This window comes from Leucopleurus acutus, assembly GCF_964270905.1.
Source record: "Leucopleurus acutus genome assembly, chromosome: 3".
NCBI classification, from domain to species: Eukaryota; Metazoa; Chordata; class Mammalia; order Artiodactyla; family Delphinidae; genus Leucopleurus; species Leucopleurus acutus.
Genome location: NC_139145.1, coordinates 133,258,320 through 133,502,112, shown reverse-complemented (window position 1 = coordinate 133,502,112; position 243,793 = coordinate 133,258,320). Strand labels below are relative to the sequence as shown.

The 243,793-nt window shown below is 37.3% G+C and overlaps 3 protein-coding genes and 1 pseudogene across 6 annotated transcripts; 2 read left to right on the top strand and 2 right to left on the bottom strand.

The window, feature by feature from the left end:
- Positions 1-6,667: 6,667 nt before the first annotated feature.
- On the bottom strand, positions 6,668-107,333 carry SLC38A9 (solute carrier family 38 member 9). Of its 2 annotated transcripts, XM_082836796.1 has the most exons (15): positions 107,051-107,333; positions 86,311-86,458; positions 64,738-64,870; positions 61,417-61,538; positions 61,219-61,282; positions 60,505-60,598; positions 58,721-58,891; positions 48,370-48,429; positions 45,541-45,735; positions 42,928-43,035; positions 27,616-27,722; positions 15,646-15,759; positions 13,908-14,056; positions 9,874-9,963; positions 6,668-8,676 (listed from the first exon to the last, which is right to left on the bottom strand). In XM_082836796.1, exons 2-15 carry the CDS (start codon positions 86,421-86,423, stop codon positions 8,511-8,513), a joined length of 1,686 nt encoding a protein of 561 aa, XP_082692922.1. In that variant the 5' UTR covers positions 86,424-86,458; positions 107,051-107,333; the 3' UTR covers positions 6,668-8,510. The 2 variants fall into 2 exon arrangements, with proteins under 2 accessions (XP_082692922.1, XP_082692923.1); XM_082836797.1 differs by lacking the exon at positions 107,051-107,333 and having other exon boundaries at positions 64,738-64,998; positions 86,311-86,421.
- Positions 107,334-124,586: 17,253 nt separating this feature from the next.
- On the top strand, positions 124,587-191,480 carry DDX4 (DEAD-box helicase 4; the record flags this gene model as incomplete). 2 transcript variants are annotated; one of them, XM_082837285.1, is made up of 21 exons in its annotated part: positions 124,587-124,658; positions 133,468-133,528; positions 150,428-150,505; positions 153,426-153,503; positions 155,756-155,806; positions 160,002-160,061; positions 165,011-165,116; positions 166,081-166,157; positions 167,217-167,264; positions 168,907-168,954; positions 169,059-169,106; positions 169,332-169,474; positions 170,112-170,264; positions 171,400-171,554; positions 174,709-174,838; positions 176,219-176,385; positions 183,275-183,420; positions 188,483-188,582; positions 189,741-190,011; positions 190,472-190,582; positions 191,248-191,480. In XM_082837285.1, the coding sequence occupies 21 exons, from the start codon at positions 124,587-124,589 to the stop codon at positions 191,332-191,334; spliced, it is 2,190 nt and encodes a 729-aa protein (XP_082693411.1). In that variant the 3' UTR covers positions 191,335-191,480. The 2 variants fall into 2 exon arrangements, with proteins under 2 accessions (XP_082693411.1, XP_082693412.1); XM_082837286.1 differs by lacking the exon at positions 166,081-166,157 and having other exon boundaries at positions 165,011-165,112.
- Positions 127,633-128,000, top strand: LOC309959417 (MORF4 family-associated protein 1-like; annotated as a pseudogene). Its single transcript has one exon. The product of its transcript is annotated as an MORF4 family-associated protein 1-like (transcript).
- LOC309959146 (inorganic pyrophosphatase-like) lies at positions 178,413-179,512 on the bottom strand (the record flags this gene model as incomplete). The annotated part of the gene is given in 3 exon segments (XM_082835301.1): positions 178,413-178,583; positions 178,587-179,228; positions 179,232-179,512. Coding segments are annotated over 3 exon segments (864 nt in total). The 5' UTR covers positions 179,283-179,512.
- Positions 191,481-243,793: the final 52,313 nt, after the last annotated feature.

The following is a 243,793-nucleotide window of genomic DNA, read 5'->3' as shown; positions in this document are numbered from 1 at the left end:
AATTCAAATGGACCCTATTCTGGAAAGCAATTCCTAATTACCAAGTCAAAATTAATCACTAAGTCTTCTGTGTGCTCATTCACATCTTTTATTATAGGACTAATCATATATTAGACAGGCATGTCTCCCTAACTAGACTACGAGTGCCTTAAGGGCAAGGACTGGGTCTTTCTCTGTGCACTCATTCAACTAAGATTGCAGGCACCTCTTCTATTGTAGACAATGTGCTAGAAGCAGTGGGTACAAAGGTGAACTTCCTCCTCTGGATGGTGAAATATACACAGCCAGTAATTACAATACAATGTGATAAATGCTACAATAAAAGCATGTGTGAAGTGGACAGCACAGAAAAGGGGGCACCTAAACTATTTGGGAGGCAGTTAAGGCTGATTTCCAAGCAACCTCCTGAAAGATAAACATTTGTCAAGTGTACAAAAGGAAAAGGGCACGTCAGGCTCAGGGCACAGCATGTACAAAAGCAGATGGAATAAGAGAGAATTAGTAGTTTTGTATGAACTGGTGTGAGGTTCGAAAGGTATAAAGATTGTAATAAAAAGCCTTGTTTACCATGCTAAAGCATTTCTATTTTATTCTCTAGGTTGGTCCTTCCCAACCTGCAGACCACAGAATTGTTTCAAAGTTTATAATGTAGACTAAATAAATAGGTCTAAAAGGTGTGTGTGTGTGAGTGTGTGTGTGCAGGGGGTGGGGGGCACTTGTTTAAATGTTTGTAGATACTTTAAGAATATATTCAAAGCTATGTATAAGTGGTATAGGAGTTATAGTAGCTTTTGGTCATTATTTTTATAAATCAATAAATACTAAAAACAGAAGTACTATTGTGTGAGGGTCCAAAGGATTTTGTTATATCATCAAAAGCGATCCTTATAGTTAAAGTCATGAGAAATCAGTGAAAGATATTTTCTTTTTTAAGAAAAAAAAATTTTATTGCTTTTTTTCATAAAACATGACACATTTAAAAACTTTAGAAAATACAGATAAACAAATGAGAAAAGAAACACCCAATAGTCCTAATACCCAGAGATGCCCAATATTCATATTTGTTATATAAACTTCCAATATATACATATATATACACAAATATTTTAAATTCTATACATAATTGTACTCTCTTTACTTATATTTATAAACATCTTTTTGACACTTATTACATATAGGCACCTGCATCATCATTTTAAATAGCTAAACAGTATTCTATTGATGGGTATTCTATAATTTATCTCCTATTGTTGGACATTTAGGTTGTTTCTAATTTTTCCATTACAAATAGTAAAGAGATAAATATCTCTTTGTGTTTATATATCCACACCTTCCAATTAGGACATACATCTGGAAGTGAGTCAAAGTATATGAGTATTTTGAGGCTTTGATGCATGTTGTCAAATTACCTTCAGAAAGTTTACACCCACTTTTACACCAACCACTTGTGTATGAGTGTTCATTCCCATACCTTTGTCAGTGTATAATAATAATAATAGTTACTATTATTTTAGTATTCGACAAGTAGAAAGCATTTTAAATTACTTTTCTACTGAGGTTGAACTTTTTAAAAAACTGCTTCAAGGGATAATTTACACTTCATAAAATTCAATGTAAGTGTACAATTCAATGATTTTAGTAATTATACAGTTGTGCAACAATTACCACAACCCACTTTTAGAACATTTCTATCACCCTAGAAAATCTCCTCCACATGGCCATATACAGTGAGTCCCTGCTCCCACCCCCAGACACAGGCAACTATTTCGCTTTCTGTTCCTATAAATTTGCCCTTTCTAGACATTTCATATAAATGGAACTGTTAGTCTTTTGCATGTAGCTTCCTTCACTTTCATGTTTTTGAGGTTTATTCGTTAGCACAGATCAGTATTTCGACTCTGAACTTTTAAAATCTTCATGTTAACTTGCAGTTGTTCCTCTGAGAGCTGTCTGTTACAAAGGCCCTTGCCCATTTTTCTATTGGGGCACTGAAGGATTTTACAGAGGAGGGATATAATCAGGTTCATGTTACATTAAGAGAATTCTAGCAGCACTGGGAAGGATAACTCTCTATTTGCATTTCCAATTCTAGGACAATCATCAATACGTTTACTGCATTGAATTATGCTTTATCTACCTACAATAAAGAACTATAATATAAGCTACAAAGAACTATAAAATTATAAAAGGTATAATTATTTGAATAGTTTCCTCTCCTTAAGGAGTGTCATAAAGTTCTAATTTAGTCTCTAAAAAAAGAGACAATTATGCAGTTGACTTTACTTTACTGTAGTGAAAATAGGTCCCTTCTGGGACAAAGTGAAGTATGAATAAATAAATGTTACCTTATTCTAATGTTGCTCTTGGTGGCTTGTTTTCTGCATCAAGAGCCCTTAAAATGTTCCTCATCTCTAAGGTTCATTGAATAGGTATTTGACAAACAGTATCTTTGAACTCTATTATTTCTGTAAAGTGAAAAGGAGACCCCCCTGCTGCAAAACCCATTCCCAAGTAAAACCTCTCTAAAAAAGAAAAATGTCCTATTGTGATCCTAACCATTACTGAATTTGTATCCCATGCTATTTTGCTAAATCCAATTAGACTCTTTGAGAAGTAAAGGCTCAGATCTAGTAAAAGTTGCAGTTCTTAAAGGTAGCGGAGGCACTCAAAGCTTGACATATTCGAGTGCTGAAACTTTTCTTCACTACACCTCCTTCAGTCTTCTAAGTCCCGTCCCCAGAGCTGTGTGGATGATCTACCTTAAAGCTAAAAAACGTTAAAGCAAGGGATCCTCACTTGTATGGGGTTCTTCCTAATTTTGGATGTTTTTCCTTAAGAGGGAAGAACAAATTATATACCTTCAGGCCCCACTGATCTTGGACCTGCCCTGTAACCAATGACCTCTATCCCCCATCCCAAAGGTTCTTTGTAAGTTGGTCCTTTACTTCATGGCTTGAGTCTAGATAAATTTCTACAAGCCTTCTTTTAATACAGACATCCTTTTAGAAAGCTTGTCATGCAGATAATAAAGTAACAACATAAATGATTCACCTAGAGTCTCATCACTTCAACAGGTAACCCACATTTATTCTTCTGTGGCCCCTTTCAGTTTTTGTCCACATAACTTTGTGTGATTATAATTAAAGTTGTTTTATCTTGGAAAATGACCAGCTGCCCGAGTTCAGAGGGTGGGCAAGGATGCTGTCAGGGCCACATCCACCTTGTTCACCACTGGATGCTCTGTGCTTAGCACAGAGTCTGGCATCCGGTTAGTCCTTAAATATTGGCCGAATTGGCCGAGAGACTAATTCTGAACCTGAATGGCCCAATTTTTTTTTTGGGGGGGGGGGGTATTGAACTCCAAGTAGAAACGAAAAACTCTTAAAAAGTAGCAATTATTGTTTTCCATTAAAGTGGAATCCTGCCTCATTAATTGATTAAACAGGTGTATATTAAGTGTCTGTTAAAACCAAACACAGTTGGATTACTTGAGATATCAAGAGAGACCCAAAGGAGGAAAAATCTGCAGAGTGTGCTCTTTCTAATCCCTATCCCAGCCCTGAACTTTATGGCCTGAGATGAATAAGGAGAATGGAGGAATTTTTAATCTTTTAAAAAGACACAGCCTTATTTTATCTTTGCAGAAGAGTTGAGAAAAATATTTTAAAAAATGGCATTGGGGAAAAAAAGGAATTTTACTTAAGGCAGGCAGAAGATTAGAGCTCTCTATTGCCTTAAATGGCTCTGTAAGATTATGACACTAAGCTCTTTGCCAGAAACTGGGCTACACTTATCTGAAGTGCCACATTCATTCTGAAATGCTCTTAGAGGGAGAAGTCACACAGTATTATTGTCCAAAAGGGATGATCATTTTAAGTTTTGGTTAACATACAAAGCATATACCTTTTTTTTTTTTTTTAGGATCTAGAACATGAGGGAGGGCATGTGAGACATGCATCAGTCACTTGAGTGACCTCATGTGACACATGCAGAGTCACTTGAGAAGTCTGACCCTGCAAAAGATTGTCTCCTTCTACCCTGGGGTCAGTGCTACTAGGCAATGGCATTTCCTGGCAAAGTTCAATTAAACAAAATCCCAGACTCGTTTTTCTTCAAAATAATTTTGATTTAATTTCTTCTTTTATATAAAAAGACAACAAATTACATTTCAGAGAACAGTGTTTAGGTTATGAGGTTCCCGTCAGAGCTGTTTTGCAAAACATGTTTACATAATCTGAAGTGAAGTCGGCAGTCGACTGTGAAACTGGGGCCAGCCAGGCTGCCTTGTGCGCGTTCCATTTTGGACAACAAACTAATATAACATTCTATTGTTTAGGTGTCAGCTAGATTTGGATTTTCTTTTGGACGTTTGAATTGGGATGAGAAAACAAACCACCACCACATCACCATGACCAGATTTTAAAAAGCAACAGGTCAGTGCTTTGTAAAGAAAACAAGCAGCATCAATATTTTCTGCTCTAATCAATGAGCCCAAACATTTGACGTTTTGAATACAGATAAATAAGTCAAATTTTTGGAGAGAAAATCTTATAGAATCTTTCTGTTTGTACTGCCCAATGTGTTACTGATTATTTCCCCTATTGACCAATTGTACTTTGCGGTCCAAGATTCACAGAAGTGAATCTTGCAGTGTTAAAATGCAAAGAGAACAATAAACAGTATACAGATGCAGTTAAATACTTCTTATAAAACTTATCTTAGAGAAAATTTGCCAAAGTAAAAGCAATTACACTTTAGAAGATCCCACTTGATGGCGAATGTATCAAACACCTAAAATTTTGGACAGTTATTAGGAGAAGGCTGAAAATGTGTCCTTGCAGCTTTACCACTCAGCTTCGTTTACCTGCCCTCCCTGAGGAGCCCGACTGGAAGGGATCTGTTTCTCTTTGTCTGAAAGTGCCTTGCATTATAGTTAACTGTAGGCGTAGTTTACTAGACCACAAGTTCCGTTAGGATATGAGTGATGTCTTATACATACTTGCCTTCTCCAAAGTACCGAACATGGCAGTGCTGGGGCTCAGGACAGGCTGCCCCAAGATATGTCACAGTGGCATAGTGATTATTTTGAATTAAAGTTACTTGAGAAACAGCTGGTGGAAACAAAAGATATAAAAAACACTCTGACTTCCCCCTTCCCCATGAAAGCAAGAAATAAATCTCCCAGGTGAAGGTATCCTCCCTATACCAGGAGGCTACAAAGCGTCCTTATCACCCGAGTTAGGGAACTCAAGGCTTAAAAAGCTATACTCTAAACAAATGTTGTTACTTCTTCATCAGTTTGCTCCCTAGCATAACTTAAATCTTCATAAATCTTTCTTTGTCTAAAAATGATATATGAACAACTTGCTTTGGTCACTTCGGGGGTCCCATTTCTATGAGAATTCTGCACATGCAAATTAAATTGTTTTGTTTTGCTTCTTTCTCCCGTTAATATGTCTTGGGTCAATTTAATTATTAGACCAGCCAAAAGAACTCAAGAGGGATGGGGGGAAATTTCCCCCTCCCTGATCGTAGTTATTCAATTATTTATGGAAATGAGTAAGTCAAAATACAGATAAAAAAATTCTCCTAATGAACTCCAAGTAGAAACCAAAAACTCTTCTGCTTCTGCATTTAGTGGCTGTATTGTATTTGCAAAATATATTTAGCGTAAATGAAGTGAATATTTCCCTCTAATACAGTCCCTTTTTGTGGGTAAATTTATTCTTTATTCCAATACATTTTTGGGGTGTGATGATGAAACTGATTTTGGATGATCACCCGTAGGTGTCAAATGTCAAAGCATATTTCTTTGCCCTTTCTGGCACAGTATTAGTATACCACATATTCATCCAGAGCCTTTCCAAGGAAGAGCTCTCTAAACAAGCTATTTTAAATTTTATAACGTCCTCAGTTATGTGTTAAATAAGCTAAATTCAAAGAAACTATAAGATTAACCACATCGGAGCAAAAAGTGCAAGAAATTTAATCAGAAAATTCAAAGAGATGACAGCAAAGAAAGTCTAAAATTAATTGTAATATGATCAGAATGAGATCTCATCTCATCATTCTAATTTGTGAGCCAGGACACACGTACACAAAGAGTTTTCCGACCAAGCTAATTAATAGGCCAAAGGAGCTGGTTTTGTGAAGAAAAACCTAAGGAGGCAAAGTCATTCAGTATAAGTCTAACATAGGATTTTGGAAATTCTAAATCAGCAAGTCTCTTAAAGAAAACAAAAAGCAAATATCGGGCTTCCCTGGTGGTGCAGTGGTTGGGAGTCCACCTGCCAATGCAGGGGACACGGGTTCGTGCCCCGGTCCGGGAGGATCCCACATGCCGCGGAGCGGCTAGGCCCGTGAGCCATGGCCGCTGAGCCTGCGCTCCGCAATGGGAGAGGCCACAACAGTGAGAGGCCCGCATAACGCAAAAAAAAAAAGCAAATATCACGTTGCTTTTCAGTTTAATCAATAATGCATTCATTTTCATATTCACTTTGATTATTAAATGCACAAAAATATATCAAATCACTTTTCTGTGTGTTAAAACATTCAAGTATATCATTGAAAAAAGGCAATGCAACTTTGTCTCTGAAGTTTTTAAAGACAAGGGAGGCAACTAGAGATAAACAAGGATTAAGCCTGGAAGATCTCTCAAGGTCTGGCTTTTGATTCCTATGTCTCTAACTGAACAAAACCCTCAAGTCATAAAAGCACAGAGATACATTTTCTCCACGCCTTATATTCCTGTTCTAAGAGAGGTTAGCACCGGGATCCAGACACATAACGCAGCATTTTCTAATTACCTAATTTCTACCAGCAGTTTCTGCTAACAACAACAACAAACAACTTCAGAGAGACTGTCTCCCTCAATAAACGTAACTAAGTTCAAGTGCATATTAAGGTTTGTAGAGATGAAATGACATAACTTGAAGATTGACTTTAAAATGTTTCAGTGGAAAAGAAAAAAAGGGGGATAGGTGAGCAATGTGGCAAAGTCTTATAATTACTAAATGTAGAGGATGGGTATGGGGGGATTTATCATATTATTTTTTTTCTACTTTTGTGTATGCTTGAGAATTTTCATAATGAGACTTTTTAAAAAAGAGCTTTAGGCAATATAGTTCATCAGTATAGGTATGGGTCTATGGACTAGATAGAAAGCTCTGCTAAAAAGAAGAATGGCTGGTCTTGAATCTGGGGCTCTTTACCAGGTTTAAAAATCCATTTCACCTGTCTTTCTCAAAGGAAGGAAAATCACACAAATCTACACATTATCTTGGGATGTGTATTAACACAATACACTGTTTAATGTTACCATAAAATTAGAGAAATCTAACTTTTCCAGCTGAACATGGAGGCTATATTACATGAAAGACATGGATTTAGATTTTGGTTTAGCTTTTAGTTTGAAAGAAAAAGAAGAGAGTGTTAATCAAAGAATTCAGATTCCCTAATCCTTTTCTCAGATCCAAGTAGTTTTTCTTTTGGGGATTTAACCGCTACCCTGACAGTTACAGAAGTTAAGTTGAGGGGGTCTCCTTCTGGAGGTCATACTTTGAACAGAAGTAATCCTTTCCTGTGTTGAAGAAATCACTTTCACCCTCAGCAGAGAATACACTTTTAAGGAGGCCTCACTCTTTCTGGCCCCTCTCTATTCCCTTAACGCCTCATATATCCCTCTCTTCCATGCTTCCTATATTCTTCCCCACTGGTCCTGTCATCACATCCTATGCAATACTCAGAGGTCCAAAAAGCCAAAGAGCCCCCTGGGTCTATGAGGACAATACTTGTTCCTATGCAAAATGTGGCTTGGGGAACTGGAACTGGATTAGAAACAAAAGAGGAGTCAGATAGCAACAAATTCTCTCCTAGTTCCTTTATTTTACATAAGTTTCATGACCATGGGGCCTGTTCTGACATTGCTTTTTTTTTTTTTCCTTCTTTCTTTTTTAAAACAGAGATTAAGGGCTCACGTAAGAATTCACTCTACTAACACTGATGTCATGGACACTTCTTTTTTAGAATGAGGTATTTGGTTTACTGTCTAAAACAGTAAAGGTTTGGGCAAACTGCAGAAATGATATAGCAAGTAATAAAATAAAAGTGAATAACTGAAACATAAAACAGAAATGGGATCTGGCAACATAGTTGCTCTGACACTCTGAGAATCATTATTGTAGCCAGAATAAACCCACCCACCCTACATCTCTAAAAGCAAAACCCAGCATGATTTTTCCTAGGGGCATACATTTCTACTCAGAAAAGACAGTGAGAATGAAGAGATGAGTGAATATGAAAATGGTAAAGAGATTAAGACCACTCTTACTGCCCTTTTCCCCATTCTAACACGAATTACTTATTAATGGACCACTATTTCCCTTGGTTTCAAATTACCTTAGGAAAACATTAATAATTACAGCAACAACAGCATTTACAAGTGAGTTTATGTGGAACTGTTGTCAGAGTTCAAAACACCATGAAAGATCTGGAGAAGACAGTTGACTATTTCACATAAAAAACTGAACAATTAGGTTAGCCAGGCCCAAAATAATGATGAAAATGTGAGAGATTAACTTAGGCCATGTTAGACGCTCTTCTTGGTAGAGGGAAATTATATAGATGAGAGATGGATATATGAATACAAAGGCCAGGCCACATGCTGCTCCTGAATATCTGCAAAATAAAAGCTTTTGGGTTAATATTCATCCTGTGTTTTTCTGATTTACAATTATGGTAAATATAGTACAATTTAAATCCTCCTCAGTCTGATATTACAATAAAATTGTTTTTGATTCATTTGTTGACATAAAGCATTTGAGTTTAAAACTTATTTTACTTGCTAAGTTAATATAAAATATTATTTCCTGTTCATCTTTATAGCATCTGCTTGACAAAGAGTTTTTTATTCATCTCTCAAATCTCCCTAGTTCCTCTGTATCTCAGTGATTATGGCTACTTCCTCAGAAACATCTGGAGATAGGCTTCATACCTTTGATCTTTTATAAACTAATTATAAATTCTGAGTTGTTGAAGGACTGCTAGCATCTGCTTAAGACTGAGAGTGCCTCCTTGGCATTCAGCATAATTATCAAAGATAGTAACAAAAATACCTAAACACATGACAGAGGAACCTATACTTTCTTCTCTCCTTCCCTATACTTAGTTTTCTTGAAAACAGGTTAATGGGAACTTGTAAATCCATTATATTCAATAAGCATCAGGCTAAAAGTCTCCCCTTTTGTTTCTTGCTACTTTCTTAGGTAAGGGTCTTCCAAAAAGTGACTCAGTCCTGCTTTCTACAGGTCAAGGAAATCAGATCATTCGAAATTTCAGTTTTCCGTGAGAATCTGAGGTCACAAATATATTCCCAATCTACTCAACCTATCACAATGTATTTGGAGAAAGGATATTAAGGAAAGAGCCATCTGGGATCTAAACTCTTACTTTATGACTACAATCGACACTGAAATATGTTCTTGAGTAGAAATGGATTAAGAAAGTTAGGACATAGCCTTGACATATTAGGGACATTTGAGGTACCCCAAGAAGTTATATATTAAAAACAACTTTATCTTGGATAAAGAAAAAGGAATACAGTAGAAAATTATGAGAAAAACAAAAAAGAGAAGGGGAAAGGTACATAAGGCTAAGGGATAATGGGGCTTCTAGAGTCAGGAATAAGCAGAAATGGAAGATAATGAGCACCTTAACTGATACCAGGGAACTACATTTGAATGTTACCAGTTTTAAATACTCACAGGAATTTTATACAATTATATCAAAACAACAACTACAACAACAACAACAACAGGAAAAGCATAAAAATAAAGACCAATATATGAAGGGGCAAAGTTCCCTTACAGGCAGTACCTTATGATTCCTCCTATGTTTGGGTAGAAACAGGCCATGAGCACGCCAGCTCCCACAATAACTAGATTAAGAATCAACACGTGGAAAATGCTAAAAGTTGAGAAGAGAGTTTGGAGGAAGAAAAAATATAAAAACAGGAAAATTATAACAATTAATATGAGAATAAAATTCATTATTATCATCCTTAAAATGAGAATGTCTTAAACTTGACAATAAAATCACAGCATAAATAGAAGGCAACAATAGTACTCAATACTGGTGATGGGACAGTGATACTGGCCCTTTTGTGCAATTATATAAATAGGTTAAATTTTGTAGGAGCAAACTGGTAGTGTGTATCAAGGTTCACATTCTTTGACACATAATTCCATTTGGGTGGAAAATCATAAGAAAATAATTGAAAAAGCTATTAACATAAAGATATTTGTGAAAAGGCAGAAGCATCCTAGATATATGGCAGGGTAACAATTTACTTGATGGAATACATTAAAAAACATTAAAAATAAGTAATCACTGTTACCTAGATGGTAAAAATCCATGTAGGCAACTTGAGGAAAAGTTAGTTAGATTTTTACTACACAAGAAAATCTGAAAACACTTGAAAAAAATATCAGAAGGAAATACACTGAAAAGGGTGTAGTGACTGTGTTATAATTTGGGATTTGGGGTAATCTTTGTTTCTATATTTAACAAATTTTGTATGTTTTACAATATTTCTTTGTAAAGTGTTTACTTTTATAATTAGAGAAATAAATTTTATTAAGGGGTAAGACAAAATGGGCAGGTTTTCATTTTTCAGATTTAGTCATTTAAAGCTATTCAGTATTTACCATGAATAGAATATCTGCTAAATAACTTGAACTAGATGTTAACAATTCAAGGTTTGGGAATCAATTTTGGACACAAATAAACATAATGTAGATGGAATATGATGCTCAAGAAATAACTCCATTTCCCCCAAAAATGATCCTTAAAAGCCAAATTTACACATCAAAGCAACATTTTGAGCCCAAGTTATCAGGTTAATTAATCCTAGGTAAAGATTACAGAAAGAATTAAAAATAAGGAAAAGTATTTACACAAATAAGTGGTTAGTCATCCATCTTGATGAATTACAAAGATATTCAGGCTTCCATATCTTACTATTTATCCAGAAACTCCAACCTTAAAATTGCTTCAGAGCTTTGAGAGAGACATTGGTTGGGCCTTTGTTATTTCTATATTGTAAAAGGAATCAACTTTGTGTATTTTCCAAAGTAGTGGTTCTCAAAGTGTAACCACGAACCCCAGGGAAGTTCCCAATTCCCTTTCAGGAAGCCCTGAGGTAAAAATTATTTTCCAATCAGACAAAACATTACTCGCTTTGCAAAAGCATTGGTGGGTAAACTGCTGCCCCCTTAGCATGGATAGAGGCAGCTTCACTTGTCTGTATTCTATACTGTATTCTTTACTGCCAAACACTCTCAAAAAAAAAAAAAAAAGTTTTATTAAAAATTGTCCTTGATAAAGGAGTAAAAATTATGTTTTATTAAATCTCATACTTTGAACATACATCTTTTTAATATTCTGTATGATCAAATAGCAAGTATATAATGAAGCACATCTGCTGCATACTGAAGTAAAAAGGCTGTCTTGAGGAAAAGTACTTGTGCAACTGAGCTGGGGGACAACCCTGCTGTTTTATCCAAAGACTGCTATTTTTACTTGAAAGGCAGATAAACTATGGTTCTTCAGACTTGGGTATTTGACAGACATTTTCCTGAAAATGAATGATATGATCTTATCATTTCAAGGAAAGCAACTGGTAGTTTGTGTTGCCAATGATAACATTTGAGCTTTCGAGCAAAAACTAGAATTTTGGAGAGCTTGTATTTGCCACCATGAGAGCTCGACAGTTTTCCAATAAATATCTAAAGACTTTTGATATTAATGAATGTGGGTTTTGAAGTGTGCATAATGAAGTGTGTCAACATTTGGAAGGTCTACAGAACTCACTGAACCAATATTTTCCAAAGGATTAACCCTGATGTTATAAAATCATGCATGGGTAAAAGATCCAAAGTGTAAGATAGACCAATGGATTTTAATGTAACTGAGTTTCAGATTCAACTAACTTTTAAAAAACTACCACTTGTCAAGGTTTGGCATAGTATCAAAGAAGAATATCCATAATGATCTGTAAAGGCTATTAAAAGTACTCCTTGTTCCAACTGGGAGGGTGTATTTTCTTCATATATTTAAACAAAAATTACACATTACAACAGAATGAATGCAGAAGAAGCTAGGAGAATCCAATGATCTACTAGCAAATCAGACATTAAATCAGTTTTTTTTTTTTTTTTTTTTTGCGGTACGTGGGCCTCTCACTGTTGTGGCCTCTCCCGTTGTGGAGCACAGGCTCCGGATGCGCAGGCTCAGCGGCCATGGCTCACGCGCCCAGCCGCTCCGCGGCATGTGGGATCTTCCCAGACCGGAGCACGAACCTGTGTCCCCTGCATTGGCAGGCGGACTCTCAACCACTGCGCCACCAGGGAAGCCCCCATTAAATCAGTTTTAATGTCATTAATCAGTTTTGAAAGGTAAAAGGAAAGTTTTTTTTGGAAATCGTTACTTTTCAAAAATGTTATTTATGTTAACAAGTAATGGTTTTATTATTGCTTTTTAAGTAAATTAATAAACATTTAAAAAATTCTGTTCTAATTTTTCATATGTTAAATATTGATGGATATAACCCACATAAGCTAAAGTTCCTGGGGGTCCTCAAATAAACCTTAAAAGTGTAAAGGGGTCCTGAAATCAAAAAGTATGCTCCAAAGTATGCAGTCTGTAGAGTACTTGTAACTGTAGGATAAATGATAATGTCTTCTTGGTGGCAGGGGAAGAAATGTAATGTGAACACAAAAGGGAATTCCAGACTTTTTACAAGAAGAAAAAACATTCTAACAGGCAACATTATGCAAAATAATGGCAGAAAACAGGAATAAGGCGTTTACCTAGAACTTTTTTCATCTATTACTTCTCCGTATTTATTTTATTTTGGTGAATGTAAATAGAGCAGGGTGTATAAACACAATAGGAATAATATTTACTGAAATCCAATAGGAGAACTGTAGCTGCTGCTATTGTCAATGCTAGAAGCCTGGTAACTCTCGATTTCTGCTTTTAAAAGCTTTTTTGTTTTTAAACCTACACATTTATAACTAATTATTTATTAAATGAGGGGAAAGACTGCATTAGTTCACTTCAAATAAACTGGTTAAGATCACTTGTTTAGCTGGTTACCGTAAATGTAATTTTTTTCAAATTTTATCCAAAAGTTTTCTTCATTTAAGATCATTTATTCCCAATAAAATAGGTCAGGACTAGGTACTTTTTACTAGAATGAATCTATAATAAAACTTAATTAAGAGTAGGAGTTAACCAGGGGTCCACAAGGAAGTTTCAGGGAAACCTGAAGCAGTATATGGAAACTTCTCTTGGATGAGGGTGACTAGCTTTGAACAGATTTTCAAAAGGACTCACAACTCCTCCATTACCAATAAGAGATTAAAAATTACGGCAATAGTTACAGAAGCAAATAAGAATTTAAACTTGTTATGTATCTCACCTTCAATCCTAAACAATGATCATTTATGTAAAAATGCATGAATGTTAAATATACAAGTAAATATCAATAACCAATAGTTAAAAGAGTTGCTTCTTATTAGCCATACAGGTCCTACATACTATTAACTTCTTGGCAAAGAGTAGATTAATAGTGACTAAATCATAAGATAAATATAACTGGTATCAGAGCTAACATAAATTCACTGGAAGGAATTAACTTTAAATCATTCTGGACAAGGGAGAGGCTTCTATTTTTAAAGCTCTTCTGGGACAAGAACATCAATGATCTATCCTTGGTGTTAGGCAAGTTTTTCATTGTTCATTAGGCAAATTTTTATAGCAAAAGGATCAGTCACATTTTAAACTGACCTGTTTGCACAGTCATTTGTTGCTTGGCACATCTTGCTGGTCAAGAGAAGAGCCCTTACCTAGGATAAACGTCACCGAAGATATGGCCCAACAGCTGGACACGAGCCAAGTAGCCTAGGAGTGGATATACAGTCATCATCTGGAACAGCAGGAATATCCTTGCAATGAAGGACAGGATGTCACTGCTAGGGAAGTTGTCTAAAAAATTCTAATCCAAGAAAGATAATAATGTTACAAATCAAATTCAGTATATACAAATTTATAAAATGGAATTTTTTCGCTTCGTTTGAACATGGGTGCCACTCAAATTGTGGTTTGTGGATGGGTGTCCATCCACAAACTGTTTGTTAACTATGATTCTTCAATGAGCTAAGTACAGAAATTGAAAGTTAAGTGTTTGGAAACTTAAAAGACATTTGACATTAGACAAAAAATGTGGCATTTTACGAAAGTATCAGTCTGCAAATGATTTGATATTGAAACAACAACAACAAAGAAGACCTTGTCCACCACTGACAGTCTGAGAAGTACTGCTCTATAAGGTTCAAGCATAAATTTGTTTGAATAAATTTAAATAGTTAATTCAATGCTACTTCATCCTTAATAGTTCTCTTGCTTTTCCTCCTCTGAAACACTGTTACACTTTCAAAGTAAGATTATAGAATAAGGTGAGAGTGTATCTATCACCTACTATCATTATTATGTACAGTCTATCAATAAATAGAAAAGAATTTATTTCTCCTTCCTTTCATGATTCTTTTCTCCATTTTCGTTAGGCATCTAAGAAAAAAAAAGCTAATCACTCAGATTTTTTTTTCCTTGCAAATACAAATACCACAGATATTCTTATTCCCAAGGGAGTGGGCTTTATATGGGATTGTTCACATCAGGGGAATTTTCAGCAAACATTTGGCTGCCAAAGAACTTCTGGAATCAAGGAAATCAAGAGAACATTTCAAGCTATCATAACAGCAATAACTCAAACCTATTTATCTTATAAAGACGAGAACATTATTACCACTATTATGCTGAAAAAACCTTTATAATTCATCTGTAATAAATCATATTATATACTCCACTACACTATTAGAGGAATTTCTTCTGCCTAGAAAGAAAATCACCTGTGCATGCTATTTCTTGTGAGAAATTCTTCAGTTACATAAAACTAGAGATTATACTATTCCCAGGTTTATGACAGGCCAAAGCAAAGAAAATATTATTTATGGCAACCTTTTAGTAAAAGAATGTTTCTTTTATTCTTTCTGTCTCTCCCTCTGTCTTTTTAACAGTCAAATAGTCTTTCTTTGCTTTGATACTTGACACATAGTACCAAAATGGGTGTCAGACCTATTATTACGGACTGATGAACTAAGACACCAGTTTATTCAAGACATTTCCAGATCTGGACTTTGGAAAATAAGGGAATTGAATATAGTCTCTGTGGAGGGTTTATAAATTCAAGACTACTACTAGTACAGTTCTCCACACACCCAAAAATACTATGCATATAATAGGAATCATTTATTTGAGTACCATAAGGTGCCAGCATGCAGTAGGACTTCTCAGAGAGTCCATCTAAAAATCTATGGAGTATCTATTATAATATTTAATGGAAGAGGAAACCGAAGCTCACAAGGGAGGGGTAAGGTGCTTAAATTCCCACATGCACGGTAAATAGTAGAGATTATATTCAAACTCAGGCCTGTCTGGTATTATATTTTGCTACTGTATCACACTGCTTGCTCTGCAGATATGAAGGTGTAAACAATCACACAGAGAGGGTACACAGTGCCTTACCTGCTCTATACAATCTTTGGATAATGGTGGTGAAGGAAATGAAGCAAAAACCAGGACTCCAATATAGAAATAAGTTAATGTCACCAGTATATAAGCAATGGACAAGTCCCTCACCTGTAAAGAAAGAAAAAAATTTCCACAATGTTGAATAAATTTTTAGTAAGTAAGTATGCCTGAATAGGCTAAATAATAAGACTGACAAATAAATATAAGATTTATCTTTGCTCTGTGTGCCTGTGTATACCTCCTGGGTAACCAGTTTGCTCAGAGAAAGTAGTTAAAACAAGATCCACATACTTTACAATTAGTCTGACAACTTTTTAAAAGCTATTCTGGAATATGTAGACTAAGCTACCTGTTGGCAGACTTAGAAAGTTAACATAAATGGTGATTTAACATGATTGAAATTCTGACTTAATTTCAAAATGTAGTTCATTTACCAAAATATAAAATATTTAACTAAAATAATAAAGCTAAGGGACAAAAAGAAATCAAGAATAGGTTACTTTCTGTATGATTTATGGAATTAAAAATTTTTTTTTCTTCTAGTGAATTAACTTGTTAATTCATCAAAGCACGCCTAGACCAAAAGAGACTGGTCTATATTAAAATATATTTAATAAAGGAAAGCTAACGCAGACAATAAGCAGGTATTAAAGACAAGCTTAATAAACCTAAACAGTAAACAAAAGGAAATCAAAAGGCAGCTGTTCAAACAGCTGCACAATCTTATGATTGGAACCAGTAAACAAATGGAGAACATTAAATAAATTGGATTGCTTTCTTCCACTGCTGTTCCCACCCTCCCAACCATCCCCATGCAAAGTAAAAAGCTCCAAGATATTTAATGAAGCCAGCTGTCAAATCCAAACAGAACAGATCCCACAGCTTATAAATCTGGTCTCCATCACCACTAAAGTTATGGCCAAATAATTCAGCACAACTAAATTATGGCTATAAGCCTATTCAGTTTTCATTTTAAACACACATTACTTTGAAAGCTAAGAAAACAGGTAAGAAAAAAAATTATATATAATTTTGCTTTAGTTTGATTCCACAGTAAGAAAACTGGACATTTGGTATTAGAGAACATTTCTGATTTTTGGGAAAACGTTCCTCCTTAAATGGGCTAAAGCAATAGTACAGAGTTATAAACTTAAATGTTGATAAATTCACTTAAAAAGCAAGTAACAAAATTTGAGAAATCCAAAGTTAGGTCTAAGTTGACAATCAGCTTGAAAACAAAACAGGGATTTCAAACCCTAAATTAGACAGTGGATAGGCTATGGAACTACAGGAACCTGGATTATGGAGATTGCTTCCAGCCTTTTCAGAGTTTCTAATTGTGAAGGAGAGGCTGACCAAACCTCCAGGGAAGTTCCAAAGTCTTTCCTCTAGTTCTTGAAGCTCTAGGGCCCATCTCAGGCTAGACTTCAGTCACCCCTTGGGTTGCCTGATGGTCTTGTGTAGTATTAACAGAAATGAACCAGGCAACTCTTATTTTCATATCAAAGGGTAGTAGTCTCCCATTATGACACTTGAAAGTCATTCTACCCTCAACCTACTCAATGTCACTCAAGAACAAAGAAGTTTTGCAGAACGCAAAACCTTGGAAGGCCAAGAAGGCTGCGTCAGAGAGAGCTATATATAAAAAAGGACAGCTACCATTTCATGGAGTCTTTAGCCAGTATACCACATGATCAACACATTATTTTGGGCAGGTTTCCTGCAAAGATGTGTATCTTAGCAAACTTTGGGGAAAATCTGATGAAGATAAAAAGGCAAAGATGCAAGGCCTTCCTGATAAGATAGTTTCCCCCTGCTGCTTCCCTGTTCTTATAGCACTGTACACATATCTGAAATGTAGCATCTACTACCCTATATTGTAACTGTCATGAATTTTTATTATAAAAGAATCTATATATATGATATGAGGATATCAACTGGAAAGAAAATGTCCTTTGACACCCAAAAAGTAGTCAAGGTTAATAGTTCTTCTATCATGTTGGTATTTTAATTTTTCCGTATCTAAGTTGGTCCACACTACTAGACTATGAGACCCCTGAGGACAAGGACTGTGTCTTCTTCATCTTTGTATCCCCAATCCCCAGGACAATACCTGGCACATAGTAGGAACTCAGTAAATGTAGGTAAAAATAATCATGCTGTCTACAATTATTAAGTGCTTCTAGGTACTAGGCTCTGTGCAAAGCACAGTACATATATTATCTCACTTAATGTAGGTACAATCCTTTTCTTCATTTTATAGATAAGTAAACTAGTGCAGCTACGTTATTTTCTCTCTGTTTTTTTTTTTTTGGTGGCGTTGGGTCTTCATTGCTGCACGCGGGCTTTCTCTAGTTCAGGTGAGCAGGGGCTACTCTTCACTGCAGTGCGTGGGCTTCTCACTGCGGTGGCTTCTCTTGTTGTGGAGCACGGGCACCAGTAGTTGTGGCGCACACGTGGGATCCTCCTGGACCAGGGCTCGAACCCGTGTCCCCTGCATTGGCAGGCGGATTCTTAACCAGTGCGCCACCAGGGAAGTCCCTACAACATTTTTCATGGTTACACAGTGAACAGTTGGTGAAGTCAATATTCAAACCAAAGACTTTCTGGCTCCAAATTGCATGCCCTTAGCTACTACAATGGAGAGCTAACCAGTTTCTAATACATTTGTGTCATAGTTAATAAACAATAGTAAAGAAAACGGTGAAAGAGAGGTAACAAGTTTTGAGTAACAAACGATACAATAAAGCACACATATAGATGCAAGAGAAATAACTATAATCAGAAAAGTTCTATTTCACAGTAGCATAAATGTACATTCAGTAAAACTAGGTCAAGAGTTACATATCTGGGGACTTCCCTGGTGGCGCAGTGGTTAAGAATCCGCCTGCCAATGCAGGGGACATAGGTTCAAGCCCTGGTCTGGGAAGGTCCCACATGCCACAGAGCAACTAAGCCCGTGCGCCACAACTATTGAGCCTGTGCTCCAGAGCCGGTGCTCCGCAACGAGAGAAGCCACCACAATGAGAAGCCTGTGCACTGCAACGAAGAGTATCTCCTGCTCACCACAACTAGAGAAAGCCCACGCATAGCAACGAAGACCAACGCAGCCAAAAATAAACAAATAAATAAATTTATATATTAAAAAAGAGGTACATATCCGTTTTCATCTGAAAATACTTTAATGAACAGAAATGATATTTTAATATAAAAAGCAGCTGAGGTTTAGCACAATCCTGGGAAACATGCCACCTATGAAGAGCATGCACACATGTGGGCTTTGCTATTCTCTGGCTTGAACACAAGCCATCACTATTCTAGGCCTGGAGATACGGCCTCTTAAAAGCCTGTTTAATGGAAAATGGTAGAAAAAAACCATCTTTTAGAAAATGAGGCTCAAAGTAAAAAAATATTCAAAAAACAGGCACAAGTGACCATATGAACTGGTAATGTGTCAAGAATCCTACACATTAATAAGGTAACTTATTCTGCCTCGCAAATAAGCAGTGGCTAGCAGGGCTGGCACTAGAGAACTAATGACAGGAAGAATGACAACTGGGACACAAGTGGGTCTGGGAGCACATTCTGTTTCTCAAATACGTTTTATAATCTATCTGTTCCACGTACTGTTCATAGTGAAAATACTATCCAGTGGAGCATTTACTAAGAAAATGACAGACCTACCGCAAACATTTACATAAAAACTTCTGCTGATGTATATAGTTGAGTAAATGACACAGATTCATAAGAAGCAAATAATAAATTAAGATATAAGGCATCTCAAATAGTTTTTAAAGAAGTAAGCAGGGCATAAAACTAAACAAAGATAGGCAAAACAAAACAAAAAAGCACAATATAGGTTCTGATTCAAACATGATGAGGAAATTCAAACAAGATGAGGAAATACCATATCCAGGATGGTTATAAAGAATACATATTCTGATGATAAGAAATGAGTTGGATGATCTTCAACTCTACAGCTTTTTTTTTGGTAAGGTATGCCTTACTAAAAATAGAAATTATATCTCATTTAGTTATACATATAAAAAATTACGTTTGGTGAAAGAAAACCCATGAAATTAAGTCAAATTTGGAAAACCTGGAAGATCCGAGCACTACACCTGTGTAGGAGCCTCACTGTTCTCCTTCACAAATGTCTTTAGATCCATGTCCAACTATAGCTTATATAGAAGAGAATGAGGCATTTTTATTCTTATATCTTTTCTATTTTCAAGCTTTTTTTTTTTTTACTGATCTGTGAGTGACTAACTCAACATCAACATTAAGAATTCAGAGTTCCTGACAAGCTTCATATTTTCTGACTTAAATCTCAAGAAAATATTGTATCATGATATTAACAAAACATCTGTGAGTCAAATTACTTACTGACACCTGATTAAAAGTACAATCATTAAATAAATCAAATGACAAAGTTTTTCTCAGAATATAGTACCATTTAGTTTAGCTTAATTTATGCAATATATAAGTATAGTCAAAAGGAGAGTGTTCTATATTTACAAGTATTTAAACTGCTTAGAATTTTGCTGGCACACAGTGCTTCATAAATATTAGCTTTATCATTAGTAATTATTAATATTTTAAGAAGTTAACATGAAGCATAACTGATTTTTTGAACGCTGGGCCGCATTTCACATACTAGTTTCAATCAATTAAGACAGTAAGAAGACATCACCCATTTCAACTTTTATTTTTAAGCCTTTAAAAAAATATCTTCCACAAGGGACAAAAGTTGAGTTACACTTCATTAGCTGAACCTCACATACTAGTTCTACAAAATGCTAGTCCCCAAACTCAGTAGAAACAAGAACTCATTTTATGGTATTTACATATGGAATATGGATTTCAAGGCCCATTTGAGTCTTTTTGTATGAAAGGCAGGCAGGACTCTTCCTATGTCTTTCGGGGACTATGAACAGGAACATTCATCTCTCTACCCAGTCCGGAGCTTCTCACACTGAGGAATGCACACCTTCAGGTAAACTGGTGTAAATTTCCAGCAAAGCTCTTCCTCTTAAGAATTTTCAGGAGCAAAAAAGCTAAGTACAGATAGTCCTCTCTTTTCATGGTAGTATGAGACTGTGAAAGCGCCTGGACACCTTTCTGAGGAAGATACCTTCGCAGCTGCAGCACAGTTGGGGTCAGTCTGCTCCTGCCTCACCGCTGTTTGCTCTCACCCAGGAACAGGTCAGTCAGGAAGCTGTGCTGCAGCAAAGGCTTGCAGATACTGGGAAGACCCCTTTAACACCTCACCAAGGGAGAATCACTCCATCCAGCCACAACATAACATCTCTGGAGAAGGGGTGTGCTGACTCGATCAGAGGCACAAAGGAAAAATATCTAAAAACGAAAGGACCAGTTCAGAGGCCAACCAAGACTCTGGGAGTCACTACAAGAAAAACTCTTTGAGATGAAGGTTCTAAGACTCTAAGATTTTTCAAAGTTGGTTCCAGATGAAGATCTGTAAGTGATTCATTGACTTGTACAGTCTTTCAGAGACTGTTAAGCAGATTACTTCCACCAGTATTGAGCAGTTGAAGTCACCAGTGCAGCTGCTTATATCAACTATTTTAATAGATTAATGGTTGTTTAAAAAAATGACCATGCAGTGCGATCATAATAATCAATGGGAAATATTATGATTGTTCCGTGATGCTTCCTCTTTCTCACGGTATAATTTTAAGAGCAAACTTCCATTCTATGCTTTGGTGAACTGTCATTCCTTTCTTCTAAGTTTTCATCAGCTTCCAACATTTCATTTTTTGTGCTTTCAATGTTGTGAAGTATCGCTAAGAATTCATTCAATGTGAAGTTTTTTGATAGTGTCATTTCCTCTGCAACATCTTCATCCTTTTCATCACAACCACTTTCTTCATTCATGTTGATAAGTTCACCTTGCCTAAGTTCCTCTGGCTGCATACCTAGAGTCTCTCGAATGGCAGCAATGTCAACATTTCCACAGTCAAATAAGTTTGATTCAAATTTCATTTCCACCATTATGACTTTTTGTTTCATTTTTGCACTTTTGTGTTTGTTTGCCAATTTCCTTTTGATTCTCCATTTTTGTAAAATATAATGTGGGTTTACCACCTGGTGACAAGGAGGCAACTGAACTATCTGCTTTGTCATCTGGATGTAACGTGAATAATAGATGGGCAGTGACCAACCTCTGACAGATTTTGAAAGAAGTGGTGTGACTGGCAACTAATCATGTTGTGCATCTGTAATTTATGGAGTGAATTATGAACTGAAGGGCTAGTAGCTACTACGTTAGGCAAGTACTCATAATTCAAATCCTGTGGCAACCTAAATTTGAACCATGTGGTTAGGGGGTACTGACATAATTTAACTAAGCCATAGTAACTGAAATTCATGCATATGGGAGCTGTGCAAAGTGAAGTCTGCCTGTAATTTAACTCATTATTTTCAGACTGTTTTCTAGTAAGACAAACTAATTATGAGCACAATAAAAATATGCATGAGTGTTTAAGATAAAACATGAGAGTTCACTGAAATTGTGTTCTTCACCCCCAGATACCCAGCGTATACAAGGTGTTGTTCTCTGTCATTAAGGGGACTTTGGTGGTAAAGTTTGAGAAACACAGCCTTATGGATAGAATGACCCAATATACATGAGAATCCAACTTCACAAAATGTGTTTCTGTGGTACTTGGTCTAAGCTGGCATAGTTGATAAGGACAGATAGGTGACTTGGCTGACACCAAGGTATACACTGTTAATGACATACACTATTTCCTGTAAAGATAAAATAGATTTTTCCCACATATCTCTAAACTTCCTAAACGTGTGGTAGGCAGCTTAGTTCAAGTCAGGAAATTTGTGAAGGAGAGGAATTTAAGAGTAAAGGCCATAAAGTATATCCTCAATTTTCCCTCTACACCCCAAAGTTCCAAATGATTATTTAGGATAAGTAACATTTTCTTCCTATTCCCTCAAAAGGTTTAAAACTGTTTATGATAAAAATACAGTAAGACTAAACATTTCCAAAATAAAAACCCTATCTAAAGTGTGAGGGATACAGGGAAAGATAAAAACTCTAAAAATACATTTGCCTAAGAAAAGTTATAGAAAACAGATAAAAGAACTTAATACTTTAAGTTTTCCAAAAGTCAAAGCAAAAATTGAAACAAGAATAGTTATATGACACTTACTGTCAAACAATGAGTTTATTAAGAGAAACTTTTTCCTAGCCTTGAACACAGGAAATTTTCTCTCCAGTCTTTGTATAAAGGATGTTGAGCAATTTAACAAAGACTATCCCAATTACAGTTCTTAATAAACAGTGAAGCAACATTCTGCATATGGCTTTCTTGTATTACCCTGAACCTTTGGTAAAAAGCCAGTTTTAACATTAAAATCTAGTGCAGTGATGAGAGAAGAGAGAAAGAAATAACTGATGTGGTTCAGTTATATATTTTTCTGAGACTCTAACATTAATATCATAGGAAGAAATCTTGGAGAAGACTTAATATGTTCTCATTGCAAAACAAATTTAAAGGCACTAGAAAAAATCTGCGGGATACTCTCCTGTTAACAGAAAGATCCACAGTTTGTAAACGTCAGGAAAGCAAGGGTAAGAGAGGTAGAAAAGCTAAAAACTTCTAGCCCCTACTATACACCAGGTCATGTTAAACACTTTTCCTATTTTATAATATTTGATTATGATTAAAAACTTGAGAGGTAGGTATCAAATTAGGCTATTTTTATATACAAAGAAAATGAAATTTGAAGATCACCAAGCTAGGAAGTTGGGAAAAATCAAGGTTTACTCAATTCCAACACCACTCACAGGTAATATGCCAGTCGTATGTAACCAGGTAACAATAAAGATGAAAATGGAAGAGATTGACTTATATTCTTGCCCTAATTTGAGACCTAACTTCCTTCTACTTAGAAAGGCCCTCATAATGACTCTGCCAAACATTACTTGAAGCCTTCTCAGAATCCCCAGGCACAGTGAACTCTTCTTTCCTTTGTATTTCAGTAACAATTGTGTAGACTCCTATTAGAACTTCATCATCTTTGTTTACATGGTTAGAAGCTATCAAATCGAATTCAAATTGTACAAATAAGGCCACAGGTAACTGGTTAAATTTTGCTTCCTTTGGGTTTAGTTTGCTCTTCTTTTTTCCAGTGTCTTAACATAGAAGGTTAGGTTACTGATTTGAGATCTTCTTTTCTAACGTAGGTGCTTACAGCTATAAATTTCTCTCTAAACATTGTTTTAGCTGCATCCCATATATTTCATTATGTTGTGTCTTCATTTTCAGTAATCTCAAAGTACTTTTCTAATTTTTCTTGTGATTTCTTTCTTGACTCATTAGTTATTTAGGAGTATGCTGTTTAATTTCCACATATTTGTCAATTTCCCAAATTTCTTTCTGTTATTGATTTCTAATTTCACTGTGGTCAAAGAACATACTTGGTATGATTTCAGTCCTTTCAAATTTATTGACTTGTTCAGTGACTCAGCATATGGTCTATCTTCGTAAATGTTTCATGTGCATTTGAAAAGAATGTGCATTCTGTTCTTGTTTGAGAGAAGACTTTTATAAATGCCAATTAGATCAAGTAGGTTGATAGTGTTTTTCATGTTTTCTACATCCTTACTTATTTGCTATTTGTTCTATCAATTATTAAGGGAGGGGTGATGAAATCTCTAATTATAATTGTGGATTTGTTTACTTCTTGCAGTTTTGACAGTTGCTGTTTCATTTACTTGGAAACTCTGTCACTTGGTGCATATGTGTTTAGGATTATTATGTCTTCTTGATGAATTGATCCTTAAAGATCATCATATAATGTTCCTCGTTATCTTTGGCAGTACTCCTTGTTCTGAAGTCTACTTTGATATTAAGACAGCCTCTCTTGGGGCTTCCCTCACGGCGCAGTGGTCAAGAATCTGCCTGACAATGAAGGGGACATGGGTTCGATCCCTGGTCAGGGAAGACCCCACATGCTGTGGAGCAATTAAGCTGGTGTGCCACAACTATTGAGCCTTTGCTCTAAAGCCCACGAGCCACAACTACTAAAGCCCGTGCGCCTAGAGCCTGTGCTCTGCAACAAGAGAAGCCGCTGCAATGAGAAGCCCACGCACCGCAACAAAGAGTAGCCCCCGCTCGCCATAACTAGAGAAAGCCAGGGCGCAGCAATGAAGACCCAACACAGCCAAAAATAAACAAATACAAAACAAGCAAACAAAACCCCCCAGCCTCTCCACCTTTCTTATGTTTAGTGTCTGCATGGTATATCTTTAAAGTAAATTTCTTGTAGACAGCACATAGTTACATTTTGTTTTTTAATCAGACTGACAATCTCTGTCTTTTAGTTGTAGTCTTTAGACCATTTTTAATGGAATTATCTATACTACTCGGTTGGAATCTATTATCTTTCTGTTTGTTATCTATTTGTCCCATATAGTCTCGTTTCCCTTTCCCTGTCTTCTTTTAGATTACTTGGGTATTTTTAAAGATCCTATCACCACTATTTGCTATTATCTGTACATCTTTTTGTTTTTTTAGTGACTGCTCTACAGTAAACTATGGCCCATGGGGGAAATCTAGACCACTGTCTGTTTTTGTAAATAAAAAGTGAAAACAAGAAAACACTCCCATTTACCACTGCAACAAAAAGAATAAAATATCTAGGAATAAACCTACCTAAGGAGACAAAAGACCTGTATGCAGAAAATTATAAGACATTGATGAAAGAAATTAAAGATGATAAAAATAGATGGAGAGATATACCATGTTCTTGGATTGGAAGAATCAACATTGTGAAAATGACTCTACTACCCAAAGCAATCTACAGATTCAATGCAATCCCTATCAAACTACCACTGGCATTTATCACAGAACTAGAACAAAAATTTCACAATTTGTATGGAAACACAAAAGACCCCGAATAGCCAAAGCAATCTTGAGAATGAAAAACGGAGCTGGAGGAATCAGGCACCCTGACTTCAGACTATACTACAAAGCTACAGTAATCAAGACAGTATGGTACTGGCACAAAAACAGAAAGACAGATCAGTGGAACAGTAGAGGAAGCCTAGAGATAAAGCCACACACATATGGTCACCTTATCTTTGATAAAGGTGGCAGGAATGTACAGTGGAGAAAGGACAGCCTCTTCAATAAGTGGTGCTGGGAAAACTGGACAGGTACATGTAAAAGTATGAGATTAGAACACTCCCTAACACCATACAGAAAAATAAGCTCAAAATGGATTAAAGACCTAAATGTAAGGCCAGAAACAATCAAACTCTTAGAGGAAAACACAGGCGGAACACTCTATGACATAAATCACAGCAAGATCCTCTTTGACCTACCTCCTAGAGAAATGGAAATAAAAACAAAAATAAACAAATGGGACATAATGAAACTTAAAAGCCTTTGCACAGCAAAGGAAACCATAAAGAAGACCAAAAGACAACCCTCAGAATGGGAGAAAATATTTGTAAATGAAGCAACTGACAAAGGATTAATCTCCAAATTTACAAGCAGCTCATGCAGCTCAATAACAAAAAAACAAACATTTCTCCAAAGAAGATATACAGATTGCCAAAAAACACATGAAAGAATGCTCAACATCATTAATCATTAGAGAAATGCAAATCAAAACTACAGTGAGATATCATCTCCCACCAGTCAGAATGGCCATCATCAAAAAATCTACAAACAGTAAATGCTGGAGAGGGTGTGGAGAAAAGGGAACACTCTTGCAGTGCTCGTGGGAATGTGAATTGGTACAGCCACTATGGAGAACAGTATGGAGGTTCCTTAAAAAACTACAAACAGAACTACCATATGACCCAGCAATCCCACTACTGGGCATATACCCCGAGAAAACCAACATTCAAAAAGAGTCATGTACCAAAATGTTCATTGCAGCTCTATTTACAATAGCCCAGAGATGGAAACAACCTAAGTGTCCATCCTCAGTTGAATGGATAAAGAAGATGTGGCACATATATACAATGGAATATTACTCAGCCATAAAAAGAAACGAAACTGAGCTATTTGTAATGAGGTGGATAGACCTAGAGTCTGTCATACAGAGTGAAGTAAGTCAGAAAGGGAAAGACAAATACTGTATGCTAACACATATATATGGAATTTAAGGGAAAAAAAATGTCATGAAGAACCTAGGGGTAAGACAGGAATAAAGACACAGACCTACTAGAGAATGGACTTGAGGATATGGGGAGGGGGAAGGGTAAGCTGTGACAAAGTGAGAGAGAGGCATGGACACATATACACTACCAAACGTAAGGTAGCTAGTGGGAAGCAGCCGCATAGCACAGGGAGATCAGCTCGGTGCTTTGTGACCACCTGGAGGGGTGGGATAGGGAGGGTGGGAGGGAGGGAGACGCAAGAGGGAAGAGATATGGGAACATATGTATTTGTATAAATGATTCACTTTGTTACAAAGCAGAAACTAACACACCACTGTAAAGCAATTATACTCCAATAAAGATGTAAAAAAATAATAATAATAAAAAATTTTAAAAATAAAAATAAAGTATACAGGAGGATAAAAAAAAACAAAAAAAACCAAAGGTATATTCTTGACTAGGGCAAAACTATTGTCTACTATTATTCAGAAATTTTTTAAAAATCTGAGAGGTGTGCTCATTAATATTAAAACCAGATAACATGGTATCAACAATAAAGGAAAATCTCAACCAAAAGTGTAAAAAAAAAAAAGTTTTCTTGCAACACAGTCACCGCCCACTTGTTTACATATTATCATTACTTTCATGCCACAATAGCAGAGCTGGGTCATTGTAACTACATGGCCCACAAGGCCTAAAATATTTACCACCTGAACCTTTACGGAAAAGTTTGTAGACCACTGTTTTGTGGTTTAAATTTAAAAATTAATATCTGGTAACAAAAGTCAAATCCTCAGGTAATTACTCACATTGTTTTCTTGGTTCTTGTTGTTCTTCAAGAGGGTGATAATACAATTATGAATAAAGAAAGCAAGGGTAAGCACCCCAGTCAGCTGTGGAAACTGAAATCTTATCTCTAGGAGAAAAAGGGGGGGGAAAACACATTAAAACTGACAGTTGGAAAATGAATATTAGTAGCTGAAAGTTGATTACTAAAAATCAGTTGTCTCTGTTTTGTCCAGGGAATAAGAATATTAAAATGTCTTTACAAAGATCCTCAAGGCTAACATTATACTAACAAATACTTGAAAAGGGAAAGAAAAGGAATCAAGAAATGACTACTCTGTAAAGGTACTTTATATCTGTTATTTCTGTTTGAGGTCATACAACTAGTATGTGGCAGGGCAAGATCAAATACAGGGTCTGTCTGATTAGAAAATGGGCAGAACACCATGGAGAACAGTATGGAGGTCCCTTAAAAAACTAAAAATAGAACTACCATACGATCCAGCAATCCCACTATGGTTTTCTTTTTGAAAACCATAATTCAAAAAGAGTCATGGGGGGCTTCCCTGGTGGCGCAGTGGTTGAGAGTCCGCCTGCCGATGCAGGGGACACGAGTTCGTGCCCCGGGTCCGGGAGGATCTCATATGCCACGGGGCGGCTGGGCCCGTGAGTCATGGCTGCTGGGCCTGCGCGTCCGGAGCCTGTGCTCCACAACAGGAGAGGCCACAGCAGTGAGAGGCCCGCGTACCGCCAAAAAAAAAAAAAAAAAAAGTCATGTACCACAATGTTCATTGCAGCTCTATTTACAATAGCCAGGACATGGAAGCAACCTAAGTGTCCATCGACAGATGAATGGATAAAGAAGAAGTGGCACATATATACAATGGAATATTAGCCATAAAAAGAAACGAAATTGAGTTATTTGCAGGGAGGTGGATGGACCTAGAGTCTGTCATACAAAGTGAAGTAAGTCAGAAAGAGAAAAACAAATACCGTATGCTAACACATATATATGGAATCTAAAAAAAAGAAAAAAAAAAGTGGTTCTGAAGAACCTAGAGGCAGGACCAGAATAAAGACGTAGAGAATGGACTTGAGGACACGGGAGTGGGAAGGGTAAGCTGGGACAAAGCGAGAGAGTGGCATGGACATATATACACTACCAAATGTAAAACAGATAGCTAGTGGGAAGCAGCCACATAGCATAGGGAGATCAGCTCGGTGCTTTGTGACCACCTAGAGGGGTGGGATAGGGAGGGTGGGAGGGAGACACAAGAGGGAGGAGATATGGGGATATATGTATATGTATAGCTGACTCACTTTGTTATAAAGCAGAAACTAACACACCATTGTAAAGCAATTATACTCCAATAAAGATGTTAAAAAAACTAAAACAAAATGGGCAGAAGACCTGAATATACATTTTTCCAAAGATACACAGATGGCCAACAGGCACATGAAAAGAAGATCCACATTGCTAATCATCAGAAAAGTGCAAATCAAAACCACAATGAGATACCACCTCACATCTCACACAAAATAGCTATCATCAAAAAATCTATAAATAACAAATGTTGGTGAGGATGTAGAGAAGAGAACCCTAGTACACTGTTGGTGGGAATATAAATTTGTGCAGTCAATGGAAAACTAAAAATTAGAACTACCATATGATCCAGCAATTCCACTGCTGGGTATTTATCTGCAGAAAATGAAAACACTAATTTGAAAAGATAATGCACCCCAATGTTCATAGCAGCATTATTTACAATAGCTAAGATATAGAAACAATCTAAGTGTCCATCAACAGATGAATGGATAAAGATGGTATGGTATATATACGTATAATGGAACATTACTCAGCCATAAAAAAAGAATGAAATTCTGCCATTTGAAGCAACGTGGATGAACCTAGAGAGTATTATGCTTAGTGAAATAAGTCAGAGAAAGACAAATAGTATATGTTATCACTTATACATGGACTCTAAAAGATAAAACGAATGAATAGAACAAAACAGAAACAGACTCACAGATATAAAGAACAAACTAGTGGTGAAACAGTGGGGCAGAAGAAAGGCAGGAAGGGCTAGATTGGGGTATGGGATTGAGAGATACAAAGTACTATGTATAAAATAAATAAGCAATGAGGATACATTGTACAGCACAGGGAAATATAATCATTATTTTGTAATGGAGTATATATTGAATCACTCTGAAACTAATACTGTACACCTGAAACTAATATTGTAAATCAACTCTACCTCAATAAAAAAAAATTCAGGTGTCTGACTGAATTTGTCTGACTGTGAAGTCCTTCCTCTTCTATTACTTGAATTTGCCAGAAAAATACTTAGAAAAGTCATCAGGGAAGGGAGAATTTGTCATTTAACATTCTTCAATGGCTAATCTAAAATGCATTGCTTAAAAATACTGGAAATAATTTAAATGTCTACATAGAGGGGAATGGCTAAACTATGATGCAGTTGCTCAGTGGTACATATTATGCAAGAATTATGTTCCAGAGAAAGATTTTATGCTACAGCAAATGTTCATAAGTCAAATAGCATGTATAATACAATTTTACTTTTATTTTAAAAAGTGTGTGTATGTGAAAAAAAAAAAAGACTGCAGAGATAGCCACAAAGTTTAAATAGTGGTTATCTCTGGTTAATGGAATTCATTGTAAATTAATCACTTACCTATATTCTCTAAATTTTCTACAGTAAACACAATAAACATAGTTACTTTCAAATAAGAATAATAAAATAACATTTTAAAAGCACTGCCAATTTTTGTCTTTAAGGTTTGCTAATATAAAAATGAAAAAATTTCTTTTATGTAGAAAAAGATCATGATTTACTCAAAAACAGTGCTGCATCTAGGCAAAGGAGGTGGCAAAGTGGAGGACAACTCATCACAAGTGATTCCTTAGTGTAAAAAGTAGAAATGAAAAAAAAGCCCCCTGGCTTTTTACCATAATATTTTAGGAAAGGAAGTGAGAACAACTAAGAATCAAGCAGTAGCTCTAAAAGAAATCAGGAAGTAAGATAAAAAAAATATTACATACTTTTGTTTTATATCAAGTTTTTTGTCTGCTAGCTTTCATCTGAATTTTTATCTGTGGAAGCAATTCAAAATGTATTTTTCTTAGGAAAAGTCTCTCCTTCTTCTGTCTATAATCTTAAAATTTTACATATCAGCAACAAAGTAAAATGTGGGGGCAATTTCCACTTCTGTTTTTTAAAAAACTCTTAAATTGGGAATAGAAGCATACTTTTTTTTTTTTGACATTCTGCACAAAGTGTAAAGGGTCTTATTTTTATTATGTGTTACATAGGCAAAATTATTTAAATCAATAAATTTTTAAGGAATTTCACATGTTCTGATTCTTTCCACGGCCAATCACATTAGTTCCTCCAAAGTCATAATCTTCAAGATAAGATAGCCCTTTCACTTCCCTGGTGGTGCAGTGGTTGAGAGTCCGCCTGCCGATGCAGGGGACATGGGTTCGTGCCCTGGTCTGGGAGGATCCCACATGCCGCGGAGCGGCTGGGCCCGTGAGCCATGGCCGCTGAGCCTGCGTGTCCGGAGCCTGTGCTCCGCAACGGGAGAGGCCACAACAGTGAAAGGCCCGCGTACCGAAGAGTTTGACTGTTAGGTTTTTCAGTTTATTTAGCAGCTCTGTCTTGTAGTTCTTTCCCACTGATCTAATACATAGTTCTATGAGTAAAGGAAACCACATAGTTACTCTATGAAGTGTTTCCAATGATATAGGTTTATAGAAAAAGCCCCATCGGGATAGACCTCAACAGAAGGATACTTTCTCAACAAGAAAAAGAATGATCACTTTAGATCAACAGTTAGCATTATATTTATATAATTATATAGAGCCCCAAATTTTGGGGAAGATGATAAAATTATTATTTATACATGACAGGCCTAACTCAAGAAATAAGAAAAATCTCAAATAAATGGTCTAATTTTACACTTAAAGAAACAAGAAAAAGAACAAATGAATCCCAAAGTTAATAGAAGGAAGAGAAATAAAGATCAGAGTGGAAATAAATGAAATAGAAACTAAAAAGACAATAGAAAAGATCAATGAAACTAAGAGCTGGCTTTTTTTGAAAGATAAAACAGACAAACCTTTAGGTAGATTAACCAAGAAAAAAAGAGAGGACTAAAATAAATAAAACTATAAATGAAAGAGGAGACACCATAACTGATACAATAGAAATATTACAAAGGATCGTGAGGCTACTGTGAACAGTTATATGCCAACAAATTGGACAACCTAGAAGAGCTGCATAAATTCCTAGAAACATACAATCTACCAAGACTGAATCATGAAAAAACAGAAAATCTGAACAGACCAGAGATTGAATCAGTAATCAAAAACCTCCCAACAAACAAAAGTCCAGGACCAGATGGCTTCACTGTGAATTCCACCAAACATTCAAGAATTCTCAAACTCTTCCAAAAAGTGAAAGAGGAATGAACACTTCCAAACTCATTTTACAAAGCCAGAATTACTCTGATACCAAACCCAGACAAAGACACACAAGAAAAGAAAATTATAGGCCAATGTCCCTGATGACCACAGATACAAAAATTCTCAACAAAGTATCAGCAACCCAAATTAAACAATACATTAGGACTCTCCTGGTGGCACAGTGGTTAAGAATCCACCTGCCAAAGCAAGGGGACACAGGTCCAAGCTCTGGTCCGGGAAGACCCCACATGCCACGGAGCAACTAAGCCCATGAGCCACCACTACTGAGCCTGCGCTCTAGAGCCCGCCAGCCACAACTACTGAAGCCTGTGCGCCTAGAGCCCATGCTCTGCAACAAGAGAAGCCACCTCAGTGAGAAGTCCACACACCACAACGAAGAGTAGCTCCTGCTCACCACAACTAGAGAAAGCCTGTGCACAGCAACAAAGACCCAACGCAGCCAAAAATAAATAAATAAAATAAATAAATTTTAAAAATACATTAAAAGGATTACACACCATTATCAAGTGAGATTTATTCCAGGGATGCAAGTATGGTTCAACGTGTACAAATCAATCAAATCAATGTGGTGTGATACACCACATTAACAAAATGAAGAATAAAAATCATATGATCATCTCAATGATGCAGAAAAAGCATTTTACAATATTCAACATCAATTTATAATAAAAACTCTCAACAAACTGGGTATGGAGGGAATGTATCTCAATATAATAAAGGCCATATATGACAAACCCAGAGCTAACATCATATTCAATGGTGAAAAGCTGAAAACTTTTCCTCCAAGATCAGGAACAAGACAAGGATGCCCACTCTTGCCATTTTTATTCAACACAGTTTTGTAAGTCCTAGCCAGAGCAATTAGGCAAGAAAAGAAATAAAAGCCATCCAAATTTGAAGGGAAGAAATAAAACTGCCTCTATCCATGGAGGATATAATACTATATATGGAAAACCCTAAGGATGCCACCAAAAAACTGTTAGAACTAATAGTCAAATTCAGAAAACTTGTGGGGTACAATTTCAACATACAAAAACCTGTTGGTGTTTCTATACACTAATAACAAACTATGAGAAAGAGAAATTAAGGAAACAATCCCATTACAGTTGCATCAAAAAGAATAAAATACCTAGAAATAAATTTAACCAAGGAGTTGAAAGACCTATAAACTAAAATTTATAAGACAATGATGAAAGAAAGTCACAAATGGAAAGTTATTCCATGCTCATGAATTGGAAGAATCAATATTGTTAAAATGTCCATACTACCCAAAGCAATCTGTAGGTTCAATGCAATCCGTATCAAAATTCCAAGGCATTTTTCACAGAAATAGAACAAACATTCCTAAAATGTGTATTGAAACATAAAAGACCCCAAACAGCCAAAGCAATCTTGGGAAAGCTGGAGGCATCATACTTCCTGATTTTAAATTCTAATACAAGATATAGTAATCAAAACAGTATGGTACTGGCAAAGAACAGACATATAGATCAATGGAACAGAGTGCCCAGAAATAAACCCACACATATACAGTCAATTAATTTATGACAAAGGAGTCAAGAATACACAATGGGGAAAGGACAGTTTCTTCAATAAATGGTGTTGGAAAAACTGGGAGACACATGCAAAAGAATGAAACTGGGCCCCTATCTTAAACCATATACAAAAATCAACTCTAAATGGATTAAAGGCTTGAATGTAAGACCTGAAACCAAAAAACTCCTAGAAGGAAACGGGGGGGGGGGAGGGTAAGCTCCTTGACATTGGTCTTGGCAGCGATTTTTTGATTTGACACCAAAGCAAAGGCAACAAAAGCAAAAATAAACAAATGGGACTACATCAAACTAAAAGGCTTCTGCACAGTAAAGGAAACCATTAATGAAATGAACAGGCAACCTACAAAATGGGAGAAAATGTTTGCAAATCATATATTGGATAAGGAGTTAATAACCAAAATATATAAACAACTCATATAACTCAATAGCAAGAAAACAAACAATTCAATTAAAAAATGGGGGCTTCGGGCTTCCCTGGTGGCGCAGTGGTTGAAAGTCTGCCTGTCAATGCAGGGGACACGGGTTCGAGCCCTGGTCTGGGAAGATCCCACATGCCGCGGAGCAGCTAGGCCCGTGAGCCACAATTACTGAGCCTGTGCGTCTGGAGCCTGTGCTCCGCAACGGGAGAGGCCGCGATAGTGAGAGGCCTGCGCACCGTGATGAAGAGTGGCCCCCACTTGCCGCAACTAGAGAAAGCCCTCGCACAGAAATGAAGACCCAATACAGCCATAAATAAATAAAATTAAAAAAAAAAAATGGGGGCTTCCCTGGTGGCGCAGTGGTTGAGAGTCTGCCTGCCGATGCAGGGGACATGGGTTCGTGCCCCGGTCTGGGAAGATCCCACATGCCGCGGAGCGGCTAGGCCCGCGAGCCCTGCCGCTGAGCCTGCGCGTCCGGAGCCTGTGCTCCACAACGGAAGAGGCCACAACAGTGAGAGGCCTGCATACCGCAAAAAAAAAAAAAAAAAAAAAAGGTCAGAGGACTAAATACGGGCATACCTTGGAGATATTTTGGATTTGGTTACAGACCACTGCAATAAAGTGAATATTACAATGAAGGAAGTCACATGAATTTTTTGGTTTCCCAGTGCATATAAAAGTTACATTTACAATATATTTAGTATATTAAGTGTGCAATAGCATTATGTCTAAAAAATACATACCTTAATTAAAAATACTTTATTGCTAAAAAATGTCAAAAATCATAGATCACCGTAACAATATAATAATAATGAAAAAGTTTGAAAATTGTGAGAACTTCTCAAATGTGACACAGAGATATGAAGTGAGCAAATGCTATTGGAAAAATGGTGCTGAAAGACTTGCTCAATGCAGGGTTGCCACAAACCTTCAATTTGCAAGAAAACGCAATATCTGCAAAGTGCAATAAAATGAGGTATGCCTATAGGCTGTTATCCAAAGAAGACATACAAATGGCCAACAGGTACATGTAAAGGTGATCAATATCACTAATTATCAGGGGAACACAAATCAAAAACAATGATAGTGCTTGCTTTGGCAGCACATATACTAAAATTGGAACAATACAGGGGCTTCCCCAGTGGTGCAGTGGTTAAGAATCCGCCTGCCAATGCAGGGGACAGGGGTTCAATCCCTGGTCTGGGAAGATACCACATGCCGCAGAGCAACTAAGCCTGTGTGCCACAACTACTGAGCCTGCGTTCTAGAGCCCATGAGCCACAACTACTGAGCCTGCATGCTGCAACTACTGAAGCCCGCATGCCTAGAGCCTGTGCTCCACAACAAGAGAAGCCACTACAATGAGAAGCCTGCGCACCGCAACGAAGAGTAGCCCCCACTCGCCGCAACTAGAGAAAGCCCGAGCGCAGTAACAAAGACCCAACACAGCCAAAAAAAAAAAAAAAAGAAAAAGAAAAAGAAAACTGGAACAATACAGAAAATATGAGCATGGCCCCTGCACAGGATGACAACACAATTCGCGAAGCATTCCATATTTTTTCAGTATCCTGTAATAAGCCATAATGGAAAAGAATATGAAAAAGAAGAAATAGGTGCGTGTGTGTGTGTAACTGAATCACTTTACTATATACCAGAAATAAACACAGCACTGTAAAACTATACTACAATAAAAAATTAAAAACAAAAGCAAAACACAATGATATATCACACCTGTTAGAATGGCTATCATCAAAAAGATAAGAGATAACAAGTGTTCTTAAGGATGTGGAGAAAAGGGAACCGTGGTATATTGTTGGTGGGAACGGAAATTGGTGCAGCCACTATGGAGAATAGGATGGTGGTTGCTCAAAAATTTTTAAATAGAACTACCATATGACCCGGAAATCGCACTTCTGGGTATATATCCAAAGGACTATCTTGAAGAGACATCTGCATTATGTTCACAGCAGCATTATTTACAATAGCCAGGATATAGAAACAACCTATAAGTCCATCAACAGATGAATGGATTAAGATGTGGTAAATATATATAATGAAATATTATTCAGCCATGAGAAAGAAGGAAATCTTGCCATTTGTGACATGAATGGACCTTGAGGGTATTATGCTAAGTGAAATAAGTCAGACAGAAAAAGACAAATAGTGTATGATATCATTTATATGTGGAATTTAAAAAAGCTAAATTCATAGAAACAGAAACCAGAATCCTGGTTATCAGAGGCTGGGGAGGTAGGGGAAACGGGGATATATTGGTCAAAGAGTACAAACTTCCAGTTATAAAATGAATAAGTTCTGGGGATCCAATGTATAGCATCATGATTATAGTTAATAATACTGCATTACTTGAAAGTTGCTAAGAAAGTAAATCTTAAATGTTCTCACCACAAAAAAGAAATGGAAATTATGTGATGGAGATGTTATCTAGTGCTATGATGGTAATCGTTTTGCAATATATAAGTGCATCAAATATGTTGTACACCTTAAACTTACACAGTGTTATATGTTAATTATATCTCAGTAAAGCTGGAGGAAAAAAGAGTTCAAAGTAAGGGAGCTGGAAAGAAAATTTTATATAAATAAATAAATATATATATGAAATCAACATCTTTCTTATATATCTATAATTGGTTAGAAGATATAAAGAGAAATTAAAGAAGTCCATTCACAATAATAAAACAAGCATACATATTGTTAAATACTGTTAAAGGTATTCCTAGGCCATAACTAGGAATAACATTAACATGACAAATTTATATTAAAATATTATAAAACTTCACTGTGGCAGCCATGTAAATGTACTACTCCGATATCCAAGTGAGAACCTGATGCAAGGCATGCAGTGAGCTGATAAAACTCCAGCTGCAGCCTCTTTGGGCTGTGCTGACCTAATCAAGAAGTCACATTTTCCCTGGGCAGCTCCTAGCCAACGACTGAGCAAAGCAGAGTACTTGGGCCTGACCACTTTTGCCCAACCCTAGACTCCTCTGCAGGCAATCTTTGACAGAGCTTCACATTGGGTTGGCTAAGACTTTCTTAATCTATTCCTACCCAATCCTTTCCTTTTCTCCTTTTGTAGATTTGAGCTACAATATTGTCTGATGTAGCTACCTACTCCTGCTTGCCCTCCTCTTTCACAAATGCTCCCCTGCAAAATTTCTTATACTTCTAACTCCATTTTGATGGCTGCTTACAGATATTGGAAGTTGTTTAAGAAAGCAGACAGTGAGATGGGATTTGGGCATGGGATCAGTCATCACCCATCTCTGAATTACCATGTCAGCAATGCTTTAGCGATATCCCAAGGTTCTAACAGTGTTTTCACTATCATTGCTTTTCTACAGATTCTATTGATTCAAAGAGGCTACAGCACCTCTGACCTCAACTTACCTTTTATGAGGGTGGTATCTGACTGCAGCAGCTCCATTATGAATCCTATTTTTAGGCAGGGAATTATAGGACTACTCTTCCTGTACCCTATTAACCTAGGGACACAGAAGCCTAACTCTTAGTTCAGCCAATCCCAAATAAGGGAGAAGGAGGGTCTCATAGCCAACCAGAGAGTTATTTCTAGCTTAAAATAGAAGACTCTTCATGATCTGGCCTTTGCCTCTTTATCCGTGTCTCCTATTACTTCACCAATAAGTATTCTTTCACTTCAGCCATCCAAATTCTTGTAATTTCCTAAATGGGTCATGGTATCTCAGGCCTTAACTGTTTCTTAAACATATCGATCCCTTGACCTGGCATAAACCCATTCCTCCAATTCTTCATTTAAAGAACCCCTTTTGGCCTTAAAATACTCTTATTTAGAACACTTCTCTGATTCCTAATTCGTATTTACATGCAATTCCTCTATACTACTATGTCTCTTGTGTATCTTCATACTGTGATCATTAATTCACAAAGCAGTCTTACAGCTCAACTGCAAGCTCCCGAACGGCAGTGGGCCATGTCTTTTTGGACAATGCATGACATAATCAGAGGCGTTCATTTATTTTCATAATAAAGGACTCTTGGCCACGAAAGTGGTCAACATTCTACTTTAAATGGCTCTTCAGAATGATTTTGCTTTTTGCTAAGATTTACTAGTTTTCGATAAGCTCTTTTCAATTTAGCTGATCTTTCCTGTCTTTTGGAGCGCTCAACGTCTATTACTTCTAAGATGCCTCGTGAAGCAACTTCTCTAATTAAGGCAGGTGATACCACTGTTGTTTCTAACTTGCCAAATTAGAGTGAGTGAATATCCAGCTTTTTCCAATTAACCAACAAAAACTCTCTGAGTAAATTTCTTGAAAACCTAAGATTATCTTTAACAGCTCTATTGAGATATAATTTACATATCTTTCACCCGTTTAAAGTGTACAGTTAAAAGTTTTTAGAATATTCCCAGAGTTGTACAACCATCACCACAATACCTTACTCCTTTCTATTGCCAAATAATATTCCATTGTACGGATATACCACATTTATTTATCCACTCATCAGTGATCGATATTTGGACTGTTTCCACCTTTTGACTACTATGAATATTGCTGCTATGAACATTCGTGTACAAGTTTTTGTATGAAAAATGTCTTTTAAAGAACCCAGACATTTATACCATGATCAATGTGTAGTAAATTAAAGAAGACAGATTCCTTCACAAAGTGGTTTTAAAGAAGCCCCAAACCTCCAATCATTCTCAAACTGCCTACTTTATTCCTCTGAGAAGTCATATTAAGAAAGGAAGTAAGCAGAGGGGGAGAAGATAATTGAATACATAAGACAGGTACTTAGAAAGTAAAAAGAACTCCTATAAATCAATATGAAAAAAATAGAAAATGGGCAAAAGACTTGAAAAAGCACTTGACAAAAGAGGAAATCCAAATTGGCAATGAACATATAAAAAGGTGTTAACTTCATTAGCCATCAGGGAAATGCAAATTAAAAGCACAATACCACTACACAACCACCAGCAAGGCTAGATGAAAAAGAAAACAGAAGTGTTGATTGATGAAGACATGGAACGGACTAGAACACTCAAACACTGCTGGTATGGACGTAAATTGGTACAACCATTTTGGAAAGCTGACTGGCAATATCTGCAAAAGTAGAATATATGCATACCCTTTGACCTACCAATTCCACTCCTAGGTTTATACTCAAGAGAAAGCAGGCATATATGTTCACCAAAAGATATGTAAGAGAATGAAGAGTGCTACAATAAACATAATGGTCGCAAACTGGAGACTACTCAAACGTCCCTTAATAGGAAAAAGATAAATTGTGGTATAGTTATAAAATGAAATACTAATGAGAATGAATAAAATACACACAACAATATGGCTCAATATCACAATATAATGTTGATTGGAAGAAGCCAGACACAAAAGGAATACGTACTGTATATTCCAATTATAGTCAGTCAAAAAACAGACAAAATTAATCTTTGGGGTTAGAAGTTAGAACAGGTGGTTATCTCTGCAGGGAGACAGCAATTGGTAGGGAGAATGAGAGGGACTTCTGGGGTGCTAGTAATTTCTGGTTTTGATCTAGGTGCTGGTTATCTGGTTTGTTCAGTTTGTGAAAATCTTGTGAGACTTTACTTTCTGAAAATACCTTTATTGTACTCTAACAGTTGAATGAGAGTATGGTGGGATTTAGAATTTTAAGTTAAAATAATTTATTCTGAGACCTTTGATGATACTACTATTGTCTTCTAACTTTCAGAGTTGTTGTTAAAACGGCTGATACTATTCTGATTCCAGACCTTTTGTACAGACTTGTTCTTTGTCCCTGAAAGCCCTTCTCTTTATCCCTGGTGTTGTAAAATTTCATAATGAGCTTTGGTGTGGGTCTTATTCACAATGCTGGGCATTTTGGGCCCTTACATCTAGAAACACATGCTCTTCAGTTCTGGGGAAATTTCTTAAATTATTTCTTTGATAATTTCCTCACCTTCATTTCCTTTCTTCTCTATGAAACTATTTTTAGCTGGATATTGGGCCACCTGAATTAATTATCTATTTTCTCATCTTTTCTGTCCTATTTTTTTCCTTCCTCTCTCCCTCCCTCCCTCCCTCTTTCTCTCCCTCCCTTCCTTCCTTCTTTCTAACCATCCATCCATCTGTCCATCCATCCACCCATCCGTAATCTCTAGTCTTTTGGGGAAGTTAGCTTTATCTTCCAAATTTTCTTTGAATTCTTAATTTCTATTACATATTTTATTTCCAAGATCAATTCCCCATTTTTCCTTCCTTGCTTGGCATCTAAATATTGTTTCATGGATATCACTGTCTTTTGTTACTTTGAGGATGTAATTTTTTGGTTTTGTTTTTTTTTGCTTTTGCTTTTGTAATTTTTTGGTTTTGTTTTTTTTTCCTTTTGCTTTTGTAATTTTTTGCTTTTGTTCCTTATTATTTTTCCCTTTAAATTCCCTTTTAATCTTTCTTTCTTTTTTTAAAATATTTATTTATTTATTTGGTTGTGCTGGGTCTTCGTTGCAGCAGGCAGGCTCATTAGTTGTGGCATGCGAACTCTTGGTTGCGGCATGCATGTGGGATCTAGTTTCATGACCAGGGATAGAACCCGGAACCCCTGCATTGGGAGCATGGAGTCTTAACCACTGCACCACCAGGGAGGTCCCCTTTTTTATCTTTCTTGTTTTATTTTTATGTAAGAGGTTTTCCACAAATATCTAGTGCTCTCTGTATGTTTGTTTATATTTAAAAGTGAAGCACTAAAAAAATGCATACTTAGTGGACATCTAAATGGTCTGATACAAGCAAGGTACCTGCCATTTCTTTGGTAGAACCTGAATATCTGAGACTCTAGGTCTTTCCTCTTAGGCTTAGTTTCTCCTGAGAAGAATCCTCTATTACCCTATTCTATCAGCATTTTGGGAACCAAGGAATAAAGAAAAGAGAATTGGAGGGGTAGATGGTGGGGTATGGCCTCACCATTCCGCATATATGCTTTCACTTAACCTGTTTTCAGACTAGAGGCTTATTCCTACCCTTTTGCTGTATCTGGCAAACCCAAGTCCAGAGAGTATCTGATTTAGTTTCTTCCATCTCTTGCTAGGTTGAAGAGGGAAAGGGGATGGATTATAGCTAATTATTCCTGACATAAACCTTCAAAGAATTCTCCCATTTTAAGCCCTTCTCCTTACCCTTGCTTTCAGAGTTAACCAGTTTTCTCCAAACACTCAGGCTTCAAGAACTGTGTAGTTCAAACTGGCCTCCTCTCTACAGGTACTTACATTTCAGCTTTCTCTGCTTTGCTGTCAGTTACCAACCATGTATCAGTTTTCGAGCTTCTAAAAATCTGTTGCTCTCTCTCATTTGCTATTGTCTCTTCTATAGAGCCTCTTTGTATTTGTTTTTTACATTTATTTTTTTAACGTAAATGTTTTAATGGGATTTAGAAAGGAGTGGATATAAACACATTTACTCTTAATAATTATTTATTGAGCACTCATTATATGCCAGAAGTATTATAGGCCTTGGGGACACAATAGTAATAGAGAAGTATAAAAAACAAAAAAAACATTTCTTTTCTCAGAGAGCTAACATTCTAGTTAAGGGAGACAGATACACAGGTAAAAAAAATAATACAGGTATTTCTTACCATCTGAACTTTCACTACTCGAATTCAAGAACCAAAGATTCGGAAACAGTTCTAGGTAAGTCTCTTGTTATCCTAACATCTGCTACTTTTTATCTTAAACTCAGGAGCCAAGTTGATTAGAATAACAGATATGCCTCAATATTCCAACTAGTCAGAATCAAGAACTTAATAGATTTAGACGACCAGGGATACCTGCATATAAGATTTGGTAGTGATGAGGGCTCTAAAGAAAATAAGGAACAAGAAGGAAGTGTGAGAATGGGCAGGAAGTCAGGGAAGACCTCTCTAACGATACCAGCCATGTAGATACCTGAGAAAAAGACAACAACGTTTCATGTACAGGGAATCCTAAGTGCAAAAATTCTGAGCTAGGAGTGTGCTTGGCATTTTTGTGGAACAGCAAGGAAGACAGTGTGGTTGGAGTGGACTGAATGAGTGGAAAAGTAATAGGGGATGAAATAAAAGAGGAAGCCAGGAGTCAGATCATATAGGGCCTGTGGACTATGATAAAGACTTGCCTTTATTCTGAATGAGTTGGGAAACCATTAGAGACTTTTGAAGGTTGTTTCAAAAACACCACTCCAGGGCTTCCCTGGTGGCGCAGTGGTTGAGAGTCTGCCTGCCGATGCAGGGTACACGGGTTCGTGCCCCGGTCCGGGAGGATCCCACATGCCGCGGAGCGGCTGGGCCCGTGAGCCATGGCCGCTGAGCCTGCGCGTCCGGAGCCTGTGCTCCGCAACGGGAGAGGCCACAACAGTGAGAGGCCCGCGTACCGCAAAAAACCAAAAAAAACAAAAAACAAAAAAACAAAAAACACCATCCTAATTAGCCTGAAAAACAGCAATATTAAAAGAAAAAAACCCATAAGGGAACAATGGTGTTAATTACCAGTATTGTCCACATATATTTATCACTGACTATGTTCTAAATAAGTCTCTGAAATTCTAGGGGTATGTTTCCTCAGAGAGTCTAGAGAATGAGTTCTTGATTTTTCAATTGCATTGTGACTTTAACTCCCAAGTAGAAATGACAAAGGGTACTGGTTATCCCTAACTGCAAGAAAACCACAGTAATTTCAACTGTACTCCTGTTTTTAGCTTAACAGCATTAATAAAAGTGTTCATCACAAAATCTACCAATACTTCTTTTATAGTAACAATAGTTAACTGAAGATCACATTATTGTAATTTATTAATTCTTTACTTGGGACAAATAGCTCACCTGGGACAAAAAATTCTGTTGGCATAAACCAATGAAACTCCAAATGAAATCCCAAGTGAAAAGCCTTCACGGTGACAAGAAAAATCAAGTAGAGAACGGACACTGTGCCTGTAAGGAAAAATTCAGAAACCATTTATCAACTTTGTTTTACAGACTATTTCAAAATCAAGTTTTGTTTCTACATTCTCAGCATAGTTTGGAAAATTATTACCTTTGTTGTTTATGCCCACTAAAACCCAGGTAAGATCTAAAGAACAGAAACAAGCTATGTGAGATATCAAAAAACAAAGCAAAAAACTATGTAGTAGGCCTGAGAAGAACTATGACCTGAGTTTAGTGGAAGATACATGCGGAGAGTCCATTATAAAATTGTAAGGTTACATAGGAGAGAAAAAACCACCTGAAACTGACTCTTATTCTTTGTATTGAAAGTATTAGAGGGGAATTCCCTGGCGGTCCAGTGGTTAGGACTTCTCGCTTTCACTGCTGAGAGCGCAGGTTCAATTGCTGGTCGGGGAACTTCAAGATCCCGCAAGCTGTATGGCGTGGCCAAAAAATAAAGAAATAAATAAAAAATTTTAAAATGAAAAGGAACGGGTAAAATTAACTTAAAAAAAAAGTATTAGAGACAGTCAATAAGTTGGAAAAGTCTGTCAAAATATTTAGTGTAAGAAAGAAAGAAAAGTAGTAAATGTGGATCATAAACTTACTTGAGAAAGGCAATAAGCCACATAATCCATGAACAATCTGACCTACTATCTAGATGAAGTTTTGATTGAGCAGTACTACTTGCTAGATGGAAAGATTCCAGATTCCATTCACTGTGTAAATGCCCACTTTAGGTAGGGTAAAGTGGGCATTCAGAATTTCAGGATTTTTTAGTAGTCTAGATGTTAGAGGATTTAAGGAATTAAGTCCAGTCATTATGGAGTAGAGTCAAGAAATCCAGAAAGGTTTCTAGAGGAATTAGATTCTAATTTCTCTAAAGAAGCTTTATATAGTTTTAAAAGGGAAAGTACCAAGAAAAAGGGCAAAAGAAAAATATCCTTAAGGAGGTAGAGAATAATTAACCTGGTTAGAAGCCTAGTGATTGTTTTGCCCAACTGAGCAAATTCTTCTATAAGTTTACATGCTAACTTTTAAAGATCTGTTCCATGGGAAAGTCGGCAAGCAAATCAGGAAACCACAAATGAGCTATATAAGCTCTACTGTGGGTTTGGAGGTTAGCTGATTCAGAAAGGATGAATACAAGAGGCTAAAGCTTATATAACCACAACTCTTCATTTTCTGTGTGTGTCTGTGGTAGTCAGTCTTACAGTGACTCCTGTTGTGAGGCAGAGGTATAGTGAAATATCCTTACCTCCTCCTTTGGTCTTCTGAAAACCCAAAGCCACCTCCTTGATGTGATGAGTAATCTAATTATTTCATACTCTAGGCTGCCTACCAAGAGGTCAGAACTATAGGGAGGAGGTGAAATACTATTATCTTTTTAGGTTATCAATTCTTTATGAATGATATCCTTGTCTTTAGTTAACCAGATCTGAGCTTTCGTAGGGGTTCCTTTTCTAAAACAGGTCTCACAAAAAGAAGTCTGTTCCTTTAAGGAGGCAATAGTGTTCTAAGAAAGAAAAAGCACAGAGGAAGAGAGCAGAAGCAGAATAAACCTAAGGAGCTTCAGCTAGAGAACAATATCCCAGGTTGAAAGTCAAGTGATAATTTTGTGCTATACTCTTAAATAGATACTATAGGAAAAAAATATTCCATAACCTCCCTTAGTAAGTTCTAATATTTCCAACCCTTAGAATTGAGAATTCCTAAATTATGCACTTTGGATCTCTCCTGCTGAAATCTTAGTCTACTTCCTCTAGCTGTTCTGTTAGAGGAAATGAGGAATAGTTGTTCAGTAAGGATAGAATGGAAACCACAGCAACTCATCCTTTTTTCTCTTTTTTTAATTTGGTTGAACCGGGTCTTAACTGTGGGAGTTGGGCTCCTTAGCTGCAGCTTGAGGGTTACTTAGTTTTGGCATGCAAACTCTCAGTTGCAGCATGCATGTGGGACCTAGTTCCCTGACCAGGGATCAAACCCAGGCCCCCTGCACTGGGAGCGTGGAGTCTTATCCACACTGTGCCACCAGGTAAGTCCTTTTTTTTTTTTTTAATGCACCCAGCAACTCATCTTAAAAAGGGACTTGGACTTGAAATGGTCATCTATATTTTTCTTTTTTTTTTAAAGATGTTTTTTGATATGGACCATTTTTAAAGTCTTTATTGAATTTGTTACAATACTGCTTCTGTTTTATGTTTTGGTTTTTCTGGCTGCGAGGCATGTGGGATCTTAGCTCCCCCACTAGGGATTGAACCTGCTCCCCCTGCACTGGAAGGTGAAGTCTTAACCACTGGACTGCCAGGGAAGAGCCCATCTATATTTTTCTCTCTTCCAAACTCCATAAAGAAAATCAAAAAGCAGGGTAACATATGCATGAACAAATTAAACATAGATGAACAGGCCTGGAAGGTAAGTATTGATATTTCCCCAGTCAGACCATATTTCCACATAATCCAGCATGTATTCTACTATACAGAGGCTCTATAACAGAGTGCCTTGGCTTACCTAGGATATTAAATTTTGAAAAAAATGAAGGAGATTTGAAATTAAGCAGTGGCAGGAGGAGCCCCATGAGGTAAAAGGGCACTGTCTTGGACTTATTCCACCACTTCTCAAACTGCTGGAGTCCCGAGTCATTGGTGTAGAAAATCATAGAGCCATTGTCAGGATGGTCACCACTCCTGGCGCTTGGACAAATCACTGCAATAGGGAAGCAACAGATTAGAGAAGGCAACAAAGAACAGAAAATTACTACCCCCAAGACTGACACTTGTTCTGCCAACCTCAATTTTTACCATGAATGCTAAGTTTCTTCTTTCTGGAAAAAAATAGAGGGTTATATTTAGATATATTAGGAACCCTTTTTATTTATTTTTATTATTTATTTTTATTGAAATATAGTTGATTTACAGTGTTGTGTTAGTTTCAGGTATACAACAATGCGATTCAGTTATTTATATATTTATATATTCTTTTTCAGATTCTTTTCCATAATAGGTTATTAGAAGATATTGAATACAGTTCCCTGAGCTATACAGTAGGTCCTTGTTATCTATTTTATATATACTTATATTAGAAACCTTTTACCTATAAATAATTAAAGGTAGGAGAATGTTAGAAAATTTTGAGGTATAGCCTTAATTTCTACTTGAAATTATAAAATTATCCTACCAAATATCCTTTGGTCCCATTGCTAGAGAGAAAATACTGGGTTGGATGATATTTGATCCTATTTGTATAATAATATAAGAAATATCATACAGGTAATTGTTCACTGTGCTAATAACCCACACAAAGGCCAAAGAACAGGTTTCCTCTAACAATAAACAAAATCTCTGGGTTTGGAATAAAAAGTGGACACCATCAAAACATCTGCCATGGTATTGCCAAAATCTAATTATTGCTTATAGCTTAAGAATCTTGAATTCCAGCAATCCACAGTAACTGTCCTGGACGTTTATCACAACTTGTAGCAGCTTACGAGCCCAGATGATATCCAGAGAACTGGGAAGCAAGTAAAACGTATTTTTCCTAACACTGATCTTCTGTTAGCAGAAAGAATACAAATCATTCTCACTGTTTCTAGTTTCGTAATAGTACTTTTTCTAATAATCAGCTCTTTGTAAAGAATGTTTAATGCTAGTGAAAAATGCTGACAATTTTATTCTCTATCCGTTATTTCGCATACCACAAAACCAAACAATTTTCTTTCACCTTTTTTCTTAGTACTTTAACATGCACATTTTTCTTCTATGCTCTGGAGAGAAGTAAATTAACTTTAATTTTTGTGCTAATAACTGTGCTAATAATTACAGTGGTAAAGAGCACAGGCTATGGAAGTATATTGACTGAATAAAGAATCTCGACTCTGTCACTTAATAGTTATGTAACCTTGGGCAAGTCACTAACTTCTCTGTACCTTGGTTTCTGCATAGAAAATGAGAGAAAAGATCTACCTTATGGAGTTGCTGTAAAATATTTAGAACAATGCCTGCACACAGTAAGTATCCAATAAATGTGAGCTGTAATTTTAAATATTAACTGAGACGGATTGTTTCATACTCTATTTAATACACTGTTCAAAATAAACCAAAGAATCAAGAAGTGCTACTATCAACATATCACTATGCAAACTAAACTGACTTTGCTGATGGTGCTCTCCAAATTATCACTGTAATTGTGATATTTATGAACTCAACAATGAACTCTATCTAGTGAAGAAATCCTATTAGATATTAATAAACTAGTTTTATCAATAGATATCAGAATAGCTATAGTAAAATGAATTTCTCTTTTAAGACAAGTATGTTACTTGGTCTTTTGAAAATTCTGAGGTAAAGAACAAGGTGCAAGAGATATATGTTTAAATTATACTAAAATACTTTAGTATAATTATTGAAAAGTGTGTATGTGTGTGTTCACAGAAATAAAAGCTGATACTTCACTCATTTTCTAGTGTTAATAAATGACAGGTTAATCAGTTTAATCAAGGGGTAAAATAAGACACTGAATAGAAAACATGGGAATGTACGCTTTATGAGAGGAGAAACTCTTGTCTGTCCATTATATCCCAGAGCCTAGAACAGTTCCTCACAGGTAATAGGCTTAATAAATATGCATTGAATGAATTGTCCTCTTAGTGATCAATGTGTACCTCCATCAAAATGCTATGAATTCAGTATCTCTGAAACTTAAACACATAAAAGCTTTAGGTGATGTTAGTTACACTGTTAACTAGGTTATGTTATCTTTTCTATTCACTCTTCCTATGACTGCCATATTGGATAAACCCATAGGCCACAAACGTTTATTTTTAATAAATTAATAGAAACTTTTCTAAGAAATTAAGGGTTTTTATGGACAAATCTTTAATTTATTTTTCTGTATTTACTAACCTTGGTTCATTATTAGGAAATTTAGGCCACAGATTTGTATATCTTAAATATTGCAAACTAAAACAATAAATATCTAAAACTAAGTTAACAAACTGAGAACTATGGTTCTAGACTTCCAAAACAATTAGCAGTGATATACGTTCTTCAAAATGTGTATTGATCATAGGCAAATATGGATACTATAGATGTGAGCTATAACTGTGGATTGAATAATATGAACTAAATATTGTTTAGCTCACATTAACACAAAATTTTGTGGAGTATTTTTTTTTTTTTTTAAACATACTGACTGCCAACAACTTAATAGTGGCTTACTTAACATAATGATTTTATGCTGGTCATTTACCTAAAATAAAGTTATAGGTTCTACCTTAAAGCATTTCTGAAGCGAGGTGATGAATAAAGAAACAAGCCAAACTTTCAATTCCAAACTACTTACCAGGGTTGCTATCATTGGTGCTCAGTATTGCATCTGTGTCATTAATGTGATGAATAAAGTCTAAAAATTAAGGGGAAAATATAGTTTAATACTGAATGAAAGATGCTAAATCAGTCACCCTCTAAAGTCTTTTACTTATAAAAATCTTTTAAGATCTACTGTGTGGTAATATTACCTAGTACACTGAACAAAGGCTACTTCACTGTTAACATAGCTTTACCTTCTTCAGCTTTCTCTACTTACAGGAACAATGTCATTGGTGTCACAGTCCCACTGTGTTTTACATGATTGAAGATTTTTTTAAAAAACTACTCACAAGGCTGAATTTAGTTAAAAGCCCTGGAATAAAGACAGTGTGCACAATTTTTTTACCTATACGGACACTAATTTATATAAGTGTAGTTACATCTTATACAATAAAGTTCTAAAGTCTGCAAAAGGGGTAAAGCCAGTACTCATAACAGCTGAGTTTATCTGGAAAAACACTTAAAGTTTTTACAAAGTATAGGACGTGCTATTATAAACTGAAGGCTATATAGTAATTATTGCTCACAAGCACCATTAAGTAATACTAAAAGAAGTAGCAAAACAAAAAGCTAATGCAGATACCTGAGCATTCATGTCACTCTACAGTGAATGAGAGAATGGGTAAAGAATATATTTTTACTTGCCTGAGGGAATTTACTTTATTCTGTTTGATGTTAACCTTTTATAACCTTAGTAAGCATTAATAAAAGTAATGTAAAACTTAAAAATAGGATGATAAAAAATGCTGGAGTAAGTTAAATATGTGAATTATTCATTCCATTGTACATTAAATATGTGAATTATATTGTAAGTTATATAAAAGTAAGTTAAATATGTGAATTATTCATCTCCATTGTAAAGTAAGTTAAATATGTGAATTATTCATCTCCATTGTATGCCTCTCAAGATAGAATGAAAGAAGTAGTCTAGTGCTCTAGATTTTTACAGTTATCTCCAGGGCTTATTAGTGATTTAAGATAGGAAGTTATGAATCTTTAAGGAATTCCTGGTGCCAAAGACTTACATAACGCTAGTAAAACCTCGATACCAAGTATACTGGGTTGAACTGTATTCTCCCCAAATCCATGTCCATCGGGAAACTCAGAATGTGACCATATTTGGAAACAGACTCTATGTAGAGATAATCAAGTTAACATTAGGTTATACTGGATTAGGATAGGCCCTAAATTTAGTGACTGGTGTCTTTAGTAAGAACAGGAAATTTTGGACACAGAGACACTGAGGGGAGATGGCCATGTGAAGGCAGAAGCCAAAACTGGAGTGATACACCTACAACTCAAGGAATACCAAAGACTGCCAGCAGTCGACCACCAGAAACTAGAAAGAGGCAAGAAAGGCTTCTTCCCTAAAGGCTTCAGAGGGAGCAGAGAGCCCTACAGATACTTTGATTTTGGACTTCTAGTTTCCAGGACTGTGGGAGAGAACAAATTTCTCTTGTTTTAAGCCAAACAGTTCATGGTAATTTGTTACAGCAGCCCTAATACATCAAGGCTCAATGAGGACAGTATGAGAAAGAAAAACTCTAGGCCACTATCTCTTATGAAGAGACACAAAAGTTCTAAATAAAATATTACTCCCACTCCTCCCAAAAGTAAACTGAATCCATTAAGAAAATTTAAAATAAACATCATGACTTACAAACTAATTTAAGTTTGTCCCAGAATATAAGTATGATTTAAATATTATAAAATGTATTCACTTAATTATCCATATTAACAATTTAAAGGAGAAAAGCTTTACAATCATTTCAAGAGATGTAGATTAAGTATTTAATAAAATCCAGCACACATTAATAAAAATGCTTAAGAAAACAATAGGCTAGAACATCTCTGAATTACTAAAGGGTACAACCCTTTGATCCTACAACTAATGCAATATATAATGGTGAAACATTAGAAAGATTTCCTCAGGAACAATATAAGGATGTCTACTAGCACTGCATCCATACAACTTTACAGTTTAAAAAAAGATAAATATATCTAGATGTATATATATGTAAACATATATACATGTGTGTGCATGTGCCTGTGTGTATATATGTACATATTAAATATAAATGTATGCATACAGATATGAATCATTCAAAAAATAATAACTAGAGAGGAAGAACTTTTCACTATTCATGGATGACATAACTACCTAAATAGAAAATCGAAAGTGAATCTACAAAATTATAAGCAATAAGAGTTCAACACATTTACTAGATTCAAGATAAATATTAAAAATTTAATTAGGTTCTTTTATTATAACAGCAACAAATAACCTGAATTTTTTATAATTAAAAACTATATCATGAAAAGCAAGAAAAACTACAGTTCTGCAGCCTGTGGAAGGAAAACCACATTCACAGAAAGATAGACAAACAAAAAGGCAGAGGACTATGTAACAGATGAAGGAACAAGAAAAACCCTCAGAAAAACAACTAAATGAAGTGGAGATAAGCAACCTTCCAGAAAAAGAACTCAGAATAATGATAGTGAAGATGATCCAGGAGCTTGGAAAAAGAATGGAGGCAAAGATCGAGAAGATGCAAGAAATGTTTAACAAAGACCTAGAAAAAGTGAAGAACAAACACCTAGAAGAATTAAAGAACAAACAGAGATGAACAATACAATAACTGAAATGAAAAATATACTAGAAGGAATCAATAGCAGAATAACTGAGGCAGAAGAATGGTAAGTGACCTGGAAGAGAGAATGGTGGAATTCACTGCCGCAGAAGAGAACAAAGAAAAAAGAATGAAAAGAAATGAAGACAGCCTAAGAAACCTCTGGGACAACATTAAACGCAACAACATTCACATTATAGGGGTCCCAGAAGAAGAAAGAGAGAAAGGACCCGAGAAAATATTTGAAGAGATTACAGTCGAAAACTTCCCTAACATGGAAAGGAAACAGCCCCCAAGTCCAGGAAGTGCAGAGAGTCCCAGACAGGATAACCACAAGGAGAAACACACCAAGACACATAGTAATCAAATTGACAAAAATTAAAGACAAAGAAAAATTATTAAAAGCAACTAGGGAAAAATGACAAATAACATACAAGGGAACTCCCATAACGTTAACAGCTGATTTCTCAGTAGAAACTCTACCAGCTAGAATGGAGTGGCACGTTGTAAAGTGATGAAAGGGAAGAACCTACAACCAAGATTACTCTACCCAGCAAGGATCTCATTCAGATTGACAGAGAAATCAAAAGCTTTACAGACAAGCAGAAGCTGAGATAATTCAGCACCACAAAATCAACTCTCCAACAAATGCTAAAGGAACTTCTCTAACTGGGAAACACAAGACAAGACAGGGACTTACAAAAACAAACCCAAAACAATTGAGAAAATGGTAATAGGAACATACATATTTGATAATTACTTTAAATGTGAATGGATTAAATGCTCCAACCGAAAACACAGGCTTGCTGAATGGATACAAAAACAAGACCCATATATATGGTATCTACAAGAGACCCACTTCAGACCTAGGGACACATACAGACTGAAAGTGAGGGGATGCAAAAAGATATTCCATGCAAATGGAAATCAAAACAAAGCTGGAGTAGCAATACTCATACTAGATAAAATAGACTTTAAAATAAAGAATGTTGGGCTTCCCTGGTGGCGCAGTGGTTGAGAGTCCACCTGCCAATGCAGGGGACACAGGTTCGTGCTCCGGTCCAGGAATATCCCACATGCTGTGAAGCGGCTAGGCCCGTGAGCTATGGCCACTGAGCCTGCGCGTCTGGAGCATGTACTCCGCAATGGGAGAGGCCACAACAGTGAGAGGCCCACGTACCGCAAAAAAATAAAAATAAAAAAAATAAAGAATGTTACAAGAGACAAGGAAGGACACTACATAATGATCAAGGGATCAATCCAAGAAGAAGATATAACAATTATAAATATATATGCAACCAACAGAGGAGGACCTCAATACATAAGGCAAATGCTAACAGCTATAAAAGATGAAATTGACAGCAACACAATCATGGTGGGGGACTTTAACACCTCACTTACACCAATGGACAGATCATCCAGACAGAAAATTAATAAGGAAACACAAGCTTTAAATGAAAAAGTAGGCCACATAGATTTAACTGACATTTATAGTATATTCCATCCGAAAACAGCAGATTACACTTTGTTCTCAAGTGCACACGGAACACTCTCCAGGATAGATCACATCTTGGGTCACAGATCAAGCCGCAGTAAATTTAAGAAAATTGAAATCACATCAAGCATCTTTTCCGACCACAACGTTGTGAGATTAGAAATAAATTACAGGGAAGAAAAAGTAAAAAACACAAACAGGACGTCCCTGGTGGTGCAGTGGTTAACAATCTGTCTGGCAATGCAGGAGACACAGGTTCGAGCCCTGGTCTGGGAAGATCCTACATGCCACGGAGCAACTAACCCATGAGCCACAACTACTGAGCCTGTGCTCTAGAGCCCATGAGCCACAACTACTGAGCCTCTGTGCACAACTACTGAGTCTGCGCTCTAGAGCACGTGCTATGTGACAAGAGAAGCCACCGCAATAGGAAGCCTGTGCACCGCAAGAAGAGTAGTCCCTGCTCTCCGCAACTAGAGAAAGCCTGCGCACAGCTATGAAAACCCAATGCTGCCAAAAATAAATAAATTAAATAAATAAATTAAAAAGAAAAAACACAAACACATGGAGGCTAAACAATACGTTACTAAAAAACCAAGAGATCACTAAAGAAACCAAATAGAAAATCAAAAAATACCTAGAGACAAATGACAATGAAAACACGATGGCCCCAAAACCTATGGGATACAGCAAGAGCAGTTCTAAGAGGGAAGTTTATAGTACTACAATCCTACCTCAAGAAACAACAAAAATCTCAAACAATCTAACCTTACACCTAAAAGAACCAGAGAAAGAAGAACAAACAAAATCCAAAATCAGTAGAAGAAATCATAAAGATCAGAGCAGAAATAAATGAAATAGAAACAAAGAAAACAATAGCAAAGATAAATGAAACTAAAAGCTTGTTTTTTGAGAAGATAAACAAAATTGATAAACCTTTAGCCAGACTCATCAAGAAAAAGAGGGAGAGGACTCAAATCAATAAAATTAGAAATGAAAATGGAGAAGTTACAATGTACACCACAGAAATACAAAGCATCATAAGAGACTACTACAAACAACTCTATGCCAATAAAATGGATAACCTGGAAGAAATGGACAAATTCTTAGAAAATTATAACCTTCCAAGACTGAACCAGGAAGAAATAGAAATATGAACAGACCAAGCACAAGTAATGAAATTGGAACTGTGATTAAAAATCTTGCAACAAACAAAACTCCAGGACCATATGGCTTCACAGATGAATTCTATCAAACATTTAGAGAAGAGCTAACACCCATCCTTCTCAAACTCTTCCAAAAAATTGCAGAGGAAGGAACACTCCCAAACTCATTTTATGAGGCCACCATCACTCTGATACCAAAACCAGACAGAGATACTACAAAAAAAGAAAATTACAGACCAATATCACTGATGAATATAGATGCAAAAATCCTCAACAAAATGCTAGCAAACAGAATCCAACAACACATTAAAAGGATCATACACCATGATCAAGTGGGATTTATCCCAGGGATGCAAGGATTCTTGCATTAATATGCAAATTAATCAATGGGAAACATCATATTAACAAATTGAAGAATAAAAGCCATAGGATCATCTCAATACATGCATAAAAAGCTTTTGACAAAATTCAACACCCATTTATGATAAAAACTCTCCAGAAAGTGGGCACAGAGGGAACCCACCTCAACATAATAAAGGCCATATTCGACAAACCCACAGCAAACATCATTCTCAATGGTGAAAAACTGAAGGCATTTCCTCTAACATCAGGAACAAGACAAGGATGTCCACTCTCGCCACTATTATTTAACATAGTTTTGGATGTCCTAGCCATGATAATCAGAGAAGAAAAAGAAATAAAAGGAATACAAATTGGAAAAGAAGAAATAAAACTGTCACTGTTTGCAGATGACATGATACTATACATAGAGAATCCTAAAGATGCCACCAGAAAACTACTAGAGCTAATCAATGAATTTGGTAAAGTTGCAGGATACAAAATTAATGCACAGAAATCTCTTGCGTTCCTATACACTAATGATGAGAAATCTGAAAGAGAAATTAAGGAAACACTCCCATTTACCACTGCAACAAAAAGAATAAAATACCTAGGAATAAACCTACCTAAGGAGACAAAAGAACTGTATGCAGAAAACTAAAAGACACTGATGAAAGAAATTAAAAATGATACAAACAGATGGAGAGATATACCATGTTCTTGGATTGGAAGAATCAACACTGTGAAAATGACTATACTACCCAAATCAATCTACAGATTCAATGCAATCCCTATCAAACTACCACTGGCATTTTTCACAGAACTAGAACAAAAAATTTCACAATTTGTATGGAAACACAAAAGATCCCGAATAGCCAAAGCAATCTTAAGAACAAAAAACGGAGCTGGAGGAATCGGGCTCCCTGTCTTCAGACTATACTACAAAGCTACAGTAATCAAGATAGTATGGTACTGGCAGAAAAACAGAAATACAGATCAATGGAACAGGACAGAAAGCCCAGAGATAAACCCACGCACATATGGTCACCTTATCTTTCATAAAGGAGGCAACAGTATACAATGGAGAAAAGACAGCCTCTTCAATAAGTGGTGCTGGGAAAACTGGACAGCTACATGTAAAAGAATGAAATTAGAACACTCCCTAACACTATACATAAAAATAAACTCAAAATGAATTAAAGACCTAAATGTAAGGCCAGACACTATAACACTCTTAGAAGAAAACATAGGCAGAACACTCTTTGACATATATCACAGCAAGATCCTTTTGACTCACCTCCTAGAGAAATGGAAATAAAAACAAAAATAAACAAATTGGACCTAATGAAACTTCAAAGCTTTTGCACAGCAAAGGAAACCATAAACAAGATGAAGAGACAACCCTCAGAATGGGAGAAAATATTTGCAAATGAAGCAAGTGACAAAGGATTAATCTCCAAAATTTACAAGCAGCTCATGCAGCTCAATATCAAAAAAACAAACAACCCAATCCAAAAATGGGCAGAAGACCTAAATAGACATTTCTCCAAAGAAGATATGCAGATTGTCAACAAACACATGAAAGCATGCTCAACATCACTAATCATTAGAGAACTACAAATCAAAACTACAGTGAGATATTACCTCACACCAGTCAGAATGGCCATCATCAAAAAATCTACAAGCAATAAATACTGGAGAGGGGGTGGAGAAAGGGGAACCTTCTTGCACTGTTGGTGGGAATGTAAATTGATACAGCCACTATGGAGAACAGTATGGAGGTTCCTTAAAAAACTAAAAATAGAACTACCATACAACCCAGAATCCCACTACTGGGTATATACCCTGAGAAAACCATAATTCAAAAAGAGTCATGTACCACAATGTTCACTGCAGGTCTATTTACAATGGCCAAGATATGGAAGCAACCTAAGTTTCCATCGACAGATGAATGGATAAAGAAGATGTGAAAAAAAAAAAAAAGATGTGGCACATATATACAATGGAGTATTACTCAGCCATAAAAAGAAATGAAATTGAGTATTCTGTAGTGAGGTGGATGGATCTAGAGTCTGTTATATGAGTGAAGTAATTCAGAAAGAGAAAAACAAATACCGTATGCTAACACATATACATGGAATCTAAAAAGAAAAAAAAAGTTATGTAGAACCTAGGGGCAGGACAGGAATAAAGACACAGGTGTAGAGAATGGACTTGAGGACATAGGGAGGGGGAAGGGTAAGCTGGGACGAAGTGAGAGACTGGCATGGACTTATATATACTACGAAATGTAAAATAGACAGTTAGTGGGAAGCAGACACATAGCTCAGGGAGATCAGCTCAGTGCTTTGTGACCACCTAGAGGGGTGGGATAGAGAGGGTGGGAGGGAGCTGCAAGAGGGAGGAGATATAGGGATATATGTATATGCATAGCTGATTCACTTTGTTATACAGCAGGAACTAACACACCATTGTAAAGCAATCATACTCCAATAAAAGTGTTAAAAAAAAATACCCAATGCAGCCATAACTAAATAAACAAACAAACAAATAATTTTTTTTTACGAAGGAAAGAAAACAGGTGAGGGGAACATGAAGGTTCTTTATGTTGTTCCATTTAATTTGTACATGTTTGAAATTTTCTATAATAAAAAGTATGTGTATTTGAATATTAAACTAAAACTGCTTTACTAAAGAAAAAGTATTTTAGGGTCCTGAGAATAAAATAAGTCTAAAAATAAGATATGTAAGACCTTTATCAATAAAAATTTAAAAGATATTTAAAAAGACCTAAATAAATGGAGAACTATTCCATGCCATGATCATGGACAGTAAGACTCAGTATCCTAATGATATTATTCTCTCCACATTTATATATCCAATGCAATGCCAATCAAATTCTAAAGTCAGTACCCTAATGACATCAATTATGGTAGTGGTTGATACATTAAGGTACACTGATAAATTCAATACAATTTCAATCAAATTCTGATTGGAATTTTTTGTGGAATTTGACAAGTTGATTCTAAAATGTATGTGGAAGAGTTGTGGACCATAATGAAAAAGACTGAGTAATTTGAAAGTAAAAGAAAAACTTCTGAACCAGAGAGCCACCACAGACCAAGTGAAGATAAGTCACTAACTGGAAGATATTTGCATACATTAATGAATAAATATTAGTATCAAAACTTTACAAAGAGTTCCTATAAATAAATAAGAAAAAGACCAACAATCCAAAAGAAAAATGGGCAAAGGATATAACAAGCTATATAATGTCCAATTAAGAGAAGATGTCTAGGATCATTCCTTATGAGGAGAAATGCAAATTAAACCATATCCCGACTGGCAAAATTTAAGTCTGATAATATCGAGTGTAGATGAGGATGTGGAACAAGGGGAAGTTTCATAAACTGTTGGCAGGAATATAACTGGTATAAGAATGATAAAGAACAATCCCGTAATTTCTAGTGAAGTTGAAAATGTGAATATTCTAAGTTCCAGCAATTTGTCTTATAGGTACATAGTTTGAAGAAACTCTCCCACATATACACAAGGAGACAAACAATGATGTTTAACAAAATCTTGTTTGTAACAGGAAAGTACATAACTGAAAACAAATTAAATAGCAAGAGAATGGATAAAGAAGTCACGGTACATTCATATTATGGAATAAAGCAGTTAAATTGAACTAGAACAATGTATTATTGAAGATGATTACAGAAAAAAGCAAGTTGCAATAGCATTTATACAGATTAAAAACATGCAAAATAATATGGTATGTTGCTTATATATTTATATAGTAAGATAACAAAAACATGTAGGTACCATTATTTTGTACCAAAATTAGGGAAGAAGGAAAATGAAATTGAGAAGGAGTACACCTGGGGCTACATTTATAGGTCTGTAAGAATAGAGAACTAATGTAAATATGGCAAAATGTTAAGACATGAAAACTCATTTAGTGGGTACAATGGTATTTCTATTACCCTCTGCATTTCCTTGGTAGTTTGAAACATTTCATAATTTCTCATACAATAAAAATGATTGTTAATAAAAAAAACTTAATTAAAATGCTAATTTTATGGTTTAAAATAAAAATAGAATTTATCTCCCTCACTCACCTGCCTCTCAAAAGTTCTTAGGAAAACTAGCTGTTGTAGTTATGTTAGAACTTATTTTGAAATTTGGTTTTCATGTAAATCTAGATTTTAAATATATAGGGCTTATTTAATAATATATTTCCCATATAAATTCCACTATTCTATTGTTTCCTAATTTTAGATCCTAATATTTTGAAAATACATGACTGAAATTTGTTTCTTCAAGACTCTACACATTGAATTCTTTAGCAACAAACACCAAGGAACTTCATAAGTTTTTCTGTTACACTAAAATTTTGTGGTAAAAATTGAGCAATGCTTAAAACATCTGTTAGAACTTAGAAATATTTTATGTTAATTAGAGAATTTGAAGGAATATTATTTATTCAAAAATTAATTTTTGGAAATTAACATACACATTGTATTTGAGATCATAACCATAGAAAACAAACTGAATCAAGTATATCTTCTAGAATTACAAATATTACTTTTTACTTTATTAATCCCAAGGCCAGAATTTAAGGTTGAAACGAAAACATTATAGTAGTTATTGTATCTGAAAGTAACTCTGTTAAATATGGATATGGATACTTACTAAAAATAAACTTTCCAGTATTAAAAAGAAAATTAGACATAAGCACACAATACACTATCATTGCTCCAATAAGAGACACCAAGGAACAAAGGAGACTTGACCACTGCCCAAAGGAGCCAAAATAATATCTGCAGACATCTGGATATTCCCAGGTAGTGGTATCCACTGATGCTAGATAAAATATAAAAGGGAAAGAATAAAATTAGATGTTAATCATATATTCCATATTCATAATTTGTGTTCCCCAAATTAAAACATTTAGCAAAAGATTATGGGTATTCCACCACCAGGTATTAGACCATATTATGAAATAATAGTAATTAAAACATTATATACAGCAGAAATTAACACAACATTGTAAATCAACTATACTTCAATTAAAAAAACAAAACAAAAAATTATAGAACAAATACATAAAAAGAAATGTAGGTGAATGAAATAGTACAGGTAATCTGAGAAGTAGATTATAGTATCATAAAATTTTATAATTAATAAAACCAAGTGATAAACCAAGGCTAGAAAAAAATCATCAATAAGGGACAGAAGACATTATCCAATATTTGGCATACTTAATAATAACATTTCTTGAGTCATACTTCACACCACATGCCAATTTAAATTTCAGATAATGAGGGAAGTGGGGAAGGGCAATAGAGTAGTAGAGGAATAAGAGGTACAAACTATATATTATGTATAAAGTAAGCTAATAGGATATATTGTGTAATATGACGAATATGGCCAATATTTTATAATAACTAAATGGAATATAAATTTAAAAAATTGTGAATCACTATACTGTAACACCTGTAACTTATATAATATTGTACATCAACTATACTTCAATTAAAAAAATTTTGAGACAACTGAGTTAATTTAAAAATTAAATAACAGAAAATTTAGATGACAATGTAAAAATAGCACCTGAAAGGTTATCCTTTTCTATCAACTGAAGAAATAGAAATTACAGTGGAAAAGATAGGCAGATATAAACAAACTAATACGATACAAAAGCCATTCAAATATTGAATAGGAAAGAAATTAACAAAAAATAACAGGTAAAGGGCTAACTGCTACCTCATATAAAGAATTTAGCATATCTATAAGAGCACCAAGGGACTTGTGGATAAATGGGAAAGGGATATGACTAAATAATACAATTAAGAGAAAATATACCACTGCTTAGTAGAGACAGAATAAAACTGGAGGCAAAGCCTGGTCTGTTGATTTGCACTTGCTAAGATTCAATGAAATAATGTATGTCTATTTAGGTCCTAAACTAAAACAACCTAAAAAGGTATTTCCCTGATCTAAATTATAGAAATGACTGGAGGTAACGCATTGGTACAACTTTGAGAATTCATTACAAAGGACACATTGCTCACATTTTCATACTTAACAATTTCTACTTTTAGGAGATTCCAACATTTAGATCTTTTGGTAGGGATAGGTCAAAACAAGTCACCATAAACTGATAAGAATCATAGAATTCTCAATTTAGTTCTAGCAAAGACCTTATTTTTAAAATACAACTTTTTAAACGATTCTTATGAGGAAATTAGCACCAAAGTAAATGCACTCTGCAAAGAACCAGACTCTCAGAATTTCAAAGGCAGCCACTAAATTCATTAACATATCAGTTCAGTCAAATGCTATGAATTAGAGAAGTAAATCTTTAGGCAGAAAATAGTTAACACATTTGTGAAATGTACACATTAGTGATCTACCTCAGCATAAATTCTTAATACCCATATCACTCATCTGTTTTTACAGTGGCAAGTTCTTACATATGATAGTTCGTGATTTCACCACTCTGTAGCAGCAATAAAGTGTTAAAAGGCCCATCAGCATGATGACACACATTCCAGTAGTAAACCCAGCCTGTTTATAAAAATACAGAACAACATATATCATCATTTTAGAATAAATTCATATATAACCATATTGTTACCCTAAATAATTATGATTAAAAACCAGACAACTAATGTAAAATTAAATATAATCATCTAGGGACCTCCCTGGTGGTGCAGTGGTTAAAAATCTGCCTGCCAATGCAGGGGACACGGGTTCCATCCCTGGTCCAGGAAGATCCCACATGCTGCAGAGCAACTAAACCCATGCGCCACAGCTACTGAGCCCGCGCTGTAGAGCCCATAAGCCACAACTACTGAGCTCACGTGCCACAATTACTGAAGCCCGCGTGCTGCCACTACTGAAGTCTGCGTGCCTAGAGCCCGTGCTCCACAAGAGAAGCCAAGGCAAATGAGAAGCCCACGCACCGCAGCGAAGAGTAGCCTCCACTCGCCGCAAGTAAAGAAAGCCTGTGTGCAGCAACGAAGACCCAACTCAGCCAAAAAATAAATAAATAAAATTAAAATAAATAAATATAATCATCTATTTTCTTTAATAAATTTTATGTAGATTTATTAAAACCTCTATTGTAAAACTTAAAATACAAAGAAAAAATATTCTGGTAAAAAGTGTGCTGAAAATTATATTACCTGTTTTATGCCCCAAGGAATACTTAGTATAGATGTTCCCATCATGGTATTCCAAATCATAAAACTGAAAGCAGAGTAACAGCAGTAAAAATATGACGTTTGACTCTTCAAACATTTTAATTAAGACAAAAAATTAAAATAATCAATAATTTTTGTTTACAAAAAGTTTGTTATGCTCCAAAAAGTAGTTTTACTCACATGGTTACTAAACTGGTGTTTTTACCATATCCTTCGGTGTAACTTTGAAGTTTATAAGCAGAACCTAATGGACTATACACATAGCACTCTTCTGGAGCTGGAACTACATGATCTGGGGCAACCTGGTTAAAAAAAAAAAAGTACAGAAATGTTAGAACCAGTAAATGTGCAACAGAGGATATTTTCTATACAACAGAGTACCTGACTCTAGACACATTTCCAAATATCATCAACAATTAAATAGTGTGTATATCTGATTAATATAAAAATTATTTTTCAAATACAGTAGAAGATCTAAAGGAGCAAGAGTTTAAATACTATAAACAATAAACTGTTCATCTCAAATGAGAATGAATTCCTAGAGTATGCAATTGTCAAAATATTCTTCTCTTCATTTTCATGAGACAGGAGAAAGAAGAGCCGGCAAAGACCTAGATTAAGTAATTCTAGATGGAGGAGACTTGGGTCTGAAGTGAGGGAAATTTTAAGAATGAAGTGGTCACCAAACTCCTATGTGAAGATGGTTTTAGCAAAGAGGCAGGTAGGGAACTCAAACTATAAAGAATTGAGGAGTCAATAGAAGGGAAAGAAAGGAATAATAAATATGGACTATTCTTCTAAATGCTTTGGTACCAGAAGAAAAAGGTGAGCTAAAGTGGCTTAAGGAAAAGGCAAAGCAAGGGTTCTTAAAGACAGAAGATGTAAGCAAAAGGGAAGGAGCCAATAGAGAGGTTGAAGACGCACACAGAAAGAACAATTGAATAGATATACATTTTTATACACATAGCTCCCACCTTACCCTGACATATTTCTTTCTAATTCTACCTCCCTATTTTGGAGGGGAAAAAAATATGGTTTCCTGATGGAATTCTGACCATCTCCCTGAGAATTGTCCTTTGAGAATATGTGGTCCTTACACATAATATTAAAGACGTAGGAGCTGACTGGTATAAATCAACAATCTTTTATATCAGTACTTACTATGTAAATCTACAACTCTGTGCTAGGTTTAGCATTCAAGTAAAAATAATATACAACCCCTAACTTCAAGAAGTTTAAATACCAGTTGGAACACATGTGAAACAATTAGAAAACGCTATAAGAATAAAAATTAAGTGTTCAACTCAAACACAGGAATGACAATAATAATGATAACAACAACAATGGGGACTAGAATAGTTGGGAAACACCTCAAGAAAGTGGAGCATTAGGACTCAGCAGGTAGACAGGATACGAACTGGTGCAAAAAGAAAAAATATCAAATCCTTCTCTCTTTATGCATATGATTGGTGGTGTCTTGCGGGCAAAGAATATCTTGAATGCCATGCCTGGTGTGGCTTTGGAAACAACTATTTCCTATAGATACAAAAGCATATATGGAAATACATCTGCTGCCTTCTCTTTACCCTCAGTCCTCTTGGGTCTGAGTTCTGCTGTCTTCTACTATGGAGTAAAAAGAAAAAAGGGGCAGGACCATGTCTGTATCAGGCAGCAGATAAACCATGATATCTAGCAGAGCAAGTTCATAAAAAGTGAAAATCAAAAGTTATCAGGGATAGGATTAGAAGCTACAGGATAAGAAATTATTAGGAGAGACAGAAAAATTGGAAGATTGGATCCCACACTCTCATCAGTGGTCTAGGACAGTGCTTTTCAAACTTGAATGTTCTTGTGATTCACACAGAGAATTTGTTAAAATACAGATTTTGATTCAGTAGATCTGGAGCAAGGACTGAGATTCTGCCCTTTTAACAAGCTCTCAGTGATGCTGATATTGCTGGCCTGTGCAGGTCACACTTTTATTAGCAAGCATCTAGGAGATGTCAGCAGCCAAATAATTTACTACCCTTCCCCAATTTAGAGTAAAAATATTAACGTAAGTGGGGAAATTTTCAGAAATAAAAAGGTGTAACTGTGTAAAGACCTGACACCTGTGGTTTCATATTACTCTTCCCTAAAAGGTCTTTTAGGAAAAATAACTTTGGGATTCTCAGAAAATGAGCATGGATGTATACACACAATCATTAAAAATGGTCATATTATTAATTTTAGATCACTGTTTATATACTTTGATTAACTAGACTCATCTCACTGTCAGTTAACAAAAGGGATTCAACTTGGTGTACAATGCTGACTTAATTTCCAGGCAAACAACATACACTCAGACCTAGACTGGCCCAGTTGGTATCTCTGAAGTTTGCTTCCATAAGTACAGTCTCTAGGAGGTCTGAACTAGACCCAGAGATATTGGATTACTTCTACTCCCCAGAAGGCTTAGATAATTCTGACATGGAACTAAGACTTTATCACAACTATTGATGTAAAGACCTAGGGGAAGAAACAGTGAAAAAATTGGGGAAAAAAATTATCCCACCCAGAATATTTTGGAAGTCCCTACTATGATTACACAGAAGGAGATCTTAATAATTCACAAGGCTTAAAATGAGATATCTGTGTTCAAGTGACTAGCCCAGTCCTTGTCCCTCAGTAAACATTTAGAGTGTTGAATTCCCTTCTCCCTTTTTATTATTACCTATAAAAATCATTATTTTTTTCTCAGAATGCTTCATTTTTCTTTCAACTTCCAAATTTCTGAATATCGTTAATTCTTATAAGAAATGAAATTACTTACATATTTTTGATTCTAAGATAATAACACAGATTTTGTAAGATCAAGAGTCAACAAACCATAGCCCAAGGGCCCAATCTAGCCTTCAACCTTATTTTAACAGTCCCTTTGGTAAGGGGCTGTTTAAATGATTATAAAACAAAAGTAGAGAAGAATATGCAACAGCAGGTGGCCCACAAAGCTTAAAATGTTTAGTATCTGCTCTTTGACCCTGCTTTTTGATCTATAAAAGGACATTACCAAATAGGAAAAAAATATATGTATGTATATATTTCAGTTTCTCACTCCTGTAGAAAATTTCTATAAACATTTTTCCCTTGTAGCTTCAAACTTAAAAATTGAATAGACTAACCAGAACTTGTTATTATTTATGTTATTAATCAATGACCTAAACTACTTCAACAGTTTATCCTCCTCAAAGCTTTTAGGATTATGGATTAGCAGAATTTTAATCCAACAAATCTCTAGGCTGTTGTCAACATAGAGAGATTGTTTCAAATCTCTCTATGCCAGGCTAATAAGAATGAACTAGCCTGAGATGTAAGACATATTAATTAATATCTTTGACTTTCCATGATGCTGTCCTTGGAATATGGCCAGCAAAAAGTTCAACTACTGGGAGCTGCCGTGGCTTATGTTGTTCAGTTCATTTCAACTTAAGCTTAGACAATTAGCAATGCTTTGCCCCTTACCAGTGCCTTGTCTGCAGGAGCAGTGAGCCGGCTGTAGTAATGAATCCTCTTGTTCATTGCAGAGGCATGGTCACTAACCCTCTGAATGACATCATTCACACTGACGATGTTTGTGGGCTCTATATAGAAAGGCCTAGAGAAGGGAATATACACTTGACAAAGAACGTTCAGGCAGAAATTCTGGAAGTCAGCCATTGAAGAAAATAACTTCTTGTCCTCCATTAGAAATGGGATGTACCAAGGCAAGGCATTCACTTCTCACTTTTGGTGGGAAAAGAAAATGTCACAAGAGAAGTATTATCCAATCCACAGAATAAAGCTTTTGTTTCATAATGCTATTACTTTAAACACACTTTTTTAAACTTAAGGAATTTTGCAATAGAGGAGACATAACGGAAAGACTTTCAATCAGTTATTAAAAAGAAATATAGCAGCTGGCAGTTTTCAACAATGAAACTCAGACAGACACAGCTTTGAATGTTCTCTAAAAAAGCATCTGGCACTGAATCAGAGAAATTACAGACAAAAATGTTCCTCTAGTTAAGAGTCTCTACTCCTTCTTTACGGGCCAAAGTTACTTCTTATGATAAATACAATTCCTATTTGTTGGTTCATGTACTAAGGATTAGTGATCTCAACCATCTCCCTTATGAAACTTATCCAAAATACTATCAAATAGAACATCAAGATACTAGAGATATTTTGTCTCATTCTACTTTTCTTAGATTTCAGTAACATACCATTATGTTACTATTTATACGTATGCTTTCTCCTCATAACTATGTCCCAATCAACTGCAGATTATGGTTTTCAATCATCATTTTCAGTCATTAACCCATTCAGTTCCTTATTGAAACTCCCTCCATTTGCTTTGTTTCCGTTAATAAACTACCCAAAATGGAAAGATCTGGCACAAGCTCATGAAATGACTGCATTCCTCAGATCCCCTGAAGTCACAAATGACACTGTCTCCCAAATTGTGTATAATTTGCTATTTCAGATTATACACAGATCCAAATAAGAAAGGGGAAAAAAGCCAGGAGGTTTATCACTGGTTCCACATAAGTCTTCTACATTTACAGTTCTGAAATAAGCTTAAAAGTTATTAAAGTATGGTAACCATTTTTGGAGACACTGTTAATCTAATCTTGTGGGAAGCACTTGAAAAACCAAGTGACTAGAATTTTAGTTTATGCTATTTTTCCAAATAACTCTGTGATATTAGAGAAATTAAATTTAGCCTAGTCTCTCTAGTTAGCATACAGAATCTTTGAATCTTTCTTTTATTATTTACTCTCCATCACAGCATCTAAATTTGGTGGGTACTTTCTAGTTCAATCCAACAAATATCTAAGAGCACTTACTAGAGCAAGTATGTGGATACAGAGATCAACATGACATACTACCTATAGTAAGCATATAAGTGCTAAATGAATTCATTGGTATCAATAAATCTCAAGGGGATACAATGAAAACGAAAGGGTCGGAGGCCAAATAAACTATCCCTACTTATAAATTTAGTAGGCTGAGATAACTATCTCGCCTTCCAAAGCATTAATGTGTTCTAAATAATTTACATCTCTTCTGTGACACTCAGTAGTACTAAAAAGCAATGTAAAAATATTTATGTCTGGGAGACAGTGTGGGGTCACACTCTACAGGGCATTCTCTTCTTGTTTTATAAGTATGATATCCGACAAAATTAAAGCTACAGCTTTAATGCCAACATAAAGCAGAGATTTAAGCTAATCAAGGATTACTAGTAGAGACTAACAAGTATGATATTGATAGAAAGAGTTGTAGATGTTCTACTTGTAGCTTATTATCTGAAAATTCAATGGTATTAATATCAAGCACTAAGTTGGCTTGAAGGCCTGTTGAAAAGCAGTCCAGGAAGAGCTACATTTCTTGGCTCCTGGCCTCTTACAGAAGTGTTAACTGTACCAGTTTAGTTGGCTTGGGTACTCAGAGAGCAGAATGACTCTGAAAGTTTTTCTTTTCCAACAGTTTTCATCAAGATGCTGAGTGCCTGTTCAAACAAATATTTTGGAATCTTTTCAATGCAGATTCTTTTAAAAAATATACAACCCAGCATATTTTAACTGAATTATTAGAAACATATGCTTAAAGCTTCATCTGAGAAAGCAAAAAATATAAATTATATTTCTAAATTGAACTTTAGTTGGATCTGAAAACACTTTTAAAATTAAAACTATACAGAGGACAATATTCAGAATAAAACATTTTTTGAAACTTGGGCTTTTTCTTTTGAACACAGTTTCACATGAGTGCTCCCTATCAATGTTACTTCCCATTTGAAATGTAGCTCAACTGTGCCACACTGAAAATAAATCATAATATTTTATGTAGAGGTTATATTTGTCTCACCTTAAAAATATTTATGGTCATGCTACAGAAAAAAAATGCTTTTAACGTTCAGCAAAATTTAAAAAAATATTTTAAAATGTGACTCAAAACCCTTTATTTTCATTTAATACACTTATAAACAAAGAAACCTTATTTCTACCTAACACCTTTTCTAGGTTCCACTCCTTAAATTCCTTAAAAGTTTTTGGCTTTTAAATCTGTCTCCACCCTTCTACTGACGAGTTATGCTTCTCTGAAGTTTAATAACAATTCCATGACTCTTAAGAAGGTTCATACTCAATATGAAGACCCTTCATTTAAAACTATTCCTTTAGGGCTTCCCTGGTGGGGCAGTGGTTAAGAATCCACCTGCCAATGCAGGGGACACGGGTTTGAGCCCTGGTCCGGGAAGATCCCACATGCGGCGGGGCAACTAAGCCCATGTGCCACAACTACTGAGCTGGCGCTCTAGAGCCCTCGAGCCACAACTGCTGAGCCCATGTGCCACAACTACTGAAGTCCACACACCTAGAGCCCATGCTCCACAACAAGAGAAGCCATGTTAATGAGAGGCCTGCCCACTGCAACAAAGAGTAGCCCCCGCTTGCCGCAACTAAAAAGAAAGCCTGCACACAGCAACGAAGACCCAACGTAGCCAAAAATAAATAAATTAATTAATAAATTAAAAAAGAAACAAACTATTGCTTTATTCACATCTCTATGGAAGCTGCAACTCTGAAACACCTGCCAGATTGGAGTAGTTTGCTAGAAAATGAAAAGGGAATCAAGTATTCAAAACATCTTATACAAATAAACATTCAAAATAATGAACCCACTGTACTTGTATCTACCTGCTTGGTAGAACACTATGTCTGCCAGGCAGCTTTTCAATAAAGAAGACTGAAAAGAAGTTAATCAAGCCATTGTACCTAGATATTTATTGCTACAAAAAAAATACTGGCAACTTGTGGCTTGCCGACATGTTTCTTGCTTCCTCTGATGCCTAAATAACACCCTCTTTCACAAAAACCCTGCTCTACACTCCAACTTCACTGTCTCCAAAGGCTAAGCCTGTATAAGCTCTTCTCTTTCTATTATGGCTAATTAATTTATTGGTTCTCTAGTTTATTAAATATTGTTTAAGTGCCAACCGAGTATTCAGCACTGTGCTAAATGTTAAATGATGAATAGGACATAGAACCTCAAGGATCATAATCTACTGGAGGAGATACATAAGTAAGCAATTCCAATCCAGAAAGAAAAATAGTAAGAGAGAAAGTGCTTATGAGCAATAATGGGAGTAAGAAGATTGTGTGATGCTGGGTATGTGTACAGTACATAGAAGGGGAAACTAAACCACGTCTGGCAGACCACTGAGGAAGCTATTGTTGAGGTGAATTCTAAAAGATATAAAGGAGTTAATCAGGGATGGGGAACAGGAGGAAAGAAATAGTGCTTCAAAGAATGGAAAAGCATGTAGAAAGAACCCAGAAAATGAGCACAATATATTTTTTAAAACTATAAGTAGTGAGAAGAGAAGTAGTAAGAGATGAGGTAAACCTGGGTTAGTACATGAAGGACTTCACATGCCAACAAAGACATAATCCTAAAGGGAAGAACTCTGTCTCCTTTGCTGATTCCTTCTCAAACCCCCAACCCTTAAATGTCAGAGTAACCCAGAGTTTAATCCAGACATTTTCTCTTCTCTGTCTACACTCAATCTCTTGGTGGATTTATCTAGTTACATAATTTTAAATATCATGTGTACGCTGATGGCACTCAAACTATTATCTTCAGCCTGAACTCCTGATTCATGTATCAAACTGCTCTCTGCTACCTCTCCCCAACCCCACCTCTAGGACTTCATTGTTTACCACACTAACCACAGTAGTTTCCTCACCATTCCCGACACACTGCAAGCATGTACCTACTTTAGGACCTTAGTTAATAATTTCAGGTATAAATAAAGGCTCTGAAGCCCTCTTCCCTAAATATTTTCATGGCTTGCTTTTTTACTTCTTTCAAGTCCTTCCTCAAGGTCCCCTTTCTCAATGAGGCATTTGGCTATCCTTGTTACCATACCTAAAATTTCAACCCCTCTTCTCTATCCTTGTCATTTCCTATGCACAATCTCTGCTTTTCTACCTTAGTTTTTCTCTTTAGCATTTATACTACCTAGCATAATACATACTTTTTATTTATTATTGATTACCTCCAGTAAATATAAGTTTCATGAGGGCAGGGATTTTTGTCAATTTGGCCACTACTATATTCCCAGGGGCTAGAATAGTACCTGGCATATCGTAGGAGCTCAATAAAATGTGGTGAATAAATGTATTTTGAAATAATTTTAGACTCATACAGAAGTTGAAAAAATAGTACAAAGAGCTCCCATATATACTTCACGCAGGTTCCCCCCAATGATGACATCTTATATAACCACAGTATGATCATCAAAACTTGTACTGCTTTTATAATCAGAAAAAAAGTTAATAAAAAATTATAAGGATAATGCTTTTAACTTTACTTTAGTTTAAAAAATTTTAAAATAGAATCTGGGGGAGAAATGATAGAGGCAATAATCAAAAGTATCAAATGCTATAAAAAATGAAAAGCAGCAACCTATAAGAAAATCAATTTATTGTGGTATCCTCAAGCAAATTAAAGACTCTTTCAGGGTTAGAAAATGACTGTCAAGTGCTACTGCTAAGTCAAATGAGATGCGGACTAGTTGATGAAATGACCACTGGTAACCTGCATTGAGCAGTTTCAGTGGAGTGGTTAGAACAAAAGCTTGTCTGGGGCTTCCCTGGTGGCGCAGTGGTTGAGAGTCCGCCTGCCAATGCAGGGGACACGGGTTCGTGACCCAGTACGGGAAGATCCCACATGCCGCTGAGCCTGCGCTCTGCAACGGGAGAGGCCACAACAGTGAGACGCCCGCGTACCACCAAAAAAAAAAAAAAAAAAGCTTGTCTGAACTGGGTTCAAGAGGAAAATGTGGTATGGTGAGCACAAATAATCCTTGCAAGGAATTTTCCGTAAAAAGGAAAGAGAGCAATGAAATGGTAGCTGAAGAAGTGTAAATACTATAGGAAATATTTTAAAAGAATAAAAAATATAAAAATCACCTATAGTCCCACAACCAGTAATCATTAATAACATTTTACCAACCTCAATCTCTTGGAAAAAAATAGAATGAGATACCGCTATATGTTCATCAGAATCGTGAAAATTTAACAATCTCGCAATATGAAGCACGAGTAGGAGGTAGAGCAATGGAAACTCTAGTGGGAATGTAAGTTGGTATAATCCCTATGGAAAACAGTCTGGCGCTATCCAGTGAAGTTGAATATACACATACAGTACCGCCAAGCAAATCCACTCCCAGGTATATATCATAGAAAAGTTCTTGCATATGTATACCAGGAGACACATATATTAATGTTTATAGAAGCATTCTTTGTAAGAGCCCCACACTGGAAACATCCCATATGTTCTAAAGTAGAATGGATAAATAAACTGCAGATACTTACAGAATAAAATGCTAGAAACCACTGGCAATGAAAGTAGAGTTATATACAACTTGGCTGAAAATTATAATGCTAAACAAAAGTCACAAAAGAATACATACAGTGTGATCTCATTTACATGAGATGCAAAAACAGGTAAAGCTGAATTCAGTATTTAGGGATACACAGACAATAAATTATAAAGAAAAGTAGGAAAATGATCACACAAATGTCATGAGAGTGATCACCTGTAGGGAGGAAGAGGGATGTGCTTGGTGAAGGACACAGGGAACTTCTGAGGTGCAGCTAATTTCTAGACCTTGTTGTTGAACATATGTATCATGCACTCTTCTGTATATATGATATATCATGTGGTAAAAAGAACTTTAAAAACAAATCTTAAAGTAACATATTCTTTCAAAATTTAGTAATGAGACCAAGAGGGACTGAAAAAATCTTGTGTACCATACAGAAATTTGCTGGTTATCTTGTGGCAAAATATCTTAAAAATTTGTCAAACTTAAGTACGAATTATCTACTTTTCCTCTATAAAAAGACAACTGTTCCAAATTCGTTGACCTCTTCTATGATGACTGTGGCTATCAACAGTATGCTACATAAGTACACAGCAGGTATCAAAAGCCAAAATAGCCGCCCACATATCTAATCTATCCCCCTTCAAGGTAAAGATATTTTAACAATGACTGAGGAAGCAGTTGCTCTTAAAAGAACTCACAATATACAGAGAATATTCTGATAATGGATGTTTAAAAATGTTTCCATTGTTACATGATTTTATTGTTGAAAATAATGTCTGTCACCAATAAAAACTCAAAACTACAGTTTTATAGACATGGAATAATTGGTCGAGAAAAACAAGGACATTCCTGAAGTATTGTATTTAGCTCCCCTCCAATGGAGCTTTCAGACCAGCTAGGCAGCTCCTGCATTCTGGCCAGAAGCCACTGGGTTGTAACAGTTTTGATTTTAATCCCAGTTAACCTGGGAAGGATGATTCTATTAATTTCTCCCCTTCCCCAGCAAAGAGATCAGCTGCTTTCTGAAGGCTCTCTCTAAATCAATGCTTTTTTTTTTTTTTGAAGCAGAGGAGAGGTCGGATGATTAGACTGGAGAACCAAGAAAGGTGAACAAAGCTACTGGCTGTTTCCAAATTAACAGTTTTAAGCCAGTAAAAACAGGAGTATTTTGGACTTTAAAAATAACATGGGATACCAGAATACACAAACTAGCACAGCAATCACTAAATGTAAGAACTGAGTGATATCAGGGAGGATAAATTTAACCAGGCAAATTTCAACAAAAACTTCCACATAATTGTAGGATGAGCAGAAATGAATTTCAAATCAGCTTGAATTACTATTGTGGCAAGGTGTTATAAGAGTCTCAAAAATAATAAAGCATATTCTATTGTTACTATTAATATTATAAAGTGAAAGCAAAAGTTTTAATGTACTGTTAATAGATAAAATTTTAAAGTTAATTTTATCAAGATCATTACATCTTATAATTTAAAATTTTCTATTTTTATGTTTTATAATATACATAATTTATAAGTACAGAAGTACATGTATATAATTTGCAAACGAACACACATACACACACATAAATATATACAGTCCCAAAGTTTTAGGTTGTTATTATTTTTTTAACTGATGAGGATGATATGAAAAAAGTCAATGTTAATAAACACCTGGTTGAAGGTTATGGGTTCTTTATTTTAGAATTCTAAGCTGTTACTAAGCCATGAGTAGACATCTTCATTAATGACATACGGACAAAGAACTTGACCTGAATATTAATTCTCAGGCCTAATTAAACTATATGTTTAATTAAATGCAGATTCTGCTAAGAATGAATTTAAAAATTCTTTCAATGCAATTCATGCTTTCAAATTTTGGTTTTTAAAAACATATAAATTGTTTTAATTCTACTGTCCTGAAAACAAACAATCTCTTCTTTCATGGTTACAAAATGATCAGTAACAGAAATACAAGGGTTTTTTTGTTTTGTTTTTAGTATCAGCACTGGAATGAGGCTAAAAGAATTATATAAACATCAGGAACTTTCAACAAAGTTAAGATGCTAGAAGCACCTGTAAGTAAATACAAACATAACAGTTCTTTAGTTTTTCACTAGGTTGATATAAAACAATAACAACACCAGCATCACCACATCCTATCTTCTATCTAGAAAAAGCAGTTCCAATGGAACATACTGACTGACATTCCACAAAGGAAGATTAACAATACTTAATTATAAATTATAATTAAGATATACTTAATTATATACTTAGTTATAAATAATTATATTAACTATAAACAAATAAATTACAGAGACACTGTAGGCTTCAACCTGTAATGTCATGCCAACTATTATTCTCCTTGTTACACAAATCTACCAAAAGAATTTCTGGAAAAGAAATGAAATTTCTAGTTTCAAAACCTAGTTACTCCCCATTAAAAAGAAAAGAAAAAAAAATAAAAAGCAGGGAAGAAAATTGCCAGGCCAGCATTTTAACTAAAATTTCCTCAAAAACTTGAAACGTGGGCTTCCCTGGTGGCGCAGTGGTTGAGAGTCCACCTGCCGATACAGGGGACACGGGTTCGTGCCCCGGTCCAGGAAGATCCCACATGCCGTGGAGCGGCTGGGCCCATGAGCCATGGCCGCTGAGCCTGCGCGTCCAGAGCCTGTGCTCCGCAACGGGAGAGGCCCGTGTACCACACACACAAAAAAACCCAAAAAACTTGACACATAATGAAAGAAGGTAAATATTTCATTAAGTATATATATTAAGATAAATCTTATTTTTAATATATACATATGATTCTTCAGATGAACACTAAAATTGCTTTCTTCATTATCTTCATTCTGTTATCTAAAAATTGAAAAAACAAAAATTCATCTACTCTTTAAACAGACTACCAAAGAAAAGGAGCCTCTTTCTTCTTCTTCTTCCATAACTTAAGAAAGGGATACTACTTATCACGCCTTAGAAGTCTTTATCATGGCTCCCAAGAAAGGTAAATGGGCTAAGAGAACTTCTGCTTTGCCACTGGAAAGACAGCAACAAATCGTTTACACAAACTGGCCTTTCAGGTGACCATGGCTGTATTTTCAACCCAGACGGCAAACACTGTAGTAGTCTGACCAGAATCCACTGTTGGTTGTATGACATGTTACTCCGCAAACCAATCCCAAAATAACAGAATAGACTGATAAAGGCAAGTGTCCAACGTGAAACCTGCTGCCAACTGGCTCTTACCAACTTTTACATATAGGAAAGTTTTATAAACAAAATATAAGATGCTTTAGTAAAAAAGAAAATAAACAGTGCTAGAAAGGGGATTTTGAAACAGGAACTTTCACATATTGCTGGTAGGAGTATAACGTGGTACAACCTTTCTAGAAAACAATTTGGCTATATATATCAAGAACCTTAATTGTGCTTTACATCCTTTTATTCTAATGATTATACTTTTGACAGTCTATCAGAAGGAATCAAAATATGGTTTAAATACGATATGTAGAAAGCTGCTAATCAAGGCACCATTTAAAATAATTAAAATTGTAAACAGCTTAATAAAACATTAAGTGGTTAAACACTGTTAAATTATGATATATTTAAATAATACATATTTATTTAAAATGATATTCAGAAAGAATATGGAAAATTGCTTACAGCTTTATGGGACACTTCAGTGATTCTTAAGAATAATTTTTATTGTAAAACTTTTTACTATTCCCTGAAACCTGGTACTTACCCCTTATTTATCACTCCTAGCTTCAGTCACTATCTCTACAGTTTATGGCAGTTAAAATCCTTGGATGACCTTGCCAAAGAACTCTAGGCTTGCTGCAAGGGCATGAGGTTCAGGGGGAGGCTAAAGGTTGTTTTGTTGTCCAAAAGGCTACTTTGATTAGAACAACTTCATTAAAAGCAACTGTGAGGGTGGAGTGAAATTAAGGTGAGTGGGCCTCACTTTTTTAACTTCTCTAAAAGCAAGGCAAGAGGTATCCTAGGGGTCACAGCAGTAGAAGTACCAGTCCCTGTGGCTGCTTACACCTGAGTCCAGAGTCTCTCCTTGCAGACTAGAGGTTGGTAGCCAAGGATAGATAGGACAAATCTGGTCCATGGCCTGTTTTCATAAATAAAGTTTTATTGGAACACAGCAAGGCCTGTGCGATTACGTGTTATCTAAGGCTGCTTTCACTCCACAATGGCAAAATTGAGTCCATATGCCCACAAAGCCTAAAATATTTACTATCTGGCTCTTTACAGAAAAAAAAAGTTTGCTGACTCCTGCCCTAGACCACTGAATGTTCTTACACTGAGCAATGCCTGCACCGAAACCCCCAAAGCACCTAGCCATCAGTACCACAGATGACCTCATTCGACTCCTGGCTGGGCTTAGCCATACTCTACAGCATAGTTACTCGCTGGGATATGATCCCATGGGTTCTTTGTAATGCTGGATCAGGATGGGTTAAATCAGTATTTTTTTCCTAATGAAAATTGAGTACTGAGTTAAAAAGAAAAAAAATATATGTGTGTGCATTTGTATATATACATAACAAGCCAAATATTTATAACCCCTCATCATAGTGATTCCCGTCCTTTTTTTTTGCTGAGGGTCTATCTCCTTTCCCAAAGTGTCTGGCACCAAAAAAGAACTTAGTGAATGTTTACTGACAAAAGGAAGGAATACAAGAACAAAAGGAAGGGAGGAAGGAAGTAGAGAGGGAAGGACAGAAGCAGAGAACAAGAGAAACAGGTAGGCAGGCAGGCTGGCAACTTGGGAATAGCTTACAGAAGTAACAACAGCACTCAACAGAAATTTAAACTGAAAAAGTAGCACATTAAATTGTATATAGTATATGAGCTCATAAAATATCACAGAAAAGGATAGAAAAAAATATACTAAAATGTTTTAACAACACTTGCCTCTATGTGATGGGAATATATTTCTTTATGCTTTTTTTTCCAGAATATTCTCTATACAAGAACAAAATAACAAAACATCCCCTAAGTAGAGAAAGAAGATAATTTGTATCATCCTATAGAAGCATAGGTGATTTAAACATTGTTTCTAATAAAATGGGTTTTTCATTTTGTATATACTATTTTTATCCTAAATTATAGGAATGCTTTATTTTCTGAATAACTTTTTTCTCATTATAAAAGTAGTACATTGTTTTTGTATGAGGATAATATAGAAGTTATAGAAGAAAATAAAAACCACCCATTAGAAATAATCAGTTAACACTCTAGTATATTTTCAAATGAGTGTAGACCCACATACGTGCACACAGGTGCACATACACATAAAATTAGTTTTACTTGTTTTTGAACTTTACATAAAGTGGAATCACACAATATGTATTTTTCTGTCTAGCTTCTTTTGCCAACATTATCTTTCTGAGATTCATCCATATTCTTGCGTGCAGCTGTAGACTGTTATAGCTGTGTAATATTCCATTACATGAAAATACAATTTATTTAACCATTCCTGGTTGGTGGGTATCTGGGTTGTTTCCAGTTTGGCACTCCTATGAATAACTCATAATCTATATTTTTGTACATGGCTTTTGGTGAAATGTGCACACATTTCTATTGATTATAAACAGTGTATACTCAATGTTAACAGATAATTACAAACCCTTTTCCAAAGTGATTATGCTAATTTACACTTACGCTAGTACTGCATGATCATTCCCATTGTTCTACATCCTTGCCTTGATTTGTTTTCATCATTGACTGATTTCTTACCTTAGGTTACTGTTTTTTGTTTTTTAGTTTTTAGTTTCAGATTTTCCATTATTTTTTTATTCAATAAATATTTTCCATGAATTTGGTTCTTTTTTACATTTCTAGTCAGTGCCAAAATTCTCAACCTTATTTCAATTTCCCTGAACATATTAAACATAGTCTTTAAAAAGTCTGTTTCTGATAACTCCATTGTCTGGATCATCTGTCTATTGTGTATCAAGTCTCTTAATTTCTAATCATGTTGTCTCATCTTCTCTTATGCCTAGCTATTTTTGATTAAGTACCTGGCATAATACTTAATAAAATTCTAGTATACAGAAAACAGTATAAGTAAGTTGAAGCCTAGAATAATATTATTTTCTTTAGAAAGGGTTTACATTTGCTTTTGGGAGCCAATTTGAGACACTTAGCAGTCCTAGATTACCTTAATCCAGTTTTAGGGATTGAGATGAGTTAAAGTTGAGCTACAGTCCCTGAAAGAAGGCCATTCTATTTCCAGTTCACTCATATTTCTAGGCTTATAGACCTTAGGGCTTCCAACCTAAAGCTTGCATGGGGCCTACCTACTATTAGTGAACCCCGGATTCCAGTTTTTCTCCCTCTAGCCTTGTAAAGCTATTGAAAGCTCTGTCAATTTAATAGTCATTCAGCTAATAAACTGGAATTGGCAGATACCCTTGAGGAAATGCTGGACTCCCCTCTCTTCATTTCCTCCTTCTTCTTGATCTAGACCCCATTATTCTTCATTGTTTTATCAGTTCTCCCATGTCTTTAGGCAGATTAAAAAATTTTTTTTGGTCAGTTTTTCCAGTTATTCTCAGCAAGATGGTTGGTCCAAATTCCTTAATCTGCCCTTGTTGTAAGTAGAAATCCCCCATGCCCTCTTTAATTAAAAAAAAAATTATTAAGATATTAATTCACATACCATAAAATTTACCCACTTAAAATGTACGATTCAATAGTTTTTAGAACACTTATGGAGTTGTGCCTCCATCACCATAATCAATTTTTGTTTTTTTCTTTTTTTTTGGCTCTGCCATGAGGCATACAGGATCTTAGTTCTCTGACCAGGGATCGAACCCATGCCCCGTGCAGTGGAAGCAGGGAGTCTTAACCATTGGACCGCCAGGGAAGTCCCACCATAATCAACTTTAGAACACTTTCATCACCCCCAAAAGAAATCCTGGACTCCATTAACCCCTCTCTTCAGCCCCTGGCAGCCATTAATCTGCTTTCGGTCTCTATGACTTTACCTAATTTAAATAGTTTGTATAAACTGAATCATACAATATGTGTCTTTTGTTGTGTGGCCTCTTTCACATAGCATGGTTTCAAGGTTCATACATGTTGTAGCATATATTGATATTTTAATTCTTTTTTACAGTCAAATAATATTCTGTTGTATGGATATATCACATTTGGTTTATACATATATCAACTGAAGGACATTTGGATTGTTTCCACTTTTGGCTATTATAAATGTTATGGACATTTCTTTATATTTGTGTGGACATATGTTTTCAATTCTCTTCGGTATATACCTAGGGGTGGAATTGTTAGGTCAACTGATAATTCTATATTTACATTTTTAAGAATTATCAAACTGTTTTTCAAAAGTGGCTATACCAAAAAAAAAAAAAAGTGGCTATACCAGTTGCAAAAGGAGTCATGGGTATGAAATGAATAGTATGGGGAATACAGTCAGTGTAATATCTTTGTATGGTGACAGATCGTAACTAAACTTATCGTGCTGGTCATTTTAAAATGTACAGAAATATCAAATCACTATGTTGTGTAATGGGAACTAACATAGTGTTGTATGTCAATTATACTTCAAAACCAAACAAATTCATAGAAAAAGAGACTGGATTTGTGGTTACCAGAGGCAGGGTGAGGGTGGGGAATGCATGAAGGCAGTGAAAAGCTACAAACTTTCAGTTACAAGATAAATAACTACTAGTGACGTAATGTACAACATGATAAATATAGTTAACATTTCTGTGTTACAGATGAAAGTTGTTAAGAGAGTAAATCCTAAGAGTTCTCATCATAAGGAAAAAAAATTTTTCTATTTTTTAAAGTTTGTGTCTATATGAGATGGTGGATGTACACTAAACTTATTGTGATAATCATTTCATAATGTATGTAACTCAAATCATTATGGTGTATACCTTAAACTTATACAATGCTGGATGTCAATTATCTCTCAAAAAACTGGAAGGAAAAGAGAGTGGCCATACCATGTTTCAATCCCACTAGCAACGTTTAAGGACCATGCCCTCTTTTTAAGCAATTATTTTTAACACCCAAATTTACTAGCCTTAATAAAATAGACCAATTATTCCTCAATAAAGCTGAAATAAATAAAATAGAAAATATTCATAAAAATAGGGACTTCGCTGGTGGCTCAGCGCTTAAGAATCTGCCTGCCAATGCAGGGGACACAGGTTCGAGCCCTGGTCCGGGAAGATCCCACATGCCATAAAGCATAAAGCCATAAGCCCGTGCACCACAACTACTGAGCCTGCGTTCTAGAGCCCGTGAGCCACAACTACTGAGCCTGTGTGCCGCAACTACTAAAGCCCGCGTGCCTATAGCCCATGTTCTGCAACAACAGAAGCCACCACAATGAGAAGCCTGCACCCCCGCTCCCCAAAACTAGAGAAAGCCCGTGTGCTGCAACGAAGATCCAATGCAGCCAAAAATAAATAAATAAATAAATTTATAAGAAAAATAATAAAAAATAAAAATAATTCTCTAACTATAATAAAGGAGAAACAAAATAAAAGTAATATAATAAATTAACATAAATTTTAATATGTAAGTTGTAGGGCATAACAACAAAGAATGAACACAAAAGCCTACATCAATTTATAATGAATAAGACAGGATTTAAGAGAAGATTCAGCTATTCTACAGAAGAGGTATAAGAAAATAAAAAATCAGAGGTATCGGTAGATATAAAAACTCATGTTAGAATAAACAAGTCATATATGAATTTGAGGAAATGCAAATTTCAATTTGATGAAATTCAAATTCAAATATGAGATATGAATTGTTGGAATTCAAATTCAAATTTGAGAGAAATAACCTTAATTGAAGTAGTGAGAACATGCCAAGATAAATTATAAACTAACTGAAATAGAAAAAACGAGGAAGTGTGATGCTGTTGCAATGAATCAGGCTTTTTAAATTAAGTATAGCACCAAAGTAATTTTCTATGTTACTGTATAGAAAACATATTTCCTCACTTAAAATGTTGAGGCATTCACTTCACTCTTAATATTTAAAAGATCTTGGAAACCATACCTTGTGACAAAGGAATACAGAACAGATTGCAAGAAGAAATCTTAAAAAAAGAAGCCAGAGAAAAAAATGTAATAGCCTTTTGGAGACAATTTCAGACTAAGACTAAAAAATAATAGGCAAGCCAAAGATACATAATCTCAGTATGTTATTTTTACATCAGTTCCTTATCTTTGGGTTACAGTCATCCATTAGGCTTTTAACAAGATCCATAAATTTCATGTGCTTCCATAATTTTAAAACACTTGATTTTAAGTCTTTGTTAAAAGGAGTTTCAGTTTTCTTATTGTACATTTGCAATTGGTTTCATTGCTTTTACAGTAATAGTATAATTACTTGTGAAAGGAAAATCCAAATGGAGTTGGTATTGCTGAGAGCTCTCTAAAATGGAGCCGGGAAGCCATTAAGGAATTGTGACTTACGCATGTCTCAGCCTGGATGGAGTGTGACCTTTTGACCTTACAAGCAAGTCATCCAGAACATATGCCAGAAACTCAAGATACTTATTGGATCCTTACCCTAAAATAACTAGTGACAGTCTACCTACCTGTAGGACCCCTATCCTAAAACAACTTGAGATTCCTTAAGGATAAATCACAATCCTTCCCAGGCAATTTTTAACAACCTCGTGGCTTTTTGTCTTTATGAGCCCCTGACTCTTTCTCTTCCTCAGAACACTCTTTCAGGATTACCCAAATCTGTGTCTCCCGAATTGTAATTTTAACACCCCCCCCAAAAAACTCTTTTCTTATTTGCAGCCCCCTGCATTATTTTTTTTTGGTTTACACACTAAAAGCCTTTTCAACTATATACTTGGAGATGTTATAATACTGAGTAGACAGAGAAAGATGCTAGCCCAACTCTTCATACCCTTTCCTCCCAACAAAACACACTTGATTGGTGCTAATGAGCACCGGTCAAACTCATTAGGCTCCCTCTTTCTTCAGGCTTGTCCAAATAATGTCAATGAGGGAGGAAGAAAGGGAAGAAAATAAAGCATTAGTTTAGAGGCAACAAAGGAAACAGCAAAATCAGACAGACCAGAGAGAATAAGGAAAGAAATGGAAGCAACTCAGGCAAGCAGATATGGATACAAAAGGATAGTTAAGCAAACAAAGACATCTGGAAAGAGAGACAGAAGTAAAAGAACCTATGAACTTGAGAGAATAAAAAGGTTCTGATGGGACTAGAAATAAGATCCCATTCTAACAAAGTCCATAGTTAGATTTATTTATTTATTTATTTATTTAAATCAATTAATTTATTCTTGGCTGCATAGGGTCTTCGTTGCTGTGTGCAGGTTTTCTCTAGTTGTGGCGAGAGGGGGCTACTCTTCGTTGCAGTGCGCTGGCTTCTCACTGCAGTGGCCTCTCCCGCTGCAGAGCATCGGCTCTAGGCACATGGGCTTCAGTAGTTGTGGCACACGGGCTCAGTTGCTCCACGGCATGTGGGATCTTCCCGGACCAGGGCTTGAACCCGTGTCCCCTGCATTGGCAGGAGGATTCTTAACCAGTGCACCACCAGGGAAGTCCCTTTAGTTAGATTTAAAGCATCTCTGAATCCATGGCCAGGGTTGCTCTCTTCAAGCGTTTAGCAAAAAGAGTTCCACTGGAGAAAAATAATGGTGGAGAGTGGGGAGAAGAGAGGTTAGAGAAGTGGACTAAAAAGGGAGAGAAAAGAGGAGAGGGAAGAGAGTAGGGAGAAAAGGAGGAAGGAGAGGGAAGGGTACAGAAGTTGTAATACAATCAGCAAGTTGGTATCAGCTCCATGGCACTGATAAATGGTTAAGGGCCCTGGTCCTGTCTATTTAACATAGATGGCAAGTTCCTCAAAATGCAATTTATGCAGCTCTGGAAACCAGTCCTCCTGGGAAAACTACTTTTCTAGCTCTGTATAAATCCCCAACTATGAAACTACCAAGTCTCAATAATCACTGTTATTGGTCCAGGGCACATTAATAGATAAACTCTTCACTTTGTTATGCGCCCCCCGACCCAGGACCACAAATACCAAAAAAAATCAATTCAGCCTGCTATTCAGCGATAGTATTATTGACAGATGAAAGTGAGAGGCCAGTTTACAGATGTGTAGACAAGTAGACACTCTAAAAAAAAAAAAATAGGGGCCATAAGCATGCTTAGTATGTTTGAAGGGCACCCGGAACTGCCTATTTTCAATGTCTACCTCTACCCCACTGGCTTACCAGAGTACTTGAAATGTTATCAACTAGAAAAATCTAACCTTTAGGTTAGGCTTTTATTTATTTATTTAATTTATTTATTTTTGTCTGTGTTGGGTCTTCGTTGCTGCGCCTGGGCTTTCTCTAGTTGCAGTGAGAGGGGGCTACTCTTCATTGTGGCGCACGGGCTTCTCATTGCGGTGGCTTCTCTTGTTGCAGAGAACAGGCTCTAGGCACGTGGGCTTCAGTACTTGTGGTGTGTGGGCTCAGTAGTTGTGGCTCACGGTCTCTGGAGCACAGGCTCAGTAGTTGTGGTGCACGGGCTTAGCTGCTCCGCGGCATGTGGGATCTTCCCGGACCAGGGCTCGAACCCGTGTCCTCTTCATTGGCAGGCGGATTCTTAACCACTGTGCCACCAGGGAAGCCCTAGGTTAGGCTTTTATATTCTAGGATTCTCCTTATTAAAATGCAAACAGCCATGGAAAAGTAATAGAGTAGGTCTTTGACACATCAGATTGTTTGCCATCGTAACACCTAAACAGACAAGAAAGCCCTGCACGAATAGGACAGATAAGCACTAGTGAATAAGGGGAGGAAGAAAAAGTATAACTTACAAAGCACTGTCTAGAGGAAATTTTTGAGTGAATTCCCTGAGAAAAACTGGGCACGTAGAGAGGAGCAAGAAAGCCCTAGGTCCTGGGAAAAAAGGAAGAGGAAACAGAGTTTGAAAAAATGGAAAAAGGGAAGTGCAAAGCCAAATTAACCACTTCACAATTTGGTTTCAGGCTGGCTGGAGTGGTCAACTCCCAAAGGTCATAATCCCAGAGTAGCAGCAAAGCATGAAGCAATCCTGAATACCAGGTCTAATATTTGGTTACCAGAAAGTGTGGGAAAAGCAGGAAAACAATCTCTAAGACCAGTGATTGCCAAAGGAATATTATCAAATACAGTATAGCAGATTTCTAAACCTTCCTGTCCTGCCACCCACATTCCTCACTCCACCCCAAACCAGGTAAAAAAAACTAATAGGGGAGGGGAGGGGAGGAGAGGGGAGGGGAGTGGAGGCATGCAGAGGGAAAAGTGGATTTGTATAGTTTGCAAAAGGTCCCTAAATAATCCAAATAATTATGACATGTATCATTCCTCTACAGTGACAAGTTCCTTCTTCCACCTAAGTCTAATTAGACCCCAGGTCCAACAAAATGATAAGCAGGTCCAGCACGTTATCTTTCAGTCCAAAGCAGTTCTTAAAATTCTTATATTTGAACCAAAACATGATTTTGACTGCCACCTAGTGGAAGAGATAAAGTCAACCACAAACTAAACTGAGGATAAGCAATCTAAAATTATCAAATGTTGTTCTTTATATTCTAACAGCCTAAGACAGTTTCCAAAAGTGTGGTTATATGTAAGATGATTTTAGGTAGCACAAGGATAAACGCTATTTTAACTACTTGGTATTTACTGCAATGCATATTAGAAAAAAGTATAAACAATACTTCATTTCACGAATACATGAAGATGAGGCTAAATTAACCCTAATTTTTCAACGTTAATAAATTAAAAAAAATATTAAATTATAATATTACACAGGTGGTACTGGGATATCACCAAAGTCATAAGGTGACTCTAAAATGACTGAAGTTTTGGAAATAGTTGTCTAAGTTGGTTCTTCTAATTGAAGACACTTCCCTCACTGTGTCTGAGATTTATGTATATAAAGTGAAATAACAATGTTTTAAGGTACTCCTGTTTTTTTCCTCATCAAATAAGTTTCTGAAATTATTTCACAAGCAAATTAGCATTCAATACTGCTAAACCCCTATAAATATTTGCCTTCCTTAAAACATGCTTACCTAGATAGTTATCCTGATTGAAAATAGTTGATTCCCTCTTATTTTGACAAGTTTCATTATAGAAAATATATTTCCATTTAACCTACACGGTTAAACAAATTCTCAGAGAACTGTTTGAACTCCTGCCAACCTACTGCAGTGGCATACACTTTAATGACCTATGTTCTATTGTCACAGTGGTCAATTATTTATCATAGAATTTAGAGGTTTCAAGAAAATCCTGAGCATTTAATCAGCATTCATTAGTCCTTGTATTCACTGATATTGGAACATATAAGTGAAAATTACAAGATTCATTTCATTATCTTCTCTGATGGCCACCTTAAATGACAAAGATAAATTTCTCATGTGATAAATTTCACACTGCTTTAGTTGCAAAAAAGACTAAAAAATTAAGTATCTGGAAAATGGAAATGGGATTATCAAGACTAGCTTAAACCAATCCTCCTTCATCTCCTGGATTGGAAACTACTTCGACCCTTAACACGGTTAGGCTTCTGCTGGCAAAGAGGTAGGGTTGATGAATAGTTGGGCATTTCCCAAATAGTAATCTGCCACACGTCCCACCTCAAGCACTCAGTTTCCTTCTGAGGAGGCAACCACTCTTACAGTTTCCCATTTATTCCCCCAGAGTCATTTATACATATTTGCATAATATATAACTTGTTAATGTTGTTTTTACCCAAATGGTAGTATACTATATACACTGCTCTGCACTTCACTTTTTTCATTTAACAAAATAAGTTGAAGACTTTTTCCATTTTGATATGTAATAAAGCTACTTCCTTCTTTTCAATGGGTGAAAAATATTCCATTGTATCAATGTGCCATAATTTATTTATCCAGTCCTATAAGAAAAGACATTTTAGTTGTTTTCAAACTTTTGCTATTATAAAAAATAGTGCATTAAACAACCTTGTGCATATATTATTTGACATGGCAAATTAATGCTTAGAAATGAAATTGTTGGGCCATGTAAACTTTGGAATTGGTTGCTGGCATGTTTTTTGGTGAGGGGCAGATCACATTAATTTTATGGATTAAAATTTAAAGAGCATGACATTTTATTTTAGAGTCTTCCCTACTGAGACCAGTATATGCCTTTTTGTTACATGTCTTATCTTATTAATTCTAATATGCACATTTAATCATTTCTAAAATATGGATGCATCTCATAATTCAGGACATCTTTTAATCACTGTCAGCCAGGTGGCAGTCATGAAAGTAATTATTTCTGGTGGCACGAAGGTAACTGTCACCTGTGATCGTTTCAGTCATCAAACCATTTAGGGACCATTTAAGGAAGAAATGTGAGCCACAGTGTTTAGAAAGCTTTCTGTGACACCTTCTGGTAAGATCAGGAAAGTGCAAGCATCAAAACTAAAAAGTGTCAGTGACTAGGAAGAAAATTCTTTCAAGAAATGTTACACTATCAATGTTCTCAGTGATACTAAGGACAATTTTGTGTGGGCAGGAAAAAAAATACTGATTTTGATGAATGCAAGTCAAAAAGTGATTCAGAAGAATTAGACTCTATATGCGAAGAATCAGATTTGTAATATCTTAACCGATATATTTTGTTTATATTTTTATTTTTATAATTACAAGAGTTCTTCTAGTAAACATCAAAATAAAATTCTAAGTCCAAAGAAATTGTTGCATCAGAGGTATGGGTAGCAGTTTATGTATTATATTAAAAACGAAAACAACAGGGACCTCCCTGGCGGCGCAGTGGTTAAGACTCTGCACTCCCAATGCAGGGGGCCTGGGTTCGATCCCTGGTCAGGGAACTAGATCCCACATGCATGCCGCAACTAAGAGTTTGCATGCCACAACTAAGGAGCCCAGCTGCCACAACAAAGACATGGCGAAACCAAATAAATAATAAATAGTTTAAAAAAAAGCAGCAAAACTTATAATCAGCATCTCAGATTTGAAGAAATATTCTACATGTTATTTTAGGTCTCTCAGTAGTATTTTAAAGTTTCTCTCATATAGATTTTGCACATCCTTAAGGCTATTCCTATGTATTTTATCTTTTTCTTCATTATATTTTCTCATCAGAATGCTATTTATTTTTGCCTGTTTTGTAAACAACCACGTTACTGAATTGTCTTATTATTTATAATTTTTTCAGTGGATTCTTTTGGGTTTTCCAGGTACGCAATGAAATAAATTTTAAACTCTACTTATCTTAAACTATCTGCTGGAATTTAAGCTCAATGAAGGTAAGGATTATGTATTACTTTTACTGTTCTATCCCCAGCACCTCGCATATTACCTTGCACAAATCAGATAATCAATATATATTTGTTAAATGAGTTATATGCATCTTACTTCATAAAACTTCCCAACCACCCCTGACAGACAAGTGGAGTTTAGTATAAAAAGTCAGATATAAGTGAGAAAAGAGTATTTATATTTATTCTCTACCACATACAAACATACAGATCCTGTAAGAAACTGGATATTTTATAATCAAAGTTATATATATTTAGTTATAATTAGTTGTATATTAATAATTAAAAAGCTTAATTATAAAATAAATATTTTATTTTAAACACTTACCTTTTGGATCTTATATCTGATGAATCAAACTGGATATTCATAGGTCCAGGATTTATTTCATTATCTACCTCAGGGATGAGAAGATGGCTAGAATCACTATCCATATTTGCCATTTTTTCTCAGACTCTAAGCACTGAAGAAGTCAGTCCTATAATAAATCAGAAAAGAGAAACAATTTAAAGTTTAATTTAAAAAATATTTTATTAATAGGTAATATATTTGCATGCATAAGAAACTGAAAAAACACAGGAATTTGCTGAAGATATCTTAATGAGCTACATGCCTAAAATATTTATATTATCAGAAACCTGTTAAGTTGAAATGGAGTTACTGCTTATTTTTCAGCTTAGTAAAAAAGAAGCAGGGCAATCCATTTCCAGTAATAAAACAGATTAGGCTACTTGGACTCATTTTCCTGCAGAAAACAACTAAAAATACTGGATAAAATATTATTATTATTTTTTTAAATCAGAGATCTCATATGTTCATTTTATTTTATTTATTTTTTTGTCTGTGAAATATATTAAAACTTTGCTGATGACAGCTGGAAATCAAAACATTAAAACTTTTAACATAATAAAATAGCTGTGTTTGTGAAGATCTTTTAAAAGTTTCCTAAACCAATAAGAGAGAAAAATGAAAAAGTAGTGAATATAATACAAATTAAACATCAATTGAAAATAGGAGTCAGTGTGTTAAAAAAAAAATTAAGAGGTTGGTCAGGTATAAAGGAAGTCATCTTAAATTTCTAATACTGTTACAGTATGTACAGCACAGCTGAGGTAGGGTGATGGACAATATGACCTCTTGAAGCCCTTTACAATCTTTTTTTTTTTTTAATTTATTTTTTTATACAGCAGGTTGGATACAATATTTTTTAAAATTTTTTGAAAAGCACCTTTTAGTAAGGAAAAGCAGGCCATTTGCAGGTGAATTTAAGAAACCTAGAAAGTAAGTAGCTCAAAGAAGTTGCGTCTGCTCTGAGGGTATTTGCTGTGCCAGGAGAAACTGGGCTGAGGTTTTCAAGACCTTGTGAAGTATTAAGAAAATAGAAGACAAAACCCAAGATTCACCCAAAGTAAGGAACGACTGTAGTAAGAAATCATCTCCTCTCCGTACTTCCCATACAGCTGGGACTACAAAGAACTTTACCATCAGATTAGGAGTTAACAAGAAGTAAAAGTGCCTCACTCCCTCACAAAGGAATAACAAACAAGTTTTCTTGACAATGACTACAGCCTGTATGTGTGTATGTGTGTGTGTGTGTGTGTGTGCTTGAGGGAAATATTATATACCACAAACTGCACCGCATATGGATTTGCAAGGTGATCAAAGAACACTTAAACCTGTGAATATAATTTCAGGTTACTTGCTTGGTAGAGCTTATAGGCAATTGGCCGAAGCAAATGTAAATCTTTTCTATGAGGATATAGAAAAGATTGATCCTAGGCCTCAAAAGACTTGCTAACAATCTTTCAAGAACAATGAACAGTACATAGTCAAAAATATAACCTAGCATATAAAGAAACAAAGTACTATTAGTGAGAACCAGAAGAAATAGCAGAAACAGATCCACAAAGGCTTCAACTATAGGGATATCAGAATAAGATTATAAAATAATTATGCTTCCTATGTTTAAACAAATAAAGGAAAAAGTGGACATTTTCAAAAAGTAACAGCATATTTGAAAAGGACCAGAATGAATGTTTAGGCCTAAATAAATAAAAAAAAAGAAAAACTATAGTAACACAAAATGTAATAGCCAAAATTTAAAACTCAATGGATGCATTTTAAAGTTGAAGAGAGGGCGTTGGCAACATGGTAGAATAAGAAGCTACCTTTATCTTTCCCCTTCAACCAGTAAACCAGTAAAACATCCACAACACAACAAAGGTGCCTCTGCCCAACATACTAGGATGCTGGAGAATCCCACACATCTGTACATCTACAAGTGAGTGGACTGGAACACACAGAGGAGGGGAACTGAGGGAGGGAGAAACCAAGGGAAGAACAAAGGCAGTGCCTGTAATCCTACCCCTCTGGCTACAGCAGCTGAGACTGCAGCCCCAGAGTACTGGGTAGCAGCAGGGGAGGCAGGGCACATGACTCCTGCCTCAACAGCCCCCATGGCCACAGAGGCAGAGACGTAGAACCTTACAACACTGAAAACAGCAAAGGTGCCCATGCAATCCTGGCTCTTCTTCCCTTTCGTCTCCCTCCCCCCTGCAGTGTCAGAGTCTGTGACTCAGGAGATCCTGGATGCGAAGGAAGAGTCCACCGTCCTGGCTGATGATACCAGTGACAGTAGCAGAAGCAACGCACCAACAACCCTGGAGGCACAAGAAGCAATAATGAGGACCCAGGGTAATGCCACTAACAGAGGTGATGGACGATGGAGAGTAAGGGCTCAAATATATAATCAGAGTTGGCTCAAGTAAGAAAAACCAAAAGATTGTGCTATAGCACCACCTACTGGAAAGAAAAAGAAAGGCCTCAATTTCTAATCTGTTTAACTCATTATAATCAAGCAAAAACCTAAAAAAGAAAAAAATGTGCCTGTGGAGAAACAGCTCAAATGTGCCTGCGGAGAAACAGCTCAAGTGTGCCTGCGGAGAAACAGCTCATCAGGCACCATGAACCACAGTAACAGTGCACTACAAAAAGAAAATGACAATTCTCCAGAAACCAAACATAAAGTCATGCAATATTGTGATCTAATTGATAGAGAATTCAAAATAGCTGTTACGAAGACACTCGACAAGCTACAAGTTTTCTTGTAGAAAGGCAGTTTCAATGAGCTCAGGAATAAAATTAATGAACAGAAGTAACGAAGAGATTGAAACTAAAAAAGACCTAAACGGAAATTCTAGAGCTGAAGAATTCAATAAATGAGATGAAGAATGAAGTAGAAAGCAATGGAAATAGAGCAGACCAAATGGAAGAGAGAATTGGCAAGCTTGAAGACAGAAATCTAGAAATGATACAAGAGCAAAGAAAAATAAGATTTTTTTTTTTTTTTAATGAGGAAATTCTACAAGAGCTATCCGATTCTTTTAGGAAGGGCAACATTAGGGTAGTGGGTATCCCAGAAGAGAGAAGGGAACAGAGTTTACTTAAAGAAATAATAGCTGAGAACTTCCCAAACCTGGGGAAGGAATTGGATATACAAATCTATGAAGCTAAGAGAACACCTAATTACCTCAATGCAAAAAGACCTTCTCTGAGACACATTATATTAAAATCATCAAAAGTCAATACAGGGCTTCCCTGGTGGCGCAGTGGTTGAGAGTCCGCCGGCCGATGCAGGGGACACGGGTTCGTGCCCCGGTCTGGGAAGATCCCACATGCCGCGGAGCGGCTGGGCCCGTGAGCCATGGCCGCTGAGCCTGCGCGTCCGGAGCCTGTGCTCCGCAACGAGAGAGGCCACAACAGTGAGAGGCCCGCGTACCGCAAAAAAACAAACAAACAAACAAAACAAAACAAAAGTCAATACAAAGAAAAAATTTTAAGGGCAGCCAGGGGAAAAAGGATGATAACCTACAAAGGAACCCCCATTTTACTGTCAGCAGATTTCTCACCAGAAACTCTACAGGCCAGGAGGGAGTGGGATTATATTCTCAAAATACCGTGAAAGATAAAAACTTTCACCCAAGAATACCCTATCCAGCAAAGTTATCATTCAGATATGAAGGAGAAATAAAGACTTCCCCAGATAAACAAGCTGAGGGAGTTCATCAACACTAGACCTGTCTTATAAGAAATGTTGAAAGGAGCTGTTTTACCAGAAACTAAAAGGCAAAAGTACACAGCATTTTGAGTAAGGTGATAAATAGATGAAATCAGAAAATTGCAACTCTTTATTAGAATAGGTTTGTAAACAGTTTATTATAGTGGAAAGGTAAAGGGGGGGAATAGAAAAAAATTTCAATTTGGTAACAAACTCACAATATAAAAAGGGATAGTTTGAGACAACAAAAACACAAAAGGGGAAGAGGAAAAGGACAGAATCCATATAGGTAAATGTAGCTAAGATGCTATCAGCAGGGACTTCCCTGGTGGCGCAGTGGTTAAGAATCCACCTGCCAATGTAGGGGACGTGGGTTCAATCCCCGGTCTGGGAAGATCCCACTTGCCTCAGAACAACTAAGCCCATGCGTCACAACTACTGAGCCTGAGCTCTAGAGCCTGTGAGCCACAACTACTGAAACCCGTGTGCCTAGAGCCCATGCTCCACAACAAGAGAAGCCACCACAAGGAGAAGCCCGTGCACCACAACGAAGAGTAGCCCCCGCTCACTGCAACTAGAGGAAGCCTGTGCCCAGCAACAAAGACCCAGTGCAGCCAAAAATAAATAAGTAAATAAATAAATAAATAAATTTTAAAAAAAGATGCTACCAGCAGAAAACGTACTATTTTATGCATGACAATTTTATACAAACCCAATGGAAACCACAGAACATAAATCCAGAGCAAAGACATGACACATAAAAAAAGAGGAAACTGAGAAAAACATCATAGAAAAACACCAAACCAAAATGGTAGATGGAAACACAAGAAAAAAGAAATAATGGAGATGTAGAGTAACCAGAAAACAAAAGATAAAATGGCAATACTGTTTTCAAATCACCTAATTGTAAATGGACTGAATTCACCAATTCAAAGACACAAAGTGGCTGGATAGGATAATTCATCAAGAAGACATTACAGCAAAGTGATTCAGTTATACATACGTGTGTGTGTGTACACACACACACACACACACAAACATATATTCTTTTTTAGATTCTGTTCCCTTATAGGTATTACAAAATACTGAGTATAGTTCCCTGTGCTATACTTCAATAAAAAATTAAATTAAATTTAAAAAAAAGACATCACAGTTACTAATATACATGCACCTAACATAGGAACACCAAAACATATAAAACAATTATTAACAGACCTAAAGGGAGAAATTGAGAGCAACATAATAATAGTAGGGGACTTCTAACAGCTCACTTACATCAAAGGATAGATCATTCAGACAGGAAGTCAACTGAGAAACAGTGGCCTTAAATGAAACGTTAAACCAGGTGGATTTGATAGATTTGTACAGAACATTCCATCCAAATGCAGAATACACATTCTTCTCAAGTGCACATGAAACTTTCTCAAATGACAGACCATATGTTGGGAAACAAAATAAGTCTCAATAAATTTAACAAGATTGAAATTATATCAAGCATATTTTCCAGTCACCATGGTATGGAACTAGAAATCAACTACAAACAAAAGCTGGAAAATATATGGAGACTAAACAACATGCTACAGAACAACTATTGGGTCAAAGAAGAAGTCAAAAGAGAAATCAAAAATTACCTGAAAATAAATGAAAATGAAAATACATCAAACCAAAATCTTCGGGATGCAACAAAAGTGGTACTAAGAGGGAAGTTTACAGCAATACAGAACTACCTTAAGAAACAAGAAAAATCTGAAATACTTTATCTTTCACCTAAAAAAAACTAGAAAAAAGAGAACAAATAAAACCCAAAGTCAGTAGAAGGAGGGAAATAATATTGATCAGAGTGGAAATAAGTGAAATAGACTAAAAAGGCAATAAAAAAGATCAATGAAACCAAGAGCTGGTTCTTTGAAAAGATAAACAAACCTTTAGCTAGACATAGTAAGGAAAAAATGCTGATAAATAAAACTACAAATGAAAGAGGAGAAATAACAACAGATACCATAGAAACAAAAAGAATTATAAGAGATTATGAACAGTCATACACCAACAAATTGGACAACCTAGAAGGGACCAATTCTCAGAATCATACAATCTTCCAAGACTGAACCACAAAGAAATAGAAAATCTGAATAAACCAATCACTAGTACAGAGATTGAAATAGTACTCAAAAAAGCTTCCAAAAACAATAGTCTGGGACCAGACAGCTTCACAGGTGAATTCCATCAAACATTCAAAGAAGATTTAATAACTATCTTTCTCAAACTCTTCCAAAATACCGAAGAGGAGGAAATGTTTCCCAACTCATTTTACGAGGCTAACATCACCCTGACACCAAAATCAGACAGAGACAACATAAAAAAAGAAAAATTATAGCCCAATATCTCCGATGATCATAGATACAAAAATCCTCAACAAAATATTAGCAAACCGAATACATCAATACAGTAAAAAGATTATATGCCATGATCAGGTGGGATTTATTCCAGGCATGCAAGGATGGTTCATTATCTGCAAATCAATCAATGTGATACACCACATTAACAAAATAAAGGATAAAAACCATATGACCTTATCAACGGATGCAGAAAAAGTATCTGACAAGATTCAACACCCATTTATGATAAAAACTCTCAATCAAGTGGGTATAGAAAGAATGTACGTCAACATAATAAAGGTCATATGTGACAAACCCAGCAGCTACACATACTCAGTGGTGAAAAACTGAAAGCTATCCTCCTAAATCAGGAACAAGACAAGAATGCCCCTCTCACCACGCTTATTCAACATAGTATTAAAAGACGGTATCAATCCATCTCCTTCTTCCTACCTCCCTGGATGCTCCCCTGACCCCTGCAGGCAGCATCCTCAGTCCATCCTCACTGCCCCTGGCCACATGATGGGAACAGTGGTGGGTCTTGCACGCATGTCCCCGAACTGGCCTGCATCGGTTGGTCGGGGGAGGCGCCTGTTCCACCTAGGCCAGGGGTCTCAGGTCGAAAGGCAACATTCCGCCAGAGGAAGTGGTGAGAGGGAAGGGGGGGCGCCCCTTGTAGCATTTCCCGCCTTGGTGCACTACGTCTCTTCCACACCCTGCCATGGGCCCAGCGCACAGGTTGGGATGGGGAAAGGGGAGAGGCAAGTGCAGATGGCGGGGGCATTGGAGGGTGGTCCCACGGATCCCTTTCCTGGGGGAAACTTGGGGCTGGAGGGCAGCAGCAGCATGTGTCTGCTGCTGAACACATCTGTATCCAGGTCCTCTGCCACCCCTGGTGTGAGGAGTGGGCCAGGGGGCCTGGGTGGTTGCGGCCCTTGTGCTTTCTCCCTCTTCTAAAAAAAAAAAAAGTCCTAGACAGAGCAAGTAGGCAAGAAAAAGAAATAAAAGAAATAAAAGGAATCCAAATTGGAAAGGAAGAAGTAAAATTTAATAGTCTGCAGATGATATGATACTATTAATAGAAAATCCTAAGGACACCACCAAAAAACTACTAGAATTCATCAATAAATTTGGTAAAGATGCAGATACAAAATTAATACTCAGAAGTCTGTTGTGTTTCCATACACTAACAATGAACTATCAGAAAGAGAAATTAACAAAATAATTGGGGGCTTCCCTGGTGGCACAGCGGTTAAGGATCCGCCTGCCAATTCAGCAGACGCAGGTTTGAGCCCTGGTCTAGGAAGATCCTACATGCCGCAGAGCAACTAAGCCCGCGAGCCACAACTACTGAAGCCCAAGCACCTAGAGCCCGTGCTCCGCGACAAGAGAAGCCACCACAATGAGAAGTCCGCGCACCACAACAAAGAGTAGCCCCCGCTTGCCACAACTAGAGAAAGCCTGCATGGAGCAACAAAGATCCAACTCAGCCATAAATAAATAAATAAATAAATAAATTTATTAAAAAAAGGAAAATAATTGCCTTTACAATTGCAACAGAAAGAATAAAATACCTAGAAATAAATTTAAAGACACAAATAACTGGAAAGATATTCTGTGCTCATAAATTCAAAGAATTAACATTATTAAAATGTTCATAAGGCTTCCCTGGTGGCGCAGTGGTTGAGAGTCCACCTGCCGATGCAGGGGACACGGGTTCGTGCCCCGGTCTGGGAAGATCCCACATGCCGCGGAGTGGCTGGGCCCGTGAGCCATGGCCGCTGAGCCTGCGCATCCAGAGCCTGTGCTCCGCAACGGGAGAGGCCACAACAGTGAGAGGCCTGCGTACCACCAAAAAAAAAAAAAAAAACAAAAAATGGGCAGAGGAGATAAACAGACATTTTCCAAAGAAGACATATGGGTGGCCAACAGGCACATGAAAACGATGTTCAACATCATCAATTATTAGGGATTATTAGGGATCAAAACCACAATAAGATATCACCTCACACCCATTTGAATGGTTATTATCAAAAAGGCAAGAAATAACACGTGTTGGTGAGGATGTAGATATAAGGGAACACTTACACACTGTAGGTGGGAATGTAAACTGGTGCAGCCCTATGGAAAACAGTATGGAGATTCCTCAAAAATTTAAGAATGGAAGTAGCATATGATCCAGCCATCCCACTTCTTGGTGTTTATCCAAAGAAACACTAATTCAAAAAGATATATGCACTCTTATGTTCATCACGGCACTATTTGCAATAGTATTGCAAGAAATATTTCCAAAGTACAGAAACAACCTAACTGCCCAATAATGAATGAATGGATAAAGAAGGTGTGGCATATACTTACAATGAAACACTACTCAGCCATAAAAAAAAAGATGAAACCTTGCCATTTATGACAACATGGATGAACCTTGAGGATATTATGTTAAGTGAAATAAGTCAGAGAAATAAATACTGTGTGATTTCACTTATATGTGGAATATAAAAAACAAAACAAATTAAATAAATAAATGAACAAACTAAACAAAAACAAATACATGGATACTGAGAATACTGAGTAGTGGTTATCAGAGGGAAAGGGGCAGAGAGAAGGGTAAAGGGGATCAACTGTATGGTGATGGATGGAAAGTAAATTTTTGGTGGTGAGCACACTGTAGGGTATACAGAAGTAGAAATATAATGAACAATTTTATAAGCCCATGGTACCTTAAAAACAAATCTATAAATAATACTAAATAAATAAAATTAGCAACCTTTATTAAAGAAATTAAGAGAAAATTAATGTACTAGAAGATACATCAGAAGAAGTTATCTAGAAAGTGGCAAAGAGAGAGAAAAAAAAGGCAGAAAATGTGGGAGAGAGGTTAAAAGACAAGAGATAGAATGAGAAGGTCTAACATGCACGTAATTGGTGAACCGGAAAGAGGAGATAGCAGAGGTAATATTGAAGAGATAATGGCTTAGGATTTTCGAGAATTCGTAAAAGATAATGATCTGCAGATTCAAGAAGTTTAATGAATTCAAGCAGAATCAATAAACAATATGTTACAGAGTTGGAAAAAAAAATTAAAATTCCAGACCAAAGGGGGAAAAGATCAAGTGAAGTTCTTGGAATTAAAGTGTTCTAAAGCCCTTGTATTGGCCAGATCAACATTACACTTTGATGTGATGTATGGTGTAATTTTAAAGGTAACTACTAACATAATAGAAAACAATATATAACTTATAATCTAGGAGAGGAAGAAAGGAGAATGTTAAAAAATAAATGACTTAAAGAAAGGTAAGAAAGGAGAAAAAAATGTAAAAGAAGTAGGACAAATAGAAAGCATAAAATAGATAAGATCCTCCCATTCTTTCTTAAACCCATGCTAATCAGGCTATCTTCCCCATCACTACACAAAACCTACTCTTATTAGACCAATGCCCTCCATATTGGTAAACTCAATTTCTCAGTCTTTAACTTGCTTGCCTTATCAGAAATATTTGCCACAAAGAATCACTCTCTTCCTTAATAAACTGATTCAACAGGGCTTCAGGTTTTTTCTATATCTCTCTGGTCCCTCCTCCTTTTCTGTCTCCTTTGCTCACTGTTAGCTCCTTGTCTCCCTTAAAATTGTAGAGTCTCAGGCTTCCCTGGGTGGCACAGTGGTTAAGGAATCTGCCTGCCAAGGCAGGGAACATGGGTTCGATCCCTGGCCTGGGAGGATCCCACATTCCACGGAGCGGCTGAGCCCGTGCGCCACAACTCCTGGGACTGCGCCCTGGAGCCTGCGAGCCACAACTGCTGAGCCCGCATGCCACAACTGCTGAGGCCTGCATTCCTAGAGCCCATGCTCTGCAGCAGGAGAGGCCACCGCAATGAGAAGCCTGTGCACCGCAATGAGTGGTGGCCCCTGCTTGCCACAACTAGAGAGGGCCCGCATGTAGCAGCAGAGGCCCAACACAGCCAAAAATAAATACATTTATTAAAAAAAAAAATTGTAGTCTCAAGGGTCAGTCTTTGTACTCTTCTCTATTTACCTCAATTTTTAGGTAATGTTATCCAATCTCATGGTTTTAATATCGTCACTTGTGTTATACAATACAGTAGCCACTAGTCACAAGTGATTACTTAAATTTATACTAATTAAAATTAAATTAAAAAAATTCAGTACCTGAGTCACTCTAGCCACATGTGGCTAGTGGCTACCACATTGCACAGTGTAGGTATAAAACATTTCCATCATTGCAGAAAGTTCTACTGATCTAGATAATGACAAATTTCACATTATATTTCTAGCCAAAACTTCTCTCCTAAATTTCAGACTTGCATATCCAACTACCAACTTAACATCTTTTTAAAAATTGAGATATAATTGACATATAATATTGTACTAGTTTTAGATGCACAACATAATGATTTGGTATATGTATATATCCAACTTAACATCTTTACTTGGATATAATAGACAAGTGAAACCTGTCAAAAACTGAACTTCTGACTTTTTCCTGAAAAGCTACCCCATGCATTGCTTTCCTGATTTCAGTTAATGGTATTTCCATCCTTCTAGTTGCTCAAGCTAAAATTCTTGGAATCACTCGTAACTTCTTTTTCTCAGTCTACATTCAATCCGTTAGGAAATCTTGTTGGCTTTCTTTCAAATATATCCAGACTCTGACTACCATCATTTGTTACCAAGATTTCTACAGTGGAGCTCTCTGTTTGTACCCTTACAGTTTACTTGCCACACAAGCAGGTAGAGAGTTGTAGAGTGGTATAGTAAGGAATTTGGCCTCACCCAGTTGGTTGTTACAACTGAGGGAAGTGCTATTAGCACCCAGTAGGTAGAGACTAGGGATGCTGCTAAAGATCCTACAATGCACAGGTTAGCTTCCTACAACAAACAATTACCTAGCCAAAAATGTCCTGAGACTGAGAAATCTGCCCTAAGGGGGAAAATAGGAGGCTGTGTTAGGGAAAGACAGGAAGGGACCTTATATGGTAATGGCAGTATTCTATTTCTTTAACTTGATTGTGGTTACATGGCCATTTGCTTTATAATTATTCAATATACGTATGTTCGATGCACTTTTTTGTAGGATGTTGTATTTCACAATTATTAAAAAAAGGGAACTCCATAAGATGAAGCAAACAGATTTTAACACAAAACCAAGTGCTTTACCTTTTATCCTCAACCTGTAAGTTACTATTATTACCTTCACTTTATAGAAAAGGATACAAAGCATGGAGAAGGTAAGTAATTGACTACAAAGTTAGTAAGTGGCAGAGTTCAAATTCAAGCCTACACAGTTTAAGTCCAGAGCCTGTATTCTTTGCCACTATGCTGTGCCGTTTTTCCTGTTCTTTGGCCTTTCCTCCTCTCTTTTATCTTTCACTTTTACTTCTCTTTCTTGTTACAGCCCAGACTACTCAACAAGTATAGTTTTATTATTGCTGTATTTGTTTAATGGAGTTTAATGTCCACTGATCTTATTTTTCTAATTGTAGCATTTTCGGCAAAGTAGAAAGAAAATGGCGTTTCTGAGGGAGAGTCCTATATTTGCCACTCACTACCTGTGTAATTTAAGACTAACCATTTAACCTCCACGAGACTATTTTCCCATTTGCAAAATGGAAATAATAACATCCTCTTCACTGGGGTGTTTGAGAATTAAATGACATGATGCATATTATACTTAGTACTTTGTAACGGGAAAATAAATGTTCAAATGTATTATTATTCCTTTCAAAAATCAAATAGGGCTTCCCTGGTGGAGCAATGGTTGATAGTCCACCTGTCGATGCAGGGTACACAGGTTCGTGCCCCGGTCCGGGAAGATCCCACATGCCGCAGAGAGGCTAGGCCCGTGAGCCATGACCACTGAGCCTGGGTGTCCGGAACCTGTGCTCTGCAACAGGAGAGGCCACAACAGTGAGAGGCCCATGTACCGCAAAAAAAAAAATCAAATAAAAATAGTTCTTTTTTTTAAAACATATGCAGCCTCTTGAGTTTTTTCCTCTTTTTTTTTAAATGAAAAATTCTTCTTAGTAACAAAGAGCTAAGCAAATATTGCCAACATGCCACTATGATGTGATAGAGATGTTGGTAACATGTTCTATTCCCCAGCATGTGTTTTCTTTTCTGTTTCTTTCCTTTCCATTTCCCTATTCTGCTCTTCTGTGTTTCTGTTCAACAATTAAGCCAAAGCTCTCATTAACTTAGTGCTACTGAAGATAAATAATGTTAAATAAAAATGTTAAAGTATTACCTTATAAGGTAATAATAGTAATTTTAACAGTAACTTTTCAAAAAAGGCAAAACCATATACAGTTGACCCTTCAACAATGAGGGAGTTAACTGTGCCTCTGCACAGTTGAAAATTGGTGTATAACTTGACAGTCAAGTATCTGCAATTCTGCATCTGTAGATTCAACCAATCATGGATGGTGTAGTACTGTAGTACATAATATTGAAAAAAATCCACATATAAGTGGACCTGAACAGTTCAAACCTGTGTTGTTCAAGGTCTACTGTATTACCATTTCCAATCAAGAAGGGCCTTATTTCTGTATCTTATAAAGAGTATGAACATAAAAATGATGATCTATTCTAAGATGAGGCAACTAAAATACTGAGTAATGGTAAACTCTGAACAATATATTCATCCAACAAGTTCTCAATGAGCCTCTACAAGGTACTTGGGTACTGAGAAAAACAGAAAAAAAAAAAGTCATGGTCCCTATCCTCAAGAAACTTAAAAAATATAATTTATGAAGTCAAGAAGTCAGGTAATTTGTCCTAAATCACTTAAATAATAAAACCAAGCAGGATGCTAATAAACGATTATGATTTTCTGTTCTTCATTTCACTTTTAGCTCATATCTACACCACTTGCTAGTCGTGGCTCCCAAATTAGCTCTGTAATAGATCAGTGCAAGATTTATTCTTTTAAGGTAAAAAGTTTAGTTGACTATTTGAAACATAGAGCCATATAACATATATATTCAAATGTGGAGCATCAGAAATGATCTTGAATATAAAGTATACACTGATCAATAGTAACTGTTACTAAAATCTCACTAAGATAAAAGGAACTGTGAGTAAGCTAAGTAGTTTCATCAGAACAGTTAGTTGATATGCAAAAACAGAAGCCTGATTTTTCAGTTCCTTTTTTAATGTAATAAAACTGATTAATAATTCAGTTGACTTCTTTGGTCTTAAGTTTTAAAACTAAAGGCAGAATTAAGAGTACTTTGACCCACTAATTTACAAGACTAGGATTGACAGTCCTATTAAATATCCTTAGTCTAAAACTGTCAATTTCACTAAATAAAACTTGAAAAAAGTATCTCCTGGATGTAATGAGTAAAAACATTCTATATAAAATATCAATGAAAAATACATTTTAAATTAAGGTGGGTATCTAAGATCAGCAACAACTCAAGGATGCCCACTCCTGCCAATTTTATTCAACATAATATTGGAAGTCCTAGCCACAGTAATCAGGCAAGAAATAGAAATAAAAGGATTCCAAATTGGAAAGGAAGTAAAAAGGTAACACTCTGCAGATGACATGACACTACACATAGAAAATCCTACGATGCCACCAAAAAAGTAGTAGAGCTAACAATGAATTCAGTAAAGTTGCAGGATACAAAATTAATATACAGAAATCTGTTGCACTTCTATACACTAAAAATGAATTACCAGAAGGGAAATTAAGAAAACAATCCCATTTACCATTGCATCAAAAAGAGTAAAATATGTAGGAATAAACCTATCTCAGAAGGCAAAACAACTATACTTGGAAAATTATAAGACACTGATGAAAGAAATTGAAGACAACATAAACAGATGGAAAGGTATACTGTGTTCATGGATTGGAATTAACATTGTTAAAATGACCATACTACCCAAGGCAATCTACAGATTATTGCAATCCCTATAAAAATACCAAGGGCATTTTTCACAGAACCAGAACAAATAATTTTAAAATTTGTATGGAAACACAAAAGACCCCAATAGCCAAAATAATCTTGAGAAAGAAGAACAGAGCTGGAGGAACAATGTTTCTTGACTTCAGACTATACTACAAAGCTACAATACTCAAAACACTATGGTACTGGCCAAAAAAACAGACAAATAGATCGACGGAACAGGATGAGAAAGCCCAGAAATAAACCCGTGCACTTACGATCAATTAATCTGTGACAAAGGAGGCAAGAATATACAATGGAGAAAAGATAGTCTCTTCAATAAGTGGTGCTGGGAAAACTGGACAGCCACATGTAAAATAATGAGATTAGAACATTTTCTCACACCATATATAGAAATAAACTCAAAATGGATTAAAGAACTAAATGTAAGACCAGAAACCATAAAACTCCTAGAGGAAAACATAGGCGGAACACCCTTTGCCATAAATCACAGCAACATATATTTTTGACCTGTATGCTAAAGCAGAGGAAATAAAAGCAAAATAGGACCTAATCAGACTTAAAAGCTTTTGTGCGGCACAAAGGAAACCACTGACAAAACAAAGAGACAACATACTGAATGGGAGAAAATATTTGCTAATGATATGACTGATAAGGGGTCAATACCCAGAATATATAAACAGCTCATACAACTCAACAAAAAAACAAGCAACCCAATTTAAAAATGGGCAGATCTGAATAGACATTTTATAAAGAAGACATACAGATGGCCAACAAGCACAAGAAAAGATCCTCAACGTCAGTAATCATCTGGGAACTTCAAAACCACAATAAGATATCACCTCACACCCATTAGAATGGTTATCATCAAAAAAGTGAGAAATAACAAGTCTTGGTGAGGATGTACATATAAGGGAACCCTTATACACTGTTGGGGGAATGTAAATTGGTGCAACCACTGTGGAAAACAGTATGGCCAATTTCTCAAAAAACTGAAAATAGAACTACCATATGACCCAGCAATTCCACTCCTGGGTATATATCTGAAAAAAAATGAAAACACTAATTCAAAAAGATACAGGTACCCCAATGTTCATTGCAGCATTATTTACAACTGCCAAGATACGGAAGTAACCTAAGTGTCCATCAACAGATGAATGGATAAAGAAGATGTGGTATATGTACAATGCAACATAATGCAAATGAAATTTTGCTATTTGCAACAACATGGATGGACGTGGAAGGTATTATGCTAAGTGAAATAAGTCAGACAAAGACAAATACTGCATGATATCACTTATATGTGGAATCTAAAAAATAATACAAACTAGTGAATGTAACAAAAAGGAAACAGACTTACAGATACAGAGAACAAACTAGTGGTTACCAGTGGAGCGAGGGAAGCAGGGAGGGGCAAGATATGGGTAGGGGATTAAGAGTTATAAACTATTATGTATAAAATAAATAAGCGGGCTTCCCTGGTGGCGCAGTGGTTGAGAGTCCGCCGGCCGATGCAGGGGACACGGGTTCGTGCCCCGGTCTGGGACGATCCCACATGCCGCGGAGCAGCTGGGCCCGTGAGCCATGGCCGCTGAGCCTGCGCGTCCGGAGCCTGTGCTCCGCAACGGGAGAGGCCACGACGGTGAGAGGCCCGCGTACCGCAAAAAAATATAAATAAATAAATAAATAAATAAGCAAGCTAGAAAGATATATTGTACAACACAGGGAATACAGTCAATATTTTAAAATAACTATAAATGTAGTATAACCTTTAAAAATTATGAATCACTATTTTGTACACCTGTAACTTATGTAATATTGTACATCAACTGTATCTCAATTAGGAAAAAAAGGAAAAGGAAAATAAATAAAGATGGACATGGCATAGGAATTAAAAGCTTGGAAAATAAACATATAGTAGAGAAGTTATTAACTTTAGAGAGTTTTAAAAATATCATCTCAATTTAAAAAACTAAATATTTTAGAAATTGAAAAGTTGACTGTCAGGAAGCCAGTACCCCTTCATCAAAAAGAATAACTTAAAGAACTTGGGGGAAATTTATAAAAGAAAATCTAAAGCACATAAAATAATCTATAAATTAATGTGTAAGCATTTGGAACTATTCCAAGCACTACTGAACTTTATATAGGAGTTTGCTACTATTATTTGTGAACTTAAACTAAGTTTAATGAAATGAGCTTAATGAAACTGTTATACTGTGGGAGGAAAAAGGCATAAACAGAATTGTTAAGAAATGCTAGAGAAAATTTTTAATATTGGTAAGCAGGCAGAACCTTATTGCTCTTAAATCTACAAAAACTGATGAAACCACCTTCAGAAGGTATTCATTTGTTTGAATTATACACAATGGTTAAATTGGGATATGGCCTATTCTGATTCTATTAAGTAGAATGTAGTGGTCAGCTCACATAAGACTGCTTGGATTTGAATCCTGGATTTACTGTGTGACTTGGGGCAACTTACTTAAATTCCCTAAGGGAATTTGGTTTGAGATTTAAATGAGATAATGCACATAATAATGTGACCGGTCCACAGTGAGTGCTCAATAAACATAGCTATCATTTTTATTATGAATTTAGTTCTTTAAAAGTAACTAGCAAAATTATATTTTGGCTTAATTTAGTGGCCTGAATAAAATCAGCTGACATATGTACGTCTTTAGCATAAAGTGAGTAAACCCAGTGAGGTAAGAAAGATAAAGAAATTGAGCTTCATAGAATTACTGTACTGTCACAAACAGAATAGACCTAAAGGGAAAGAATTCATTTCTGAAGAACAAAACAGTGTCACTTTGGAGAAAAACTCAGAGAAAAAGACAAGTCAATAGAAAGGTAGTGGAAGATGGAACTAACATTTATTTATTGAATGCCTACTACTGGCCTAATGTTTACATGTTGTTTAATTGCATCTAATACTTTAGGATTTGGGAAATAGGTATTACCTTCAAATTATTGATACAAAAAACATAAATAAATAAAAAACCATGAAGCTCAGAAGTAACTTGTCCTAAATCACGTAACTAATAAAGCCAAGATTGGGAATGAAACCAGGCCACTTTGATCCCAAACACTATTTCCCACTATAGTGGGATGTCTGCTTTAAAGAAGGAGGCAGGCTATTTGGAAGACAAAAGAAGCCTCTGAAAATCAGGTCCTGTTCAGTTTCGGAAACAAAAAAGCAGTAATACCTAGAATGACAAATGGCCTTAAACTCTTTAAAAACAAAGTTTAGGACTAGAAGAGTGAAGATATGTGCCCAAGTATCTGGATTACAAATTTAAAACAACACAGTTTTCTTGAAGCAAACTAGCTTAGATGAATTTGTTTCTCTTGATGCAAACTTCTTTGTCTCAAGGCTAGATATTCCCTTGGACAGCAATAATCCTTCCAGCAGCAGTGAAACACAGGAAAGGTCAATAGCCAAGTCAGAGTAGGAAAAAACATACCTGCTTAAACAATGGCAGAAAAAAACGGCTACACTTCTGACTTACTTTGTTAACCAATACTCTCCACTGTATTGGTTCCTAAACTAAACTGAGAATGTGGTTGAGTTTAGAAACAGGATTTTTTATGTCCTGGAGATGATACTTTCACTGAATATTGAATGTTAGGAAACCAGAAAAGAGGAAAATCTAGAAAGGTTCTTAGATTTCAGTCAGTCTTAACAAAAAGTGATAATCAAGGTTGGGGAAAATATGAAGGACATTCAGGAATTGACATAAAGTTTCCAGTTTAATCACATACATGTATTTGTCCTGGGCGAATCTGAAATCTTGTGGCATTGTCAAATTAGCTTTTTATTCCAAACAAGCAGAAAACTGATGATATTTCAATGATTCAAAATAAATCATGAATGAGTCCAAAGCTCCTAGTGCCTTTCAAAGATTTATTAACATTCAAGTAAATATGAAGAACTGTAAGGAAACAGATCATTTTCAGTTGCCTCAATTAGTCAAGTAACCTGAACTTCAAATTCCCCCAGAATGCTGTTTCAAAGGAAATTTGATACCTTTCTGAAAGTCTTGAGAACTATAAACTGAAGTTTGATGAATTAGGTTGAGAGGTGAATTGGAGTTTCATAGCTAATATTACTTAGATGGTAACACAGAATAGTGCTACCAATGATTAAGTAAAATTTTAAATATTCCTAAGCACTAATTTGCCACAGACTAACACTAATATAGGGAGTTAAATACAAAAAAATGACATAAACAGATATATTCATTTCTATTTCATTCAATCCTCTGATCTTTAAGACACTGAAGTCCCAGATACAAGATTATTAATGTCAAAGATAAGTCATTTAGTAATAAGACCCTTGGGCTTCCCTGGTGGCGCAGTGGTTGAGAGTCCGCCTGCCGATGCAGGGGATACGGGTTCGTGCCCCGGGTCTGGGAAGATCCCACATGCCGCGGAGCGCCTAGGCCCGTGAGCCATGGCCGCTGAGCCTGGGCGTCCAGAGCCTGTGCTCCGCAATGGGAGAGGCCACAACAGTGAGAGGCCCACGTACCGCAAAAAAAAAAAAAAAAAGAAAGAAAAGAAAAAGAGAAAGACCCTTATCATTTATTTTAAGATTGGTTTTAGTATGGGGTCTCAATATGAAAACAGCTTATTAACTTGTTTGCTGGTGCTTATGCTGAAGCATTTATCTCCATGAAAAGAACATAGAGAACAACCAAAGGAAGCTCCTAAATGTTATTTTTAAAAGTTATTAACTGTGAGCATCAGTATATCTCAAAGAATGTCAGCCCTTTCCACACTAGGTTCAGAAACTTTCTTTGACAATTCTTTGCAAAAGCAAACCTATAGTACATATGCCAAGATGCTAGCGACAATCTGCAATAAGGAGGTACTAGCTTTTGCCCAAAGAAATGGATTATGAACCCACCATACAAGTATTTATGAGTGAAAATTACTATTAACTAATACTTCTGCAAATGGTAGAGTTTTAGATACTATATTTACATTCAGTTCACCAGGCCAGGGGTTGATAATTTTTTTTCTGCAAAGGGCCAGATAGTAAATATTTTAGGCTTTGCCAGCCATATGGTCTCTACAACTACTCAACTCTGCCTGTAGCACAAAAGACAATGTATAAATGAGTAAGCATGGTTGTGTTCCAGTAAAACCATATAAAAAGTAAATACATTTGACAGTGGCCAAATTTGGTCATAGTTTACTCACCTCTGTAGTATGCCAATATCAAAGCAATTGGAACCATATCATTAAAAAGGCAGCCTTGTGAAAGCAGTTATGTATATGTATGTTCTTCTAGGTAAGTCTGTAACTTCTATAAAGTCCGGTAACAAACTTTATCTAAACCTCTTCCTTATGAATTGCTTAATGGTGAGCCAATAGGAGCCATAATATTCAAATTCTGATGTGACAGTTGGAACATGCTTCTAATCTGATCAATAAATCCTTCAAAAGGTGTTAAATTTGACAGTGCTGGAAGACAATGTGTTTTAATAAAGAAATTAGCAGTCAGAACAATGCAATGGCACCAAAGAACCTCTCCTCTCACACTGGGAACACTAAATGCTCTAGTTATGTTTAGGCAGTAGGAAAGAAAGAATACTGGCAAGTACTGAAATTTAAGTGTATTATAAAATGCTGGCTTGCTAGAAATTTTTATCTTCTTAATTTTTTCTTTACTTTTATGTTCGTATCTCTTAAAAAATACTATAAATCATTATTTTAATTTGTAATTCAGGTATTCCCATCCTCCTATGCTGTTTACCCTTTATTGTAACTATTTAGGGTATTATAAAAATCACAATAAACAGCATTATTTTTATGTATGTACCTGAGATATGCAGCATTTAAGACAGAAGAAATCTAAGGCTAAATGTTTTCAGAGCTCTAGTGGGCATACCGTAGGAAAGGAAAGGTGAACTTTATTTTCTTCGAGGCAAAGAAGCTATAGGTGACATCTTAGCTTGCCACCAACCTTTATTCTTAATATGAAGTTTGTAGTTGTTTGTGAGGCAAGGAGATTTTTGTTCAAGTTAAAACAAGGGTTTCTTTGACCTACTGCAAAGTGTGAAGCCTTTCCCTTCAGGGGCTGCCTGTTACCCTGCATATGACAAGCAGTAAAAAGATAAAAGGAGGGGGAACAGGTTCTAAAGTTTGCTAATCTACTGATCTCAGCAATAGATTACGGCATGGCTTGAGAGTCATGAAAATTAGGTTTTAGTCAAGCTGGCCATTAACCGGTTGTCTCGTGGTGAGCGAGCCAGTTTCTTCAACTCGGTGGACTGAAGTTTCCTCATCTGGAAAATGAGAGAATGCGCTTGACTAGCTGCTCTCAAAGGCCCGTTCCAGCTCTATTATTCTAAGACAGGAAAATGTCAAGCCACCTACTGTGGTCACTGTCTCTCACAGTCGAGCCGGGGGAAAAGCGTGACGAGGACTTCCCTGTCTCAGCCCTCACCCCATCTGCGGTCCTAGCTCAAGGCACCAAGGGAGCTTCCTCCCCACCTCCCCTCTCTAGCTCTCTCCTACTCGGGATAGAAAAGGGCGCTCCCATTCCCGCAATTCCCCCAATTCTCCTCCTCCCTCCTCCTCTCACTCGGGTGTTCACCCACGGTAACCCTGCCTTTTCCCTAAGGTCCGGCAGACACCGACTCCCACAGCCCCTCGAGTTCTTTCTCAGCCCCCGACGGAGGCCCTGACTTGCTCTCACCCGAGACCTGTAGGAACGCGCGCCGCCTCTCCGGACCGGTCTCCGCGGGCCCCGGCTTTGGCCTCACCGCTTCCGCAAGAAGCCACAGTTCCGAGGCGTTTCCCTGAAGAACTTCCCCGGGTAACAGCCGACTCCGTCGCAAGCTCAGCCTTAGCAGCCGCGTCCCCCCTTTCCCTCCGCTCCCTCCCGGGAGATGAGTTTGCAAGACCCGGAACGTCCTCTACCTGAGCAGGCCGAGCCTTTAATCTCAGAGAGCTCGGCGGGAAGGAGGACACCCCTCCCCCAAACTTCTCAACTTGCTGCAGCAAGGGTTCTTGTCCCCTGAACAGGAAAAGGCAACGGCCTAGGCCGCGGAGGCCAGCGGGGGATGCAGTTCTGAGAGCGCTAAGCCGGCCGCCGCAGTCAAACCTCCCGCCGCCGCGGACTACAACTCCCAGAGGGCTCTGCGACAGCCAACACGCCTCCCGCCGCAGAGCCCAGCCCTCCGGCTTCGGAAGGAAGGGCGGCGCAGGTAGGCTAATCGCGTTTAATCTGCAGCCAGACCTTTGCGCTAGAGTCTGTTGCCTGCCTGCCCTTAAGGCATCGAAGAGGAGGGACGCGATCTCCTGCAGTCTACCACCCCGGAGGCCACCTGAGAAAGGGCTGATGTGACATTTCCATCTAGGGCTGACCTCCCATTATCTGTCATCTCAGGCTGTTCTCGCTGGTGCTCTGTACTCTCATCACGTGCTTGCACCCTGTGGACACCAAGGGAAGCTGGTTTGAAAAAAAAATTGTTAGATTTGGCACTTTCTCTCCCTTGTCTAGACATTTAGGTTTGTTTTTTGTTTTTTACGTGTTGGCAGTTTAGTCACTAGGCTAAAAAAGGGGCTTTGGTAGGATTTTAAGCACCCTCTCCCCATCCCTAACAATTTCGCCGACAGCCACCCCAAATAAACATACAGTCTAAGGAAAATTGGTGTGCTTGTTATAAAAAGTCAGCTTATGCCATATGGCATTAGTCTTTTCAGGAGACAAAGTCTCCTGAAAAGCATATGGCAATACCTCAGCTCTTCTTACGTAGGAAGCTGGTGGCTTCTTTTTTTTTAAGCAAAACAACCAGGAAAAATCCAACGTTAGTGTAATGTGTTAATCCCAAATGAAAGAAACCAAATTTAACAAATAGTTAAAACTGAGTGCCAAGCATTTTACACAAAATATCTCATTAAGTCTTTACCATGATTCTAGAAGTGTATATTATCCCTATTTTACAAATAAGGAAACAGCCCTAGAGAATTTTAAGAGTTACCCAAGGCCGGGCTTCCCTGGTGGCGCAGTGGTTGGGAGTCCGCCTGCCGATGCAGGGGACACAGGTTCGCGCCCCGGTCCGGGAGGATCCCACATGCCGCGGAGCGGCTGGGCCCGTGAGCCATGGCCGCTGAGCCTGCGTGTCTGGAGCCTGTGCTCTGCAACGGGAGAGGCCACAACAGTGAGAGGCCCGCATACCGCAAAAAAAAAAAAAAAAAAAAAAAAAAAAAAAAGAGTTACCCAAGGCCAAACAACTATCAAGTGGCAGAAGATCTGGAATTCAAACTGAGGTCTTCTTCCAAAGCCTATGCTCTCAAACTCTGCCTCTATTATCGAGGGTTTGACAAATGCAAGGCAGGTAATGTGATGAATATTGCCTTTAAGGCAGATAAAAGTTATTTTGCTAATGGTGTCCTTATTAAAAAACTTCTGCAACTGCTTTTTAGCCTGCCTTCAACAGTACATTCTTTTGATAGCTGCAATGGTGGCAACATTTTCTTTCTCTGCTTTTCAGGCTGAGAAAATATTTTTAGGTAAGGCTGAGAAGCACGAAAGTAGATGGTATGGAATGACGTCAGCGAAAATGGCTGAATAGGGAACTTGAAAACTCTCCCTCCACAAAAGCAACGAATAACCTGGTGAAACTGTCAGAATCAGCTTTATTTGGAACTCTGGAATCTAATAAAAAAAACTCACAACAACCAGGGGAACACTTAAGAAAAGACTGCTGAATTTTGGCAAGAAAGCTCTGTGATTATCCCTAGCTTGCCAGTGGCCTTGAGGACAGCAGCCCACATTCCTGGTGTAGGTTGCTGGTACCAGAGAAAGTAATATGGACCTTATTCTAAAGGAGTTGTAATTTTGTGTTTTGACCTATCTGGTGGTGTCCTGAAGGTTTGGCTCAAGGGCTTACCTTTGTTTCCCCAGCCTTGGAGCCTCCCAGGGCTGAGGCAGGATTGTCAAAAGAGTTTAAAGCAAATGTATTAGCCACTGCCACCAGGGTACGGTGTAACAGTTGGGACAAACAATAAACAGGCCAAAAAGCCTAGGAAGGAAGAGGCTGGGGAAGCAGATACTTGGGGAATAAAGGGTTTTTGTTTTCTATTTTTTAAATATTTACTTATTTATTTGGTCGTGCTGTATCTTAGTTGCAGCAGGTGGGCTCCTTAGTTGAGGCATGTATGCGGGATCTAGTTCCCTGACCAGGGATGGACCCGGGCCCCCTGCATTGGGAGCATGGAGTCTTATCCACTGTGCCACCAGGGAAGTCCTGGTATAAGGGTTTTCTTGAAAAGCTTCCTCCTCTTCTGGGGAATCCAGAAGGCCACATGCATGCCTTGGTCTGGACCCATATTCAGAAAAGACCTGAGAAGACCCTAAGCTCTCACTTCTGGCTGACTTTCAGACTCTGTACAAGCAGGAAGTGAAGGCTAATGCAGAAATGTAAAGTATCCTGCTAAGCATTGAAGGAGTGCCCCAACACACAGCTAGCTGACAAAGACTGGGAGAGATTTTTTGCATTTTGGCTGGTTTTTTCTTTTTCTTTTTTGCTTATAAGCGTTTAATAAACATATCTCTGCTAAATCACTAGCTGACCACTAAGCTAATGGAACAGAGTGGTCACACAACAAAATACAGACTTTATAGAATTAGCTGACTGGTAGTTAAGTCTAGAAGCTTGATCACATTTAAACTTGATTTTTTAAATCAAGCATTTATAGTTGGTGTTATAGACTTCCCATCACATCAGGAAGCACATTTCTGGAATTCTTTCATTTGTGATATTAACACTATTCAGTGGGCTCAAATATTGTCTCTTACAAAGTTCGCCTTTAGCTTTTCACCAGTCATTGATTATCAGTAGCCATTGATGATCATCTTCTAAATCAGAGGTTTGTGTCACCCTTAGTGTCTGAGTAAATTTTTCTCAGTGTCCTTAGTTTCTGTTTACTAAGTGGTTAGATCCAAACAAATTGTTAGACCTGCGCGGTCTCCTAGGAATTTCGACTCGCCCAGGAAACAACAAAAGTCGGAAGTCGATGCAAAACGCAAGAGGTTTATTGAAGGCCGGTGCACCGGGGTTCCTTGGTCCTCACGCAGGAGGTCGAAGAAGGAACCCTTTTGGGCGCGAATATGTCAATTTTATAGGTTCCCACTTCCCCGTATGTAAATTATAGATTTGGTTGTGTTCTCCTGCTGATTGGTCCCGGCTTAGGCTCGGACCAGAGAGGGAACTTGTCCCCAGCTGCCTGATTGGTCTTTGACAGACACCTTTTTTACATTTTGTTATCTCCCTCCTTCTCCCCAGCTGCCTGATTGGTCTTTGACAGACACCTTTTTTACATTTTGTTATCTCCCTCCTTCTCGGAAGGGGGCCGGACATCCTGGAAATTCACCCATTGTCTAAGAAGCCCCTATTGTCTGGAGAGTTCTTAATCATTAGCTGGAACAATGTCCCTCGAGTCCCACAAAATTAATATGTGTTTATTTAAATATGTACAGAAATTGAAAGAAAAAGATTTTATTTCATTCTTTAATAACCACAATTGCTTATTAATTGGGTGTATACACCTATTGGGCACTGCATAACTTCTCAAACCTTGAAATCAAATGGGACATCACTGTCTCCATTTCCTCTTCCACATTGGATTTTGCACAGCACTTGCTTGAGATCATAGGAATTGCTGAAAACTCAATTTTGAAAAGATACGTTAGCCAAAAGAATTAACTTGATCTAATGTTGAAATTGTGAAGTACCTCAAGCGTTCACATGGTGTCTGACAGAGATTGCTGTTTTCCTCAAAAATTTAAAATACTCTGTGAAGTCCTTGTGAGTTCCCTGTGGTAACCTCATAGCTTAGGAACTGCAGGTCACTAGCAATTATGTTCCTGGCCTAAAGCAAGAATTGACAAACATTTTATGTAAAGGGCCTAGTAGTAAGTATTTTAGGTTTTATAGCCATATGGTCTCTGTTAACAACTACCCAATTCTGCCTTTATGGCGTGAATGCAGCCAACATAGGCAATATATAAACCAATGAGGTGGCTATATTTTAATTTATTTATAGAAATAGGTATTAGACTGGATTTGTTCCCAGAACTGTAGCTTTCTGACCCTCTGGCCTAGAGAACACAGAGTGGAGATTTTCCTTTATTAGCTGGATTCTTCAAAGGAGAGGACTTTCCCCTTTCCTCCAGGATCTGAGCTCACTCCCTGTTTGTATTTGAAGCTCTCCAGCTTTGTTTGGGATTTATTTAAAGGTTTCATCTTTCTTGGTAAGGCCTTGTTTTGAGTACTCGTTTGGCACTTTGGTCTGATCTTGAGATCAGAATGTTTCAACTGAAGTTAGCTGAAAATGACTTTGGCCCAATTTCTTTGGGAAGGGACTGCTTCAAATGAAACTGCTGGTTTAGCCTTCAGCCCATTCCTCTGGAAGGGCTGTTTTCTGGAGAATGGCAAAAGAAGGGAGGAAGAGAGGGAGGAAGGAAGGAGGGAGGGAGGGAAGGAAGGGAGGGAGGAAGGGCCTTTGTCCTGGCTCCTCAGGGACCAAGCTGTCTTCTTAAGACTGGCTGGGATGAGCTTGCAAGCTGTTTGAATTGAACCTATTGTGCTGTAAGCTGTTTAAACTGTTTGAAAATTGTTCTTTACTCTAGAGGAAAAACACCTAGAAAATGAGATCCCAGTTATCTAAGTATTTTGAGGGCACACCCTCTACAGGGACTTTAGCCAATTTTATGTTTAAAACCAAGGTCCTACGGGGAGGAGGAAGGGTAAGCTGGGACAAAGTGAGAGAGTGGCATGGACATACATACACTACCAAATGTAAAATAGATAGCTAGTGGGAAGCAGCTGCATAGCACAGGGAGATCAGCTTTGTGTCCACCTAGAGGGGTGGGAAAGGGAGGGTGAGGGAGGAGTGGGGATATGTGTATATGTATAGCTGATTCACTTTGCTATAAGGCAGAAACTAACACACCATTATAAAGCAATTATACTCCAATAAAGATGTTAAAAAAAAACCCAAGGTCCTTCCCTTTGTGCACTTCTAATTAAATAGACTGACCTGACCAAAGACAATTTAGAATATCAATAGTCATTATGGGGAACTTTTGAAATCCCCAAACTTAATATTCTTAAAACAGAATTGGACTACAATAGCTCAAAAATTTACAATTGAGTGGAATGCTTATTTCTATGGGTATTTTGAGGCTTTCTGAAATTATCAGGAGTCTAAAATTGCTTCTGCAAAATAAGACTTTAAGATTAACTGAGGCAGACAAATGATTAAAGAAAGGTAAAATGGCTCCTGAAGCCTCAGGCTCCTCTTCCTTGGCTTCTTTGTCTCAGGCTCTGCCTCTGGCCCCTTCTTGTTTCCCACAGCTCCGTCTTCCTCTTTTTTACCACCATCCCCATACTAATTCTCTCACCAAACTTCCCCCTTTCTCTGAAACTCTCCCTACTCCCTTTTTCTCTGCACTTGTCAGTACCTGTTGCTTTAAAATTTAGCATTCTGAGGATCGAGGCTAAAAGCTTAATTTCTTGATATTCTCTGGACTAAAGCTGAACTGCGAGCCATAGCCAAAGATTTTTCCAAAGTAACTGAAGGTTTACACAGATTCGCTGAGGAATTTAATATAGCCATTCAAGTGTATCAACCTGGTTTCTCTGATTAATATCAGCTAGTTGGTATATGCTTGTTGGTAAAGGCCAGGTCCAGCATTGGATGAAAACTGCTAATTGGGAAAGTCCTGAAAGAGCTCTAGAATTACAACTGAGAAACCAGCGCGCTAACTTATTTTATGATTAGGCTCAGGCAATTGCTAGATGACTTCATCGAGCAATTCCTAGGGCTTTTCCAAAACGGGAAATTTGATTTGAACAAAATTCAGACTTGCACACAAAAATCTAATGAACCTGCTCATGAATATTACAATTGACTTCAGAATGTTTTTAAATAAAATTCTGGTCTTCCTTCAAATGTTGATTCCACCTGAGTAGTTTTTAAATTTTTTTACTCCTAATTTATCCCTCATGCACCCCCTTTCTGCTTTGATAACCATAAGTTTGTTTTCAATGTCTGTGAGTCTATTTCTGTTTCATAAGTTCATTTGTATCATTTTTTTAGGTTCCACATATAAGTGATATCATATGATATTTGTCTTTCTTTTTCTGACTTGCTTCACTTAGTATGATAACCTCTAGGTCTATTCACGTTGCTGCAAATGGCATTATTTTATTCTTTTTTATGGCCGAGTAGTATTCCTTTGTATATATATATACCACATCTGCTTTATCCATTCACCAGTCGATGGACATTTCAGTTGCTTCCACATCTTGGCTATTATAAATAGTGCTGCTATGAACATTGGGGTGCATGTATCTTTTCAAATTAGAATTTTTGTCTTTTCCAGATATATGCCCAAAAGTGGGATTGCTGGATAATATGGTAACTCTATTTTTAGTTTTTTAAGGAACTTTCATGCTGTTTTCCATAGTGGCTGTACCAATTTACATTCCCACCAACAATGTAGGAGGATCCCCTTTACTCCACACCCTCTCCAGCATTTATCATTTGTAGACTTTTTAAAGATAGCCATTCTGACCCATGTGAGGTGATGCCTCATGGTAGTTTTGATTTGCATTTCTCTGATAATTAGCAATGTTGAGCATCTTTTCATGTGCCTATTGGCCATCTCCTTTGGAGAAATGTCTATTTAGGTCTTCTGCCCATTTTTTGATTGGGTTTTTTTTGTTTGTTTTGTTATTGAGTTGCATGACCTGTTTATATATTTTGGAAGTCAAGCTCTTATTGGTTGTATCGTTTGCAAATATTTTCTCCCACTCCATGGGTTGTCTTTTCGTTTTGTTTATAGTTTCCTTCGCTATGCCAAAACTTACAAGTTTGATTAGGTTCCATTTGTTTATTTTCCCTTTATTTCTATTGCCTTGGGAGACTGACCTAAGAAAACACTGGTACAATTTACTTTAGAGAAATGTTTTTTGGTTTTTTTAAAAGATTTATTTATTATTTATTTATCTATTTTATTTTTATTTTGGGCTCCAGCGGGTCTTAGTTGCAGCACATGGGGGATCTTCGTTGAGGCATGCAGGCTCTTCGTTGTGGTGTGCAGACTTCTCTCTAGTTGCAACATGTGGGTTTTCTCTCTCTGGTTGTGGTGCACAGGCTCCAGGGTACGTGGCCTCTGTAGTTGTGGTGCGCAGGTTCCAGAGCATGTAGTTTGCGGCATGCAGGCTCTAGTTGAGGTGTGCAAACTCAGCAGTTGTGGCACATGGGCTTAGTTGCCCCGCGGCATCTGGGATCTTAGTTCCCTGACCAGGGATCAAACCCGTGTCCCCTGCATTGTAAGGTGCATTCTTTACCACTGGACCACCAGGGAAGTCCCCATTTCAGAGAATGTTTTGCCTGTGTTCTCCTCCAGTAGTCTTATGATGTCATGTCTTATATTTAAGTCTTTAAGTCATTTTGAGTTTATTTTTGTGTATGGTGTGAGGGAGTGTTCTAACTTCAGTGATTTACATGCGGCTGTCCAGTTTTCCCAACACCACTTGCTGCAGAGACTGTCTTTTCTCAGTTGCCTCCTTTGTCAAAGATTGACTGTAGGTGTGTAGGTTTATTTCTGGGCTCTTTATTCTGGTCCATTGATCTATATGTCTGGTTTTGTGCCAATAGCATGCTGTTTTGATTATTGTAGCTTTGTAGTATTCTCTGAAGTCTGGGAGGGTTATGCCTTCAGCTTTGTTCTTTTTCCTCAGGATTGCTTTAGCAATTCTGAGTCTTTTATGGTTCCATCCATCCGTATGGTTTTTAACTCTTATGGGTTTTTTTTCTTCTTTTTTTTCCAATGGGAAACTAGCTAAATTAATTATATTGCATATACACAATAAAATACCAGCTACTCCAGCTTTCTTTTGATTTCCATTTGCATGGAATACCTTTTTCCATCCCCTCACTTTCAGTCTGTATGTGTCCCTGAGTCTGAAGTGGGTCTCTTGTAGACAGTATATATATGGGTCTTGTTTTTGTATCCATTTAGCAAGCCTGTGTCTTTTGGTTGGAGCATTTAATCCATTCATGTTTAAGGTAATTATCAATATGTATGTTCCTATGACCATTTTCTTAATTGTTTTGGGTTTGTTTTTGTAGGTCCTTTTCTTCTCTTGTGTTTCCCACTTAGAGAAGTTCCTTTCGCATTTGTTGTAGAGCTTGTTTAGTGGTGCTGAATTCCCTTAAGTTTTGCTTGTCTGTAAAGCTTTTGATTTCTCCAACGAATCTGAATGAGACCCTTGCTGGGTAGAGTAATCTTGTTTGTAGGTTCTTCCCTTTCATCACTTTAAGTACATCATGCCACTCCCTTCTGGCTTGTAGAGTTTCTGCTGAGAAATCAGCTGCTGTTAACCTTATGGGAGTTCCCTTGTATGTTATTTTTCAGTTTTCCCTTGCTGCTTTCAATAATTTTTCTTTGTATTTAATTTTTGCCAACTTGATTACTATGTGTCTCGGTGTGTTTCTCCTTGGGTTTATCCTGTATGGGACTCACTCTGCTTCCTGGACTTGGGTGGCTATTTCCTTTCCCATGTTAGGGAAGTTTTCGACTATAATCTCTTCAAATATTTTCTCTGGTCCTTTCTCTCTCTCTTCTCCTTCTGGGATCCCTATAATGCAAATGTTGTTGCGTTTAATGTTGTCCCAGAGGTCTCTTAGGCTGTCTTCATTTCTTTTCGTTCTTTTTTCTTTATTCTGTTCCGCAGCAGTGAATTCCATCATTCTGTCTTCCAGGTCACTTATCCGTTCTTCTGCCTCAGTTATTCTGCTCTTGATTCCTTCTAGTGTAGTTTTCATTTCAGTTATTGTATTGTTCATCTCTGTTTGTTTGTTCTTTAATTCTTCTAGGTCTTTGTTAAACATTTCTTGCATCTTCTCAATCTTTGCCTCCATTCTTTTTCTGAGGTCCTGGATCATCTTCACTATCATTATTCTGAATTCTTTTTCTGGAAGGTTGCCTATCTCCACTTCATTTAGTTGTTTTTCTGGGGTTTTATCTTGTTCCTTCATCTGGTACATAGCCCTCTGCCTTTTCATCTTGTCTGTCTTTCTGTGAATGCGGTTTTCGTTCCACAGGCTGCAGGATTGTAGTTCTTCTTGCTTCTGCTGTCTGCCCTCTGTTGGATGAGGCTATCTAAGAGGCTTGATGGGAGGGACTGATGGTGGGTAGCGCTGACTGTTGCTCTGGTGGGCAGAGCTCAGTACAACTTTAATCTACTTGACTGCTGATGGGTGGGGCTGGTTTCCCTCCCTGTTGGTTGTTTGGCCTGAGGCAACCCTACACTGGAACCTACCTGGGCTCTTTGCTGGGGCCAATGGCAGACTCTGGGAGGGCTCACACCAAGGAGTACTTCCCAGAACTTCTGCTGCCAGTGTCCTTGTCCCCACAGTGAGCCACAGCCACCCCCCACCTCTGCAGGAGACCCTCCAACTCTAGCAGGCAGGTCTGGTTCAGTCTCCCCTGGGGTCACTGCTCCTTCCCCTGGGTCCCGATGCACACACTACTTTGTGTGTGCCCTCCAAGAGTGGAGACTCTGTTTCCCCAAGTCCTGTCAAAGCCCTGCAATCAATTCCCGCTAGGCTTCAAAGTCTGATTCTCTAGGAATTCCTCCTCCCGTTGCCGGACCCCCAGGTTGGGAAGCCTGACATGGGGCTCAGAACCTTCACTCCAGTGGGTGGACTTCTGTGGTATAAGTGTTCTGCAGTTTGTGAGTCACCCACCCCAGTTATGGGATTTGATTTTACTGTGATTGCGCCCCTCCTACCATCTCTTTGTGGCTTCTCCTTTGTCTTTGGATGTGGGGTATCTTTTTTGGTGAGTTCCAGTGTCTTCCTGTTGATGATTGTCCAGCAGCTAGTTGTGATTCTGGTGTTCTCGCAAGAGGGAGTGAGAGCATGTCCTTCTACTCCGCCATCTTGGTTCCTCTCCCCCAACTCTTATGTTTATTAATGGGTGGAACTGGGACCTTTTCCTTCTAGTAAAAATGACCAGGTTGGAATGGAAAACTTTGTTCACTCCAGATTTAGTAAATCTGGCAAAACATCTCTCTCATTCTCTAGATGTTACCTTAAAGGAATACAGTCAAAATTCTTAATCTCCAACTCCAGCAAATGAATGATCCTAAATATAATCAAAACCTGCCTAGTTTCTAGATTGTTACAAAATTAAGCACTTGTCTTCCAACATCCTCCCAATTCTCAGTGACAGGGCTCCAAGGAACTATAGGTGGTTTTCCCAACCCTCCTTCTTAACTGGCTTGAAGGAACATTTCTCCAGATTGGGGGAAAATCTCTTCTAGTCCTAACTGACAAAGGAGCTACACTCATTGCTCAATTCTGCTACTATAAAACAGCCCTGCCTCAAAGTACTAAAACAGTTCAAATAGTGCAGATCTTTAATGAGCCTCAAGAGGTTCTTGTCTCTGAACCTATTCCCTTTAGTTTAGGGCTTTTGAGAGATATTCACCCTTTCCTCCTTGGCTCCTCTGCCCCTACCCACTTATTAGGCTAAGACTTCTTAGAGAATTATCATGCCAGTATTCTTTCTCCCCGAAGGGGAAAATATAGAAATTGACAGTAGTCATCTAAGCAATCCACCAAGTGAATTAATGACCCTTTGATATCTTTTATTCCATCTCTGACCGTACTAGAGCAGATTCTGGAAACGCTGATCATTTGTCCCTATTGAATCAGCTCACACTTTCCTTATGAGCAAAATCTCCAAATGATGTTGGCAAAATTCATAGCATATTTTCCATTAAAATTCAGAGAGACTCCTCAAAATCTCTTCCCAGAATTAATTGATACCCTAAGAGTAAGGAAGCCATTCAAGGTGTAAAGCCTATAATAGAAGATTACAAGGCTCAAGGCCTCATTATCCCTTGTACTAGGCAGACACTCCCATTTTACCGGTGAGAAAACCTAAGGGCCAAGGGTGGAGGTTTGTCCAGGACCTCCCAGCAACAAACAACATTGTTATCTCTGTTGTTCCTAGCCCTCATAGTTATTAGGTAGTAAATTCTTTACTGTAACTGATTTATATAATGCAGTCTTTAGTATTTCAGTTGGTGAAGCTAGCCAATACCTTTTTGCCTTCACTTTGCAAGAAAGCCAATTCACCTGGACTGTAATGCCTCAGGGTTACACGGAGCCCCTATTTCTTGGGCAAATCCTCAAGGTTGATCCCTAGAGATACTGCTTTGTTGCAACAAGTGGATGATTCACTTCTTTGCTCTCGTTCTCAAGCCTCCTTACAGGAAGACAGCATCCACTTGCTAAACTTTTAGCCTTAAAGGGACATAATATCACCAAAGAAAAATGGCAGTTTGCCCCAAACCAGGTTTGATATGTAGGGCGTCAGATATCAGAACAAGGGATACACTTAGATCCAGATAGACTTCATGGTGTCTTAGTTTCCCAAAACCCAAAACTAAGTGCCAACTGTGAGATTTTCTTGGTCTAGTTTGTAATTGCTGAAATTGTGACAGGTTTCCTTGGGCTAGACCTTAATGGCTAAAATTTGATACCAATTTTTCCCTCTTATGGCCAAGCTTCTGTACGTTTTACTCAACAATAACAACACAACTTAATTTTATGGGAAGAATTGGATGACATAGCCTCAAGGTCTTAGAGAAGAGTTTGCTGAACCCACCTGCCCTTGATCTTCCCAATTATCAAATTCCATTTTTCCTTGTTGTATATGAAAAGGAAGGGAATGCCCTTGGGGTACTCACCCCAAAACATGGATTCACCATTGACCCATAGGGTATTATAGCCAACAGCTGGACCCTGTGGCATGAGGATAACCCCCTTGCCTTGCTGTGATCCTTCTAAACCTCACATCCCCCCCTTTTGGAATTCATAACCTCTCATCCTTTGAGCTAGTCACAGTATACCCAATGAACTTGGCTCCTACTTCTTTAACCTACAACTGATAAAAGGAGAGATACTCCAATATTGCAAAGGCCTAATTGCTTCTATTAAAAATAACCATGTTTTGGTGGATCAGTCTTTTCACAGTGCACCCTTGGGGGACAAAGACCTTAAGCATCACAACTTGCAACCTGGAGATTTCATCTATCACAAAAGATACATCCAGAAGAACTCTCTTCAACCTTGCTGGAAAGTACTCTATCAAGTACTCCAAACAACCCTTGTGCTTCCAGACTCCAAGGAATAGACTCTTGGATTCATGAGACACACCTAAAGAAAGCATCGAACCTTAACTGAAACTGCACATCATCTGGTGACCTGAAAGTAAAGATTTTCCAGAATTGAAGCAGATGACATCTGATAAGACAGCTTTCCCAAGATATCTGGACCAGGCCTGTTGGAAGTTTGTCACCAAGCCTTTGATGATGGCATAATGCCTCAGGAGATCTCTGATGTCTATGATTTTGATAACAGGACTTTAGATAAAAAGTGCCTGAGAGTCCTCCTTCCTCCTCCTTGTTACTCAAATGTGACCTTAATAGGCTTCCAATCTGTGCACTTTCCCTCTGATGTGAGACACTATACCCAGGAATGGTCCTTCTTGACATTAAGGGACAAAAAGCCATTGAAACTAAAAACCCTGACTCTTGATAGCAGTGCTTTCAGAGAAAAATCCTGATCAAAAGGGGAAAATGTAAAAAATTAATAAACAGAAACCTCAATTAAATAGAGTTGGGAGACCAGAAGGGGGAGCTCTCACACCCTCTGGTGATAGAACCTAACAGGAAGAAGAAAGACTCCTTTCCTGGCAGGGACTCAGCCAATGAAAAGCTATGAGCTCTTTGTTTTATTTATTGTCTGTATGTTTTCACACTGGACTGAAGCCTTTCCTTGAAGACAGACAGCCTCTTCTGTGGCTAAAGTCTCTTTAGAAAAGGTTATCCCTACCTGGGGAACTCCTCTAGAACTGTGAGGAACCCATCTTACTGGCCAGGTGCTTTGAAAAGTCCTTTTCCTCTCTATAAAAGTGTTCTCCTTCCTTTGCCATGCCGGGACTTGCATGTGGTTTGGCATGGTTGCAGACCCCAAATTGCAATTCTCTGCTAATCCTGAATAAACCCATCTTTGCTGGAGAAATATTTGGCAGTGTTTTTGTTTCAGGTCAACAGTAGTCTGTGTGCTAGCATGTGCACTGCTAATGGGTTTGTCATTGTTTCTATGCTTTTTCAGTGGGCAGAGTAAGGAAATCCTTTTTATTTTATGGAGATAATATATCATGAGTTCATAATGATATTTCCAATTCAAGTTTAAGAGTATAGGGCTATTTCTTAACCTCTGATTTTTATTTCAATCTCTTTTGTCTCACACTAAAAATCTTAATTCTTAAACAATATTAATTATGTACTAGTTTATTACCAACAATATGATTACAGAATTGGTTTATTTTTTGCAGTTCTTTTTGCCTTATGATATAGCCCACTAGGGACATATGGTCAAATTACTGTATTTTAAATCACTTGAAATAACTCTTCTCTGTGTGGTTAAGCCACTAACTCTAAATACCCACTAAAAAGCCACTAAATAAATATACATTTATTTAAGTGTATTTGGTTTTTTGCTTTAAATTCTAAAATAGCTCTTTAAATTTCAATTTAATTTAGTTTTATAGTTTTGCATAACAATCACATGGTTTCACAATCAAATCCACTCACTCAGAGACGTCTGGCACACATTCTTATCCCTTTCAACCTGTTCTCTCATCTCATAGGTAGTCTAATATTTGGCTTATCCTTCCATTTTTTAAAAATATAAACAGATACATCTCTTTATATATAAGCTAGCATACTTGACACCCTACTCTGTACCTGGCTTTTTTCCAATAATATATCCTAGTGATCACTCCATAGCAATATACAGAGATAACCCTCTTTCCTTTATACAGCTGCAGAATACTCTGAAGGGGAGCACCCCAAAATATGCCACTTTGGCATATTGATTGGTTTGAATTAAAGGTACTTGAGAAACAAGTACCTTTATTATATGGGATTTAGAGAATTTGGAGAAAATAAGCTTTCCAGGGAATTTTGAGATACGAATCTTAAGGTTTTAAGTTCCGTTAGCCATTGCCATTCTTTTCACTAGAATGTCCCTTGATAGGTTAATTTTACCTATAGCATTTAGCATAGTACCTGGCATACAGTAGGTGCTTATTTAAAGCCTATTTAAGAGCTGAATGAATCCCTGCCTTTTCCCTATGTTGTGATTTAATACCATCACTAATTTAAGATCTGTTAGATGGAACCAGAAAATGGAATATACTGGCTTCACTTTCTTGGGACACACATTAAGGAGCAAGTGTTTACTAAATTGTTTGTCCTTTTTCACTGTTTATGTTCAATTTTTGAATTTCATTATCTTCATCCATTGTTTATCCTTTCCTCAATATTGAACTTCAGTTCTCATCAGAATTCACTTTTTCTTAACCAGGGCTAGCTCTCAAAAATTATATACATTGAGTGTTTCATAAAGAACTATTTCATTGAAAGCAACAAAAATCTCTTCTCTCCAAGATTTAACAGCAGAGAATGTTTGCTAAATGTTTTAAAAAATATGCTCATTTTAGAAAATATCTCCAAACTTTCCATTCCTAAAATAAAAAATCTAGTTTGTTATCATTCTCTCTATACAATTTCATATTTTGCTCTTTTCACTTAATAAGTATTTTCCCGTGACATAAAAAATTTTGAAAGAATATTCAAAGTGAGTTAAAATACCTCAGAGGACCCTGTGTACAAATTCAGAGCACCAGAAATAGTATTTGTGTCTCTCCCCCTTACGTATACAGTGATTGAAAGTGTCAGCTGCCTCAAGGCTATGATGTGAAAATTTTGTTTAAAAATAGAAATTGCAGGGGGTGTGGGTTCCATCCTTGGTCAGGGAGCTTAGATCCCACATGCCTCGTGGCTAAAAAACCAAAACATAAAACAGAAGCAATATTGTAATAAGTTCAATAAAGACTTTAAAAATGGTCCACATCAAAAAAAAAAAAAGATAATTCACCTTGAAAATAGTCTTACAAAGTTTGGTGCTAACTAAATAAATCCTGACATATTTTTTACGGAAGAGACAGACCAGTACTGGTGGTTCTAGAGCTGAAAAGTATGAAGCGTGCCCATAAGGTACCTCAACCTCTGTGCCTGAGTGCTCGACTGTGTTGGGACTTATATTTATGAAGTATTCGGGAATTTATTCAAAGATTCAGAGAACAGAAAGTGATGAAAATAGAACCCAAAATGAAAATGACACTTTTCAAGTAGACCGTTGTTATGCCTTTTGGAGGGATGGGAAAATACGGAGGGATTTCCCTGACTTTTTGTGGGGCAGAACAAGAATATCTGATTGGTGAGAACATAAGTACCAAAATGACCTTTGGTCACCCTTAAGTTTGGCCAGTAACTCTAGGGATATAAACAGGTGGGCCACAAATCCAAGCGCTGATGAACGACCTACACCAGCAGAATTTCCTTCTTCCTTCTGGATCAGAGAGCGTCTCCTTCCCAAAGAGTTGGACCCCCAACTCTATAAGACAAGCTACTTTCTTCACAGTTTTCTGGGTATCAGCGTGACAGTCTCATCCCTGCCTTCACTGGGAGGAAAAGGAATGCAACCTCCACCGGCCTCAGCCGTACGTTGAAGCACTCGGGAATCTCCCGGATGTGAAGCAAGCGCTTCAGAAATAGGCCAACTGCCAGGGACTGCAATAGGCAAAAGGGGAGAGGACGCTTAAAGAGGTAGGTGAGAAGGCATTTTATTCCTCTAATTTTTTTTTTTTTTGCGGTACGCGGGCCTCTCACTGTTCTGGCCTTCTCCCGTTGCAGAGCACAGGCCCCAGACGCGCAGGCTCAGCGGCCATGGCTCACGCGCCCAGCTGCTTCGCGGCATGTGGGATCTTCGCGGACCGGGGCACGAACCTGTGTCCCCTAGCATTGGCCGGCGGACTCTCAACCACTGCGCCACCAGGGAAGCCCTGTTTTCAACTCTGACTTGCAGCTCTCGCATACGGAAATTCTATAGCCACTCCAGTTTGAGGACCCCACCCAAGAACCTAGAGACAAGCAGCGCACGGCCAGCTCTCTACCCCAGGCCTAACGGACCACTCTGGGAGGAGCCTAATGGGTCCCGCCACTGCGGCCTAGAATGCCAACAAGTAGGGTAGGAGAGGCTGGAGATGGAGGCGGGACGGCGCGTCTGCCTGACCGCTGATTGGCTGAGGGCACTCGTTGCCTGGCGCCATTTGTTGTTGGAGGGGCGCGCCTGACGCAGCCTGCGTCCTGCACGTGCAGCCGTTTACGCGGCGTCAGCGCCTGCGAGAACTCTGGGAGAGCAAGCAGCGGAGAGGTGAGTGGGCTAGCGGCTTTTTCCCCCCCGTACGCGCCTCGTCCCGACCCTCTGGGCTTCCCAGTAGCTGGACTTTGGGCCGACTGAAGGACGGACGCGGTGGGCGGGGGTTTGAAGCCGTCCTTTGGCGTCATTCTGCTTTCTGCCGGAGGGTCCAAAAGCACCGTGGGTGCCCGAAGTCTGAGGTTGAGGCCTGCAGAGGAGGTGAAGGAGCCTTTTTGACCAGCCCCTGCTCGTCTTTTTCTCTGAATAGGGATGGTTGTAGTAACACTGTGTATAAATCCTCCTTGGCGAAGCCAGTCCTTTGTTGGAGGTATTCGGGCCACCTAACCACTGCTTCCTTCCCTGCCAAACTTCGAGGCCTTGATCCCCGCCCCCCCTCCAAGAAACTAAGTAAAAAACCTCAAGCTAAACGGCTTACCTAGTTTTGAAGGGAGGCATGTGAAGGGAGAAACCTTGAGTAGTATCTGAAAAATGTCCCCTCCCCGTAATATACAATAAGACGTTTGAGGACCCTTCGATGGAGACGATAAATTCTAACAACAGATTTTGGGAGAAAGCCTAAACATCAGTGGGGACATGGTGATTGCTAGAGTGATTAGGTAAGTGGTTCAACTGATTTTTAAAGAGAAAAAGGATGGACATAAATGCTGTCTCTAGGGAAGAAACAAAACTTAATTGCTTGTTTTGCAAAGACTTTTTGGGAGGATCAACACTTAGTTGAGTAGTTTGGAGGGGTATATGTTAAATGATGAGGGTTTATGCTTTTAAAGATATGATTCTGATCTCTCTGATTCTAATTGAGGCTAAATGTGCATGTTTGTATTTTTATGAAAATAGAACTGGAAGCCACCATGGGAGATGAAGATTGGGAAGCAGAAATAATCAAACCTCGTATGTCTTCCTATGTTCCTGTATTTGAGAAGGTAATAAAATTCAAAGTTTGCAGTTATTAAATGCTGCAGATTTTATCGAAGTTGAAAATCACTGTGATGAGAAAGTTCTAAATTACAGTTTGTTGTGCTTATCTCGCTGTGATTGTTATTAACTATCTCATGGCGAATGATGAAGAGGCACGCTAAGCCTCAAATAGAATAAAATAGTCTGAGGTAATTTGATAATTAAAAACTAAAATGTATATAATAATATTAACAATTTAATTTAAATCTCAATGATTTAGGACTTGTGGGTGAAAGCAAGCTTATGCTAATGTGGTTGAATGTTTCTGAGATACAGTCATATAGAAAACTGAAAAAATTTAATTTGATTTTGGTTGATGTTTTGAATTCTGAAAATTGGTTTCCTACAAGCAGGGCTCTCAAGATAAAAACATTAGGCTGATTCAGATGGTAACATCAGTTTGATCTTCAAATGTACAAATCAGCAGATCTTTTTTCTCAGTGGTGTTTGAAGAGTTACGTTGGAATTCAGAAGAAGGGGTTATGGAGTGGGTTTTGGATTTCAGTTTTCACTTGAAAATTGACTTAATAAGGTGAACAGACTCTGCTTTAGAAGATAGTGTATTTTAACGGGTTGCTTTTACATAAGTGTTACATACTTGAAAATGTCTCCAAAAGTTGATTTTTTTCCTTTTAGGATTTCCAGTTGGTGTTTATGTTAGTCAATTCTGACACTTTCTATTTCAAAGTGATGTCTTAGTGGAAATTCTTAATTTACCCCAAATCATAAGATAAGTAATTCTTTGTCTCAATTGGATTTGATCTGTATGTATATAAAGTTTATGTTAAAATATCTAAAATGTTAATCTGAATTTATCGTGTTTCTTGTTTTGGGACTTACTTTAGAAGTAACATCTTTTGTATGTTATCTTTTTACAGTCTTCCCATCATAAAAATATTGGAACACCATTGGGAAAAGAGGAGAAAAATCACCTAACAGTCTTGCTCACTAGCACAAATGCTCTGTTTTTAGTAAATTTTCTTCTATTTTTCCCAAACATGTTTTTATATAGATTGTAATGATAGTACATAATAATAATTTTTGATTTCAGCTTTTTCACTCTTCAGCATTAGCTATTCCATATTACTAATTTCCCAAAAATAATTTCTAATGGTTATATAATATTTCATGGACTAGAGCTACCATAACATAAATAATTTTCTGTTGGTGCGAATTTAAGATGTTGTTATCTTTCCACTGTAATATTGTCATGAATATCTACAGTTTATTCTTTGTTTTAATTTGGGAGTATTTTTTTCTAAAATGGAATTACTTGGTCAAAGAATATTTTATGGTTCTTTCTTTCCCTGGTTCTCAACAGATTTGTTCTAATACAAAGTTTAACTCACAAATACAGATGTTCTTCCACTTGGACTTGTCTAATTTTTATTTTTTCTTACTCTGAGATTTTGTCTTCACTAAATACTCTTCAAGCTGTGTACTTACTGCACTGTAGCATGTTGTGCATGGTTATTGCAAAGGGTGTCTGAAATTGAGGATGGTCAACTGTCAGGCTTCTAGATTTACCTTTTGGAAATCTTTGTGCTATTCAGTAACATACTTTGTTTCTTGATATTGGTCATACTGAGTTGAATATTAATTTATGTTAACATTTCTACCTTATGATTCTTAGTATCTATTTGTGTGGGGCCAGTTTGTAGTAAACTTTTTGCACTTGTCTGCAAACTTAACACCTGGTACTGGTTGTGCAATTAGTTATTTGGCCTACTTGACTTGAAGGAACATGGTGCAATCAGTGGCTCTGTTTGCCTGCCTTGGTTGAATAAGAAATGTAGAAACTAAGGATAAATATATGACGTTTTTATGTAGGAAAAATCTGAGGTCTTTTCTTCAGCCTATTTTCTTTTTTTTTTTTGCGGTACGTGGGCCTCTCACTGTTGTGGCCTCTCCCGTTGTGGAGCACAGGCTCCGGACGCGCAGGCTCGGCGGCCATGGCTCACGGATCCGTGTCCCCTGCGTCGGCAGGCGGACTCTCAACCACTGCGCCACCAGGGAAGCCCGCAGCCTATTTTCTTTTAAAGGCACCATTTTGATTGGTTGTTCTAATTGAATTTCCATTTCAAGAGACAGCTGGGCTTCCCTTTTGTTCAATTTATATTGGCTCTGAGACCATCTTAGATTGGTAACAATATCTGTGATCAGCCTTTTATTTTTTTTATTAATTTTTAAAAATTGGAGTATAGTTGATTTACAGTGTTGTGTTAGTTTGTGCTGTATAGCAAAGTGAGTCAGTTATACATATACACGTATATCCACTCTTTTTTAGATTCTATTCCCATATAGGTCATTACAGAGTATTGAGTAGAGTTCCCTATGCTATACACTAGGTCCTTATTATGTGATCAGCCTCTTCTGAATGCTTCTCAGGATCCTTACTTGGAGATTTAATATTGATACATGCTTATATAATTTTGAACTAACAGGCTACTATTCTGGTAGTTCTCAGAACTTCCCAATTCTAGTTTTTGAAGTGAGTGTACCACCTGAAGATAGAATAATAAAAGATGGGGGGTTGAGAGAAATTTGATAATGTTAACAGTTACAGCAGTCCAGAAAACCCAGTGGTTAGGCATTTGCACGTTGCATGCAAACTTGTTGGGATGAGTGGTGGAATGGATGAGTATGATGACTAACAGGATGCTGGGTTTGCTTGCTAGTTGTAATGTTTCTTGTTAGATGACCCTGGGAGTAAGTCTACACAGTGATCACTTCTGTCTGATCTTTTTGCCTTTTTTGTGGCATATTTCAAAGGCAGATACTCTTGTGATTAAAGTGGAAACAGCTTGAGATAATTAGTCCATCCACAATTATTTTATTAAGTAGTAAAAGTAAAGTTTGTAATAATTGTTTAGATAAGAAAGTAAAGTTCATGGCTTCTTTGTTCATGTTCATACTGCAGTTCTGAAGTAGCAGGGGAAAATGTGGTGGTTGGACATCGTTGGGTTGGCAGACCTAAGGAAGTTGATGTACCGGAGCCTGAGGAAGATTTCCAGCAATTTCTGCTTCTAGTCATCAGTGAGATGTGGGAAGATACTGTGTCTCTTACTCAAGAGCACAGAAAATCATATATGTGGAATAGGAGCAAGTTGTGGGAGATACATAATATGTTTATCCAAATAAAAACCCAGGAAAGTGCTCTCACTCATCTCCCAAATCTAAATGACGGCGTCCAGGGCAGAGTGACAAAAAAGTATGGGAAGGCTGAGGAGAAGGCTAAAGAGATTGCAATGATGGTAGAAATGTTGGTCGAGTTAGTCCAGGGGATAGAGAAAAGTGAATCCTCTTGAAGGAGGATTGGCAGTTTATGACCAAAGGATTCCAATGAACTGATGGAGATTGGCTGATGCCCACGAGAACCTAACACCAGAGAGAGAGTCTTTCGTTTTCTCCTTTTTTTCTCTGTATATACTCTGTCCTCACAGTAGGTTTGTGGTATATTCTGCAGTTGATAACGTCGACGTGAGTTTTGATTGCTAAATGTTTTTGTTTGGGGAAATAACTTTTATTTGGAAAATGCTGTCACATGCAGAAATTAGGGCTTAGATTGTAAGCATTTGCAACAGACACATTTGTTCCTGGGCTTTGGTTATTGTTTCTATTTTGAGGTGATTTGCTCTTTCTTATGTGACATGATAGGTCATCTGGAACCTTAGGTCTGTGGGTGATACATGACACTCAGAGTTGGAGTTCTCTAGCTCTGGAGGTGCTGAAGGAGCTGCATTAATTCTAGAAGATGACTGCATGCAGCAATTGCTGGAGAAACTGAAGAAGGGACCAGACTTCAACTGGGAATGTGAATGGGGCTGATCTGGCTGGGACTGATGAATCAGAAGAAGGGATGGAGGATGGTATTGTCTGTATTTGGGGGCTTTAATTTCTGTTTTAGATCATAGGAGGAGAGATGTATTTTGTTCAAAATTTAAATTTTACATGGCATGCTATCTGATGCAACCTATCTGGTCAGTTTATTTGGACAATGTAACTCAGCTTTATTTGACATGGAACCTAGAATAGGAGATGAGATCTTGGTATTGTGTACAAGTTGATTTAGTACTCTGATGCATTTCAGGGTATTCTGGGCATAAAATGGAGGCTATTTGCAAAGGTCCTTAAAGGGCTGGGGAAGAAACACATGGAACTGTCTGTATAGGTCACTGAATGGACAGGGAAGAGGCATCTTCAAGGATCATAAGCTGTCCAGCTATAAGTTCGCTTGAGTAGCAGACCTGACAAGTAATTGAGATCAAAACTCTACCATGTTTTAAAAAAAAACAACTTAACATGTTAATGGAAGTATTCATTTGTTTGGAAAGACAAAAGATCTAAAAAAAAAAATAAGATATTCCAGAATTGAAAATAATAAGAGTACGTATAAGGTAAAAAGAAATGTGTTCATCAAAATGCAAATAGATTATTTGTAGCTACCTGTGAGAATCCTTATGTTTAAAACATTTTGAAATTTCTCAGTTGGTTCATTTGAATGGATAAAGAGGTTATAAATATTTTATAGCTAAGTGTTCTAAAAATAAGGTAATGTTAAGACCTGAGACTCATTCAGCACATTTTTATTATTATTATTATTTTTTGGCTGCGTTGGGTCATTGTTGCTTTGCTGGCTTTCTCTAGTTGCAGTGAGCAGGGGCTACTCTTCGTTGTGGTGCGGTGGCTTCTCTTGTTGCGAAGCACAGGCTCTAGGCGCACAGGCTTCAGTAGTTGTGGAGCGCAGGCTCAGTAGTGTGGCACACAGGCTTAGTTGCTCCGTGGCATGTGGGATCTTCCCGGACCAGGGATCGAACCCATGTCCCCTTCATTGACAGGCAGATTCTTAACCACTGCACTGCCAGGAAAGTCCCAGCACATTTTTATTTCAGCCATACTTGGTGCTGGAGAGAGTGGTGAACGTGATAGATAAGGGGCTTACTGTCATGGATGTTCTGTTTTACTGGGGGACACAGAATAAGCACATTGAAAATCAAATATAGAGTGAAAAATATTATGAAAAAAATCAGGAAACTCTGTGTGTGTGTGTGTGTGAGAGAGAGAGAGAGAGAGAGAGAGAGAGAGAGAGAGAAAGGGAGAGAAAGAGAGGGAGAGAGAGGGAGAGAGAGAAAGAGAGAGAGAGAGATATTGGGATGGGGTAGATTTAGATTACTTGGAGAGGAAAAGCTTCCCTGAGACTATGACTCATGAGCTGGAGACCTGAAGGAGTCCCAGTAGGACATGATGTGTAAAGATCCAGAGAAGGGAACAAACTTGGGGTATCAGGGCAACAGGAGGAAGTACAATGTATTAGTTTCCTATGGCTGCTGTAACAAATTACCACAACCTAGGTGGCTTACAGTAACAGAAAAATTTCTCTTACAGTTCTGGAGGCCAGAAGTTAGAAATCATGGTGTCAGCAGTGCTGTCTTCCTTCTGTAGGCTCTAGGAGATAATCCATGCCTCTTCTAGCTTCTGGTGGTTATGGGCAGTCCTTGGCTTGTGGCTGCCTCTCTTTCTGCTGTCTTCACAGGCCTTCTCTGTGTTTGTCTTAATACCCTTTGCCTCTCATAAGGACGCTTGTGATGACATTTAGAGCCCACTGTGATAATCTGGGGTAATCTCCTCATTTCAGAATTCTTTTTTTTTTTTTTAAAATTTGGCTGCGTTGGGTCTTCGTTGCCACGTGTGGGCTTTCTGTAGTTGCAGCGAGCGGGGGCTACTCTTCAGTTGCAGTGTGCGGGCTTCTCATTGCAGTGGCTTCTCTTGTTGCAGAGTACGGGCTCTAGGGCACGTGGGCTCAGTAGTTGTGGCACACGGGCTTAGTTGTTCCACGGCATGTGGGATCTTCCCGGACCAGGGCACGAACCCGTGTCCCCTGCATTGGCAGGCAGATTCTTAACCACTGCACTTCCAGGAAAGTCCCAGAATTCTTAATTATATCTGCTCGATCTCTTTTTTCCAAATAAGATAACATTTACACCTTTCAGGAATTAGGACAATATCATTGAGTGGCCATTATTCAATCTGCTATAGCTAGTATGGCTGAAGCACAGTGAGATAAGACAAGATTGGTAGAAAATGAAATCCGAGAAGGAAAGAGAAAAGGAGAGGGAGAGGACCCTGGAGATAGTGGTGGACATAGAGCTGATAGGACTGGATGGGCTGGATATGGGGAATGAAAGAGAGAGTGATGCCAGGTTTTTAAATTTAAGCAACTAGATGGATGATGGTGCTCTTTACTGAAATGGGAAATATGTGGAAGATGAACAAGTTTGGGAGGGGAAAAAAATCAAGAATTCTGAATTTGCTGTGTTCATTTTGAGATACCTAAGAAAACATGTAAGTAGGAATGCCAGTCAGTAGATAATATGAATTTGTTGCTTAGGAGAGGGATCAGAGCTATAGGTACAAATTTGGGAATTACCTATATATTAAAGGGATTTAAAGCTGTGAGATTGGGTAAAGTTAGATAGAGTAAAATAGACTGAGGGCTGTGCCATGAACTGTGGGGCACTCCAACTTTAAAGGAACGTTAGAGGAGGAGCTGGCAAAGGAGATTGAGGAGGGAGTGGCCAGTGGGGCAAGAGGAAAACCAGGGGAGTGTGTGTTCCTTAAGCCAGAGAAGAATGTTGGAAAGAGGAAGGAGAGTCTGTTGTTTCAAATGCTGCTGAGAGTTCTGGTAGGATGAAGCATAAAAGTAGTAATTTTATTACATAATATCCTTATTATAAGCTTTTTCAGAGCAGAGGTGAGGATGGAGGCTAGACTAGAGTGGCTTGAAGGAAAAATGGAATATGAGAAAGTGGAGGCAGCAACTGTAGACAAGATGTTTTGCCTACAAAGGAGCAGAGAAGTGATGCAATAGCTGGAAGGAAATATGAAGTTAATTCATTTTTAAGGTAATGAAAAAGGTTAAGGATTTTTTTATGATGAAAGATGAATTCTGTTGAAAAAATTTTTTTTTAAAAATTTGCCTTGGAATGTATTTGGGACATTAAATTCCACAGTCTGAAGATTGTCTAATAATAGTAATTTTTCGATTCTTTGGTGCCAGAGTGTTTCATTACTTTTTTATCAGTTATATAATGCTGAAAGCGTTATAACACTTATAAAACCAGCCCTTTTTGGGGCTCTATTCATCCAGTAATACTTTGGCCACTAGAAAAGAGAAAGAAGTCTTCAGGGTTTCAGTTTAAACAGGGAAAACTGGATTACTTTTCTTGTTTTAATGTCTATGGTAATCATAAATTGGAACTTTTTACTGTAGCCCAAGCCATTTCCAGGATTCTATTGTCTATTTTTAATAAGTCAGAAAAATAACTGGATGACTTTTTGAGCTTTATAAAGGTAGTTTTTAAAGTAATTTAGTGTCTTTTGTGAAAGAAATTTTAGATAAAAGTATTACCTGAAGAGACCTACCTTGGTACGCTCCCTCCAGCTTTGGGTTTATTTAAAGGAATTTATTTGAAAAAATATTGTGATTCTTCTAATACAATCAGTTAAAGTATCATCTGTAAATTTTAGGTCACTTTTCGTTTTTAAATTATTGAATTCTGATTTTGATGTGCAAGAATTTCAGAGCTCTGTTCAAAAGTTTTGCCTTAAGTAGAGGAAGCTTGTTTGAGAGGAAATAAAGATTTAATGATGATAAGGACATCCTAGGAGTTGGAAGTGAGAAAAATGTTACTCATGTTGTCATTAACCCAGGAATACCCTGAGAAATGTTGGAAGATTCCAAAATTAACTTGACATTTAGCTATGAATTTTCTGAGTCCAACAGTCGTTACACCATTGCAAGCATAATGCATATGTATTAATAGCGAATAAATTTTGAGACTGAAGTAGGGAAAATGGGACAGTCAGTATTTGGGAGCATTAAAGGCAATCTTGAACTATTTCTGTGACAAATTTGATTGAAATTAACCATGAATATTCTGACCTGTAGCTGGCATCCACCATTTCATTGGATTTTTAGTGCACCTGCGAGATGCATCTGTAGATACACTGTTTTTAGTGCATAAGTGAGGTTTTCTTTACTTTAGAATTAATTCTTTTTTTAATAATGTGAGTACATTAGTTTCACTTCATATAAAAACAATTGAAGTTTAAAAATAAATTTCTGTAGTGCTTTACTGTAGAAATTGTTATCTGCCACTCTCCTTCTGTGCTCTACTTTATTCTGTACAGATTTGATGAGTATACTGTAAAATACTGAACTCTGTAACCTATATTGTGTATTGGCAGGTATTGATTTACTCATGTATTACTTTGGTTATTGTAGTTATATAATAATAGTATTTGATTATGCTTTTCAAGTAGGGTGGCTAAAGTTTTATTTGAAGTTGGGTGTCAGCAAACTCCATACAGGGCCAGGTAGTAAACATTTTAAACTTTGAAGGCCTTATGGTCTCTGTTGCGACTTTGCTATTGTAATGCAAAAGCAGCCATCGACATACCTAGATGAATTGAGCGTGGCTGTGTTCCAGTAAAACTTTATTTACAAAAACTGGTAGCCCACCAGATTTCTCTTGTGGCTGTAGTTTGCTGACCAGTGTTTTAAGTGATATATTAATACGCTATACGTACAATGTTAAAGTGGAGGTGTTTTAGAGTAATTAATAAAGGAACATGCAGTGACTCAGAAAATCTTACATTCTGTAATTGTTTTGTTCTGAACAAAACCCAGTTGTTAAAATTTTGTAGTATTTGTGAGATAGATTACACATTTTTATTATTCAAAGTAGAAAACTAGTCTTTTCTTTTTTCTTACAGGATAGGTATTCTTCTGGAGCAAATGGAGACACTTTTAACAGGACTCTGGCTTCATTGTCAGGTATGTGTTAAGGCAAAAATGTAAAACCGTTTTTAGGTTAAGGGCTTCATCCAGTGGATGAGGAGCTGACTAGTAGATGTCTTGTAGAGGATGTTTTCTAAATTTTCTAGTGAGAATTCATTCTGGCTTGAATATTTTGGGTTGGGGGCCACTTACAGCTAAAGGAGAGAGGAGAGAGTGTAGTGCTGTAGAGTGTATCCTTTGATTTAGTAGGTTTGCTGTAAAACCTTTGCCCGACCTGGAAGTTGCATGTTTGGCTTTCAGGCTGCTTAGGGAATTGTCAGGGTTCCTGATATAAGGCAGTAGGAGATTGGACTCTGTAAGGTGTTGAAGCAGGTTGCAGTGGTGGTGACCTGTCAGGATAACTGTTTAAACCAAACTCATATCTAGATAATATGAGTTTCTTTGGGATCTGAAAACAAATTTAGGGGAGGTCCTAGGCAAATAAGAGAAACAAATCAAGATAAGGGAGCTGTTGTTTTCTCCTACCATTTATTTCCATCTGGTTCGCCTGCATATTTTATAAAGTTGATGTGGATGGGAAGATGGGTGGAAGTGGTGGGACCTGGGCTAGGAAGTTAAACTTATGGCAGTAGTGTTTCATTTTGTTGAAGTCCAAAGCAGGCTGAAATGCTATTTCTACTATTTTTCTTCAGTTTTTCTTATTGTGGTAAAATACATGTAACACAAAATTAACTGTATTAACCATTTTTAAGTGTACAGTTCAGTGACATTAAGGACATTCATACTGCTGTGCAGCCATCACCACCATCTACCTCTGGAATTTTTTCATCTTCCCAAACTGAAACTTTGTGCCCATTAAACAATAACTCGCCAGTACTTCGTCTCCTCAGCTCTTGGCAATCACTGTTTACTTTCTATGAATTTGAGTTACTATGAATTTACTGTGAGTCTCTATGAATTTGAGTAACTACTACTTTTAAGTCTTACTCTGATGCAAGAGAGGGCCTGGTGACACCAGGTAGTTTCATTTCTCTCATCAAAAATTAGGGGATGAAGTAAAACATTTTATAGTCTAGGAAGCTACTGGCTCACTGAAGCCTGTCCCAAAGTGAAAAAACCTGTGGAGAGGTAGTTTCTAAAATGTGAAGGGGAGTTCGAGAATCAGAGTTCATTGGGTTAAAGCAAATTTAATTCCCATGTTCACCTTAATTTCAGAGTAATTCTCTCTCTCTCTTTTTTTTAGAGTAATTCTCTTGATAGAAGGAAGTTGAGTTTAGAAGAAATGCTTTTGCTATTACCAAGATGCATTTGTCTTTTGTAAACATTTAAATGCAGCGGTTTAATATAGAATATTCAGATTCTCAGAAGTTTATGAAATTTATGCCTGCTGAAACCCCAGCAGAAGGCTAACCACATGCATGTGTGTGTACTTGAAGTATTCAAAAAAGAAAATTGGGTAAAAGTAATCTATACTTCTTAACACATCTATATGCATAGATCATTGCGTAATCAGGAGAAACCTTGTTCTGTGAGGTGTCAAAGATAATTTTTGTAAGGGAATGAAAGTTTGGGTCTATAGTATATTAAGGTATAACGTGACTTTGTAGTGAAATCATCAGTAAACTAGATTGAAATAGCCACCAACTAAAACCCTGGACTTTTCTTAGCATTAGATCTTGAATGTTCAGGCTAATGATATAAAATCAAATAATGAAAAATATAGATTGCCTGCTCACCTTCTGGATAACAAATACTTTGGTAGCTCTTTTTTAAGTAAAATATTTTTTTCATGAAAATAGATCTCCTTATTACAGAAATACATACTAGGCCAATGAATGCTATACTAAGTTAATACCTACATACTCTTATTGCAAAAAAAAATAGTGGAAAAACTTAAATATAGTTGTGAAAAGAAAGAAAATGAAGTGAAATCTTGGCTCCCAGGTTTAACCATGAGTGTCTGTTGACAGTCTTTCGACTCTGATTGTTTAGATTTCTGCATGAATCAACCAACTATGGATGAAAAATACTTGGAAAAAAATTCCAGAAAGTTCCCCAAAGCAAAACTTGAATTTGCCCTCCACTGGCAACTATTTATATAGCATTTACATTGTATTTGGTATTATATGTAATCTAGAGATCATTTAAAGTATGTGGAGGATGTTAGGTTATATGCAAAGATGACACCATTTTATATGAGGGACCTGTGTGCCCAGGGATTTTGGTATCCTTGGGGGTAGGGGGTGGGTGGAGGGGATTAGGTGGTGGGTCCTGGATCCAACCCTCCTCCGATACCAATATTTAGCTCCCCCCCTTTCCCCTGTATACTCCACTCACACTTCTTCCCTTTGCACTCTCCTAATAGTTACCACACTTTTTGCATAAAAACCTATACTCAGTTTTTATATCATGGCTGTGTATATATCATTCATACGTGAACCATGTAATATATTATGGTTGCATTTCCTTTATTATTCAATCTTCTGTTTTGTTTTTTACTAGAGTTAATCATTACCTTGTTTACTTGATCTGTGTTTCTATTGCTAATTTACTTCAAAACCCTCTGCCAGAAGCACAGCTATTTATTCATATCTATTTATGTTCATAGTTTTTAACACATCTTTCTAAGCATGGATATGCATCAGACTATATTCATGGTTAGGTTCTATGACGTATACAGTGATCTATCAGTTTCATTTTTTCTTGATTCCTCTATCCTCTCCAGGATAGACTTGCCTCTCTAGCCTCTCATCCCAAGAATTACCCTTCACCTCTTTCGTGTGTCACCTTTCTTTTCCCTGAATCCCATGTTTTTTCTATCTTGATTCCCCTGCCTCCCCACTTAAGTGGAGCCCATTTTCCTGCAGCTTCTTGGGAAAGGAAGCATGGGAAAGAAATTTGAGAGATTGCAAATATCTTTACTTTCATAATTGATTCATAAAAACAGAAGATTGATTCCTACTTTGAGTAACATTTTAGGTTGGAAATAATTTTCCCCAAAAACTTTATAATTGCTTCATTGTACGTGAAATACTAGTGATGCTGCTTAGTTTGATATGAGTTCTGGTCCTTTGTATATGACTTTTTCTAAACTCTTCTAAAGCTTTTAGGATCTTACTTTGTCTTCTGTATTCTGAAAATTTTATGATTGTGTAACTTGATGTGGAACTTTTTATTTATTATACACTTAGTCTATATAGACACTTAGTGAGTGGGCCTTTTAAATCTGAAATTCATACCCTTTACTTATTTTCTTATTTTTTTCTCTGAGGATTATTATAATTTCATTTGAATGTTATTTCTGTTCCCTGTGCTGGTTCTTAGACTTCTTTTCCCTGTGTTTGTTTTGTTTCATGTAGGTGACTTTCTTCAGAAGTCTGGTGATCCTTGCCTGCCTTTTTGTATTTAAGAGTGGAACATTGAAAACTCACCCCTGTGCCTGGACACAGCTTCTTGACTGATGGGTTCTACTCTTAAGTGATTGGGCCAGGGCTAGGCTGTTTTGTTGGGGAGAGCAGTTTTCTTAGAGAGGAATCATGTTGTGCTTTTCTAGAGGATTTAAGTTTTTTAAGCTCTCATTTCTTGTTTCATCCTTCCCTCCTCTCTCTTTCCTTGTTGTATTGAACAGATCCTGTGCTGCCTTTGCTGATTTCTTTTTTACCCATTTTTGAATGATTTGAATTCTTCCTAGACTAGCTATTAGAAGTGTCAGGGAATTCTTATTCCTCTACTTCCCTGAAGCAGCCATTCTTTTTGTGTGTGTGTTTTAAAAGATATGTTGTTACGTGTGCCTATTTTTTTGTGTGCTTGTAATTTTAATTTAGAAAAATGTTACTGTGCTGAAGATCTCATAATTTTTTCTTACCCCCCACCACTATGTTTATGACATATTCCTAATTGATAATTGCATTATTTCTAACTACTGTATGGTATTTCATATACTTTATCACCAAGTTTTATATCCTCCCTATCCCCATGATGGACGCTGTAATTACCTCTTATTCCCCTCCAGCACCACAAGGATGAACATTCTTTTACATGTCCCTTTATGGGTCTAAGTGAGAATTCTTTGGGTAATGGACTCAGGAGAGGAATTACAGGGTCATGGGGTGTATAAATACTTAATTTGATTAAATATTTAATAATTGCTTTCCAGAATAGCTATGTCAGTCTATACTCCCATAAGTAGGACCTGAGGGCTCTTATATTCCATTGACATTACTATTCAGTCTTGTGCTTTTAGCCAGCCTATTGGGTATATAGTAAAATCTCTGTTTTAAATTCGCTTATCTGATTATTTATTAGCTTAACTGTCTCTTCATATGCATGCATGTTATCTTTTTGGGTTTCCACTTCTGTAAGTTGCCTATCATATATTTAGTCCATTTTTCTATTGGGTTTGCTTTCTTCCTCTTGTTGATTGGCAGGCATTCTTTGTATGTTCAAGATTTTACACTTTTTTCTGATTTAGACGTTGTGAATATCTTCTTCCATTTATTATCTGTCAACTTTGTCCATGATATTCCTTGCTGATCAAAAATTTTAATTCAAAGCCATTAATTTTTTTTTGCTTTCTGATTTGCTTTTGCACTTTTAGTTAAGATGCTTTTCCCTACCTCTGTGTCAAAAAAGTAACCACCTAAGTTATCTTTAGAGTTTTACCTTTCACATTTAAATTTTATTCATCCGAATCTGTACTTTAAAAAAAAAATTCATGATGACCATATTTATTTGGGTGCCAAATCAGGACATAGTATATGTAGTATGAGTGTACATACAGGGCTCACAAAAAAGAATCTTTGATGTTAGGGTTTTTCTTGTCAACTTGGGCCATGGGTCTTCAGTGATAGTGGAGGTTTTTTTTTTTAAATCTTGGTAACATAAATGTAACATAAAATTTACTGTCTTAATCATTTTTTAAGGTAAAAAATGATTAAAAACTACTTTTTAGAGCAATTTTAGGGTCACAGCAAAATTAAAGGGAAGGTATAGAGTTCCCATAAACCCCCTGTCCTGACACATGCTCCGCTTCCCCAACTACCAACCTCCCCCACCAGAGTAGTACATTTGTTACAATTGATGAATCTACGTTGGCACATCTTTATTACCCAAAGTCCATAGTTTACATTATGGTTCACTCATTGTGTTGTATATTCTGTGGGTTTGCACAAATGTGTAATGACGTGTATCCACCATTATAGTATCATACAGAGTATTTTCACTGCTCTAAAAATCCTCCATGCTCCACCCATTCATCCCTGCCCTCTCCTTCAACTCCTAGCAACCACTGATCTTTTTATTGTCTCCACAGTTCTGCCTTTTCCAGAAGGTCATATAGCTGGAATCATACAGTATGTGGCCTTTTCAGATTGGCTCCTTTCACTTAGTAATATGCATTTAAGCTTCCTCCATGTCTTTTCATGGCTTGATAGGTATTATTTTTTTTTCTTTTTTCTTTTTTTAGTACTGAATAACATTCCATTGTCTGAATGTACCATGGGTTTTTTGGTTTTTTTTTAAACATTCACCTACTGATGCACATCTTTGTTGCTTCCAAGTTTTGGCAGTTATGAATAAAACTGTTAGAAACATCCATGTGCAGGTTTCTTTGTGGACATAAGTTTTCAACTCCTTTGGATAAATACCAGGGAGCATAGTTGCTGGATGGTATGGTTAAGAGTATGTTTATTTTTGTAAGAAACAACCAGACTGTCTTCCAAATTGTGTCTGTAACATTTTGCATTCCCACCAGCAATAAATGAGAGTTTTTGTTGCTCCACATACTCCCCAGCATTTGTTGTTGTCAGTGTTATTGATTTTGGCCATTCTAATAGGTATATAGTGGCATCTTATTGTTTTAATTTGCATTTCTCTGATGTCCTGTCATGTGGAGCATCTTTCCATATGCTTATTTGCCCTATATTCTTCTTTGATGAGGTGACTGTTAAGGTCTTTGACCCATTTTTTAATTGGGTTTTCTTATTGTTGAATTTTAAGAGTTGTTTATTTTGGATAACAGTCTTTTATCAGATATGTCTTTTGCAAATATCTTCTCCCAGTGTGTGGCTTGTCTTTTCATTTACTTGACATTATCTTTCACAGAGAAGTTTTTAATTTTAGTGAAGTCCAGCTTATCAATTATTTCTTTAATGGATTATGCCTTTGGTGTTGTATCTAAAAAGCCGTTGCCATTCTCAAGGTCATCTAGATTTTCTCCTGTTATATTCTAGGAGTTCTATAGTTTTGCATTTACATTTAGGTCTGTGATCCATTTTTAGTTAATTTTTGTGAAGGGTGTAAGGTCTGCTCTAGATTCTTTTTTTTTTTTTTTTTTTTTGGGGTACGCGGGCCTCTCACTGTTGTGGCCTCTCCCGTTGCGGAGCACAGGCTCCGGACGCGCAGGCTCAGCGGCCATGGCTCACGGGCCCAGCCGCTCAACGGCATGTGGGATCTTCCTGAACCGGGGCACGAACCTGTGTCCCCTGCATCGGCAGGCGGACTCTCAACCACTGCGCCACCAGAGAAGCCCTAGATTCCTTTTTTCTTTTTTTTATACCATGTGGATGTCCAGTTGTTCCAGCACCATTTGTTGAAAAGATTTTCTTTGCTCCATTTTATTGCCTTTGCTCTTTTGTCAAAGATCAGTTGACTATATTAATATGGGTCTATTTCTAGGCTCTCTGTTCCGTTCCATTGATCTATTTGTTATTTTGCTAATACCACACTGGCCTGGTTACTATAGCTTTATAGTAAGTCTTAAAGTTGGGTAGTGTCAGACCTCCAACTTTGTTCTCCTTCAATATTGTGGTGGCTATTCTGGGTCTTTTGTCTTTCCATGTAAACTTTAAAATCAGTTGTTGATATCCACAAAATATATAACTTGCTGCAATTTTGATTGATATTGAACTTATAGATCAAGTTGGGAAGAACTGACATCTTGACAATATGGAGTCTTCCTATCCATGAATGTGGAATTATCTCTCAGTCTATTTAGTTTTTCTTTGATTTCATTAACCAGAGTTTTATAGTTTCCCACATATAGATCTACATATTTTGTTAGGTTTATACCCAACAGTTTCATTTTTTGGGGTGTTAATGTAAATGGTAATGTGTTTTTAATTTCAAATTCTACTTGTTCATTGCTGGTGTGTAGGAATGCAGTTAACTTTTGTGTAATAACCTTGTATCCTCCAACCTTGCTGAAATTGCACGTTAATTCCAGGAGGTTTTTTTGTCAGTTCTTTTGGGTTGTCTACATAGGTGATCATGTCATTTGTGAAAAAAGACAGTTTTATGTTGTATGTCTTCCTTCCCAATATGTATACTTTTTAGATAGAACTTCCAGTATGATGTTGAAAAGGAGTGATGAGAGGGCACATCCTTGCTTTATACCTGATATTAGTGGGAAAACTTTTGAGTTTCTCATTATTAAGTATGATGTTAGCTATAGGGTTTTTTTAGCTATACTTCATCAAGTTGAATAAGCTCTCTCATCTTAACAATTTTTAAGTGTACAGTTGAATCCATCCTTTTGAATATGGTGTGAAATAGAGATCATTTTATCTGCATATGGTAACCCAGTTTTCCCGGCACCATCTGTTAAGCATTCTGTCTCTTCCCTCATGATGTCTGATGCAGATTCATCTCATGCAATTTTATTCTTTTTTTTTTTTTTTTTGTCTTGAAGCACTGGACAAATCTACCATTCATTGAATAGTAGTAGAAGTAACAAGCATTTAGGCTTTTCCTCATTTCAGTGGGAATGCGCCACATTTTTTATAATTAAAGTGTAATGTTTGCTTTAGGCTTCTGTTAATTTTTTTTTCAGTCATGCCAAGGAAGTTTCTTTCCTTCCTGCTTGACTATTAGTTTTGTTCAGGAATGGCAGTTGAAAGTTAGCCAGTGCTTTTTTTTTTTTGGAATTACTGATTTCTGTTGTTTTTCTTCTTTAAATATGTTAGTGTAGGGAAATAAATGGATTTTCTATTTTATTTTTTAAATTAATTTATTTAGATTTTATTTATTTATTGGAGTATAGTTGCTTTACAATATTGTGTTAGTTTATATTGTACAGCAGAGTGAATCAGCGATATGTATACATATATCCCCTCTTTTTTGGATTTTCTTCTCATTTAGGTCACCACAGAGCACTGAGTAGAGTTCCCTGTGCTACATAGTAGGTTCTCATTCGTTATCTATTTTATACATAGTATCAATAGTGTATATATGTCAATCCCCATCTCCCAATTCATCCCACCTCCCCCTTTCCCCCTTGGTATCTGTATGTTTGTTCTCTACATCTGTGTCTCTATTTCTGCTTTGTAAATAAGATCGTCTATACCAGTTTTTTCAGATTCCACATATATGTGTTAATATACGCTATTTGTTTTTCTCTTTCTGACTTACTTCACTCTGTGTGACAGTCTCTAGGTCCATCCGTGTCTGTACAGATGACCCCATTTCATTCCTTTTTATGGCTGAGTAATATTCCATTATATATATATATGTACCACATCTTCTTTATCCATTCCTCTGTTGATGGACATTTAGGTTGCTTCCATGTCCTGGCTGTTGCTGATAGTGCTGCAGTGAACATTAGGGTGCATGTGTCTTTTTGAATTATGGTTTTCTCTGGGTATATGCCCAGTGTTGGGATTGTTGGGTCATATGGTAGTTCTATTTTTAGTTTTTTAAGGCATCTCCATACTGTTCTTCATAGTGGTTATATCAATTGGATTTTTTTTTTTAACTTGAACTAACTTTGTGTTCCTAGGATAAGTTTCTAGGATAAATTCATTCCTTGGATAAATATAGTTATTTTATTGCAGTATTGGATGAAATTAGGTGTTTTATTTAGCACTTTTTGAATTATATAAGATTGGCCTGGGGTTTCTCTGGTGGTGCAGTGGTTGAGAGTCTGCCTGCCGATGCAGGGGACGTGGGTTTGTGCCCTGGTCCGGGAAGATCCCACATGCCGCGGAGCGGCTGAGCCTGTGAGCCATGGCCGCTGAGCCTGTGCGTCCGGAGCCTGTGCTCCGCGATGGGAGAGGCCACAACAGTGAGAGGCCCGCGTACTGCAAAAAAAAAAGAAAAAAGATTGGCCTGTAGTTTTCTTTAAGTTGTTCTCATTTGATTCTGTTTTCAGGCTTTTCATTTAAAAGAAAAATAAGCTCTGGAACATGGAAATTACCTGCTTTTTATAAGTTTAGTAGAATTTGTCCACAGAAGTGTCTAGGCCAGGCCAGGTTCTTCTTAACTAAATAATTTTTTTTTATTGAAGCATAGTGTACACACAGATTCAGTATTTTTAATTGAGTAATATACATATCATAAATGTACAGGTCACTGGAGTTTTACAAGCTGAACACTCCCTTGTAACCAGCACCCAGATCAAGAAACAATGCATTATAGGAGAACCCTAGAAGCCCTCCTGTGTCTCCCTTCAAGGTACAATCCCTCTGTCAGGAGTAACTACTATTCTGATTTCTAACAGAGACAGGAAATCTTGGGAAGAGTATACAGAAACTTTAGTTGATTGAAAGGTATGTTAGTCTGTTTCTTGAGCCTAAAACATTTCCTGTTGACTCTAAGGGCTTGCCATTTCTTATACACAAGTTACTTTCTTATGTATTTGAGTACCATTGCAACATTTGCTTTATATGTTGATTCACTATAGAGAATGAGTGAGTACTTTATTCCTTTTTCCATTTATGTCTTAGTGATATAGCTTGGGAACTACCAGTCTTAGACCAGTGCTGTTCATTAGGACTTTCTGCAAGGATGCAGATATTCTCTAGTTGTACTGCATTTGGCTGTTGAACTACAATTTATATTTGATTGTTGAGCACTTGAAACATGACTAACATGACTCGTGCAACCGAGTAACTGAATTTTTGATTCTATTTAATTTTAATTAATTTTGAAGTTAAATAGTCACATGTGGCTAGGCACTACTGTATTATATACAGCATAGCTTTAAAATTTGAGCCAGCTAAGGCATGGCTATTCTCATCTTGTATATTTGGGGAGAGCCTGGCAAACATTAGAAACTAGTGTTTGGAAAATTGTTAATTTTTCTGGCTGTGTCCTTGCCTGGAATGTTCTTGTCCTTGTAATGTCCCCTTCCCTTTTCTCTTTACCAAAAGCAAAGCTACTTCTTACTGTGATGCTGAAATTGGTACTTCCTTCATGAGGAGTCCCTTGAATGTTGGAGCAGTTAGATTTTTGAATAGATCTTCTTAAGTTGGCTTTGAGCTTTCCATCATCTGAGAGCATCTGAGCTTTACCTATTTACTACTACCTGGAACTCAGAAGCCTTTAGGTTGCTTGATGAAATGTTTAGCCTCATCAAGAGAGAAGGAAACTAGTATGAATTGTGATACCAGAATATAGCTAGAGGAGGAACGTACAGAGGAGGGATATGTGACTTAAATGTCTTTTAGCATTTTTTATTTTTGAAAGTTTTTTTTTACCCTAATATGTGGCAACTAGTGACAGTAAGAATTCAAAGAATAATTGTTACCTTGTGACTTCATTTTATTGATAGAACCTTTATTGAAGGACTTTTCATAAAAAGAAATACCTACTATATTAAAAATGTCACATTTGCAAATTATAAAGCTTCATAAATGTTTTGAACTACCACCCATTTTTAAGAACACTACTAATATTGTTATATTGTTTATGTATTATTTTCCTGTTCTGTTGTCCAGTCCACATCCTGCATTGTTTCTTTCCCTTCCTTTTCAAAAAAAAGCTTTATCACATACGTATGTCTCCCCAAACACTATATTTAAATTTGCTTCTTTAAGTTTTACAAAAATGGTTCTGTACCATAAATAGTTTTTGTTCCGCAATTTGGATTTTTCACTCAGTATTCTTTATCTGTGTTGCCAGTTGTTGTAGTTCATTTATAATTATAATCTGCTGTGTGAATCTATCATATATATAATACTATATAATATAGAACACAGTGTATGTAAAACTCTGTTGTGTGACTATATACCACATATTTTAATTCGTTTCTTGGTGCACATTTGAGTTGTTTCCTTTTTTATTTTATGAACAAAGCTGCCATGAACATCTCTTTTTTTCCTTGTTTGCTAAGTATATGTTTTCAGTCGTGAATGGTGTTGAATTGTATTATTTACTTTAATCTGTGGGGATAATTAGTTTTTTCTTTTCTAATCTGTTAAGGTTGTTAATTACCTTTTTAGATGTTCTGATGTTAAAATACCCTTGCATATTGGAATAAACCCAACTTGGTCATAGTGTTTTATCTGTTCAGTTACTGTTGGGCTTGATTCGCTAATATGTGTTTTTGAGATTTTGTATCTACTTATGAGTAAGAGGGGTTTATAATTTTCTTCTGTCTTGTCATATCAAAATTACGATGGCCTTGTGGAATGAGTTGGGGTATAATTCCTCTTTCTATTTTCTGGTGGACTTGTATGACATTGGAATGATTTGTTCTTTGAGAGTTTGGTAGAATTCACCTGTGAAACTACATTTAGGTGTGATGCAGAGATTTAAGTACTGGTTCAGTTTCTTAGGACAATTTTGTTTGTTTTTATTGCTTCTTGAGTCTGTTTTGATGAGTTAATTTTCTTGGAACTTTTCTGTTTAAGTTTTAAATTTAGTAGTATGAAGTCGTTCATGGTAATTTTTATTTTATTGTGGTAAAAAGCATATAACATGAGAGTTATTCTCTTAAACTTTTAAGTGTACAGTATTACTGTTAACTACAAGCACAGTGTTCAGCAGAACTCTAGAAACTTTTTTATCTTACATAATTGAAACCTTATATCCATTTAACAGCACCTCTCGCTGTTTTTGAGGTTATTTCCTTTTTAAAAAAATTCCAAATACTGTTCAGTTATGTCTTTTCTTTCTTTCCCTTCCCCCTGCCTCCATCAGACTTCTAGTGATTTGTCACTCTGGCAAGTCTTCATTGGTTTCTTTAAAAAAATTTTTTTTTAATTGAAGTATAGTTGACTTAAATGTTGTGTTCGTTTCTGGTATACAGCAAAGTGATTCAGTTATACATATATATACATACATATGTTCTTTTCAGATTCTTTTCCATTATAGTTTATTACAAGATCCTGAATATAGTTCCCTGTGTTACACACTAGGACCTTGTTGTCTATTTTATATATAGTAATTTGTATCTGCTAATCCCAAACTCCTAATTTATCCCTCCCTCCCCTTTTCCCTTTGGTAACCATAATTTGTTTTTATGTCTGTGAGTCTGTTTCTGTTTTTTAAATAAGTTCATTTGTATCATTTTTTTAAGATTTCACATATAAGGGATATCATATGATATTTGTCTTCCTTTTTCTGACTTCACTTAGTATGATAATCTCTGGGTCCATCCATGTTGCTGCAGATCGCATTATTTCAGTCTTTTTTATGACTGAGCAGTATTCCATTGTACATATATGCCACATCTTCTTTATCCATTCATCTGTTGATGGACATTTAGGTTGCTTCCAAGTCTTGGCTATTGTAAATAGTGCTGCTGTGAACATTGGGGTGTATGTATCATTTTGAATTAGAGTTTTCTCCAGATATATGCCCAGGAGTGAGATTGCTGGATCATATGGTAACTTTATTTTTAGTTTTTTAAGGAACCTCCATACTGTTTTCCAGAATGGCTGCACCAGTTTACATTCCCACCAGCAGTATAGGAGGGTTCCCTTTTCTCCACACCCTCTCCAGCATTTATTATTTGTAAACTTCTAAATGATGGCCATTCTGACCCATGTGAGGTGATGCCTCATTATAGTTTTGATTTGCATTTCTCAGATAATTAGCAATATTGAGCATCTTTTCATGTGCCTATTGGCCATCTGTATGTCTTCTTTGGAGAAATGTCTATTTAGGTCTTCTGCTCATTTTTTGATTGGGTTGTTTGTTATTGAGTTGTTTGTATGAGCTGTTTGAAAATTAATCCCTGGTCGTTCACATCATCAGCAAATATTTTCTCCCAGTCCATAGGTTGTCTTTTCATTTTGTTTACGGTTTCCTTTGCTGTGCAAAAGCTTGTAAGTTTGATTAGGTCCCATTTGCTTATTTTTGCTTTTATTTCTATTGACTTGGGAGAGTGATCTAAGAAAACATTGGTAAGATTATTTCAGAGAATGTTTAGCCTGTGTTCTCTTTTAGGAGTTTTTGATGTGATTTGAAAAGGGATTTTTTTTTTAAACTTTCCCTTTCTGGTATTTCATTGTTAGTGTAAAGAAATGCAACAGATTTATGTATGTTAATCTTGTTCTGCTACTTTGCTGAATTTGTTTATCAGTTCTAGTAGTTTTTGTGTGGAGTCTTTAGGGTGTTCTATATATATTATGTCATCTGCATATAATGACAGTGTTACCTCTCCCTTTCCAATTTGGATATCTTTTATTTCTTTTTCTTGTCTGATTGCTGTGGCTAGGACTTTCAATACTATGTTGAATGGAAGTGGTGAGAGTGGGCATACTTGTCCTGTTCCAAATTTTAGCATGAAGGTGTTGTTTTTCACTGTTGAGTATTATGTTGGCTGTGGGTTTGTCATAAATTGCTTTTGTTATGCTTAAGTATGTTCCCTCCATACCCACTTTGGTAAGAGTTTTTTTTATCATGAATGGGTGTTGAATTTTATCAAATGCTTTTTCTGAGTCTATTGAGATGATCATGTGGTTTTTGTCTTTTGTTTTGTTGATGTGGTGTGTCACATTGATTTTGTATGTGTTGAACCATTCTTGTGACCCTGGGATGAATCCAGCTTGATCATGGTGTATGATCCTTCTTATGTGTTGTTTGGATTCGGTTTGCTAATATTTTGTTGAGAATTTTTGCATCTATATTTGTCAAAGGTACTAGCCTATAATTTTCTTTTTTGGTAGTGTCTTTGTCTGGTATCAGGGTGATGGTGGCTTCATAAAATCACTTTGGGAGTATTCCCTCTTCTCAGTCTTTTGGAAGAGTTCAAGAAAGATTGGTACAAGTTCTTCTTTGTATGTTTGATAGAATTCTCCAGTGAAGCCATCCAGTCCTGGACTTTTGTTTGCAGGGAGTTTTTAAATTACAGTTTCTATTTCACTTATAGTGATCAGTCTGTTCAAATTATCTGTTTTGTCTTGATTCAGTTTTGGTGGGCTGTATGTTTCTAGAAACTTGTCCATTTCTTCTAGGTTGTCCAATTTGTTGGCATGTAATTGTCTATAGTATTCTCTTATTTTTTTTTGTATTTCTGCAGTGTTAGTTGGTATTTATCCTCTTTCATTTCTTACTTTGTTTATTTTGGGTCCTTTGTCTCTTCTTCTTGGTGAGCCTGGCCAGAGGTTTCTTGATTTTGTTTATCATTTCAAAAAAACCAGATCTTGGTTTTATTGATTTTTTCTTTTTTTTTTTTTTTTTGTAGTACACGGGCCTCTCACTGTTGTGGCCTCTCCCATTGCGGAGCACATGCTCCGGACGTGCAGGCTCAGCGGCCATGGCTCACGGGCCCAGCCGCTCCGCAGCATGTGGGATCTTCCTGAACCGGGGCACGAACCTGTGTCCCCTGCGTCGGCAGGCAGACTCTTAACCACTGCGTCACCAGGGAAGCCCTCTATTGTTTTTTTAATCTCTGTTTTATTTATTTCCTCTTTGATCTATATTATTTCTCTCCTTGTGACTGTAGTTTTTGTTCTTCTTTTTCTAATTCTTTTAGATGGTAGGTTAGGTTGCTTGTTTGAGAGTTTTTCTTGTTTTTTGAGGAAGGCCTATATCACAATAAACTTCCCTCAGATTTTGTGTGTTTGTGTTTTTGTTGTCATTTGTCTCAAGGTATTTTTAAAATTTACTCTTTGATCTCATTGTTGACCCATTGGTTTTTGTCGTAGCATGTTGTTTAGTCTCCTTGTACTCATTTTTGTCTTGTTTCTCTTTCTGTGATTGATTTCTGGTTTCATGCCATTGTGGTCAGAAAAGATGCTTGAAATAATTTCTATCATCTAAAATTTGTTGAGGCTTGTTTTGTGTCCTGGTATGGGTCTAACCTAGAGAATGTTCCACGTGTGCTTGGAAAGAATGTGTAGTATGTATATATTTTGACCGTAATGTCCTGAAAATATCAATTAAGTCTAACTGTTCTATTGTGTCATTTAGGACCTCTGTTGTCTTATTGATTTTCAGTCTGGAAGATCTGTCCGTTGATGTCAGTGGGGTGTTAAAGTCTCCTACTATTATTGTATTCCCATCCATTTCTTCCTTTATGTCTGTTAGTATTTGTTTTATGTATTTAGATGCTCCTATATTGGCTGTATATATGTTAATGAGTGTAATATCCTCTTCTTGTATTGATCCTTTTCTCATTATATAGTGTCCTTCTTTAGCTTTCTTTATGGCTTTTGTTTTAAAGTTGATTTTGTCTGATATGAGTATTGCTACCCCCACTTTCTTGTCATTTTCATTTGCATGAAATATCTTTTTTCCATCTCCTCACTTTCAGTCTATGTGTGTCCTTCATCCTAAAGTGGGTTATTGGTTTCCTAAAGAGCTAGGTTTTGGTTTTGTTGAGCCGCTATTATATGTTTGTTTCTCCTATTTCATTAATTTCTGCTCTCATTTTTTCCCTCCTTTACTTTTGTGTGATTTATTTTGTTCTTTTTCTAACATTCCTATTAGTTGAGATGGCTGTTTAGCTCATTAATTTTGAGTTCTTTTTTTTTTTGAGTTCCTTTTTTTGTATAAAAATTTAAGTTCTGATATATGTCATTTTTATCATACAATTCTAAGTATTTCTAAAGTTCCATTGTAATTTTTTTCTTTGCACTATGTTATATAGAAGTGTCTTAGAAATACATTTCCAAATGTAGGAGGATTTTAATCAAGTTTTGTTGGTATTTAATAATTTCTAATTTTTTTAAATTGAAGTATACTTGAGTTATAATACCATATTAGTTTCAGGTATATAACAGTGATTTGATTTTTTTTGGGTTACACACCATACAAAGGTAATATAAGACATTGACTATATTCTCTGTGCTATACATTACATCCCTGTAACTTATTTATTTTATAACTGGTAGTTCGTACCTCTTAATCCCCTTCACCTATTTCGTACCTTCCCCCACCCCTCTCCCATCTGGCAAACCACTATTTGTTTTCTGTATCTGTTACTCTTTTCTGTTTTGTGTATTTGTTTGCTTGTTTTGTTTTTTAGATTTCACATATAAGTGAAAATATACAGTGTTTGTCTTTCTTTTGGTAACTTCCAAATTGATTGCATTGCAATTAGAGAATTTTGTGTATATGATATTGATTTTTGAAATTGTTGAATTTGCATTTTGGCCTTCCATGTGGCCAGTTTTTATGAACATTCTATTGTTGAATGTCAACTTCTTTAATGTTTTTAATTCTGTGAATGTGCACAGTGTTCTGTGAATGACTGTAATTTACCTGTTCTCCTTTGATTTTATTTTTGTGGCTATTATAGACAATGCTTATAAAAACATCTTTGTGTGTATCTGTTACCATCTGAGTATATCCACAGGGAAAATCATACTAGTATACTTCCAAAAAGTATTTTCTTTTAAAATCAATCAAGATTGATCCAGTTTATAGTTTCAATATTGTATATGATTTGTGCTTGTTTCGCTATGTCCTTGATTAGTCTCAGTATTAGCAAACTGTTTTCCAGTCAGTTGTGGTTGAGAAAATTATATCCTTTTTTTGATTTCCAATTTCTTTGGAAAGTGAGAGACGCTTTTTTTTTCTTTCTTTCTTTTGGAGAACTACCTATTCTTATTCATAGCCCATTTTTCTACTAGGCTTTTCATCTTTCTTAGTGCTATATAAAATTCTTCCTTTGCCATGTGGATGGCACTTTGAGAAGGTTTAAAGTTTGCTTACCACCAAGGTATTTTTTTTGTTATTTTGACTTGCTTCAAATGTTATTTGCTTTAGAAATGGATGATGGATCTTCTCGAAGAGATCATTTCATGAGAAGCAGATTTGCCGCTGGGAGGAGTTTGGGAAACAGGGGTAAGTATCTTTCCTTAATCTTCTGTTAGATAGTTTTGAATAGTGGAATGAATAGAGGCCTTTATGGCTGTTTAGTGCAAGGTAAAATCTTTTATAACAGCGTACAGTAGACTTTGTTGGGATAATGAGTTTTTTTTTTGATGTCTGTTATTTTTTGCTGCTTTACCTTTTTTTTTTTTTGCGGTACGCGGGCCTCTTACTGCCGCGGCCTCTCCTGCTGCAGAGCACAGGCTCCAGACGCGCAGGCCCAGCGGCCATGGCTCACGGGCCCAGCTGCTCCGCGGCACGTGGGATCCTCTTGGACCGGGGCACGAACCCGTGTCCCCTGCATTGGCAGGCGGACTCTCAACCACTGCGCCACCAGGGAAGCCCGCTGCTTTACTTTTTTTAAGATAGTAGGCAGTAGTTAAATTGATTAGATAGATTGGTTAAAGAGAGTTGCTTCCCAGAGCTTCTTCAGGTGTTGGTGATTATTGTTCCCAACAATTGGCATAGGAGGAATGTTTGTAAAAGCTCCAAAGGTTATGGTGTGAAGGACTTCTTTCTCTCCAGAAGAGGAAGTATGGAAAGCAGTTCTGTTAACTCATTAATATTAAGAGGTTGTTTTCCAAAAATTGGAATTTTTTGTTGTTACTTTTAGAACAACCAGTGCTAGATTTGACAGATAATGACCCAGCAGAATACCTTCCTCCAGTCCATTTGATATTAAAATGCTGAAAATATTCTGCACTATGTTTTATTATAGTGCAACAAAATGTTTATTATTAGAACCTCAAATTAAATGGTCATATGGATTTTTAAATAAATTTATTTCTTTTATGGGATGCCGTAAGCTAGGGTTAATTGGCAGTTTTAAATATACACGACACTTATTCTTGAATTTATTATTATTTTTTGAAAAACGTCAATCCTTCTAGATATTTTTATTCATTGGAAACTAAAGGTTGATGCGTGTATTTCATTTGCCATTTGTAAAATTTAATATTTTTAGATACAGTTAACATAAATGTGAACTTTTATGTTTTGACATGTTTCTGCTACTAATGGAAATAATTTATTTGTTAAATATGTCTATATACATTTTGTTTTTTAAGCCTGCATATTAAGTAAGAGTCGATGATTTGGAGCATGTAGTTGTGCTAAGAGGTTGAAGTGTGGGTTTTGTTTGCTACTACTAAGATTAGAAATACAAATACTTTAATATTATACTCAGGGAACTATTTAATATTTAGATATATTTTAAAATCCTAATTTAGAATGGGTTATAATACTTTTTGATGAAGACTTCTAAACATTGTTGAATAAAGCCTTTTTAAATGAGAAAGCCATCACTGAGAGAGACTTTACTATAAATTGTTAATTCCATATGTTGTAGGTTGAAATACATTAAATTTCTGATCAAAACTCTTTGTAAATGTTAATACTTTAAAAAGTTATCTTTGAAAAGAATCTGAAAAAGAATAAACATATGTGTATGTATAACTGAATCACTTTGCTGTACACCTGAAACTAATACATTATAAATCATCTGTACTCCAATAAAATTAAAAGAAAAAAAGAAAAAAAAGCTATCTTTAATACTACATATAATCCTGGAAATTCATAGAAGACCCATGAGTATAACCCCTTTCCCGAATGATCCATTTAACATTTTCGCTATTTTCAATCTCTGTGATATTTGTTCTCAGAACTTGCATATCTAGTCACATGGTTTTGAAATTGACTCTTAATTGCTTAACATATATATTGATTAGCTTTTTATCTTCTGTGAAGTATGGCCTAAAAAACCTTAACTTCCTGAATCACACACTTCTTTAGAATCTGATGAAAATACTGATAGTTGCATATATGCAATTTTGCATTTGGCATTAGGAGTTTCACAGATCCCTTAACTCCTCTGCACTAGGATATTACAGATGGAGGTAAGACAGTTTATGAGGATCACAAGATAATGATAGTTATCCCAATGATAGTTTGAAGTGGCAGTTTATGATATTTTGGATGTCTGTTCTAAGTTTTTGTTTTAAATACCTGTGCTGCTTGCCATAGCAACTCTGCCCTCAAAATTCTTAATTTAGTGGTAGAGAAACACATGGAAAGAAATATTGCTAAAAAAGAGATACACATAGTGTATTGTGGGAATGTGACTGAAGGATTGACTATGGCTGGAGGACTGAAGGAGGATTTCACTGAAGAGGTGGCTTTTGAACCCGGCTTTTGAAGAGTGAAAAGAATTTTGCTAGGAAAAATAAGAAAGCAGGGAATGTCATGCTAAAGGAACAGCATGTAGGAAGGTAGAAAATATTAGAAGTTCACAATGTGGAGTATGGGAAGTTGTTTTATGAATTAAAACGTTGGGTGTTCAGAGCCATGTAGTGGGGGATAAAGCTAATAAGGCTGATATGAGGACATACTATGGAGGGGTGGGAGGTAAAGGGGAGTGGTATTCATGGCATTTTTTTCTTTATTATGTAGTCCCTTCCTAATTTTAATTTTAAAAAGTGGAAAGACTGAGAGCGACTGAAGTACTAGAAAAATGAATAAGTAACAGAATAATTACAGGACAGCAGTGTAAAATTTTCAGTAGCAATGACTTTCACATAGGGGTATAATGTAAATAGCTATCAGGGTGAGGTTTCAATATATAGAAAATCAGAGTTGAATTTCTTGATTAAAGGTCACTAGTAAAATAACACCTAGTAGACAGTTGTATTTCACCAATAGTATATTTGTTTTTACTTTGGTGTAATTTAATGATTTTAAAAAGTTGCAGGTGTATTTTATCTTTATAAGTTCCTGTACTACTCTCTCCCTGTCCTTGGGAGTTCCCTTAACCCACAGATTCATTTAATTCCTAGTTATTGATGGCACACTTGATTTTGTATGTTGAAGAGTTTTAACTCTCTCTGAACTTTTTCAGATCCTGGCGAGTCTAATACAAGAGAGAATACATCCACAGTGGGTGGCTTTAGAGTTGGAAGGAATTTTGGAAACAGAGGTAACCTGCTTATGATATCTTACAATCAAAACTTAAGTGACCCCAAGTTTTACAGTCTTTGAATTCTGTTTCCCTTTAATATACATAGAAAGTGTGTGCCTTTCCCAAGACTTTATGGAGATCACAAGGGAGTGCTTTCACTTTCCTAGTCATAGTTTAGAGCAGCAGTTTATGCTGCTTTGGATGTGTCTGCTACTCTATTTCGCTTTTTTTTTTTTCTTTTTAATAGCCATGCTACTTGCTGCAACATCTCTTCAAATTGATTTACCCCACAGGTGAACCCCAGTTCTTTTCTACTATACTCATGACTTGCTTTCCCTGCTCCCACAAGCAAGAGATCTATCTTATACTTCCAAAGGTGAATCTGAGTAGCCATCTTTACTTGAGCAAAGAACCAGTAGAAGCTTTGAAATTACATTTTTTTCCATAAAAACTTTAAAAACTGTAAAGTAGAACTTAGGTAAGAGTTTAAGATCAAGACCAGTAGTGTGTAGGTGGAAGACTTTCTCAAGCATTTTGGAGACCCAGCACTTGACTTTTCTGGGAGAGGTGTATGGAGGGGAAGGGGCAATTGTAGAGGGCAGTAGAACGTAATCCTTTTCTGAACCAACTTCAAAGATTGCAAATATTTAAATGAATAAAATAACTCAAAATTCAAGTTTTGTGATATATAGTCTTTTTGTAGGGATTATCTTTATTTTGAAATTACATATCTGTTCAAGGAAAAAGTATCATCCAATCATATATTGAGGCCAAAGGGTACTTATTTTTTATATGCTAATTGGGTATTAAATTTCCAAGAGGTTTAATGCTGGAGGGTACATAGGTTTGTTGAACCTGAGATGTTAAATGACTTTATACGTAGACATTTTGCATATATATGTATTTTTAAATTTATTTTTTATTTATTTACTTTTGGCTGTGTTGGGTCTTCATTGCTGCGCAGGCTTTCTCTAGTTGCAGTGAGCGGGGATTACTCTATTGCGGAGCATGGGCTCTAGGCGTGCGGACTTCAGTAGTCATGGCACGCGGGCTCAGGAATTGTGGCTCGCGGGCTCTAGAGCACCGGTTCAGTAGTTGTGGCGCACAGGCTTAGTTGCTCCGCGGCATGTGGGATCTTCTCTGACCAGGGCTTGAACCCGTGTTCCCTGCATTGGCAGACGGATTCTTAACTACTGTGCCACCAGGGAAGTCCCTGCATATAAATTTAACATCTGTCAAACAGTAACTGATTGGTCTCTGTAGTACCAAAGCCATAATTTAATGTATTTTATTATTTAGGTTAGATACTAATTGATAGGCATTGCATATTGACATTAGTTTTTTGGGTTTTTTTGTGACATGTGGGCCTCTCACTGTTGTGGCCCCTCCCGCTGCGGAGCACAGGCTCCAGACGCGCAGGCTCAGCGGCCATGGCTCACGGGCCCAGCCGCTCCGTGGCATGTGGGATGTTCCCGGACTGGGGCACGAACCCGTGTCCCCTGCATCGGCAGGAGGACTCTCAACCACTGCGCCACCAGGGAAGCCCTGACATTAGTTTTAACTTACATTATTCCCTGAGTATCTCTGCAGTAAAGATCGTTTTATCAAGACTCAAATTTTTAAAATTTTATGAAATGTTTTGATGGATGCTTTTAAAATGAATTTTAGAGATATATCTATATGCTCCAGAGATGCATAAATCTGGAGATACAAGTTTTTATTAAATGAGAAATTTGAAAGCAGAGCTTGATGAAAGATTGTTTCTTTAAAATTTTATAAACAAAAAGAAGTTGGCAGAATTTCCTTGTTATTGAGAAGGGGAAAATTATTGAATATTGGATTATAATTTAGTTGTATTGTCCTCCAGCAGATGAAGAGATTACAAGTTAATTTATAAAGTTTAAAAAGTTTTTATATTTTGAATAGAAAGTACATAGTGGTTATAGTGATATATATACACACACACAGCCATGTACGTATAGAGGAATATGTGACATTTGAGGTAATATAAGATTGGCTGGTATTTTAATAAACTGACACAGGAAGAAGTTGTCATACAATGTGTATGAATTCTCATTCACTATTTATATATACAGTTGTATGTGGTTTATACTGTTTTAAAGGGGCATCAAGACTAGAAGTCCCTGTAAAGAGAGTGTTTCTTTGTTTCTATGTTTCTCTTTCTTTCTCTCTTTCTTTCTTTCTTCTACAAAGGTATAGGTAATTGTTGTTTTCAGAAATGTGCAAGTTTAATTTTATATTTTTTTTAGGTTTTTCAAATAACAAGTTTGAAGAAGGTGATAGCTCTGGTTTCTGGAGAGGTAAGTTCATTGTTTTTTGTAGTGACTTTAAGAATTTAGTCCAGAGTACATGCTAAAGAGAAACTAAGATTAATTATCTTAGTCTGTTCCAGTTCTATTTTATTTAAACCCATTTTATAAAGCAGCTATAGCCAGAGCCTTAACCAAGAGTTCAGCCATCCTAATTTGGCCTATTGTCACCTGCCTTAATTAATCTATAAAGTGCAACTTTTGAATGCTGTGCTTCCTTAAGAAAAAGAGGATAGTAGAAAGAGCAAGTCAAGAATCAGAATTTCAATAAAGATGTAAAAAAAAAAAAAGAATAGCTAAAACAATTTGTGAAGGAAGATTAAAATGGGAGGAATTAAACTACCCAATTTCAAGATTTTGCAGTAATGATGGAGGGTAGATACATAGATCAAAGGAATGGAATAGAGAACCCAGAAATAGACGGACATAAATACATTTTACTTGTTTTTGACAGCAGTGCAAAAGCTATCAAGGAAGAATAGACTTTTCAAAAAATGGTACTGAAACAGTTGGACATCCCTCAACAAAAACAAACAAAAAATGAACCTTAACCTAAACCTCCACACCTTACATAAAAATTAAGTCAAAGTGGATCATAATCTTAAATGTAAAAGCAGGACATTTTTAGAAAAAAAAATAGGAGAAAATCTTTGGCATCTAGAACTAGGTGAATAATTCTTAGACTTGACACTGCAAGTATGATCAATAAAAGCAAAAACTGATAAATTGAATCTCATCAAAATGAGTTAAAAATGCTTCATAGAAGATCCTTTTAAGTGGATGAAAACTAAAATTACACAGTGGGAAAACATATGTGAAAATCCCATATGAGACAAATGACTTGTATCTATAATATACAAAGAACCCTCCAAACAACTTAAAAAAATCCAACTAGAAAATAGGCAGAAGACAGGAACAGACATTTCATGGAAGAGAATATACACATGGCAAAGAAGCACATGAAAAGATGCTCAACATCATTAGCCATTAGGGAAATGCAAATTAAGACCATAATGAGATATCAGAGAATAACTAAAATTAAAGTATAGTGACAACATCAAATGCTGGTGAGTACGTATAAAAATTATATCACATCACTGGTGGGAAAATAAAATGGTTTTAGCCACTCTGAAAAAAAAAAACGAATCAGAATTCCAGTTTCATATATAAATATAGTTTGAGACATATAGGTCTTTATTCAGATTCATGAGACTGTGGATCACTGCTGAAATCAAAGACATTTCTGTCAAACGTACTGACACTCTGGTTTGGAGGAATACAGAGAATGATGAGAATAAAGTAATGTTACCATAAGGTAGACTACAATAATTAACATTACTCTTCCAGGAGAGCCTGGTTGAGTAGATTTGGGTGAGGCCCTGGAACCTGTATTTAAAAAGCATCCCTGGTGACTCTGATGCCTCTTTTGTTTGGTAACCACTGATCTATGGAATCGTTATAACATAATACACTTTGGAGTTCCAAACTTTGTTTCATGTCCCTGCTCTGCTATCTGCTAGTTGAATAACATAGAGCGAGTTGCTTAATTTCTCGGAGCCACAATTTCCTCTTCTGTAGAATGGAGACCATTCATTTTGTAGCTTGTTAGGCACACTAAATGAGAATGTGTGTAAAAGCACGAAGCTTAGTCCCAGACACATTCATGGTAACCAGTAAATGTCATCTATCTTCATTAAATATTTGAAACTTGATCTTTTTTTTTTTTTTTTGAAACTGGATCTTAACTGTGATTCTCAAAATCAAAACCAAACCTAGACCTGATCACCTTAAAACCCTTTTGGAACATGGTGGGGTTTTAATGTATCAGTTAAGACTGCTTCTCCAGACTATTCTCAGTCTCGTTCTCCCTGCTTTTGTCTGCTTTTTCTCCTATCCTCTTTTAATGAAAACATATGTAACATACAACTAATATTTGAGAGAAGAAAAACATCACCATTTTTATCCTTTTCCATTTCTCCTTGTCCTAGTTTTCCAACTTTTAATTAGTATTCAAGATCATTTCTACTCACCAAAGACATTCCTTCCTCCCCAGTTGACTCTTTAGTGATGAGCCAGAGTGCTTTTGAGCACAAATTCCAATTTCTCACAGCACTTGAGAGAACTTCTCTCCTCCAAAATGGTCTACTTTCTTCCTTTGATCTATTTACTTTTTTTTTTTTAACATTTTTATTGGAGTATAATTGCTTTACAATGGTGTGTTAGTTTCTGCTTTATAACAAAGTGAATCAGTTATACATATGTTCCCATATCTCTTCCCTCTTGTGTATCCCTCCCCCCCACCCTTCCTTTCCTTATTTACTTCTATTCTCAGTTTTAGTTCCCCTAAACTAAAAAACTGTGTATATTCCTAAAAATTTCTTTCACTCTCACAGTTGTTGGCAAGCCCAGGAGCAGGTTTTGCTATCATTATAGAAGCTTTTTCTCTGCACACAGATGTATAGAGTGTTTTGTGGTTATTTTCTCTGCAATCTCATGTCCCATAGCTGGTATAGTATGGCGATAAGGAGCTCAGACACCTTGGATTTGAGACCCAGATGCTCCTCCTGTCAGTTGTATTATCTTAAAAAATTCTGTATTTCTTTTTCTCTGTTTATAATTTGAGGATAATACCCACCTCGTAAGGTTTTTGTGAGGACTTAAAAAGTTAAAACAGACTTCATTTAGAGCAGTGCCAGACAGATACTAAGTTCTATTTGTTGTTATTACTATTATTTTTATATAATTAATAGATTATAACTGATCTTGGGATCATCGTCTCATTTTTGTTTGCGCTTGGCTTTATTTTTTAAGCTACAGAAATTATTTTTTTAATTTTTAATTTTGAAATCATTTGACTCAAAAGAAGTTTCGAAAATAGTACAGAGGGTTTCCTCCACCCTTCTTCTTCTAATGTAATTGTACCCTTCACCCAACTGCTAATGTCATCAGCCTATTTTAATTCCCAGTGTGGTAAAAATAGCTTTGGGCTTGTTTTAGAACAGTTGGCCAAAGATTATATGAGACCTTTTTCTCCATGTCAGGCCCCAGATTAATTCATAGGTTTTTTTTTCTGTAAGGCAATAAATATTAGCTAACATCACCATTATTCCAGAATTATTATTCCAAGTATCTTTCCAAAATTCTTTCTTTACTGTTCAGCACGCTTGTCATATTGTATCTTGCTTCTAAGAAAGTTGTCTTGATGTTAGATGGCTCTTCAGGAATATTTGTCAGTTGTTGATGTCAGCTCAAATAGGAGCCTGCAACAAGAGCTCTGGGCCATTGTTTATTACAAAACAATATTAATTGAGTAGATTAGTACTTTTGCATAGAAACTTATCTGATAGCTTCTAATCTGTTCAGCCATTTGTGTCATCACTGGGACCTAAAGTTCTCAGGTGCTAAACGTTAGTGATATGTACAAAGATCCCTTGAAACCATCTTGATATTTCCCAAACATGGCTTTATTGGAATCTTCTAGAAAGCTTAAAGTTATTACTAAAAGTTACAATTTTTTAATTTAGAAAAATCATCCATTCCTTGCTGTCACTCTACACGTTCAAAATAAACATCTCTGGGGGTGGGCTCTTTCCAACTTACTAATAATTTTTAGGCAGCCTTCAGTGTAGTGATCCTCATACCACTATTTAGAAACCCTGGTAATGTTACTTGATAATGTCACTAAAAACAGAAAACCAGGATATCCCCCAATTTCTCCATTAAGATGAATGGGGGAAAGTTTGCATATATTAAAAAAACACTGACATCTCAGATTTATTAAGAAAGGCAAGTTACAGAAATAATGATGACGTTATACAAGAACAGTCATGCATTTCTGAGATCCCCACTACTTAATGGTTAGATATTTCTGAAACTGTTTCTACTTAAACTGATATTTATGAAATTCTTATTTTTTGGCTGTGCTCAGAATTTGACAAATTATACGCTTAACATTTAATATTTAGATATATTAGGTGATTTCTATAGGGAATTGACTGAATAATGTCTTTGTATTTCTGTGGTTACAATTATTTTAAAAATTAAAATGTTCATATTTTAACTTATAAAGATTTTTATTTTTTCTTACTAATTTCTCTTGTGACAGTGCTATTCTTTAGATGCTACATTAATGTAAATACTAAAGTAATTATTTAGATGCTATTCACATGTTAAATTTTTATTCAAGAGTCTAATAATGACCGTGAAGATAATCAAACACGGAACAGAGGGTTTTCCAAGAGAGGCGGTAAGGACCATGTTTTGGAACAATTTGTACTTAAGACAGAGATACGAAACTGAAAACTACATTCTTTTTTATGGCTGAATACTACTATTCCATTGTATGTGTACTTTTTTTTTTTTTTTTTTGCGGTACGCGGGCATCTCACTGTTGTGGCCTCTCCTGTACTTTTTAAAATCCATTCATCTGTTGATGTACACTTGGGTTTCTTACTACTTTTGGCTGTTTTGAGTAATGCTTATGTGAACATTAATATACAGTTACCTGTTTGAGTCGCTGTTTTTGCATTTTTGGGGTATATGTCTAGAGGTGGAATTGCCAGGGAATGGGACTGTGGTAAGTTAAAATATGCCACAAAATCACTGTTCTTACCAAGAATCAGCCTTTTTTTTTTTTAACATCTTTATTGGAGTATAATTGCTTTACAGTGGTGTGTTAGTTTCTGTTTTATACAAAGTGAATCAGTTATACATATGTTCCCGTATCTCTTCCCTCTTAGATCTCCCTCCCTCCCCCCTCCCTATTGCACCCCTCTAGGTGGTCACAAAGCACCGAGCTGATCTCCCTGTGCTATGCGGCTGCTTCCCACTAGCTATCTACCTTATGTTTGGTAGTGTATATATGTCCATGCCACTCTCTCACTTTGTCACAGCTTCCCCTTCCCCCTTCCCATATCCTCAAGTCCATTCTCTAGTAGGTCTGTGTCTTTCTTCCCATCTTACCCCTAGTTTCTTCATGACCTTTTTATTTTTTCTTAGATTCCGTATATATGTGTTAGCATACGGTATTTGTTTTTCTCTTTCTGACTTACTTCACTCTGTATGACAGACTCTAGGTCCATCCACGTCACTACAAATATCTCAATTTTGTTTCTTTTTATGGCTGAGTAATATTCCATTGTATATGTGTGCCACATCTTATTTTTTTGTTTATTTTTTCTTTTTTTTTTTTGCGGTACGCAGGCCTCTCACTGTTGTGGCCTCTCCCGTTGCGGAGCACAGGCTCCGGACCCGCAGGCTCAGCGGCCATGGCTCATGGGCCCAGCTGCTCGCGGCATGTGGGATCTTCCCGGACCGGGTCACGAACCCGTGTCCCCTGTATCGGCAGGCGGACTCTCAACCACTGTGCCATCAGGGAAGCCCTGTGCCACATCTTCTTTATCCATTCATCCAATGATGGACACTTAGGCTGCTTCCATGTCCTGGCTGTTGTAAATAGAGCTGCAGTGAACATTTTGGTACATGACTCTTTTTGAATTACCGTTTTCTCAGGGTATATGCCCAGTAGTGGGATTGCCGGGTCGTATGGTAGTTCTATTTTTAGTTTTTTAAGGAGCCTCCATACTGTTCTCCATAGTGGCTGTATCAATTTACATTCCCACCAACAGTGCAAGAGGGTTCCCTTTTCTCCACACCCTCTCCAGCATTCATTGTTTGTAGATTTTTTGATGATGGCCATTCTGACCGGTGTGAGATGATATCTCATTGTAGTTTTGATTTGCATTTCTCTAATGATTAGTGATGTTGAGCATTCTTTCATGTGTTTGTTAGCAATCTGTATATCTTCTTTGGAGAAATGTCTATTTAGGTCTTCTGCCCATTTTTGGATTGGGTTTGTTTTCTTGTTATTGAGCTGCATGAGCTGCTTGTAAATCTTGAAGATTAATCCTTTGTCAGTTGCTTCATTTGCAAATATTTTCTCCCATTCTGAGGGTTGTCTTTTGGTCTTGTTTATGGTTTCCTTTGCTGTGCAAAAGCTTTCAAGTTTCATTAGGTCCCATTTGTTTATTTTTGTTTTTATTTCCACTGTAGGAGGTGGGTCAAAAAGGATCTTGCTGTGATTTATGTCATAGAGTGTTCTGCCTATGTTTTCCTCTAACAGTTTGATAGTGCCTGGCCTTAATTTAGGTCTTTAATCCATTTTGAGTTTATTTTTGTATATGGTGTTAAAGTGTTCTAATTTCATTCTTTTACATGTAGCTGTCCAGTTTTCCCAGCACCACTTACTGAAGAGGCTGTCTTCTCCACTGTGTATTCTTGCCTCCTTTATCAAAGATAAGGTGACCATATGTACGTGGGTTTATCTCTGGGCTTTCTATCCTGTTCCATTGATCTGTATTTCTGTTTTTGTGCCAGTATCGTACTGTCTTGATTACTGTAGCTTTGTAGTATAGTCTGAAGTCAGGGAGCCTGATTCCTCCAGCTCTATTTTTCGTTCTCAAGATTGCTTTGGCTCTTCGGGGTCTTTTGTGTTTCCAAACAAATTGTGAAATTTTTTGTTCTAGTTCTGTGAAAAATGCCAGTGGTAGGTTGATAGGGATTGCATTGAATCTGTAGATTTCTTTGGGTAGTAGAGTCATTTTCACAATGTTGATTCTTCCCATCCAAGAACATGGTATATCTCTCCATCTATTTGTATCATCTTCAATTTCTTTCATCCATGTCTTATAATTTTCTGCATACAGGTCTTTTGTCTCCTTAGGTAGGTTTATTCCTAGGTATTTTATTCTTTTTGTTGCAATGGTAAATGGGAGTGTTTTCTTAACTTCATTTTTAGATTTTTCATCATTAGTGTATAGGAATGCCAGAGATTTCTGTGCATTAATTTTGTATCCTGCTACTTTACCAAATTCATTGATTAGCTCTAGTAGTTGTCTGGTAGCATCTTTAGGATTCTCTACGTGTAGTATCATGTCATCTGCAAACAGTGACAGCTTTACTTCTTCTTTTCTGATTTGGATTCCTTTTATTTCTTTTTCTTCTCTGATGGCTGTGGCTAAAACTTCCAAAACGATGTTGAGTAATAGTGGTGAAAGTGGGCAACCTTTTCTTGTTCCTGATCTTAGTGGAAATGGTTTCAGTTTTTCACCACTGAGAATGATGTTGGCTGTGGGTTTCTCATATATGGCCTTTATCATGTTGAGGAAAGTTCCCTCTATGCCTACTTTCTGGAGGGTTTTTATCACAAATGGGTGTTGAATTTTGTCGAAAGCTTTCTCTGCATCCATTGAGATGATCCTATGGTTTTTCTCCTTCAGTTTGTTAATATGGTGTATCACTTTGATTGATTTGAGTATATTGAAGAATCCTTGCATTCCTGGAATAACTCCCACTTGATCATGGTGTATGATCCTTTTAATGTGCTGTTGGATTCTTTTTGCTAGTATTTTGATGAGAATTTTTGCATCTATGTTCATCAGTGATATTGGCCTGTAGTTTTCTTTCTTTGTGACATCTTTGTCTGGTTTTGGTATCAGGGTGATGGTGGCCTTGTAGAATGAGTTTGGGAGTATTCCTCCCTCTGCTATATTTTGGAAAGTTTAAGAAGGATAGGTGTTAGGTCTTCTCTAAATGTTTGATAGAATTCACCTGTGAAGCCATCTGGTCTTGGGCTTTTGTTTGCTGGAAGATTTTTTTTTTTCTTTTTTTGCGGTACGCGGGCCTCTCACTGTTGTGGCCTCTCCTGTTGCGGAGCACAGGTTCCAGACACGCAGGCCCAGCGGCCATGGCTCACGGTACCAGCCGCTCTGCAGCATGTGGGATCTTCCCGGACCAGGGCACGAACCCGTGTCCCCTGCATCGGCAGGTGTACTCTCACCCACTTCGACACCAGGGGAGCCCTGCTGGAAGATTTTTAATCACAGTTTTAATTTCAGTGCTTGTGCTTGGTCTGTTCATATTTTCTATTACTTCCTGGTTCAGTCTCGGTAGATTGTGCATTTCCAAGAATTTGTCCATTTCTTCCAGGTTGTCCATTTTATTGGCATACAGTTGCTTGTAGTAATCTCTCATGATCCTTTGTATTTCTGCAGTGTCGGTTGTTACTTCTTCTTTTTCATTTGTAATTCTATTGATTTGAGTCTTCACCCTTTTTTTCTTGATGAGTCTGGATAATGTTTTATCAATTTTGTTTATCTTCTCAAAGAACCAGCTTTTAGTTTTATTGATCTTTGCTCTCGTTTCCTTCATTTCTTTTTCATTTATTTCTGATCTAATCTTTATGATTTCTTTCCTTTTGCTAACTTTGGGTTTTTTTTGTTCTCCTTTCTCTAATTGCTTTAGGTGCAAGGTTAGGTTGTTTATTCGAGATGCTTCCTGTTTCTTAAGGTAGGATTGTATTGCTATAAACTTCCCTCTTAGAACTGCTTTTGCTGCCTCCCATAGGTTTTGGGTCGTCGTGTCTCCATTGTCATTTGTTTCTAGGTATTTTTTGATTTCTTCTGTGATCACTTCGTTATTAAGTAGTGTATTGTTTAGCCTTCATGTGTTTGTATTTTTTACAGATCTTTTCCTGTAATTGATATCTAGTCTCATAGCCTTGTGGTCAAAATCACTGCTCTTACCAAGAATCAGCCTTTTTTTAAAAAAAAGAAATGTTCCGTGGGTTGATGCAAGTCCTTGTTGAATTTTCAGTTTGGAAAATGTTAATTCTGACAGTTTTTTCAGTTTTTTTTCTTCTTTGGAGTAGCAGCATTTGGAGTCCCTTACTTTGCCATTTTCATTGATATCAGTGATACATACCATTGAATAATTTTCATTTTGTTTGCTGGTGTATAGAAATACAATTAACTTTTGTATATTGAAGGTTCAGTAACCTCACTAAACTTATGGTAAGTACTTTTTCTTCCCATGGATTGTGGAAATACCCTGTTAATGGTGCAGTTGTGGCAACTTTGAGTGTTTTACAACTGTCATTTTTTCCTTTTAGTCATTTTTAGTTTTTATTCCCAAAGCAAGTAGCAGGTTTTTAAAATACTGTAGTATATCTATTTATACTAATGAAGTTGAACATTTATAGGTCACATACAGCGTTTCTTTTTAGTAACTATCTGTTAATGGCTTAAAATATTAAAGTCATTGAATTATGCAAGACTTGAATTAACTTGGCCACCATGTCCCCAGTATTTCTTTCTTGTTGTTTTGTGTTGTTTTTGTGTGTATGTTTTAATATTATAGGCTGTCAAGATGGAAATGATTCAGAAGCTTCAGGGTCATCCAGAAGAGGTGGAAGAGGTAGTTTCCGAGGTTGCTGTGGAGGGTTTGTTCTAGGAAGTCCAAGTTAGTGGTGGATTGCAAATAGTGTGTTCATTTATTACGAAAGAAATGATAAAAAATAATACTTATCATATAAGGTTGTTATGATGATTATATGAGAATGGTTAAGCATAGTGGTTGGTACATAATCACTTATATTGTATAAAATATTATTTTTTAGACACATGTAATTCCTTACAGTTAAGTGGGAATATATGAATCTTTTTAGCAGTGTGTGTGACTCATTTCTTTAATATTACATACTGTGAAGCATTTTAGAGCTTTGATAAAGATGGCTGACCTTACAAATAGGTGGCCTTCTCTATGGCTCTGTGTCCCATTATACCTCTTTTATACCAATGTGGCTTTCTACCTAAATTCTACCAGTCATCATTCCTTGGTGCTAAGGTATTGTTTTCTGAAGTCACTGTTGGAATGCATTTGTCACTTAACAGAGGAGGACAGAATAGTGGAAGCTAAAAACATAAATTGTAATAATGATTTAATAGATGTATAGTGGATTAGTGAATTGTCACTTTAAAAAAAGTGAAGGGATCTGGAGGGTTGCTGTTCAGGACTGATAAAGTTTGATTTGGGAACTGTGGGTGCAAGGGGTGCTTTTCCGGAGAATAAGCAGTGAGATTATGTAATGTGAAATTTCTGGGGGCAGTAACCATGCTGTTTTTCAGAGGTAATTTAACTTTTGCTTATATCATATTTTGGTGTAGTAGTGACCCTAACTACTTTTATAAAATAATTTTAATAAAATAAAAATTTTAAGGAAGTAATTTGTAATTGAAGGAAATAATTTGTGGAGAAATTCTTTTGTGTGCTTCCTAGAAAAATACTGTAATTCCTGTTAAATTTAGATTATTTTATTCTGCATCTTTTTAACTTATGGCACCATAAGTTGATTTTTTTTCTTTGCTGCATGATTTAAAAGCTTCTTAAAAGTAACATAATCTAAATTTATTATCTGTAAATCTAGATAGCAAATATGAACAAGATGAGGGGACCCAGTGCACTGGTGGCATTTTTGGCTCTAGAAGATCAGCATTAACTGGTGTAGGTGAGAAATAGAATTTATTACTGAATATTAATCATTCATATTTGCTTTTATCTCTAGGATTAATAAACCTAATATATATGTTTAAGTGTACTAGATTGGCTCATGATTTTCTCTGCTTTTTAGATTTGTAGGCAAAAATACATGGACAGTTTTGCCTCCCTTACAAAGTTTGTGCTCTGTGAATTATTTCTTCTTTCTTATCTACCAGTTAATTTGAGTTATAAATTATACTTAATTGGAGGAGGGAAAATGAAGTTTGCTTTGATTTCAGAGAAAGGATTCTGAGTTAGGGGATTTGAGGAGAAAGTGAAAAAAAGGAACATAATTATTGACGAAAAATGTTGAAATGTGGATAGATAAACCGTGGTACTAAAAAGAAATGAGCTATTAAGGTACGAAAAGACATAGAGGAACCTTAAATATGTATTCCTGAGTGAAAGAAGCCAATCTGAAAAGGCTACATACTGTATGATTCCAGCTATATGAAATTCAGGAAAAGGCAAAACTATAAGAAGAAGGGTGAAAAAAATAGGTGGTTGCTAGGGGTTGGGGGAAGGGATGAATAGGCAGAGCACTGAGGATTTTTAGGGCAGTGAAGTTACTTTGTATGATACTGTAATGGTGGAGACATGCCATTATACATTTGTCCAAACATAAAGAATGTATAATACCAGGAGTGAACTGTAATGTAAATGATGGACTTTGGGTGATTATGATGTGTCAGTGTAGGTTCATCAATTGTAACTAATTACCTCTTTGGTGGAGGATGTTGATAATGGGGGGAGGCCATGCAGGTGTGGGGATAGGAGGTATATGGGACATCTCTGTACTTTCTGCTTAATTTTTCTGTGAACCTAAAACTGCCCTAAAAAAAATGAAGTCTTTAAACAAAATGTTCAAATGAGAAAAAGGTTTAAGTATAGAATTAAGAGATGAGTGGATTAAGGGACTAGAATCCTGAGTAATTACTCAGTATTTGAAAAGAAATAGCTATATGGTTTATGTGCTTGAGGAGGAGCTGTGATTTCTCTAAATCTTCTGTAAAACAATGCCTTACAGGTAAGGGTGACATTTATCAAAGCAGAAGTGGTAGTGGAAGTGGACGAGGTGAGTTCTTATCTGGTTTACCTGTAAGTGGTTAAAATTACTGTAATCGAAGCTTAATTTTTGAAGTTAAAGGTAACTGTTGCTGCTTTTATACACTTTGTGGAGTATGCATTTGCACAGCCAGTTTTGGGGAGTTGTTTACTACTACTCTTTAATCCAACAATTCTGTTATAGGAATTACATACTGTAGGTGTATTTGCTCAGTACATGTAAAAGTGTGTTCACTGCAGCTTCATTTATAATAAGTAAAAACTGAAAACCACCTAAAAACTCATCAGTCTGTTTAATAAATGATATAACCATAAAATGGGAGATACCATGCAGATGTTAAAGATTGAGATGTAATCTATATGTATAAATTCTTACTAAAATAATGTTTTTTCTTATGAGATAGTTATTTGGCTTGGCATAGGGGATACAGAAAGTTCAGTATAGATGATTTTATACTATGAAAAAATTTTTCAGAGTTAAAAATATTTAAATGTCATATAAAAGTTGAAATGTTTTCCAGACTAGTAAAACCATAAAGCTTGTTTGATGTCTCTGAAAAATTCTTAGTGATCATTACTAGTCCCCACTTCCTTCCTTTGGATTCTTGGATTCTTCACTATAGAAAAAGATTATTAATGGCTAAACCGTATCTTCTACAAATGCTCAGATGTTGTTTGAAAAAGGATTTCAAGACCTATGGACATACAGGACAAGAAAATTAGCTCACATGTAAAGATGCTATATCTAGTTAGCCTTTCAAATCTAATGCAGTCCTTGTTCTTTTTTTGTGATAGTACCTGAAAGTGGCACAATAGATGACTCCTTGTCTAAAGATCAGAAAGATAGTGTATAGAAAGGAGTCAACACGGCAGACCTGACTGCTGTTCTTTGAAAGACCTGGCTTCTGAGAACTTGGATTTAGGGTTCTCACCACTCTTAACTGGTGTGAGTGGCTCACAGTGCCTAAACAGTTTGTACAACTGTGTGGTTTATGCTGAATACCTGCTTTTCTTCTGGGAGTCTGGAAGTTTGGTACATGCCAGGCAGAAGGTTCCTGCATTATCAGCACCTCATAAGAACCCTGGATATTGAACCTCTAATGGGCTTCTCTGGTAGACAGCATTTCCAACATGTTGTCACAACTTGTTCTGTGTGATACCAGTGGAAGAGACTCTTGAAAGCTTGGTTGCCTGGTTTTCTCTGGACTTTTCCCTGTACACCTTTTTCCTTTGCTGATTTTGCTCCCTATCCTTTCTATGTAATAAGTCACAGCCATGCTTATGACTATATTCTGAGTCCTAGCAAATCATAGAACCTATGGGTTGTAGTGGGGACATCCCAACAAAGATGGATTTTTAGTTCCTTTTAGAAAATACATTCTTTTGCTGAGGAATATAGAGATTAGGAAAGAGACATAACAGTTTAAATGAAAGAATACTAATATGTTATAACAGTGTAATCATAAAATCAGCATGTTGAATGCTAAGGAAACAAAATGTTCAGGGTTCTATTTATCTTAATTGTGTCAAGTATTATTTGTACGAAGGGACTTTATGCATTTTCAGAACTTTTTCTCTTTGAAGATAAGCAATGAAAAGAAAGATGTGCATAATCTTGTATCTTGACTGTATCTTGTGGATTTCTTTAATAGGTGGTTACAAAGGTTTAAATGAAGAAGTAATTACAGGCTCTGGAAAGAGTAAGTTTTACTTTAGATAAGGTATTTGATTTTTATAGTGAGCATTCTTTTACTCTTCGATTTTTAAGAACATTTATCTTTTTTTCGATTTGATTCCTTTTAAGATTCTTGGAAGTCAGAAGCTAAAGGAGGAGAAAGTGGTGACACTCAAGGTATATTAATTTTTGTGTAATCCACATGAGTGTATATTGCATTTTAATACAAATACAGAATATTTAAAAACAGAGGTAACTTTTTAAAATTTGAAGTGAAAACTTTAATGGTAAACATTGGGAATTACTACAGTATTTAAAATTTGAGTTTGTCAGTTTTTGTATGTTTTCCCTCTTATTTTTATTCTAGTCCTTGTAATGTAAATTTTCTTTTTAAATTCTAAGGACCAAAAGTGACCTACATACCACCTCCTCCACCTGAGGATGAGAACTCCATCTTTGCACATTATCAGACAGGCATAAACTTTGACAAATATGATGCTATTCTTGTAGAAGTATCTGGACATGATGTACCACCAGCAATTCTGGTCAGTGTAATAATTGTTTCTATAATGACTGTGTAGCAAACTTCGGTTTTTAAAAATTTAGTACATTTCTTTAAGTTGGTATTAAAGAATACAAAAATTTCATCTTATTCTCTAATGTCTTAGGTTGGAAATTTAGAACCATGACTACCATCTACATTAGAATTAATTGCTATGTTGAAAGGGAGGGTACTATATTTCCTCCCCACCTCCCGAAACCAGGATGAGAACTTTATTTAAATTCACCAAAAAGGATACTTTTCCTAGAGATCAAGATTTCTGCTTCCTAAGTGTGTGAGAAAGTGTGTCTTAGGGGAGTGGTTTTCTAAGGAGTGGGGGAGCCCAGAGTCCCTTATTGGTAATGAACCATTTTTACTGATTAGAGTTATTTGTATCTCACAGGTTTTAAGGGGACAGAAAAGAGTTTCTAGAACCAGTGTCTATACGGAATATTCCTTAATTCTATCAAGTAATAACATACAGGTTCTGGATACTACTTTTGAGTGGGGGCATATTTGTAAAGTTAACATAGTATATAAAGTGGAATTAACAACTTGAAACTAATTCAAATAGAATATGTTTATGGAATGACCTGTATATGATATATGGAATTTAATCACTGCCACCTGCTTTTTTTTAGACTTTTGAAGAAGCTAATCTTTGTCAGACACTGAATAGCAACATTGCTAAAGCTGGTTATACTAAGCTTACTCCTGTGCAAAAATACAGTATTCCTATTATACTAGGAGGAAGAGATTTGATGGCTTGTGCTCAGACAGGGTCTGGAAAGACTGTAAGTCACTTTCCTGCATGTATTCTGCCCCATATTCAAACTGCTACTTTTTGAACTTTGGTTCTTCCCAAGTAGAAGATTTCAGTGAACTGTCATAAATATTCATGTGTGTTTGCTTCTGATTTCTGGTTTTATTGAGGTTTGTATGCTTCTGAAGAAAGAATTTTGAACTATTTCCAGAGTACTTCATAGATTTTTAATCTCTAAGTGTGGTCAGCTTTTTCTGTGCAACATAGTATCTAAAACAAAATGATTGAGGGTCAAAGCACCAAAGTTTATAAACCACAGAGAAAGGTAAAAAATAATTTATGTAATACAGCTGATACAGTTTTGGAGTCAAGAGAATGAGAAATAGCTGTAGGTATTATACCTGTTCCTTAGTATGAAGTGACCTCTGGTTATGCTAATTCTAAAAGAACTCTGATGGGACCAGGTTGGTCTTAGGACTAAACTGTGGGGTTTGTCTATTAAATAGGGTTCCATGAGATGAGTATTAAAGACTGTCATTTCCAGGATGATAGACTCTTGGTTCATACTGTATTAGTCTTAAAAAGCCTCCATAGTAGAGTTGAAGGGAAAATAAGTGAGTTGTATAATACAGCAGCTGTTGTGTGACTTAAATGTGGTTTTGGAGGTAGATTTTAGTGTCTTATTTGTTTAATGAGAAAACTATAGCACAAAGTTTCTTGCCACATGTAACTTTAATAAGGGTGATATGTTTAGTAATCCAAATGAATGATTTCCCAAGTTTTGCTCTGCTTGTGGACCACTTTTGTCATGCATTCTGATAATTTTATTTCTACCCCAAAAAGGAGTCATTTAGAATGAATGCTGCATGCTGCATTAACCTCTAAAAATAAGTTTATTTAGAATCTATGGCTGTGCTTTTTAAAAAAAGAACAAAAGATATTTTCATAGGGTAGATTAACTATCAGACATTTTATATTGTATAATATGAGCATGAAGACCTAAATGTTAAAAACTCGTGGAAATAAAAATAGTTTTCCTTTCTCATCTTAAATTTACCAAAAAGATGAAAGAAGAAGCTAAAGGATATGAAGACATGAGGAATAGGTTGCCATAGGGAGAAGGATGATGCACTATACATTCGTAATTTATGGAATTTAACTTCTAGGCAGCTTTTCTCTTGCCAATTTTGGCTCATATGATGCGTGATGGAGTAACTGCCAGTCGTTTTAAAGAGCTTCAGGAACCAGAGTGTATTATTGTTGCACCAACCCGAGAATTGATCAGTCAGATCTATTTGGAAGCCAGAAAATTTTCTTTTGGGTAAGTACATCTAGAATGCCACTCACAAACAAGTTTTTCTTTAGAGCATTTTCTTATTTTGGGAAGAACACAGTGCATGAATAAGAATGCACTCATGTAATTGACTGAAGTTTCCTTTTTCATAATCTTGTTTATGGAATCTCTTTATTTTAAAAAGAAACATTCTTATTAAAAATTAGATGATAATAGAAATAGATAAGACAATAGTGAACATATTGGTGTGTCTTCTGGTAGTTTTTAAATGTATGTTTAAAAAATGAACTTAGGGTGTTCCTAATAATTTTCTGTTCTTTACACGTAACTTAATAAAATGGATAACTGCTTATTTAACAACCAGACCTAATTTTTAATGACTTTAAGATTGCCCATGTGTATGTATTTTATTTCTCTATTTTGGGGGATTTAGGTTGTTTCTAATTTGGAGCTACTATAAATAAAAATAATTCTTGCTGTAATGAACAGCTTGCTATATAAATTTTTTCTACTTTTATGTTTTAAGTATTTTCTTAGAGATTTTTATAAATTTGATGTTAAAGAATATGGACTTATTTTAAAGCTTGCCTTCTACCAGCAGTATATGAGAATGCCAATTTCACTACACACTTTGCCAGTATTTGGTATTAGTTATTTGTTGCTGCTTACCTTAAAACCTAGTTGCTCAAAACAATAAATATTATCGGGCTTCCCTGGTGGCACAGTGGTTGAGAGTCCGCCAATGCAGGGGACACGGGTTCGTGCCCCGGTCTGGGAAGATCCCACATGCCGCAGAGCGGCTGGGCCCGTGAGCCATGGCCGCTGAGCCTGCGCGTCCAGAGCCTGTGCTCCGCATCGGGAGAGGCCACAACAGTGAGAGGCCCGCGTACTGTAAAAACAAACAAACAAAACAAAACAAAAAAACAATAAATATTATCTTACAGTTTCTGAGGGTTAGAAATTGCGGAACAGTTTAGCTGGGTGTTTCTGACTTGGGATCACTTATGAGGTTGCAGACAAGATGTCAGCTAGGATTGCAGTCATCTGAAGGTTTGACTGGATCTCTGTGTAAGGATGCTTGATTGTCCTTAGGAAATGACAGCTGGCTTCCCTTAGATTGAGTGGTCAATGAGAAAGAGCAAGGAGGAGGTTGCTATGACTTTTATAAAACAGTTGCAGTCACTTTGGCCATATTCTGTTAGTTACTAAGCAAGTCAGTAAGTCTAGCCCATACTCAGGACTGGCTATATATTTTGCTAGAACTAGTGCAAAATGAAAATGCAGGGTCCTTTGTTAAAAAATTATGAATTTTAAGCAGCAAATATAGAGCATTAAACCAAGCACAGGGCTCTTCTAAGCTTGGGACCCTGTATGACTGTACAGGTTGTACACCTATGAAGCCAGCCTTGTACATACCTATAGGGGAGTGGAGTTAGGATCTATATTTAAAGGAAGGAGTATTGAAGAATTTATGTACATATTTTAAAACCACCACAGGTATCTTCATTTTTTTTTCATTTATTTGGTTATTGAGAGGTTGAACGCTTTATACATTTTCTTTTGTGAATTATGTATTATCTACCAGTTTATCTATTGGGATATTAGTGTTTTTCTTTACAATTTTTTAGAGTTTTCTCTGTATAGAAGCTTAACCTTTTATTTTGTATAAATCAGTTTATTTAAAATGAGAGTAGAAAAAATTAAAATTATTAAAATCCCTTTAATGTCAAGTTTGACAGATCTTTTGGAAAAAGTAGGTGTACATTGCTTATATCAGTGTTTATTTCTTGCTGATCCCCATGTAGTATGTTGCTCTTCAGTCTTTTAATTTTACTTTTTTTTTAAAGCTTTTCCAGTAAATTTTTAAAAATTTTTACTTATTTATTTTATTTTTGGCTGTGTTGGGTCTTCGTTGCTGTGCGCGGGCTTTCTGTAGTTGTGGCAAGTGGGGGCTACTCTTTGTTGTGGTGTGTGGGCTTCTTATTGTGGTGGCTTCTCTTTTTGCAGAGCACGGGCTCCAGGTGTGCAGGCTCCAGTAGTTGTGGTGCGTGGGCTCTGGAGCGCAGGCTCAGTAGTTGTGCCGCATGGGCTTAGTTGCTCTGTGGCCTGTGGGATCTTCCTGGACCAGGGCTCAAACCCATGTCCTCTGCATTGGTAGGCAGGTTCTTAACCACTGCGCTACCAGGGACGTCCCAACTTCAGGCTTTTAAATCACGTAAAAGATAACAGTTTTCTTTTTTAAAAAACGAAAGCATATGTATGATAAATTCAGATAATTATGCACAAAATGAATATTAGTACATGGATATTTGTTGGAACATTTTTGTGGCAAAAAACTGAAAAGTATCAATGTTTATCTTTAATTCTCTTCAGAGTTTACACACTATTAACAGTTTATGTGAAATAGCTGGTGCACATGTATGCACTTTAATTCTCTCAACAAATGGTGGCATACTAAGCTTGTTGTCACCCTGTTTTTTAAAAGTTGTGTATGTTGGAGCTATTGTTTACTCTAGAACTGTACTCCTTTTTATGAATGCACAGTATTTCTTTGTATGGGTGGGCTATAATTTTAAGTGTTTTATTGTTAGACAATTAGATAGGTTTCAATCTTTTGATACTAAAAATAATGTTAGTAGTGAATATTATTTTACAGTCATCTTTACCCATGTGTGGGGACACATCTGAAGGGAAAATTCCTAGATGTGAATTTATTGGGAAAAAGATATGTTTTAAAATTTTAATAGAGATTAAAATTGTGAAAGGTGTTGTATCAGTTTATCCTCCTGAATGCCAGTTTCCCTATGCCCTGGATAACATGGTATTATCACACTTGAGGGAAAATGTTGTTAGTCTTCATTTATTTTGCTTTTATAAGTAATGTTGAACTTAAAGTGTTTAAAAACCTTTGTATTTTCTGTGAACCATTTGTTCATGTTTTTGACTTATTGCGTGAATGTTGGTCATGTTTATCATTGTTTTTGAAGAGCCCTTTATCAGACAGGTTGCAAATATTTTTTTCTCACAGCTTTTCAGCTTCTTTCTGGGAAGAATTTAATTTTTTTAAAATTATGTTGAATGTATTAGCTTTTCCTTTATGGATTTCATTTTACATCTTGTTAGAAACAAATGGCTAATTTTCAAGTAACTAGAAAGTGACATTTACTTTTATTGTTAATAGGACTTGTGTAAGAGCTGTTGCTATATATGGGGGAACCCAGTTGGGGCATTCCATTCGACAAATAGTACAAGGCTGTAATATATTATGTGCTACTCCTGGGAGACTGATGGATATCATACGTAAAGAAAAGGTAGGCTCTAGAGGGATAACAAAGTTGTATTGATTAGTAATTTTTTTTGTTTGGGGAAGAGAGAGATTGGTATAAAGATACATATATTTATTACAGCACCATTTATATATTAGGCCCCCATCAGATGCTTTGAATGCATTCTCATATAAATCTTAAAATAATGAAAATAGGAGGTAAATAGTATTTTCCATTTTATACTTGGGAAAACAAGCTTAGTGAGGTTATGTAATTTATTTTAAACCTCTCAGTTAGCTCTAGTAAGTGATAGAGCTAGGGTTAGAATCTGGATCTGATTCCAGAATCTATATCCTATACCCCACTACACCGGGAGAGAAATGTAATAAGTGGTTTTATCTAGTTTCATATATGTCTTGATGAAATAAATTTTTTTTCCTGAAAGAAAGCCTTTGTGGCATCAGTAATTTTGTCTTCTGTTTTAGGTGTGGGAGTGATTATTATCCAGGACTATTAATTTTCTGTCTTCAGAAAGAGATTTTAGGGCTATGTATTTCTTTTTGGTATTCACATACCACAGTATTACATCTCTGTATCAATATTTTCAGTTCACTTTCATGACTCTGATTTGCTTTTTTAAGGCCCTTCTCTAAAGGGATTGTTCAAAACATGCTGTTTCTGCATAAAGGGACTTTTCTTAGGATACTTACTAAGAGTATCCAGAGAAATCCACCTTGATTAAACATCTTCCCTGGGGTACCAAAATAACTTGTTTTCTTTTTGCAAATGTGTGTCTGTTTTTAGCACTAAGTATCCATGATAGGTTAGAAAAGTTTCCCAGTTGTTCCTGAGTGATTAGAGAATGGGGGATTTATTAAGGGTTTAAAGGAGTTAGAAATAAGTTTAGCAGTTACAAGACATTTGAATATGTCATGCTGTTAAGCAATTTTATTTTTTACATTAAAGAGTCTGACTTTATCAGATAATATAGTCTAGATCTGTGCTGTCCAGTACAGTAGTCACTAGCTACATGTGGCTATTTAAATGTCAAAGTGATATAAAATTAAAAATTCATTTCTTCAGGCACACTAGCTACATTTCAAGTGCTTATTAGCTGCATGTGGCTACTGGCTAACAGTGAAGATACAGAATTTTTAAGTAATTACAGAAAGGTGTATTGTGTAGTACTGATCTAGATGTTTTGGTTTCTTTCTTATAAAATGTTTTATAACATAAGGCAAAATTGAGAACTGAAATAAACACTGGTAGTATTACCTAAACATAACAGTTCTCTTTGTTGTATGCATTTATTTCTAATCTTCATCCTTAAGAATATATTAATAGTTGGAGTTGTAGAGAATATTTTAGTTTAATACATTAACTAGTATGCATTCTCTGCCCTCACCCTTGAAAATATCCTTAAAGATTGGTCTCAGACAAGTCAAATATATAGTTTTGGATGAAGCTGATCGCATGCTGGATATGGGTTTTGGACCAGAAATGAAGAAGTTAATTTCCTGCCCAGGAATGCCATCAAAGGAACAGCGTCAGACCCTTATGTTTAGCGCAACTTTTCCAGAAGAAATTCAAAGGTAAATTTTTTCTTCTTAAAAGTAGTTGCTATGTACTTGATGCTTTTATAGCAGGAGAAATACTATGAATATCTTATTTTTGGGAGATTTACTTCATTTAATCCTAAATTTAAGATTGTAACGTAGGTAGTTTAGAAGTATTTCCAGGAAGTTTACCCTATTTTTCATTGTTTCTTACCTTAATTCCTGGCTTTACATTAGCATCACATTTTATTAAAGTGTGCGTGTGTGTGTGTGTGTGTGTGTGTGTGTGTGTGTGAGAGAGAGAGAGAGAGAGAGAGAGAGAGGGAGGGAGGGAGGGAGGGAGGGAGAGAGGGAGGGAGAGGGAGAGCGAGCGAGCGAGCGAGCACATGAGTGCAACACCTAGCTAGGATTTAATAAGTGCTTACTAAATGAAATTATTTTTATTGTTGTGCCTTCTCCTCAAACCAAATAATAGAGCTTGGGGGAATTGTGCTTGTGTTGGAAATTTTATATACCAATTTCCACAGATATTTGAGTATCATACCACGTACTCTGTGGTCCGTGAGTTCTGAGATTAGGATGACACATTCCTGCTAGAGTGGTGACTCTACCTCCTGCCTGCTGATCCCTTGGCCACAGGGAACCTGAAATGCCCATGCAGCAGCTCTAGCTTACAGTTCAGTAAGACTCTTCCTGTTTTCTCTGGTGGAACCATTCTCTCTTTGGGAACCAAGACCTCCAAAACTGCAGAACCTATACTTGTAGTGGGGGTAGGAAGCACAGATTTCCCATGTGGGTCACTGGAAGTGATGGATGGTATGTGGACCACCCTTGCTTGTATCTCTTGGTTCACAGACCCATGTACCACATGAAGATCTTTGATTCCTACTGAATGATATTCCATCCTCATAAAGAATCACTTCCAAGCTGTCCCTTTAGCTGTTCTTTCAGTGGACAGTTCCAGTTTGTCAGGCTGGCAACTTCTGGGTGTTGTGATATGATATGGACCCCATGGTTGTGCACCTGCTGCAATACCACCTTTGCTGAAAGTGGATCCCCTGGTCTGATAGAATGTTATGTGGGGTCAAACACTATCAATTTGTATTACTTATTAGATGATTTTAAAAGTCTTTGTATAAAGTTAAAAAGAGCTCTTTACTGAGGAAAAAGTCTAAATCGTAATAAAGCATTTGGCCAGTTGCCAGGATTTTTTTCTTTCTTAGTGGTACATAAAAGAATAGTTTCTTATATTTAAATGGTGTCTTAAATTTGAAATGGGGTATCTACATTCCCATCATCATCATAGGTAATTAATACTAGGTGGGTAAATACCTACCTAATTAGCAGGTAATATTCCTGCTGCCTATCTATTTTTTTTTCAACAAAATAATTTTATTTCCGGGACTTCCCTGGTGGCACAGTGGTTAAGAATCCACCTGCCAATGCAGGGGACACGGGTTCGAGCCCTGGTCCGAGAAGGTCCCACATGTCGCGGGGCAACTAAGCCCGTGCGTCACAACTACTGAGCCTGTGCTCTAGAGCCCGTGAGCCACAACTACTGAGCCCACGTGCCACAACTACTGAAGCCCGAGCACCTAGAGCCTGTGCTCCGCAACAAGAGAAGCAACTGCAATGAGAAGCCTGCGCACCGCAACAAAGAGTAGCCCCTGCTCGCCGCAACTAGGGAAAGCCCGCACACAGCAATGAAGACCCAACACAGCCAACAATAAATAAATAAAATTTTTTAAAATTTATTTTTATTTATTTATTTCCTAACACGTGGCAAACATATACATCCAGTACGTACTTATCTTGGACATTTATTCACAGATGACTTCCAAACTACAACTGTCTTGATATTTAAGCAGGAACTAAAAGTTATCTTAGTTGATATGAAAGATGCTTTTAGATGGATAACAGTATGGATATATTGCATTGGTCACAGCAGAATTTGATTGATTAGTTCTATAAATTTAAAGCTTGGAAAAGTTACTACTTTTGCATCTAATGCTTTCAGACGAATAGGATGCAGCAATATCAACTTGTATTCCAGAGAAATTTCCTTAGTTTTTCTGGTGATGGAACCACTTATCCCCATCTGTTGGTATTGTGCAGGCAGATTCACATGGTGGTGGTAAAGCATCCACAATGGCTTTGGCAGCATCAGTATCACACTGGAAGGGGCTCTCAAACACTGTGGTATTCATGCAACTGATTCCTTTTCCATCAGTTTTCTAAGTCACTAGTGCTCTCCAGTAGTCATGAGTGCTTTTAATAATATCAATTGCAAAGTCCTTATCTTTAAATTCTGCGTTGAAAGCAAACTGGTTCTCAGGTTTTCCATCAGGAACCTTGTACCTTCTAAACCAGTCCACAGTAGCTTCCAGGTAGCCAGGTTTCAGCCGCTTGACATCATTAATATCATTATAATTGGCTGCATCAGGATCATCCACATTAATGGCAATGACTTTGCAGTCAGTTTCCCCTTCATCGATCATAGCCAGTATGCCCAGAACTTTCACCCTGATTATTTCCCCTCTTGCACATACCTTGCTTCCAATTTCACACACATCAATTGGATCATTGTCACCACAGCAGCTGGTGTGTTCACAATTGTGTCCTGGGTCTTCCCAAGTCTGAGGGATGGCACCATAGTTCCAGATATATCCTTTATAAGGGAACAAATTTGTAACATAACGGAGTTTTCCTTTTTTCACATCTTGTTTAATTGGGTTTAAAGGATCCTTTGTAGCAATCTCCATTTTTGCATTCGACCAGCGTGGTACTTCAACCACCATGTGGAACACATCCTTATCTGCATAAATTGGAATATCATGAAATGGAGATATATATTGTCCTTTTTCATTTTTGAGGAAGACTCAGTACTCGAGGGTGAAGGGTGTGGCGTGCTCCTCGCTGCTGAAGCCACTCATGATGCTGGAGACCAGCCGCTGCTGCTACAAAGCCACTCTATTTTTTTTTTTTATTTTAATTTTTTTTTTTTTGGCTGTGTTGGGTCTTCGTTGCTGCACGTGGGGTTTTCTCTAGTTGTGGCGAGCGGGGCTACTCTTTGTTGTGGTGTGCGGGCTTCTCATTGTGGTGGCCTCTCTTGTTGTGGAGCATGGGCTCTAGGTGCGCGGGCTCAGTAGTTGAAGCATGCAGGCTCTAGAGCACAGGCTCTGTAGTTGTGGCGCACCGACTTAGTTGCTCCACAGCATGTGGAATCTTCCCGGACCAGGGGTTGAACCTGTATGCCCTGCATTGGCAGGCAGATTCTTAACCACTGCGCCACCAGGGAAGTCCCATCTATTTTTTTAATTTACCCTGAAATAGGAAAGTGTTTGGCCAGATATTGGCCAGCCCAAATGACTAATGTATACTACCGTCAGTCAGTAATATTTGTTGAGGACTTTTTATGAGCCATATTTGATTATAAGCCCTGGGGCTATATGATAAATAGGATAGAGTTCCTGACCTTGAGTTGTTTATATTCTTGAGTTCTTGATGACTTCTCAGTTGCTTTACTGTTTGCATTTAAATGTTACAAGTTGCCTATTATTCTGTCTAAAGTCCACTTTTTTCATTCCACATATTCACTGAACCATTGAAGCATCCATTTCCTTGGCTTGCACTTGTACCTGTTTACTCTCCCAAACTTATTACCTGTATTTTTTTGATGGAAGTATAGTTGGTTTACAATATTATATTAGTTTTAAGTGCTCAGTGTAGTAATTCAGTATTTTTGTAGAATATATTCCATACAAAGTTATTTTAAAATATGAAGTATATTCCCTGTACTGTACATTACATTTTTGTAACTTATTTATTTTATACTTAGTAGTTTGTAACTCTTAATCCTCTTCGCCTCCTTTACTCCTCTCTCAGCCCCCTCCCTTCTGGTGACCACTGGTTTGTTCTCAGTATCTGTGAGTCTGTTCCTGTTTTGTTATATTTGTTCCTTTTATTTTTAGATTCCACGTATAAGTGAAAACATACAGTGTTTGTCATTCTCTGACTTATTCCACTAAGCATAATATTCTCCAGGTCCATCCATGTTGTTGCAAATGGCAAAATTTCATTCTTTTTTATGGCTTAGTAATATTCCATTGCATATACGTATACCCCACATCATCTTTATCCATTCATCTGTTGATGGAAACCTAGGTTTTCATATCTTGGCTATTGTAAATGATGCTGCTGTGAACATTGGGGTGCACCTATCTTTTCAAATTAGTGTTTTTATTTTCTTTGGATATATACCCAGGAGTGGAATTGCTCCATACGATCGTTCTATTTTTAATTTTTTGAAAAACTTCCATACTGTTTTCTATAGTGGCTGTACCAATTTACATTCCCACCAGCAGTACACAAGGGTTCCCTTTTCTCCACATCTTGTCAACCCTTGTTATTTCTTGTCTTTTTGATAATAGCCATTCTGACAGGTGTGAGGTGGTATCTCATTGTGGTTTTGATTTGCATTTCCCTGATGATTAGTGATACTGAGCATCTTTTCATGTGCCAGGTGGCCATCTGTATGTCTTCTTTGGAAAACTGTCTATTCAGGTCCTCTGCCCAGTTTTAAAAATTGGGTTGTTTGTCTTGTACTGTGAAGGAAACCATGAAGAAACACAAAAAGACAATGTACTGGTTGGGAGAAGATAATTGCAGATGATATGTTCCATAAGGGATTATGTAAAGATCTTCTACAACTTAATATCAAAAACAAACAACCCAATTATTACTTGTATGCTTAATCTCTCTCCTCAGCTCCAGACTTTTAGATTTAACTCTTTAGGATTGTTTTTCCTCTTAGATGAATTAACCGGTAACTCATGTTCATCAAGTCCAAAATTGAACCTATTCTTCAGCTCCCTCTTTCCTTTCCAGTTTTCCTTATTGGCATTGTGGTCTTTGGCAGCCAGAGTCCTTTGAATCATGTTGATTCCTCCCTCATACTCCTTTAATTCTGCCCTTCAAAAGTGTTCAACTTGGCAGTTATCTCTAAAATATTTCAAATTCGTTAGTTTCTTTATTTCCCACCTTATTTTAGGTCCTTTTCAGTTTCCCTCTGCTCATTGGTGGTAGCTTTCTTTCTAACCTGTCTCCCTGCCTGTAGTTTCATTTTTATGCTGGTAAAAATTCCAAAACAAAGTGTGATCTTTATAGCTATTTATTTAAGATAAACCCTCCCATGTCTTTCCATCTCCACAGACTAACCAACTTTCAAATTCTTTTACACAAGACAATTTCTGCCTCATTTGCCACTTTTTTACCTGGACCGATGTATTTCTGGCTTATTTAGACTATTTCCTATCAGCCACACAAGCCAAATTCTGTTCCTCCTCATTATTTATCCTTGTGTCTTCTTATGCATTGAGTGCCTTTCCCTAGTCATCATTTTTTCACATTCTTGCTTGCTGCTTCCTTAGATGAAGCTTCAAACTTGAAGGCTCTTTAACAGACATCATTTCATCCATTTCCTGCCAGTCTTGTGAAAGAATCCTGTATCTTGTGAAAGAAACTATTTAAAACACTTTTCATGTTTCTTGGAATATAGTTAGGTTCAATAGATATTAACTACTGTAACACTGGATTATTATAGTAAATCATTAAATAATTAAAATATGTAAATATTAACCTATATAAATATTTTAGATTATAGTAATTATTTTTTTAATATAATTATATTTATACTACCTGATATGAGCACCTCAGAGGCAGAGACCATCACATTCATCTTTATACACCCAGTGCCTTGTACCACATATGCCTGACACGAGGCACTCAGAATATGTTTTCATGAGTGTAAAGGATGATTGACAATTAAGTCTTGCAGATGATCTCAAGGTTTGAGAGGGTTCTTGTCTCTAGAGGTAGCATATCAACAGTGTTTTTCTTTTATGGTAAGAGAGCAGATGAAGAGAGAGAAGCAGCAGTGATTTATTAAGATTATGGATTTACTGAGTTTGAACTATTTTCTTGATATGCTAGGAGGTGGCTAGAAAGGGACTGCTTTTGGCACTGCTACATAGGAGAGTATATACATGACTGCTACATGACCTTCCCTTTTTTTCCTTCCAAACTTGCTCTGTAATTGGCAATTCCCCTTCTCCCTACTCCATGTTCCTGGGTGATCTAGAGCAGGGCTTCTTAATTGTGTGCTGTCAGTGAGTTGTGTGTGTGTGAAGATGCTGATACCCCCAACCTTTGGGGTGAGCCTCCACAACTTGGTGTGGCCCTGGCCCCTAGTCTCTTCACATCATCACATTTTTTTGCCCAATTATGCTGTACGAATATTATCATTTTCTATGTTTGTCATGTTACAAAAAGCACTGACTTAAGATCTGGTTTACTTCTAATACTTCATTTGAAGTATACTAATTTGACAACTAATATTTTCAGGAAACAACTCCTAGAAATAACATACATGAAAGCAATGAATGAAAAACAGAATTTCTGTTGTAGGGTTACATTTTAATTTTTAATAAAAAAATTCCTGCTTGTAGTCTGATACTTAGCATACTTTTTTTATTGTTATATACACGTTTTATATAGTTTTGTATGGTGAGCACATCCACTTGAAATTACTTATCCGTAATTTGACACAGACTTTTTCACTAGTAGTTGTTAAGTATTTTGCAAAATCTTAACATTTAATACTGATATTTGAATGTACTTGGATGTACATTGGATGTACTGATATTTGAATGTACTTGGTACTGGTATTTGAATGTACAAAGTACTGATATTTGAATGTACTTGGATGATGTAAGTATCCACCTTCTCTTATTATAGCTTTTATAATCTGGCTTATTAATATTGAGGTAACACTTGCAGGAATTCAGTGAATATTATGAGTATTAATGGAAGAGGATAAGTTAAGGAATACTCTCTTGTCTTTCTTTCTTGTCTCTTGTCTTTCAAGGTTGGCTGGGGAGTTTTTAAAGTCGAATTATTTGTTTGTTGCTGTTGGACAAGTGGGTGGAGCATGTAGAGATGTTCAGCAGACCATTCTCCAAGTTGGCCAGTACTCAAAAAGAGAAAAACTTGTCGAAATTCTACGAAACATAGGTACCTTACATTGATATAATTATCTTTTGTTATGATTTTGATTTTTACAATAATGACTTCTGGAAATGACTTTAAACATTATTTGGCATAAGTTAAATAAGTTTTCACTGTTTCCTCTTTCTCTAAAGCTCTTTTTCTTATGATTCGTTATTTTGGGTAAATGATATAGCAGTATAATCCTTTCTCCTCCATAAATGTTAAAAATAGGAAGAATTTGAGACTTTGTTTGAACAGTGTTTGACAAAAAACTATTCCAGCAGAAATACATATTTTCTTGTTTTAGAAAATAGAAAGGAAGAGTAACATATCTACATCAAGCTCTGTTTACTCCACTAAAAGTGAAATCTTTGTTGTATTTCTACTTCCCAGTTTCTGCTCTCTAAGGCTTCCTGTATTCATAGTTCAAAGAATTTTGGAGATAGAAGGGACTTTAAAGATCTAGTTCTGTTCCTTCACAATGTTGATGAGAAATCTATCTCTTTACCCTCAAAAAATTTTTTTTCAATAGAAAGTTGTATTTCTTTGATTGAGATAGCTTTAGTTTGTGCCTTGAAATAAAATTTTCTAATATGGCCTTTTTTTTTTTTACTTTGCATGGAAATGTCATGCCATATATCCTAGTATTTTACATATTTTTGTTCATATAATTTATCTCTTTTTCTAATTGTTAACTTAAATCTGCTAGCTTTCCTCTTCTGCCTTTAAAATGTGTAGGTTTCATTATTTCATAGTAGTGTACCATCTGCCTTTTTCATAATTTTAAATGAACAGGTGTCAAAGATTTTGTTGAGCTCATTAATTACAAAGGGAGCTAGTAAGATGTTACAGCCAATTCTAAGGAGAATTGAAAGAACACATTTATGTTTATTTATTTTTAGTTTTTTGGCTGTGTTGGGTCTTAGTTGAGGCATGCAGGATCTTTCATTGTGGCACGTGAGCTTCTCTTTAGCGTGCGGGTCTTTTCTTCTCTAGTTGTGGCGTGCGAGCTCCAGAGCACATGGGCTCTGTAGTTTGCGGCATGTGGGCTCTCTCATTGAGGCGCATGGGCTCGGTAGTTGTGGTGCGCAGGCTTAGTTGCCCCACGGCATATGGGCTCTTAGTTCCCCGACCAGGGATCGAACCTGTGTCCCCTGCATTGGAAGGCGGATTCTTTACCACTGGACCACCAGGGAAGTCCCCAGAGAACACATTTATGTATAGGATATCAGGAAAGCTAAGATGGATTTACAAATAGATGCAAAAGTGGTCAGTATCCACAAAGCAATAATCAATTACATTTGAGGGAAAATTTTCATTTGTATTTTTATTGATAAGAATCATTTGCATTGCTCTCAGTTGCAATAGAGGTATAAAAAAATAAAGACAGTAAAAGACACAGACAACCCTGAAGGGTGTGCTCATCAGTGATCATCTTTGCTCTTTTCTTGAAAAACAAACACACAAATGGTTTATATTTCTTGGTCACTGTTACGCCAAGTGTAGTCTCAACCACTTATGTTAATTATTTTAACTGTAGTAACTTCTATTTCAGAGAGTAAACTAGAGGCAGGGATGGACAGTTGAGAGATGTCATACACAAACATTGTAGCTGACTACCAGAGCTCATGAACTTTCTATACCACACATATATCTTTCTACACCACACATATTCTTTTACACTTAAAGTAGCAAAATTGAGTAGGTTCATTTTTTTTTTTTTTTTTTTTTTTTTTTTTTTTTTTTGCGGTATGCGGGCCTCTCACTGTTGCGGCCTCTCCCGTTGCGGAGCACAGGCTCTGGACGCGCAGGCTCAGCGGCCACGGCTCATGGGCCTAGCCGCTCCATGGCATGTGGGATCTTCCCGGACCGGGGCACGAACCTGCGTCCCCTGCATCAGCAGGCAGACTCTCAACCACTGTGCCACCAAGGGAAACCCGAGTAGGTTCATTAATATGACTCAAAGATATTGCCTCTCTATAGTATATGAAAAATAACAAGCAAAAGGATATAAACTTATGTTTAGTAATTAATGTTTGAGAATTCTGTTCTATATTCAGTGATTATTGAGTTAATTAACTCAATATAGTCTACTATTTTAAGTTATCTAAAGCCAAAGATCTTGGAAATTATCTTTCAGATGACAGTATACAAAACGGTAGATAGTGTTGAATAGTCAGTTTAGTTGAACACAGATTTACATTTTCATACACTTAAACAAAACATTATGGAGAATGTTAGTTATTTTGACTGGCAAATCTCTATACATTAAGAAAAACCCAAGTAAAATAAGATACATGTTTGTTTTCTACTTAACACTGATAAATTCGAGAAAATACATTTGTATTTTTAAAACCAAGTAAGTTAGTCTTGTTTACCAAAGATTTCACTTAATTATGGGAACTTGGAATCTTAAAATATTTCTGCTTTAGCTCCTATAGGAAGAATTTTTTTTAAAGTTTAATATAGTTAAAGTATTATAAGTCAATTTCTTTATTTTCCAGGAATTTTAGGAGTATTTATCTCTATAAATTCTCTAATTGATCTCTGTAAACCAATCAGAATTGAGCTCCTTTAAGAGACTTTATAATTTGTTAATACTCTCCATAGAGTATTAATATAATGCTTATACATAGTGGTGGGTAAAGCCCTTTCTGAATTATAGGTACATAAAGAGCTTATAGCTTCATTTCTACCACTTCAGCCACAGGTAAAGAGTAAACACAGAAATACAAAAAATGGCAATCTAACTACCAAAGCTAGAATTCTTTTTAGATTCTTAATTGATTTTAGTTCACAATGGACTAATAGTCAAAAAAGGCTAACAAGATGAATTGTCTATTATTTTTCACGCAACAAAATACTTAACTATAATTCATTAATCCATTTACAAAGATCACCAGATGGTCTGCTTATAAAACTAAATTTGCATTATTGCTGCCACCAAAGGGGTATAGCTTATTGTCTGAAGGGGAAAAAATACCAAATCAGTAGAGGAAAAAAACTAGAGAAGTGTCAGGGGAGTTAAATTTTTATTACCATTTGGGATTCACACTGGGAACCAAGAAAAGATGAAATCGAGGCTTTAAGCTGCACAGTAGTATTAGGTAACTGACTATCAAATTTATCAGTTTTGGCATTGGGCATCTTGTTGGATTGAAAGGTAATTTTTGATAAAACATAAAATCATTACTCTCTGATAAATAAAATGACTGTGTCTCAAGGATATAACTCATGTATTACTGTAAGAATCAGTTGCTCTATTGATTTCCTACCTGGTTGTCTAATAGATATCTGTGATTTATTGATAATTAAATATCACCCCTAAACCTTCCTTTCTTACAGTCCTCCTATCTCACTTAGTGTTTGTTCCATTCTTCCAGTTGCTCAGACACAAAATCTGAGGCATCCTTGAGTTCTTTCTCCAGTGTGCACATCTGATCTGTTAGCAAAATCCCCTTGTTTCTATCTAGCATCAAAGTATATCAGAACCGGGCTTCCCTGGTGGAGCAGTGGTTGAGAGTCTGTTCATGCCCCGGTCTGGGAAGATCCCACATGCCGCAGAGCGGCTGGGCCAGTGAGTCATGACCGCTGAGCCTGCGTGTCCGGAGCCTGTGCTCCGCAACGGGAGAGGCCACAACAGTGAGAGGCCCGCGTACCGCAAAAAAAAAATAATAATAAAATAAAAATAAAAAGTATATCAGAACCCATCAGCTGCTCAGTTAAAACAAAGATCAGATCTTTCCACTTCTCTTCTCCAAACCCAGTGGCTTCCCTTCTCAAAGTAAAGATCTTTCAATGGTTTTCAAGGCCCTGCATGATATGGCCTCCATTACCCCTCTGTCTTCAAATCCTACTGCTCTCCCTTGCTCACCCTATTCCAGGCACCCTTTGCTCGTTACTATTCCCCACACATAGCAGACATGGTTCTGCCTCATTGCCTTTGTTCTTGATGTTCCCTCTGCCTAGAACATAAAAACCACATGGGGACCTCTTTTCTGTTTTGTTTTTTTTTTTTTCTTTGAGCACACCAAGAACACCCATACCTTAGATCCGATCCTTTATATTTGTTCTTACCCTCTGGCTTGTAATACTGTTTCCTCGGGTATCTGAATGGTTCACTTATTTTAGTAATATCTCTACTCAGATGTCATCTAATTAGAGAGGGTACATCCGTCCACTTGGGCCCTTTATTCTGCTGATTTTTTTTCCTTTTTAGACTTAATGCATAATATTTGTTATTTGCCTCCCCACAGTGAGTGCAGGGGCTTTGTTTTATTGCTGTGTTTTCAACACCTAGAATAGTTACTGGCCTCTACTAGGCACTAAATATTTGTTGAATAAGTGAAGCCAGCTCATAGGAAGATGGGGGAGTGGGATTATGAAATGTAATACCTTCTTACTTTAAGGCTATAAATATCTTTCCTCTCTAACATTTTATAGAAAAGTTCCTTGTGTGGAAATGTCTCTGGCTCATGCTTGAATTTCAGCCAATTAAGTACTTATAAAATAACAAGTAAATATTCTTTAATGCGTTAAGGCCCTGGGATAATTTTCTGTATATATAAGATACTTTGGGGATTAAGGGGTTTGAATTAAGAGATAATGTTGGAACATGGAATATTGTAGAGTTTGTCAGCCCTGGGTTGGATGCCATTATTATGAATACCTCTGGTAGTCAAGGTAGAATAAAAGATTCTGTGATCTTGGGAAGTAAAGAACAAAAGCATTTATTTATAGAGAGGGAAACGAAGGGCCTGAGACAAAATTGTGGAACTGTTAAGAGTTGGCAGGTAGATATCATTTATCTTTCCCTAAGTCTCTACTTCTTGGTTGGCTTAGGAAGTCAAAGGGCAAGCTGATTGTTGTTTTTTTTTTTAGTCCTAAAGTAGGAAAAAGTCCTTGTCTCTCCATCTTTGACATTCATCCATTCAGGAAATATTTGAGTTACTATTACCTATTAGGCCTCAGTCTAGGTGCTAGGAATACAGTGGTGGATGAGACAATTTCCTACTCACCCTACCCTTTTCTTTTCTTTTCCTAATTTTGTAGTTTGAATGTTAATCATTGTTTCATTGTCTTGTAGGAGATGAAAGGACTATGGTCTTTGTTGAAACGAAGAAAAAAGCAGATTTTATTGCCACTTTTCTTTGTCAAGAAAAAATATCAACAACAAGTATTCATGGGTGAGTAGATTGATATGATTTCCTAGTAAGGAGGTAACTTCTGTTTGTCATTTGTTAAGAAATGTCAGTATATTTAACTAGTATAAAATCCTAGAATTAAGATCTCAAGATCTAAACTGTTATTCTTCATCTTCATTTTAAGTTTTTATAAGAACCAAGTGGCGGGGATGGGCGAGTTAAAGGTGTGTCTTAGCCTTCTTATTATGAGGATTGGTAACTTCTCAAGACATCTATTTAAAAGGCTCTTTGATAGTTAGAGCTAGGTGTTTCTTCAGCTGAATCTAATCTTTCTGATTAATCAGTGAATATATAGAATTCAGAGATTATGCTCTTTAAAAAGCAGCAATTTTTTTTTAACTGCTCAATCGACAGTACTGTATTATTCTCCATCTGAAAAAAAAATCACTAAGAATTAAATAAGAAAAGTTTCAAGACAAACGTTAAAAGGCACTCAACTATGTGGAATTGGCTTCGCCTCTGCAGGTTGTTTGGGTACATCCTTGATATGACAAAACTTGTCACACTCTTCCACGTTCTTAAATGTTGGTAAAGGGGCTAGACTAGAAAATGACATTCATAGTTGCCAAAATCTTTCTCATACATCAGGGCATGCCAACGACCCCACTTCTTCTCAGGTAAGAGCACCACCTCCACCTTGGTCCTCTTTCGGGGGCTGGACTCCACCTCTCTCTCCGCCATGTTGAGCCCCGCTCGGAACCACTGCGGCTCCCAGCGCTGTGGCGGCGGAACCTCTCGGGCCCCCGGCCCCCACCCACACTCAAAAAGCAGCAATTTTTGAGGTGGCATTCTGATCAAGTAGTATATTTTTTGTCAAGACTAGAAAGAGATTATTAATAGGTAAGATTTGATGTTTGTCATATTTGAGTTTGTATTTTGGCTCTGTGTATTAGCTGTCACCTTACCTCATCTGCAAATGGGGTTAATTGTCCTAACCTCAAAGTATTATTATGAGAATCAAACTAAATTATGACTTGAAAGGAATTAGTATAATACTTGGTATGTAAGAAGTAGACATTAATGTTAAATGTTGCTGTTTTTTACTGTTATTAAAAAGAAATTTATGTGTCGAACTTCAGTGTTTCTTTTAAATAATTTTCTTAAGTGCTGTCCTAATACATACTTTTATCTTCTTTCAAGTGATCGAGAACAGAGAGAGAGAGAACAAGCCCTTGGAGATTTCCGCTGTGGAAAGTGCCTAGCTCTTGTTGCTACTTCAGTAGCTGCCCGAGGGCTGGATATTGAAAATGTTCAGCATGTTATCAATTTTGATCTCCCTTCTACCATTGATGAATATGTTCATCGAATTGGGCGTACTGGTCGTTGTGGAAATACTGGCAGAGCTATTTCCTTTTTTGATCCTGAATCAGATGGCCATTTAGCACAGCCTCTAGTGAAAGTACTGTCAGATGTAAGTTTTTAATTTTTTAAAAAATTTTATTTATTTATTTATTTATGGCTGTGTTGGGTCTGTGTTTCTGTGCGAGGGCTTTCTCTAGTTGCGGCAAGTGGGGACCACTCTTCATCGCGGTGCACGGGCCTCTCACTATCATGGCCTCTCTTGTTGCGGAGCACAGGCTCCAGACGTGCAGGCTCAGTAATTGTGGCTCACGGACCTAGTTGCTCCGCAGCATGCGGGATCTTCCCAGACCAGGGCTCGAACCCTTGTCCCCTACATTGGCAGGCAGATTCTCAACCACTGCGCCACAAGGGAAGCCCCAGTTTTTAATATTTAAAACTGAATGGATAGTGTTCTTACCTTGTCATTGAAAGCGGACATTTTATATATATGTATTTTAAGGAAAAGTAAACTGTGCCAATCTTTGAGACTTTATGCATGTTGTATATGAAGTTAATTTTTTCTTTTAAAGGCTCAACAGGATGTTCCTGCATGGTTGGAAGAAATTGCCTTTAGTATATATGTTACTGGCTTCAGTGGTAGTACAAGAGGAAATATGTTTGTATCAATTGATACTAGAAAGGTAAGTTGAAGGGAAAAATTTAGAACTTGGCTTTTAGTTATTCTTTGTAAATGTTGTGCTATTGTGAAGTAACTATAACATTCAGTAATTTACCTATTCCATTATTTTCATACCTGGAAGAATAATAGTTCTCTAAAAGTTTTATATACATATTATATAGTTTTGGTCTTAAAGGTGAGTTTGAGATTTATGCTCAGACACCTTCCTTTCCCAATTCTGCTGGCATTTTAAATTCTAATTTGGGATCTTCTGAGATTTTTGTAGGAATTCTTTATTTTTTGAATTCTGACCACATTATTAAGTAAGAAAATAATAGAGATGTGGTTGCATATCTTTTCTGTTGTCAGTTTATAGGCAACATCATTTTTATACAGAAACAATGAGCATACTAATCATTAAATATTTATGCTTATTCATTGAAGTGAAGAGCTTTGTTTTTCCACTTGCCAAAACTATTGGCTTAAAGTTTTCTTGAAATCCTCTGTGCATTTAGACTTTCCAGGTTTATACGTACCGTTTTTCAAATGGATTGGAGTCAGTTGGAATGAAATTTTTTATATATTTGGGGAAGACATGGTGGAAAGCTTGAATCTCAGTCTAGGCAGTGTAACTTTAAAGCTACATTAAAATTAAATGTTTGTTTCTTTTTTTTTTTTTTTTTAAAGAATTACCAGGGCAAGAGCTCTTTGAACACAGCACGGTTTTCTTCTTCACAAGCTCCTAATCCAGTAGATGATGAGTCATGGGATTAAAGCTAAAACAACCCTCAAGTTTGTGGTACAGTTTTGATGCGGAGATGAAAATAGTTTTGATTTTTGATTTTTTTAATAGAAGTATGAAACCTGACACTCTTGTTTCTCCTGTCTTCTGTTCTTACTCCCACCCTTAAAAAGACATCCTTGCTGACTAGTTATGTGAAATGCTAAAAGTTACAACGTTGCAGTTACTGATACAAATGGTGTTAACTGGAAAGATTAAAGCATTCTAAATGTCTTGCTTATTTTTATTGTATTCTTCAGGGGTTTTAGACATATTTTATGTCTAAATGCCATGTCTTAGTATAGTGTTTATTGATCCTATAACAAACAGGACAAACGATACACTTTTGGTTAAAAATTATTGGGTCCTATTTTTACTTAAAAGGAGCCTTTAAACAGTAGTGAGTCACTGAAATATAATGACATGATTTTCATGACAAATAGACAAGCTTTTAAAAGTAATTTTGATTTTAGATCATCAGATATGTGATGAACATAGTTAAATGTTTGCAATGTGAGCTCTGTACTCAATGATACAACTGTTTGTAGTTATACTATATAGACATTCCTTGAAAATAAAGGATGAAACTCTTTTCCCCCTAAGTTTTCCAACAGCACTTTTAATTTTTCTTGTTACAGGTCATAGTTCTCAACTCCTGTCTTTTGAAATTTTATTGAGTCTTGTGAAACCAATGAAGTGAACAAAAAGTCATATAAGTTGAATATAATATACATTAATACACAGATGTAATAATGAATGCCATTCTTTGAACTCAAACTATATCAATAAAAAACATTGCTGTTCACTGTTATAATTTTTTGATATTTTAATATTGAGGGAAAGTACTCTGTTTTTTTCATTTACCGTTATATATCTTAAACTTACTATGTCTAGAATGTAAGAAATTCTTAATAAATCATTAAATGAGTGAGCCAAAACATTAGGACATAAAACAAGTGAGATGTAAATATTTAGGGGGACAAAAATAATCAGTTTCAAATGTATGTTTTTATCGTTTAAAATATCCAAAGCAACATTTCCCCAACATATATGTCTTGTTATAGGAATTTGGTTAATAAATGAGGCATCACATATGAAAAGAGGAATGGAATATTCAACAGATTCTGTTGGGATAACTAGTTAGATGCCTATAACTAGTTATATGCCCATGCCATATTAAAAATAAGCCCTATGTGAATTACATAAAAAATTACAACTACAGAAAAATACAGTTAAATATTAAACCTTTGAATTGGGAATGAGAGTTGACATTAAGCTCGAAGGACAGAAATCATGATGGAAACAAACAGATTTGATCACAAAAGAATTAGTTGCTTATGTAAAAAGATTAAACAGTAGACAAGGAAAAGTATTACTGTGACTACAGTGGATTATCAGTGTATAGTTATTTATATGTGGATATTTAGGAATTCTATTAGACCAATGCGCAAAGAACAGACAACTCAAAAAGGGAGGTTCAATTTTAAAAAACATGGGACAGGAATTCCCTTGTGGTCCAGTGGTTAGGACTCGGTGCTTTCACTGCCAGGGACCTGGATTTGATCCCTGGTCAGGGGAACTAAGATCCCACAAGCTAGAAAAAAGAAAAAAAAAGGGGAAATATTTAACTTGTACTGTTAATCTCACTTCTGGGAAAGGCTAATTTCCAGTTTGTTTTGTTTACAAAGAGCATTTATAAGTCATTTCTTTTTTTTTTTTTTTTCATTTCCTCAAAGAGCTTCTTGGTCATAGCCTGATTGCCTTAAAACTTTTTTGAATTTGCTTGATTTGTCAGATTTACCATAATAGCATTACTGAAACAAATGTAAAAAGAGAAAGAAAATCATACATGATCCTACCATCATTATAAACCAACTGTAAATGTCCCAGTGTTCAATTACTTTCCTCATTTCTAGGTATAGATTTGAATAATTTCTTTTAAAAATATCAGAGTAATGGATACACATATGACTAGAAAAAAAATCAAAGTAATGGATACACATATGACTAGAAAATAAAATTCTATAGAAAGATTAATAATAGAAAGCAATATTCTGCTGCCTCTCCCTTTCTTTTTTTTTTTTTTTTTTGCGGTACAAGGGCCTCTCACTGTTGTAGCCTCTCCAGTTGCGGAGCACAGGCTCCGGACGTGCAGGCTCAGCGGCCATGGCTCACGGGCCCAGCCGCTCCACGGCATGTGGGATCTTCCCGGACCAGGGCACGAACCCATGTCCTCTGCATCGGCAGGCGGACTCTCAACCACTGCGCCACCAGGGAAGCCTGCCTCTGCCTTTCTAAATTGCTATTCCACATCCCACAAATACCTTTAATCATTTACAATGGTTGCCATCATATCTTTTGTTTTTGTCTCACCAAGTTTAGACTTCTATTGACTTTGTGTGTGATAGATAAAGATCACTCACCTCACTCTTACTTCCTTGGTAACTTTATTACGTTTTTCAAGTTTTATTGAGATATAATTGTTATACATCACTATATAAGCTGAAGGTGCATAATGAGCATAATGGTTTGGCTTACACTGTATTGTGAAATGATTACTGCAGTAATCATCATCTTATATAGTATATAAAATAAGAAAGCAAAAGAAGAAAAAAAATCGTAACTTTAATATAGTTAGAAATACACTTTGTGAGATGATTGATAAAGGCACCCTTTTCCTTCCCTCTATTTCTGTTTTTATATTACAGCATCTGTAAACTATACATTTACATTTCCAAAGTTAATATTTGCATTCTATTCTATAACAAAAAGTCTCCCTTGTTATATCTACAGGTTGATTCTAAAATTGGAAATCAATAGACAAGGTTTACATTATACAAATATTGTTCTCTGAATGGGCCAGTTAACATAGTCTGATTATCTTTACTATTTTTCCAATTTTGTCACCTCTGTGTTTCAAGGGAGAATTATTATAATTATTATAAATGCCAGGGTCAAGTGAAAATTGATCAAAACCATTTCACATACCAGTTTGCTTTAACCTTGGGCCATACTCTTAGAGCAATTTATTTACCCTGTAGTTTGATTGTCTTTCAAGACAATCAAGAAACATGCCCTTTTCATCATATTATTACCTTTCTGGGTTCAAAGTTAGTATTGTCTGGAAGCTATATCCTCAAATATGTTGGTGTTGTTAACTTTTATGAATGGACATTTTAATTTTGGCGAGTACTTGGTGTGCTTTGCAGATCCCTGGGAGTGTGTTGTATTTCTTTGATAATTTTTCCTAAGCTTTCTCTGTTCTTTCTTTATGGAACTTCTATTAATTTTGCTAGAACTGCAAAATTAATCTCTAAATGTCCTATCGTTCATGTTTTTTCATCTTTTTGCTTATGTTCTGGTAGAATACTTACCATCTTTAAACGTGTTTAAAACATTTTTAGCAATTTTATTTCCAGTCTTACTTTGTTTTTCTAAATGTTGCTTAATAATGAATGTTCTGCTTTACTAATACTTGTTTAATCCTTGTAATTTAACCTGAGAAATCTTTTTTTTTTTTTGCATTAAGCATTTGTTTTCCTGCTGCTTGGCATCAGAAATCTTAAGCCTTTATCAACTTCTAAGTATATTGAATGCTGGCTTTAGTCAAATTCAGTTATCTCTTCATTTTTGTGCATTTCCCCCCAACCCCTAGAGTCTAGTGCCCTCTCCTCTCTCTCTAACTCTGTTCATCAAGGCCTCCTCTCAAGAGAAGGGATAAGTTGAGATGTGAATAATAAAGCTTAGATCTTCTTCTGTTGAATTCTTTGCATTTTAAGAAGTCAAAGGTTCTGGCCTGAAGTGGGAAGCTCAAACTAAAGTGGGAAGCTCAAAATGTGGAATAGCTGTGCCAGTGAAGGGATAAAGTTGAAGAATGGTCCTGATTTCGTACTGGGTACATGACTTACTGCATCTGTCTGTTAGGGTCTTGGGGTAGAATAGTCCTCGTTTTCTGATTTAACTTTTCAGCATTGATAACATTTCATCATAGGGCAGCAGCATAAGTTTACCCTCCCACATTTCCCCTAGCTTTACACTTTGAGCTATTTTTATAATCTCTTTATTGGTCCCCTAATTCGGGAGAAGACGGCTCTTCATGTTGTTTGGTTTGTGTGCTCTTTATAGATTTTTAAATATGTTTAAAATGGCACTATTAAAATTTCAGCCACACAACAGCGTGCATGATGCTGTGGTCGACAGGGGTTGTCTGTGTTCAATGTCGGCTTTAGATTTCCCCGCTGTATCCCACGCAGAACAGGAAACCTAGTACCTCCTTTGTAAAAGTCCAGAATGGACTCGTATTATGTCCCACGGTGCTGGTGGTGAGATAAGGCGCTCGTTTTACGATCCGGCCAGCAGAGAGCCAAGCCTCGGCGGCCAGACGGCTGTGTACGGCCGTGGCCACCTCGAAGCAGCCAGTGCTGGAAAGCAGCTTCGTCAGCATCCCGCCTCCGGCTTGTGGAGGCGACCCCCGGGGGCGGCCCTGACCTGGTGGTCCTTCCTCTCCCGGACCTGGCAGCGTTCTCTCCGTTCTCTCCGCGGCCTCGGCTGGGGAATGCCAACTAGTACTGGGGGCGTGGGGCGGCAGGAGCCTTCCCCCCGGGGCGGAGCCGGAGGTTGGCCTCAAGGGATCTGAGGGACTGCGATGAGCAGCTGTTAGGAAGGCGTCCCTGCCGCCGGGAGCTCCGGCTGACCAAGTCCAGGTGAGTGTGGGGCGTGCGCGCGTGGTGGGCTGGCACCGCGGGGCTTTCCTCCGGCCTTCCCTTTAGAATCGCAGCTCCTAAATCACTTTGGACCGCGTAGGTTATCGACCCAAGTTTTACTTCAAATCTCGGGGGATTTATCAACCTATGTAAAACCCATTCGTAGACCCAGCGAAAGGCCCCAGAACCGAAGATTAAATGACTCCTGCTTTAGAGACAGTTGGTGGTGCCCCGAGGAATTCCTCGTGAAGAGAGAATGGGGGTGGGTGGGTGTGGGTTGGAGTGAGGGAAACAGCAGGGTTAGTGTGCTGAAACACTGCGGAGGCTGGAAATTACGGTGAGCAAATGATTTGTCTTAGAGCTTGGGGTCTGGCGATTCAGGTTAATCCTTTAAGCGACTCATTACTTGTTTTACTGTAATTTAGGAGACTGCCAAATTGTCAGCGTAGGGCATTGAAATCTTCTTTTCTGTGGGGGATTTTGCATGTGAGAATTCCTTGAAAGATTTTTTTCTGCTGTCAGTATTTTCTGGATTTGGAGTCTCATGTGTTTGTAGAATTCTTTTTCAGCATTCAGGAACAAAACCCAACTTTTTCTCCCCTTCTTTGTATATGAACTTGTTAATTCTCCTAAAGTCTTGGCTATATCTATTTAACCTGATTTTCTCCTTAGTTTTGGGAGGGGGTTACCATGTGGGGGGTAAATTCTCAACAGAGGTAAAAGCAGTTTAAAATACTAAAAAACTTGTATGTGTAGGATGAGAAGCTCCTGTGTGACAAGGTAGGTATGATGCTTTATTATAAAGAACTAGTTGGAGTAACCTTAACACTGGCTTTAATGTTGACTTGGTGTTGCCTAGCACTATCAGTGATCTGCTTTATGCCTCAGTTTGCTTTTATGTAAAAGAAAGACAGTAACTGGATTTTTCTTCATTTGGTGTTCACCCAATGAAGATGCACACAGTCAGTGCATGCAGTTACAATAAAATACTTTTAAAGAGGCAGCTTTGTGTAAGAATGCAGGGTATCATAGCCAAATGCTGGTGCACTTGTATTTTTATGTTCATATTCTAATATTGAATTAGCTGATATATCTTTTTAAAAAATTTTTTTTAAAAATTTATTTTTTGGCTGCGTTGGGTCTTCGTTGCAGCATGTGGGCTACTCTTTGTTGCAGTGTGCGGGCTTCTCATTGCGGTGGCTTCTCGTTGCAGAGCACGGGCTCTAGGTGCATGGGCTTCAGTAGTTGTGGTGCACGGGCTCAGTAGTTGTGGCTCACGTCAGTAGTTGTGGCGCATGGGCTTACTTGCTCTGCCACATGTGGGGTCTTCCCAGACCAGGGATCGAACCCATGTCCCCTGCATTGGCAGGCAGATTCTTAACCACTGCGCCACCAGGGAAGTCCCTAGCTGATATATCAACGTTCAATAAATAGTTGATTCTCGAGAAATATGTCAGAGATCACATTTGCAACTATAGTGCTTGAATTGCTTATAAATATCACAGGGGCATGAGTGACGCTTGTTAATTGACTATTTCTGCATCTTACTATATATCTCATCTATCGATTGTTTCATCAGTCATAGGATGCTCCACCACCGGAGCATCTACAGATACTAATCAACTAATGCATTTGTACCAGTTAAATGCAGTGCAGGTTCTGACAATTTTAACATGTTTGTTCTTCAGCTGAATTATCTTACTATATTACTAGTCATGGGGGATGGTGGAAAGTTTGGATTCAGTCATTTATTTCAATTCTGTAGACAGAATTACTGCTGCTATAGTGCAACAAAGTTAAAACCAGCATTTGAAGTACAGAATGTTTTGGTGCCAAAATAAGTACAGTTTATCATAATATGGATATTATGAATGAAATATGTAGAGAGAATGATGCTAATCACATATTTAAAATAAGTAGTAACAGTCTTCTTGTAGTTTTCTCTGTATATAATTGGGTAGGAAAGTGAACCCTACTCAAGTCAGAAGACTCAGATTGACCTAAGTTTGAACCCGAGCTCAACATCTTACTATTTGTGTGCTTTGGGACAGGTTAACTTTTTATTTGAAATAAGATTTTCATATTATAAAATGCACAGATATTTAGTGTATGGCTTAAAATTTTACCTACATATACTTAAAACCATTGTGTGAATCAAGGTGGGTAACATTTCTATCACCTTCTTGTCCCTTTGCACTCAACTCCCTTGCCCAGAGGTAACCACTATTCTGATTTTTATAACCATAAATTATATTTGTTCCTGAATTCTATATAAATGGAATCATAGAGTACACTCTCTTTTGTGTTTGGTTTTGTTTAGGATAGTATTTGTGAGATTCATCCATGTTGTATGTATCAGTAGGTCTCTTTTATTGTGTGGTGTTCTGTCATGTGAATATACTATAAATTGTTTTTCCAATTTCTTGTTGATGAGCATTTGAGTTGTTCCCAGTTTTTAACTACTATAAATAAAGCTTCTGTGAGTATTCTACTACAAGTCTTTTGGTGAACACAGCCCTCAGTTCTCTTAGGCATGTACCTAGGAGTGGAATTGCTGGATCATGGGGTAGGTATGTGTTTAACTTTATTAGAAACAGACAAAGAGTTTTCCAAAATGGTTGAATCATTTATTATAGCTACCAGCATTGTAAGAGTGTTCCATTTGCTTCACATCCTCACCATTTTTTGGTATTGCTGGCTTTTAAAATTCTAACCATTTACTGTGGTTTTAATTTATGTTTACCTGATGATTAGTGATGTCAAGCACCTTTTCATGTGTCGGTCATTTATTTCATTCTTTCTTCACCTGTTTACATGTCTACCTGGTCACAGTCTTGGCAACAGTACCCCTGGGAGTCGTGAAAGGGGTGGAGAAAAGGTGGAATCAAGGGGTGGGGTGCTATCTTGCTGCTTGGTGGTGACACCAAGAATTGTGAAATGGTTTATCTTTTTTTGAGTCACTGATTATATCTACTAGAATGACACTAGCTGCTTTTACAACTCCCAAAACTTCAGTGACTTAACAAGATAGAAGGAGGTTTTTGCTTACCTAACTATCCAAGGAGGGTGTTCCTGCAAGGTAGGTGGCCTCTCAAATGGTTACTTAGGACTTCAGGCTTCTTCCATCATGTGGCTCTGCGATCTTTGGTACATGGCTTCCAAGGTCTTTATGCTTCTCTTCATCAAACCAGGAAAAGGGGAAGAGGTGGGTGGGGGAAGGCAGAGGTGCACATATGGAAGATATTTATGGATTAGGCAAGGAAATGGCATATATACCTCTTCTCACATTCCACTGTTGAGAATTTAGTCACATCTAATTGTAAGGGAGACTAGGTAAAGTAGCCTTTTCTGTACACCCAGGAAACTGGGAATCAGCTAGCAGTCTCTGCCAATACTGGTGAAATGGGATGTTCTTAGGAACAGTCACTGAATTTCTGTACTAAACTCAGGACAAAGACTAAATTCTTGATTTGTTTCAAGTAGCAAGGAACCTGTGTAAACTGCTAAGAAGATATTAAATAAGATACCTCCCCATTCTGTGTTTTTGCAACCTGCCTGTGCTGTAGGAGTTGGAGAGTGACCATAAAAGATAATGATAACTTAATAAATCCACTTTGTGCTGGCTTAAAATGCTTTGGTGAAAGCTGTTATCCAGTGTAATTTTATTTATGTAATATCTTACATTTATGAAATGTAATTTAGGATAAGGTAATAAAACTTATCTTTCATTAATATTTCAGGACTTTTTGATATTAAAACTTTAAAAAAGTGTTTAAGTATTTTTTAGTGACTTATTAGAACACTACTTCTAAGACTGTCCATGGGGAAATGCGAAGTTGTTTCTTTCACACCTTTCCCTTGAGCTACTAAGATACTCCTGATATATTGTAGTTGCTAAGTCATTCCACTGATCTTATGTAGTTAAAATCGTCAACAAATAAGCAGTTGCCTTGAATTATTTAAACCTTGGGTCAGCAATCTTTCTAGCTCTTGAGTCCAGTGCACATCATTGTTAGAAGGAAGAGAGGGAGAAGAAAACAAAGGAAGAAAGAAGGGAACAGAAAGAAAATGAGTGTGAGGTGAGGTGCTGTAGAGCTTCCTAAGTAGCCCTGCTTTTAAGCCTTCCTTGGGCAAATCATTGCTCTAGAGCAGTACTGTCTGATAGAAGTATATTGTGAGCCACATATGTGATCAGTATATCCCAAATATCATTTCAGTATGTAATCAATATAAAAATTAAGGTACTTTACATTTTTGTACTAAATCTTTGAAATCCAGTATATATTTTATAATTACCTCATATCTCAATTTGGATGCTATTTTCATTGGAAATACTTAGGATCGATATTTAGATTTTATAAACTATACTGAATATAGCAAATTATGATTCATGTACCCAATATAGATTCACATACTCAAGTTGTTCCAGACATACTTAAGTTTTCCAGTAGCTGAATCATGTCTCAGGTTTTAAATTTAGATTAAGTAAAATAAAATTTTTAAAAATGCAGTTTTTCAGTTGCACTAGCTGTGTTTCAAGTGCTTAGTAGCCATATGTGGTTAGTGGCTATGGCTACTTTAGTGACAGTGCAACTCTAAAGTCTAGACTAAGTTAACTGTAAGCTCTAGGAAGGCAGGAACTTCTGCCTGGCACTGAGAAAGTGCTCAGGAAATATTTGTGGTTTGCAAATAATATCCTATTTTAAAGTTGGTAGAGTTGAAAGTGAGACTTAATAAATAAACTAATTTAATTAATTGAATAGCTGGAGGGAAGCCAGGCTTCCAAAGCTACGTCTTTGTTTCCAAAATTTAATTATTCCTAATAAGCATTTAGTGTGGAGCTATTTAGGCCAGAATGGCTATACATTTTTGGAGCATGCCTCTTTCCACTCCAGTGGCTGGCAACTCTGGTCAAATTGCATATTAATTGCCACATAGTGGATTAGCTAAACAACTATGGGGGAAAGTAGTCAGTCTGATCTTTCTGTACTTCATTGGTTTGAATTTGGGGAATATAAACTAAAGGAAAATGAATGAAGTCAAAATAATTAAGGTTTTAATTCTGAAAAATAATCATACATCCTATTCTATGTTGCTCGGCAGAGGAAACTATTTTGTTGTTACAGGGGCAGACACATCTAATTTAACAACAACAACAACAAAAATCTAACTTGCACAATGTTCCATAGTGTGAAAAAAGGACTATATTCTTTGAGAATGGGAGTTTTATGTTTTAACATCCCTATGTTTTTTCCCACTAATTACGCAAATTTTACTAGTTTGGTGGTCTACTCACACTTCTTCCACAAAGCCTTCCTTGGTTACTATAGTTCATAATGCTTCCTCCCATTCCTGGATTCTTTTCTCATAGACCCCAATATTTTGTCATCCAAATATATATCTACAGTGTTGTGAATTGTTTCCCATTTGACTCATGTCATATCATATCTAGCCATGCCAACTCAGTGTTCTCAGTGTTTAATGAGTAGTAGTTCCTCAACATTTGCTTGAGTACACAGAAAACAAGTGGAAATCCTGGCTGATAGACTTCTTAAGAACCTGACTGTTCCCATGGTTTGTGTTCAAATTGCTTTACCGCATTCTGTTTGACTTGAGTAGTGGCAGCAGCTTGGCTGAGATGGAGAGAGAGAGCTGAACTGCCAGGTATTGGGAGTACTGGATTAAACAACAAGCCAAAGTGAAAGTGACAGTCAAGTCGTTAATCACTTACTGAGTTTGTATAAACAAGGGTCTAAACTAAAGAAAGACTCCCTCTGTTCCACTGTTCCCTATGGAATGGCCTACTGGTTGAGGGTCAGGTGGATCAGCACAGATGTTGGGGGTTGTCTCACTGTTCAGGGAGCCCTGAACAAAAGGCACCTGCAGATTTATGGACCTAGGGGCTGGGAGAAGGAAGAAGGAAGAGATAGGAGTGGGAAAGTACTGAATCGGGTGAAGAAAATTGTCTTCATGTTTTCCACCATAGGAAGACTTCCAAATAGAGACGCCTGGGCCAGGAATGCAGATGTGTGTAAGAGCATGGCCATCCATAGGGACCTGAGTCCTGTATGCAACAACTTTCAGAAATGGCAATGCATTGTGTATTGATTTTGTACCAAATCTGATATGGAGAAGGCCTCTTTCTCCTGTGAAGCCTGCCAGGGAAAGCCTTTGTAATTGCCTATGGTCAGCCTGAAAAGTCAGGTTTTTTGGGCTGGGAGATGGACTCCTTACATATGAAATCTAAATACTTCTATTCTCAGGACCTGAAACTACTGTCATCTATTCTAGGATGGACATTTCCTCACGTTTTAATATCTTTGAAATCAGAATGCATTTTACAGTTGACATCATCCAGGTAACAGCTGTGATCTAACTGATGCTTTTGGATAAAAATCAAGAAAAGTACCAGCAGATAGAGAGCAAGAAGGCCAAGAAGGAGAATATGGAGCTCACCTCCCCTGATGAACACATAGAAATACATCTACATGTGGAGCAATTCTCATAGAAAACAAACTGGAGACTGGCAGACTTATGTAACCAAGGCTATAAAATCCACATGGAGTTGAGTAGGAAGGAAAGAAAAGTGGTCAGGTCAGGACCTGTGTCCCTGGGAGGAGACACAGAAGAAGAGCAGGATTATGTGGGCTCAGATCCTCCCTGGGGAGTGAACAGTTCAAACCGTGTATTGGGTGCCTTAGCCCTGAGGTCTGACACTGGGAAGACAAGTCCTTTTAGCTGGTGTGAAAACCAGTGGGACTAACAATAGAACTGTTAGGAAACTAGACTTGGCTCATGAAGAGCATGCACATGCTTGCTTACTCCTGAAACAGGGCAGAAGACGTAGATTGAAACTGCCTGGGACTTAGGCTGGTTTCCCTCGACCACTCAGTGCATGCCCCGGCCGATGCCAAGCACCTGCTCCAGCTCCTCTTGCTCTGCAGTGCAGCTTCCCACTAGGGTGAAGGCTGCTGTTTCTGAGGAGAGTACACAGTTGGGGATGGAGTGGCTCAGACCCAGCACAGCACCCATATAGGGTGAGGGCAGGCATTACTGGCATTTATGGGGGCAACAGATCGGGAGTGTTGTGGAACTCTGGTGTGCTGGGACTGCCCCAGTGTGCACCCTGGCCTGCACCATTCACCAACTCCCATCACTCACTTGAGTCCCTCTTGCTCCAGCACTGCTCCCCTCTGGGGTAAAGGTGCTGATGCTGGGAGGGGGAAAGCACAGACTTAGAAGGAACAGAACCAGCTCAGACCTGACCCTCAGGCCTTTCGTTCCAGCAGTTTGGGACCTGCCCCTGACCCCAATAGAATGATGTTGGTCATTGAGCAGAGGAGATGCCCTGGCTCACACCTGGCTCTGACTCTAACCCCTCCATCTCCAGCCCCACCTTCCACCAAGGTGATAGCTGCCAGCACACCCTGGGGTAAGACGTGACTCATGATCACTTCAGGTCCAGCTCTCCCAGGAAAGCCACCGGGCACATGCAGACAGTATAGGCATGCTCCCACACAAGGACACCCTTGCAAGACTGGGATAGGTAACTGGTTCACCTAATTTCAAAAGAGAAAGTTAAGCAAAATGAGAAGCCTTTTTTTTTCAAATGAAAGAACAAGATAAAGAAAAAACCCTGAAAAAACTAATGAAAACGATAATTTATCAGGTAAAGAGTTAAAAGCATTAGTAATAAATGCTAACTGAATTAGGCAAAAGAATAGATGAACACAGTGAGAATTTTAATAAGGAAGTAGAAATGTAAAAAAGAACCAGTCAGAACTGAAGAATACAATAACAAATGAAAAACACACTTGAAGAAATGAACAGCAGACTAAAGTGATACAGAAGGACACATAAGTGATCTGGAAGATAGAATAAGGGAAATCACCCAATCAGAACAGCAAAAAGAAAAAAAATGAGAACAGATTAAGGGACCTGTGGGAAAACACCAAGTATACTAATAGTCACATTATAGGCATCTCAGAAGAGAGAGAAAAATGTACTGAAAATGTAACTTGATTAAACTGTGGCTGAAAAATTCCTGAAACTGAAGAAGGAAATAGATATCCAGATATAGGAAGCACAGAGTCCCCCAAAAGATATGAACACAAAGAGACCCACAATAAGACATAATTAAAATGGCAAAAAGTTAGAATTCTAAAGGCAGCAAGAGAAAAACAAGAGTCACTTAAAAGGGAGCTCCCATAAGGCCATCAGCTGATTTTTCTGCAGAAACTTTGCAGGCCAGAGGGGAGTGGCATGATTTATTTAAAGTGCTGAAGGGAAAAAGCCTGAAACTTAGGATACTCTACTGAGTAAGGTTATAATTCAGAATTGGAAGATAGATAAAGAACTTATTAGACAAGTAAAAAAATGAAAAGAATTCATCAACACTAAACCAACCCTGAAAGAAATGTTGAAGGATTTTCTATAAGTGGAAAAGAAGGCTACAACAAGAAGTAAGAATTTATAGGAAAGGAAAAATCCAATTAGTAAAGGCAAATACATAGTAAAGGCTGTGAATCACTTTAAATAACCTAGTACAAAGATTAAAAGATAAAAAAATTATAAAATCAACTATAACTACAAAAAAGGGATAAACATGAATATGTAAAATATGACATCAAAAATACAAAAATGCAGGGGTGGGGAGTAAAAAAATGTGTCTTTTAGAATGTGTGTGAACTTAATGACTACCAGTTTAATTAAAACAGGTAGATATAGGTCAACGTATGAACTCCATGGTAACTGCAAATCAAAAACCTACAATAGATACACAAAAGCTAGAGAAAAAAGAACAAGCATACCACTAAAGCAAATAATCAAACCACAAGGGAAGAAACTAAAAAAGAAGAAAACAGAACTACAAAACAACCAGAAAACAAGTAGCAAAATGGAAATAAGTATATTTAAATGTCTGTGGACCAAATATTCCAATCAAAAGACATAAAGTGCCTAATTGGATAAAACAGTAAGACCCATGTATATGCTGCTTACAAGATACTTCAGAGCTAAAGACACACATGGAATTAAAGTGAGGGTATGGAAAAGAATATTTCATGCAAGTAGAAACGACAAGAAAGCTGGGGTAGCAATACTCATATAAGACAAGATAGACTTTAATTTTCGAATTTTACTTTATTTACTTTTTTATACAGTAGGTTCTTATTAGTCATCAATTTTATACACATTAGTGTATACATGTCAATCCCAATTGCCCAGTTCATCACACCACCATCCCCACCCCACTGTGGCTTTCCCCCCTTGGTGCCCATACGTTTGTTCTCTACGTCTGTGTCTCAAGTTCTGCCCTGCAAACCGGTTCATCTGTATCATTTTTCTAGGTTCCACATACATACCTTAATATACGATATTTGTTTTTCTCTTTCTGACTTACTTCACTCTGTATGACAGTCTCTAGATCCATCCACGTCTCAACAAATGACCCAATTTCGTTCCTTTTTATGGCTGAGTAATATTCCATTATATATATGTACCACATCTTCTTTATCCATTCGTCTGTCGATGGGCATTTAGGTTGCTTCCATGACCTGGCTGTTGTAAATAGTGCTGCAATGAACATTGGGGTGCATGTGTCTTTTTGAATTATGGTTTTCTCAGGGTATATGCCCAGGAGTGGGATTGCTGGATCATATGGAAATTCTATTTTTAATTTTTTAAGGAACCTCCATACTGTTCTCCACAGTGGCTGTATCAATTTACACCCCCACCAACAGTGCAAGAAGGTTCCCTTTCCTCCACACCCTCTCCAGCATTTGTTGTTTGTAGATTTTCTGATGATGCCCATTCTAACTGGTGTGAGGTGGTATCTCATTGTAGTTTTGGTTTGCATTTCTCTAATAATTAGTGATGTTGAGCAGCTTTTCATGTGCTTCTTGGCCATCTGTATGTCTTCTTTGGAGAAATGTCTATTTAGGTCTTCTGCCCATTTTTGGATTGGGTTGTTTATTTTTTAAATATTGAGCTGCATGAGCTGTTTATATATTTTGGAGATTAATCCTTTGTCCGTTGATTCATTTGCAAATATTTTCTCCCATTCTGAGGGTTGTCTTTTTGTCTTGTTTATGGTTTCCTTTGCTGTGCAAAAGCTTTTGAGTTTCATTAGGTCCTATTTGTTTATTTTTGTTTTTATTTCCATTACTCTAGGAGGTAGATCAAAAAAGATCTTGCTGTGATTTATGTCAAAGGGTGTTCTTCCTATGTTTTCCTCTAAGTATTTTATAGTGTCTGGTCTTACATTTAGGTCTCTAATCCATTTTGAGTTTATTTTTGTGTTTGGTGTTAGGGAGTGTTCTAATTCCATTCTTTTACATGTAGCTGTCCAGTTTTCCAAGCACCACTTATTGAAGAGACTGTCTTTTCTCCATTGTATATCCTTGCCTCCTTTGTCATAGATTAGTTGACCATAGGTGTGTGGGTTTATCTCTGGGCTTTCTATCTTCTTCCATTGATCTATGTTTCTGTTTTTGTAAGATAAGATAGACTTTAAAACAAAGTCTATAACAAAAGACAAATAAGGTCATTATATATTGATAAAGGGATCAATACAATAAGAGGATATAACATTTGTTAACATGTATGCATCTTACATAGGAGCACCAAAATGTATAAAGCAAATGTTAACAGATGTAAAGGGAGAAATTAACATTAATAATAGGTGACTTTAACACCCCACTTACATCAGTGGACAGATCATCCAGACAGAAAATCAACAAGGAAACAGTAGTATTAAGTGATACATTAGACCAGTTGGACTTAATAAATATCTATAGGATATTCCACCCCAAACCAGCAGAATACACGTTCTTTTCAAGTGCACATGGAACGTTCTCCAAGGTAGGTCATATGCTAGGCCACAACACAAGTCTCAACAAATTTAAGAGGATAGAAATTATATCAAGCATTTTTTTCTGACCACAACAGTATGAAACTAGAGATCAGCTACAGTAAGAAAAATGGGGAAAAAACCCCAAACACATGGAGACTAAACAACAAGCTACTAAAAAACCAATAGGTCAATGAAGAAATAAAAAGAAAATCAGAAAATACCTTGAGACAAAATAAAAGCACAACTTTCCAAAATCTATGGGACACAGCAAAAACAGGTCTATAAAGGGAAGCTTATAACGATACAGGTCTACCTCAGGAAACAAGAAAAATCTCAAACAACCTAACCTACCATCTAAAGGAATTAGAAAAAGAAGAACAAACAAAGCCCAAAGTCAGTAGAAGGAAGAAAGATCAACAAGGAGGGCTTCCCTGGTGACGCAGTGGTTGAGAGTCCGCCTGCCGATGCAGGGGACACGGGTTCATGCCCTGGTACGGGAAGATCCCACATGCCGTGGAGTGGCCAGGCCCGTGAGCTATGGCTGCTGAGCCTGCGCTTCTGGAGCCTGTGCTCCACAACAGGAGAGGCCACAACAGTGAGAGGCCCACGTACTGCAAAAAAAAAAAAAAAAAAAAAAAAAAAAAGATCAACAAGGAAATGAAAAAGAGCCCCCCCCAAAAAAAAAACCAATGGAAAAGATCAGTGAAGCCAAGAGCTGTTTTTTTGAAAAACAAAACAAAACAAAATTGATAAGTCTTTAGCCAGGCCCATCAAGAAAAAAATAGAGGACCCAAATAAAATAAGAAGTGAAAGAGGAGAAATAACAGCTGGTACCACAGAGCTACAAAAAATCGTAAGAGAATACTATGAACAGTTATACACCAACAAATTGGACAAGCTAGAAGAAATGGACACATTTCTTTAAGCATACAGTCTTCCAAGACTGAATCAGGAAGAAATAGACAATCTGAACAGACCAATCACTAGTGAAATTGAATTTGTAATTTTAAAAACTTCCAGTAAACAAAAGTCCAGGACTGGAAGACTTCACAGGGGAATTCTATCAAACACATAAAGAAGCACTAATACCTATACTTCTCAAACTATTCCAAAAAAGTTGAAGAGGAGGGAACACCCCCCAATTCATTTCTATGAGGCTTGTATTACTCTGATACCAAAACCAGACAAAGACACTACAGAAAAAAAAACAAAATCACAAGCCAGTATCTCTGCTGAACATAGATGCAAAAATCCTCAACAAAATATTAGCAAACCAAATCCAACAATATATAAAAAGGATCATACACAATGATCAGGTAGGATTTATTCCAGGGCTGCAAGGATGGTTCAATATTTGCAAATCAATCAGTGTGATACACCACCTTAACAAAAGGAAGGATAAAAAAATCACATGATCATCTCAATAGACTCAGAAAAAGCATTTGACAAAATTCACCATCCAATCACAATAAAGAAACCTCTCATTGAAGTTGGTATATAGGGAACATACCTCAACATAATAAAGGGCATTTATGACAAACTCATAGCTAACATCATTCTCAATAGTGAAAAGCTGAAAGCTTTTCCTCTCAAATCTGGAATAAGACAAGAATGTCCACTCTCGCCACTTTAATTTAACATAGTATTGGAAGTCCTAGCCACAGCAAACAAGAAAAAGAAAAGTCATCCAAATTGGAAGGGAAGAAGTAAAACTGTCTCTATTTGCAGATGATGTGATACTATATATGTAGAAAACCCTAAAGTCTCCACCAAACTCTATAAGAAGTAATAAATGAATTCATTAAAGTTGCAAGGTACAAGATTACTATACAGAAATCTGTTGTTTGTCTAGCCACTAGTAATGAACTTTCAGAAAGAGAAAGCAAGAAATCAATTGTATTTAAAATCACATCAAAAGAATAAAATACCTAATAATAAACATAACCAAGGAGGTGAAAGACCTGTGCTCTGAAAACTGTTTTTTTTAGGCCATGTGTGAGGGCATGTGGGATCTTAGTTCCCTGACCAGGAATTGAAACTGCATCCCCTGCATTGGAAGCGTGGAGTCTTAACCACTGGACCACCAGGGAAGTCCCTGAAAACTATGAAACATTGATGAAGGAAATTGAAGATGATACAAAGAAATGGAAAGGTATCCCATGTTCATGGATTGGAATAATTTTGTTAACATACCCATACTACCCAAAGCAATCTACAGATTTAATGCAATCCCTGTTTAAAATACTCATGACATTTTTCACAGTAGAACAAATAATCCTAAAATATATATGGGACCACAAAAGACTCTGAATACCCAAAGCAATCTTGAGAAAAAAAGAACAAAGCTGTAGGTGTTACACTTCCTGACTTCAGACTGTACTACAAATCTACAGTAATCAAAGCAGTATGGTACTTGCACAAAAACAGACTCACAGATCAATGGGACAGAATAGAGAGCCCAGAAATAAACCCACACACTTATGTTCAATTAGTCTTTGACAAAGGAGGCAAGAATATACAATGGAGAAAAGATAATCACTTCAACAAGTGTTGCTGGGAAAACTGGACAGCTACATGTAAAACAATGAGATTAGAACATTTCCTCACACCATATGTAAAAATAAACTCAAAATGGGTTAAAGACCTAAATATAAAACTTGAAGCCTTAGAACTCCTAGAGGAAAACAAAAGCAGAACACCATTTGACATAAAGTGTGGCAATATTCTTTTGGATCTGTTTCCTAAGGCAAAAGAAATAAAAGCAAAAATAAACAAATGGGGCCTAATTAGACTAAAAGCTTTTGCACAGCAAAGGAACCCATCAACAAAGAAAAGACAACCTACTGAATGGGAGAAAATATTTGCAAATAATATGACCAACAAGGAGTTAATATCCAATATATATAAATAGCTCATACAACTTAGCATCAGAAAAACCCAATAGCCCAATTAAAAAATGTGCAGAAGACCCGAATAGACATTTTTCCAAAGAAGACATACAGATGGTCAACAGGCACAAGAAAAGATGTTCAGCATTGCTAATCATTAGGGAAATGCAAATCAAAACCCAGTGAGATATCACCTCACACATGTCATGGCTATCATTAAAAAGTCTACAAATAACAAGTGTTGGTGAGGATGTGGAGAAAAGGGAACCCTCCTATGCTGTTGGTGGGAATGTAAATTGGTGCAGCCACTATGGAAAACAGTATGTAAGTTCCTCAAGAAACTAAAAACTAGAGATACCATATGATCCAGCAATTCCACTCCTGGGTATGTAAAAGGAAAACACTAATTTGAAAAGACATATGCACTCCAGTGTTCAAAGCAGCATTATTTGCAGTAACCGAGTTATGGAAGCAACCTAATTGTCCATCAACAGCTGTGTGGATAAAGAAGTTGTGGTATATATATACAATGGGATATCACTTGGCCATAAAAAAGAATGAAATTGTGCCATTTGCAACAACATATATGGACCTGGAATATATTATGCTTAGTGAAATAATTGAAACAGAGAAAGACAAATACTGTATGTTATCATTTATATGTGGAATCTGAAAAATAAATGAACGAATATAACAAAACAGACTCACAGTTATAGAGAACAAATTAGTGATTACCAGTGGGGATAGAGGATTAAGAAATACAAACTATTATGTATAAAATAAGCTACAAGGTTATATTGTACAGCACAGGGAACATAGCCAATATTTTGTAATAACTTTAAATGGAGTATAATCTATAAAAATGTTAATCACTATGTTGTACACCTGAAACTAATATAATCGTGTAAATCAACTATACTTCAATTTTTAAAAAAAGCAAGTACAGAATCAAAAAGTCTTAATCTTAGTGAGATACAATATCTTTTTATATTTTCTTACCTATCTTTCTTTTAAACATTTCCTACATAAGATCTTGAATTTGGCAGTTTATGTCTTTGGCATCTGTGTTTTAGACTGTACTAACATGTTCTTTTGAGATAGATTGAGGTGTAGGGTGTAGAATCAGAAGGGAATACAGTGGACATTCTGAAGCAGAGAGGCCAATGTCTAATTTTTCTTTGATGATTGTTTCTCCGTATTTAATTATGAGAGCTTCCCATGGCTAAGTAATTTATTTCTCAGTCACCTGAGAAGAGTAAGTTTTCCTTTTTCTTTTTTTGGCCCAAAGTCCTTATCTTGTAAAGGTCAAAGTAGTAAAACACCTAGCTGTCAAATCTTATGTCCTCTTTTTTCCCCCACTCACTAGTGTTTTCTAGGGATGTTAGCACTTCTAACCATGCCAAGGTTTTCTGGGAATGACTTGAAATCTTGCTTAGTAGTTTTGGGAAACATGATATGACTGAAAATGAGACTTTACTAATTTCACTAGCTCATGGGTCTCACTAACTGGAGGGAGTCCTGAAGAGACTACACATATGAAAGGAAACTTTCACTTTACTCTGTGTCAGGACTGCCATGAGCTGTTTCACAACCTCTACCAGGGCAGAACAAACTAATTAAACTGTGGAATGTTCTAAGGATCCAACTGGAGCCATTTCCCCAAATCTGACTGCTAAGCCTGTCTAGGAATAAGGACTGGGGATAAGATTCTGATGATATCACAACAGTGTCCCTCTTCACTTGCATTTATCTTTTTTTAATTTTTTAAAATTTTTATTTATTTATTTATTTATGGCTGCATTGGGTCTTTGTTGCTGCGCATGGGCTTTCTCTAATTGTGGCGAGCAGGGGCTACTCTTCATTGTGGTGCTCGGGCTTCTCATTGTGGTGGCTTCTCTTGCTGCGGAGCACGGGCTCTAGGCGTGCAGGCTTCAGTAGTTGTGGCATGCGGGCTTCAGTAGCTGTGGCATGCAGTCTTCAGTAGTTGTGGCTCGCGGGCTCTAGAGTGCAGGCTCAGTAGTTGTGGTGCATGGGCTTAGTTGCTCCGCGGCATGTGGGATCTTCCCAGGCCAGGGATTGAACCCCTGTCCCCTGCAAGGGCAGGCAGATTCTTAACTACTGCTCCACCAGGGAAGCCCCTGCATTTATCTTTAATGCAATTTGGAAACCAAATTCAACTGGTAGATAGCAGGAAGCCAAAGGATCCTGAAAGATCACATAAGAAATGTGGTGAACCAAAGCCCTTTTGTAACAAGGAGAGCAAATCCTGAGACAGTGGCTCTGACAGCCTCACCTGCTATGGACTGAACCAGAGGCTTGGGCAGTGGAATCTCATTGGAAAAAAATGGACTTCATTTTCCTTATTTTTTATTACCCCATTTTACCTTTTCTGTATATTTCTGTCTTCTAACACTCCTCTTAGCCCTGAGTTATTCTGATGTGCACCCCTGCTTAAGAAGCACTGGCTAGATTTTACTTTCTATAGAAATACCACCTATAGGTAAATGTATATTAGCACATTCTCTTTTCTACTTTTTCTTTTGAAATCTGTTTTAGTTATCTATTGCTGCATAATAAATTAGCCCCAAACTGAGAGGCATAAATCAACATTTATTATCTCACCATTTCTGTGGGTTAGGAATCTGGGCATGACTTAGCTGGGTCCTCTGGTTCTGCGTGTCTCACAAAGCTGCAATGAAGGTGTTGGCTGGGATGGTCATCTCAGGACTTGATTAGTAAGGATCTGCTTCCAAGCTCACTCAAGTGGTTGTTGGCAAGATTTAGTTCCTCTCAGGTTGTTGGACTTAAGACCTCAGTTTCTCACGAGCTGTTATCAAAGGCTGCCCTGTGAGTTCCTTGCCATATGTGCCTCTCCATAGCACAGTTTACAATGTGACCACTAGTGTCATCAGGGTGAGCAAGTGAGAGGGCAGGAGAGAGTTGAGAAAGAAAAAAGTTAAAATTTTATAAACTGATCACAGAAGTGACATCCCATCACTTCTGCTGTGTTCTGTTAATTAGAAGTGACTCACCAATTCCAACCTACACTCAAGAGAGCATTACACAGAGCATGAATAACAAAAGGCAAGATGATTGGCAGACATTTTTATTTTTTTAATTGAAGTCTAATTGACATACAACAGTATATTAGTTTCAGGTGTACAACATAATGATACGGTATTTGTATACATTAAGAAATTATCACAATCTGTCTAGTTATGCTCTGTCACCATACAAAGTTATAAGAATTTTTTCTTGTAATGAGAAATTTTAAGATTTATTTTCTTAGCAACTTTCAGACTTGCAGTACAATATTGACTATAGTCACTATGCTGTACATTACATTCTCATGACTCTTTTTTTTTTTTTTAAATGTTGAGCCTTCTTTTAATTTATTTATTTTTATTTTTGGCTGTGTTGGGTCTTCATTTCTGTGCGAGGGCTTTCTCTAGTTGTGGCAAGCGGAGGCCACTCTTCATCGTGGTGCGTGGGCCTCTCACTGTCGTGGCCTCTCTTGTTGCGGAGCACAGGCTCTAGACGCGCAGGCTCAGTAGTTGTGGCTCACGGGCCTAGTTGCTCCGTGGCATGTGGGATCTTCCCAGACCAGGGCTCGAACCCGTGTCCCCTGCATTAGCAGGCAGATTCTCAACCACTGCGCCACCAGGGAAACCCGACTCATTTCTTTTATAACTTGAAGTTTGTACCTTTTGATCCCCTTCTCCCATTTTGCCCTCCCCTTAACTCCTCTCCACTCTGGCAACCATCAGTCTGTTCTCTGTATCTGTGAATTTTGTTTGTTTTGTTTTTAGATTTCACATGCAAGTGAAATCATGCAGTATGTATCTTTCTTTGTCTGACATATTTCACTTAGCATGGTACCCTCAAGGTCCATCCATGTTGTCTCAAATGACAGAATTTCATTCTTTTTCTATGGCTGAGTAGTATTTTACTGTATATTTAAACCACATCTTCTTTAACCATTCATCCATTGATGGACACTTAGGGTGCTTCCGTATCTTGGCTATTGTAAATAATCCTGCAGTGAACATAAGTGTGCATGTATCCTTTCGAAATACTGTTTTTGTTTTCTCTGGATAAATACTCAGAAGTGGAATTGCTGGATCATATGGTAGTTTTATTTTTAGTTTTTTGAGGAATCTCCATACTGTTTTCCATAGTGGCTGCATCAATTTAAATTCCAATGGGAGACGTTTGAGAAGCTGTCTAAAACAGAATGTAAATTATTACATGAATGATATACAGTTTGGAAATTGGAACACATAGGGGTGTGACTCCTATTCCATAACTCTTGAAAGTAATATAACAACTTTAAAAATTCAGCCTGAATCTGATAGTCCCTATCCTGTTGGAATGGCAGGAAATTTGATCTCAGGCATTATTAAGGATCACCTTCACCCCAACACATAAACTCATAGTTATGCTGAGGTTCCAGGTTCATGAGCACCACCAAAGTCCTGGGGAAGCCCTTCAGATCAAACTCTTGAAACCTAGAAAATCCTTTACCTCTCCATGGTCTGGGGCTGGGTGGGGGTTTTCTTCCTCTTATTCTCTGCTGCCTCTCTAGACACTCTCTTCTCCCTTCCTTGAGGTACCTCTCCCATTAATCTGAGCCCTCCCTAAAGACTGGAAGAGTCATGTCATTGACTTCAAGTGGACATTTCCAGCCTGTTCACATTCCCGAGTAAAAGAAATAACAAGGGTCCTGTCTTCTTGCTTATAATGGGGAAGGAAGGAAACATAAGAGAGTGGAACATTAACATCTCAAAATTAGCCTGTTGGACAAGATGAAACCTCTTAGACACTGTTTAAATATTGTTTCACCAAACTATTAATATGGTTGTTATTTTTAAATCTTTTTATTTTATATTGGAGTATAGTTGATTAACAATGTTGTGTTAGTTTCAGGTATACAGAGAAGTGATTCAGTTATACATATACCTGAATCTATTCTTTTTCAAATTCTTTTCCCATTTAGGTCGCTACCTAATATTGAGCAGAGTTCCCTGTGCTATACAATAGGTCCTTGTTGGTTATCCATTTTAAATATAGCAGTGTGTATATGTCAATCCCAAACTCCCTAACTATCCCTCCCCTCCCCCCGCTTTCCCCCTGGTAACCATAAGTTCATTCTCTAAGTCTGTGAGTCTGTTTCCGTTTTGTAAATAAGTTCATTTGTATCATTTTTTAAGATTCTGCATATAAGTGATATCATACAGTATTTCTGTTTCTCTGACTGACTTCACTCAATATGACAATCTCTAGGTCCATCCATGTTGCTGCAAATGGCACTATTTCATTCTTTTTAATGGCTAACTAATATTCCATTGTATATATGTACCACATCTTCTTTATCCATTCCTCTGTCGATAGACATTTAGGTTACTTCCATGTCTTGGGTATTGTAAACAGTGCTGCAGTGAACATTGAGGAGCATGTATTCTTTCAGACTGTGTTTTTCTCCAAATATATGCCCAAGAGTGGGATTGCTGGATCATCTGATAGCTCTATTTAAAGTTTTTAAGGAACCTCCATGCTGTTCTCCACAGTGGCTATACCAATTTACATTCCCACTATCAGTGTAGGAGGGTTCCCTTCTCTCCACACCCTCTCCAGGATTTATTGCTTGTGGATTTTTTGATGGTAGCCATGCTGACTGGTGTGAGGTAATATCTCATAGTAGTTTTGATTAGCATTTCTCTAATAATTGGTGATGTTGAACATCTTTTCATGTGCCCCTTGGCCATCTGTATGTTTTCTTTGGAGAAATGTCTATTTAGGTCTTCTGTCATGTGTTGATTGGGTTGTTTGTTTTGATGATATTAAGCCGCATGAGCTGTGTGTAAATTTTAGAGACTAATCCCTTGTCGTTCACATCATTTGCAAGTATTTTCTCCCATTGTGTGGATTATCTTTTCGCTTTGTTTATGGTTTTCTTTGCTGTGCAAAAGCTTTTGAGTTTAATTAGGTCCCATTTGTTTATTTTTGTTTTTATTTCCATTACTCTGGGAGACAGATTGAAAAAAATATTGCTGTGATTTATGTCAGAGAGTGTTCTGCCTGTTTTACTGTAAGAGTTTTATAGTGTCCAGTCTCAAATTTAGGTCTTTAATCCATTTTGAATTTATTTTTGTGTATGGTGTTAAAGAATGTTCTAATTTCATTTTTCTACATGTAGCGGTCAAGTTTTCCCAGCACCATTTATTGAAGAGGCTGTCTTTCCTCCATTGTACAGTCTTGCCTCCATTGTTGTAAATTAATTGACCATAGATTCATGGGTTTATTTCTGGGCTTTGTATCCTGTTCCACTGATCTATATTTCTATTTTTGTGCCAGTAGCATACTGTTTTGTTGACTATAGCTTTGTAGTATAGTCTGAAGCCAGGCATCCTGATTCCTCCTGCTGCATTTTTGGGGGGTTTTTTTGCCTCTAGGTTGCTTTGGGTGTTCAGGGTCTTTTGTGTCTACATACAGATTTTATGATTTTTTTTATTCTAGTTCCGTGGAAAATGCCATTGGTAATTTGATAGGGATTACGTTGAATCTGTAGATTGCCTTGGGTAGTATAGTCATTGATTCTGCCAATCCAAGAACATGGTATATCTTTCCATTTGTTTGTGTCATCTTCAATTTCTTTCATCAGTATCTTGTACTTTTCAGAGTACAGGTCTTTTGTCTCCTTAGGTAGGTTTATTCCTAGGTATTTTATTCTTTTTGATGTGACGGTAAATGGGATTGTTTCTTTAATTTCTCTTTCTGATCTTTCATTGTTAGTGTATAGAAATGCAAGAGATTTCTGTGTATTAATTTTGTAACCTGCAACTTTACCAGATTCATTGATGAGCTCTAGTAGTTTTCTGGTAGTGTCTTTAGGGTTTTCTATATATAGCATCATGTCTTCTGCAAACAGTGATGGTTTAACTTCTTCTTTTCCAATTTGGAGTCCTTTTACTTATTTTTCTTCTCTGATTGCTGTAGCTAGGACTTCCAAAACTATGTTGAATAAAAGTGGTGAGAGTGGGTATCCTTGTCTTGTTCCTGATCTTAGAGGAAATACTTTCAGCTTTCCACCATTGAGTATGATGTTAGCTGTAGGTTTGTCATATATGGCCTTTATTATGTTGAGGTATATTCCCTCTATGCTCACTTTCTGGAGAGTTTTTATCATAAATGGGTGTTGAATTTTGTCAAAAGCTTTTTCTGCATCCATTAGATGATCATATGGTATGTATTCCTCAATTTGTTGTTGTGGTGTATCTCACTGATTGATTTGCGGATATTGAAAAATCCTTGCATCCCTGGGATAAATCCCACTTGATCATGGCGTATGATCCTTTTAATGTGTTTTTGGATTCTATTTGCTAATATTTTGTTGAGGATTTTTGCATCTATGTTCATCAGTGATATTGGTCTGTAATTTTCTTTTTGTGGTATCTTTGTCTGGTTTTGGTATCAGGGTGATAGTGGACTCATAGAATAAATTTGGGAGTTTTCTTTCCTCTGCAATTATTTTGGAACAGTTTCAGAAGGATAGTTAGCTCTTCCCTAAATGTTTGATAGAATTCACCTGTGAAGCCATCTGATCCTGGACTTTTGTTTGTTGGGAGTTTAAAAATCAGTTTCAATTTCAGTGCTTGTGATTGGTCTGTTCATATTTTCTATTTCTTCCTGGTTCACTCTTCAGAGATTGTACCTTTCTAAGAATTTGTCCATTTCTTCTAGGTTGTCCATTTTATTGGCATACACTTGCTTGTAGTAGTCTCTCATGGTCCTTTGTATTTCTCTGGTGTCTATTGTAACTTCACCTTTTTCATTTCTAATTTTATTGATTTGAGTCTTCTCCCTTTTTTTCTTCATGAGACTGGCTAAAGTTTTATCAATTTTGTTTATCTTTTCAAAGAACCAGCTTTTAGTTTCATTCATCTTTGCTATTGTTTTCTTCATCTCTATTTCATTTGTTTCTGCTCTGATCTTTGTGATTTCTTTCCCTCTACTAACTTTTGGTTTTGCTTGTTCTTCTTTCTCTAGTTGCTTTAGGTGTAAGGTTAGGTTGTTTATTTGAGATTTTTCATGCTTCCTGAGGTAAGATTGAATTGCTATAAACTTCCCTCTTATAACTGGTTTTGCTGCATCCCATAGGTTTTGAATCATTGTGCCTTTGTTTTCATTTGTCTCTAGGTATTTTTTTATTTCCTCTTTGATTTCTTTAGTGATCCATTTGTTGTTTAGTAGCATATTGTTTAGCTTCCACATGTTTGTGTTATACAGTTTTTTTCTTGTAGTTTACTTCTTTTTTTTTATTTCTTGTAGTTTACTTCTAATCTCATAGTGTTATGGTCAGAAAAGATGCTTGATATGATATCAGTTTTCTTAAATTTATCAAGGCTCACTTTGTGGCCCAGCATGTGGTCAATCCTGGAAAATGTTCCACGTGTACACAAGAGGAATGTGTATTCTGCTGCTTTTGGATGGAATGCTGTATAAATATCAGTTAAGTCCATCTGGTCTAATGTATCATTTGAGGTCTGTGTTTCATTACTGATTGTCTGTCTGGATGATCTGTCCATTGATGAAAGTGGGGGTTAAAGTCCCTCACTATTATTGTGTTACTGTCGATTTCTCCCTTTATGGCTATTAGTATTTGCCCTATATATTGAGGTGCTCCTATGTTGGGTACATATACATTTACAATTGTTATGTCTTCTTCTTGGATGATCCCTTGATAATTATGTAGTGTCCTTCTTCGTCTCTTATAACAGTCTTTATTTTAAAGCTTATTTTGTCTGCTATGAGTATTGCTACTCCAGCTTTCTTTTGATTTCCATTTGCATGAAATACCTTTTTCCATCCCTTCACTTTCAGTCTGTATGTGTCCTTAGGTCTGAAGTGGGTCTCTTGTAGACAGTGGGTCTTGTTTTTGTATCCATTCAGCCAGTCTATGTCTTTTGCTTGGAGCATTTAATCCATTTATATTTAAGGTAATTATCGATATGTATGTTCCTATTTACATTTTCTTAATTGTTTTGGGTTTGTTTTCATAGGTCCTTTTTCTTCCCTTCTTTTGTTCTCTTGTGGTTTGATGACCATCTTTAGTGTTGTTTGGGTTGCTTTTTCTCTTTTGTGTGTGTATCTATTGTAGCTTTTGGCTTTGTTGTTCCCATGAACTTTTGATATAGCAATCTTTATATGTGCAATATTGTTTTAATTTGCTAGTCTCTTTCTCCCCTAGAGAAGTTTCTTTAACATTTGTTTCAAAGCTGGTCTGGTGGTGCTGAATTCTCTTAGCTTTTGCTTGTCTGTAAAGCTCTTGCTTTCTCTGTTAAATCTGAATGAGAGCCTTGCTGGGTAGAGTATTCTTGGTTGTAGGTTCTTCCCTTTCATCACTTTAAATATGTTGTGCCACTCCCTTCTGGCCTGTAGAGTTTTTGCTGAGAAATCAGCTGATAACCTTATGGGAGTTCCCTTGTATATTATTTGTCATTTTTCCCTTGTTGCTTTTAATATTTTTTCTTTGTCTTTAATTTTTGTCAATTTGATTACTATGTCTCTTGGCACATTCCTCCTTGGGTTTATCCTGCCTGGGACTCCCTGTGCTTCCTGGACTTGAGTGACTGTTTCCTTTCCCATGTTAGGGAAGTTTTCTGCTATTATCTTTTCAAATATTTTCTCAGGTCCCCTCTCTCTTTTCCTTCTGGGACCCCTATAATGCAAGTGTTGATGTGTTTAATGTTGTCCCAGAGGTCTCTTAAACTGTCTTCATTTCTTTTCATTCTTTATTCTGTTCTGTAGCAGTGATTTCCACTATTCTGTTTTTCAGGTCACTTATCTGTTCTTCTGCCTCAGTCATTCTGCTATTGATTCCTTCTAGTGTATTTTTCATTTTAGTTATTGTTTTGTTCATCTCTGTTTGTTTGTTCTTTAGTTCTTCTAGGTCTTTGTTAAACATTTCTTGCATCTTCTTGATCCTTGCCTCCATTCTTTTTTCACAATTCTGGATCATCTTCACTCTCATTCTGAATTCTTTTTCTGGAAGGTTACCTACCTTCACTTCACTTCGTTGTTTTTCTGGGGTTTTATTTTGTTCCTTCATCTGGGACATATTCCTCTGCTGTTTCATTTTGTCCAACTTTCTGTGACTGTGGTTTCCATTCCACAGTCTTCAGGACTGTAGTTCTTCTTGCTTCTGTTGTGTGCCCTCTGGTGGATAAGGCTGTCTAAGAGGCTTGTGCAAGTTTCCTGTGGGAGGGACTGGTGATGGGTGGAGCTGGGTCTAGTCCCTCTGGTGGGCAGGGCTGTGCTCAGTACAGTTTTAATCTGCTTGTCTGCTGATGGGTGGGGTTGTGTTCCTGCCCTGTTGGTTGTTTGGTCTGAGGTGACCCAGCACTGGAGCCTACAGGCTGTTTGGTGGGGCTGATGGTGGCCTCCAGGAGGGCTCACACCAGTGAGTACTTCCTAGAACTGCTGCTGCCAGTGTCTTTGTCCCCACAGTGAGCCACAGCCACCCCTCACCTCCTCAGGAAAACCTCCAATACTATCAGGTACGTCTGGCCCAGTCTCTTATGGGGTCACTGCTTTTTCCCCCTGGGTCCTGGTGCAGACGAGACTTTGTGTGCCCCCTCTAGGAGAGAATTTCTCTTTCCCCCAGTCCTGTGGAAGTCCTGCGATCAAACCCCACTGGCTTTCAAAGCCAGATTCTCTGGGGACTCCTCCTCCCATTGCTGGACCCCCAGGCTAGGAAGCCTGATGTGGGTCTCAGAACTTTCACTCCTGTGGGATAACTTCTGTGGTGTAATTGCTTTCCAGTTTGTGGGTCACCAACCCAGTGGATATGGGATTTGATTTTATCATAATTGTGCCCTTCCTACTATCTTGTTGTGGCTTCTTCTTTGTCTTTGGATGTAGCGTATCTTTTATTGGTAGGTTCCAGCATTTTTTTTTTTTTTTTTTGCGGTACGTGGGCCTCTCACTGTTGTAGCCTCTCCCGTTGCTGAGCACAGGCTCCAGACACGCAGGCTCAATGGCCATGGCTCATGGGCCTAGCTGCTCCGTGGCATGTGGGATCCTCCCAGACTGGGGCACGAACCCACGTCCCCTGCATCGGCAGGCAGACTCTCAACAACTGCGCCACCAGGGAAGCCCAGGTTCCAGCATTTTTTTGGTCAGTGGTGGTTTAGCAGTTAGTTGTGATTTGGGTGTTTTCGTAAGAAGGGGGTGAGCTCATGTCCTTCTACTCCTCCATCTTGAGCTAATCCTGGTTGTTATTTTAAAGTTCCTGTTTGATAGTTCAGTATCTAAGTCATCTCTGAGTTTGATTCTGTTAACTATCTCTTGACAAGTTTTGCTCAAATGCTAGTCATGTGTAGAGACTCAGGTAAATAGTATTACACCTGGAAATAAGTATGCCTGTTCTGGCAGGCTGTTAATGGGATTTTTATGTTTATCAAAATTGAGAGTGGATTTTTAAAAGTTGAGAAATATGACTATAGAAGACACATAATTTGGATATGAAAGATTGCTGTGAGATTTGCAAGACATGGAGACTGGTCTATTCATTCACTCGACAGATACTTATGGAGTGCCTAATATACTGACATATGCTGATCTGCACAAAAACATGGCAGGCTTTCTCTTGTATTGTGGGAATTTACTGTGGTTGCTTTACTTTGGGGCATAGCATATTTATCAATGCCTGTGAAAGGGAGGGGTAGGAATCAGGACTGGGCAGAGGGAGAACTCAAACTGAGATGCAGTTCCAACAAACTTGAGAATCTGTGTTTCTAAACAAGTTCCTAGTTAATGTTCACGTGGCTGATCCATGGACCATACTTTGAAAAGTCAAGTTCTGGGGCAATTTGACTGGTTCTCAGCTGATAATAAAACAATGAAAGAAGAAATGAGTGATGACTATCTGTGTACATCTGTTTCCCATTTTTTTTTTTTTAGTTATAATGATGTGGGAAAAAGCCATTTGGTATTTGTGGGAGGTGCTTAGTTATGTGAAAATGCAAATGTTTTCCATTCATGTGTCTTAAACATTTTTTGAATTAATTAATGAGGTAAATGCTTAAAAGGCTTATAAAGTTTCCCAGAGAGCATGGTACATCATTAGTGTTTGGCATAATAATGTAATGGAGTCTACTTGTGAGAGTTTGCTTGGAAGGTTGTTATTTGATTCTATTATATTTCAAGAAAGTAGATTTCAGAAAACCACTTTAAATTGCCTCATTCACATCATTGTTCAAATTGAAGTGGGACTGTGTGCACAGTGGTTTTGCAGTTTTACTGCAGTTTTTCTTTTGTAATTAGTGGAAGTGCAGAAGTGGAATTTTGAGTTAGTGGAATCACAACCACATTCCTTGATTAGCCTATTAAAATCCCAAGCCCTAGAAATGGGGTCATTGCTTCTTGCAGGTATAGAGTTGGGAGTAAGAATTACAGAGGACATAACTATAATAGTTTAGAAATTTGTTTTGGAAATAAGCCAGAATTTGTTAGTCTAAAGGAGTGTTATCTTTTACAAGTCAGTTTACAGGATCACAGATGTATTTCAAGGATATTGTAACTGCTCAAAATTCAGTAACTCCAACTACTTTTTGGATATCTACCTCAACTCGCCTTTCTCAGCTGAAGTTATATGAGAGATTTAAGCTTAATGCCCTAAAGGCATCCATTGTATATAATATTGATATTATATTGTATATGATATGAATGAACTTCTGTGCATCTGGATTGGTACTAATTATGTTGCATTCTTTGTAAAATGAAATAGGCATTTAAATTCTTCTCTGTTTGTGGTTCAGATGAGGAACCCAGATGAGAAAGGTTACCAGTGATTCTTATAGTGAATAAGATTATAATGATTAATTAATTTGCAGATATCTATGTAATTGCCTTCCACTATAATTATTAAAGCAGGAAGAGGGAGGGAGTTAGGAGTTTAAAGAAATGGTAACAGGTTTATAACCTCTTTATGTGCTGTGCCAGGAAAATATTCTTTGATTTAACACCATAGTTCTTGTCTCTTGAGATAATATCAAAGAGCTGAAGTTTTTAGATGAGTGCCATAGAAATATGAAGTTATTTTTTAGCAATGAGTATCCTAGAATAAGAATGTTTCATTTCTCAGTTACATAGGATCCTGGATGCCACTCAGCTGTCCTTATCCTCAGCAAGATCTAGTCCCTAGTACGTTCCTCTCATTAGCTATTCCAAATGTAATTACTGTCCTTAGATACATTCTCTTAACAAGTGGCCATTTCTCCTATTTAAGTGGGGCTGTCATGTGGAAAGGGCTCCAATCTACAAACACATCTACTTTCAAGCCCATTCTTAATTCTAAGAGGACAAATAGACACATCCACAGCACTCTGCTGTGCATACCACAAATGTATCCTTTTTTTTTTTGCAACCTTCATTTCAGAGTTAAGCTTCTTTCAAGAGTCATGCTGCTTCCTCATTTCCCATATACTCCTCCTGTTGCATATACTCCATTTCAGCCTGCTCCGAGAAGACTCTTCAAAGGGAAAATGGATTTACTTTAAGAAAATGTGTGATGAAGAATTTGAACGATTTTAGTATTAGATGAAAGTATAGGCCCCTCATGTCAGCAAGAAAATAGAAAACAAAAACTTCAGGAAAAATAAAAAGTTCTACTAGAGAGTCATTGTCCAAATAGAAAGAAAAAAGTGGCATAGTTTTGAGGAATCATTAGAGTTTAGAAAAAGATAATCCAATTGACTTTCATTCTTGAAACATAATCTAGCGTTACAGTTCGAGGGACATGGGGTTACATTTCTTTTTCTATGTGTGCAAAGCACTATTTGATTTTGCTGTGGTTACTGATTATATCATCAATATTGTAAATACTATTTATTGATGTTTAAGTTTTAGAATTGAGTACATAGTAGATGCTAATAGATGTTTAGAGATCGAAAGAATCAAGTAATTAATCTGGCATATAAGATATTCATCCCTGATCCAAGGCAGAGGGACCACAAGACCTACCCCATGGAGACATGTAAATGGGGGTCAGGAGAGCTGTGCTTGTTAAGTCTCCAGAGCATTTGATACTCTCTCCTTTTTCATCTTCTCCCCTGATGTGAATATCTAGTCTAGGGCCTGAAACAATCATGCTGTATTATAAAAGAAAATGTGTTTGCTTTCTATTCAGAGAGCCTTTTTACTGCTAACATTTCCCAACTGTTACCTTTTCTTTCCTGATCAGTTTACACTTTGAATCCGTCGGTTTAGATATTACGATTTTATTTCCACCACCTTATATTTTCTTAAAACCAAATTACTCCAAGCATCATTGTTAAATTGGGGCTCATTTGGTTGCAAGGAACAAAAACTGGTTCAATATAACTTCAGTCAGTAGCAGGTTATTTCAGTTACATAACAGGAAATGTCAGGGACGTCCACAGGCAGGGAATACACCAGGTCTCATGTGTTCCACACAAGCAGCTGGGAAGTCGGTTATCAATCTGTCTGTTATCACATGGACTCTCACCTTTGCTTCTCTCTTTGCTTTTCTTCACTCCCTTCTTAACCTTTCTTTCTTACACATATAAAACATGGCTGCCAGCACCCATATGACCCTGACAGTCCCATTGTCCACCACCATCTAGCTCACTCAGTTCCACATTCCCAGAGGGGAGAATCTGATGGGTCAGCCTGGTCTATGAATCACATGTAACCTGAGATAGGAAGGTATATTCATTTCTTTGAGCTATTGTAACAAACTAGCCCAAACTTGGTGGGTAACAACAATAGATATTTATTCTCTCACAGTCTGGAGGCCAAAAATCCAAAATCGAGCTTTCAGCAGGATTGGTTCCCTCTGCAGGCTCTGAGGGAGAATCTGTTCCATACCTCTTTCTTAGCTTCTGGTGGCTTCGCAATCCTTGGTGTCCTTTGACTTGCAGATGCATCACTCCAATCTCTGCTTCTGTAGTCACATAGCTTTCCTCTTGTGTCTCTCTGTGTTTGACTCTCCTTTTCTGCCTCTTATAAAGATACTGGTCACTGGCTTTAGGGCCCACCTAATCCAGGATAGTCACTTTTAGAGATCCTTACCTTAATTACGTCTGCAAAGACCCTTATTCCAGATAAGGTCATATTGCGAGTTCTGGGTGGACTTAACTTCCGAGGGTCCACTGTTTGACTCACTGAAGGAGGTATAGTCAAGGGCTACCATTGGGTCTTCTAGACCCCCATCCCAGGTGCCGTAAATGTCAGGCTCTTATACATCTCTACCAGGAATATTTATTTTATAATTTTGTACATTTACCTTGAATGTACCACTAAAATTTCCCTTTCTCTTAATTACTTTCTGGTGTACATTTCCCATAGAGCAGAATTAATGGCTCCTCTTTCTCATTTCCTGTAGCACTTTATACACACCTTTGACAGCACTTGCTACTTTGCTTTATAGCACCTTGTTTACAAGTCTGTTTTCCTACCTAAGTTGAGAACTTTTCCTGGTTGGGGCCTCTGCTTTTCTCAACTTTGTTTCCACAGAGTCAAGCACAGGACCTAACATTGAATTATGTTTGTGGAATCGAGTTGAAAGGCTGCAAGGCATGGATTTCTTCTCTCCCCCTCCAACCTCAGTGTTACTTTCTTCAAGTATATTAATTACCCATTCTAGCCAGCGCTATCTGATATGTGCTCTGTCCCATGCTCTATTACATGCTCAGATCTGCTTTAGCCCTTATCAACAAATTCCTGCTGACATAGCTTCAGTGGCCCCTGCAGGTCCAATTTGCCCTCCTCCTTCAGTTCACATTTATCTTCCCTATTGTACATGTTATTTGCAGTAATTGTATTCTATGAAGTCACTGTGAGCACTGAATTAGTGAATACTGAACACTTCTCCCTAGGGGAAGCACAGGGTTGAGTTCCTGTGAGACTCTGGTCACAACATGTTTGCCAGCTATTCAGTACATAACCTTGTTTCATACGTGTTTCCATTTAAAGACACCTAGCTTAATATATATTGTTGGTGCATCAACCTTGAAGTCACAGCCAACAGCAGTGTATGTGTTGTGTAAGTTTTACACTCTGTAAGCAGTGTAAGCTTTGTCAGTGTCTCATGCCTGACAAAGCTTACCTAACACATATATGTTCTGTCAGGCACATCACAGCCTTCTGCTTAGGACCACTAGACAGCACTTCAGCGCTATGCTTGGGGGCCATTTTAAACAGAATCACCATCAAAAAGCACAAAAATGCGAAAACTGTGGCACTAAGTAGACCATGAAAAGGACGTGTGTACAGTACGAGAATAGTGTTGCCTTGTTCAACCTCAGCTGGGAATGTGTACTTCCAGCGACTCAAGGTTTTCAACACGGCTCATGTCTGTGAATGACCACGATACAGCTCAGGTGTTCATTTTGGGGACACAAAGTAAATTTTAGAGAGCAGGCGAATTTGCAGATATGAATCCATGGATAATGAGGGTCGATTGTACCCATCTGGTGTCTCAATTGACCGTTATGAAATTTACAGCACAGGTCTTCTTGGTGGCCTCCCTTTTAGGTGTTTTTAGGTTTCAGCTTTCTCATCTTTCCCAATTCAGTTGCCACTTGATTCACTTCTCATACTCCAAAAGTTTGTTGACCTCTCTTATCGCCGCGACTTGTTGTCTCTCCTCCCATTTGTTTTGTTTTGTGGCTCTGTAGCTTTCCCCTACCCTTACCATAATTTTTGTGGAGTTACCTGATAGAACAGAGATAAATACATATATTCAGTCAACCATGTGGTAACCAGAATTTTATTTCATACATAGACACCATTAGTCAGGTGTTATACATATAATAGGTTTACTAAGTATTGGTTGAATAAATTAAGAAGTGCTATTTTTATGCAAAAATTTAGCTATCCTAGTTAGTACATTATAATGGATGTTTAGTATCTCATACTTATAGTTTACTAGGTAAAAGACCACCTCTCTTTCCCCTCCTTATTTCTGCTAAACTTTCCTACTTAGTAGAACATTGCCTAAGGAAGATGGGAAATAGGTTTAAAATAAGACATATGACGGTGGAGAGCATACCTTGTTTTAAAGCTTAGGTTGGGTTTCTTTCCTTTTGCCTCATAATCTCTTCCCTAGAGAAAGATTTCTTTATGATTTTGTCAGTCAGTTACAAAAGGTTGTACAATTATAATGCCCAAAGTGACCCCAGAAATCATCAGATTTAACCCTTTGATTTATAGGAAACTGAGAATCAGGCTGTCTTGGTTCAATTCCTGGCTCTACTACTCGCTTTGTACATTTCTTAATTGTTTGGCCTCAGTTTCCTCATCTGTAAAATGGGAATAAAAATACCACCGATATCATAGAATTGTTGTGAGGATTGAGATAATTAATTTCAAGTTCTTAGTACAGTGCCTGACACATAGTAAGAACTCCATATATTTTTAATTATCATAATAAGCCACTAAGTTAGTAGTTTAGCTGGGCTCTGGCCTCTCAGTTTAGTATGCTTAATACATACTTAGGAATTACAAAACTTTTTCCAAGTTAGCTACTGTTATTTTCTCTCCTTCATCTCCTCCTTTGTTTAAAGATGATTGCATGATGATATAGTCCTCTTTCAAGCTAAACGTACTCTTAGCATTTCACCCATTACCACATTTGTAAGGACTTTCCCTGAATAGAAAATTTTAAATTTAGTCATTCCTTTTAGTTTTTTTGTGGCACGTTCAGGTGTCACTTTTCCTGTAAAGTCGAGTGGTCTCACAGAAGTGATTTTTTTTAAGTTACAATAATGCACTCTGCTTCCCAGCATAAGTGGGTTAAGTGCCACCCTGGCTTGGGCTGGGCTTAAAAGCAAAGGAAAAGCCCCTGGACAACCAGAGAGGAAATATTCACATAGCTCTATGTGGATAAATTACAGACCACTCTCCCTGTTCTCACTTGTGCTGTAGGGGACAGAGACGTTTGATTGAGATCCTTTGAACCAGCTGGACATCTGTGGGACACCATCTGATACAGGGAGGTGAGTGCTGCAGAGTTTGATAACCCAAACACTTGCAGATTAGGTCTCTTCTTCTATTATGTAAGGGTGTTTTTCTGCTTTCTTCAGTAAAATTATGGGTCAGAATTAACCTTAGAATTGCTCCTTAGACTGGTTGTTGATGGTTACAGGGAATCTAATCTTTTGGCAGTAAATATTTTAAAATGCTGGGACTGGAGTGGGAAATCATGGAGGACAGTGGTCAGGGGCTGCGGAAAATATATGAACATAATGGATTTAACTTTCTGGAAACTCTAGGCTATAGAAAATTAGACCTAGGAGGTTCAGAGGAAAATCCTTGTGTGTATTGGTGTTTTGTGGCAGGAGGACTGAGGGAGAGTAAATCACTAATAGTTACTGCTTAATTTTGGTGGAAAGAGTCTAGGCTTTGGAATAAGACAATCATAGGTTCAAATCCAGCTAAGCCATTTACAAACTATAAGATTTTTGGACTGATTACATAATATTGCTGAGCTTCAACTTCCATATCTGTAAAGTGGAGGTAATAATACCAACTCTGCAGAGATTTTAAGAGGGACAGATGTAATTTGTAATGTAATCAGCACTTTGTAGACTCTATCGTCATGGTTGTGTTTTTGCCAATCTTGCTGTTGGCTGTCTCAAAATGTTCATTGTATGAAAGCACCCTGAACCTCAAATGGGTTTATAGACTTTGAAATTGAATGTAGTTATCTGACAGTTCTTTTAAAAAATAGTTGAGATATAATTGACTTATTATATTAGTTTCAGATGTACAACATAATGATTTGATATCTGTATGTATTGTGAAATGATCACCACAATAAGTCTAGTTAACATCCATCACTATACATAGTTACAGAATTTTTTTCTTGTAATGAGAACTTTTAAGATCTACTGTCATGGGACCTCCCTGGCAGTCCGGTGGTTAAGACTTCACCTTCTAAGGTGGGGGGTGTGGGTTCGATCCCTGGTCGGGGAGCTAAGATCCCACATGCCTCACGGCCAAAACCAAAACATAAAACAGAAGCAATATTGTAACAAATTCAATAAAGACTTTAAAAATGGTCCACATCAAAAAAAAAAAATCTGTTGTAGCAACTTTCAAATATACGATACAGTATTGCCAACTATCGTCACCATGTTGATAGCTCTTAATCTCATTTTGGGCAAGGTACATAATCCAAAAAGAAAGGATAGTATTATTTATTAGGCTGAAATTGCCAATATTTGACTGTTTTAGACTTATGAAAATAGCAGTTTTGTATGATTCAACGTAAAAGTGTATTGCTCTCCCTAGAATTTACTACTCCTTTGCTCATCCTTTAAAGACAAATCCCACACTCTGCATAGTTTGTGGCACAGTATGAGTATCAACATACATTAATTGAGTGAATGTATGAATGAATGAATGAGTGAAATTAAGGTCAGCCCTGGGAAAAATCACATAGTGATACATTTTTATACAAGTGAAATCAGATAAAACAACATCCAGGACACAGCCTTGAGTGGGAACTGAATTGCCAAAGGACAACCGAGGTGTGTGGGGGGGTTTGTGTGTGTAATGGGAGCCTGCTAGAGAGTGGAACAGCCATTCCATTGCTTTTGCTTTGGTCATATGAGACAGGATGTTGGGAGGCAGGGATAATTTAACATCAACTGGCAGGGGCGGTGTCTCTTCCTTTGTTTTCTCCCTCCTACCTTGTCTCCAGCCACTGCTATAGTCAGCAGTAATTACTTGGATTTATTTCCAGTCATTCTACTCCAAACGGTAGCTCCGACTTTGAAGATAGGACACCACAAATTACTTAAGTGGCATCACTTTATATTCTAAGAGTCCTTTGATTCAGCATGGAATATTCATAGCATTGTTTGAGAATTCCAGGACTCCATTAAATGCTGTATTCAAATGAGGCACCACTAATGAGAAACTGTATATTTCTAGGAAGTGCCCTCTTAGTGAAGACCAGTTATTCACAGCTGCTGCATTTTAAAAGTTTAGGGCTGATAACCCAGGCAATGAAGGAAATGGTTTGATGGTTCTCCTTAAGAGCACAGGATAATCTTTGTGAATTTTCTACAGCCCGTAGTCTCGCTGCACCCAGAATTGCTCAGATTTGGGAGGGTTGATTCACCTCATGTAAGACTTCATGATACTGATATATTTAAACAAAGGCGGGATAGTCTTTTCTAATGACTAGAAGAAGGCTTATATCCCTTTTTCAGGGTCTCCCCTTCTGCTAAATTAGTAACCAGAAAGGGCTTCATAGAATCAGAGCAATCATGGAGATTTTGGGTTTTGAGGTATATTTCGTCAAGGCCGTGGTGAAGTCTGAGGTCTATAAAGTTGCCCTCTTATAGAGTATAGCTGACGCTTGAACAGCATGGATTTGAAATGTGTGGGTCCACTTATATGTGGACTTTTTTTCAATGGTAAATACTATAGTACTACACTATTCGTGGTTGGTTGAATCCATGAATGCGGAACCTTGGATGGGGAGGAACCACATATATGGACGGAAGTTATGTGAGTGGATTTCTGACTGTGTGGAGAGCCAGCACCCCTAAAGCCCACATTTTTCAAGGTCAACTGTATATTGCTCCAGCAACAGAAAACTTCATCATTTCCTCCCACGGATCGTACTGGATGAACACTGCCAACTTTTGTCTTCTTTAACCATCAGTGTTTTACATTCTGTGGTGACCTCTCTTTTCTGTTCCCCAAATCTTCCATTTAGGATACAATTAGTTGAATAGATTCATGCAGCTAAATGGCAATGTTGATTTTCCAGATCCAACTCTCTTGAGTTTATACCCAGGCTTCCTTGGATGGAGTTTGGAGAGAATTCAAGTTCTTCAATTACCCTTTTACCAGTACATTCTTGATTTACTCCCACAGTTAACTAGGATAGCCTTTGTGCACAGATTTTGCTGGTTGAACTCTCAATTGAACTTATTTCTGAGTTCCTGGGAGGCACCTCACATTTGTTCGCACTTACTACCAACAAGCAGTCACATGTGGTGGTTCTCTGCTGTGTGAGGGGAAGTGGAAAAGGCACTGGAGGACAAACAGGCATTATCATCATCCTAGCAACGCTTGTTGGCTTCCCCCAGTCGTCAGCTCTTTCCTCTCCATGGACACTCTGTGCTCTCCTTGTACTACTGTAATTACAACACTTACCAGGTGATATTTTCTATTACTGTCCATGCTTCTGTCTCTGCAAGTAGATCACTGGTCCTCAAGCCTTTTTTCTTCTGCAATTTTTCCAGCTTTGTTTCTGGGTATAACTTAGTACTGTTGCTTTTTCTTTTTCTTTTTCCTTTAAATTTATTTATTTATTTATTTTTGGCTGCGTTGGGTCTTTGTTGCTGCGTGTGGGCTTTCTCTAGTTGCGGTGAGCGGGGGCTACTCTTCCTTGTGGTGCGCGGGCTTCTCATTGCGGTGGCTTCTCTTGTTGCGGAGCATGGGCTCTAGGTGCGTGGGCTTCAGTAGTTGTGGCACATGGGCTTCAGGAGTTGTGGTGTGTAGGCTCAATAGTTGTGGCTTGCGGGCTCTAGAGCGCAGGCTCAGTAGTTGTGGCGCATGGGTTTAGTTGCTCTGTGGCATATGGGATCTTCCCGGACCAGGGCTCGGACCCGTGTCCCCTGCATTGGCAGGTGGATTCCTAACCACTGAGTCACCAAGGAAACCCTGTTGCTTTTTCTTAAGGCCTAAAAAAAATTCACAAATAATAGGTGAGTGTTCTCACTATAAAGGAAGCAAGCAATAGCTACAATTAATTAAAATATTTTATATACATAAAATATTCAATATTTAATATTGATAAGATTTTTAAATGCAAAATCCTGTATTGGAATAACAGTTTGAGCTTTAGCACCTGTAATTATTTATTCAATTACTGAGAATGGCAGCCTACATGGTTGGGCCTCCCTACCTTTCCAGTATGCTTTTAGAACTTGTAAAGGCATGTCTTTTGGCTAAGAATTAGAGAAAATTAAGACAACATTGTGAATAGTTAGACGTTAAAAATACTATTACTGGGAATTCCCTGGCGGTCCAGTGGTTAGGACTCTGCACTTCCATTGCAGGGGGCACGGGTTCGATCCCTACTTGTGGAACTACGGTCCCACATGCCGCGTGGCCAAAAAAAAAAAAAATGCTATTACTGTTATAATTAATTTTCAAAGAACACATTTATTCTTCATTGAAAAACTTAAAAAAATTTCCCTTTAAGTTTTTTACTCATTCCAATCAAAATGGTTATTTTTGGAGAGATTAGCTATAGCTCTTGAATAACGGGCATTAACTATTGCTGTTATGTAACCAGTCTCTTATTGTTTCATGATGGTATTTTTATTATTATGGATCCAAGTTCTCATTCTGCCTTATTTTGCCTTAGGCATTTTCAATTAGGTATTTCACTTGGTTTGTGTGTGAGAAAATGTTATCCCTGTGGTTTTGTCCAGAAATGCTGCATGGGATTTTTTCTAAAATGATTTATTTTGTTGAGCACTCTCCTTTTCCCCGCCCCATGATGATATGTCAGCTGAAAATGTAGCATTTATTTCTTCCTGAAACGGAGGTATTGCTTTTACATTTGCTATATCCTGAGACTATCTCACCATCTCATCTGGGATGAGATGAGGAGCCAGTGCCAATAGTCTTTTATTCTAATTATTCCACGAACAGTAGTGAATGTCTACCATATACCAGGCACTGCCTTCAACACTAAGGCTTCATAGAGGCATTAGAGAAGCTCCACTCTTCAGAAGCTCCCTATCTGTAGAGAAGCCAACAGATAAACTACTAAACGCCATTCTGTGTGCCATGTGCCACAGTACAGATGGCATGGAGGGTGGGTGGGACACGGGAGGACTGGCTGGCCGAGTCCATCTGGGAGTTGAGGGAAGGCATTTAGAGGTTAGCCTTGAGCTGAGTCTGGAAGGATGGATTAATTTTCAGGAATAAGGAGGAAATGACATTCTAGGCAGAAGGAGCCACATGGACAAAGTGTGGAGATGCGAAATCGCAGGGTGCTTTTGGGAAATTATGAGATGTCCCATTTGGCTGGAGTGCTCAGGAACTGAAGCAGAAACTGGAGGACTGTACTCTTTCTGGAGTATATTCTTGGTGGCTGGTGCACTTCCTGTATTATATAGTAGAATAACTTGTGGACGAAATAAAATGTTGACTGGGGTTAATGGAGTAATTATGAAGGGATCTGGGTGATGATAACCTAATAAATAAATAAAACAAAATAAAATATAAAATATATAAAATAAAATACCTTTCCTCAAAATTCCCAGAATCTGTTTGACACTGGAAATAGAGTTGTTGAAAAGAGATAGGAAGCAAACTCATTCTTTTTTTTTTTTCATTTTAACATCTTTATTGGAGTATAATTGCTTTACAATGGTATGTTAGTTTCAGCTTCACAACAAAATGAATCAGCTATATATATACATATGTTCCCATATCTCTTCCCGCTTGCGTCTCCCTCCCTCCCACCCTCCCTATCCCACCCCTCCAGGCGGTCACAAAGCACCAAGCTGATCTCCCTGTGCTATGCGGCTGCTTCCCACTAGCTATCTACCTTACGTTTGGTAGTGTATATATGTCCATGCCTCTTTCTCGCTTTGTCACCGTTTACCCTTCCCCCTCCCCATAGCCTCAAGTCCATTCTCTAGTAAGTCTGTGTCTTTATTCCTGTTTCACCCCTAGGTTTTTCATGACATTTTTTTCCCTTAAATTCCATATATATGTGTTAGCATACGGTATTTGTCTCTCTCTTTCTGACTTACTTCACTCTGTATGACAGACTCTAGGTCTATCCACCTCATTACAAATAGCTCAATTTCGTTTCTTTTTATGGCTGAGTAATATTCCATTGTATATATGTGCCACATCTTCTTTATCCATTCATCCGATGACGGACACTTAGCTTGTTTCCATCTCTGGGCTATTGTAAATAGAGCTGCAATGAACATTTTGGTACATGACTCTTTTTCAATTATGGTTTTCTCAGGGTATATGCCCAGTAGTGGGATTGCTGGGTCATATGGTAGTTCTATTTGTAGCTTTTTAACGAACCTCCATACTGTTCTCCACAGTGGCTCTATCAATTTACATTCCCACCAACAGTGTAAGAGGGTTCCCTTTTCTCCACACCCTCTCCAGCATTTATTGTTTCTAGATTTTTTGATGATGGCCATTCTGACTGGTGTGAGATGATATCTCATTGTAGTTTTGATTTGCATTTCTCTAATGATTAGTGATGTTGAGCATTCTTTCATGTGTTTGTTGGCACTCTGTATATCTTCTTTGGAGAAATGTCTATTTAGGTCTTCTGCCCATTTTTGGATTGGGTTGTTTGTTTTTTTGTTATTAAGCTGCATGAGCTGCTTATAAATTTTGGAGATTAATCCTTTGTCAGTTGCTTCATTTGCAAATATTTTCTCCCATTCTGAGGGTTGTCTTTTGGTCTTCTTTATGGTTTCCTTTGCTGCGCAAAAGCTTTTAAGTTTCATTAGGTCCCATTTGTTTACTTTTGTTTTTATTTCCATTTCTCTAGGAGGTGGGTCAAAAAGGACCTTGTGTGATTTATGTCATAGAGTGTCCTGCCTATGTTTTCCTCTAAGAGTTTGATAGTTTCTGGCCTTACATTTAGGTCTTTAATCCATTTTGAGCTTATTTTTGTGTATGGTGTTAGGGAGTGATCTAATCTCATACTTTGACATGTAGCTGTCCAGTTTTCCCAGCACCACTTATTGAAGAGGCTGTCCTTTCTCCACTGTACATTCCTGCCTCCTTTGTCAAAGATAAGGTGACCATATGTGCGTGGGTTTATCTCTGGGCTTTCTATCCTGTTCCATTGATCTATATTTCTGTTTTTGTGCCAGTACCATACTGTCTTGATTACTGTAGCTTTGTAGTATAGTCTGAAGTCAGGAAGCCTGATTCCTCCAGCTCCGTTTTTCGTTCTCAAGATTGCTTTGGCTATTCGGGGTCTTTTGTGTTTCCATACAAATTGTGAAATTTTTGGTTCTAGTTCAGTGAAAAATGCCAGTGGTAGTTTGATAGGGATTGCATTGAATCTGTAGATTGCTTTGGGTAGTAGAGTCATTTTCACAATGTTGATTCTTCCAATCCAAGACCATGGTATATCTCTCCATCTATTTGTATCATCGTTAATTTCTTTCATCACTGTCTTATAATTTTCTGCATACAGGTCTTTTGTCTCCTTAGGTAGGTTTATTCCTAGATATTTTATTCTTTTTGTTGCAATGGTAAATGGGAGTGTTTTCTTGATTTCACTTTCAGATTTTTCATCCTTAGTGTATAGGAATGCCAGAGATTTCTGTGCATTAATTTTGTATCCTGCTACTTTACCAAATTCATTGATTAGCTCTAGTAGTTTTCTGGTAGCATCTTTAGGATTCTCTATGTATAGTATCATGTCATCTGCAAACAGTGACAGCTTTACTTCTTCTTTTCTGATTTGGATTCCTTTTATTTCCTTTTCTTCTCTGATTGCTGTGGCTAAAACTTCCAAAACTATGTTGAATAAGAGTGGTGAGAGTGGGCAACCTTGTCTTGTTCCTGATCTTAGTGGAAATGCTTTCAGTTTTTCACCATTGAGGACAATGTTGGCTGTGGGTTTGTCATATATGGCCTTTATCATGTTGAGGAAAGTTCCCTCAATGCCTACTTTCTGCAGGGTTTTTATCATAAATGGGTGTTGAATTTTGTCAAAAGCTTTCTCTGCATCTATTGAGATGATCATATGGTTTTTCTCCTTCAATTTGTTAATATGGTGTATCACATTGTTTGATTTGCGTATATTGAAGAATCCTTGCATACTTGGAATAAACCCCACTTGATCATGGTGTATGATCCTTTTAATGTGCTGTTGGATTCTGTTTGCTAGTATTTTGTTGAGGATCTTTGCATCTATGTTCATCAGTGATATTGGCCTATAGTTTTCTTTCTTTGTGACATCCTTGTCTGGTTTTGGTATCAGGGTGATGGTGGCCTCGTAGAATGATTTGGGGAGTGTTCCTCCCTCTGCTATATTTTGGAAGAGTCTGAGAAGGATAGGTGATAGCTCTTCTCTAAATGTTTGATAGAATTCGCCTGTGAAGCCATCTGGTCCTGGGCTTTTGCTTGTTGGAAGATTTTTAATCACAGTTTCAATTTCAGTGCTTGTGATTGGTCTGTTCATATTTTCTGTTTCTTCCTGATTCAGTCTTGGCAGGTTGTGCCTTTCTAAGAATTTGTCCATTTCTTCCAGGTTGTCCATTTTATTGGCATAGAGTTGCTTGTAGTAATCTCTCTTGATCTTTTGTACTTCTGCAGTGTCAGTTGTTACTTCTCCTTTTTCATTTCTAATTCTATTGATTTGAGTCTTCTCCCTTTTTTTCTTGATTAGTCTGGCTAATGGTTTATCAATTTTTTTAATCCTTTCAAAGAACCAGCTTTTAGTTTTATTGATCTTTGCTATCGTTTCCTTCATTTCTTTTTCATTTATTTCTGATCTGATTTTTATGATTTCTTTCCTTCTGCTAACTTTGGGGTTTTTTTGTTCTTCTTTCTCTAATTGCTTTAGGTGTAAGGTTAGGTTGTTTATTCGAGATGTTTCCTGTTTCTTAAGGTAGGATTGTATTGCTATAAACTTCCCTCTTAGAACTGCTTTTGCTGCATCCCATAGATTTTGAGTCGTCGTGTCTCCATTGTCATTTGTTTCTAGGTATTTTTTGATTTCCTCTTTGATTTCTTCAGTGATCACTTCGTTATTAAGTAGTGTATTGTTTAGCCTCCATGTGTTTGTATTTTTTACAGATGTTTTCCTGTAATTGATATCGATCTCATAGCGTTGTGGTCGGAAAAGATACTTGATACAATTTCAATTTTCTTAAATTTACCAAGGCTTGATTTGTGACCCAAGATATGATCTATCCTGGAGAATGTTCCATGAGCACTTGAGAAAAATGTGTATTCTGTTGTTTTTGGATGGAATGTCCTATAAATATCAATTAAGTCCATCTCGTTTAATGTATCATTTAAAGCTTGTGTTTCCTTATTTATTTTCATTTTGGATGATCTGTCCATTGGTGAAAGTGGGGTGTTAAAGTCCGCTACTATGAATGTGTTACTGTCGATTTCCCCTTTTATGGCTGTCAGTATTTGCCTTATGTATTGAGGTGCTCCTATGTTGGGTGCATAAATATTTACAATTGTTATATCTTCTTCTTGGATCGATCCCTTGATCATTATGTAGTGTCCTTCTTTGTCTCTTCTAATAGTCTTTGTTTTAAAGTCTATTTTGTCTGATATGAGAATTGCTACTCCAGCTTTTTGGTTTCCATTTGCATGAAATACCTTTTTCCATCCCCTTACTTTCAGTCTGTATGTGTCTCTAGGTCTGAAGTGGGTCTCTTGTAGACAGCAAATATATGCGTCTTGTTTTTGTATCCATTCAGCCAATCTGTGTCTTTTGGTGGGAGCATTTAGTCCATTTACATTTAAGGTAATTATCGATATGTGTGTTCCCATTCCCATTTTCTTAATTGTTTTGGGTTCGTTATTGTAGGTCTTTTCCTTCTTTTGTGTTTCTTGCCTAGAGAAGTTCCTTTAGCGTTTGTTGTAGAGCTGGTTTGGTGGTGCTGAACTCTCTCAGCTTTTGCTTGTCTGTAAAGGTTTTAATTTCTCCATCAAATCTGAATGAGATCCTTGCTGGGTGGAGTAATCTTGGTTGCAGGTTTTTCTCCTTCAACACTTTCAATATGTCCTGCCACTCCCTTCTGGCTTGCAGAGTTTCTGCTGAAAGATGAGCTGTTAACTTTATGGGGATTCCCTTGTGTGTTATTTGTTGTTTTTCCCTTGCTGCTTTTAATATGTTTTCTTTGTATTTAATTTTTGACAGTTTGATTAATATGTGTCTTGGCGTAGTCCTCCTTGGATTTATCCTGTATGGGACTCTCTGTGCTTCCTGGACTTGATTAACTATTTCCTTTCCCATATTAGGGAAGTTTTCAACTATAATCTCTTCAAATATTTTCTCAGTCCCTTTCTTTTTCTCTTCTTCTTCTGGAACCCCTATAATTCGAATGTTGGTGTGTTTAATGTTGTCCCAGAGGTCTCTGAGACTGTCCTCAGTTCTTTTCATTCTTTTTTCTTTATTCTGCTCTGCAGTAGTTATTTCCACTATTTTATCTTCCAGGTCACTTATCCGTTCTTCTGCCTCAGTTATTCTGCTATTGATCCCATCTAGAGTATTTTTCATTTCATTTATCTTGTTGTTCATCATTGTTTGTTTCATCTTTAGTTCTTCTAGGTCCTTGTTAACTGATTCTTGCATTTTGTCTATGCTATTTCCAAGATTTTGGATCATTTTACTATCATTATTCTGAATTCTTTTTCAGGTAGACTGCCTATTTCCTCTTCATTTGTTAGGTCTGGTGGGTTTTTATCTTGCTCCTTCATCTGCTGTGTGTTTTTCTGTCTTTTCATTTTGCTTATCTTACTGTGTTTGGGGTCTCCTTTTTGCAGGCTAAAGGTTCGTAGTTCCTGTTGTTTTTTGGGTCTGTCCCCAGTGGCTAAGTTTGGTTCAGTGGGTTGTGTAGGCTTCCTGGTGGAGGGTACTAGTGCCTGTGTTCTGGTGGATGAGGCTGGATCTTGTCTTTCTGGTGGGCAGGTCCACGTCTGGTGGTGTGTTTTGGGGTGTCTGTAGACTTATTATGATTTTGTGCAGCCTCTCTGCTAATGGGTGGGGTTGTGTTCCTGTCTTGCTAGTTGTTTGGCATAGGATGTCCAGCACTGTAGCTTGCTGGTCGTTGAGTGAAGCTGGGTGCTGGCGTTGAGATGGAGATCTCTGGGAGATTTTTGCTGTTTGATATTATGTGCAGCTGGGAGGCCTCTTGTGGACCAGTGTCCTGAAGTTGGCTCTCCCACCTCAGAGGCACAGCACTGACTCCTGGCTGCAGCACCAAGAACCTTTCATCCACAGGGCTCCTTAATTTGGGAGAATACATCTATTCATGTATTCCACAGATGCAGGGTACATCAAGTTGATTGTGGAGCTTTAATCCGCTGCTTCTGAGGCTGCTGGGAGAGATTTCCCTTTCTCTTCTTTGTTCTCACAGTTCCCAGGGGCTCAGCTTTGGATTTGGCCCCGCCTGTGCGTGTAGGTCGCCGGAGGGCGTCTGTTCTTTGCTCAGACAGGACAGGGTTAAAGGAGCCGCTGATTCGGAGGCTCTGGCTCACTCAGGCCGGGGTGGGAGCGGGTAGGGAGGGTCACGGAGTGTGGGACGGGCCTGCGGCGGCAGAGGCCGGCGTGACGTTGCTAGCCTGAGGCGCGCCGTGCGTTCTCCCGGGGGAGTTGTCCCTGGATCCCGGGACCCTGGCAGTGGCGGGCTGCACAGGCTCCCCGGAAGGGGGTGTGGATAGTGATCTGTGTTCGCACACAGGCTTCTTGGTGGCGGCAGCAGCGGCCTTAGTGTCTCATGTCTGTCTCTGGGCTCCGCACTTTTAGCCGCGGTCGCGCCCGTCCCTGGAGCTCTCTTAAGCAGCGTTCTTAATCCCCTCTCCTCGTGCACCAGGAAACAAAGAGGGAAGAGAAAGTCTCTTGCCTCTTCGGCAGGTCCAGACTTTTCCCCGGACGCCCTCCCGGCTAGCCGAGGTGCACTAACGCCCTGCAGGCTGTGTTCACGCCGCCAACCTCAGTCCTCTCCCGGCGCTCCGACAGAAGCCGGAGCCTTAGCTCCCAGCCCCGCCCGCCCCGTCGGGCGAGCAGACAAGCCTCTCGGCTGGTGAGTGCCGGTCGGCCTGATCCTCTGCGCTGGAATCTCTCCGCTTTGTCCTCCGCACCCCTGTTGCTGTGCTCTCCTCTGCGGCTCCCAAGCTCCCCCACTCCGCCACCCGAAGTCTCCGCCCGCGAAGGGGCTTCCTAGTTTGTGGACAGTTTGCCTCCTTCACAGCTCTCTCCCGCTGGTGCAGGACCCGTCCCTATCCTTTTGTCTCTGTTTAGTTTTTTCTTTTGCCCTAACCAGGTACGTGGGGGGTTCCTTGCCTTTTGGGAGGTCTGAGGTCTTCTGCCAGCGTTCAGTAGGTGCTCCGTAGGAGTTGTTCCACGCGTAGATGTATTTCTGGTGTATCTCTGGGGAGGAAGGTGATCTCCGCGTCTTACTCTTCCGCCATCTTCCCGGAAGTCCCCTATATCATTCTTAATTCACGCCTGATATGATCTGTGTGTCCCTGTACATGTTTTCATCTATTGCAAGTTATATATTGATTCGATTGCAGTCTCCCTTTACTGTCACTTATTATTTCGTGTGTAAAATTCCATGTATTAATATAGCTCATGGTGGCCACACGGAACCCCTCGCTGTACCTGCGTGTTGTGGCTTGCTAAGAATTGTTTTAAACATCCTCTTCGTATAGAGAGACACTTTAGGGAACTTCGTTGCACAAAATTTTCTTTTCCCACCTTTGTCCTCACTCCTTGGGACTGTTTCCAGAGGTAGAATGGCTGGGTCAGAGTTTTATGGTTACTGCATGACTGTGCCCCCGCAAAAGCTACACTGATTTGCAATATCACCAGACACGTCTGAAGTATCCTTTGTCCTTTTCCACTGGTCATCAGCTCTTCAGTGCTGTTAATTGGATTTTGTCAATTTACTGGGTATGGTCAATGAAACTTCATAGTTATTTGTGTTGCTTAAATCATTATGAAGCTAAACTTTTCCCATCTATATCTTACTGTCCACATGTCCACCTGTTGACATTACAGAGTCTTCTATTTCTAAGCTCCCAGGGGCGTTGAGAGACCAGCTGAGCTGCTAGAAATGAGAGGCACTAAGCAGGACTTCAGAACAATTGATGGACTTTGTCCTCTGGTTGACTATTTAAAAATATGTGGGTTTTGTAGGGTATTTAAAAAGACATTTCATGCTGATGTATTTGAACTGTTTTATGCAAACATTAATTAGCGACAAGGCCTATTTATAATCAAAGTATGTGGCTTTACCGTGTCTTGCGCTGTTGCTGGGTGGGAGGTCCGGAGCGGAGTGACAAGGGTCATTAGCAGGCCTTGTTCCCTCTGCAGCTTTTACTGGACACTCGGGTCAGCAGGGGGAGAGTTTGCTCAGAAGCACAAACAGCCACAGTCCACGTTTGCAAGGGCCTGGAGACCTCCCCTGCCCTCCGCGCTGAGCTCCTGCTGGGCCAGCCCTGTCCAGATGCCTGTCCCCTTGCTGCTGAGAAAGGTGCGGGAGAGGCGGGGGGGTGGGGGTGGGTGGGGGGGTGGGGGGGTGGGGGGGGTGGGGGGGGGTGGGAGGTGACCAAATAAATAGCAAATATTTACTTAGAAGCTAAGTTGAACATTTTCTCTGGAGGAGTCAGCATGTATCTGTAACTCAAGCCCCTCCCAAGATGTGTTTTATCAGCCAGCCTTTGTTGTCTTTCAGGAAAAAAAAATGAGTTCCAGGGAAAAAAGCCTCTAGGGTTGTTGGCTGCTGATTTCCTAAACAGCCTCCTAAACTGACAATTCCGTGACATCTCAGGGCTGGTTCCAGAGAACACACGATACTTTAACCAAAGGGAAAATGCTCCACCCAAAGGCAGCATCTCTTGGACCCAAAGCAAATTTTTCCATCTCTCCCTGTCAAAACAAAACAAACAAAACAAAAAACAAAACCAAAAAAATACCACAGACACACAAAAACCAGAAACAAAAAACCCCCAAACATGGGCTTCCCTGGTGGCACAGTGGTCGAGAATCCGCCTACCAATGCAGGGGACACGGGTTCGAGCCCTGGTCTGGGAAGGTCCCACATGCCATGGAGCAACTAAGCCCAAGTGCCACAACTACTGAGCCTGCACTCTAGAGCTCGTGAGCCACAACTACTGAGACTGCGAGCCACAATTACTGAAGCCCGTGCACCTAGAGCCCGTGCTCTGCAACAAGAGAAGCCACTGCAGTAGAAGCCCGCTCACTGCAATGAAGGGTAGCCCCTGCTCACCGCAACTAAAAAGAAAGCCCGCACACAGCAGTGAAGACCCAACGCAGCCATAAATAAATAAATTTATTTATTTATTTTAAAAAAAGAAAACCCGAAACAAAAACTTCTAAAAAGAACAAACCCAAAAGAAAAACAACAAAACAAAACCCAGGGCTCCTACTGTCTGAATATCATCCTTTGTGCTCCCCCTGCCCTCCCTGGATGGGAGAGTCCCAAGCAAATGAGCTTGTGTGTGTGTGTGTGGGGGGGGGGTCCCTCCGAGGTCTGCGGTCTCAGGTGAGGACAGGGTGGCACTGGAGACCCATGGCTATGCTGCCCACAGCATAGCAGACATGCAGGCCCACAGATGGACACATTCCTGACTTCTTAGGCCAGGAAAGCAGTCAGGCTCCACGAGAGCCTGGGGACAGCACACGGTGGTGTCTGGGATCAGAACCGCTACATGTGAGTTGGGACCAAACCTGGGGTGGTGGTGGCAGAGCCAGCCTCAGGGCTCATGAATGGGCACCCCAGCTTCCTCCCACTCCTTGCTGGCTTTGGTGCCTGGCCGCCTTTGCCGGTGAGGGGCAGCAGGGAGGAAGTGACTGTGAAGTCTACAGGTGTTTGAACTCTGGTACTGACGCCGAAAACTCAGCCTCTGTGCACCAGTGCCTAATCGAATCTCGGAGACAGAGTTTTGGGTGAAGCAGAAAAGAATAACTTTATTGCTTTGCCAGGCAGAGGGGGACACAGCGGGCTCCTGCCCTCGAAAACAGTGTGTCCCAACTTGGAAGGATAGGTGAGGACTTTTACAGCAGTAGTTCAAGGGTGGGGTTGCTGACAGGATTAGGGTGTGTGCAGGGCCTTTAATCTCAGGTGGTCTCTTGATGAGCATCTCTGTTTTCTTTAATTTGGCCTCAGGTGGTCTTCTCTGGTATGAAGAATGCTAACATCTTCCATTTGTTGGGTTTTAGTTCTATAAAGAGCTCAAAGATATTGTTAATGTGTATCCCTTGAGGTGGAACAAACACCCCAAGTCTGCGCTATAGTTTCTTGTCTGCCCCTCCCTTGTCTCTACACACCCTCCCTTCCCTGATTAGTAACTGTTCAAATCTGCCCTTTGGAACTCAGGGAAGGTCATGGAGGCTGGAGTCTCTTCCCTACAAACAAGAAACGGGGGACTCAGGAGCCACATGGGGTCCTGCTTGGTTTCAGTACCCTAGCTTCCACAGGCCACACCCTTGGTAGGATTAGGACACAGACCCAATAACAAACCAGGAATTCTCTGGCTTATTCTCACCAGCGAGACTACAGAACGCTGGCAACAAAGCCCTCTTTTTTAGGGTTACATGCCTACCTGCTTCTCCCTCCAACTGTCTGCTGTGCCCCCAGCTCCTGAGGGGCTGTATGCAGCCCTGGCTGTGGGTAGGGTGCTCAGCTGTGCAGGACTGACGGGTATCCTGGGATGTGGGCCCTGCAGCGCTAAAACTCGAAAGTCCCAGGCAAACCAGGATGGGGTAACCCTAGGCTGCAGCCCCTGGGCCTGTCCCCTCTTTTAAGGTTATGTCCTCGGGCTGGCATTTGAGTGTGATGATCCAGCTGTCCCCAGACCGTCAGCCAGCTTGTGCCCTGCAACAATGCCCTCAGGGAGCCCGTCCCCTGACTGGACAAGCTGGAGTGTAAAGGTGGCCCTTGCTCGCCACTCCTTGGAGGTCCATCAACCTCCAGTCAGGCTCCAGGGTCCCTCCCAGTTCCCATGATGCTCCTTATGACCCCAGCTGGCCCCTCAGTACACCTGGTCACGTCACAGAGAACTGCCCATGAACGCTCATTCCTTTTCTTACAATAGCAACAAACTGGACTGTCTCCTGGCTTCACCCCTGCGGCCCATCCATCTTTTAACCATTTAACCATTAAGTGATTTTGCCATCAAGCCAGGTGGGTGTGGGACTGCCGACCTCAGGGTTTGCTCTGTCCCATCTCCTAGGATGACC

Bases quoted from the DNA above. Each gene is read 5' to 3' on its own strand.
- SLC38A9 (XM_082836796.1), bottom strand. From the start codon at position 86,423: ATGGCAAATATGGATAGTGATTCTAGCCATCTTCTCATCCCTGAGGTA. The intron at 27,723-42,927 runs GTGAGCTATTTG...TTTTTCTCCTAG, and splicing joins AACAGAATTTTTTGTCCCAG to AGATAAGATTTCAGTTTCCA. The intron at 9,964-13,907 runs GTAAGGGCTCTT...CTCAACTTTTAG, and splicing joins TTCGGTGACGTTTATCCTAG to CATTTTCCACGTGTTGATTC.